This window comes from Salmo salar, chromosome 06 (assembly GCF_965601325.2).
Source record: "Salmo salar chromosome 06, fSalSal1, whole genome shotgun sequence".
In the NCBI taxonomy this organism is placed as follows: Eukaryota; Metazoa; Chordata; class Actinopteri; order Salmoniformes; family Salmonidae; genus Salmo; species Salmo salar.
Genome location: NC_138296.1, coordinates 65603408 through 65830283, shown reverse-complemented (window position 1 = coordinate 65830283; position 226876 = coordinate 65603408). Strand labels below are relative to the sequence as shown.

The 226876-nt window shown below is 43.6% G+C and overlaps 1 protein-coding gene across 1 annotated transcript; it reads right to left on the bottom strand.

Moving 5' to 3' along the window:
• Positions 1-24787: 24787 nt before the first annotated feature.
• man1a1 (mannosidase, alpha, class 1A, member 1) lies at positions 24788-193385 on the bottom strand. Its single transcript, XM_014205126.3, has 12 exons — positions 192627-193385; positions 153650-153746; positions 123676-123791; positions 111247-111327; positions 64634-64728; positions 43904-44027; positions 43493-43586; positions 37900-38015; positions 35811-36030; positions 35229-35401; positions 34087-34202; positions 24788-28052 (listed from the first exon to the last, which is right to left on the bottom strand). Exons 1-12 carry the CDS (start codon positions 193134-193136, stop codon positions 27920-27922), a joined length of 1875 nt encoding a protein of 624 aa, XP_014060601.1. The 5' UTR covers positions 193137-193385; the 3' UTR covers positions 24788-27919.
• Between the last annotated feature and the right edge of the window lie 33491 nt (positions 193386-226876).

Sequence of the window (226876 nt, the reverse complement as noted above, 5' to 3'; positions counted from 1 at the left end):
CCGTCATTCAGGGCAGGTGGTGCCTGTTTTGCATGTTATTTTGGTATTAATACATGTCACATTTCAGTTTGCAAACAATGTAAAAAAAAATATATATAAAGCTGCATACAAACTTGGTCTCTTTTTTGCTTTATTGAGTAAGGCAGCTCCAAAATGCAGGTGTTTCAGCCTGGCTCAGTGCTTTCTGTGGTGGTGGGGCAGCCAGTGGAAAATACGGAGTGCAGGGGTTGGTAATGTTCTCTAGTTGTGCCGTGATTGGCTCATCGTTCTGTCACTCATGGGGACACTACGTTACCGCCAAATCTAAGGGTAGAGCTCGAAAATTCAAGCCCCTTGGGTGCTGCCATTGAGTTACATTAGAAGTGCCCATCCAAGAAGGCTCAAGGTCATTGGCCACAGATAAAATGATGTAAAATCAAGTAATATCTACATTAGCTTTGATTGGACTGATCATGTCAACATCATACTTTCAAAATCTTAGCTAGAAAGTTAGACAAGTAGTCATTATCATGAATCAAGTCGACAATCTACTGGCAAATCCTTTTAAATTATTGTCATATGAAGAGAAATGATAGATAAAACGTATCAGTGCTCATTGGCCATTGGAGATAAATATTACACAACAAGTTGGAAGTTGTAAATTCAACAATGAGTGGTTTGGAAGGAATCAGTGGCTAACTGTAAGCATTGCAAAGCAATCACTAGCCTGCTATTCAGTGGAGTGGGTGTGTGGTCCAAGTCTGGGTTTAAGGGTCTCTTTTCCAAGCCTAGAAGGATAAACATTCAACATTGGCCATGCTGTCAATCCAGCATGACTTCTTCCGTGCTCAAAACAACTGGAAACTCGGAACTGGGAAATCTGACTTCAGTGAGTTCAAGACACCTGGGAGCTTGGGAAAAAACAAGCTCCGACTGGGAAAATAAGTTTTGAACGGTCATCCAACTCCGAATTGTAAGTCAGGAACTCTGGCCTCTTTCTAGAGCTCCGACCTGAAGATCACTGACGTCATCATGATGCAACCTTGTTTTTTTCTGAGTTCCCAGTTGTCTTGAAAGCACCATAAATCCAGAAAATGTCAGACTTTGGTGACAAAGTTTGTTGCCCGCAAAGGACCGCCGCCCCACCTTCCTGTTCAAGTGAGCACAGCACAACACTGTGAGTCCAAAAATGTATTGTATGCTGCTGCATAAATCATGTAACATGCCAGGGAGATATGTATACTGTAGCTAAGAAAGCAATACTAAGTGTATGTTGTGTAGTAAGCTGTTAGTAGCCCATGTGCCTCAGCATAATAATTTGGTCTCTTTTCCCCTCTTAATTTCACTTACTGTTCTGACTTGGTGGTGCACATGTAGCCTATAGCCTGTTTTATAGAAATGTAATCATCAAATATTGTAAGAGCTTTCATTGTCTGATTATATGCCCCTTTTATTTCTCCTACGGCCCCTTTATTTGTCCTACAGTTCTCACTTGGTGTACAGGGAGAATACTGTAAGAACAGCCCATGTTCTGAATTCTGTCGCTGTACATTTCAAAAGTGCTGAACAAATAGTTATATTGACTATGTCGTCCTAGCTCGCTCATTAATGTCTAAATCAAAATTACGCATTATGCTATAGTTTGTACATCTCAATTGTCAGTAGAAACCACATTTGTTTTTAAACAAGTCAGCCATATCAACTGTGTTTTTTTTAAAGGCAGTAAATGAGGCTGAATGAACTGTTTCACTGCAAGAGAAGGCTCCGCTGATAGCCAGGTGTAGTAGTGGTAAGGTGTTGGGACTGCTGTTGGGACTCTGCTGTTGGGACAGCTTCATGTAGGGCCTAACAGTTTGTGGGTACCGTTTGTCACCATTATAGTGCAATTCATGTGTTGTTAAGTGTTGTGTTGTGGCTTTTCTGCCATAAATCAAGTGTCCTTTAAAACTCTCACTTAGCTGCAACATCATGATCATTTATATTCCATGAAGGTTAATAACAACACAGACCTGGGACATTTGAGACACATGGGTAGGTTTCGTCAAATCAATACAGCCTAAACGCTCATACCGAATTCTCCATGGCTTTTTACCCACTGTCTCTGTGCCTCCTGTCTGTGAAGTGAAACAACTAAAAGTACTGGGAGAGACATAATGGCGGAATCGGGTAGATTGTCCATAAGAGGCATAGAGATATGGAAAAACATCAATACTCTAGTTGTAGAGCACGAAACGATCCTTAAGTGTACCGGGTGAAAGTGTTTGATCCAGGGTTTGGATGGCTTGCTACTTTGTGATCTCGGATTACGAATCAGACATACCGTACTGTAGGTCTTGTGGTTTGGAGCCACAGCCAGCCATTTGAAGCCGTGTTGATTGTGGTGATTTGTAAATAGGACACATCCTCATTTAACTTGCTGTTGATTAATAATGTAACCTCCTGCTCTGACTGAGGCATCTCTTGTGGATTTTGTTCCAGAGATGTGTTGTTTAGTTGTTTCATTAGGAGAGGCATGGGGACTGTTAAACTTTGGGCCAACCAAAATCACCGGCACTGTGAACTGCAATCCATTGTTATTCTCTTACAAGGAGGGGTTCCACCAAGGGAGAGGGTTTTCATTCTATGCCGCAAGTGTGCAAGTATGCAAGCCTACACACACACACAACACACCGACAGACACACAAACACAGTCTTGTACACACACAACACACAGACAGACACACAGACAGTCTTTTATAACTAACCTTGTGGCGACACACAATTCAGTCCCATTCAAAATCCTATTTTCCCTAACTCCTATTTTCCCTAACACTAAACCTAACTCGTACTCTTACCCTAACCTTAACCTGAAAACCTAAACAAATCAAATCAAATTTCATTGGTCACATGCACGTTTAAGCAGATGTTATTGCGGGTGTAGCGAAATGCTTGAGTTCCTAGCTCCAACAGTGCAGTAATATCTAACAAGTAATATCTAACAATTTCACAACAATACACACAAATGCAAAGTAAAGGAAGGGAATTTAGAATATATAAATATTCGGACGAGCAATGTCGGAGCGGCATAGACTAAGATACAGTAGAAAATAATAGAATATAGTATATACATATGAGACGAGTAATGCAAAACATGTAAATATTATTAAAGTGACCACTGTTCCATTATTAAAGTGGCCAGTGATTTCAAGTCTGTGTATACAGTCGTGGCCAAAAGTTTTGAGAATGACACAAATATTAATTTTCACAAAGTCTGCTGCCTCAGTTTGTATGATGGCAATTTGCATATACTCCAGAATGTTATGAAGATGAATTGCAATTAATTGCAAAGTACCTCTTTGCCATGCAAATGAACTGAATCCGAAAAAAACATTTCCACTGCAATTCAGCCCTGCCACAAAAGGACCAGCTGACATCATGTCAGTGATTCTCTCGTTAACACAGGTGTGAGTGTTGACGAGGACAATGATGGAGATCACTCTGTCATGCTGATTGAGTTCGAATAACAGACTGGAAGCTTCAAAAGGATGGTGGTGCTTGGAATCATTGTTCTTCCTCTATCAACCATGGTTACCTGCAAGGAAACACGTGCCATCATCATTGCTTTGCACAAAAAGGGCTTCACAGGTAAGGATATTGCTGCCAGTTAGATTGCACCTAAATCAACCATTTATCGGAACATCAAGAACTTCAAGGAGAGCGGTTCAAATGTTGTGAAGGAGGCTTCAGGGCACCCAAGAAAGTCCAGCAAGTGCCAGGACCGTCTCCTAAAGTTGATTCAGCTGCGGGATCGGGCACCACCAGTACAGAGCTTGCTCAGGAATGAGAGCAGGCAGGTGTGAGTGCATCTGCACGCACAGTGAGGCGAAGACTTTTGGAGATGGCCTGGTGTCAAGAAGGGCAGCAAAGAAGCCAATTCTCTCCACGAAAACATCAGGAACAGACTGATATTCTGCAAAAGGTACAGAGATTGGACTGCTGAGGACTGGGGTAAAGTAATTTTCTCTGATGAATCCCCTTTCCGATTGTTTGGGGCATCTGGAAAAAAGCTTGTCCGGAGAAGACAAGGTGAGCGCTACCATCAGTACTGTGTCATGACAAAACTAAAGCATCCTGAGACCTTCATGTGTGGGGTTACTTCTCAGCCAAGGGAGTGGGCTCACTCACAATTTTGCCTAAGAACACAGCCATGAATAAAGAATGGTACCAACACATCCTCCGAGAGCAACTTCTCCCAACCATCCAGGAACAGTTTGGTGACGAACAATGCCTTTGCCAGCATGATGAAGCACCTTGCCAGAAGGCAAAAGTGATAACTAAGTGGCTCGGGGATCAAAACATCGATATTTTGGGGCCATGGCCAGGAAATTCCCTAGACCTTAATCCCATTGAGAACTTGTGGTCAATCCTCAAAAGGCGGGTGGACAAACAAAAACCCACAAATTCTGACAAACTACAAGCATTGATTATGCAAGAATGGGCTGCCATCAGTCAGGGTATGGCCCAGAAGTTAATTGACAGCATGCCAGGGCGGATTGCAGAGGTCTTGAAAAAGAAGGGTCAACACTGCAAATATTGATTCTTTGCATCAACTTCATGTAATTGTCATTAAAAGCCTTTGACACATATGAAATGCTTGTAATTATACTTCAGTATTCCATAGTAACATCTGACAAAAATATCTGAAGACACTGAAGCAGCAAACTTTGTGGAAATTAATATTTGTGTCATTCTCAAAACATTTGGCCAAGACTGTAGGTCAGCAGTCTCTAAGGTGCTACTGATGGCTATTTAAGAGTCTGATGGCCTTGAGATAGAAGCTGTTTTTCAGTCTCTCGGTCCCAGCTTTGATGCACCTGTACTGCCTTCACCTTCTGGATGATAGTGGGTTGAACAGGCAGTGGCTCAGGTGGTTGTTGTCCTTGATGATCTTTTTGGCCTTCCTGTGACATCGGGTGCTGTAGGTGTCCTGGAGGACAGATCATTTGCCCCTGGTGATGCGTTGGGCAGACTGCACCACCCTCTGGAGAGCCCTGCGGTTGCGGGCGGGGGAGTTGCCGTACCAACGGTGATACAGTCCGACAGGATGCTCTCAATTGTGCATCTGTAAACATTTGTGAGGGTTTTAGGTGCCAAGACAAATTTCTTCAGCCTCCTGAGGTTGAAGAGGCACTGTTGCGCCTTCTTCACCACATTGTGTGGGTGGGACCATTTCAGTTTGTCAGTGATGTGTACGCCAAGGAACTTGAAGCTTTCAACATTCTCACTGTGGTCCTGTCGATGTGGATAGGGGGGTGGTCCCTCTGCTCTTTAATGAAGTCCACGATCAGCTCCTTTGTTTGGTTGACGTTGAGTGAGAGGTTATTTTCCTGGCACCACACTCCCAGGGCCCTCACCTCCTCCCTGTAGGCTGTCTCGTCATTGTTGGTAATCAGGCCTACTACTGTTGTGTCGTCTGCAAACTTGATGATTGAGTTGGAGGTGTGCGTGGCCACGCAGTCATGGGTGAACAGGGAGTACAGGAGGGGGCTGAGCACGCACCCTTGTGGGGCCCCTGTGTTGAGGATCAGCAAAGTGGAGTTGTTGTTTCCTACCTTTACCACCTGGGGGCGTCCCGTCAGAAAGTCCAGGACCCAGTTTTACAGGGCTGGGTTCAGACCCAGGGCCCTGAGCTTAATGATGAGTTTGGAGGGTACTATGGTGTTGAATGCTGAGCTATGGCTATTCCTCTTGTCCAGATGGGATAGTTCAGTGTGCAGTGCTACGGCGATTGTATCATCTGTGGATCTGTTAGCGCGGTAAGCAAATTGAAGTGGGTCTAGGGTGTCAGGTAAGTTAGAGGTGATATGATCCTTGACTAGTCTTTCAAAGCACTTCATGATGACAGAAGTGAGTGCTACAGGGCGATAGTCATTTAGTTCAGTTACCTTTGATTTCTTGGGTACAGGAACAATGGTGAACATCTTGAAGCATGTGGGGACGGCAGACTGGGATAGGGAGAGATTGAATATGTCCGTAAACACTCCAGCCAGCTGGTCTGGGCATGCTCTATCCCCAATTGGTCAATTTTGCTCGATTACTATTCTTGTGGGGACTAGTTAAACACGTCCATGCACGCACGCACACACACACACACAATCACTGCACTCCACTGGGCATACCGTGTAAACTACTTATGCAAAGCATGACGTTCCATTTGAATGGTCGGTTCAAGTAACCAACTCCTCTGTCAGCATGCATTCATCCATACAGTATTGGCTGAATATTCTGCATTATGGTCAACCACTTTAATTTACAGTATATCTAAAGGGATATACTTGTTGAGGCTTTTATCAAATAATGGAAATGTAGAGGTTTTTCTTAGAGAACTCTTTGCCACTGGGACATGTGTTCTGTGCATGACAGACATCTCTCAATGCACGTTCAGGAGTCGCAATGATTTATTCCTCTTCATCACATTAGAGCAGAAACGTCAGGGAGTCTTCACTAGCAATGTGATTAACCAGAAATAGAGAGTCATGTGACTATTCAGACATAATGTTTCATTGCCTCCTGTCACGTTAATGTGCCTATTTGAAGAAACAGCCATGCACCTTATAAATGTTGTTGTTACAATGAAACAACTGACTTGTACCCTTCATTTCAGACAATGCCATGCTCTGTTAGGCTCAGATGAAATGACTGCCTTCTGAAAAGGCATACTGGAGGGAACTGGCTCCGTCCTTGGATTTGTTTGACAGTCTGATTTGTTTTGCACTGATCTGTAGCTGGCCCTGAAAGTTTGCAGTGTTAAGATACAAAATAAGTGGGAGACAACAATTTCTCAAGCCTTTCCAGTCATGTACACAGTACATTTTCTCCAGGACCTCTAGCATGGAGTCCCAGCTTTGACCTTTTGGACTCATCTGTCAGTCTGTACTGTGTGCTGTGGTAGTTCCCTCCGGATATGTGGACTTGTGGTTTACACCAGACAGGTGTGAAATCTGTCATTGTTGTCCCTGTGCTGACATTCACAGCACCCGCAGACTAACCCCAGCGTACTCAAAGTGATCAACGTCTTTGGCGAGGCAGCACATGGAGCGTGTGTGACAGGATTGTGACAGGATTGTGACAGGATTGTCAAGGCGATTGCTGCTGCTGGTAGACTACTGCTGCTGCTGAGTCTTTAGAGAGTGGCATCAAGCTACTTAGCCACCTTTGTCATCTCCCTGCGTGAACCTGTGATACTGTCATTTCATCAAACTGAGCAATCATTTTATCTCACCTCGATCAGCAGCACAGCCACGTCAGTCATGGACAGAGCTCATTTCTCTCTGGCCAGGCAAGAACACGGAGGCAATCCGGATTCCACTTTCTCAACGACTCATTTTCTGCACATGGTTCTGTGACATCAATTTGTCAGGGAGGGGTTATGTGATAGCAGAAGAGCATGAAGTGAAGGGGTTTGCCTAATTTCACTTAGTTCATAAGTATCCTTTCACATCAGGATTGTGATCTGCAGTGAATTTATTTCATCTGGGGTTCAAAAATACAATGCAACAGCAAACTATCTTGGATTGATTATCCTACCCCAAGGGCAGCATTGTCCATGGCCAGTACCAGCGAGATTCAATCTCCTATACCGTTACTAATGGTGTCTGCCTGGAGAGTGCAGGGTACGGTCCGTTAGAGGATTGCTGAACTCTCAGAAATTAAAAAGGAACTTCTCCAAAATGTCACAGTGACTACACTTCAGGAAGAGCTAGTTGGGGCCGTCTGAAGAGAACAAGGATGTACTCAATATAATACACAACCTTCCTGATGACAACGCTCTTGGGAACTGTTAGGGATTTATGTAGCTGCAGTTTTCGTGCTTTTGTTTAGGGAACAATAGAGAAGGCATAAATTGCATTGGTAAAATAGTTTTTAAATATGCAGCATTTTTGCCCATAAATTGATTTAAACGTTTCTTCTGGCTTCACTTACAATATGTTAAATGTCTCCATAATAACGATAGATTGTCTAACCATGAAAATCATCTTGGGAGAAAAATCATTTGTACTTGCAGTGAGACAAACTACTGCTCTTATCAACATTTATGACACCATAACATTCCTACATTCCTACAGCTATGTTGCTGTGAGTGGAACATGGGGGATTTCCCCCGCCTAATTACAGATGAGATGCAGTGGTGGAAAAAGTACCAAATTGTCAGACTTGAGTAAAAGTAAAGATAACTTAATAGAAAACGACTCAAGTAAAAGTGAAAGTCAACCAGTAAAATATTACTTGAGTATTTGGTTTTAAATATACTTAAGTATGGAAAGTAAATGTAATTGCTCAAATACACTTAAGTATAAAAAGTAAAAGTATAAATCATTTCAAATTCCTTATATTAAGCAAATCAGATGGCCCAATTGTATTTTTAATTTTATTACCGGATAGCCAGGGGCACACTCCAACACTCAGACATAATTTACAAACCAAGCATTTGTGTTTAGTGAGTACGCCAGATCAGAGACAGTGTGACCAAGGATGTTCTCGTGATAAGTGTGTGAATTGGACCATTTTCCTGTCCTGCTAAGCATTCAAAATGTAACAAGTACTTTTGGGTGTCAGGGAAAATGTATGGAGTAAAAAGTACATTATTTTCATTAGGAATGTAGTGAAGTAAAAGTAAAATTTGTCAAAAATAAACAGTAAAGTACAGATACCCCAAAAAAATGACTTAAGTAGTACTTTGAAATATTTTTACTTAAATACTTTACACCACTGTGTCTGCAACATATCCTTACACAGCCCCAGCCAACTCAGAACCAGAGCTATTTTAAGACATTATTTATGGTCTGTTTGAGCAGAGGAGGCTCTCCTGTGACACACCAGGGGACGACGTCAAACATAAAAGCAGCCATTACAGGGACTGGCATCCCCCAGTATAGTCTCCTGACTGGGACAAGCAGAGCCGCTCAGAATGACTAACACTGCATTTTACATTTGAAATGCAAACTTAGACATGAAAGGAGCATCATATTAATAAAGTGCCCAAAAAATATATTTTCAGCATAATATTACAGTGCAACCCCTCGCTGAAGTAGTCGTATGTTATCTCACTACAAAGGACACTTACACAGTGATGCATAATGCATGTGTACAGATCTCTACACTTTGCAAAGCTGATGCCATGCTGTGGGCGCATGCTAAGATGGTGGAGCCATGTATAGTTATTCAGCCCTGTGTGACCCTGAAACAGATCAGGATTCTCTGTTTTAGTTCCAAGTCCCTGGTGTGAGCCATGGCCACTCTTGGCTTCCCACCAAATCTGATACATCATGAAGCAGATGGACACACATACGCTCACGCACACACTAACACACACGGTTAGGGTTAGGGTTATAGTTAGGGTGGGGGTTGTAAGGAAACAGATTCTGTCCATCTCTCAGTGCTCTGTTCTCTTTCGGAGTCAGAGGACTGATTGTGAGTTGTGACCTGAGCTTGTGACTCCACTCATCTTGAATGTAAATTGCGAGGCACCCTGTCTTTGGCCCCTTGTCACCGTGGACAAGGTCATTGCTGATTGATGCCCTTTGATAGAGCGGCAGACTGAGCCCCTCCAATTAAATCATCACTTCAATAATTGATTGGGCCCGAAACAGCCAACGGTCAAATGAAAGTTGTTCTCCAAACAGCACCAAGCAAAATGTGCTGCTTTGGTCCTTGATTAATAAAACATAAAGACGCCCAGCCTCTCATTTCTCAGCACATTGACAACTTATGCCAGAACAGTCATCAAATATTAAGACATAAATAGGCATTTACTTTATCTGGCACCAAGGTCTACTTCTCATCTGTCACTGTTCTCTGTTTATTCCTCATTTGGATCCCTTGGACAATCCCATTTAGTATTCTATCCTCTCTATAGCATGGGGGAAAAGTTCAAAAGAGTGCTGAAGCTAAAACAGCTAGAGAGAGCCCTGGAATGTTTTAGTACCCAGGATGCTGTGTAGGATAGATGGTGTGTCTGTGCAGGTGTGCATGTGTCTTGCTGGTTGAGGGTGTGTGTGTGACCACAGGGGGTTTGAAGAACGACAGTGATGATAATGGACAGGAAATTGTGAGGATGTTGTGTCACATATGTCACCACGGTGACCTGGGACTACAGGACACTATGGAGCCATTCATCTCCCTGGGAAGCTGTGACTATGGATGAGTGTGGGAGAATATATAAGGAGACAGAATACAGGAAGAAGATGACAACTATAATATTCATAGACATATACAGAGAGAGGCAGTAATGCACAGACCTCTAATAAGACACGAACCGTTACTTCACACTGTATCCCCTCCCTACATCAGAGCTGCCTGCCAGGCAGCAGGAGTCAGGAGCCACATCTGATCTCAATGTGCATCATCTCTTAATTTCCCCCACGTCGACACAATAATCGGTCAAACTCCATTAGCACTCTTTAGTGTGTCATGGTGTGAGCCGAGCCTCTCACAGCACCTCAGAGAGAGAGAGAGAGAGAGAGAGTGAGAGAGTGAGTGAGCTGAGCTTCTCACAGCACCCCAGAGAGAGAGAGAGAGAGAGAGAGAGAGAGAGAGAGAGAGAATTCACAAAATGGGACAAACACCAAATTGAGACTCTGCATGCAGAATTCTGCAAAAATATCCTCAGTGTACAACGTAAAACACCAAATAATGCATGCAGAGCAGAATTAGGCCGATACCCGCTAATTATCAGAATCCAGAAAAGAGCCATTCAATTCTACAACCACCTAAAAGGAAGCGATTGCCAAACCTTCCATAACAAAGCCATCACCTACAGAGAGATGAACCTGGAGAACAGCCCCCTAAGCAAGCTGGTCTTGGGGCTCCGTTCACAAACACAAACAGACCCCACAGAGCCCCAGGACAGCAACACAATTAGACCCAACCAAATCATGAGAAAACAAAAGATAATTACTTGACACATTGGAAAGAATTTACAAAAAAACTGAGCAAACTAGAATGCTATTTGGCCCTAAACAGAGAGTACATAGTGGCAGAATACCTGACCACTGTGACTGACCCAAAATTAAGGAAATCTTTGACTAGGTACAGACTCAGTGAGCATAGCCTTGCTATTGAGAAAGGCTGCGAAAGGCAGACCTGGCTCTCAAAAGAAGACAGGCTATGTGCACTCTTCCCACAAAATGAGGTGGAAACTGAGCTGCACTTCCTAACCTCCTGCCAAATGTATGACCATATTAGAGACACATATTTCCCTCAGACTACACAGACCCACAAAGAATTCGAGAACAAATCCAATTTTGATAAACTCCCATACATATTGGGTGAAATACCACAGAGTAATCACAGCAGCGAGATTCGTGACCTGTTGCCACAAGAAAAGGTCAACCAGTGAATAACCAACACCACTGTAAATACAACCTATTTTTATGTTCATTTATTTTCCCTTTTGTACTTTAACTATTTGCACATCATTACAACACTGTATATATACATATGACATTTGCAATGTCTTTATTATTTTGGAACTTTTGGAAGTATAATGTTTACTGTAAATTCTTTATTGTTTATTTCACTTTTGTTTATTATCTATTTCACTTGCTTTGGCAATGTAAACATATGTTCCCATGCCAATAAAGCCCTTTGAATTGAATTTGAATTGAGAGATTGTGAGTTGAGCCTCTCACAGCACCTCAGAGAGAGAGAGAGAGAGAGTATGTGACACTGCTCCAAACACAACCTCCATCCCTGGTCTCTCCCACTCCTTCCCAGTCTCTCCTCGATTGGGAAGGTCACATGGAGGTCTCCTCTGCTTCATCCCAGACTCAGCAGGACATGTCACGGGCTGTAACCTGACAGCACACCCAGAATAAGCTCCATGCTGATTTCCATAAAGGACAAACGCATTATGTAAACATCAAGTAATTCTAACCCCATGAAAATGACGTGACTCTTCAAAAAAGCGATTGGGAATTAATTTAGCAAATAAAATCCACATTCAGCAGTTGATATACTGCATGTCTCGCTGGGTAGCCATTTCATTACAAGCAGTTTATTGCATTTCTTATTTAACCAATATTCAGAATATGGAGCAAATAGGACAGTTGAAGGCTTCATTGGTGGTTTTGATCTGTAGAACAAAGACAGTTATAGACTGCCGAGGAGAGAAAGTGGATGGGTATCTGGAAAAGGAGAACTGGACACCATAAAAAGTTGTTTCACTTAACATCAATTAGTAAAAATAAACAATACAAATTAAACATCTAGTCAAGCACTGGCGTGAATTGAAACACCAGCCTGGCATCAAACGTCTGACGTGTCTCTTACTTAGGTTCTTTTCCTAATCATTGGATTGCCCATATCAGGCCTAAAATGCTGCATTTCCAATATATCAGCCGCAGTTTCGCTGGATGACGGTTAATCCTCTCTAATGCCTGCAATCCCTGTCGCTTCAACAGCTGTGGTTCTCAGATTAGAACATTACCCACGGAGCTGCATCACACTGATGCATAGCAGCCCCGTGTGCATGTGTACTGCTGGCTGAAAGTGTGTGTGGCCACGGGGGGGTTGAATAACGACAGTGATGGTAATGGGCTGGGAAAGGGTGAGGATACAGGGAAACGTGTCACCACAGTGACCTGGGACTATGGGACACTATGGAGCATGCCCAGCTGCCACTATGGACATACATGCAGGGCATAAGCGACATAAGCAGTCGCTTAGGGCTCTCAAACCGCCGTCATTTTTTTTAGGAACTCAGTCGGGATCTCAATTTACTGTTGAGCGTTCGAATGGTAGAATACATGAGGTGGAATTTCGACATTTGGTTGTGCATTGGCAGTTTTTCCTCTTGTTAGTTCAGCCACTACCTAGGTTTCCATCCAATTGGCGACAGATTTTCATGCGAATATTCAAACATTTGCATAAAAACAACATGTGCATTTTCCCACCAGAGATGTTTCCATCAAATTGACTTGTTGCAGATAAAAGAATGTGCCAGTAAATGACACAGTAAAAAATAAAACACCGTTAGCAGGTTAAAATCCCATAAATAAAATATACAAACTAAATGGGTTTCCATAGCATTTTCAACTCGGATGGTTTTCTCACAAAAAAATGTTGCGTTGTATAGGGAGTATAACCACTTTGGTTTTGGCAGGTGCGCTCTAGCCAACAGCATGCAGAGCGCAGATACAGTACTGTATCTGTGAGCTGCTGGCTAGAGCGCATGTATATCCTACATGATGAGATTATTATGGACTAAAGAGCAAGATTATTTTTATTTGTCAAACAGCAGCCAAGCATTGATGATGATGTCACCAGAATAAGATCCTCGATATGTATTGGAATGGAAGTCATTCAGAAGTATTATAAAACATGTCTGGATTTTATTAGAGCTTTGATCAGCATGAACATTCGAACCAGACGCTACCTGACCCTGATGAGCCATATATTAAATGCATTTTATGAGCCCTACATTGACACCATTTTATGAGCCCAAGCCCCCAAAAAAAGGCCAAATGATTGTGCCATTATCCAATACATACTGTAAATGATATAAGCTACTGCACATTACGCACGACAGAAAAACATAAAAGGCCATAGATGGGCCAAAGGAAACTAGCTCCAGCAGGCTAATCTTTTTGAGTGTGAACTGTATTACTGTACTGTATTGTATTATACTGTATTATATGGACTGGAATTACGCACATCGTTCAAACCATGAGAAAGCAGAAGAGAACATGTGATTCTGGTGCAGCACATGGGGCCTACAAAGTTACAAGTATAGGCTAGCAAATTTAATTTACATTTTTAAATATAATAGGGCCTATTTGTATAATTAGTAGGATGACCCACATATACATTTCATAATATTAGAATAGGACGCAGAAAGCTTTGACTTCTCTTCACGAAGATTGAATGGTTAGGGGTCTGAATAAATAACTACTATAACCTACCGCCATCGCACATTCACTCTTCTTTCAAACTACCCGTGAGTTCTATTGGCTACTGTGTTTAACATTCAGCTAAAAAGAACTTGCATCCCTCTTTGAATAGTCCATTGGTATCAGAAATGCAAATAAATGTCCAGCAAGCTACTCTAGCCTAGCTTTTCCTGAATGGGACTCCAAGAGCTAAGGAGCATTTTTTAAGGAGAGGCCGGCTGTAAGGGGTGCGTAACTGGTGGCAGGGAAGTCAGACGCAGGAGAGCAGAACTTGGTAATAGCCGGAGCAGTTTAATAGCAAAACCAACGGCATAAAAAAATAACAAGATGTGGGTACAAAAACCCGTCGCGCACCAATCAACACATGCACAAGCACTTACAATAAACAATCCCACACAAAGACATGGGTGGAACAGAGGGTTAAATACACAACAAGTGATTGAGGGAATTGAAACCAGGTGTGAGGAAAAACAAGACAAAACACATGGAAAATGAAAAGTGGATCGATGATGGCTAGAAGACCGGCGACGCCGACCGCCGAGTATCGCCCAAACAAGGAGAGGACCCGACTTCGGCGGAAGTCGTGACACCAGCGGAGGACAGGTGCTTGTGTATTGCGCAAGAGACAGAGGCTATAAGTTAGACGCTTATTATGCATAACCCATCATTAATTAGGTAAATATAAGGATAATACTGCATTTCATTTATTACCTGAAAGAGGTAGGCTAGGACATCTATATACAGTGCCTTCGGAAAGTATTCAGACCTCTTAACTTCTTCCACAGTTTGTTACTTTACAGCCTTATTCTAAAATGGATTTAAAAAAATTAAATCCTCAGAAGTCTACACACAATACCCCATAATGACAAAGTGAAAACAGGTTTTTAGAAATTTTAGCAAATGTATTAAAAAACAGAAATACCTGATTTACATAAGTATTCAGACCCTTTGCTATAAGACTCGAAATTGAGATCAGGTGAATCCTGTTTCCATTGATCATCCTTGAGATGTTTCTACAACTTGATTGGAATCCACCTGTGGTGAATTCAATTGATTGGACATGATTTGGAAAGGCTGTCACGACTTCTACTGAAGTTGATGCCCCTCCTTGTTTGGGTGGTGTTCGGCGGTCGACGTCACCGGCCTTTTAGCCACCATTGATCAGTTTTTCATTTTCCATTGGTTTTGTCTGGTCTCTTTACATACCTGTTTCATATCCCAGTAATTATATGTTGTGTATTTAACCCTCTGATTCCCCTCATTTCTCTGTCGGTGATTGTTTGTTTGTTATGTACGTGTTGTTGCTATATCGGTGTGCGACGGGTTATTGTTTTACCCGGATTCTTTTCTACGTTGGTTTTGGAAATAAATATTCCATTTTTAAACCACTCTGTTTTCTCCTGCGCCTGACTTCCCTGCCACCTACATACACGGACTATGACAGAATCACCAACCAATTTTTTGAAGTCAGCAGGAGAAGAGATCCCGGACAGGGAGGTGGAGGAGCGCATCCAGAAGAATGCAGAAAGACTATTACATCTATGCGCTGCTTTGGATCGCGCAGTTCAGCTGATGGACCGCTTAGAGAGACGGGAGATTCAGCCAGAGCCTCCACCAGCCCAACCAGGGTCGATCCAAAACACCCCTTGTCAACCTGAACCGGGTGGTATCCGTCTAGCCATGCCTCGGGGTTACGACGGAAGTACTGCCAACTGCCGGGGTTTCCTGCTCCAATTAGAACTTTCTCTGGCCACGGTCCACCCAGTCCCATCAGACCGAGAGAAGATTTTCGCCCTCGTCTCGTGCCTCACCGGGAGAGCCCTGGAATGGGCCAGCGCTATGGTTGAAGGAGGAGATACGGCGTTGGACCGATATGAGGAGTTCATCCGCCATTTCCGGGCAGTCTTCGACCATCCACCTGAGGGCAGAGCGGCGGGTGAGCGCCTCTACCATCTGAGGCAGGAGACGAGGAGCGCCCAGGATTTCGCATTGGAGTTCAGGACCCTGGCAGCCGGTGCAGGATGGAATCACGGGGCCCTGATAGATCATTATCGCTGCAGTCTGCGGGAGGACGTCCGTCGGGAGCTGGCCTGTAGAGACACCACCCTAACCTTCGACCAGCTGGTGGATCTGTCCATCCAGTTGGACAACGGGCTGGCTGCTCGTGGACGTCCAGATCAGGGTCTGGTGGTTTCATCCTCCTGCACCCCCTCTCCTATAACCATGGAGTCAGGAGAGAGGGTGCACAGGGAGACCGGAGGGAGTTCCCGCTCGCGTACCGTCAGTGACCGCAGAGGACACACTGCTGGTTGGTGCCGGGCAGGTTCTTCTGGGAATCGAGGTAACAGGCAGGGCGCTCTGGCACCACCCCAGGTGAGTAGGCACCATTCTCATCCAGAGCCCTCTGTTGCTCATATATTTGTGTCTGTCACTTTTCCAGATTTTTTCCCCTCATTCCCAGCATAAGGCACTAGTAGATTCAGGCGCGGCTGGGAACTTTATTGATCAAACGTTGGCTCATAGTTTAGGGATCCCTATTGTACCGGTGAAAGTACCTTTTCCCATTTACACCTTAGATAGTCGACCATTAGGGTCAGGGTTGATTAGGGAGGCCACGGCTCCATTGACTATGGTTACGCAGGGGGGTCACAAGGAGAAAATTAGTATTTTCCTAATCGACACTCCTGCGTATCCGGTGGTGCTGGGTCTTCCCTGGTTAACTAGTCATAACCCCACTTTTTCTTGGCCACAGAGGGCTCTTACGGGGTGGTCGCGAGAGTGCTCAGGTAGGTGTGTAGGGGTTTCCGTTGGTGCTACTACGGTGGAAAGTCCAGACCAGGTCTCCACCGTGCACATTCCCCCTGAATATGCCGATTTGGCTCTCGCCTTCTGTAAAAAGAAGGCGACTCAATTACCACCTCATCGACAGGGGGATTGTGCGATAAATCTCATGGCAGACGCTGCACTTCCCAAGAGTCACGTGTATCCCCTGTCGCAAGCGGAGACGGTTGCTATGGAGACATATGTTTCCGAATCCCTGCGTCAGGGATACATTAGGCCCTCCATCTCACCCGTCTCCTCGAGTTTCTTTTTTGTGAAGAAGAAGGATGGGGGTCTGCGACCGTGCATTGATTATCGAGGTCTTAATAAAATTACAGTGGGGTACAGTTACCCGCTACCTCTGATCGTCCCGGTGATTGAATTAATGCACGGTGCGCGCTTCTTCACAAAACTGGATCTCAGGAGTGCGTATAACCTGGTGCGTATCCGAGATGGAGACGAGTGGAAGACAGCATTTAGTACCACCTCAGGGCATTATGAGTACCTTGTCATGCCGTATGGGTTAAAAAAATGCTCCATCAGTCTTCCAATCTTTTGTCGATGAGATTTTCAGGGACCTGCACGGGCAGGGTGTAGTGGTGTATATCGATGACATTCTGATTTACTCCGCTACACGCGCCGAGCATGTGTCCCTGGTGTGCAAAGTGCTTGGTCGCCTGTTGGAGCATGACCTGTATGTCAAGGTTGAGAAATGCTTGTTCTTTAAACAGTCTGTCTCTTTCTTAGGATATCGCCTATCTATGTCAGGAGTGGAGATGGAGAGTGACCGTATTACAGCCGTGCGTAATTGGCCGACTCCCCCCACGGTAAAGGAGGTGCAGCGATTTTTAGGGTTTGCCAATTACTACCGGAGATTTATCCGGGGTTTTGGTCAGATAGCTGCTCCCATTACCTCACTGCTGAAGGGGGGTCCGGTGCGCTTGCAGTGGTCAGCTGGGGCGGATAGGGCGTTTAGGAAACTGAAGGCTCTGTTTACCTCGGTTCCTGTGTTGGCTCATCCGGATCCCTCTCTGCAATTCATAGTGGAGGTGGACGCATCTGAGGCTGGGATAGAAGCTGTGCTCTCTCAGCGTTCAGGTACGCCACCTAAGCTCCGCCCCTGTGCCTTCTTCTCGAAGAAGCTCAGCCCGGCGGAGCAAAACTATGATGTGGAGGACAGGGAGCTGTTGGCTGTCGTCAAGGCTCTGACGGTGTGGAGACACTGGCTTGAGGGGGCTAAACACCCTTTTCTCATCTGGACTGACCACCGCAATCTGGAGTACATCCGGGAGGCGAGGAGACTGAATCCTCGCCAGGCAAGGTGGGCCATGTCTTTCACCCGTTTTGTGTTTACCCTCTCTTATAGACCAGGTTCCCAGAATGTCAAGGCAGATGCACTGTCCCGGCTGTATGACACAGAGGAGCGGTCCATGGATCCCACTCCCATCATCCCAGCCTCTTGTTTGGTGGCACCAGTGGTCTAGGAGCTGGACGCGGACATTGAGCGGGCGTCACGTGCAGAGCCCGTTCCCCCTCAGTGTCCAGCTGGGCGTCTGTACGTTCCGTCCGCTGTCCGCGACCGATTGATCTACTGGGCTCACACGTCACCCTCCTCTGGTCATCCTGGGATTGGTCGGACAATGCGCTGTCTTAGTGGGAAATACTGGTGGCCCACCTTAGCTAAGGACGTGAGGGTTTATGTTTCCTCCTGCTCGGTGTGCGCCCAGTGCAAGGCTCCTAGACACCTACCCAGGGGTAAGTTACAACCCTTACCCGTTCCACAGCGGCCGTGGTCGCACTTGTCGGTGGATTTTATAACCGATCTTCCACCATCACAAGGTAACACCACGATCCTGGTCGTTGTGGATCGCTTTTCTAAGTCCTGTCGTCTCCTCCCTTTGCCCGGTCTCCCTACGGCCCTACAGACGGCGGAGGCTCTGTTTACACACGTCTTTCGGCACTACGGGGTGCCTGAGGATATAGTGTCTGATCGAGGGCCCCAGTTCACGTCAAGGGTTTGGAAGGCGTTCATGGAACGTCTGGGGGTCTCGGTTAGCCTTACCTCGGGTTTTCACCCCGAAAGTAACGGGCAGGTGGAGAGAGTTAATCAGGATGTGGGTAGGTTTCTGAGGTCTTATTGCCAGGATCGGCCGGGGGAGTGGGCGGAGTTTGTGCCCTGGGCAGAGATGGCTCAGAACTCACTCCGCCACTCCTCCACTAACCTCACTCCGTTTCAGTGTGTGTTAGGTTATCAGCCGGTTCTGGCCCCTTGGCATCAGAGCCAGACCGAGGCTCCTGCGGTGGACCACTGGTTCCGGCGAGCGGAGGAGACCTGGGACGCAGCTCACGTCCGCCTTCAGCGCGCCGTACGACGTCAAAAAGCTGGTGCAGACCGTCGCCGCAGTGAGGCCCCGGTGTTTGCACCGGGGGACAGGGTCTGGCTCTCGACCCGAAACCTGCCCCTCCGCCTGCCCTGCCGGAAGCTGAGTCCGCGGTTTGTGGGGCCGTTTAAAGTCCTGAGGAGATTGAACGAGGTATGTTATAGGTTAAAGCTTCCCCCCAATTACCGCATTAACCCCTCGTTCCATGTGTCTCTCCTCAGGCCGGTGGTGGCTGGCCCGCTCCAGGAGGCCGAGGTGCGGGAGGTTCCTCCGCCCCCTCTGGACATTGAGGGGGCCCCGGCGTACTCCGTTCGATCCATCCTGGATTCGAGACGTTGGGCGAGGGGTCTTCAGTACCTCGTGGACTGGGAGGGGTACGGCCCGGAGGAGAGATGCTGGGTTCCGGTGGAGGACGTGTTAGATCCTTCCATGCTGAGCGAGTTCCATCGTCTCCATCCGGATCGCCCGGCGCCTCGCCCTCCGGGTCGTCCCCGAGGCCGGTGTCGACGCACTGCTGGAGCCGCGCGTCGGGGGGGGGGGGGGGGGGGTACTGTCACGACTTCTACTGAAGTTGATGCCCCTCCTTGTTCGGGTGGTGTTCGGCGGTCGACGTCACCGGCCTTCTAGCCACCATTGATCAGTTTTTCATTTTCCATTGGTTTTGTCTGGTCTCTTTACACACCTGTTTCATATCCCAATAATTATATGTTGTGTATTTAACTCTCTGATTCCCCTCATTTCTCTGTCGGTGATTGTTTGTTTTTTATGTACGTGTTGTTGCTATATCGGTGTGCGACCGGTTATTGTTTTACCCGGATTCTTTTCTACGTTGGTTTTGGAAATAAATATTCCATTTTTAAAACACTCTGTTTTCTCCTGCGCCTGACTTCCCTGCCACCTACATACACGGACTATGACAAAGGCACACACGTCTATATAAAGTCCCACAGTTGACAGTGCATGTCAGAGCAAAAACCATGCCACGAGGTCGAAGGAATTGTCCGTAGAGCTCCGAGACAGGATTGTGTCAAGGCACAGATCTGGGTAAGGGTACCAAACCATTTCTGCAGCATTGAAGGCCCCCAAGAACACAGTGGCCTCCATCATTCTTAAATGGAAGAAATTTGGAACCACCAAGATCCTTCCTAGAGCTGGCCGACCGGCCAAACTGAGTAATCGGGGGGGAAGAGCCTTAGTCAGGGAGGTGACCAAGAACCCGATGGTCACTCTGACAGAGCTCTAGAGTTCCTCTGTGGAGATAGAAGAACCTTCCAGAAGGACAACCATCTCTGTAGCACTCCACCAATCAGGCCTTTATGGTAGAGTGGCCAAATGGAATCTACTCCTCAGTAAAAGGCACATGACAGCCCGCTTGGAGTTTGCCAAAAGGCACCTAAAGACTCTCAGACCATGAGAAACAAGATTCTCTGGACTGATGAAACCAAGATTAAACTCTTTGGCCTGAATTCCAAGCGTCACCTTTGGAGGAAACCTGGCACCATCCCTACGGTGAAGCATGGTGGTGAGGCAACATGCTGTGGGGGTGTTTTTCAGCGGCAGGGACTGGGAGACTAGTTAGGATCAAGGCAGATGAACGGAGCAATGTACAGAGAGATCGTTGATGAAAACCTGCTCCAGAGCGCTCAGGACCTCAGACTGGGGCGAAGGTTCAACTTCCAACAGGACAACGACCCTAAGCACGCAGCCAAGACAATGCAGGAGTGGCTTTGGGGACAAGTCTCTGAATGTCCTTGAGTGGCGCAGCCAGAGCTCGGACTTGAACCCGATCTAACATCTGAAAATAGCTGTGCAGCAATGCTCCCCATCCAACCTGACAGAGCTTGAGAGGATCTGCAGAGAAGAATGGGAGAAATTACGCAAATACAGGTGTACCAAGTTTGTAGCGTCATACCCAAGAAGACTCGAGGCTGTAATTATTGCCAAAGGTGCTTCAACAAAGTACTGAGTAAAGGGTCTGAATACTTATCTAAATGTGATATTTCCGTATTGGATATTTCCGGTGATATTCCAAAAATGTCTAAAAACCTATTTTTGCTTTGTCATTATGGGGTATTGTGTATAGATTGATGAGGGAAAAAAACAATTTAATACATTTTAGAATAAGGCTGTAACCTAACAAAATGTGACAGGTAGCCTAGTGGTTAGAGCTTTGGGCCAGTAACTGAAAGTTTGCTGGATCGAATCCCCGAGCTGACAAGGTAAAAATATGTCATTCTGCTCCTGAGCAGACGCCGAAGACGTGGATGTCAATTATGGCACCTCCCCACACCTCTCTGATTCAGAGGGGTTGGGTTAAATGCGGAAGACACATTTGAGTTGAACGCATTCAGTTGTACAACTGACTAGGTATCCCCCTTTCCCTAAAAGTCAAGGGGTCTGAATACTTTCCGAAGGCACTGTATAGGGCTATATATCAATCTAGAACAGGATGATCTATTTTAGATGCAATTTGAATGGAGTAGATGGAGAGAAAGACTGCGAGTGAGTGCTCACACGTGCGCTGATTTAAAGCAAAGATATGAGCAATAGACTGTTTTAAAACTCTACAGCTGCAATTAAAAATATATATATATAATCTATACATTAAAAAAAAATCTTTACAATTTACATTTTTTTTATAATAATCTTTACATTTAAAAAACATGGTGACCCCCAAAAGCCAGGTGGAGATGGGTGAATTAGACGTGCGCTCTGTCTTTATATTACTGTAGAATAGGCTATGCTGCAGCAAATGTAGGCCTACCTGTCACAAGAAAAAAAGTTACCATGTTGAGATGATACTGTAGGTCTACATTTTTAGACATCGCATATAATTGAACAGGTCCATTTCACGCCATGCTGTTCATATAAATAATGTATTATAATTTACCGGTAAAAGGGAAAAGAGAGTGGTTTTGGGCGGTAAATCCTGGTAAATCTCTGTAACTGGGTTCCTGCCATTCAACCCTAGTTAGTGACAGTCACTAATTGACTCTAGGTTGACGATGGGAAGGTTAAGACAATGGCATCATAATAATTCTGAGGTTCTACCGCTCTGAATCAACCATGGGACCAGCTCTAGCATTGTAGCTAAACTGCCTAGGTAGAAGGCTAGTAGCCTGAAGCAGATCATAAGGTTGGTGAAAAAAATAGCATTTTAAGCTAATGCCAGAAAAAAAGACAGCGACCATCTAGCCAGCTAGCTAACAACTAGGACTCTAGGTTGAAGATTAAAAGGTTAAAACAATGTGTTTCTAATATCCCCATAACTCTTTGCAATTTTTTTTATTACATTTACATTTTACATTTGAGTCATTTAGCAGACGCTCTTATCCAGAGCGACTTACAGTAGTGAATGCATACATTTCACTTTTTTTTTTTTTTTGTACTGGCCCCCCGTGGGAATCGAACCCACAACCCTGGCGTTGCACACACCATGCTGGCGTTGCAAACACCATGCTCTACCAACTGAGCCACAGGGAAGACGTTGTCTTAACCTTGTATTTTTTAACCTAGCATTTGCTCAAGTGTTTCCTTTATTTTAGCAGTTACCTGTAGAATGGACGGAGAGGTATTGCTCGACTCTTAACAAAATGAAATGTAACGCTACGAATAAAGGTTGGCAAAATAGGTGTCTGGACCCTTCTTTAACATTCCATTTACATCAAAAATAGAGATTTGGTTGTAAAAAATAAAACTTCTTTAACATGGCATAAGACTTGGCAAAATGTTTCGAATTGCAGGAATATTGTTTTGAAAGCTTGCTTTGAAACTTCAACTCTTTATATCATCCCCATGGCAAAATACGGCCGGCCCTGCATGCACACAGCGACAACCATCTCCCTGGGAAGCTTTGACTATGGATGAGTGAGGAAGATTATATAAGGAGACAGAATACAGGAAGAAGATAACTATTTTCAGGGATACCTGTGAAAAGTAACTGTCGGTGTCTTATTAGAGGCCTGTGCATTACTGCCTCTTTATCTATTAATATTATACAGTAGTTAACTGGCAACAGACAAAATCCTTCATCCTTATTAGTGTGTATTGCTGGGTTGTCCTGCCACCCTGTGTTCTTAGTTCACAACTATAGTTCACACTTACAGCTTCTGTATACAGTACAATACCTAGCTTTTGATTGACATCAATTCAATGTATCAAGTGGCTATAGGAGACATCTGTCAATAAAACCACAATCTATAATTCACCGAACAAGTTACATTTCCATTACATAATTGCACACCATAAGCATTAAGGGGTATATATACTGAACCAAAATATAAACGCAACATGCAACAATTTCAAAAATGTTACTGAGTTACAGGTCATATAAAGAAATCAGTACATTTAAATAGATTCTTTAGGCCCTAATCTATGGATTTCACATGACTGGGCAGGGGCCCACCCACTTGGGAGCCAGGCCTAGCTAATCAGAATGAGTTTTGCCCCACAAAAGGGCTTTATTACAGAGAGAAATAATCTTCAGTTTCATCAGCTGTCCGGGTGGCTGGTCTCAGACGATCCCACAGGTGAAGAAGCCGGTTGTGGAGAGCCTGGGATGGCACGGTTACACGTGGTCTGCGGTTGAGGCCGGTTGGACGTATTGCCAAATTCTCTAAAAGGCAGCTTATGGTAGAGAAATTAACATTAAATTCTCTGGCAACAGCTCTGTTGTACATTCCTGCTGTCATCATGCCAATTGCACACTCCCTCAAAACTTGAGACATCTGTGGCCTTGTGTTGTGTGATAGAATTGTGTGGTCTTTTATTGTCCCAAACACAAGGTGCACCTGTGTAATGATCATGCTGTTTAATCAGCTTCTTGATATGCCACACCTGTCAGGTGGATTGATTATCTTGGCAAAGGAGAAATGCTCACTAACAGGGATGTAAACAAATTTGTGCCCAAAATTTGAGAGAAATAAGCTTTTTCTGGGATCTTTCATTTCAGCTCATGAAATGCCTCAGAGACTGATTCCTCTTTAGGTTTTTCCTAGCCACTGTGCTTCTACAGCTGCATTGCTTGACCCTGCTGGTCATCTATGAACATTTGAACATCTTGGCCATGTACTGCTGTAATCTCCACTCAGCACAGCCAGAAGAGGACTGGCCAACCCCTCACAGCCTGGTTCCTCTCTAGGTTTCTTCCTATGTTTCTGCCTTTCTAGGGAGTTTTTCCTAGCTACCGTGCTTCTACATTTGCATTGCTTGCTGTTTGGGGTTTTAGGCTGTTTCTGTATAGCACTTTGTGACATCGGCTGACGTAAAAAGGGCTTCATGAATACATTTGATTGATTGATTTGGGGTTTTAGGCTGGGTTTCTGTATAAACAGTGACGACTGCTGATGTAAAAAGGGCATTATAAATACATTTGATTGATTAACGACGCATACAACTACCTGCAATAAGCATGTCTGAAGGTCAAGACAAAGCAAGCAGAGTTGAAAGAGAAGCAATACATCACAAAACAATGTTTTGATACCCTTCTGCCACCTAGTGGATAATAGCTATAAATACAGCTTCATTTGGAAGTGGTTTGATATCCTCTCTCACAGCGCTGATAAAACATAGTGGTGAGAGCCCTGTACAGCCTCTGATTATCTGACCCATTTGACCCATTGGAGGACTAATATCATTGATGTCAAGATTACATTTTAGAATGAAAACACCAAAACTATCTATTAAAAGATTGTTTTATTCACAATAGTGTAACAAATATAGTTTATGAAAATTTTTGCTGCTCATTAACATCATTTCATCCATACGTTCGTAAGATTTATATAAATGTAGAATGGAATATTTACATTTTAATAAGAAACAAACAAAAACGAACATAACAATTTCCCACAAAATTAAAATAACATATTAACCCAAATAAACGATGTGCAATGGAATGATTATCAGCAATATTGTACAGTTTACATTTCTGAGGTTGTTGCACGAAACCATTAAGAAGAGATTCACAAATAAAAGGCATTGTAATGCGAGAGATCGTCAACACAATATTCAACCACAAAGTCAATTGGAAATGAACAGCACGTCTTCTAGTCTGCATACTGAAAAGAGGAAAATAAATGTGTCATGTTTTCATTTTACAGCGACTTTTACGGTTTTCAGTATTCCTACGAGTCATCCCTTCTGCTCCCGAAAGCTGCAACAGTCAGGAGACACTTAGAGCCAATTTATGCTTGATCTGACAATGTGGTCTGAGGCGCCGTATGGATGGTGTGACGCAATCGCGGAGCCTCTGGAGGCACGCAGAGGCCAAATTGAGCTCCGTACCGCATCGCTGGGAGCCTCTCAAATTTTGTAACAATGCGGAACGCTCTGTATAGCTCCGCATTGACATGATTGGTTGACGGTAGGTCCTGTATAAACACAAACTCACTTCCTTGACAACAGCTCTGCACTGCAAAGCTCACAAAGTATGAATGCCATGACTTCTGCAGAGGCCGTATCACTGTAAATGATGCACGGGCCAATGCAGAGGTCGGATTGACCATGCAGCAGCGCCTGTTAGGCTCTCAGAGACGGTGAACGCAGCAATGTCATATCTACAGTGTATAGTGAGTGATGCTCTCTTCCCTGGAGCCTGAATGGCTGCCATAATTAACTAGGTGGAGGGGGATCTAAACGTATATGGACACCACAGTTTCCCTCATTAATATTGCTTCCTCCGGTAAGGTAAACAGGGATTACTTTGTCTTTATAAAGAACAGTAGGGAAAGCCGAGGTTGACCTGCTGGTGTTTTAATGGGAGCTCTGGAAGAGCGTAGCTCCAACAGGTGGCTGATATCTGTGAGGCTTCTTAAACCTCTGGTCTATTTTCTAGGGTCAGAATATTACTCCAACAACGATGAAGGCCTCTTGATCGTACCCCATCTATTTCCCAATAAGATGTATGGAGAGCCATTTTAGGAACATCAGCGCCCCCTGTCCGTGAAAGTACACTGCAGAAAAACAGACCCTTTTGACTGAGGTTTCATACAAACACACTCCTCTCTCTAACTCTCATTACGATGAGATAACGGAGGGAGGTCAGATTGATCCTGTGGTCAACTGAACGTCCATGTCCGAGTGTCCATAAACTTCCATGGTCATGAGTGTGTTTGAGAGTGTGCGTAGTGTGAATGTCTATGTATGATGTGTCCCGTATGTGACCATTTCAATCTATTTGTCCTCTTTTGTCTATACAGTATTCAGCATGTTTACATGTTCATATGTGAGTGGATTTCATCCAGTGTAGTGAACAGAGAATCATACTTGCATCTTCTCATTGCATGTCAACACAACTAAACAACTCTTGTGCTTCCTCTTATTCTCCTGAACTGACTAACAGCTTCTTCTGATGGGTACCACGACACATTCCTTCAGCATTTTGTGCTTTCCAGAAGAAAGGAATCAACAAACAAATCAACAAATTAAGAACAACAAAGGCAAAAATAATCTTAAGCATCACATTTGATGGTACATTCGTTCCATATGATTGACTACCAAGTTCTTGGTCTGACTCTGCCCTGGTCTCCCCCACACTGTCTCCCCCAACTCCCAAATAATCCACAACACAGTGCCCTCGCTCTCCACAGTGCCACCTAGGGGCCTGATCCCAAACCTTCCTTCCAATATACTACGGAATAAATTACCAGCATAGAAACTATTTTACATCACATGGGATTCATTGTCTTTACCACCTCTAATAAAGAAAAAACTAAAACGCACATCAACTTTGTCAATTTAAGAACAAAGGAACATGTTGGGGGTTGGGAAATAAAGTGAGCTCTGACAAACTGACTAGGCTGAATGAATATGACATGTTGATAGAAGGGATGAACTCTACTTTCCCCCACACGTTCCATATTTCAGGAAGAAGAGACCAAGCTAAAAGGTAAATGAGAGGTTGTCCTCGGTGCAGGTCTTTTCCCCGTGACTTCATCCCCTTTATAAACCTACTGCGACCTGCTACACTCAAATGACTGGAGGACTGGACTGTTGTAGTACTGGTTGTCCAAAACTAGATGGCAGTGTGGTAAAGGTGATAAAACCTTCAGCCAATGCCACCTGGACCGTCTGCTAACTACCAGACTACCTGTATAAATAAAAGCCTTGCAATTTGCCTGAACTGCTTATTCGATAGACTATTTCAGACTGAAAGGCACTATTTTGACTGGATTTCAGCTATAGAGCAGGTGAGAATCAAGCTCTGGGTCTTTAACAGAAATCCACCTAAATGGTCCATTGTGTAAATGCGACTAAAATCATATTTACGATAAGAACAACCCAAATCCGATAATATGTTGATTGACATAAAATCTGTTTTCAGTCACACCCACAATCACATACCCGAAATACATGGAAAGAAAGAAAATGATAAAGCTGTATTCAAATCAGTATGGCTTTTTTTGAGTGATGGTGAATCTTACGGCGTAGTAGTGTCCTGTTCTCCTCACAGAGGAGGGTAAATCCTACAGCCTCTACAGCACTGGGAGGGGAGGGCAGCATGCAGACTGATTGTTATCTCTACACGATGACAAGACAAGCACTCATGGACGAGGTGGTTCTGAGTGGTGGTTCCCAGTCCCCAGTAGAGGGCAGTCTGGGTCAGGAGAGGCAGGCAGCCCGGTCCGGTTCCATCGGGTCTGATCATGGACTCAAAAACAGGAGCGAGTCCAGTCTACCAGGGGAGTGGCCTGCCTGGGTGAGCTCCACCCACAGTGGGGGAGGAGTAAATTAGACAGCTCCGCCCACTGCTCAGAGAGGGAGGGGTTAGAGGAGTTCCGAGATGGGTGGGGTCAGGTCAGGGGGTGGTCCACTCTACTCCAGCTGGTTGGGCTTGTCTGTGTCTGTCATCTCCTTCTTGATGACAGGGAGGGGGTGGGCCTCTGTGTTGAACACCCAGTGCTCGAAGGGAAGATGGTCGTCATCAGAGAACAGCAGGAACAGATATCTGAGGGAAGGAGAGCGAGACTCAATTTAGTTCAAACACTAATTTCTGATCACACGAGGCCTTAAGAGAACCCAGATATTTACATCAACAACCTCCACTCCTAGTAGATGTCCATGAGTGCATCAGTCTGAGAGAACATCCACTAGATGTCTGAGAGTTTCAGAGAGGACAGTGGAACTGAAACAAATCCCAAAACCAACTCAGGGAACAAACAGTTCAGCAACGCTCCCATGCCAATATTTTCCCTGCCAAGCTTGGGGTGAGCCAAGCCAACAATGTAGAATGATAAATAAATTAAAACGACAAGACTCGAAACAATTTATGTTTCCTGCCGCCTGCCAAAAGCTATTGCGCTCGGCGTGAAGTCGCAAATCCAAAAAGTTGAGCCCAGCAGCAGCGGTTGGAGTGCAAGTGGGCCTATACCCTAAAAGTCCTTAATCAGGTGCTGATGTGAGACTCGTTAAAATGTACAGATTATAAAATGGACAGGGGTTGGATGACGCCACGCCCGCCCTGCATAGCCACGGTAACCTTGCGGGCGCCACTCCATTTCCAGAGTGAGAAGGAGAAGCAGAGTAGTCTGATTGATTAGTGCTTTTCTGAGATCTGTTCGGTTTCGGTTCCATTATTAAAAATTATGTGAGTTGAATGCTGTAACAACACAGAATAAAACAGCTAATAAAAATCCCATGATGGTGATGACAGCCCATTACTGCTTATCACATAATTTATTCACTTTAATAAAATATTTCAGATGTTGTGTATATTACATTTGATTTATTTGGTGACTATGTTTTCATTCCAAGTCATCATCTCATCTCTATAGAGCTGCTGCCTGTGCTGTCTGATAAAGTCACTATTTTAGTAGTTCTTCAAAGTAAATAAGGCCTACTTTTATGACTGCTGAATACCAACTATCAATCACTTAGATCATGTATGTTCAGGTAGAGATACCGCGACGCAACAGCTGCTCTCGATATCACCTCATGATTGTGCATTCTTGTGCCTCTTCCGTAGATGCGCAATGGATTATGGACTATTACCACGTTTTATGCGCTAAACTATGTAGAATACAGGCCAATATTCTAATTAGTTTAGCGCATAAACTATGTAGAAACTACAACTCCCTACTACATCGCACAGTTCAGGCTGGATCTGATTTATCTCTAGATAAACTGTGCGTATTGAGCTCACGGAAAAAACCGAACTAACTTGAATTCAAAAATAATTAACTGACATCAGTCAATTAGTTGTTTAAAAAAACAAAAATAATAAAAACAAAAATTGAGTGCTTCAGTCACTAATGACACACTGCTGGTCAACAGTCAAATTCCCCTCGCACCAGCCCCCAGTGTTCTCAAAACCCAAGTGATTCTCAGAACTCAAAGCCTCATTTCACTACACTAGGAATGTGGAGTAAGACACAAATAACTCATTAAGTCATAGCATCCTTTATTTTATTTTTGTTTTGTTGTTGTATTTTACCCCCTTTTTCTCCCCAATTTTGATCTTGTGTCATCGCTGCAACTCCCCAACGGGCTCGGGAGGTGAAGGTCGAGTCATGCGTCCTCTGAAACATGACCCGCAAAACCGCGCTTCTTAACACCCGCCCGCTTTACCCGGAAGCCAGCCGCACCAATGGGTCGGAGGAAACACCGTTCAACTGACTACCGGAGTCAGCCTGCAGGCGCCCGGCCCGCCACAAGGAATCGCTAGTGTGACGAGCCAAGTAAAGCAAACAGCCAGACATACAGCTTTACATTGAGTCATTACTGCTAATTTGACCTCACGCAAAGGCAGGAGAACCCTGACCAGTAGGCTGAGAGAGAGATGGAGAGAGGGAGAAGAGAGATGGAGAGAGGGAGGAGAGAAAGGGGATACAGGAAGAAAGAGGGCGAGACAGAAAGAGGTAAAGAGAGGGAGAAAGAAGGGAGAAAGGGAGAGCCAGAGCCTAAAAGATGGATTTTGCAAGCATTAGTAAACGAGTCATTTGGGGAGGCCTGGCATTTGGAGAGACCCTATTCGCAAAATTGCAGCACTTTCCAACACCATTAAATGAAATGCTAGAGAAGTTTACCAGCTCTATTAGGTGGCGTGACTCACACAGCATTTCATATAAGCATCAATCAGAGAGGCAGATTAGCCCAGGTGTTTGGGGGTTTGGGCAAAAAATAACACCAAAATCAAAGTGCCACAGAGTTATTTACTGCACAGGAGGGGGGAAACAGGCACGTATTTGTTACTGTTGCTGCTGTGGTTGTTAACTGTTACAGCAAGACGTCCTCACTTATTTCTCTTGGATCCTTTCTCTCCCAACCTTGAACCTGTATTTTTTTCCTGTCTCCCCCAGGTCTCTCTACCTCTTTCCAGCTCTCTCGCTCTCCATCTTCCTACCTCTCTTTCCATTTCCTTCTCTCCCTCTCTCCTGCGTGCAGCTTGGTGTTATCTGTCAGTCATGGTGACGTGGCTGTCCTTACAGCCCCTAGCCCCCAGAGCAGAGCAGTGTGGGGACACAGAGCAGGGACAAAGAGCCTGTGACCTCTTTATAAGGTCACACCAGAGTGCTTTGACAAGGCTCCCACAAGAGGGGAGCAAAACAACACCACTGATACGCCATAGAAACCATAGAGGGGGGGGTTAAATCTCTCTCAGACCAGGATTAGACTGGACAATAGATAGAGAGACCCATCTATACGCCGGTAAGAGATACGTTACAATGAGCCTATCTCACTGGACCCACATTATATGGTCCGTCTAACCCCCCAGGCATTGCGCTATTATCAATAGTGAACAAGGAGAGAGAGATTTTCAGTTCAGAGAGCGAGAGAGGGTATAAGGGCTCAGTAAAAGCAGTCTGCCTCCTCTTATCTGTCTCTGTGTGTGACTGCTGCTATCTCGGAGAAGACTGCTGAGGTCCCTGTAGTACACTGCACACTGTGCTAGCAGAAGCCTGCCTGTCTGAGCCGGCCGTGACAAGACAATTCACACAGGACGTCAGTTGTTTCTCCTCAGAGGCCAGCAGGCACAGCACAGACAGAGGTGAAGTGAGTGCTCATTGGGGGAAAGACATTCTACTTCTGATCCGTTTTGAAGTGTTCAAACAAACTGAATGTCAGGAAGCTGTCAGAGAACACAAAACACAGAGACGTTTAGGGTGTGATGAAATACTAGAGCAGGTTTTTGATGTCATGGTGTCGTGAAACAAAATGTAGGTGTGACTCTTTAGCAGGAAAACATTGCCTGAATATAGACAATGTTCTTCTATATGGCCTTATAATCTCAGTTAACCCAGAACTATAGTCTCACGTAAATAGTCAGCTGCTTGATCAAGTTTTGGATCCATACGTGTTAAAGGGCAACTCCACCACTTTTTCAACCAAATTTGAATTATCTCCAGCACAATACTAGTGTCAACATATGTGAAAACGGCGCACTTCTAAGTTTGTTGAAAAATATATCAAGTTAAAACATCAAAAGTTAGAAATGCCTTCTGGAACAAGTGAACTTTCAGGTGCCTTAATAACAAACGTGTATGTCATTTGTAAAGACGAATAAAATTGTTCAATTACGAGACTAGTTGGTTTAGCCACGGACAAAGACCGGGACCTTCCCGCTAGCCATGATTGGCTGAGATAATGGGTGGGCTGGACATGCCTAGAAATGAGTTTGGATTGGTCTGTCATGTAGCACACTTCTGTCTATAACATGAGCTACTCAATATGTGTAGGTAATCTTTTTTTTAACTAAGCTTTTTTTTAACAATATCACAAAGAACTGCAAAAGTGTTGCTAATGCTCTACACTTTCTGGAGGACTGAGTTTTGAAATCAGTGGAATGCCCGGTTGAAGCAGAGTATGATAGCTAAGGAGATGGAGAAAATTCTAGCGTTTGATTTCAAATATGCGGAGGGAGTCAAAAAGAGAACACACAGAAGGCTTTGTAAAAACACCTGTCTCCGGATTACATCTTCAAACTAAGAGCAACCACGGCATCCGTGACAGAGGGAGAAGCATCCATCCATGTGTACGGGTAAGATAGTCTAGCTAGCTACATTTCACATATTATACGTTTCAAATTTTGTCAGAAAGTTGTTTTCATTGCAAGTTAAAGCGTACTATTAGCTAGCTAGCTAACGTTAGCTGGCTGGCTCGCTAGCCAAAGTTGCGTGTTCGATCTGTGTAGTAATATTATTCGTATCCCAGAGCCATTAGCATTTCTAGTTATAGTCCAATATTATCTAACTAGCTAACATTGAACCTAGTTGGTTAGCTTTAGCTACAGATTCATGCAGGGTAGTAACGTTATGAGTTGGGATTATGGTTCATTGTTTAACTAACTACATGTCTAAACAAAATACTCCACTATGCAAGCAATCATTTCACTGTACCGTTTACACCTTCTATATCCTGTGCATGTGACAAATAAACGTTGATTGTATTTGATATAGTGTGTTTTTACCAGAGACGGTAATGTGAAGAACAACATGACCTGCACCAAAGTCACATTAGGATATGACGTTAGGCCAATGAGACAGTGCCCAAGTTGTAAAATTCTCCAGTAGAATGTCCTGCTTTTATTTTGTCACACTCACAACCGTAAGCTATATTCTGTAATTAGCTTGCCATTAACATGTAAATGTGGATCTTGTTGTACATTTATTTCCCTGTAATAATGAATACAAAGTAGCTCAAGTTAAGATGTCAGCTATATGATATGGTCATCATTTGCTAGCCAGCTAACTTAACATTAGCTAGATAGCTAACAAGCTAGAAACGAACCAAAACATTGTTTAGAAAGTTGCTTTTAGTTGCCTGTTTTTCTAGATAAACAGATACTAAATACATTTTTAAACGGACAGGTTTATTGGTGTTAAAATACACCAGTTATGCTATTTTGGACCACAAGGCTGCTGATGTCATGCAGCCTGTCGTTTTTGTGTTAATACTTTTTCATAACGACAAAGATAAGTTTGATGTCGGACGACAATAAAATGTTCATGATGTCACTGCGACAACTGTCTACAGACATGCAGATTGACATCGATAGACGTAAACCAGCCTTTAGTCTTGAAATCTTTGGTTGTTAAGTACACTATCGTATTCACTATTTAGCACATGGCCTCACATGTGAATCCTTAAAGAGATGGGTGGGGCTAAGACTTAAGAGGGTGTGAACAATGCTGAATGGTTGTAGACATGAGGTCTCCAGTAGGTGTACCAAAACATTCATTCAAGGGCCATTTTCTCAAAAGTGGGGTTACAAGTTTTATCAACTTTCAAAGCAGAATTACTTTCCCATTGTGTATGATATACAATTTTCTAGCTCTATCTTCTTTTTTTTAAGTATCTACTTTTATCCCATGTAAAAAACACAATTAAAAATGTTAATATAGAAGACGGAATCGAGCCGGTCAGTCACATATGTAGACACTGGTTTGGTGCTGGAGAAGATGAATATGAGGTTGAAAAATGGAAATATTGCCCATTAAGAGAAGAGATGAAGAGACGCTAAAACAAGGAGCGGAACTGGAACGAGGAGTTCTAACCTCTTAGCAAGTTACGGGCCGAATGTTTCCTCCCCATCCGAAATTCGAAAGATGCGAACACCTGCGAAATCATGATTTGTCCAAATACCCAGTGACGAAAAACCCAAACAACTGAACAACTGCTTCTCTTTATCCCACGCATCCCATTTTGTCCCAACAGATTCTACGGTACCAGTTATGTTTAGGTAGATCTGTCCAGGAGAGAATAACGGCCTTATAGGGAGGACAATTACTTCTAAACGTATGTGTCCATTATATTGCCAAACAAATCCAATACTATAGTTATTCAAGGAACGTTTCTGGGGGGGAGGACGTATGATGACAAGGATGCCAAAAAAAACGGATCGATTTTCTGACAAGATCGATTTTTATTCCTCTCTAATGACAAGGCCAAAATGTCAATGCTATGTCTCCAGACGGTTCTTAGCAGAGTAAGTTGACAGTGTGTGTGTGTGTGTGTGTGTGTGTGTGTGTGTGTGTGTGTGTTACTTGAGTGTCTCTGCCAGGTAGAAGCTCTGCTGGACGTCGTCATGGTTGGGGCTGGAGGCGTAGACGTCTCTCACTCCACTGTAGCCTCCCTCCACACGACAGTGCTTCTCCAGAGCCTGAGAGACAGAAGGAAAGAGAGAGAGAGAACAGAAAATAGAGAGGGAGAAGAGGGAGAGAACGGAGGGTGGAAAAAGTGTTGAGTTGACTCTGTTTCTTATGGCAGGGTGTTGTAGAGGTATGCACGGTGATGCTAGCTTGTTGTTGAACCAGCATATTTCCCTTCAGTGTGGCTGCTCTGCCTGCAGGTGGAGGGGGAAGAGGAGAGGAGAGGAGGCTGCAATAGGCAATATGACTCCGGGAGAAAATGGGTCTGAGAAGGATGGAGCTGGGGCTGCAGTGTTTACACATCCACTCTGGCTGAATGAGGGTTGAGGGCAGGAGGAGGAGTTATCTGCAGGCAGGCAGAGAGGCAGGAAGGCAGGCTCCAGATCATATTTATAGCTAACACAAGGCCCATCAGAGGTAATCTCATGTCATTAGTGGATACAACAGCATTGCTCTGGGATCTGAGCAATCAGCATTCAACATTACCACTGTTCTGATCTGTTGCAGCATAGCAATGAGAGAGAGAGAGGAGAGAGAGAGTGGGTGGGGAGGAAGGAAGAGTCTCAGAGGTTTTCAAGACTACTGTACTCAGAACTAGCAGTGCGTAGACCTGAATGAGTCTACACATCACAATGAACAGGGGTCTGTCGGCGTACAGAGCCCTTTTGACTTTTTGGGCTCCCGAGTGGCGCAGCGGTGTAAGGCACTGCACCTCAGTGCTAGAGGTGTTACTACAGACCCTGGTTTGATTCCAGGCTGTATCACAACCAGCCGTGATTGGGAGTCCCATAGGGTGGCGCACAATTGGCCCAGCGTCATCCGGGTTAGGGTAGGCCGTCATTGTAAATAAGAATTTGTTCTTAACTGACTTGCCTAGTTAAATAAAGGTCAAATGAAAAATGTTAAATTCACTGTCAAAGATCTAAGAGGAAGAGTCTCTTCTCAGTGGAGGCTAGGAGGGGACAGGATGACACAAACATGACAGAAAGGACTGTGGTGGGATAATTCTGAAGGATGATGGGTAGTATAGTTCTCACCTGCACAGCCTCCCAGCCCCACTCTCTGTACTTGGGGTCGTGGGTGAACCTCCACATGTACATGTATGTCTCAATGACCTCTGGCCTCAGGATGAAGTACTTCTCGTTCTGCCGTGTGGCGATGGCCTCCACGCCGCCGTCAAACCGGAACCCCTCTGGGCCCAGCTTCAGGGCTGGAAGAGGGAGAAGCAAGGAAGAAGACAACATCATGAAAAACCCCAACCAGGTCTAGAAGGTGATAAGCAAAACAAAAATATATCAAAAATAACTAAAGATTTTAACCTGGCTGGCACTACGCTCTACTTACCCAGCAGCCCCTCCTGGCCTCAGAGAGAAAACAGGCTCAATGCTCATTAATCTTTCATTTCACACTGGCTTGCTCTGAAGAGGAGTGTGTGGGGGGTGTGTGTGTGAGTGTGAGAGAAAGAGTGAGTGTGTGCTGTTGTTGAGTCCTACACCTCCTTTTGTCTGGGCTTCAGAACTAATACCACCTGACCTGGGAGGAGTTTCTTAGCCTACCCCTGCTGTAGAGGGAGACGGGGACACTGGTGTGCCCCAGATGAGGGGGTCAGTCAGACTCACTGGTGCGGGCGTAGGACTCGTGGCAGGTGCGGGCGATCTCTGCGGCCTGCTCCATCTGGTGACCCGTCTTGTCCTCGGGAGCTCCGTCGGCCCCCAGGGCAATCATGCCTCCGGCGAAGCACGTCAGGTGACCCATCTTGTGCTCCAGCAGGCCGCCCTTCCACTCGGCGATGTACGTCAGTCCACCGCTGGACTTCCTCATCAGACTGGTCTCAATGGCCTGGAGGACAATGACAAGAACGGCATACAGGTGAGCCATCTATCCAACCCCAGTCCCAGACCGGGGCCATTCCCCCTACAAATGGAGTGGAACATGAATAAATACCACCCAAACAGCATTGTTAACCTTGATAAAACGGATGTTGTTTGAAAACCAGGGGTCCCAGCTGGTGGCCAGTATTATGCATTTGCTTGGGCGGCGTGGCCAAAGAACGCTGCTCCTATTTGTCCCTGGCTTTTACTGTAGACAGGAGGGCCACTTTATCCCGAGACATTCTGGAATGGCGGGCTGCGTTTCATCCACGGCGAGACACGACACCAGGAGGATCACAAATGATTCAAAACGACCGGCCGGTGTCTCCCGCTAGCCACACAGCAGGTGTCCAATACAGTAAGATCACAACTGACAGACAACACACGGTTATTACACGGCCATTACCGATGAGAGAGTAAAGATCCTGCCTTCTAACATAGGGAATAAATATGTGCAGCGAGTCGAAGGCAGCTTCAAACGCTATACTATCTCAAGTGCATTCTCTGATGCGCCTCGTTGTTCATCGCTTCATTTGGCACATTTATTTTCATATTCATTGGGTTTGCTTTTCTCCTGCCGAGGGAAAACCCAAGAAAATGTAATATTGCAAATCTCCCGAAAGCAATTACGTTTTTAAAAGATAATTCAGATCTGTGCTTTTGTAGTGTGTGACCCATCACGTAAATGGGGCCGTCTATATGCGGGTGGGCATTGCCTGGCGTGTTCCGCCACAGAAAATCAGCCGATTAATATTCTCCTAAACTGGTTATTTCATTTCCTTTGGTCTCTTTAAAAGGCAGCCTATATCCTGTTTAGCAACAGCCCAGCTTGTTCCTGCTGAGAAGAAAGAAAAAAAAACTCAGGCCATTTCTTTCAATCTCTGCCTCTGACTACTAGTGCTTCGAGAACAAACAGACCTGGACAGAGGCAGGCAGCAGCACATCTTGTTCAGCACTGGCTGCTTTGTTTCTCATCGGGGGGATAGAGAGCATGTAGGCTGGGCCGGCACTGAGGCGAGGATGCCAAGGAGCCATTAATAAGTGAACAGAGTCTGTTTCTAACCAGCTGCCTCTCAGGCTGTCTGACCCAAATGGAGGATGGCTTGGCGTGGCAATAGGGACCCTCTCGCTGTGGGTGACCTGCTTGTGGTGTCTCGCCCAGGTGGATGGCAGACAAGCGGGTTGGTAGGTAGGCAGGTGTGGTGGGGAAACATGGCTGGCTGGGAGGGGAATGGAGGGTAATATCCTGGGTCCTTGTGGACCTCCGTACGGAGAACAACGTTATTATCTCCAACAGGACAGGAGGCTTGGCTCTAATGAAACAGAGAATTTGGCTAACAGCAGTCAGAGCACATCTCACCAGACAGAGCTCTGAGTCTGGCTGACCCCCATCCACTGAAAGCTTCCTCCAACCCCACTTACCTGCTCCTCCAGCTTCTGTGGAGTGCGGTTAGTACTTCACACTCAGAGATAACCCCTGCCTGGCGTAGCATGTCTTGCTTTCACATAGCAGCCCACACTACTGATACTGATTTCCGACTCGGACTGTTCAGTCATTTAAGAAATGTAACTGTTGTTATCACGCTGACAAAAGAAGCTTTCAATGGAGGTCAAAAGAGCCTCGTGAAAAGGTTTAGTCAGCGCTTCAGATTGTGCTGGTACTGTAGCCATTAAATCTCAGTAGGAGAGAAGAAAGGATGAGGAGAGGAGACGAGAGTAGAGAAGAGGAGCAGAGGGGAGTGGGGAGGACGGGATGGGAGTGGGGGAGAGGAGAGGAAAGGAGAGGACGGGAGAGAAGAGAGGTGTGTAGGCTAGGTAAGGTGTCTTGAGGGTTTACCTGCAGAGCGTCGTAGTAGAGCTTCTTGCCCTCCTCGTCCGTCTTGTCTGACATCAGCCAGGCCTTGAGCAGGTACTCATAGAAGCTGTCTCCCAGGCCGCCCACTGACACGTGATCTACAGGACAGAGACAACACGAAAGATTTGAGCATCATGCTGGAGCCAGGCTAATTTACCTATCTCATCTTGCCAGCAGCAGCCCTCCCTCCCCAGTGGCCTGCCTCACCTCAGGATGATGAATGGCCCAATGATGGCGGCCATCTCAGCACCCGAGGCTGTTTACACAGGAAGATGGCCCCTTAATACCTGCTCAGCCTCAGAACCTCAGTGACAAAGGGACGTGTCTGGCATAGGCCTGGCCAAGGGGACGGGGACACCTTTTCAAACAGAGCCCAACAAAGCTACAGGAGTAATGGGATTAGTCTCCTTTGATGGCTGATGTATGGAAGATGTCTGCAAGGGGGAGATTGGCATTCTGATGAGTTTATCAGGTCCCCCCGGCACATCCCCGGTCACCGTGTGCATACCGACTGAGCTATGCAGGGAGCAGCAGCGATACCACAGCCGGGTATAAAGAGAGACAGTCCCTGTGACAGTCAGTGAGGTGTGGGGCTGTGCTCCGTGCTGTGCCAGGTGATGTGCTCTCCTGTCCACTTCACTCTCTGTGAGGAATGAGTCTCCAGGGTCTGGGAGAGAGCCTCAGTCAAGCCAAGCCGCTGTTCATCATAGTGATCGTCATGCCCCCTCATACATATGTATATGTCATTAACAGCCAAAGCCTTGTGTGGGGGATATAGATTAGACGTCAGCAGTAATAAAAGGGACAGGACAGAGCTCCAGGAGGAGTTTGTAGTGGAGTGTGGCCTTGCCCTCATAAGGACTGTATTTCCTTGCCGACTGGGGTCAATGCCACAGGGGTTAACAGCAGGTCAGAGAGGGAACACAAGGTCAAGGATCTGATCATGGCTCTGATCTGATCGACAAGGGACAGGGACAAATTAAACTGCCTGCGAACTGAGGACTCAGACATCACACTGTCTTGCAGCCCTGCAGTCTGATTGGACTGGAGATCTGATAGGATCTCGTTAATCTATCGTAGCGTAAAATAAATGCCTGACCGCTCAGTTCCCACCCAGTTTTCGTCAGGAAAGGAAACTAGGTTGAAGGAGGGTCATGTAATTTGTAATCAATTAAAACGTCAGCATTTTGGAATTGACTTACTGAATTGGACGTTGGTCTCACACACACACACAAACTCCCGACTCATCCAACTCTGAATTCAAAGTCGGAAACTCTGGCATCTTTCTTAAGCTCCGACTTGAAGACCACTGAAGTCATGATTTGAGTTCCCAGTTCTCTTGAAAGCACCAAAAATCAACAAGCATGGCGTCGCACACATACTTAAGGACCACAGCTCGTGAAAAGTTATTTTCACAATAATGTAAGGGTTTCTTGTTTATCCTAGGCTGCCTGTCATTTCATATAAATCTGCTCCGGTCAACTGTAAATGCTGTTATTGTGACGTGGAAATGTCTAGGAGCAACAATGACTCAGCCGCGAAGTGGTAGGCACAGATGCTCATAGAACGGGACTGCCGAGTGCTGAAGCATGTAAAAATCGTCTGTCCTTGGTTGCAACACTCACTACCGAGTTCCAAACTGCCTCTGGAAGAAATGTCAGCACAAGAACTGTTTGTCGGGAGCTTCATGAAATGGGTTTCCATGGCCGAGCAGCTGCACACAAGCCTAAGATCACCATGCGCAATGCCAAGTGTTGGCTGGAGTGGTGTAAAGCTCGCTGCCATTGGACTCTGGAGCAGTGGAAATCACGCTTCACCATCTGGCAGTCCGACGGACGAATCCGGGTTTGGCGGATGCCAGGAGAATGCTACCTGCCCCAATGCATAGTGCCAACCTCAAAGTTTGGTGGAGGAGGAAAAATGGTCTGGGGCTGTTTTTCATGGTTCGGGCTAGGCCCCTTAGTTCCAGTGGACGGAAATCTTAACGCTACAGCATACTATGACATTGTAGACGATTCTGTGCTTCCAACTTTGTGGCAACAGTTTGGGAAAGGCCCTTTCCTGTTTCAGCATGACAATGCCCCTGTGCACAATGCAAAGTCCATTCAGAAATGGTTTGTCGAGATCTGTGTGGAATAACTTGATTGGCCTGCAGAGCCTTGACCTCAAGCCCATCGAACACCTTTGGGATGAATTGGAATGCCGACAGCGAGCCAGGCCTAATCGCCCAACATCCGTGGCTGAATGGAAGCAAGTCCCCGCAGCAATGTTCCAACATCTAGTGGAAAGCTTTCCCAGAAGAGTGGAGGGTGTTATAGCAGCAAAGGGGGGACCAACTCTATATTAATGCCTATGATTTTGGAATAATATGTTCGACGAGCAGGTGTCCACATACTTTTGGCGATGTCGTGTATCTAGCTAATATTTAGCGTCTTTGGCTACACAACTCTAGCGTCTCTCTTCCAGCTATTCCCGTGTGCAATAGGCTATAGGCTACGGATGCAAGACTCTCCGCTATTCATCTTCTCGGAAAATCCCAGGAAAACAATAGGCTACAAAATTCTATATTAGATTATTTTTATACTAGACCTAATAGGCTTTTCGCAGAGAGAAGCAGGTTTGGTCTTGCTAACTGCTGAATGCCTACAGCATAGAAAGTTGCAGATAGAGAGTGCATCACTGGCCAGTGATGATAACATTGTTGCACTGATGTATTAAATGGTTGCACAGGATAGACAGTGATGTGCACAGTGAAAAAAATCCAAACGAATTGACATCTATTAGAAAAATGGAAATCACTTACAAACCACTTGAGCAACAAGGCAAGCAATGACATGGCAAGGCAAGCAATGGCAGGCTAAACAGTGTTCATTGTTGAATATCTACATTTCATTCAAATGCAAGTTAATATATTCTACTTTTCATTAAGCTACATGTAGCCTACATTGAAGTGTTATTTGCAGTTGTCACTATGACAATGAACACACCCTGACGCACTGAATGGTCTGTGTTACCACTTTATGAATAGGCCTACAGCGTTGCAGTAGGATGCTTTGATCAGTTGATTGACAGGTGTAGGATACTGTGGAACGATACACTTTCTTCTAGTGTGGATGTTGGCCAACGCAGTTAGTTCTAGTCTTTGGTGTGGACGGCCCTTAACTCTTAAATTGGTAAAGGCCTCCCTTTTGCGGATAACATGACGATGGTATGAATACAGCAGGCGATTTCAACCACTGATTTGATAGAAATGTAGACTGAAACATTTATAGCCTACTAATAAGGGATTTAATATTCCCTGCTTTTGGTTTTAATGATCATTTTGTAGGGGAGGTTAACGTGGGGTTTTTTCAAACGCTCAGGGAAGTCCAGGTAAAATATTACCTCCGTGTACCCCTTAATATACCGTAAATAACGTTCACTCCCTAAGGGTGGGATGTCCTCATGACTGTAAGCCATGTTATTGGTGTGATAGGATGACAGTCATGTCTGCGGGCTATGCCATTGGTTTGATACGATGTTCCATCATGTCCGTGGGGCCATGTCATAGGCAGATCCACACATACAAGAAGATGCGACTGTTAGATACGTGGCTCTAAGGGACACTGTACCGATGGTTTATATTGAAACGTCAACTACAACAGCATCACCAGAGCTGTGATAGGCCGTCTATACCGTGACGGAGAAACACTGAGAATGGAAAGACCATTTCTATGACATCACCCTCAGGTCTACTCTACCAGTAAATACAGATCACAAGTGACCTTTATGTAAAATATCCTCAGGTGGCAAATGGTTCTGGTGCGAACCTGAAAAATCACTTTACATTTTTGTCACAGCCAACATTAGCATTCCTATACTTCAGGCTATTTGTCAATGGAGTTGTTTTTCTTCTACTTGGAAATTCGTCTTCCAGCTAACACTGACCATGTAGACCACAAACACTTTTAGAGGTGCCTTTTGGCAATGTTTGTCTTGGAACCTTCTCTGTGTTCTCTAAGGCTTGGTTTGGCAAACCTTCCCCTAGTCAGTCAGCAATTCACAGAATAGCTACGTGTAATGATAATAATTATAATACTACTACGACACGGGACTTAAGTAGTGCTTTTCAAAGACCCAACGATGTAGAGTCATCCAGAGAGACACAGGACTCTGACAGCACCCCCACCCCACTACACTCCACCCTGGCCTGGGTCACTACATCACTCTGCTGGGTGACCTGATGTCAACACCACCTATGCTCCACTAAATTATGGAGCTGTAAACTGTACAAAAAACAACAACAAAAAACCCCGTGGGATGGATCAAGTTGTCAGAGAGAATGAGAAACAAGCCGGACGGCTGCCCTCCTCTTCCTCCCCTTCCATTGATCCCCTCCACCCAGTTTGACCCAGGGTCTGGACGCACAGCGGTCAGTCATTAGCGTTGAACCCTCTCTGACCCCCCCCCCTGACCAGGACTACAGCAGAGACAAACACAAAGACAGTTAGTATGGGTATTCATCAGACGTGACATTTCAGCGAGGGCGTAGAGGGGCCATTCAATTACAGAGGGTCGCACACACACAGTGGGGAGGGGGGAGGTATCGCACAGAATAGCAAAACAAACAAAACAGCTAAGATATGCATTCAAATGAGTGTGTGTGTGTGTGTGTGTGTGTGTGTGATAGAGATTGCAGTGGGTCCATCAGGATGCTACAGCCAGCAGCATATGGCTGAGCTAGGGACTGGTCTGGTCTGATCTGGTCTGTGCATCTCATTAACCTTTGTGCGGCTCAGAGACAAACACAATAATTTGAGAATGGATCCACGCAAGCTGCTGTCTGCTGGGCACAGGGCTGTCTGAGCACGGAAAAACTGCAGGGTTACTGCATCCCACCACCGCCTCTCCCAACCACCTCACTGCGCCCTAGATTAACAACCAGGCAATTCTTGGGTCTGATGCTTGTTTTGTCAAGAGGTGGCCTGGCTAGAGCTGGGTAATGTCACAGTAGAAGTTGCTCCATACCAGAGATGGGGGTACTGAACTGTTGGGGTGCCTTGAGTCAAAGGAGCAGGAGAGTTTGAGTAGTATTGTGTGGAGGTATCACGACTGAACTGTAGCAAGAGAGGACTAATTAACTTTACTGGCAGTATTCACCATGTTTAAGTACTGTCATTAGGCACAGATACTTATTCCTCCCTGATGTCCCTCACCCCCTGGGCAGCGTTAAGTTACATCATCTCCTAATGCACAGCCCACTCAATCAGAAGTGCTCACATTGAACTGAAGTGGCTCTCCCAGCTGTAAATACCTTGATAATTACAGGCTGTGGAACATCGATTGACAGCCACTGGTGAACCACTAATGGAAAGGGGTGAGATGGAAGAGAGGGATGAGAGAGGTGAAAAGAGAGAAGGCTGGGCAAGATGGAAGATAGGAGAGATGGTTAAACAGTGATGCAGAGGGAGGTGGAAGGGATTAGATGGGAGAGAGGGATGAGATGGAAGAGGGAAAGAGGGGAGAAAATGGTGAGAGGGGAGATGGGAATGAGACAGGAGAGGGGTGAGATGAGAGAGGGATGAGGGGGACTTACGTTGTCCCCACTGTCCACTGTTAGGGTTCAAATAGTTGGGGTACAGTCCCTGGGGCTTATCCAGTCGATTCAGAACCTTCCGGATGTTCATGACCTAGGAGGAGGAGGAGGAAATGAGTTTCTACTTTCTCCCTGCAAATACCTCATTGCCGCCTAATCTTCCAGCAGCACGGCACAGTAATGCACTTTAAATGGCCTTACTGCAGGGACGGCAGTTAAGGGAGGCATAAGAGAGAGAGAGGCCGGTGGCTCAGAGCCGAAAGAAGGCATTTACCTGCAGAACAGGCGTTAACATGAATAGTAATCAAGGTCGCAGCTATGAATAACCCCATCATCAGGCTGGCTGAGTGCTCAGTTACACTTGGTGTTAATGCACTGGAATGGAATGTGCTGTGGCTCCCTAGCTCTCACCTTCTCTGCGAAGGCTGGGTTCCCTGACAGCTTGGAGAGGTGCATGAACTCCAGGTGCAGGGTGCCGTACTCCGCCAGGATGCTGCTGCCTCCAGACGCCCACGGCCAGTTCCTCCCGATGCCACTGCAGAGACAACAAGACAACACAGCTAATTAAGTCAGCTTCTCCAAACAACACTGTTACTGCATAGAACACCAAACACGGTTCTACGAAACCTCAGGTCCACCAAACATCACTGCAGAGGAAGAGAACATAAAACATTTACCTCAGTCAAAACATTTACCTCAGTCAAAACCCCACCACACAAACATCCCCTAGAGAGCTCACGCCTCCATAAACCTGTCAACTTACCCTACACACGTCAGTGGGGTCAAAACCTTCCTCCTGTCTTAGGAATGTGACTTTAGATATAATACTCATCTGTTTTAACATCATACCAAATTAAATTAACTTAAAAGACCACATATTACTCCTCTAATACTATCTGTCCACAGCGTGTGTGATATAAAAATGTCCAACACAACCGTGTATCTGGGCTGCCTGATTGTTTTTAAAACAGCACGCCCGGGTCCGAGCTGCCCTTCTAAATTCTCTCTATTACCCTGCTTCCTGTGTAATATCGCTTCCTGAGTCACCCTGATGGGCCAGTGCGTATATTAGGACTAACCATATTTCAGTCTGCTAATGGTGTGTAATCATTGACTCCCCAAATAATAACGTGTGTCACATTTGTTATTCTAGCTTTTGTGTGAGAGACAGAGCACTGGGAGATTTCTGTCATTAACACTGCATGAATCTGTTCTGGCTAGTACAGCTGGGCTGGAGGGACCAAAGGGTAAGAGCCAAAAACATATCCCTGTGTGGGCGAGTGAGTGCGTGCGTGCGTGCGTGCGTGCGAGTGAGTGCTATGTAAAACATATTCTACCCAGACTCCCAAATTGAACTGGCATCCCTTTGACTTCATTAGGAAAGCAAACTTGTTCATAAACATTAGTGTAACTAATTTGACCTTTCTCCGTACCAAGAATTGGGTTGAAGCGGTTTTCCAGGTCCGTATTTAAAAAAAGGGCTGACAAACACCAACAGCCTATAGCACGGGATTCATTAGAGAAACTGGCAGGCAATGCAGAGGCCTCCAGTCGATGACGTGTATTCATAAGGTCTTAGTGTTGCCACCAATGTCATCATTCCTATCGCTGAAATGATCTTCCACTATCACTAATGATCCAGGGCCTGCCCCAATGCTAGGCTCATGCATGTAGGCAACGCATGAACGTTGCCTGCATAGACCTTCCCTGTGGCTCAGTTGGTAGAGCATGGTGTTTGCAATGCCAGCATGGTGTGTGCAACGCCAGGGTTGTGGGTTCGATTCCCACGGGGGGCCAGTACAAAAATATATTAAAAAAAAAAAAAATGCATGAAATGAAAATGAAATGTATTAAATGTATGTATTCACTACTGTAAGTCGCTCTGGATAAGAGCGTCTGCTAAATGACTAAAATGTAAATGTAACGTGCACGCACAAACACACAGGACCGTGGCCTGGGCCATAGGGAAGGGAAGAGAGGGAGAAGCAGCCAGGAACACACTGCTCAACCTTTTCAAAGATGGGTGCGTATTGTAATAACCCCCCTCAACCACACACTGTGCCAAAACAATTTGTTTTTCATTACACAGCTGATTAAATCATGTTACACAAATTCTGGAAAAATCGCACAAAATGTCTGGGAGGAAAGAAAAGGCAGAGAAAGCGTCTGTTCCTGGGTCAGAAAATGTAATTGGTGTTTATGATTGTTAGTGCCCAGATCTATTACCAGAGACTTAATCAGATTGCCACAGCCTGGGATGGAGATGATATACGCACGTGTGTGACAGTGAGTTGTGTGACGGTGTGTGTGGGTTATTTGTCAAGTGTGTGAGAGCTGAGGAGAATCAGATGACATCAGTATCAGCAGTGTACCTGCTGCAGCCAGCCATGAGGTTAAGGTAGGTGGATGCAGACAGACCTGCCATCTCTCCTTCATCTCCATAATGGTCCATTACAACACAGTACAGTGAGCTCTTGGCTGCATTGCGGCCCAGCGCTGCCATGTCCTCTCTCTCCAGACTATAAAGGCGTCAGCATGTTTCAGTTCGGCTGGCGCCTAGCGAACTCGGCTAGCGAACCGAACGAGTGTTCTCGCATACTCCATTAAAAAAACGTTGCTTGAAAAAGTGTCAATAGTACTTTGTCCATTTCGAGACTCCGTAGCCAGTATAAACTTCCTCAAAATAGTCAGAATTAGAAATGTCATTCATTTTGATGTTTTTGTGGAGGAAATCTCAGTCGCGCAACTTCACATCTAACTAAGACGTTATGTGCAGTATTTCTCCATACAAATAATGTGCATGAAAACAAGTTCTCGTTGAATGACAACAAATACAGTGCATTCGCAAAGTATTCAGACCCCTTGACTTTTGCCACATTTTGTTAAGTTACAGCCTTATTCTAAAATTGATTAAATAGTTTGTTTTCCTTATCAGTCTACACACGATACCCCACAATGGCAAAGCAAAAACTGTTTTTATAAATGTTTACAAATAAATTAAAGATAAACGGAAATACCACATATACATAAGTATTCAGACCCATTCACTCCGTACTTTGTTGAAGCACCTTTGACGCTACCAGCTTCCTATTCTTCTCTGCAGATCCTCTCAAGCTCTGTCAGGTTTGATGGGGAGTGTCGCTGCACAGCTATTTTCAGGTCTCTCTAGAGATGTTTGATTGGGTTCCAAGTCCAGGCTCTGGCTGGGACATTCAGAGACTTGTCCGAAGTCACTCCTGCGTTGTCTTGGCTGTGTGCTTAGGGTCGTTGTCCTGTTGGAAGGTGAACCTTCGCCCGTGTCTGAGGCGCTCTGGAGCAGGTTTTCATCAAGGATCTCTCTCTACTTTGCTCCTTTCATTATTTCCCTCGATCCTGACTAGTCTCCCATGTGCCTTTTACTGAGGAGTGGCTTCAGTCTGGCCACTCTACCATAAAGACCTTATTGGTGGAGTACTGCAGAGATGGTTATCACATCTCCACAGAGGAACTCTGGAGCTCAGTCAGTGACCATGGGGTTCTTGGTCACCTCCCTGACCAAGGCCCTTCTACCCCGATTGCTCAGTTTGGCCGGGCGGCCAGCTCTAGGAAGTCTTGGTGGTTCCAAACTTTTTCCGTTTAAGAATGATGGAGGCCACTGTGTTCTTGGGGAGCTTCAATGCTGCGTCATTTTTTGGGTACCCTTCCCCAGATCTGTGCCTTGACACAATCCTGTCCCGGTGCTCTACGGACAATTCTTTCAACCTAATTGGCTTGGTCCACTGTGGGACTTTATATAGACAGGTGTGTGCCTTTCCAAATCATGCCCAATCAATTTAATTTACCACAGGTGGACTCCAAATCAAGTTGTAGAAACATCAAGGATGATCAATGGAAACAGGAAGTACCTGAACTGAATTTCGAGTCTCATAGTAAAGGGTCTGAATACTTATTTAAATAAGGTATCTGTTTTTCATTTTAAATACATTTGCAAAAATGTTTTAAAAAAATGGTTTCGCTTTGTCATGGGGTATTGTGTGTAGATTGCAGAGGAAAAACATTTATTTAATCAATTTTAGAATAAGGCTGTAACGTAACAAAATGTGGAAAAAGTGAAGGGGTGTGAATACTTTCCGAATGCACTGTACTTTATTGAAGAATCCCTACTGCTGACCAATCACCAATGATGGGGCATAAACTTTGGTTCTGAAATTCAGCTCCGAAAGTGCTCCTGAACTGCAGAAAAAACCCTTACGGATGTCCAAAACGAACAAAAACGTCAAAATGTCATAACATACGCACTAACTCTTCGGAACTGCGTTGGCTGGGAAGCATGTGGATGCCTTAAGAGCTGCATTTAACCTGACCACTCGTCTGGACTGCACTCTGAGCGCCTGAAATGGACCCCCCCCCCCAACTCCCTCCCTCAGTTGGTCTCTCTTTCTTCCTTCCTCCCTTAGTTGTTCCCTCCCTCTCTCTGTTGGCCTCTCTCTCTGTTGGCCTCCCTCTCTATCTGTTGGCCTCTCTATCTGTTGGCCTCCCTCCCTCCCGTGGTCTATGTGTCAAATCCCTTCCTAAGCCCTTGGATGAGATCTAAATCCCGAGGAAGAATAACAACAGGGAGTATAGGGGAGCCCAAAACAAGCACATAGCTAAGCCTAAAGGTACAGGGTCGAGGATGAGTGGGGTTCAAATGCTACATTTATATTACAGGGAGGGAACTCTACTACCTCGCTCTCTCTTTCTCTCTCTCCAACTAAACTATCAATATTCCTCTCCCTCCTTTCTCTCTGTTTAACTATTGCCTCAGGTCTGGAATCTGTGGGCACTAGGTCCAGTTCAGTGGTTTTTACCCATTCCTTTTACGGGAAAGAAAGAGAGACGCAGGCTGGCACTAACAAATGTGCAGCTCTGTGTACATAACGTAGTGGCTGACAGGACCTTGAGAGAACACAAACAGCCTTCTGGACAATGAACTAACAGCGGCTCTGTCATACACTCCACTTTACTCCAGTCAGGTGCCAATGCCTTTGTATGTGGGCAGCGTGCACACAAAGGATACTGAAGCTTTGGCTTACTGCTTCGTGCTGTTAGCTCTTAGTTCCAAACCTGATCTCTCCTCCCTATCTCTTACTCGCTCCGGGCGAAAGGGGAGCTATAGATCCGCAGTTAAGGCCTTAATTAAATTCCTTAAATCACGCCAGTCTTCTATATCCTGCGGGGCTGAGGAGGCTGAGTGGGGTATGTGGGGATCATTGTAGGAGTCTAGCTCCAGGAGCTTGTCTGGTATTGCCCTGGAGTAGTGCCTGGCTGCTGGAGAGCTACAGCACAGAGGGAGGAGGGTCTGTCAGGACTAGACAGCTACTCCAGTGGCTCTTTCACAGGGACTGCAGCAGCCCACACACACACACGTGGTTTTACCGTCCCAGTGGCTCGAGGCATTTTGTTTTGGGGATACTCAGATAAGGTTAAGATTAAGGTTAATGTTGCAGAAGTATGAACGTGATCCTTTAAATGGAGATGTTTTCCAAAACAACCTTGTCTGCCAATCCAATTACAGGTAACATATAATAGCTTACATACATCCGAGTCTGACGTAATGTCTGAACCTGTCCCTTCGGCCTAGTGGCACCAATCCTCTCACCATCAACTATCAACTTCAGGCTATCCTGGTTTCATCAGGCCAGAGCTATAAACGGCAGCTGTAATTCATATTTGAGGGACGGCACTCAATGGCTTCTCTAATTGGGCCACTCGGAATCTAGGCTTATTAATCAAACCACTTTCCCCAGACTCTCGGGATGGATTGCACAGCCTGAGCGTGAACTGCAACGAGTAAATCTGCTAAAGCTGCCATATTTCATACCAAGACGGCGGGGAAAAAGAGAGTTGGCTTTAACTTCGTGTGATGACATCCGCTTTAACTAAAAGTTCAATTTGATCGGAGAGTAATTTCCTGCTTTCCATTTTATAAGAGGGAAAGGGGAATTCTAAAAGATAGATACAAATTGAGCTATTATTCCCTGAGGAGGGAGACTAATTTATAATTATGAGAACTAATACACCAGGCCTGGAGTCCGGCCTTGCTGGACCTGCTCTCTGTCCCCAGAACAAAAACTCGATTGAAAAGCGGCGCAGTGCGGCTAACGACATGACGTCTACTCTAAGGTAACAAATATAGAACCTGTCTTACTGAATCACCACCAACTGAGGAAAGCAAATCTACACCAGGGCCCTATGATCAAACTGTTTACAGTGAATTACATAAACGGCAGGCAGACAATTCATTTTTTATATACACTGAACAAAAATATAAACACAACATGCAAACATTTCTAAGTTCAAATAAGGAAATCAGTCAATTGAAATAAATTCCTTAGGCCTTAATCTATGAATTTCACATGACTGGGAATACAGATATGCATCTGTTGGTCACAGATACCTTTTAAAAAAAAGATAGGGGTGTGGATCAGAAAACCAGTCAGTATCTGGAGTAACCACCATTTGCCTCATGCAGAATGACAAATCTCCTTCGCATAGAGTTGATCAGGCTGTTGATTGTGGCCTGTGGAATGTTGCCCCACCCTTCAATGGCTGTGCGAAGTTGCTGGATATTGGCGGAAAATGAAACATGTTGTCGTACACGTCGATTCGGAGTATTCCAAACATGCTCAATGGGTGACGTCTGGTGAGTATGCAGGCCATGGAAGAACTGGGACATTTTCAGCTTCCAGGAATTCTGTACAGATCCTTGCGACATGGGGCCGTGCAATATGAAATATGGATGAATGGCACAACAATGGGCCTCAGGATCTCGTCACGTACTCTGTGCATTCAAATTGCCATCGATAAAATGCAATTGTGTTTGTTGTCCTTAGCTTATGTTTGCCCGTACCATAACCCCACTGTCACCATGGGGCACTCTGTTTACAACGTTGACATCAGCAAACCACTCACCCACACAACGCCATAGACGCCATCTTCCAGGTACAGTTGAAACCGGGATTAATCCGCAAAGAGCCCACTTCTCCAGCGTGCCAGTAGCCATCAAAAGGTGAGCATTTGCCCACTGAAGTCAGTTATGACGCCAAACTACTGTCAGGTCAAGACCCTGGTGAGGACGATGAGCACGCAGATGAGCTTCCCTGAGACGGTTTCAGACAGTTTGTGCAGAAATTCTTCGGTTTTGCAAACCCACAGTTTCATCAGCTGTCTGGGTGGCTGGTCTCAAACCATCCCGCAGGTGAAAAAGCTGGATGTGGAGGTCCTGGGCTGCCGTGGCTACACGTGGTCTGTGGTACATTTTAGAGTTGCCTTTTGTCCCCAGCACAAGGTGCACCTCTGTAATGATCATGCTGTTTGATCACCTTCTTGATATGCCACACCTGTCAGGTGGATGGATTATCTTGGCAAAGGAGAAATGCTCACTAACAGGGATATAAACAAATTTGTGAACCAAATTTGACAGAAATAAGCTTTTTGTGCTTTTGGAAAATGTATGGAATCTTTTATTTCAGCTCATGAAACATGGGACCAACACTTTGTGTTGATATTTTTGTTCAGTATAGTTAAACAGAAATCAACATCTCACATTTTTTTGAATTCCAGAAGCATTCCATATGTTATAACTATTCATGGCTTAGTTTCGTTCCACTCACAACTACTGATCCTTGCTTTCAGACCATGACACAATACTACACTCTGATTGACAACTTCTCTGTACCTGTCCAACATGTCATTTGGTGAAATAAATAAGCCATCTGCCAGGTGTAAGCTGGGATGCTGCTGACAGCACTGTTGCTATGGGCTTGGTGGGGTAAATGGGAGTAGTGATGAGACAGTTTTCTGGGGGGGCTGTCTTTTGAAAAGGGATATGGTGCAAATGTTTACTTCTGTTAAAAAAAAAAGAAGGTTTTCTTGGACATGTTAAATCAGCCATATTAAACTAGTTGAATTTCAAATGACGTGAACAACACCAGACCACGTTGCTATACTCCTGCAGTATACTTTGAGTACACCAAACATTAGGAACACCTTCCTAATATTGAGTTGCACCCCGCTTTCACCTTCAGAACAGCCTCAATTCATCACGGTATGGACTTTACAAGGTGTCGAAAGCATTCCACTTTTTCCAAAGTTTGTTACAGCCTTATTCTAAAATGTATTGAATAAAAATGTTTCCTCAATCTACACACAACCTATAATGACAAAACGAACAGGTTTTTAGAATGTTTGCAAATGTAACAAAAAAATTAAAACAGAAATACCTTCTTTACGTAAGTATTCAGACCCTTTGCTATGAGACTTGAAATTGAACTCCGGTGTATCCTGTTTCCATTGATCATCCTTGAGATGTTTCTACAACTTGATTGGAGTATACCTGCGGTAAATTCAATTGATTGGACATGATTTGGAAAGGCACAAACCTGTCTACATAAGGTCCCACAGTTGACAGTGAATGTTAGAGCAAAAACCAAGCCATGAGGTCAAAGGAATTGTCCGTAGAGCACTAAGACAGGATTGTGTCGAGGCACAGATCTGAGGAAGGATACCAACACTTTTCTGCAGCATTGAAGGTCCCCAAGAACACAGTGGCCTCCATCATTCTTAAACGGAAGAAGTTTGGAACCACCAATACCCTTCCTAGAGCTGACCGCCCATCCAAACTGAGCAATCGGGGGAGAAGGGCCTTCCTTGGTCAGGGAGGTGACCAAGAACTTGATGGTCACTCTGACAGAGCTCCAGAGTTCCTCTGTGGAGATGGGAGAACCTTCCAGAAGGATAACCATCTCTGCAGCACTTCACCAATCAGGCCTTTATGGTAGTGGCCAGACGGAAGCCTCTCCTCAGTAAAAGGAACCTGACAGCCCGCTTGGAGTTTGCCAAAAGGCACCTATAGACTCTCAGACACTGAGAAACAAGATTCTCTGGTCTGAGGAAACCAAGATTGAACTCTTTGGCCTAAATGCCAAGTGTCACGTCTGGAGGAAACCTGGCACCGTCCCTACGGTGAAGCACGGTGGCGGCAGCTTCATGCTGTTGGGATGATTTTCAGCGGCAGCGACTAGGAGACTAGTCAGGATCAAGGAAAAGATGAGCAGAGCAAAGTACAAAGAGATCCTTGATGAAAACCTGCTCCAGAGCGCACAGGACCTCAGACTGGGGCGAACGTTCCCCTTTCAAAAGGACAACAGCCAAGACAACGCAGGAGTGGCTTCGGGACAAGTCTCAATGTCCTTGAGTGGCCCAGCTAGAGACAGACTTGAACCCGATCGAACATCTCTGGAGAGACCAGAAAATAGCTGTGCAGCGAAACTCACCATCCAACCTGATAGAGCTTGAGGAGATCTGCAGAGAAGAATGGGAGAAACTCCCCAAAAACAGGTGTGCCAAGCTTGTAGCGTCATACCCAAGAAGACTTGGGACTGTAATCGGTTCCAAAGGTGCTTCAACAAAGTACTGAGTAATGGGTCTGAAACTTATGTAAATGTGTTTTGTGCGTAGGGAAAAACAATTTAATCAATTGTAGAATAAGGCTGTAACATAACAAAATGTGGAAAAAGTCAAGGGGTCTGAATACTTTCCGAATGCACTGTAAATCTTTTGTCTTTCCCATTCACCCTCTGAATGGCACACAGACAATCCATGTGTCAAATGTCTCAAGGCTTAAAAATCCTTCTTTAACCTGTCTCCTCCCCTTCATCTACACTGATTAAAGTGTATTTTTCAAGTGATATCAATAAGGGATCATAGCTTTCACCTGGATTCACCTGGTCAGTCTATGTTATGGAAAGAGCAGGTGTTCCTAATGTATTGTATACTCAGTGTATTGGACACTTAAGTAGGCTCCAAAGACAGACATATTACCCATGAGGCTATTGTGACCACATGAAATTAGTCAACTGCAATATAAAGCCAGATATACAATTATGGTTAACCTTTGGAGAAAAACAAATCAACCCATTCTGTATGCTAGTGCTTGCTTACATTACACAAAAGGTACAGTCAATATACAAAAAGAGCAATGCAGCTATTTACTTCATACGGAGTGGGCCGAGGGGGATAGACTATTACCCCTGCTGTGCTGGTTTTCACCACCCCACTGGCTTGAACGGATAAAATAAGATTACTCACAGCAGCGACCTTCGATTATATTTGACTCTATATTCCTAACCTGGGGAAAGAAAATAAATATACTGAGAAAAGTTCATATAAGGAAATCAGTCAATTGAAATAAATTAAAATCAGGCCCTAATCTATTGATTTCACATAGGTCGGCCAAGGAGAGCATAGGCCCACCCACTGGGGAGCCAGGCCCACCCACTGGGGAGCCAGGCCCACCCACTGGGGAGCCAGGCCCAGTTTTTCCCCACAAAAGGGCTTTATTACAGACAGAAATACTCCTCAGTTCATCAGCTGTCCAGGTGGCTGATCTCTGACGATTCCGCAGGTGAAGAAACCAGATGTGGAGGTCCTGGGCTGGCGTGGTTACATGTGGTCTGAGAAATTAACATAAATTCTCTGGCAACAGCTCTGGTGGACATTCCTGCAGTCAGCATGCCAATTGCCAATCCCACAAAACTTGAGTCATCTGGCATTGTGTTGTGTGACAAAACTGTACAGTTTAGAGTGGCCTTTTATTGTTCCCAGCACAAGGTGCACCTGTGTAACGGTCATGCTGTTTAATCAGCTTCTTGATATGTCACACCTGTCAGGTGGATGGATTATCTTGGCAAAGGAGAAATGCTCACTAAAAGGGATGTAAACTAATTTGTGCCCAACATTGGAGAGAAATAAGCTTTTTGTGCCTATGACAAATGTCTGCAATCTTTTATTTCAGCTCATGAAACATGGGACCAACACTTTACATGCTGCATTCATATTTTTGTTCAGTACAATTCATTTTTATGGCACAGCAAGGACGCTAGTGAAGTTTCACACGACGCAATTTGGAGATTAGTCACTGGAGTCTTAGTGCTTGTCTTCATGTCACCAAACTATAACTGGAAAATCAAATAAATAATTACTACACTTTTGTATCATATTGCTATGATTTTATTGGTATTGTGCCCCAGGCTCTCAAAATATGCCATTATATATGATAAGGTAACGTCTTTCAAATTGTTCTTGTCTCCATCTCTGGAAGGGCACATTTACAACGATCATCCCTCCGAAGCATCCCTACCAGGGTAATGAAAACAAGTCATGTTGGACTAGGAACATGCTATCTTGAGAAAGCTTATCTTTAATAAAATATAGGCCTAGTTTGGCTCTGGCCAGATTAATGACACTGTGCCATGTGTGGGAATGATGGACACGCACACACACGCACGCACACACACACAGCTGTGTCCCTGACCAAACACCTCCCCTCTAACAATTTCCCATTTAATTGAATTTAGGCAGGTTAAGTCAAGTTAAACTGATGTCAGGCTTCGGCGGCAGGGAACATTTGATTTGGGAATCCTTTATCTTGCTTATGGTACTATTAAAAGGAGACGGGAGAGGGTGCGGAGAGGAGATAATCCCAAGGAAATGGATTCAGAGGAAATAGTTCATAGTGTTGGACTGAGAGGGGAGGCACTGCTTCAGTGGCAGGGTTCATCGGCCAGCACACTCTCTGGCGATCCGGGAGGAAGAGAAGAGTGGAGGGAAAGAGAACGAAGGGAAGAAAGCAGGAAGAGACTGACTGGAGTAAGTGTTATCTTAGTCCTCCTCCTTCAAAGGGTGCCTGTGTGGCGTGGCGTGCCAGGTGGTGTGTGACGCAATACAAATACGCTAAAGAAGAGCGCAAACGTCAGTCCCACCTGAGCGCTAGCATTAATAATGAAAAAATACGAAGTTAGATGTTTATTCATGAGAGACATCTTCCTCTGTAGAACTTTAGACTGGAGACTTTATCACCTGAAAGGAAGTCTGTATAACTTTTTTGAACTTGGGTCTCACTTCATGGACTGTTGATATTAGGGAAACTCTAAGTCACACTATGACACAATTTTATGTGAGGTTAGTAATCGACAGTCCAAAGGGGTTTGGAGTCAGGGACGAGTCTATTGGAGAGCTGCTGAGGCTGAGGGTCAGGGGGCTACTGTGAGTTGCTGATGTCTCCAGTGCATTGAAAGGCCTCCTCTGATCCTCTCCAGACAAACTGACAGGGTGTCTGTCTGTCTGTCTGTCTGGTACACCTGCAGACTGGGGTTGCAAAGCTACTGGTCATTTACCAAAGTTACCAGAACCTTCAGTAATTAGGGTTATTAACAGAAATCTATGGCAATCTATCGTAATGTTGGTCATTTATCTTTGAATACATTTTTAAAATATATATTTTTTTAAATATAGCAGGGTTCTCCAGCCTTTTCTAGCAAGCTCCACATTTTTTTAGAGCTTTCAAATAGGGACATTCTTCTCTTCTCCTTTCCCCTGCAACTCTTTCCTAGGTCCTTGGTGTACAAGAGAAGTGCACCGTTTTCTGTCAATATATCTGGTAAAATAATGGTTAATAAATAACTAAGGGGGGCCCTATAAAGCCGGTGATTTTCTCCCAAAATTATGTTTTATATTTTCCCAAATTATGTTTTCTCAGTTATATTTTTCCTGATTTTAGATTGTTTTGGTTTTTCACACTCAAAATTAAAACATTTAATAGAGAAACAATGAAATTTGATGTTCTGAGTCCATGTCAATGCTTAAATCGTGAGCGTGGCCCTCCTCTGGGCCGCAGAGACAACTTTTTGCTGTTTTAATGTAACTGCCCAGTGTTGCCAGATTTCTATTAAACATGACCTAAATTTCTTATAATATGAGTGAAATAATTACCCATTTTTGGAAGGAAAACTAAGTATGTTAACTATACTGGATCAGTGTCCCAAAATCGGGACAGATGCTGCTCATTATGCAATATTTGACTAGAATGGCGTAGTAAACAAAAGCCAACTTTCCGGGACATTGACATGTCAAATCAAAGTTTATTTGTCACGTGCACCGAATACAACAGGTGTAGACCTTACAGTGAAATGCTTACTTACAGGCTCTAACCAATAGTGCAAAAAAGGTATTAGGTGAACAATAAGTAGGTAAAGAAATAAAACAACAGTAAAATGCCTGTGTCTTATATGGTCAGAAAGCTTAAATGATTGTTAATCTAACGGCAGTGTCCAATTTTACAGTTGCAGAAATTGACCGGGAGAGTGACATGAGGATTCCTGCACACAAGAAAGATTGGAAGGAGAAGGTACTTTTAGATCAGTAAGTAAAATATGTTTTTGATTCTTGTGCTAATCCAGTTTTTTTTTAAATGGTTACATATTCATTTAAAGATATGTCTTTGATTTCTATATATAGCACCAGTCAAAAGTTGACACACCTACTCATTCCAGGGTTTTTCTTTACTTTTACTATTTTCTACATTGTAGAATAATAGTGAAGACATCAAAACTATGAAATAACACATATGGAATCATGTAGTAACCAAAAAAGTGTTAAACAAATCCCAAATATATTTATTGCACACTTTAGGCATTCTCTCAACTAGCTTCATGAGGAATGCTTTTCCTACAGTCCAAAAATTCTACCAGCCACTCATTTTTTATCAGGCAAAACAATACATTTTCACCAAAACTACACACACAAAATAACCTGACAAAAACGGACGAGGCTGCTTTGTAATGTTTCTAAAACAATACATGTAGTATATTGCTTCATTTCATTACATTTTTTGTGATCCGAGTTTTTCAACCACAATATCACAGACAAAAATATTCACCTGCCCCTTTAAGGGCGGGAGATTACCATAATAACGTGACTGAGTCATGCATGTGCCTGTGAGATTGTGAGAGAGTCTTTCCTAGCAATTGAAACTAAAACATTGAAAAACAACCTAGCTTGTGAACAAAACAAGGCAAACACAAAGAAACAAGGACAAAGTCTCACACTTCAGTAGACTTTCGTTTCAAGTAAATTAGACTAACTGTTATGCCGGTGCGCAGCACTCCTAAAAATGAATCTTCCACTCCGCACTTCATGTGCACACAGCCCCCAGCCAGGCACTGTTGCTTTGCAAGGTGGGATAGGTTATAAGATTCCTAGTTCTTTGACCTTGTGCAATTAATTGACCAGATATGAAACAAAAAACGGCAGAAATAGTTTGAAAACAGCTACTGCAGCATTTATTTGACATTATTTTTATTCACAAATGCGAGTGCAATGCTCGCACTGTGGAGCCCTGACCACCCGCCGGTGAAATAGACATCTTACCCGCCAATGCCAAAATCTACCCGTTTGTGGCGGGTGCTAATTTTAGGCCCTGGTCTGAGCATACCCCAACAGAATGGTGTGGGCGTATACCGGGCATTAAACATATTCATGCAAGTAGACCACCGATTGGCCAGCTCATCATCTTGAGGAGTATTACATCATACTCTATGAGGAAATAGCAAGCATTTTTTAAGTTTAAGGTGGCTTTTGTTTCTCCAATTTAAGTTTTCGACACAAATACAAGTATTGGACAAATCAACATCATTATTTGGGTAAGAGTTACCAGAATATTAACTTTTAAATGAGAATTTCACTGGGCACTTACTTTAAATCAAATGTTCTGCTATTCTAAACATTTTGCAATGGGACGGAGAGAACATTTTAGGTTTAAAGCTAGTTTCTTGTAATTATAGACATTTTGCCTTGGTTTACGTCATGTTACGCTATCTGAGTGACAAAAAACATTCTAACTAAATCCATATAGGCCCCATGCCATGGTATTTTTTTCAATTTTAGATTCTGGTGGTTGTTAGTTCTCAAAGAATATCTTATTAAAAAATATATAACTCTATTATATTTTCTACATATTTTATATCTGGTTTCAGTGGTTTGAAGTTTACAATGTTTTACCATCCCCAAAATAATTTGTAAAAAATTAAACAAACAAAACAAAAATAACACCATATTTTTGGGAGTGGCGGACACGATTTAGCAGTGGCGGCCGCTGGTGGAAACACTGAAAAAAAAAAATAAAGGATATTTAATGCTGAAATCCTCATATGGTATTCATGGTATTCACTAAGTTGATGATTTATATTTAGGATAATGTTTTACAGCTTTGTCATTTTATTTCTTATACGTCTTATTTAATTATTTCATATATTTTATATGTGATAAGGCCACACAGAGGCCCAGAGACAATTACAGACACCTGTGATAGTCTAAGGTACCCAAAAGGGCCACTAGATGTCTTGTGATAGAACAATTCTGGTTGTTTACTGGTAAACTTAGAACGTTTCCAGTAATATATCCTCCCTTTGCAACCCTACTGCAGACACCAGCTGTAATCGCATCACTGTCAACACCTCAATGAGAGTGGAAATGTCCTCCGCTCCACTAGTCTGCCTCATCTCCCCAAACATTAGCAGGCTCACAGAGTACAGTGTTTCAATTCCACAGCTTCAATGGTGATGGGAACTGTTTTACTATATGTGTATTTATGTTACATGGCTAAAACATGTTTCTCCCTCCAATATCTGTTCGGACACATCAAATAGTAGTATGTTCTTGATTGAGCTAGTTAACTGGTTCTTGGAAAGGTATGAGTCTCTTTGCACTGCTCATGGAAAATGAAGAAGATACGACGTCTCAATGCATACATGACCTTCATTATTATCTAGAAGTTATGTTGACCAAGTCACAAAGTGAATATGTAACTGACCTGATGTTTCTGTACTGACCAATAAGAATGTACATGTTGTGCAAGTTGACTGTATATGAGGTGATGTAAAACGTACGTTTGGCGAGGTGTTCGTCTGAGCGCGACCTCTTCCATGGCGATGTAAATAAAGAATTGATTAGGATTCAAACTCAGAACCCTACAACCCTTTTGAAACTGTATCATGTCACATGAAAGTAATGCATGTTCCATTTGACATTCAGGAGAAAATCGTTAAGGGGAGAATTAAGATAGTGTTTGATTTCACATAAAGGAATCTAGTCATGTAGCTTGCACAACTATTTTACCATTGCCTCTTTGATTAAAGGTTTTTGCAGTGTTTCACAGAAGTAAAAACACCTCTTATGTTTCAAACGGCGAATGAAATGTTAAATGATCTAATCATTCTGGTGTTCTTTTGTTTGATTATTCTAGCGGTGCGATTCTTTTCTTTTAATGTGAACCCCGAGATGAAAATACGTTTTTTTTCAAAAAACAAATACATTTCCTCCACTGCAGAAGGATGAAAAGAAAGGGATACAAACAGAGCAGAGAACAGAAGAGATTAAGCTAATCAGATTGTTGTTCCAGGGTCACATAATTAATTAGCAGCTAATGAGGTGGCAAGCCTGTGTGCCAGGGACTTTCTAACTCTGTGGTCATTGGAGGACCATCCTGATTCCTCCATCTGTGACCTTAAGAGGACTTCTCTCACCACGATAGCCATGCACACTAGGATGACTCGGTCATATACCAACAATAAATGGCCTCATTTAATGACCCATGAGAGCCAAGCTTCGACCCGGTCCATACTCACAGTGATATGCATAGCTATGTTCATCTGGACATCCACAGAAAGGAGGATGAGAAGAAGAGGGAAAAGAAGGATAGAGGTAAGGGTCTATGGACCTGAAGAGAGAGGGAAAGAAAGGGATGGGGCATGCTTTGACCATACTCCCATGGGATTCCCCCAGTGCCAAAGATCAGTTCTGGATCAATCTGGCTCAAGGTTGTAACACTGTGGTCCGAGTAAAATGTAACCAGATATCTCTATGGGGGCTTATGTAAAATGTAAGTGATTTGCTTTTCTGGGAAAGTTATGCTGCTGATAAACTTGATAAAACTGTTGTCCCACTTAGGAGACAAGTAGGAGAAAATGCCCTTGAACATTTTATGAGATTTCCACACTTTCTAGAGAGCGCTTCTTTGTTTACGCCCATTCAGCATCATTCACACCCTCTTAAGCCTCAGCCTCACCCATCTCTTTAAGAATTGACACGCAAACGCATGGCCAAACGTCAGCATTGTCGACCCCTCCATTAACTCAGCCAATCATGGATAGCCAGGAAGGACCCTGTCTTTCTCCCTACATAGCTCAGTGCTTTCTCCTTGGCTAAACTAGGCTTAAAATTGAAATGCTCTATTCATATTTACGCATACCATACAAGTTTGTAATTAAGGCACATTAAAGTTAATATGTTCAAGAAGGCATTTCTGAAAAAGATATATTTTTAAAACGACCCTACTGTGAAGTAGGAACTAGCGTCAATCTCCCCTGATCCCGTGTTGTATCACAAATCATTAGATTTCTTGCTCTCCAAATCAGCCCTGGTTCCTACCATCCTTCCGTCATTTGCTAGATGTGAATGGCTTGGAAGTAGTAGCCTTTAAAAGCCTCTGTATCCGACCCACCTCCTCATTAAACCACTAACAGACTGGCAGCGCTAAAGTGTCAGCTGCTCTGCGTGGCCAGGCCATGCCATCTACTCCAGCAGCCTCTATCAGTTAATGACTGTTATTGGAGGTGAAGTTCTCTCTCTTAAGTGAGGACTGATGATGTAGAGCGGGGTCTATATATAGACGTCATCCTCTTTAGAAAGGGCTGGAGGCCAGTAGGGTTGGTCTCAGGTCAATAGGCTTACAGGTGTAGGAACATCCCTCTACAGATACTCGGTTTTGCAACATATTTTCTACAAAATAGACTAAGGCCTACATAACTGCTGAGCACAAATGATCTGCTATGACTGCAACATTATGATTGCAAGTATGGTTCTTGATTTTCAAGTTACTCCCGCCTCCGCAAAGTACAAAAGGATGTAAACTCGGATGTAAAGTATGAAAACGTAGTGTTACAAATCTTGGGAATGGTCTTCTAAAACATTCAAAGTCACTTGTCTTACCTTTAACTGTTCTCTGAGGAGAGTACAGGAAAACTTCCTGTAGCTGTCTGAAATTGGGTTACTGGTTCTAACATATGATGTAAGTGGATGAGAGTGCGTCCCTCCATTTAAAGTAGGACAAAGTGCTGATGCCAAAATAGCCCAAACTTTCCTCCTTTCATTACAGGTAAAGTGGCTGTCATCTTTGAATTGGGTTACGCTGTTGCTGTCGACAATTCACGGGTCAAATACATGTATTTAACAGCTCATGGCAGTCGCCAAGTTACGAGTCCTTGTACTTTTGTAAGAGGGGAAGGTGAAGAACCATCTGGAGGGAAAAAAGCATCAGTCTTCATGCTATTTAGCAGACGCTTTATCCAAAGCAACTTAGTCATGAGTGCATAGATGGGTTAGCTGACAATGTCACGAAAACAATGCGCACGCTGAAATAGGGCAGAAGACTGAGTTGTTATGACTCTGGATGGCCAGATGGCTACCGACAATGACAAGAAGCTGCCATGTGGGGAATCGTAAGTGACTCATTTCAGCTAGTTTCATCTTGTTCTTGTTTTGAGGCGTTTTGACTGATTTCATGTCAATACTAACGTAGCTAAAATTTGCTAGCTAGCTAACCAACAACTGTAATGATGCACTGAATTTAAGAGACAACAAGTGCTCATTGTAACAACGTATTTATGTTTTCAATAAACATTGAAGACTAAATATATTTTACATGTTGTCAACAATCTAAGCCAACCCTGTTTGTTTTGCTCATAGTTGCACACACGTCAGCTCTGTTGCTAATCAACCAACCCCTCTATACCTGAATGGTTGGGGTGGTCTCGGGAATCGAACCCACTATCCTGGCGTTGCAAGCGCCATGCTCTACCAATTGAGCCACAGAGGACCACCGACTCATCCACATACACACAGCAACACACACACACAGATGAAACGAGAAGGAAAGTGGTTGATCAATATCAAATCATCTCTTTCTATATGCAGGTAGAGAACGGTGAGTTTAGATTCAGAATTCCCCAAAGGGGACCACTTCCCCCTCTTAAGAGCTTTCTTAGAAACAAGCACCAACAAAATGTTCAGATGAAAAACACAGGGAAGAGGGCTGGCCAGACATAACCTCCAACAAGAAAATGAGTCACAAACAAAACCTGCCAAGAGGCTTTTGACAGCACACAGCGTTCGTCTTGTTAGTCATCACGCTAATGAGAGAGAATGAGTGGGAGAGCTCTCTTAACACCGCTCACTATTAAGTGGATGGTGCTCGCAACTGATGCTAATCTGCTTCTTATAGTCTCTAGACAGAAATCATATACATATGCCAGGCTCTACATTAACTTACATACTAAGGGAAGCCTATTTATTTTTCCCAAAGAAATCTACCTTATTCACTCCTATGCCTTACCATCTCCATATCAGAAATGCCATCTGTGGTCAAGGTCTGGTGGGCTCTATAAAAGCTAGGCCAGCTACAGTATGGTTCAGTGGCGTGGTAAATTCATCATTGACACCAATCTGTTGAGGCCCCTGGGGGCCAGTGGTGGGGTGAGGGCCAGGCGGGGGCGGTCCTCTGGGGCCTCGGCTCTAACTCCAGGAGACTGGTAGCTCCAACCACCATGTGACGATGCGTGCAGAAAGCCCTTTCATTCGCCATAAGCGGGGAGAAATGAATTTGTTACACGGACCCAGTCATCTCCATGACAACCTGGGTTTTAATGAATATCTGACAAACTGGGCTGCGGTCTCACTGGGGAAAAATGTGAAAAGAATGCATTCACATGGCGCTTGACTTGAGCTTTTTACTGAAGTGAGACAGGTTTCTCCCTCCTGGCTATTAAAAAAACATTATACAGTGTGTAGGTATGTGAGAAGAGATAACATATTACATATCAAGCTAAAGACATTTCTTTCATTTGGTACAGTAATAGTGCTGCGAAGCCACCCACATGTTCAGGTTTGTGGTATTTCTTTAAAGCTAAGCTATGTGGATTTGACCCTGACAAAAATCTCTCTCTCTGTTCTTGGTTGTGGCAAGAGTTGTGCAGTGAGAGGGAAGAGTTGAGTGTGAGTGTGTAAATAAGGACTCTCTCAGGCCTTGGACTGAATGGGCAGAGCATGCTACACTGGCTGCAGGAGACTGAAGCAGACTGGACAGAGAGGTTGTTTATTCTCATGGCTGAGACAAGCCACTGGCGTTACACGCCCCCCCTCCTTCTTCTTCCTCCTCCTCCCTCATTTATTCCCCTCTTCCTTCACCCTTGAGGCCCCCTGCTGCTTTTACCTACCGGGCAGCAAATTGGTTAGCGTCGGAAGAAAAACAATTTCCAAACCCAATAATAATCATCCAACAGGTTTGCCCCTCGAGAGTACCCTCTGTCCTCCCTTTTGTCCTCTCACTCCCCTCTCCCTATTCTCAGCGATGTGGGCGGCTAGACTCACCCCTCAGTTCAGGGGGGCTACCATAAGGGCAAGGAGAGGGATGGAGGGTAGGAAGGGAACAAGACTTCCATGGAGAGCTGCTCAAGAAAAAACGGTCACTTTGGATTGGTTAGCCCGAGCCAACCCTTGACATGTCAGACTCAGGGCTGTATTATTCTGAAGCTGTTTCTTTCTGGAGCAGGGAGGGAGTCATGGCAGCTATAGACTCTGTAGCCTAGACGCTGGGCAGAGGCCATTCAGAGTAAGGTGCAGACAGAATAACAATCTAGAGGCAGGCTCGGTGTGCAAGAGCATCATAAAATCGGCTGAAGTATGTCAAGGTCCAGACAGTGTGTTGTCAAAACACTGGCTTACCAAAACAGAGCCGTGAGCATCGATACTGACACCATTCCTCACTTCTGTGGTTTGGGGGACAGTATAAAGCAAGCAGAGACCCCACTTCCCAAAACAACTGCTTTTATGTGCCAACCACGATGCTATCAACCCACAGCAGAGAATACTTCAAAGCTGTGGAGAGAGAGAGAAGTATTTGCAATAGTCTGTGTAGTTAACGTAACTGAGGGAATCAGAGGGAGAGAGAGTGAAATCATTGAAGGCTTTTGGTCTTTACTCCTGTGAATAGAGTACAAGGACGAGTGATGCAAGGAAAGAGTGAGTGAGCTATTTCAAGCTGCCTAGTGGGTGTACAGTGTATGTCTATACAGGTCCAGGTTCAAGGTATTGACCTCTTCTGATTTGAGTGACGCTCCAGTATTGGGAATAGTGAGTGATATATTTGAAGCCGTGGGCTGACTGTACATTTTGTATATAAAACAGACAGAGACCGACAGAACGGTGGTGTTTGAGTGCAGGACTCACCTCTTCAGGTTTAGGAGGGCCCAGGGGATGCCTGTGGGTGTTTTGAATGCAGGCAACAGCTTCTCTCCCAGTTGTATGGCCTTCTTCCTGAATACCTACCAAACAAACAGAGAGATGTATCAGCCAAACAATCTACCCCCGTCTTTCTGTCAATCCTGTCTGATGTCTGAGAGGTGGTGACAAGGCACTGATCCATGGACAATGGGTTAGGGTTAGCTCTTCCTGTCACATGGGCATTTTATCTCATGCAGCGTTGCCCTTCTTCCTGTTAGATAGGAGGGAAGGAGAGGCTGTTTCCTGATTTGTGAGAGAGCGGGAGCGAGGGAGAGAGCGAGAGAGAGATAGAACGACAGGAAGAGGGAGACAGAGCAAGAGTGTTTAGGACTACATCCTGCAGCAGGCTGATAAAAGCCAATCAGATAAGAGCGGAGCGTGGCGGGTCTGAGGCCTTCCTTCCCATCCTGCACTGCACTTAGCTCCACAACGCTGTGCTGCCTCACACCGCCTCCCTCCCACCCACCCACCATCTCTCCCTTTTCCACATCTTGTTTTGTTACAGCCTTTTTCTAAAATTGATTAAATAATTTCCCCCCTCATCAATCTACACAAAATACCCCATAATGACAAAAACATAAATACCTTATTCACATAAGTATTCAGACCCTTTGCTATGAGACTCAAAATTGAGCTCAGGTGCATCCTGTTTCCTGATCATCTGTGATGTTTCGACAACTTGGAGTCAACCTGTGTTAAATTCAATTGATTGGACATGATTTGAAAAGGCACACGCGTGTCTATAGAAGGTCCCACAGTTGACAGTGCGTGTCAGAACAAAACCTAAGCCACGAGGTCGAAGGAAATGTCCGTAGAGGTCCGAGACAGGATTGTGTCGAGGAACAGATCTGGGGAAGGCTACCAAAAAAATTCTGCGGCATTGAAGGTCCCCAAGAACACAGTGGCGTCCATCATTCTTAAATGGAAGAAGTTTAGAACCACCAAGACCCTTCCTAGAGCTGGCCACCCAGCCAAACTCTGCAATCGGAGAAGGGCCTTGGTCAGGAAGGTGACCAAGAACCCGATGGTCACTCTGACAGAGCTCCAGAGCTCCTCTGTGGAGATGGGAGAACCTTCCAGAAGGACAACCATCTCTGCAGCACTCCACCAAATCAGGCCTTTATGGTAGAGTGGCCAGACGGAAGCCACTCCTCAGTAAAAGGCACATGACAGCCCACTTGGATTTGCCAAAAGGCACCTAAAGGCCTCTTAGACCATGAGAAAAAAGATTCTCTGATCTGATTAAACCAAGATTGAACTCTTTGGCCTGAATGCCAAGGGTCACGTTTGGAGGGTACCTTGCACCATCCCTACGGTGAAGCATGGTGGTGGCAGCATCATGCTGTGGGGATGTTTTTCAGCGGCAAGGACTGGGAGACGAGTCAGGATCGAGGGAAAGTTAAACGGCGCAAAGTAGAGAGATCCTTGATGAAACCTGCTCCAGAGCACTCAGGACCACAGACTAGGGCAAAGGTCCACCTTCCAACAAGACAACAACCACAAGCACACAGCCAAGAGACCGCAGGAGTGGCTTCGGACAAGTCTCTGAATGTCCTTGAGTGGGCCAGTCAGAGCAAGGACTTGAACCCGATCGAACATCTCTGGAGAGACTTGAATATAGCGGTGCAGCGACGCTCCCCATCCAACATGACAGAGCTTAAGCGGATTTGCAGAGAAGAATGGGAGAAACTCCCCAAATACAGGTGTGACAAGCTTGTAGCGTCATACCCAAGAAGACTCGAGGCTGTAATCGCAGCCAAAGGTGCTTCAACAAAGTACTGAGTAAAGGGTCTGAATACTTATGTAATAGTTATTTTTAACAAATGTGCAAAAATGTCAAAGAATCTATTTTGGATTTGTCATTATAGGGTATTGTGTGTAGACTGATGAGGGGAAAAAAACTATTTAATACATTTTTGAATAAGGCTGTAACGTAAACAAAATGTGGAAAAAGTCAAGGGGTCTGAATACTTTCCGAATGCACTGTACATCTATCAACCCATTCAGATCACATCAGGGGCAGGGAAATGTCACCAGCACTTTACATGAAATTATATACAATGACACCAATACACAATGACAGGTAGGATATGAAAGGCACATACACATCTTAACGTCCAAGTCCTGAGAGGATTCTGTACAGTAGGAAATAGGAATATTAATGTAGAATAAATACGTTCCCTATGAAGTCCCCAGAGTTTCTGAGAATGCACTCACTGTGTGGAGTGAAGATGCCCCAGTCAATAATTAGAATTTCATGCAGACACTTCGGCTCTGAGATAAAGTGCTCTGGGTGCAGCTAAATCCAGCATATAAGAACGCTAAATTTAGTCGCAAGAGCTACTGTAACAAACAGAGATAACAAAGCTGTAGACATGATCATATCTGTGTATTCTATCAATGCTCCACCAGCACATGTTCATATACCACACTGAACAAAAATATAAAAGTAACATGAAACAATTTCAAAGATTTTACTGAGTTACAGTTCATAGAAGGAAATCAGTCAATTAAAATACATAAATTAGGCCCTAATCTATAGATTTCACATGACTGGACAGGGGCGCAGCCATGGGTGAACCTGGGATGGCATAGGCCCACCCACTTGGGAGCCAGGTCCACCCACTGGGGAGCCTGGCCCAGCCAATCATTATTAAGGACAGAAATACTCTTCGGCACCCCTCCCCCCCTCAGACGATCTCACAGGTGAAGAAGCTGGATGTGGAGGTCCTGGGCTGGCATAGTTACACGTGGTCTGCGGTTGTGAGGCCGGTTGGACGCACTGTCAAATTCTCTAAAATGACTTTGGAGGTGGCTTATGGTAGAGAAATTAACATTCAATTCGCTGGCAACAGCTCTGGTGGACATTCCTGCAGCCAGCATGCCAATTGCACGCTCCCTCAAAACTTGACATTGTGCCATTTTGTTATGTGACAAAACTCCACATTTTAGAGTGGCCTTTCATTGTCCCCGGCACAAGGTGCACCTGTATAATGATAATGCCGTTTAATCAGCTTCTTGATATGTCACACCTGTCAGGTGGATGGATTATCTTGGCAAAGGAGAAATGCTCACGAACAGGTACGTAAACAAATTTGTGCACAACATTTGAGATAACTTTTTTGGGGGATGCGTTTAAAACATTTCTGTGATCTTTTATTTTAGCTTGTGAAAAATGGGACAAACACTTTACATGTTGCGTTTAAATTTCTGTTCAGTATAGTTCTAATGTGATATAGAGCCGTCAGAGCAGGTTGTGTGCGGCTGTGAAGAAGAGAAGGCGCGGAGACGTCTGCAAGCAGCATCAATAAAGAAATAACCAAGACTATGTTTTCTTGGTATATGGATGGAGTGCTCACTCTCATTCCATACCCACATCACCCACCTTCAGTATCGCAACAAAACATCCTTCACCCACTCTGCCAAGTACACCCTTGTAAAAATGACCATTCGGAACTATGGTGATGTAATTTACAGTCTTGCCCCGAAAAAAAACTAGATTATTTACCACACTGCCATCCACTTTGTTACCACTTCAACACTCATCACTGTGACCTTTACACCCTGGTCAACTGGCCCTTGTTACATACACGACTCCAGACCCACTGGCAAAAATTTATTTAGTCGCTCACTCCTCAACATCTCCACTACCAATAGCAACCTGCGCTCTGTGGTAGATGTATCACACTGGTCATTCCCAAAGTTCGCACTTCCTTTGGCCGTCATTCATTCCAATTTTCCGCCGACTGGAACAGGCTGCAAAAAGACCCTCAAACTTGACATATTCATCCCACCACACTCCTTCAGAAACATTAACTGAGCTGCTATCTGATCAATGTACCTGCTGATTATTAAGTCTTCTGTGTTGCCTTGACCTTTTCTGCTCTAACACACTGAATATTTCTTAGTGTTGTATATTTGGTGAATTTGTACCTTCCCTCTGTATAGTGTTTGTTTTATATATTTGTTTTGTGGTATTTTTTATTTTATTTTGTATTTTTTTATTTCACCGTTATTTAACCAGCTAGTTGAGAACAAGTTCTCATTTACAACTGCGACCTGGCCAAGATAAAGCAAAGCAGTGCGACAGAAACAACAACAGAGTTACACATGGAATAAACAAGCGTACAGTCAACACAATAGAAAAAAAAATCTATATACAGTGTGTGCAAATGGCATGAGGTGGTATGGCAATAAATAGGCCATAGTAGCAAAGTAATTAGAATTTAGCAGATTAACACTGGAGTGATAGATTAGCAGATGATGATGAGCAGATGATGGCGATTTTTGTCATTCGTTCCAGTCACTTGCAGCAGAGAACAGGAAGGAAAGGCGGCCAAAGCAGGTGTTGGCTTTGGGGATGACCAGTGGGAAATACCTGCTGGAGCGCGTGCTACGGGTGGGTGTTGTTATCGTGACCAGTGAGCTGAGATAAGGCGGAGCTTTACCTAGCATAGACTTGTAGATGACCTGGAGCCAGTGGGTCTGGCGACGAATATGTAGCGAGGGCCAGCCGACGAGAGCATACAGGTCGCAGTGGTGGGTGGTACAAGGCACTTTGGTAACAAAACAGATGGCACTGTGATAGACTGCATCCAATTTGCTGAGTAGAGTATTGGAAGCTATTTTGTAGATGACATCGCCGAAGTCGAGGATCGGTAGGATAATCAGTTTTACTAGGGTAAGTTTGGCGGCGTGAGTGAAGGAGGCTTTGCTGATAAATAGAAAGCCGATTCTAGATTTGATTTTGGATTGGAGATGTTTGATATGAGTCTGGAAGGAGAGTTTACAGTCTAGCCAGACACCTAGGTTTTTGTAGTTGTCCACGTATTCTAGGTCAGAACCGTCCAGAGTAGTGATGCTAGTCGGGCGGGCGGGTGCGGGCAGCGAACAGTTGAAAAGCATGCATTTGGTTTTGCTAGCGTTTAAGAGCAGTTGGAGGCCACGGAAGGAGTTTTGTATGGCATTGAAGCTTGTTTGGAGGTTAGTTAACACAGTGTCCAAAGAAGGGTCAGATGTATACAGAATGGTGTCGTCTGCGTAGAGGTGGATCAGGGAATCACATCGTTGATATATATACAGAGAAGAGAGTCGGCCCGATAGTTAAACCCTGTGGTACCCCCATAGAGACTGCCAGAGGTCCGGACAACAGGCCCTCCGATTTGACACACTGAACTCTATCTGCGAAGTAGTTGGTGAACCAGGCGAGGCAGTCATTTGAGAAACCAAGGCTATTGAATTGAGTCTGCCGATAAGAATACAGTGATTGACAGAGTCGAAAGCCTTGGCCAGGTCGATGAAGACGGCTGCACAGTACTGTCTTTTATCGATGGTGGTTATGATATCGTTTATTACCTTGAGCGTGGCTGAGGTGCACCCGTGACCAGCTCGGAAACTGGATTGCACAGCGGAGAAGGTACAGTGGGATTCGAAATGGTCAGTGATCCGTTTATTAACTTTGCTTTCAAAGATTTTAGAAAGGCAGGGCAGGATGGATATAGGTCTGTAACAGTTTGGGTCTAGAGTGTCACCCCCTTTGAAGAGGGGGATGACCGCGGCAGCTTTCCAATCTTTAGGGATCTCGGACGAAATGAAAGAGGTTGAACAGACTGGTAATAGGGGTTGCAAAAATGGCGGCGGATCATTTTAGAACGAGAGGGTCCAGATTGTCTAGCCCAGCTGATTTGTACTGGTCCAGGTTTTGCAGCTCTTTCAGAACATCTGCAATCTGGATTTGTGTGAAGGAGAAGCTGGGGAGGCTCAGGCAAGTAGCTGCGAGGGGTGCGGAGCTGGTGGCCGGGGTTGGGGTAGCCAGGAGGAAAGCATGGCCAGCCATAGAGAAATGCTTATTGAAATGTTCGATTATCATGGATTTATCGGTGGTGACCGTGTCGCCTAGCCTCGTGGGTAGGAGTGGGCAGCTGGGAGGAGGTGCTCTTGTTCTTCATGGACTTTACAATGTCCCAAAACTTTTTGGAGTTAGACCTTTGTGTGTTGTCCTGTCACTGTTGCAATGTTATGCCTCTAGGACAGGTGATTATTGTAAATGACAATTGGTTCTCGATTGACTTCTGGTTAAATAAATGACAAAAAAATAAATAATAATAATTGTCACATGCAAAGGATAGGTGCGGTGAAATGTGTTGTTTGTGGAAGCACTGCCAATCCAGGGACCTGTGCCACACGGCTTCCTGCTAATCCAATTGATGTGAAAAGATACTCTCCTCTATGAAGTAGTAAAATGTCTTATTTCAGATAATGAAGGAGAAAGGGTAGCAGCTTTAGAGAATGCCCCACTGGGTACCAGCCACTCCATAGTGGAGAATGTCTCACCATGAGCTGCCTGCTCTGAGGGGACACGAATGAAAAGGGTAAAAACGCAACTTGTCAAATATTGGTGTCGTAGAGCAATAGAGCCGGTGTCTTGAAAGTAATTGAATCGGGTATTTTCAAAAAGCGGAGGTTGATGGATGTATATAGAGAAAGGGCTTAAAGACAGGTGCTGGCGAACTTTCAAAACAGGCATTTGGTAGCCGTGTCAATATGCTACATGACATCACGTGGCGAGGTTGCTTTCAGCTCATTGTGTTACTGATGCCTTTCACCCATCGGCGTCATTCACCGGATGCCCGCTGAGACTTGTGCCGTACTCAAAAAACACGGCTAGGTCTGTGTGCGTCAGCCACCAAATAATTACTATGTCTCCCGCCGTGTCCTTGGAGTCTCTGGACAAGGTCACCTGTTAACCTATTCGACTAAATCCACAGCGCTGTTCCTTCTGCCCACTGCTGCCCCCTCTGCGATGAGACGTGGGCCGTCTACCTCGCTCATTCACCACTGAGTTAGTCTGTCGCCTCCAGGATCCGTGTTATTACATTGGACATTTATAGCTCGTTTCTGAGCAGATTCTGAAAGTAATCTGGAGCCCCCGCAATGTATGTAGGGGACACCCACAAATCATTCCATTCCACCAGGTTTGGCATATATACTGTACACAGGTCAGAAATGAAGATATCCTGCGTAGCTACGTCTCATCCAATTGGTGTGATTAATGCCTTTAATAATGCCAGGTCGCTGGAGAATAGATTAACTACAGCACCACCTAGAGTCATCAAGCAAACTGTCAACAAGGTTTACAAAGCAATCAAATGATCTGCACCACCAAACAACCTGGCCAGGCGAGATGGACGGCAGATAACATTAGCAAATATTGATGATGATAATCATATTCCAAACACACTCCAGTGAGTTTGGATAATGATTTATCACTGATGTGAAAGGCTCTGCTATGAAGTAGAACTGAGACATGTGTTATACAGATTATAAACAGCAACGGCGGTTTTTGCGGGTTTCCTGACACTGAACGTGGATAACGCAAGACTCATTTGAACGATTCAGGTCAGAGGAGACAAAGAAGGAAGAAGTGGTTGTAGTTCTGAAAACAGGGAGATGTCTGGTTTCACTACTTTCAACTTGCACACAACCTCTTTCTGCAATAGGAGCCATTATATTTGTCCTCTACCAAGACATTTAGAGCTAGGGAATAAGGACATAGCCACCGAGCACACAGAGAGAGGGAGATAATGGGCGAGTGTAAGAGTGTGTGTGTGTGTGTGTGTGTGTGTACATCGGGGCTATGTGCCTGTCACTGGGAGCCAGGCTAACGGGTCCTGTGCTTTGGGGCTGTGGGGAGGAAGGCTGGACATGCCACTAAATAAGATGAATTACCGTGCCTGACCAGGGGTGACTGGGCCGCCTCGCGGGACACAGCCCAAATTACTCCACGTGTCTGTGACAGGGATCTGGTGACTCCGATAGATCGGCCCAGAGCCCCCCCATACCTGGATAAAGTGCCAGGGATGGACTGGGGGGCTCTGGGATGGGCCAAGTAGTTGGATCTCCAATCCCTTGCCATGACTCTCCAGGGAGCACACATCACAGGTCAACAACAGGACTGAACACGGCACCATGGCAATTCACTTCACCGTGGCTACTGAACCATGGGTTAGATCTGACTATACCTGCTTCTACTGTAGCCGTTGTGGATTAATATCACATAATACAATATCAAATACAGATAGATACTCGGGGGGGCTGGGGTGATATGACAGATTTTTAAAACCCCATGAGATCTCCAATCTCCATTGGCATGAGCACAGTCCTGCAGATGTCTGCACAGGCTTCTGCTGAGGGTGACAATGACTAGACAAGAGCATTGTATCCAGACTGGATCTCTCATCAGCTCATCAAACAGAGTGGTCTGACCCTCTTAAGATGCCATCCTGCACTCAGCAGGCTAAAGCCTGAAAGGGGCCTGAGATATTAATTGCTGGGAAAGAGCAGCTTTGGTCCGATCTAGTTGTGGTGAGCTGCACAAAACACCAGGCAGGACAGGGGAGGTCAAATTGCATTAGGGAATGAAACCCAGCACACCGTTTACCAGAGTGCACTCTCCCAGTTTACTTCCACCTGAGCGAGGGACTCATAGCAGCGCTGTCCTCCCTAAAGACCGAGGAGAACAAAACCATTCAAACAGGCCTCTGGACGGAACTGGGACTTTCCGACTAATTGAGAAATCATTGCTTGCTGAAAGTTCAAAGCTAAACTGTGACTTCAGAAAGGAGTCCTCTGGTGCTTTTTGCTGTGCCTAAGCCCTTAAAAGATTGATTAGGCCATCGATTGGGCAGTGCCAGTGAGAGAACTCACCTGGCGTCCCTGGCATGACTGATTCACCTGATGATTGAAAAGTAACAACACTGAAGTCTTTGAGATCAGGGGTTGTGCCCCTTCCTTTAATGTGCTGCTGAGGCGCAGGTTTTTATATTAGCAAAGAGAGCCTGAAGATCTCTCACCTCACATCTAAAATGACGACTCAGACCTTTCTCCATTCCTTAATGAACTATTAAGCAGTGAGCGAGAGAACCCCATTCCCCCATTACGTCCCAATACGTTTTTTTTTAGAGGAATGGCATACCTGTGCTTTACAATTACTAGGTGTCGTTTGTAGTTTGTGCCTCTCTGCTATGCTGACATTAACGGAGCAAGCCACAATAGATCACGTCCTGGGTGCAGGGGGAGACATTGTGAAAGGGCACTTCAAGGCAATTACCACAGTCATTTGTAGGGATTTATCTTAAGTCAGCACTGTGGGCCCCAGCACTTATTACAGCTAACAATCCACAGCAGTGAGGGAGAGAGGGAAAGAGGGAGAGGGCTAGTGAGATAAGTGGATTTTGTGGGAGGTAAAGAGGGATAAAATGCCATAGGGAAAGAGAGAGAGAAAGTATGTGAGAAAAGTAGAGAGAGATTCTGAGGGGCAGCAGTAAACCCAAATGAAGAGACCTAGATCTTGTGTCCGTCTGTCTGTCTACTCAAACACCAGGAGTCTTAAAGGTCAGACCAGGTGCAGGAAAACTGGCTTCTTTGCCACAAGTGGGTTCCATTGACAGTTCATTACACTGCCTATATGTCAGAGCTATCTGAGACTAGAGCTGATAGCCTTGGCCTCCATAGCTGAGAAGCAACCAATTTCCCCATCTACCGTAAAGACCATCTACCGCAAAGACCATCTACCGCAAAGACCATCTACCGCAAAGACCATCTACCGCAAAGACCATCTACCGCAAAGACCATCTACTGTAAAGACCAAAAGGGCACTTCAACCTCTGACTCAGCCTATTAACTGACCAGGGACCAGATGTGTGGCTTAAGATCATTGCAATCCAACAAGATTTTCAGATTATGGTCTATAAGCACTCATAAGGCAGTATGAGAGTCAGAGTGAGAGAGTGAGAGAGACCTAAATGCCAGAACTAGACAAGAGAGAGACAGACAAGAGAGAGACAGATGAGAGAGAGAGTGACAGAGTGAGAGTGACAGAGAGAGACAGAGCCCCATCCTGCGACCTAAGCGGTATGTATCAGATGCTCAACATGCTCTGCTCACACCTATTGTAATGGTCCGAGCCTAAACCACACGAAAACAACACTAGACACCATGGAACACAAAGCTTTTACTATCTCATCCTAGAATATACAAGGTCTGAGGTTATCTGCCTTTGGCCTAAAGAGCAGGAACCCAGACTTCATTTGCATTTGTTTAAGCTGTTTTGTAGTGACATTTATTTGAATACATCCATAACAGTTAGCTAATGATGTTCGATTTCACCTGGCATAGAAAATGTGCTCTCTACTCAGGACACTGTTGTTCAGAGTAGCTAGCCAACAACACATCAAAAAAATAACTTCAAGCTGAAGCTGGAAAGACTAGCTGCATTTGTTTTACCTGCTTTCCATTGACATCTCTGTGTACACATCCATAAAAATGATGCTGATTCATGATTTCGACTGGCTGAGAAAAGCTGCCTGTCTGTCTCATCCCGACCCCTACATGTTCATTACTATGGGACAGCTGGAGATCGCATGTCAATATTGAAACAATGTTGCAAATGTCAGAGAGACAGACAGCACGGTTTATACAAATCTCTGCTATTGAAAACCAATTGCTAGTCTAAAAGAAATGTGAGATAATGTCTAGATGCTTTTTACATTGGAGATCAAGTTTATAAATTGTCTGGCTGGGCTGATGGGTCTGTGAATTGTGCAGTCAGATGGAACAGAGTAAATAGGCATTTCAACATCATAGCTTTAGCTGGTGGTAACTTGTGAAATAGACACAGGCTGGAACGTGGTTTTAACCAAATCAGCATCTAGGATTAGACCCACAAATTGTATAAAGACTATTTAATTCCCTTCATCTGAACATTGGAGTGTCATCAACAAATCATTCATGTCAGGTCAGTGCACACCCCCAGATATTCTTACTACGGCGCTACACTGATCTCAAAAACGACCTCTCCAGAACCCACATGACAGAAATCCGTCGCATTAACGGAGAGCTTTAATCCCAGTGAATTGATTGATATATTTCTAAAACTGGCTAGAAAATCGAATCTAAAAAAGGTGAAAAAAGGGAACATCAAAAAAGATAACTTCCAAAGGAAAATGGTTTGACAATTAATGTTCCACTGCAAGACAACTAAGAGTTTTGTCAAACCAAAAACACGTCTCATATACCAACAGGCCCTAAGCTAATATAAGAAGTTATTAATTACAAAGAAATAAATCCTTCTATATGAGTAATGAGCTTGGCAAAATATTGTATTTCACCTTTATTTAATCAGGTAGGCCAGTTGAGAACAGGTTCCCATTTACAACTGCAACCTGGCCAAGATAAAGCAAAGCAGTGCGACACAAACAACAGAGTTACACATGGAATAAACAAACGTAGAGTCAATAACACAATAGGAAAAAACTCTATATACAGTGTGTGCAAATGGCGTGAGGTGGTAAGGCAATAAATAGGCCATAGTAGCGAAGTAATTACAATTTAGCAAATTAACACTGGAGTGATAGATGTGCAGATGATGATGTGCAAGTAGAAATACTGGTGTGCAAAAGAGCCAAAAAGTTAATAAAAAACAATATGGTGATGAGGTAGGTATATTGGATGGGCTATTTACAGATGGGCTGTGTACAGCTGCAGCGATCAGCAAGCTGCTCAGATAGCTGATGCTTAAAGTTAGTGAGGGAGATATGTCTCCAACTTCAGCAATTATTGCAATTTGTTCCAGTCATTGGCAGCAGAGAACTGGAAGGAAAGGCAGCCAAAGGAGGTGTTGGCTTTGGGGATGACCAGTGAGATATACCTGCTGGAGCGTGTGCTACAGATGCTTGTTGTTATGGTGACCAGTGAGCTGAGATAAGGCGGAGCTTTACCTAGCAAAGACTTGGAGCCAGTGGGTCTGGCGACGAATATGTAGCGAGGGCCAGCCGACGAGAGCATACAGGTTGCAGTGGTGGGTGGTATAAGGTGATTTGGTAACAAAACGGATGGCACTGTGATAGACTGCATCCAATTTGCTGAGTAGAGTATTGGAGGCTATTTTGTAAATGACATCGCCGAAGTCGAGGATCGGTAGGATAATCAGTTTTACGAGGGTATGTTTGGCAGCGTGAGTGAAATAGGAAGCCGACTCTAGATTTTATTTTGGATTGGAGATGTTTGATATGAGTCTGGAAGGAGAGTTTACAGTCTAGCCAGACACCTAGGTATTTGTAGTTGTCCACATATTCTAAGTCAGAACCGTTCAGAGTAGTGATGCTAGTCGGGCGGGAGAGTGCGGGCAGCGATCGGTTGTAAAGCATGCATTTAGTTTTACTAGCATTTATGAGCAGTTGGAGGCCACGGAAGGAGTGTTGTATGGCATTGAAGCTCATTTGGAGGTTTGTTAACACAGTGTCCATAGAAGGGCCAGATGTACACAGAATGGTGTCGTCTGCGTAGAGGTGGATCAGGGAATCACTCGCAGCAAGAGCGACAACGTTGATATATATACAGAGAAAAGATTTGGCCCGAGAATTAAACCCTGTGGTACCCCCAGAGACTGCCAGAGGTCCGGACAACAGGCCCTCCGATTTGACACACTGAACTCTATCTGAGAAGTAGTTGGTGAACCAGGCGAGGCAGTCATTTGAGAAACCAAGGCTGTTGAGTCTGCCGATAAGAATACGGTGATTGACAGAGTCGAAAGCCTTGGCCAGGTCGATGAAGACGGCTGCACAGTACTGTCTTTTATCAATGGCGGTTATATCGTTTAGTACCTTGAGCGTGCCTGAGGTGCACCCGTGACCAGCTCGGAAACCGGATTGCACAGCGGAGAAGGTACGGTGGGATTCGAAATGGTCAGTGATCCGTTTATTAACCTGTTAGGGCTAGGGGGCAGTATTTACACCGCCGGATAAAAAACGTACCCGATTTAATCTGGTTACCACTCCTACCCAGTAACTAGAATATGCATATACTTATTACATATGGATAGAAAACACCCTAAAGTTTCTAAAACTGTTTGAATGGTGTCTGTGAGTATAACAGAACTCATTTGGCAGGCAAAAACCTGAGAAGGTTTCATGCAGGAAGTGGCCTGTCTGACAAGGTGTTGTTGTTCTTGCTTCTGTTTATTGAAGAGTCAGGATCTTAGCTGTAACATGACATTTCCTAGGGCTCCAATAGGCTCTCAGAGCCCGGAAAAAACCTGAACGATGACGAGGCAGCCTCAGGCTGAAACACATAATCGCCTTTGCCAAGTGGCCCATCAGAGGACAATGGAATTAGGTGCGTGCCCGATTCGACCCAGTGATATATTTTCCTTCGGCTGTTTATCTAATTGCAGATTCCCGGGCGGAATATTATCGCTTTTTTACGAGAAAAATGGCATAAAAATTGATTTTAAACAGCGGTTGACATGCTTCGAAGTACGGTAATGAAATATTTAGAAATCTTTTGTCACGAAATGCGCCGTGCGCACGACCGTTATTTACCATTGGGATAGTGTCTGGGACGCACGAACAAAACGTCGCTGTTGGAACATAACTATGGATTATTTTGGACCAAACCTACATTTGTTATTGAAGTAGAAGTCCTGGGAGTGCATTCTGACGAAGAACAGGAAAGGTAAGACCATTTTTCTTATAGTAAATCTGATATTGGTGAGTGCTAAACCTGCTGGGTGTCTAAATAGCTAGCCCTGTGATGCCGGGCTATGTACTTAGAATATTGCAAAATGTGCTTTCACCGAAAAGCTATTTTAAAATCAGACATATCGAGTGAATAGAGGAGTAATGCATCTATAATTCTTAGAATAATTGTTATGCTTTTTGTGAACGTTTATCGTGAGTAATTTAGTAAATTGTTAGTAAATTCGCCGGAAGTTTGCAGGGGGTATGCTAGTTCTGAACGTCACATGCTAATGTAAAAAGCTGTTTTTTGATATAAATATGAACTTGATTGAACAAAACATGCATGTATTGTATAACAATGTCCTAGGTGTGTCATCTGATGAAGATCATCAAAGGTTAGTGCTGCATTTAGCTGTCTTCTGGGTTTTTGTGACATTATATGCTAGCTTGAAAAATGGGTGTCTGATTATTTCTGGCTTGGTACTCTGCTGACATAATCTAATGTTTTGCTTTCGTTGTAAAGCCTTTTTGAAATCGGACAGTGTGGTTAGATTAACGAGAGTCTTGTCTTTAAATAGCTGTAAAATAGTCATATGTTTGAGAAATTGAAGTAATAGGATTTTTAAGGTATTTGAAAATCGCGCCACAGGATTCAACTGGCTGTTACGTAGGTGGGACGAATTCGTCCCGCCTAGCCCATAGAGGTTAACTTTGCTTTCAAAGACTTTAGAAAGGCAGGGCAGGATGGATATAGGTCTATAACAGTTTGGGTCTAGAGCGTCACCCCCTTTGAAGAGGGGGACGACCGCGGTAGCTTTCCAATCTTTAGGGATCTCGAACGATACAGAAAGAGAGGTTGAACAGACTGGTAATAAGAGTTGCAAGAATGGCGGTGGATCATTTTAGAAAGAGAAGGTCCAGATTGTCTAGCTCTGCTGATTTGTACTGGTCTAGGTTTTGCAGCTCTTTCAGAACATCTGCTATTTGGATTTGGGTGAAGGAGAAGCTAGGGAGGCTTGGGCAAGTAGCAGCGGGGGGTGCGGGGTTGGGGTATTCAGGAGGAAAGCATGGCCAGCCGGAGAGAAATGCTTATTTAAATTCTCGATTATCATGGATTTATCGGTGGTGACAGTGTTTTCTAGCGTCAGTGCAGTGGGCAGCTGGGAGGAGGTGCTCTTATTCTCCATGGACTTTACAGTGCCCCAAAACGTTTTGGAGTTAGAGCTACAGGATGCACATTTCTGTTTGAAAAAGCTAGCCTTTGCTTTCCTAACTGACTGCGTGTATTGGTTCCTGACTTCCCTGAAAAGTTGCATATCGCGGGGACTATTCGATGCTAGTGCAGTCCGCCACAGGATGTTATTGTGCTGGTCGAGGGCAGTCAGGTCTGGAGTGAACCAAGGGCTCTTTCTGTTATTAGTTCTACATTTTTTGAAAGGGGCATGTTTATTTAAGATGGTGAGGAAATTACTTTTAAAGAACAACCCATCCTCGACTGACGGGATGAGGTCAATATCCTTCCAGGATACCCGGACCAGGTCAATTAGAAAGGCCTGCACGCAGAAGTGTTTTAGGGAGCGTTTGACAGTGATGAGGGGTGGTCGTTTGACCGCGGACCCATAGCGGATGCAGGCAATGAGGCAGTGATCGCTGAGACAGCAGAGGTGTATTGGAGGGCAAGTTGGTCAGGATGATATCTATGAGGGTGCCCGTGTTTACGGATTTAGGGTTGTACCTGGTGGGTTCCTTGATAATTTGTGTGAGATTGAGGGCATCTAGCTTAGATTGTAGGACTGCCGGGGTGTTAAGCATATCCCAGTTTAGGTCACCTAACAGAACAAACTCTGAAGATAGATGGGGGGCAATCAATTCACATATGGTGTCCAGGGCACAGCTGGGAGCTGAGGGGGGTCTATAACAGGTGGCAACAGTGAGAGACATATCTGGAGAGATTCATTTTTAAAATTAGAAGCTCGAACTGTTTGGGCATAGACCTGGAAAGTATGACAGAACTTTGCAGGCTCTCTCTGCAGTAGATTGCAACTCCACCCCCTTTGGCACTTCAATCTTGAAGGAAAATGTTGTAGTTGAGGATGGAAATCTCAGAATTTTTGGTGGCCTTCCTAAGCCAGGATTCAGACACGGCAAGGACATCAGGCTTGGCGGAGTGTGCTAAAGCAGTGAGTAAAACAAACTTAGGGAGGAGGCTTCTGATGTTAACATGCATGAAACCAAGGTTTTTACTGTTACAGAAGTCAGCAAATGAGAGCGCCTGGGGACACGCAGGGCCTGGGTTAACCTCCACATCACCCGAGGAACAAAGGAGGAGTAGGATGAGGGTACGGCTAAAGCTATCAAAACTGGTCATCTAGTGTGTTGGGGACAGAGAATAAAAGGAGCCGATTTCTGGGCGTGGTAGGATAGATTCAGGCCATAATGTACAGACAAGGGTATGGTAGGGTGTGGGTACAGTGGAGGTAAACCTAGGCATTGAGTGACGATAAGAGGTTGCATCTCTGGATGCACTAGTTATGCTGGGTGAGGTCACCGCATGTGTGGGAGGAGGGACAAAAGAGGTATCTGAGGCATGTTGAGTTGGGCTAGGGGCTCCGCAGTGAACTAAAACAACAATAAATATCCTAAACAACAGTATACAAGGCATATTGACATTAGAGAGAGACATCAAGCAAGGCATAAATCAATCACAGGTATTGATTGGGAGAGCTAGCGAAGGCAACAACGGGTAAGACAACAACAGCCAATCAGCTAAGACAGCAACAACAGGTAAAATGGTGATGAATGGGCAGAGAGGGTCGGTTAACTACACACAGGGCCTGAGTTCGAGGCTGGGGCCGACAGATAAACAAAATGGAGTACCGTGATTAATGAACATTCCAACAGGCATCATCTATGTAGCCAAGTGATCATAGGGAAGCCGCTAGGCAGTCGTTACTATGCTAGCAAGCGGGAGACACGCCGTAAAAAAAAAAAGAAAAGTAGCAGGCCGGGGCTAGTAGAAGCGTCTGCTCCGACGTCTGGCAAAGGCTGAGGGCACAGAGGATGGAATTACGTCGGCAGACCAGTCGTGATGGAACGGCGGGGCTCCGTGTTGACAAAGGGTCCAGGCCAGTTGGCAAAAGAGGTATTGTAGCTGGACTTCGTTTGCTAGCTGGGAGATCTGCCTGGCTTGCAGCTAACTGGTGCTAGCTTCGGTACAAGGGTGTTAGCCACAATAGCCACTCGGTAGCAGCGATGATCCGATGCAAAAGTCCTGAGCTTACGGCAAGAATCCGGTGGTGTAGCGGATTCTAGTCGTGTTAGTGAAGAGTCCGGGAGGCATCAGCTGTGTAGCCAAGTGATCATAGGGTCCACTGAGCAGGCCGGGAGATGGGCCTGGCTCAAGGCTAGCTTCGGGGCTGGGCCACTCGGTGGCAGCTGCGATGATCTGGAGTAATGGTCCAGGGCTTACGGCAGAAATCCGGTGTTGTCGTGGAGAAAAACAGTCCGATATGCTCAGGGTTGATAACGCGCTGAGCAGACTGGCAAGTATTATCCAGGCTAAAAGCGGCTGGTGTCTGTGCTAAAGGTAAAGGCCGCTAGCAGTGGCTAACAATGACTAAATAGCTAGTAGCTAATTAGCTGGTTAGCTTCTGATGGCTAGCTACTGATGGAGGTTCTGGCTATAAGGTCTAAAAATAGCAGATCCGTATCACATTGGGTGAGGTTGCTGGAAGGTATATTTAATAAAAAATATGGAAAAAGAGATTGAAAATATATTGAAATATATACAAAAAAATATATACGAAAAATACCAAATTTACACGGAACTCAAGATAGAGGAGGCAATCAATACAAATTAATTTAGGGAATTATGGAAACTAGATACCACTTAAAAATAAAAACCTCCCAACCAAAGTTGGTATAACCTGTAAAGAACACTTTGAAAACAATATAATATATATATATATATATATATATATATAATATATATATATATATATATATATATATATATATATATATATATATTGTTCAGTGAACTAAACCCAAACATCAATAATAGAACAATTAAAATAATTACAATGAACAGAAAAATACAAACAAAACCAACTGGACAATCCTATTGCAGTGTCTGAATTAAATGATACAAAAAAGTCCCTCAAGAGCGGTAAAGCCTGTGGGCCAGACAGCATACGAACAGAGCAGGCCTACGCTGAGAGTCTTTTCTCAAGCTGTGTTAACCTAGTGTTGGGGAACAAAAAAAGAAGACAATTCCTTAGAACAGACGAGTGAGACAAGGTTGTAATAGGAGCCAGACCTTATTCAATACAAATAAATAAAGTTGATTTTATATGCCGATGACTTAGTAATCTCGCCACCAACAGAACAGAGGCTACAACAAAGTCTGTCCTTGATAGAACAGTATTGTAAGGACTGGGCACCATCCATTAATATGGATAAAAACAAAGTCATGATCTTCAGAAAAAGCCCAGATCTTAGGAAAGAAGATATCATTTCACCCTAGGAGAAACAACCCTGAAACACAGAGTGCGCCCCTTTAGAGCAACTGGCCCAAAAGCACCTGCTAAATTCAACAATTGGACCATCAATATCTACATTCAAACAAATATAAATAGCTATACCTAATTCATGCACTAATTACTGGCAAAGTTGTATTTAATTTAAAAGCACACGCTTCAATGTAACCAAGCTCTAAAACAGAAATTAACACAACACCTTGTCAAAATCTAATATTTCAAACAAAGTAAGAAATGAACAAATGTACAGACTGAGTGACCATAGCCTGGCCATATCTAATATCAAGGAAGTGTCAACGTTCTGCTCACCGGCGTTAGAATACTTTGACCATATTATTTACCAAGAGAGTTTTCATCTATATTTTTCGTAGCTTTATAGGGCCATAAGTAAACAAGAAAAAAATACAAAAACTCACTCAGGAAGTGCCTCGTGGCCAGTGATTTTAATGCAGGAAAATCCGTCTTACCTCATTTCTACCAGCATGTCACCTGTGCAACTAGAGTAAAAAAAAAAAAAAAACCTCTAGATCACCTTTATTCCACACACAGAGACGTAGTGTTTTCCACTAGCACATGGAGTAGACATCCAAATAGAAAAAGTAGCCAGCCAGGGAACTCCGAAAAATCTATGTTTTGTTGGCCTCTGGTATATTCTAAAGCTAGATTGTATTTTCAACCAGCAACTATCAGGAAAAAAAACACAGATCACCTTTTTACAGTGTTAGTTTCATCAGCTGTTGTACAATAAGATATGAAAAACAACTTCATTTGGACTGCACTGGACCTTTAAAGAATCCTGTACGAGTCTGCTGACTTCCACAGGCTTCAAGCTTCCGTTTAAGAGGCATCTTCTCAGCTATCTGCAAGCCAGGTATGATTGAAGAATGTAGCAGGTGTTAATCATGGGCTTTGCTACACAGAGAGCAGCGGTCGACTACTCCATTGTCAACACTTTGATCAAATCACTAGACCTAGATCAATATATTTGAAAATAACAGATGTATCGTTAGCTTTATTGGACCAGAGTGAGGCTCTCTCTACTAGCCTGTCTGTTGTTCATGCAGTGAGGAGGATTCACCATCTTCATCGAATGTTTTCATCATTTATCTGCAGATAATCGCCAACAAGCCTACCAGTATGCAAATTAGGGAGCCAAATGAACAGCTCTCTTACCGATGCAATTCAGTAAGCTACTGACGAGTCACTCACTTTAACACCACTGTCTGACAAGTCCTAACGGACTTCATATTAAAAATACAAACGAGAACTTTAGTTTACTTGTCCGGATGCGATACCATTCATGTATAATTTATGAATGGCAAGGATATATGAGATAGACTTTATTCAGTCAGTTTGTCAACAGTCAGTTTGACACCTTTTATAAAACTAGTCCATCTTGCTATTCATCAATCAAAGCACAGTAAAAAGCCTATGTGGCGCGACTCCGTGGCTGCATATGAAACACGCCAGGGTCCAACGTTAACTTTCTTTCCTCACTGGCCCGGTCGGACCAGTAGGCCAAGAATCTACTGTCCCAAACAGAATTTTTCCTGGTCCGGACATGGTGTAGTTCTTAAATGCATTGTGGTCATGCAGGGCCTATACTGCCCTACCAAGAAAAAGGCAGTAACTGCTCATTTGGTTGAAAGTAAATACATGCTTATTAATCATGTGGACAAGTATCCTGCCTCTATTGTATTGTGTTTTGGAGAAAATGGGGGTCATGTTAACAGTAACTGCATCAAGTTACTGTGAAACCAAGGTAAATAAAAGCCACTTTTCTCAGTTCCACACTATGAGCAGTTACTGCCTTTTTGCTTGGTAGGGCAGTATAGGTTGGCATACTTTCTTTCTATATTCAACTATTAATAGGCTATATTTGGTTATTATGATACACAAAGTATGAGGACACCCCTTCAAATGAGTGGACTCGGCTATTTCAGCCACACCTGTTGCTGACAGGTATATTAAAACGAGCACAAAGCCATGCAATCTCCATAGACAAGCATTGGTAGTAGAATGGCCCATACTGAGGAGCTCAGTGACATTCAACATGGCACTGTCATAGGATGCCACTTTTCCAACACGTCAGTTCAGCAAATTTCTGCCCTGCTAGAGCTGCCCCGGTCAACTCTAAGTGCTGTTGTTGTGAAGTGGAAACGTCTAAGAGCAACAACGGCTCAGCCGCGAAGTGGTAGGCCACACAAGCTCACAGAACGGGGCTGCCGAGTACTGAAGCATGTAAAAATTGTCTGTCCTCAGTTGCAACACTCACTACCGAGTTCCAAACTACCTCTGGAAGCAACGTCAGCACACTAACTGTTCGTTGGGAGCTTCATGAAATGGGTTTCCATGGCCGAGCAGCCGCACACATGCCTAAGATCACCATGCACACTACCAAGTGTCGGCCAGAGTGGTATAAAGCTCGCCGCCATTGGACTCTGGAGGACTGGAAACACGTTCTCTAGAGTGATGAATCACGCTTCACCATCTGGCAGTCCGACGGACGAATCCGGGTTTGGCGGATGCCAGGAGAATGCTACCTGCCCCAATGCATAGTGCCAACTGTAAAGTTTGGTGGAGGAGGAATAATGGTCTGGGGCCATTTTTCATGGTTTGGGCTAGGCCCCTTTCTTCCAGTGAAGGGACATCTTAACGCTACAGCATACAAATTACATTTTCGACGATTCTGTGCTTCCAACTTTGTGGCAACAGTTTGGGGAAGGCCCTTTCCTGTTTCAGCATGACAATGCCTCTGTGCACAAAGCGAGGTCCATAGAGAAATGGTTTGTCGAGACCCTGAACTCAACCCCATCGAACACCTTTGGGATGAATTGGAACGCCGACTGCGAGCCAGGCCTAATTGCCCAACATCAGTGCCCGACCTCACTAATGCTCTTGTGGCTGAATGGAAGGAAGTCCCCACAGCAATGTTCCAACATCCAGTGGAGTGGGGGCTGTTATAGCAGCAAAAGGGGGGGGGGGGGGGACCTACTCCATATTAATGCCTATAATTTTGGGATGAGATGTTGAACGAGCAGGCATCCACATACTTTTGGCAATGTAGTGCATGTATTAAAAAGCTGCGTAATATAATTTAGCAATGCAAGTCATTACTCTATTCTTTAGAATAAAGAAGAAATAAATGAGCTCCGTGAGAAGGGCACATCTTTTTGTTCCAGACAGCTCACACGTGCTGTGTGATGGCGTCAACTCATGTACTGCTTGAGAAGTCGTGACTCGCGGGAGCGCGGTGGTGCTTGAATGAACGGCCAATCATATTGCTCAAATACAAATAGCAGGACATATACGCGTGTAGTATTCAATGGTAGGTTACGACAGAGCTGATTATCAAAAAAAGTTACTGGCCACTGACGAAATTCCACTGGACCGACTCGTTTTTAACTGTTGGACACGGCACGCAAAAGAAAAAAAATGAATGTGCCAGAAAACAATAGGCTAAGTGAATTTCGGCACCACATTATATGGGACGTAAAAATGTATGGTGGAAATTAATGCTCTGTCCCTCTGTGTAGAAATTCTACTGCAACCACAGCGCACACAACACACACCCAGGTACTGAGAGTCCCCCCACCTGGGCACCGAGAGTCCCCCCACCTGGGCACCGAGAGCCCCCACCCAGGCACCGAGAGCCCCCACCCAGGCACCGAGAGCCCCCACCCAGGCACTGAGAGCCCCCACCCAGGCACCGAGAGCCCCCTCCTGTACTCCCTTGTTCACCCACGACTCCAGCCCCATCATGAACTTTGCCAACAACACAGTGGTGGTAGGCCTGATCACAGATGAAGATGAGCCTATAGGGAGGTCAGAGACCTGGCAGTGTGGTGCCAGGACAACAAACTCTCCCTCAACGTCAGCAAGGCGAAGCTGATCGTGGACTACAGGAAACGGAGGGCTGAGCACAACCCCATTCACATTGACGGGGCTGTAGTGGAGCTGGTCAAGTGCTTCAAGTTCTGTTCTCTCTGCTACCGCACGGCAAGCTGTACCGGAACACTAAGTCTGAGACCAAGAGGCTCCTGAACAGCTTCTACCACCAAGCCATAAGACTGCTGAACAGTTCATCAAATGGATTGCGGGCTATCTGCATTGACCCACTTTTTATGACTTTTTTTTGGCACTGGCTCTCTGCACTCTCACTGGACACTACCCATACACATCCTCCACTGACACTCCAACACTGACACTCCAAGACCGACCGAGAGAGATGTGGTGTTGAAAGAGATGCCGAAGATGAAGATGGGCCTCCACTGCGGCTGGACCAAAGACAAATAGAGGCAGACAAGGACATCCATTCACACAGGAGCAGGAGGGCTTAATATTGAGCGCAATCTGGACCAGACAGACAGAAGGGGAGTGCTGAGCTGCTGATGACTGCCAGGCTCCCTCTATCCTCACTGTTGCCTCTTTCAGCATAATGAGGACTACAGATCCTCAGCAGCTTCCTCTAATATGTCTGCCTTATTGTGCCTAAGAGCTGAGCCCACTGAGCTGGGAGGAGGTGGAAGAGGAGGGGAGGGCTGTGGCAGACCAGAGAGTGATAAACTGCTCCCAGCATCCCAGTGTTTCCATCACAAGGTCATTTACATAAGGTGGGGATGAGCTGGGATCTACCCCATGTCTGAGAGGGAAGAAAGGAGAGGAACAGTTTTGTCGGAGACTGAGAACACGCCTGAACAAATAAACTAGCCACAATACCATCCTATCCTCTCCCTTTAAAAAACAAAGCAGAAGATGTGTGGATTCCCACTGCGTTCTCCCTGAGGGGGTGGATGATAATGTACAACCAAACATTAGAGAAGTGAGGAGAAAAAGGCCCTGGTGTTTTCTGTAGTCTAATCCTTCAGGGCTGGAACAGGCTCACATCTGCGGAATGCGCTAGCACACAAGAACATTGTCCGTAAATTGAAGACAGCAGTGAGGAGAAATCCTCTAAAAGCCTGGATTGAAGCAGATCCATGGAAGAGAGGAGAAGAGACGGATATTCCCTGGGCCCTGGCTCTCCAGCAAATAAAAGGCATGTGCTAGGAAGGGGAATGGGAGATCTCCCCTATACCAGACTCTAACACAGGGTCCGTTACAAGACACGGATTACTTTCCCTGTGTTCGTCAACAATTACACACCAGTCACAAAATAGGCAACAGGACGGGAGAAAAAACAAAAACGCCAAGCTCATTACTGTCCCCGACTTGTTAGCTTCTATTGATTTGAATTTGTGCCTGGCAAAGTGCAGCCGTGACTCCCCGGGATAATTGTGTTTCAGTCGCCAGTGCGTTTTCTTTAATTCATTAATTCTCTCTGTTAACAGTGGGGTGAGTCTGAGAGGCACGCAATGTAGCATGGAAGGTAGACTGGGAATAATTGATATATTTAGGAGCCTAGCTAGCGGACGTCTTTATTATGTCCCAGATACATCGTAACACGGCTGGCTGGGGGGGGGGGGGGGGGGGGGGGGGATGAATGAGCAGACACTAGGTAATAGAGTGAGAGGGGTTTTATCACTGTGCGTGATCCCGGTGAACAGCTCTTGCTAGGGCACAAGAGACCAAAGACACACACACAGACCAAAGACACACACACACACACACACACACACCAAAAGACACACACACACACACCAAAAGATACACACACACACACACCAAAAGATACACACACACACACAGACCAAAGACACACACACACACACACACAGACACACAGACCAAAGACACACACACACACAGACCAAAGACACACACACACACGACCAAAGACACACAGACCAAAGACACACAGACCAAAGACACACACACACACACACACACACACACACAGACCAAAGACACACACACACACACACACAGACCAAAGACACACACACACACACACACACACAGACCAAACACACACACACACACACACACACACCAAAGACACACACACACACAGACCAAAGACACACAGACCAAAGACACACACACACACAGACCAAAGACACACAGACCAAAGACACACACACACACACACACACACAGACCAAAGACACACACACACACAGACCAAACACACACACACACACACAGACCAAAGACACACACACACACACACACACACACACACCAAAGACACACACACACACAGACCAAAGACACACAGACCAAAGACACACACACACACAGACCAAAGACACACAGACCAAAGACACACACACACACACACACACAGACCAAAGACACACACACACACAGACCAAAGACACACACACACACAGACCAAAGACACACACACACACACACACACAGACCAAAGACACACACACACACACAGACCAAAGACACACACACACACACAGACCAAAGACACACACACACACACACACAGACCAAAGACACACACACACACACACACACACAGACCAAAGACACACACACACACACACACACACACAGACCAAAGACACACACACACACACAGACCAAAGACACACACACACACACAGACCAAAGACACACACACACACAGACCAAAGACACACACACACACACACACACACACACACACACACACACACACACACACACACACACACACACACACAACACACACACACACACACACACACACACACAATAAACCAGGAGGAAAATGAGAAAGGGAGAGATAGGGTAGGCTGCATCTACCAACCTTATCGTCCATCACAGCTTTCACTGCGCCATTGACCATACTAAAGGTTATTGAAAATGGCTTGTATTTCAGTGAGTGTTTTGTGCTTGTCTGTATGTAGGGAGTAACTGGTGTCTGTGATGCTATTCAGATGGAAACGAGTGGCTGAGAGAGAGAGAGAGAGGGAGGGAGGGAGAGGGAGTGAGTGAGTGGGAGAGGGAGTGAGTGAGTGAGAGGGGGAGGGAGGGAATGAGCGTGAGAGGGAGGGAGGGAAAGAGCGTGAGAGGGAGAGTGAGTGAGAGGGACAGAGAGAAAGAAATAGAGAAACAGAGAGAGAGAGAGACATATAGAGAGCAAGAGATAGTGAAAGAGCTCTTAGCTCTTGCGGAGTGAATGCTCTGTGTCCCGCCAGGGACCACCTGTCAGGAGCGATAAAGCAGGTTGGATTAGTAGAACTGGGAAGACAGACAGACACACAGAGCAGAGCCTGCCTGGCCTGCACAATCCTCAGCCTCACTCAGGGCCTTTTGTTCCTGCAGATGGGAGGAGAGAGGAGAGGTTGAGGGAGGGAGCGAGAGAGAGAGGACACACAGAGAGAGAACACATGAGAAAGAGATAGAGTGGACAGGGAAAGGAAAGCAAGAGGGGAGGATACCTGACATAATAGAGAAAAGGAGAGTGAGAGATGGATAAGAGAGAAAGAAGGAAATGTTGGTGGAGGAAAGGAGCGGCGGGGGCAGCATCTAGGTTGGCTGGCTGTTTGGTTGTCCTGGCTGGGCTCCACCATACCAGCATGTGGGAGTCAGGCAGGCATAGGAGCCAGGGGAGCAGCTCCTGTCTGCCAGGCCCTGTTGGCCCCTCTAACTCCCAGCCCAGGAACCATTATTATGGCATTGTGTTGGGGGAACAGACACACGTGTGCTGCTGAAAGCCCTCTCCACCACATGGACACGAGAGCTCTGGCCCTGGTCCTCTTCCGCGCTGACTACTACACTCCCAGAGGATGTCAGCCAGCCTCTCCCTCAGCCAGATCGGCTCTAGGAGGGAAAACAGAAAAAAATAGCATACAATCCTTTCCTCCTGTATCTTTTCCACCTGGATGCTAGCTTGCACTATCCTCAAAGCATAAAAGACCTCATACAAAGGGACCTACGCCACGACGACACAACAGGGGCGGGATAAGATCTTCCTCCAATAGCCTTAGCGAGATGAGGAGATAGGTGTCAATGCAGCAGCTTACAGAGCGAGCACAAAGGGCAAGCGTGCCCGGTTTCAGACAAGACGCTAGTCTGAGAGGTTACCACACCGCCGCTCACCAGCGCTCAGACACTCAGTGAGAGACACGGCAGCGGGTGGGTGGACGACTCCAACGCTCCAGTTATGGCAGTAAAGCATGTTGGGTAAGGACGGACTGTCAGCTCTCACATTTAATTTACAGGGCACTCACTTCCTCCTCCACCCCACGCGCCCTCAATCAGAGGGAAGAAAGGAAAAAAAACTAGAATAATAATCGAACGAACACAGGCAGCCCAGTTCCCTGCTCTGAGAGCTGCACACATTCATTATCCGCTGTCAGTGGGGAGGGGAGAAAGTGCACGCGCGCCGCTCACAACACTTTCCAGAATCGGTAGAGCACAGCGAAGCGTAACACCATCATTCACGTCAACACCAGGTTCATACTGTACAGCACACGCCCTTGAAATAGTTGTATAGTCCATGTACCTCTAATAAAACAGCCTAAACACCTGCCTGTTCTCACTTTGTAATGCGACTCAATTGAGGGAAATGGATGTGGGGATTGATGACCATGTTCATAAACTAAAACGCATTAGAGGGGACGACCACAATAAAAACCCTGATGTAATATGTTGTTCCTGGACTCAATAATACTTGACAGGCCTCCTCTCGTGTGTGAAATGCTACCCTTTAATCCACATTTGCAGCGCATCACTGGGCTCACCCCCATTATGTCATGAGGAGAAAACTCTTCCTCGTGCATCATCACGACTTGGAATGCAGCCTAGGTTAGGTGGTTTGTAGGGAGATTATAGTCGGAATGAATACTCGCCAGGAAATGGTCTTTTTAAGAGACAAACACCACCTCGTCAGACTGAACATGATATTTCCCTTCTTGTGGCTCTGTTACTTACAGTCAGCTCTTTTGACTGTGAAAAAAATGTAAGGAAAATACTGTTGCATAGACAATAATGGTATAGATCATTTGTAAAGTAGAAACACAAGCCAATTTCAAAACGTCATAGCGAGGTACTTCACTCATATTCTCGAGTAACACAAGTATGACTGTTCACATACCTAGTTAGTGGCAGGGCTCCAGTCGAAACACAATGTAGAAACTAGTGATGGGTGGGGGGGATGTTTGATACAGTTACATATTGGGATATTCTTTTTGTGTTTGACACCTGCACCAAAACTCCAGTATTTTTCATTCTTTTTAAATTAGGGAGCCAGCTTGTTTTCAGCACTTTTACTTCCATGACTGATCAAAACGTGTTCCGTCTCTCGTCTCTCTGCAGCAGACATATGGTGAGCAATATGTTTGGAACATCAAATGACAATAAAAAAAAAAAATCACGGTATCGAATGGCAATACATATAGGATTGTGAGAATCACCATACATAATCGTACCGTGAGATCCCTGGTAATTCCCAGCCCTAGTAGAAACACCGGAACTATCCAGAAGAGACGCCACTAGATTACTTTGCATTCCACAGAACACCACAACTCATGCTCCCAAAGCAGTGCATTCAATGCATGCAACAAATAACCTAAGGATATTCATTCATAAAGTCCCTCTGGGCATAGTCAGAGGTATCCATAACTGTAGGGTGGGTTCATTATAGAAAAATGCAAAGTGTTCATAATTTTTTTTTTAAATAACAAAGGTCAGTCACCACACCAGCTTAAGAGTGACTGCATCCGCTTGCGGCATGCTGGAAAAACAAGGCTGGTGACCTGGTTTTGTTGTGTGCTTGCCCCTCACATCAGCACGTAATGCTGGGCCAGAAACAATGGAGGGGCGAGGGATGTTTTTAGCTTTGATGATCATCCAGCGTTGACCTTTGAAACAGGCTGACACAGAACAAAGGCTGATGGGAGTTATTTTGCAGGCAGGGGCCTAAATGAGCACAGAGCAAAACAACGCCGCCAGCCCGTCAGCCCGCCGGTCTTCAGAGCTCCACGGCCCAAACGTTTCTCTCACAGATCCTCACAGAGATGGTATAACCTTTGAAAACATCCCTCACATCAAAAGGACAACTAGAGATCTGTGCTGATGTTTTGATATACTGACACCCAACCAGGCACAGGGAATACATATAGAAGAACAAGAAGCTGATGTAATTGGAACGTAAGTCCTGTCTTTTGAATAGTGTTGGTAAAAAGACATAAATTGAGCAGTCTATCCCCTGAAGGGAATATGCTCGCATGCACACGCGCACACACACGCACGGTCTGCCTGCTGAGCTCCAGCTCTGCAGCCCTACAGACCTGTCCATGTGCACAGTAAGCACACAGGAAGTAGTGAAACAGTGAGAGGAACTGCTCTAGGGATTCAGTCTCTCTCTGTAAACTCCCCCTGTGCTTACTTGCCTGCTGTCATTAGTTGATACAGTTTAATACATGGTAACACAGGGCAACAACTTCAATGGAGCGGTTGAATTGGATCCCTTTCAGCCCAGATAAGATACAGTAGCATCTCTCCCGATATGGTGACGACGTCGAGGGAAATACTTCATTGTTCAATTCCTTCCTGCCGTAGCTTCCTGCGCTGAGCGATGCACATTAACATTGCAGATGGCTTATTAGGCTTATCAGCCTCCCCCGAACGGGGAGATAAGAGACAATGACAACACGCTTAACCTCCCGAACGGAACAGTAGCGTCTGAGTGTCAGAGACCCCGCCGAAACTGTCTGGCTGTGCTGTTTAACTTCCACTTAACTGTTACAGAGCAGCTAACTACTGTACTGACTGGAGGAGCGCTGCAGGGGGTCCCTGAAACTAGCAGGCCCTTTGACTGTCTGCCAGATATATCCATATAGAGACGGCTGAGAGGGAGGAGAGTTCCAAAAAAAAAAAGGCTGCTCAAACTGAGAAAACCGTCAGGAGAGACAGCGGGTTAGACATGATAGGCAGGGTAGTCTTAGCAAGTCTTGAAAATAAATGCTGTGTACAGTTTTGTACGAGACATGATTGATTTTGGAGGCAAAATGTTGAGCTGTAGCGGCATATAGTGGAGCACAGAGGACATGGTGTGGAGAAAACTACATCCGCAGAGAGTTGTTGTAGCAATTGAGGAGCACTATGGGCAGGAAGTCAGCTAATACTCGTTTCCCCATTCACACTGGGTAGAGAGGTGGTAAACCAAACTAGTGTAGCCGAGGGCTTGTCAACACACTAAGAACTTATAGCATCTCGGTTTCTTAGCTGATAAAGCCGTGGTAATCCGCTGAAGGCCTCCCCCCAATGTGTGACCTCGTCGCCCAAACCAATTTTCTCCTTGTCAAACCACGGCGTGTGTGTTCAGCAGAATATGCTATGGAACGAAGGCGGGCGGTTGGTTCATCCTCTTGTTATGGTAGAGGGAGAAATAGGGTCATTATATCAGACTTGGGAGAAGATGAACGATGAAAACCGAGCAGCTAGTAGATAAGAGGTGCTTTCTCTCTGTCACTGGCGCCCTGGGACTTGGAACAAACAGATTGCTAATTGTGCTCAACCTAAATACTGTGTAGGGAGGGACGAAGCCACTGCTGCTGAGGACTAGAGAGAGCGCCTGATAACCCTGGGTGTTATGGGGGTGGCTTGTCACCGCTCTTCCATAGTAATCCAATAAGAACAGTTTGTTCAGAGCCAGTGGACAGGGATGGCCCAGAGGAGGCTGAACAGTTCACACTTCATATACTGTCGTGGGCCTTGCAGACTGTGTCAAAGGATGCTGTTGTGGGGGAACAGTGAGTGTAGTTTCTCATAGACAGAGTGTGGACGAGTCACTCACAGAGATTCTCTTTCCTGCATGGCTGTGTCGTTTAAAAATGGAAGGATCCTTCGCTAGACTGAACTCGGCTCTAAATCCCTGAGCTGGATGCGATAGAATCAAGGTTGCTGTATCTGGGGACTACATTTAGAGAGAGAGCTCTGTGAGGGTGGAAACGACTGAGTCAGTCTGAGTCAATACAAATCTCCCACCAGCCAGCGCCACATTAGAAAGGCTAGACATTCCCTCTAATACAAAAAGGTCCCTCTGAAGAGGATGGTTGATTTCTGGACGCAACATCAATAACATTGTTCTAATAGTGAGAAATCCCTTTGATATGCTCAGGAATTGCACAAGACACATTAACATACCTAATATATTTTCACAAGGTCTGCACTTACCCTCCCACACCGCGTTTAGAACGGGTGGTCTAGTGTGTACTTACCTCTAAAGCTGAACAAGTTGCTATGGAAATGAGCCCTAGCCAATCACTTCACTTAAAGAGAAAACAAACACTTCAATTCCATTCGTAAAACCGTGGCGTGAAGTGTGGGCAGACAATCTTCAAAAAGCCAAATGCCGACGAATGCTCGAGGGGGGAAACGCATAGCGACCCGGGATCTCCTGTGTGAATTTCAAACGGCTGCCCTGCTGTCCAGATAAAACAACGCCAGCTGAGAGCGATGTGAATCTGTGGCTGGCCACGTTTGACAACACAGATATCCAATCACACACCCCGCTCAGCACGTCAGGCCACACACTTATCATCACACCCCTATGCTCCTTTAACTCCACTTCATAGTCATACAGTGGCGAGGAGAAATGATGTCACCGGTTAACATGTTATAGCTAGGCCATAACCCTTTGGAGAGGCTTCTTCCACCATGGGAAGTAAATACCATTTTGTTAAGGGAGAAAATTGGGTTTGCAGGGGGAAGCAAGAAAACTAAAGTTGTATCCCTCTCTTTTTTTCTCTACCAATAAAGCACATTACTAAACATACAGCTAAACTTCTAAACTTGAATATATCTGTCTTAATCCACTTTCCCAAACGAATAGTCTCAGTGGAAAGTGATGCTGGTGCCTGTGATATGTGAAGTGGAGCCAGGGTGTCCTGAACCCCATCGAGGCGCGAGGCGACAGCCTGAAATGAGTTTCTGTCTTCAATCATCTCCTCCCTGGCTCCAGGACCTGACCCTGTTGCCTAGCATTACCGTTAGCACTGCTGGAGCACCATAACAATACAGTGTGTCACAGCACAATGAAGCGAGCCAGGCAAAACCAATTCTCTCCCGACAGAATACAGCACCGGTGGTGGCAGACTTGTAGAAAAACATATTACTCTCTAGAATACAAGGGGTCCAGGGCAGCAGACACACATACGGTAACTGGGTCATTTGTATGGCTTGTAGTGGTTGGGCCATGTCCCAAAATGTCTCATTAGTCAAATATAGTGTGATTATGTACATTTTGCCATCAGGATGGGGACGCATTACTTTTCTACAGAGGTCAATGGGCTTGATGGATGATCGCCCAGGTAGAGACCTCTTAGAGGTATTTAATAATACCACTTGGAATGAGAACCATCGGCTATGCTTTATTTTTACCAACCACCTGAACATAATGCATTATTAATGTATGCACGTATGTATGTACAGTTGAAGTCGGACGTTTACATACACTTAGGTTGGAGTCATTAAAACTAATTTTTCAACCACTCCACAAATTTCTTGTTAACAAACTATAGTTTTGGTAAGTCGGTTAGGACACCTACTTTGTGCATGACACAAGTCATTTTTCCAACAATTGTTTACAGACAGATTATTTCACTGTATCACAATTCCAGTGGGTCAGAAGTTTACATACACTAAGTTGACAGTGCCTTTAAGCAGCTTGGAAGCTTCTGATAGGCTAATTGACATAATTTGAGTCAATTGGAGGTGTACCTGTGGATGTACTTCAAGGCCTACCTTCAAACTCAGTGCCTCTTTGCTTGACATCTTCAATATAAATTCAACTGAATGATAAAGAGGTTGATTTAATTCAGAAAGACAATAGTGTAATGATGAATTTGTGTTGCGCCTATTTATCAGCAGCAAATCAGCCTTGTAGGTTAATACCATTCTCTTTTACGTTTTACTTTGTAAAAAGAAGCTGTTATGGGACTGTTTCATTTACTTTAAATATTACTAATCACATTTAATCTAAGGGAAATGAAAACATAATCCATGTTACAGTAGGCCTTCAGAATAATAAAAAACATATCCTTGACTCTAATGGATGGAATGGGCGATAATTGTGCAAGTTACTTTACAATCTAATTTAAACTAGGCCTAACAGAATGATGAGGGTGAAGAGGTTGATTTAATTCAGAACAACAATAGTCTAATGATGAGTTTGTGTTATGCATATTCATCAGCGTTGGCACTCATTTTAATAATTCCAATGATCTCACCTCAATTTGCTTTATATATAGCTATTACAAATATATACACTACCGGTCAAAAGTTCAGACACACCAACTCATTCCAGGGTTTTAATTTATTTTTTACATTGTAGAATAATAGTGAAGACATCAAAACTATGAAATAACACATATGGAATCATGTAGTAAACAACAAAGTGTTAAACAAATCTAACAGATGCCTCACAAGTCAACAACTGGCAGCTTCATTAAATAGTACCCGCAAAACACCAGTCTCAACGTCAACAGTGAAGAGGCGACTCCGAGATGCTGGCTTTCTAGGCAGAGTTGCAAAGAAAAAGCAATATCTCAAACTGGCCAATAAAAATAAAAGATTAAGATGGGCAAAAGAACACAGACACTGGACAGAGGAACTCTGCCTAGAAGGCCAGCATCCCGGAGTCGCCTCTTCACTGTTGACGTTGAGACTGGTGTTTTGCGGGTACTATTTAATGAAGCTGCCAGTTGAGGACTTGTGAGGCATCTGTTTCTCAAACTAGACACTCTAATGTACTTGTCCTCTTGCTCAGTTGTGCACAGAGGCCTCCCACTCCTCTTTCTATTCTGGTTAGAGCTAGTTTGCGTGAAGAGAGTAGTACACAGCGTTGTACGAGATCTTCAGTTTCTTGGCAATTTCTCGCATGGAATAGCCTTCATTTCTCAGAACAAGAATAGACTGACGAGTTTCAGAAGAAAGATCTTTGTTTCTGGCCATTTTGAGCCTGTAATCGAACCCACAAATGCTGATGCTCCAGATACTCAACTAGTCTAAAGAAGGCCAGTTTTATTGCTTCTTTAATCAGTACAACAGTTTTCAGATGTGCTAACACAATTACAAAAGGGTTTTCTAATGATCAATTAGCCTTTAAAAATGATAAACTTGGATTAGCTAACAATGTGCCATTGAAACACAGGAGTGATGGTTGCTGATAATGGGCCTCTGTACGCCTATGTAGATATTCCATTAAAAAAATTTTTTTTGCCGTTTCCAGCCACAATAGTCATTTACAACATTAACAATGTCTACACTGTATTTCTGATCAGTTTGATGATCTCAGAAAATACACGTTTATTTAAAAAACAAGGACATTTCTAAGTGACCCTAACCGTTTGATCTGTAGTGTAGTGTAGTGTAGTGTAGTGTAGTGTATGTATGTATGTATGTACAGTACCAGTCAAAAGTTTGGACACAGCTGTGTGCTGACTGTGGAACCGAAGCATAAAGAAATTACCAGATTGATTCATGTGTAAAAGCACGCGTATCAGGTCACAATACAGTGTTCTATACAATCAACAAATGACTGCTTTATATACCTGTCATGAATATATTTCCACTAATATTTCTTTATGCAATTCATCAATTATAATTGTTCATGCAGCGGTGCTTTTGTTTAGGAATACGGAAAACAATTTTACCTGTGCACCTGGCTGGTTATATTATCATTATATTTTTTGTTTCTACTTTATCAAAATAAGCTGGACTTTATTCAATTGTACAACTCTATTACTAATCAAATCTACAAATAAAGTTGATCAAATGGATTACATACTTTTTTTTTATACTAAGGGAAACAAAAATAGGATATAGGCCTATGCTTTTTCTAAGACTTTGTGTTTATCAAGCATTGGTGCTTATGTTTGTGGGTTGATATTCATCTGGTGATATGATAATGGGGACGCCTGGCAACATTCTCTAGTGGGTACTGATGGTCTGAAAGGCCAGGTGGTTCTAGTGTTAATACAGTACTAAAGGCTGTTAAAGGAGCCATGAGCTGTTATGAATACTTATCATATCTTCCCATGCGTCAGACGGTGACAAGAGGGAGCTCTAAATGAATTCATAATGCGTTAAATCACAAGAAAGTGTTACCCCACAATAATGATTACAGCCATTATAAGTTCTCCTCGGTGAACGTTGGCATATCATTGGTTTTAATAACAGATGACGTCTCCTGACTAACAGCTCATTTAATAATCCGATACCCAGTAAAGCGGAGCCATCTCTCTCCGCTGCAAATAGATTCTTAGTCTAATTACTTGGTAGTATGGAGTAATGAACACTTCATAAGCACCTGTTCCATCCCCACAGAAGGAGGTTTCAGTTGGCACCACTCAGGCACACAGGCAGAGAGCCTAATCAGCCCAGAAGAGGCGACGGCGGTTGTGGTGGTGGGATCCATATTCGAGGTGGGAGTCAAGCTGCCTTCCCCTAGTCACAACCATGTTTATCATTACCTGCTCGACTTCACTGGAAAGCCATTATCACGTGCTAAGGTCCGTCCTGACAGGTTTTTTTTTAATCCCCTCACTGACTTGTAACAAGAGGCTGTGATGTACTGGAGTAATATCTCCCAGGCGGTAGCTAGCAAGCTAGTCTCATCGAACATTATCCACGATCTGCCCATCTGCCCCATGTGCTCAACGTCGAACCTCTTCGTTGTCACTTAACCTTCAACGACGGCTCCGAGGAGGCCATTTTTAACATGGGCTATCCTATTCATTCGTCCGATCATTTGATGGCCTGAACATGTGGAATAGGGTCTTCAATTATAGAGATATCTTCCTGTAACTAAGCTATTATCGAGGAACTCTCAGTATGACAATTGCCTTCACAAGGTCAAGCGCTTGATAAGCAAATAGATCTGCTTACGATCTGAGCAGAGAACTTATACTGTCTGCAGTTATCTGGGATTAAATGCACACTAAGGCGACTTAGCGCCGTGTGTTTGAACCAGGGGTTGAAACCGGTTCAGGGAACAGAACGGAACCGGGAACGAAAGTGATCCATACTGGTCCGGAACAGAACCTTAATTTTAAAAGCATAGTTAATAATATTATTTTCTTCTAGTTCCACAAAAAAATGCAACAAAGCGCTTATACAAAGCCCTCACTTTGTGTCTGCCTGCAAGCTGAAAATCTTTGCCAAAATATGTGTGTGTTTAAGCTCAATGCCCCTCCCCCTTGCGAACTATAGGCTGCTGTACTGACGTTACCATAGGCTGCTGTACTGACGCTACCATAGGCTGCTGTACTGACGCTACCATAGGCTGCTGTACTGACGCTACCATAGGCTGCTGTACTGACGCTACCATAGGCTGCTGTATTGACGCTACCATAGGCTGCTGTACTGACGCTACCATAGGCTGCTGTACTGACGTTACCATAGGCTGCTGTACTGACGTTACAAGCGTGATTCAGAAGATATATTTTTAATTAGCTAGAGAAGAATGGATTAACTTTTTGAATGTGGGTTGAGGATACTATAGGCTTAGTTATCACATTTCGCGTTGTATTTATTAACTAGACAACGCTATGACGCGTTTTTAATTCTGGTGCCGCTCTTCACACACACAAGCTTGTTAAGGTTAACTAGATAGCTCAAAGGACATTTAAACTTTTACTGCAGTGGGATAAATCAGGACCACACAGACTGATTCTTGGTAGTCTTAAACAAATCTACTTTGAAACAAAAGTATACACATCACACACATGGTTATGGGCTTAACAAAAAGAAGACACCTGTACCATGTCAAATACAGCGTTAGCAGTTTTTTTGTAAATAACATTTATTAATTACGTTAAAAACATTAAATAACATTCCACCCACGAGGCCACTAGTCATTTGACCGAAGGAAAGGACCACAGTTCCTCCACAGAAGCCACTCCTCCTAGTTATAATTATGTGGACCTAATTCAGAAAATGCATGTCATCACAAGATGTCCAGTGCTTCAAGTCAAGCCTCCTCCTCCTCTTCAACCCTCTCTCGCCCTCTCCCCACCCACAAAATGTCAGTCGTATCTTTCGCCATAGGCTACACTTGTCTGTCCGTCACGCATGTAAACAACTAGCTTGCCTGGCCTAAGTCTTAATGAGCTGAAGCAAGAAAAGAAAACTTGAGGATTTCACAGGTTAAAAAAGGAACAATATAAACCAGTACTTTTTGGGGGTTTGGAACAGGTTAAGAACTATATTTTGCTGGTCAGGAAACGGTGGTATGAAATTGTCATTCTGTTTAAACAAAATTATTGGAAAATAAATGTTGGTTCCAAGCCCTGGTTTGAACACAGCACATCGGATTTGGAGTGTTTATGGGATTTGCGGTGAATTGGGCTTGCGAAACGGCCGGGTCTATAAAGGCAGATGGCTTCATTAGCATTGCAGTCATGTCGAGAGGATGAAACAAACTCAACTCCATTGGGTTCCCTCTCACTTCTAACACAGAGAATACATTTGACTAGTCTATGGATTCGATTAAAGGCTCTGACACTTTCTGAGCCTCCCTGTTGCGACTTTCTCCAGGAGGAAGCCACGATGCTCTAAATCACCTCATTAGAGACTGCCACAGCTGACTGGCAGAGTTAACATATGGACCTGCAATCAAGTTTCTGGTTGAAACTCAGAGCTCCTACATCCCCTGTCCCGGACAAGGTTACTGGTTAAGTCCATCACTTCTCAGTTCAGACACAGCCTCACTGCTCTGCTGTTCTCCTGGGCTCTGCGCCCTGTCTAGACAAGACAGAACTGACAGTACTTAAAGGGAGGGGGGGGGGGGGGGGGGGTTCAAGGTACGTGCCAGGATAGAAGGGTGTCTGTAGAGAACATGAGAGAGAGAGAGAGAGAGAGAGAGAGAGAGAGAGAGAGAGAGAGTGATTGGCTTCCAGCAAGACCCTTTCTCCTCTGTCTTAGAATCTCATCGGTTCTCGTGATGGCATATTTCATAACACACAGCCAGACACAGGAAAGTCTCAGGGGTCTGGGACCGTTTACGGCTCTGAAGGATGTCACAACAGAATACGTAACAAAATGTGTAAAACACAAGGGATGTCATTGTACCATTTGCGACACCTGAGGACGCGTAGGCAGGGATGGAATGTTTGGGTGCTAACTGCACACTGAGGCCGACATTGAGATTGCTCACCTCCTGAATGTCAGAAGGAAAACAGTCATGCACTCCCTGTGTGTGTGTGTGTGTTTGTGGAGAGACATTTGTTTGAGAGGACACGTAGGTGTAGGGAGTGGGCGCTGAACCGCAGGACCCAGAGAGAGACAGAGCAGCCGTCTAACAGAGGTACACAAAAGCAGTAGGCAACACAAGATGCCAAACCATACAGCATTCCTTCTCCACATTCTACAGGCATTATACCCCACACATTTCCAGTCAAACTAGAGACTGCTGAATTCATCTCATCATCCACACATTCCTCCCATACAGGAGATGGCAGGTACAGCATTGCAGCCTACTGCAGGTCTTTTTGTGAGTGAGGAAACTATGAAAACCAAGCAATTTGTGGAGTTCACACAATGCCAGCCTCTCATTTGACTGGTTGACCTCTACTGTAAACTCTGAGGATCTTGTCTAATGAGGCTTGTATAGAAGACTTTCTAGTGGAAAGATGAATTCTGCGATCCCCGAGTGTGTGGTTCTAGGCTTCGCTGCTCCAATCTCCCTGACAGGCAACGCAGGCAGGCACCAGGCAGGCACCAGACAGGCAGCACATCTTCTAGGGAGAGAAGAGGGAGCCAGGGCAGGGTAGGAGGCAGAGAGTAGAGGAGAGAAAAGGCCAGACCTCAGGGCCAGGAAATGCCAGTCCAGCAGGCAGCAAGGCCAAATTACTTAACACACCAAGAGCAAAACTGTCCTATTCACACGATAATGATGCAGCCATTTCTTGCTGGGTCATCAAAGCCCATAGGATGTTACGCCGTATTAAGCATAGAGTAAAAATGTGAGCAGGAGTCATGAATTCATTTAACCCCCAGGCGTGCTCACACTCCAACGGACAGGAACATATGGCACAATGGTTATGACTTTCAATGGTACACAAGTGTGACCATAGAGATCCTATTCAATTACAATTCCTAATTCTAAGAGTGTGACATGGTAACCGTTTAATTGCTTTGATTTAGTGCTTTGCATTTCTGCACTCTCAACTCCCACTCCAATGCAGCATCCTATGATCCCTGAGAGTCTGTTGAGATCTACCAGGTGTGAGACTACCACACAAACGGGACGCAGCACTACAGAAGTTGTCAGGCAAGCACAGAACAATTAGCTTGCCTACAAAACATAAAAACACACTTTTTGTAGTGTGGTGGGTTCTAAATGATGCCATATGGCAGTTGTTCTGTTGTGTGATGCTTCACAGTGAAAACCTTCCCAGTGGAAACACAGAGTAACTTCATGTGGTTCCAATGAAGATATTAATTGGTGCCACCTTGAGCGCCGTTCTCACAGATTGCAAGGAACCTCCAGGCACCCCAGCTGGGGATGTACGTTCATTGAGATGCATAGTAACATATGGCAAATATAAGTTTGACTTATGTTCATAGGGGTAGATACAGTACGTATCAAACAAGCAATTTCCATTACTGCAAAGAACATAACTGTATGCTGCTGTTCATATCACCTTCATTTGCTTATTTAAAGGATATTAAGCTTCACACAACATGTTTCCTATATAGGCTATCAGAAGTTTGCCTATCTTTGGATTAAAGAGCGAAAATTCAATTTCTCATTCCATTTTATCGCCGAAGAATATTCTTCAGTGTGTTTTACACTGAAAAAAGCCATATAGATCAGAGAGAAAATCTAGACCACTAGAAGATAAGCACCGGGTAAGAAAACAACCAAGAGGAAATCACAGGAAAACAAAAAGGGTCCAGTCTCACTTCTCTGAGTCAAGTGACCAAAGCCAGAGGGAAGACTAACAGGCTGAGTGACAGCACTTACCCTTCCAGGCTACAACTTTATTTCCATCTCGAGACTTAGTCACCAACTGTAAAAGGTGAAACATATCCCATCCAAGATGGCACTCTAAAACACTGGCCCAGCCATCATTAACAAGGTAGACGACGCCCTCTCTCTCCTACATGTTGTGGCTTAATGAGAGCAAACAGAGTGGTTTCTGTAAGAGCCGATGTCTTGTGACAGAAACAAATGGCTGTGGACCCTTGGCTATGATTAATATCCCCCCTGTCGCGCCCCATCCGCCAGCCATAAACAAGTCAGATGTACTTTTTAATCATACCAGCCAAAACAGCAATAAACAGTGGTAACGAGCCTTCAGCCCACCGCTTGCTAATGAGTTGTGATTTACATGCAAATAGAGGAATGTCGTCTGAGAAAACAACGGGAGCGAATGGGGCTGGGGTCTGGTGATAGTGAGTCACTGGAGAATCGCAGTTTGAAATGATTCATTGACCTGTTCGCTTGTCATGGGGGGGGGGGGACTTCGTATCTCGACAGATGTAGAAAAAAAATGAAGGTGCACAAAATGTCTGTCTCTGAGAGACGGAGATTGCATGAAGACTGCATTAGCATTTCACTGGGGAAAGAAACAACATACAGATGAAAATATTGCCTGAACTGAAATTCTTGATTCAACAACAGTCCCTCATGACTTTGTCCTTCCTTGCCGGAGATGACCTTTGCCTACTAATCTACTTTCCCTGACTGTGCTCAAAAAGTTGGCAACACTGTGTTTTGATCCCATCACGGTTGTATAACAAAATTGGAATGGATGACAGTGTTTTCGGCTTGACTGACAAGAGAGGATACAGGACGTGGCAGGTGCAGGGAAAATGTATGTTTCCTTGTCTGAGACTCTGCTTTAATAGATGGCCAGCAGTAAACCATGTTTCCCAAACAACCCTCACAACCATAAACAGGGTTTGCTGCTTGATGACAGAGCAAACAGGCTGAGAGCGGCTGCGGGGCTGGTGTGGTTCCATGCCAGCTCTATATGGTAGCTAGCGCTTCCTGCTTGGTGGCCACACTGGCGTTTTGCCTACAGCCCGTTGGAGAAGGAGAAAAATAGGAGTGGGCTTCATCACCCGTGGCACACCTAAAACCTTGTGTTCAGACAGAGGGAGAAGGTCCACTCCAATGCTGACCTTGGGTCTCAGCTGCTGGGAAGCTTTGTTCCACTGGACTAATTCTCCCTCACACAAAACCAGGAGACAAACAGACAACCAATGGATTTTATTTTCCTTCTCATTTAAAAGTAAAATCCACGCGGTGGGAAAACTATTCTGGGCAGATGCTAAAACTCAAAGCTCAGTGGATGAGTGAGTGACTTACAGATGCAGTGTCTGTGTGCTCATCCCTTTGACAATGGAACACACTCTTTGAAGTATCTTGTCCACCCATTTTGTTGATCATCTCCATAGCAACATGTAGAAACCAAAACCTGAGGCTGATATCTTCAGTTGGACTGTAGCCTAAGCTCTGTCAAGCTATATAACAAAACATAAGAAAAGGACGAGACACCTACGGTGACATTGTTCAAACCTTGTTTGATGTGAAAGCGCACACACTTTTCCCTACACCATCAGCCAGCGCCTGCAGAGCTTATGGCCTTGGGTTCCTCTCTGGCAGTGGTTGGGCTCTGGGTACACCACTTGCAGAGTACTGTCGGAAATGACTCATTACAGAGAGTTACAAAAGGACCACTGCTAGTCACACAATGTGACTGAACAGAGAACAGATAAAAAGACTGCAGTGGCCAGGCTTAGTAGCTAAATCGTTGGCTAAGGAGAGTAGCTAGCTCCTGTACACAAACAGGCAGGTTGGTTCCCTGTTTCTTAATCTTAGGCAGCATATGAGATCCAGGCTAAATTGCATCTAGAACGGAGAGGGAGATATCCAACAGGCAGCTTCCATGTATCTGGGAGAGGCTCCACAGCCAGGGCTGTCTGTGCTCCAGCAAAGCCCTGCCAGACTCCCTACAGACCCAGCCCTGATCATCTGTGACCGGCAGACAGACAGACACTGGGCCTATTTCAACAGCAGCACACTGAGAATCACACTGTTTAAATAGCACTGCTAGCTCTACAATACATCTGCATACAATATTTGTCTAATGCCTCAGACATAGCACAGCCTAATGCACCCCCTGCCATGAAATGACTGGCAAAATGTTTTAGGCGGGTTTCACAAAGAGGTATTTAACTTAGTTCCCCGGATCTCTGAATGATTTAGTTGTACGCGATATTCCTTCCACTGACATTGTAAAACATTCACATTGTGGGGTACTCAGTGCTCACTTTAACCCTTACAGTCTGAATACCCATGGAGCATGGGAGGTACATGTAAGGTACACTGGTCCACTAGTGAGGGAGCAATTTTACCCCAAGAACCTTCTCCTTGAAAAAAAAAAAATCTGATTTACATATGATCCAAGATAACCAAAAGCTCCCCAGTGTAAGATTGTCACAGTAATCAGGTAAGAGTGTGGATGAGTGTTTGTGCTGTCCTTAATCTCTGAGTGGATATTAAAACCTCTGGGGTCCATCCAGCCCATTCATTCCTGATTCCCGTCGGTCGGTTATGTAAAATTACTTATGGCTCCCGCTCAATATCTGATCCATTGAGACGTTAAGTGCTTTGCTCTGACAGGTCGGCATGTCCCGCTCAGCAACACGTCAGAGATGGAAAACTGGCCAGCCATAAATAACACTGTGCCTAAATCAGCCCTGTATTAATCCCATCCATTACTCATAGTAGGAAAAACAACCAAGGTCTAAATCAGAGGTGACCTGGGGCTAGGTGGCCTTCACTTCAGCACAACTTATGAATGGTTAACAATTCCACTGCATCAATAGCTCATTTCAGAAGGACCTGGTATAATTGATATGGCAGTACATTAAGCTGTCTGCGATGCAGACGAAGGCCACTCCCACTCAGAAGAACAATGAGCGAATCAGGAGGAGAGGCTCTTTATGGCTCCTTCACCATGATGATGATCAAGTGTCTGTTCGGCTCCTCCTATCGGGCGTCTCAGGGCTGGCTAACAAACAAGGACAGGCCTGATCAGTATGCAGGGCTGGGGCTGTCCTGCCGTGCATCTGTGTAGTTTTACACATACAAAATGTCAAAGGGTCCAGCCTGCTTTGAGATCCAGCCAAGCGAAAGGCACAGGGGCCGGGGAGAGATCTTATAGCCTGGCACAGGGGCCAGGGAGAGATCTCAGAGCCTGCCTCCCAGGCCCCATCTCCCCTCCCACCCACTACCGGGCCTCATGCATGTGCCTCAGCCTCCATTGTCTTGCTCCAGGCAGCTTAAATTGGGTCGGGTATACATAACAGACTCCCTTTACCTTCTCCTGCAGGACTTGGGAGGAGCTCCCTGGACTCAGGTTCTGAAGGCTCACATCAAATGGGTCCGCCTCTCTTAGAGGATGAAAGAGTGAACAGAGCAAAGTGCGCTCAGTTTTAGAGAGGAGAAAACAGATCCAATCTGCTGGGAGTGACACCGCCTCACTGTACAGATTAGAGGTCGACCGATTAATCGGAATGGCCGATTAACTAGGGCCGATTTCAAGTTTTCATAACAATCGGAAATCGGTATTTTTGGACACCGATTTGGCACCGTTTTTTCTTTTACACCTTTATTTAACTAGGCAAGTCAGTTAAGAACACATTCTTATTTTCAATGACGGCCTAGGAACGGTGGGTTAACTGCCTTGTTCAGGAGCAGAACGACAGATTTTTACCTTGTCAGCTCGGGGATTCAATCTTGCAACCTTACGGTTAACTAGTCCCACGCTCTAACCACCTGCTTTACATTGCACTCCACGAGGAGCCTGCCTGTTACGCGAATGCACTAAGAAGCCAAGGTAAGTTGCTAGCTAGCATTAAACTTATCTTATAAAAAAACAATCAATCATAATCACTAGTTAACTACACATGGTTGATGATATTACTAGTTTATCTAGCCTGTCCTGCGTTGCATATAATCGCTTAGGTACACGTTGCTCCAACGTGTACCTAACCATAAACATCAATGCCTTTCTTAAAATCAATACACAAGTATATATTTTTAAACCTGCATATTTAGTTAATATTGCCTGCGAAACATGAATTTCTTTTAACTAGGGAAAATGTGTCACTTCTCTTGCAACTCTGGCTATATGCAGCAGTTTGGGCCGCCTGGCTCGGTGCGAACTGTGAAGACTATTTCTTCCTAACAAAGACAGCCGACTTCGCCAAACGGGGGATGATTAAACAAAAGCGCATTTGCGAGAAAAAAAAAAAATTGTTGCACAAATGTACCTAACCATAAACATCAATGCCTTTCTTAAAATTAATACACAGAAGTATATATTTTTAAACCTGCATATTTAGCTAAAAGAAATCCAGGTTAGCAGGCAATATTAACCAGGTGAAATTGTGTCACTTCTTTTGCGTTCATTGCACGCAGAGTCAGGGTATATGCAACAGTTTGGGCCGCCTGGCTCGTTGCACTAATTTGCCAGAATGCTACGTAATTATGACATAACATTGAAGGTTGTGCAATGTAACAGGAATATTTAGACTTATGGATGCCACCCGGCTCGTAAGCATTCATTCAAACAGCACTGTCGTGCGTTTTGCCAGCAGCTCTTCGCAATGCTTCAAGCATTGCGCTGTTTATGACTTCAAGCTTATCAACTCCTGAGATTAGGCTGGTGTAACCCATGTGAAATGGCTAGCTAGTTAGTGGGTGCGCGCTAATAGCATTTCAAACGTCACTGAGGGTGGCTGTTGTCGATGTGTTCCTGGTTCGAGCCCAGGTAGGAGCGAGAAGAGGGACGGAAGCTATACTGTTACACTGGCAATACTAAAGTGCCTATAAGAACATCCAATAGTCAAAGATATATGAAATACAAATTCTATAGAGAGAAATAGTCCTATAATAACTACAACCTAAAACTTCTTATCTGGGAATATTGAAGACTCACGTTAAAAGGAACCACCAGCTTTCATATGTTCTCATGTTCTGAGCAAGGAACTTAAACGTTAGCTTTCTTACATGGCACATATTGCACTTTTTCTTTCTTCTCCAACACTTTGTTTTTGCATTATTTAAACCAAATTGAACATGTTTCATTATTTATTTGAGGCTAAATTGATTTTATTGATGTATTATATTAAGTTAAAATTTGTTAATTCAGTATTGTTGTAATTGTCATTATTACAAATAAATAAATGTAAAAAATAAAATCGGCGTTGAAAAATCCTAAATCGGTCCTCCTCTAGTACAGATATTGAAATACAACAAGGGAGAATGAAGGGGAGTTCACTACAACACACATGGTACACTTGTTATGTTTGTCAATGACAACATTTCCCAGTGCTGCACTCAAGGATATTATTTTCTACAGTGTTTTGGAGATAATGGGAATTGATTTATACAGTGAGGTAATTCAAACACCCTATTCCCTGTGTAAATCCCTGTAGACTAAGCAATGTCCAGGCTAAGCTGCGGAGCACTACAAAACAGCATTATGCCACACTTATCACGTGTGGTTATGATGAAAAACGGCATGGGTCAAGCTTCCCAATACAAGAACCACAAAAAAGGTGTTGCTTTCAACCACAAACCTGTACAACCTGTAGCCTTACCGCATGATGCGTCACTAGAGTACTGGCAATTTCCCTGGCGTTCATTCATCTGCAAATAAAATACCATGAACTGCCTGGTACATCTACCTACTGTTAGCCCTTTTAGTCCTGTGGATATCTGCCTCGGGATATAGTGCCTCTTACAGAGAGGATTTTAACATAATAAATACACTGGGAACAAAATAAAAGGATTACATAGTCACTCTCCAAACCATAAAATAATAAACCTGCAAATCCGGCGGATACCATTGTAGTTGCTTCTGTGAACCCCTCTCCCCTGTCCCTGTCACTGCTGCTTAACGGTGTGACTTGCCTCTCCTCAACCTCATCTCATCTACATTTTACAGTCCAGAAATACCATTAATATGAATGGGAGCAAAAATTACAATGAGATTTTCACACACAGCATGCAATGCAATGCAATGCCTTTCCAGCTTTTGTGTGCAAGTCTTTCCATGTTGTTTTGTATTCATTAATACAGGGAATTTCCATAGCAATCCAATATGCCAGCTTATTTTATTTTTTACAGTGCATGCTATACGGTGATGAAAAATTCCCCCAGTGTCTCTCCCCGCGTGTCAGAACAAAATGATGGTAAGCACGACAAAGGCATGCACAACTTCTGACACTTCCTGTAGGAAAATAACACTCAAAACCCTGGCTGCTTCTGGGGTGTGTCAGCAGAAAGAACTTCGAGAAGCCTCGTGTTAAAAGGTAAAGCATTACTGTCAACCTCACTCTCCAATAATTCAAATTGCATAAACACTCAAGAGGACCTCTTTCCTACCGTTTTACCTTAATTGGAGGAAAATTATATTAAATGAGATAATTGCTCTGAAATAATTGGCAATGTTTGATAAATAGAATCCTTCAGAATGATGCATGGCTTCATAATCTAAACGTAGTCCTGCGACATGTGCGGGGAAGTACGCTCTCCATTTCATTAAAAACCTCTTGCATGTGAAAATGTGTAAGAGGCCAAAATAATTTCCGTTCAGAACGCCAACTGAGTTTCCAGCCTCTGTAATCCTCGACTTACTTGATAATAAGGCTGAGCGTTCACAGTAATTGGTGTGACGCTGAGAGGAAACAAAGATCAACTTCTCCTTTTGCTTCCGTTTCTTTCAGATTCCCTTTAGAAATTTTAAGAAGCTCATCGAACTTCTAAATGGATTCCTCCCACTCTGGTATTGCTACTGTCCTTCTGTTTATGAGAGCCACTTAGCTTGGAACCAAGGTTCAGTAGTTCCCTGAAACCCTACTGAAATGGGGAGATAAAAAGCATAGATCTTCTGGTCGGAAAAGTCCTCCTGCCTGCTAAAATTCAACTGGAGGAGTCATTACACGCACTTTGCGAAAAACAGGTTGGCTTTTAAAACAGGTTTTATTGGGCCCATTTGGTGTTATCTATGACTATCTTATCTTCAAGTCAGTCAGAGCAGGTAATTATTTCTCTTCATGCAGGCAGAGGTTTTTAGAGGGCTGATAGTACTCAACAGTTGAATGGGAAAACGGGTTTGGTCCCAAAGAGATAGTTTCCTGACAATGTGAGAGAACTGCAGTCCCACACAAATCCCAGAGTTGGCAGGCAGAAGGAGCCTTCCTCTCAGAAGAGATTAGCTAAACCCCTGATATATTTTCATAGCTCTACATCTCCCTGAAGGACTGCCCTGCACTCAAGAGATTGGCGGGCAGTAAAGCGCTCACCTCTTTCACAGTTCAACGTTCAGCAACTTTGGAACAACGCTGTTCCAACATGGCTGCAATAAGATTTTTTAACGCCTCGCATCACTCTAAACTGAGGGGAAATGGTTGTTCAACTATTGGCGGCTACCTCCATGTAATTACCTCAGCTAACATGGTCTCTATCAAACTGGGGTCAAATGGAATGAACTAGGTCCTCTTCTCCTCATCACATGCATCAGACCTTGTCCAGTTGTAGCGTTCAGAGTTCTGGGCAGCAGCATCAGCATTTTCACAGTTAGGTACATACCTCTTTGCCGGAGAGGTAATAGGCGGAGAGCAGTCCTCCGACAAACCGGATGTTCACTTCAAAGACTGAGACCTCAGCATTCTGCAGAGAGAACAAACAAATACAGTGAGAGAGAGATAAGAGAGGGAGAGCGAGAGACGGATGGGAGCAGAGAGAGAGAGAGAGAGAGAGAGAAAAGGATTCATGATTAGGAGTATTCAACCTGCTGAGTCACCATGCAGCAGCTGGCAGGAATATCCTCACATCACACACCGAACGTAAAGACCGACAGGCAGACAACGCTGTGGGCAACACCTGAAGACACACCGAGGTATCAAAACCCTTAGGCCACGCCTCCATACCTCAGAGAAGACATCTGAGTAGACCACTTAATACCACAAAACATTTGACCATTTCTATTGAGATGTGTGATCCACTAATGTGTGATCCACTAATGTATTCCCATGGTAAAGACAGAAAACAGAGAGAGGGGCTGTCAGAGAACGGACTTCCACGGAGCTCGCACAGCACCGAGGCTAACCAACTCTGGAAGAAGGTATCTATAATTGAGAAAATAGCCACCCTGCAATTTAAGTGTCATTTCGTCGTAAGGTCAAGCTGGGAAGCATGAGTCGCAACCGACAAACATGAACCAATAAGAAGTGATGAGATGCCTTCCTGACAATCCCATCAGGCCAAAACACAGATCTGCACTCAGCCCATTTCCCTCCGAAGGGCCCCAGGCTTTGTTTTCTCCATTATTATAGCCAGACTTATTACCCATATCCATTCCTCATGTAGATTTTCATTACTCTGAAAAGAAGCATGTGGAGCCCATTCATCCAGAATAAAGTCCTAGAGGCCTACAGTACTTTTAGTACTGATAAATGGTTTTGATAACCTCATCCTAACCTCGAGCCCTTTGCTTTATATGATAGATCAAAATGGTAGATCATGTAGAGTGGTCTTAAAATATTTATGTTAATCTAATATTACTATGTGCATATTCCTTGAGGTTTTAGTGAGAGGAAAAGTTTGTTATTGCCTGTACTTTGAGTGGACCACATTTTAAAAACTGTGCATGGGGGAGGGGGGCATTGTCCATTGTTACATGGGATTTAACTGAATGAGAAACACTTGTTCCTGGTAATGGTGGTGGTGGGCTATAAATAACCTCATTATGGTTTCAGTAATTATACCAAATAACAAGTAAATATCAGTAGCTAAAACTTTTTGTTGTTGTCCTCATTTCCAGATATAAGCAATTATTTTATATTTGAGAGGGAAATGTTAAACTTTGGCTTTTGTTTCTTGTAGACTATTTGTTTGGGACAAAACGGCAGATGAGGGAATAAACATTTGTTTATGTCTTTTTTCATAGATGTTCTCAATACGAAGGCTTCTCTGTACTATGACACTTTGTATTTGACTAACAATTTCTACATGAGTAAACTAATCTGGTGCGGAGAGATACAGTTCTATTATTTAATAGTAGAGAATGCGCGGCAGGCAGGCAAACAAGATCGTTTAACGCCGGCCGTCTGACTAACTTCTAATTAAAATAAATGTATTTAGTCCTGCAAACCTGCAGACTGTGAAATCCAAATTTGTAATATTTCTGCTAGCATTATCAATGGTGTGTTAATGACTTCAAATTATGACAGATGGCAGTTGTTCAAATGGGGAAGGCATTTTGTATTCATGGAAATGTACTGTTTTTTGCCTGACTGTGGACAGAAGGATTTGGCACACCTTATTAACTGTTGAGGAGGGGTTGAACTCTTCTGAGGTATCCTGAGGACACTGCTGTAGCTACTAGGTAGGTACTGTAGCGTAGGTGCTTTCCTCTCAGAGAGGATTACTTCTGTTATGAGGACAGCCATTATCATGAGGCCCTGTCTCTCACCCACATCAAGACATCAGAGGGCTGTTCTGTCCTTCAGTCAAGAACTTCATTGAGGCCAAAGCGTCAAGAGGATTTCATTGAGCGTCTTCTGCACTGCACTCAGTGTTCAATTGCACTTACTGCCAGGGTTAGAAAATAAAGTGGCATTAGAGCAAATACGTTTTGTGGATACTAATGAGGTACAAAAAAATGTGATTACGTATTGCAGACATTAAATGGTGCAAATTCTGTAAAAGGGGTCAAATCTAGAGCGCCGAAATAACTTAAACTGACGACAGCCTCAATGTATTCAGGCCAGATGTTACAGGTTGCACAATTTGAATTTACATTAATATTTACATGAAACACAGTCTCTCACACGGTATCGTGGGGTGAGTCATTGCTGAATTCCCTAATGTATGAAGTCCTCCTGCTGCTGTTTTAGTAAAAATGCAAAGTCTTTCAAGTTGTATTAGTTGTAAGTACGGGATACACATTGTATACATCGTCCAACGAATTACTCACTTGCAGGTTCCTTCTCGACAAAGACATTTTAAAAATGCTAAATACGGCCGCTAGAATCTTGACTAAAAACAAACCCAATTGTATTATATTTCTCCAGTGCTAGCCTCTCTGCTGATTTCAAGGTTTTATTGCTAATCTGCAAAGCATTACATGGACTTTCTCCTACCCATCTCTCCGATTTGGTCCTGCCGTACATACAGTGCATTCGGAAAGTATTCAGAGCCCTTGACTTTTTCCACATGTTGTTACGTTACAGCCTTATTCTAAAATTGATAAAATTGTTTATTTTCCTCATCAATCTACACACAATACCCCATAATGGCAAAGCAAAAACATTTACATTACATTTTACATTTTAGTCATTTAGCAGACGCTCTTATCCAGAGCGACTTACAGTAGTGAATGCATACATTTCATTTCATGCATTTTTTCTTTTTTGTACTGGCCCCCCGTGGGAATTGAACCCACAACCCTGGCGTTCCACACACCATGCTGGCGTTGTAAACACCATGCTCTACCAACTGAGCCACAGGGAAGACTACAGGTGTAGAATTTTTGCAAATTTATAAACAAATAAAAAAACTGAAATATCACATTTACATAAGTATTCAGACCCTTTACTCAGTACTTTGTTGAAGCACCTTTGGCAGCGATTACAGTCTCAAGTCTTCTTGGTGTGACTCTACAAGCTTGGCACAACTGTATTTGGATAGCTCTTCTCTGCAGATCCCCTCAAGCTCTGTCAGGTTGGATGGGGAGCATCGCTGCACAGCTAATTCCAGGTCTCTCCAGAGATGTTCGATCGGGTTCAAGTCCGGGCTCTGTTTGGGCCACTCAAGGACATTCAGAGACTTGTCCCCGAAGCCACTCCTGCGTTGTCTTGGCTATGTGCTGAGAGTCGTTGTTCTGTTGAAAGGTGAACCTTGCTCTGGAGCAGGTTTTCATCAAGGTTCTTTCTGTACTTTGTTCCATTCATCTTTCCCTTGATCCTGACTAGTCTCCCTCAACCACTCCCTAGTCATTCAAAGGTTGTCAGAAATGAGTCTTGACCAGGCATCTTGCAACTGGTTTAGGAGCCATCTGTCAGACAGGAAACAATGTGTGCTTTCTGATGGTGTCAAGTCACCTCGATATTACTAAAGGTCTTCCACATTGGGCTGACTTTGGGCCCTTTCCTCTTTATATAAAGAATATTGGTCTATCTGCATAAACCTGTAACATTCAGCTGTATGCTTACATTTTACATTTTAGTCATTTAGCAGACGCTCTTATCCAGAGCGACTTACAGTAGTGAATGCATACATTTCATTTTCATTTCATAATTTTATTTTTTTTTTTTGTACTGGCCCCCCGTATGCTGATGACACCCATGTACGCCATTGCCCATACGACTGACCAGGCTATATTGGAGCTGCAATCTGATTTTGTTGCCTTGCAGAAAGTCCATGATTATTAAAAAAATTGGTACTTAAATGGGGGAAAAACTAAATGATGCCGTTTTATAATTCTTGTAGAAGTATTTCAGATGGTTATACACATTTTTGCATTGGATAGTTCTTTCATCGAGCAGGTTTCCGCCTATAAATATCTTGGCTTTTGGATTGACAAAAATGTGAAAGCTGAGATTTAAAGGAGGCTTATTTTATAGAACTAGATCATGTCTTTCCCTAAACAGCAGGAGGCAGATTGTATAGTCAACTTTCCTGCCAGTTCGTGACTTTGGTGACACCATTTATGGGAATTCAGCAGTCACCACTCCTAAACCTTTTGATGCAGTCTACCATAGTGCCCTTTGCTTTATCACATGTGAGAGTTTTAATATGTGTCACTGCATCCTGTACCAAAATGTTGGCTGATCCTGATTAAAGTCGCGTAGACTTCATTACTCCCTTTTTGTTTACAAAGCTTTACTACACAAGCTTCCGAACTACCTCACTTCACTGTTAAAATAAAAAAAATATGACACCAAACCCGTTCACAGAAATGGTTAACTTTCGAAGTTCCACTAGTATGTACCGATCTAGGTAAATCTGCCTTCAATTTTAGTGCCCCCCATTTTTGGAATAGTCTACAAAACTCTCTACATCTTGACTAACTGGTGCCTCTATGGCAGTTTAGGACTTTAATGTTGAATGACTTTAATGAGATCAATTTGTTGTATTGTTGTCCTCAGGGCACCATTGTAAATGAGACCCATGTCTCGATGGGTTCCCCTGATTAAATAACAGCAAGACAATGTATTCCATTGAGACCATTTCAGCCATTACCGGGGTGTTTGACAGGTCATTACAAACATTTCCGCGGTCGTAACGTTAGCAGGGGAAATAAAAGACAGGCAAAAAGCAAGAGTCGTAGGAGTAAAATGAAAGCAATCAATCCAGCGAGATTTAAGTGGCTTTTGCGCCCCTCAATGGCCGAAAAGGACAGATCCTCAGGTGGGCAGGGCATGTGCGTTGCTATTAATAGGACGCTAAAATAAAAGGCAAGGCCCATCTGAGGGCTCATGGTGTCAGACCGAACCACAGCCCTCAGCCTCCTGACCTACTGAAACCTCTAGTCAGGTCAAATCAAGGGACATCTTCAACCTGAATCGCATGATTTCATAGACCAACTCATCTTAAATTATACTCCCTGTACATGTTGAATGAATGCGCTCCAATTCAACAGAATAATCAGACTACAGGGGAAATGACTGAGATGGGATTGAGAAGTCAGATGGAAAAATGGAATTGCAGAATGTTGTGTAGAGGTTCTAGAGCGGAGGCTACAGTTAGCTGAGCTCCATCACATCACAACGTTGAGAGCAATGTTAGTGAATGACAACAACAATAATACTCCCTGACAGTAAAATCATCAAGGAAGCCCTTGTGTAGACACAAAGAGCAGCAGTGACAACTGACTCCTGGAGATGATGCACGAATGCTCTTTCTAAGCCTGGCCTACACTGCTACACAATAACATGCTGCCACGTCTGTGGATCAGCTGTCAGAGGACCCTTAGAAATTCATCCTCTGATGATGTGCTTTAGTGTGTGTAGGTGTGTGTGTTTGTACAAAAAGGCGGGGGGGGGGGGGGCTCCCTCAAACCTCTGGCTAGAAAATGTCTCTTTATTCCAGCCTCTGAAAGGTTATCTTGCAGGCTGATGTCCAGCAAGGCTGTGCAGTCCATTACACAGCTCCTGCCTGAGGGCTGACAGTGGAGCCGGGGCCCTTCCATAATACATACAGCCATTGCCTTTGTTCATGTACTGGCCTTGCCTTTCACAGCAGCCCGCAACACACAGCTCACCAGATGAAAGATTGCAGCCGGGACAAGGCAGAGGCAAATAAAGATGGGCGCTTGCTCGCTTTCTCTCGCTCTACACCTCTTCCTAGCAGAACTGAGGGGAAAACAAAAGAGTAATCGTCCCTGGCCATTACAGTCCACGCTGGTTGGTATGCTTGCTTTGACCAGACCTGTTTTTGTTCTGACCCTGTCTGTCTACCTGTCATGCTCAGGTAGACACAGGCAGGCAGGAGATGGGGGGACAATGCAAATAGTCTGGGTTAATCAATTGGCTAGATATTTAAGACAAGCGTAATTCCGGTATCCCCACTGCCTTGCCTTGAAAGCTAAACATTAAAACAGACTTTGAGACGTCTCCCCTGTTCCAGTGGATTTGTATTGAACAGAGGCATCAGGAAATGCAGTGGTATGCTCCTGTCTCTCAGTATTCCAGTCGTGGCCCCTCACTATTATGACAGTGAGGTGGAATGGAGGAACATGACAGAGGTTGGGGCCAAATGGAAAACCACAGACCGCTCCATCCATGTTAAGACAATGTTGGAAGAGAAGGAGATGGAAGAGGGGGTTGTATTTATCTTTGAAATAGATATTCTGTATTCAGGAGACAAAGTGAATATTAATGCCCAATCCACCAGGGCTTTTGTGAGCTCCTTTATTGTTGGAATTGCTCGAGGGCAGCGAAGTCAATGCCTTTCAATTAAAAGTTTGTTAATACTCTTCATGAATGCTTCTGATCACTAATGGTTTTTTTTCGCTCTCTCCCGCATTTGGAAAAAAAAATGAGGGTGGACAAGAATTTAGTGCTTCTTAACGAGTTGGTTCTCCCAGGGGAATAAATAATGAATCTGGTTCCATAACATGGGCAGGGTCTAAGAAGGCAGAGGAAACATCAAAGTAAAAAGACTGAAGGTGTTTTTTTTCACCGTTTCCACTCCAACTACCTCAGCTAAATTCTTCAGCTCCATCACCACCCCTTCCTTAATCCATGGTAGTTCATTTCACACAGCAACTAGGGTTAACAACGGTGAAACGAGGAAAGGTTAGACAACTTCATTTTCACTTGATGAGCCATCACATTTCTTTTAGCTATAACCTTCCTCACCTCTGGCATTCAATTGATCATAGAAACTGCATTACAGGGCTAAGTAATGGTTCAGTAGTTCACATACAAAAATTGCACAAACTGCAGTTTGACATTCTCTCAAGTGGGACATTCCTTTTAAAGCTGTAAAAGGAACCGGGACTTGAAAACAACATTTAAGAAAGAAAAGAAAAACTTGCAGAGAAATCACAAATTATTGAGGCATGACCAATGGGGAGAAAACATGCTGAGCTAAGAATAGATGCAAAAAAACAGAGTGGTTCAAAGCATTTGAGAGTGGTGCAGGTGTGGACCACAATGCAAATACTAATTATTGCAGTCCAATAGACTGGGGGGATTGGTTTGTAGGGTTATTCCACTGTGTATTTGGGCATTATAGAGCACCATTGCCAATATCACAATTTCCTGAGATATACACATCACGTTAGATTGCAAAGGTTTTGTATATCGTGTGGCAATGTCTGAGACAAAACCTTTTCAAACTGTTTTATACATCTCTTCCGTCTCAGTGTTTGGGAGTAATTTGTTTCCTATGCATAGTCTGAAGGGAAAAACAGTCTTAATGAATATCCTTTTATCAGTGAGAGTGAAAGGCTTGAGGAAGGCAATGTGTTCTATCTGACAGACACACAAAGTCCTCACTCCTAAAGCACATTACCTTCAAACTGATGAGTCAGGTCCATATTGACTGATTAGAAAAAAATACAAGAGTTAAGTGCTCCTTTCCCTACCCCGAACAGTGGAATTAAGATGACTTCATTCAGTCCACTTCCACAGACAGACGCGGTGGTTCCTTCCAGGTGAGAAGTGTAACTGTTCTGTCTAACACTAGAAAGGCCTTGAGGGACCAAATCCAACATTCTAATGAATACATTTCATATGCTATCAGAAAAATAATATTTTGGTTGTGTTAATGAAGGTATTGGTAACAGAATAGGTCTCTCTCTCTCTCTCTCTCTCTCTCTCTCTCTCTCTCTCTCTCTCTCTCTCTCTCTCTCTCTCTCTCTCAGGAGGATTTGAAAATCGAACATACGTGTGTTAAATAGACATATTTAAGAAAAGTCAAGGACAGGGGGGGACATGACTTTAAACATGGAACAGATATTTCAATGTTTTATTCATATTTAGTCAAAATGCTCTCACTTGGCTCTTCTAGTGTTAACTTCTCTAGGGTAGGGGGCAGTATTTTCACGGGCCGGATGAAAAACGTACCCAAATTAAACGGCCTACTACTCGGGCCCAGGAACTAGAATATGCATATTATTAGTAGATTTGGTAGGAAAACACTCTGAAGTTTCTAAAACTGTTTGAATGGTGTCTGAGTATAACAGAACTCATATGGCAGGCAAAAACCTGAGAAAAATCTAACCAGCAAGTGAGAAGTCTGGTGCTTGTAGTCCTTTCAAGTCATTGCCTATCAAACACACAGTGACTTAGGGTTCATTTTGCACTTCCTAAGGCTTCCACTAGATGTCAACAGTCTTTAGAACGTTGTTTGAGGGGTCTTCCAAAACGTTTTTCAAGACACTGGAATCGTCCGGTTGGAATATTATTGAAGTTCTAAGTTAAAAAGGCCCTAAAGATTGATGCTATACAGCGTTTGACATGTTTGAACGAACGTAAATATAACTTTTTTTGACTTTTTGTCGTGTCATTTTGGCCGGGCTTCCTACACTTGGAGTAGCTTACTGAACGCGGAAACAACAAGGGGTTATTTGGACATAAATTATGGACTTTATCTAACAAAACAACATTTATTGTGGACCTGGGATTCCTGGAAGTGCCTTCTGATGAAGATCATCAAAGGTAAGTGAATATTTCTAATGCTATTTATGATTTTAGATGACTCCAAAATGGCGGGTATCTGTATTGCCTAGTGTATTTTTCTGAGCGCAGTACTCAGATTATTGCAAAGTGTGCTTTCCCCGTGAAGCTTTTTTGAAATCTGTCACAGCAGTTGCATAAAGGAGATGTTCATCTATAATTCTTTGAATAACAGTTTAATATTTTATCAACATTTATGATGAGTATTTTTGTAAATTGTTGTGCTGATTCACCGACCGTATTGGAGGCAAAATATTTTCTGAACATCACGCGCCAATGTAAAAGGCTGTTTTTGGATATAAATATCAACTTGATCGAACAAAAAAATGCATGTATTGTGTAACATGATGTCCTAGGAGTGTCATCTGATGAAGATCGTCGAAGGTTAGTGTATAATTTTAGCTGAATTTCTGGTATTTGTGACGCCTGTCCTTGCTAGGAAAATGGCTGTGTGTTTTTTCTTGTGTTGGAACTGTCCTAACATAATCTAACTTTATGCTTTCGCCGTAAAGCCTTTTTGAAATCGGACAACGTGGTTACATTAAGGAGACGTGCATCTTTAAAATGGTGTAAAATAGTCGTATTTTTGAGAACTTAGAACTATGACATTTTGTGGTTTTGAATTTGGCGCTCTGATTTTTCACTGGCTGTTGAATAGTGTGAACCGTGGGTGGAACGGTAGCGTCCCACCTGCCCAAGAGAGGTTAAACAGAGCACTTCATCAAGGCCCAATTACCTGGAGTCAAATCAAACCAAATGTTATGTGTCACATCCTTCGCAACAGGTGTAGACTAACAATGAAATGCTTACTTATGGGTCCTTTCCAACAATGCAGAGTTAAAGATGAGAAAAATGTTAAATAAAAAAATAGAAAGAGACAAGGCATAACTACACAGTGATTAACGAATAAAAATGAACATGGCTACATACAGGGAATACCAGTACTGAGTCGATGTGCATGGGTACGAGGTAATTGAGGTAGCTATGTACTGCACAGTGAGGGAAAAAAGTATTTGATCCCCTGCTGATTTTGTACGTTTGCCCACTGACAAAGAAATGATCAGTCTATAATTTTAATGGTAGAGATCACAACCTATATTCACCCACTGAAAAAGACAGACAAAAGTTATCACTATGCTTTAAACCATCTAAAAGCACAACCAAATTCCAATGGAAAAACAAATGTCGGATTTTTGTTGAGTTTAGTTTAATGTCCATCACTGTGCTTTCAACCATTTAAAAGCACACTAAAGTTCAAATGGGAATAAAATGTCAGATATTTTGTTTATTTATACAACAGATGAATGTGTTATTGCTGTGCTTCATCTAATAGCAGAACCAAATGGCCTAGATTGCAGTTAAGATTACATTAAAAGAACACAGTGATCAATGCCGTTTCGAGATTCTGCGCAGTTTATTACAGCAATTGTGAAGATCTCCACAGATCTGCGATGACCTATGCATGCTATCTTGAACGTGCATGCTTTACAGTGAGGGATAAAAGTATTTGATCCCCTGCTGATTTTGTACCTTTGCCCACTGACAAAGAAATTATCAGTCTATAATTTTAATGGTAGGTTTATTTGAACAGTGAGAGACAGAATAACAACAAAAAAATCCAGAAAAACGCATGTCAAAAATGTTATAAATTGATTTGCATTTTAATGAGGGAAATAAGTATTTGACCCCTCTGCAAAACATGACTTAGTACTTGGTGGCAAAACCGTTGTTGGCAGTCAGAGAGGTCAGACGTTTCTTGTAGTTGGCCACCAGGTTTGCACACATCTCAGGAGGGATTTTGTCCAACTCCTCTTTGCAGATCTTCTCCAAGTCATTAAGGTTTCGAGGCTGATGTCTGGCAACTCGAACCTTCAGCTCCCTCCACATATTTTCTATGGGATTAAGGTCTCCATGTTTGACGGTGGGGATGGTGTCATAGGCAGAATTCCTCCTCCTCCAAACACGGCGAGTTGAGGCTAAAGAGCTCCATTTTGGTATCATCTGACCACAACACTTTCACCCAGTTGTCCTCTGAATCATTCAGATGTTCATTGGCAAACTTCAGACGGGCATGTATATGTGCCTTCTTGAGCAGGGGGGCTTTGCGGGCGCTGCAGGATTTCAGTCCTTCACGGCGTAGTGTGTTACCAATTGTTTGCGAATAATCGCACCAACTGTTGTCACCTTCTCACCAAGCTGCTTGGCGATGGTCTTGTAGCCCATTCCAGCCTTGTGTAGGTCTACAATCTTGTCCCTGACATCCTTGGAGAGCTCTTTGGTCTTGGCCATGGTGGAGAGTTTGGAATCTGATTGATTGATTGCTTCTATGGACAGGTGTCTTTTATACCGGTAACAAACTGAGATTAGGAGCACTCCCTTTAAGAGTGTGCTCCTAATCTCAGCTCGTTACCTGTATAAAAGACACCTGGGAGCCAGAAATCTTTCTGATTGAGAGGGGGTCAAATACTTATTTCCCTCATTAAAATGCAAATCAATTTATAACATTTTTGACATGCGTTTTTTCTGGATTTTTTTGTTGTTATTCTGTCTCTTACTGTTCAAATAAACCTACCATTAAAATTATAGACTGATCATTTCTTTGTCAGTGGGCAAATGTACAAAATCAGCAGGGGATCAAATACTTCTTTCCCTCACTGTATATATAGGCAGGGGTAAAGGTATTAGGCAACAGGATAGATAATAGATAGTAGCAGCAGCATATGTGGTGAGTGTGAAAGTGTGTGTGTGTGATTGTGTGTGGTGTCAGTATACATGTGTGTGCGTGCGATTGTGTGTGGGCGTATGTAGTGTTGGTATGTGTGTGTGAGAGAGAGAGTGTCTATATGTGTATGTTGGGTCGTAAGTATGTGCGAGTGTGTGGGTAGGTAGGGCTGTGGCGGTCATTACATTTTGTCAGCCGGTTATTGTCATGCAAATGACTGCCAGTCTCACAGTAATTGACCGTTAATTAACATAAATATGTTTAGCATCTCTAGGCCTCCACGCATACAAGCCGCTGATGCACGCCTTTGGAACATCTACATTAAAACAAGTCGAACAAATCCATTTAATATACATCACAATAAATTCATTATTTTGGTCAGGTCTAAAGAAACATTATGATGTGAAGAAAATGTATGTCAGAAGAATAGAATAGGAGTCTAGTTCATTTAGCAGACAAGATATTTTTATAAGTCCCGTGCAATTATTTTATGTTTTTATTGTAAGAATAATATAATTGAACATAGCTGAATAAAATAAAGGATATTTTTCCCATTCCGGAGCGAGTGCGCATTTCAAGTGGCTATGTTGAGCGTAAAAGTTACCATTTGAAACAGGTCCTATACGCTAGATTTAAGAATTATTTGACACATTTAGTTGTGAATGATACAAACCTTAGAATGTCTTATAAATCAAAACATACACCGAGTGTACAAAACATTTAGAACACCTTCCTAATATTGACTTGTCGGGGCATGCACTCAAGGTGTTGAAAGCGTTCCACAGGGATGCTGGCCCATGTTGACTCCAATGCTTCCCACAATTTCGTCAAGTTGGCTGGATGTACTTTGATACACACAAGCATAAAAAAAACGGCAGCGTTGCTGGTAGAAATGATGTAAGACGGAGTTCAGCTTTCCTGCATTAAAATGCCTTGGGTGGCTCTGTATTCTTTCCCTACTGATTACAGTCGGGCTTGCCTAACCAATCAGATTCTAGATCTCCTGTCCTTGAGCTTGTCAGTGGCTGACTAGCTAGCAGCCAAAGGTGTTCTATAGTTCTACTGGCTAGCAGACAAGGGGGTTCTATGTTATTTGGTTCTACTCACCACGTTGAAGTCCAGGTTCTTCTCCACCCACTCTGTGGCCATCTCAAAGTCCTCATACATCTCCATGACGTATAGGGTGTCCAGGGCATCCACGATGGTGGCTCCCTTTATGCTCCCTGGGAAGGCAAACAAAACAAAGCCTTGAGGACTCGTATCCTATTTTCCACTCATAGCAACATATTGTATTGGTAGAAAAACAGCACAGACAGAGTCAGGTTTCTACCATTAAGACCAGAGGAGGTTCAAATCTCCAGGGCAGCTGGGAGTTCTAACCGTAAGTGTGCTGTTTTATTCAAAGAGCGGGGCATATCTCCTGCTGCGGTGGAATATTGCTTCAGGCAACCTCCATTTATCTCAGTGCGAGATGTCATGCATATGAACAAATACAAATATGGCAGAGCACCTTTGGCTATACTGTCAGGTTTTTACCTGGTTGAGGAGGATGTGGCAGAGAAAGTTGGAACAGAGGAGTGAGCATATTAGCGTGAGTCTTTTCACGGTGGGCTGATGCTTTCGGAAGGCTCTTGGCCAACAGACCTTACCTATCAGATGACATTATACCGAGCCTCCTGAGTGGTGCAGCGGTCTAAGGCACTGCATTGCAGTGCTAGAGGCATCACTACAGACCCGGGTTTGATCCCAGGCTATGTCGCAGCCACCTGCGACCGGGAGACCCATGGGGAGACCAATGAGGCGGCGCATAATTGACCCAGCGTCGTCCGGGTTAGGAGAGGGTTTGGCCGGCAGGGATATCCTTGTCCCATCGCGCTCTAGTGACTCCTTGTGGCGGGCTGGACGCATGCACGCTGACTTGTGTCACCAGTTGTATGGGGTTTCCTCCGACACATTGGTGCAGCTGGCTTCTGGGTTAAGCGGGCGGGTGTTAAGAAGCTCGGTTTGGCGGGTCATGTTTCGGAGGACTCTCCCGTTGGGGAGTTGAGACAAGATCGTAATGAGATCGCAATTGGATATCACGAAATTTGGGAGGAAAAGGGGGTAAAATACCAAAAAATTAAATGACATTATACCCCCATGACAGAGTACCGTGTCCATATGCCCTGTGCAGCTAAAAACACCCTCTTCTGCTTCATTAAGATAAGAGCAACAAGATTAATGAAATTACTGAGCTATAAAGAAATGTAGCCTAGACGCAATTTATTCTCCAGAGAAGCTTCGACTTGCTCGGTTTACCAAGCGCTTAGGAGAACCCAGCCCCTGCCAACTCTCCACACTCGCTTGGAGGGCCGACATTTCTCGTCCTTTACGTCACACATTCAAAAGGAGGAGATGATAAAATGAAAGGCGCCAGGCAGGCAGTCAAAGAGGAAAGGCACCAGCCAGGCAGGCAGTCAAAGAGATGAACACTCAGCAAAGCTTTTAGTCCACAGCATTATCGAAAATAAACTCAATAACACGACTAAAGCGCTTTCCCATTCACTTACACCTATACAGCTTTCTTCAAATGAAAAAAAAGGTAATGCTGTGGTAACTGAAGGTGTTTTTATTTCCTTAAAAGGGTAGGATTACAGCTAAAAGCTTTAATGTAGATTGAACGCCCCCGAAATTTAACAATGGGTGCTGTAGGCCTGCCTGCGTCTGTCTGTCAACGAATGTTAATGTGGGCCACAAAAAGGAAGAGTAGCAAGGGTCATTGCAGGCTTGACTAAACACGTTTCCACTGGCCATCCTTTTGTCACCTGGCCTCCTTTTCCCTTTCCTGTTTTTCATTAATCCCTCACTCCATTTGGACTCTGTGAGAGAGACGAGGGAATGACATTTCGTGCCTGCCACCCATTGTCTGCCAGCCCGGCAGGCTTCCTTCCTGCTCCGTGGCTAGAATGCGTGCCTGCTTCCTCCATTATAAAATACAGTGGCAAGGAGGAGTGGAGAGGGGGGCATCCTCATCCCATTACTGGGACAAGCCAGAGCATGATGTGTGAAAAGGTGTTGTGTTTTTGCGAATGTTTTCACGTGCGTGTGCGTTTGTGTGTGCATGTACCTCAAAATGTACAGCAAGCCATGGAGTGACTTGAATTCTAAGAAGCAGAACACAGAATATCAAAGCCAGATTTCTCTGATCTATCAAACAGTCTTCTCACTCTAAGCTTCCAATTAAAATGTATTTCTATGACATGTCATGAAGCAGCCTTTATTCTTATAATAAAGGGCTCTTGAGATCTTAGTAAATTTTGAATGTAAGATGATAGATTTGAGTAAATGAAAAACATGTGAAGGCTTTTGAAAAAATAAGGATGACCTGGATATCAGTTCTTATAGAGAATCCCAGTTGGTAATTTTAAAACGTTTGATGGAAGAACACTTTCCCAAATTTCCATTTAGAAATCCTGAATTGACTTAAGGAGGACATCACTTAACATTTTTCTGAGGAAATCAATTAAAGGGATACTTTGGGATTTTGGCAATGTTGCCCTTTATCTACATCCTCAGAGTCAGATGAACTCATGGACACCATTTTTATGTCAGCGTAATGACTGGAAGTAACTACTAGCATGCTAGCAGTACCCATAGACTTCCACTCATTGTGCTAACGCTAGTATATTGTTAGCATTGGCTCAAAAAACTATCTATAACTTCCTTCATACTGGACACAGAGACAAATGGTATCCACGAGTTCATCTGACTCTGGGGAAGTAGATAAAGGGCACCATTGCCAAAATCCCGAAGTATCCCTTTAAGTCCAACGGCTGGCCCATGAACAGGCTAAATACATTTCCCCAGTACATAAGAGCTTGGTGATGGATGTGTGAGCAACATTCATGGGACGGCAGCTCTCGTGTCTAAGAGCTTTCATTTATCACCTGCTCTCTCTCTCTCTCTCTCTCCATATCTCATACTTTAGAAAGGAGCTCATCTCTGCAGCAGAGACTCTTGAGCATTTAATTGACTGATGACACTTGCTAATAGAGTTCTCACATCATTAGCAGGGAATGGCACAAATGGTGGAAAATTGAATCTCATGGGGCTGAGAGCCTTTGAGGCGTTGTCAGACGATGCATTGTTTGGACAAAAACAACCTTCACGTAAAAGTGGGCTCAGAATATCAAACCCATACACACAGTGACATCGTTCATTGTTCTGAGGGAGGACGTCGTCACCACTTCATTGAGGCCTATTTTAGAAAACATCAGAACCTGGGGCAACTTAGTTTATTATGTAAATATGCCTGTGGCAACTAGCCCAAATGTCTAGTCAAACCTGCTCTGCAGCTATGTGACACATTTGGTTATTCATCTTGGGGAGGACATGGTGGTTTCTTTAATACAGAAACAGGAAGTTGGAGAGTAAACCATTGGAAGTTTGTGTTGACAGCTAAGGTAGGCCTACATATGTTAGAGTTGTTAGATTAGATAATCATGTAGTGAGCTTTAGAGCAGTTATATAGTCTAACTTTACATTTGGTTATCACCTTTGTCTTTCAGCTACCCACAATGCAAACATAAACCATTCAAAGGAAGTTATAGAGAAATCTAGATCAAAAGGTGGAATTATACCATTTGGGTGAAAGTGACCCATCCCAACCAAAGGCAACGTTGTTCAATATCAAAATAGTACTACAGTGCAATTGGAAAATATCCGGACCCCTTAACTTTTAACATTACAGCCTTATTTTAAAATGGAATAAATAGTATTTTTCCTCTCATCAATCTTAAAACACAATACCCTATAATGACAAAAGAAACAGGTTTTTAGAATGTTTTGCTAATTTATTACAAATTTACAGAAACATTACATTTACATAAGTAATCAGATCCTTTACTCAGTACTTCGTTGAAGCTCATTTGGCTGTGATTACAGCCTCAAGTCTTTTTGGGTATGACGTTATAAGCTTATAAGATCCTCTCAAGCTCTGGGGAGTGTCGCTAAACAGCTATTCGCAGGTCTCTCCAGAGATGTTCAATCGGGTTCAAGTCCGGGCTCTGGCTGGGCCACTCAAGGACATTCGGAGACTTGTCCCGAAGCAACTCCTGCATTGTCTTGGCTGTGTGTTTAGGGTCGATGTCCTGTTGGAAGGTGAACCGTCGCCCCAGTCTGAGGTCCTGAGCGCTCTGGAGCAGGTTTTCATCAAGGATCTGTCTGTACTTTGCTCTGTTCATCTTTCCCTTGATCCTGACTAGTCTCCCAGTCCCTGCCGGTGAAAATCATCCCCACAGCATAATGCTGCCACCACCATGCTTCACCGTCGGGATGGTGCCAAGTTTCATCAAACCAGATAATCTTGTTTCTCATTGTCAGAGTCCTTTAGGTGCCTTTTGGCAAACTCCAAGCGGGCTGTCATGTGCCTTTTACTGCGGAGTGGCTTCCGTCTGGCCACTCTAGCATAAAGGCCTGATTGGTGGAGTGTTGTAGAGATGGTTGTCCTTCTGGAAGGTTCTCCCATCTCCACAGAGGAACTCTGGAGCTCTGTCAGAGTGACCATCGGGTTCTTGGTCACCTCCCTGACCAAGGCCTTTCTCCCCCGATTGCTCATGTTGGCCAGATCTAGGAGTCTTGGTGGTTCCAAACTTCTTCCATTTGAGAATGATGGAGGCCACTGTGTTCTTGGGGACCTTCAATGCTGCTGAAATGTTTTGGTATCCTTCCCCAGATCTGTGCCGCGACACAATCCTGTCTCGGTGCTCTACGGACAATTCCTTCGACCTCATGAGTTGGTTTTTGATCTGATATGCACGGTCAACCGTAGGACCTTATATAGACGGGTGTGTGCCTTTCCAAATCATGTCCAATCAATTGAATTTACCACAGGTGGACTCCAATCAAGTTGTTGAACCATCTCAAGGATGATCAATGAAAACAGGATGCACCTGAGCTGAATTTCGAGTCTCAAGGCAAAGGGACTGAATACTTATGTAAAAGTCAGTTTCTTATTTTTTTATAAATTTGCTAACATTTCTAAAAACCTGTTTTCTCTTTGTCATTATGGGGTATTGTGTGTAGATTGATGAGATTGTTTTTTATATTTCATCAATTTTAGAATAAGGCTGTAACGTTACAAAACTTGGAAAAGGGAAGGGGTCAATGCACTGTGTCCAAAATCCAATCAGAAAAATAAATAAATAAATAGTAAGACATAGCAGATTTGCATCTCAAAAATATTAGCTGATTTCGTTTCTTCAGGCATGGGAGCCGGGAAGATGGAATAGTACGAAATCAGAGGGAGGGTGTGTGTGGGTAAACTGAGACTGGGTATCAGGGGCCGGAATCCCAGGGGAGGACAGAGCAGGTTATAAATCAGTGTGTAAGGAGACGTACTGCTCCAGTGGTCTAACGAAGGCCTGGTTGTGACAAGGGGGTCTGATGCAGGGCCATGTAGATCCGCAGATCCCACCTCAGTGGGTGATGGATTCCCTCTCTGCTGCAACCCCTGTATACCCCTCCCAGTTCCAGCATCATCTAGCTACATCAGCCCAGTGACTGAGGGGACCACACACACACACACACACCACAGGGTTAGCCCAGGGGAGGCCCAGGCTAAATTACACCATCCATTCCAAGTATGGAGATGGAACACCTGATGCGCACACCATACAATGAAACATCCATGACTTCATCACTGGAAAAGATAAACAGTTGAGTTTGATATTATTTAAAAGCTTACAAATAGTGTTGTCAAACTATGATTATTTATTTTTTACGTATTTTTTTTTTTAACCTTTAACGTAAATTATTTAAAACCGTTTAAACTCCACATTTTTTCATATTCGCATATGTTGCAACATAGACCGTATTTCACATCCACTGAGGTTTTTGTACTGTGCCCGACCTCGGTTGAGACACAACATGCTCTTGAATAGCGGGTGGGTCATTTCAATCATGGAAACAGAATTCATAGAATGGACCTATCCATTCAGACCACTGCAATTTAGCTGGTACATCATTGGAATTGGACATTTTTTACTTCTAATGGCTATCACAATGACGACCAATGTCAACTTAAATGGTCATGTTTATTCTATTATCTATATTTCTATGAGTTGATCGTTTTTCTATGGAGGATTGACAGTAATTTAAAATAGATATTCCCATTCAAGTCAATAGTCTCTGAAGTGTGGATCTACAACCATTTTTGTGGTACTATTTGAACGTTTCAATTATTATTATAATATTTTATTTACATTTATCAGCCAAAATATGACACCCATCCTGTATTCAACAGCATGTTGTGTTTCAACCGATGGAGGGAACAACACAAAAACCTTAGATGATGTAAAATAGGGTTTAAGCTACATTTGACATATTAGTAGTATCTTTTTTAATTCCACAAAAATTACCGAAATTACAGGCTAAGAATGGACAGACGTAGGCCTATTTGTTCATCTTATATCTCCAAAGCCCAATCAGTGTGTCTTGTTTGCAACAAAACTTCCTGTTTGCAAATTAGGGCTGTCCAGACAACAACAAAAATCTTGGTAGACCAAAAGTTGTCTGTTCTTTCGACCCATCGATTGGTCGTGTATTTTTTCATATATAGACTAGGGTTGAATATTTTCCCGTTATTTTACAAATGCTCCATCCTGAGAATAAATCACTTTTCTCCTGGGTAACCCGGTATTTCCCACCAAAACCAGAAGTGTCATTTAAAAGCATTATAAAGTACATAAATAGACAGGTCTAGATTTGATTAGATCTTTGATGGAAAACTCAAGCCTGATGCTACTTGAGCCTGGTGAGCCATACATTAAATACAGTTTATAAACCATACATTAAAAGACATTTAATGAGCCCAATCCCAAAAAAGCCAAAATGATTGCGCCCTTATCCAATACATATTTGATATTGGCTACTGCATATTACGCACGACAGAAAAACATAAAAGCCCATAGATGTAGCTAGCTTGGGTAAATAAATTAAACTAGCTCCAGTAGGCTAATCTTTTAGAGTGTGAACTGTATTACTGTACTGTATATACTTTATGGACTAGAATTATGCACATCGTTCAAACCATGATCAAGCAGAAGAGAACATGCGATTCTGGTGAAGCACATGCAGCCTACAACGTCACAAGTATAGGCTAGCGAATTTGATTTTAATTTTTAAATATACTGCTCAAAAAAATAAAGGGAACACTTAAACAACACAATGTAACTCCAAGTCAATCACACTTCTGTGAAATCAAACTGTCCACTTAGGAAGCAACACTGATTGACAATACATTTCACATGCTGTTGTGCAAATGGAATAGACAACAGGTGGAAATTATAGGCAATAAGCAAGACACCCCCAATAAAGGAGTGGTTCTGCCTGTGGAGACCACAGACCACTTCTCAGTTCCTATGCTTCCTGGCTGACGTTTTGGTCACTTTTGAATGCTGGCGGTGCTTTCACTCTAGTGGTAGCATGAGACGGAGTCTACAACCCACACAAGTGGCTCAGGTAGTGCAGCTCATCCAGGATGGCACATCAATGCGAGCTGTGGCAAGAAGGTTTGCTGTGTCTGTCAGCGTAGTGTCCAGAGCATGGAGGCGCTACCAGGAGACAGGCCAGTACATCAGGAGACGTGGAGGAGGCCGTAGGAGGGCAACAACCCAGCAGCAGGACCGCTACCTCCGCCTTTGTGCAAGGAGGAGCAGGAGGAGCACTGTCAGAGCCATGCAAAATGACCTCCAGCAGGCCACAAATGTGCATGTGTCTGCTCAAACGGTCAGAAATAGACTCCATGAGGGTGGTATGAGGGCCCGACGTCCACAGGTGGGGGTTGTGCTTACAGCCCAACACCGTGCAGGACGTTTGGCATTTGCCAGAGAACACCAAGATTGGCAAATTCTCCACTGGCGCCCTGTGCTCTTCACAGATGAAAGCAGGTTCACACTGAGCACGTGACAGACGTGAGAGTCTGGAGACGCCGTGGAAAACGTTCTTCTGCCTGCAACATCCTCCAGCATGACCGGTTTGGCGGTGGGTCAGTCATGGTGTGGGGTGGCATTTCTTTGGGGGGCCGCACAGCCCTCCATGTGCTCGCCAGAGGTAGCCTGACTGCCATTTGGTACCGAGATGAGATCCTCAGACCCCTTGTGAGACCATATGCTGGTGCGGTTGGCCCTGGGTTCCACCTAATGCAAGACAATACTAGACCTCATGTGTCTGGAGTGTGTCAGCAGTTCCTGCAAGAGGAAGGCATTGATGCTATGGACTGGCCTGCCCGTTCCCCAGACCTGAATCCAATTGAGCACATCTGGGACATCATGTCTCGCTCCATCCACCAACGCCACGTTGCACCACAGACTGTCCAGGAGTTGGCGGATGCTTTAGTCCAGGTCTGGGAGGAGATCCCTCAGGAGACCATCCGCCACCTCATCAGGAGCATGCCCAGGCATTGTAGGGAGGTCATACAGGCACGTATAGGCCACACACACTACGAGCCTCATTTTGACTCGTTAAAGGACATTACATCAAAGTTGGATCAGCCTGTAGTGTGGTTTTCCACTTTAATTTTGAGTGTGACTCCAAATCCAGACCTCCATGGGTTGACAAATTGGATTTCCATTGATTATTTTTGTGTGGTTTTGTTGTCAGCACATTCATCTATGTAAAGAAAAAAGTATTTAATAAGATTATTTCTTTCATTCAGATCTAGGATGTGTTGTTTAAGTGTTCCCTTTATTTTTTTGAGCAGTGTATATTTGTATAATTAGAAGGCTGACATATATACACACACACACCTTTCATAATATTTCCCCTAATGTTATTAGCCTACCTCCTCTTTCTCTTTCTCTCTCTCTCTCTATTGTTGCTTTATTCCTTCGTCGCTTTCAGCAGTTAAATGAAATGCGTGTCGTTGTCCTTATCTTCATCATTCTAATGACATCCTTGAATAATATAGGACTAGAATTAAATGCACAAGGCTTTGACTTCTCTTCACGAAGATTGAATGGTTAGGGGTCTGAATAAATAACTACTATAACCTACCGCCATCGCACATTCACTCTTCTTTCAAACTACCCGTGAGTTCTATTGGCTACTGTGTTTAACATTCAGCTAAAAAGAGCGTGCGTCCCATTTTGAATAGTCTATTGGTATCAGAAATGCAAATAAATGTCCAGCAAGCTATTCTAGAATAGCTTTTCCTGCATGGGACTCCAAGAGCTAAGGAGCGTTTTTTTAAGGAGCGGCCAGCAGAGCACAGGTGTGTGCGTATTGCGGAAGAGACAGAGGGTATACGTTAGAAGCTTATTATTCATAACCCATAAATAAAGGCTAATACTGCATTTAATGTATTACCTGAAAGAGGTAGGCTAGGACATCTACATTGATATATAGCCCTATATATAGAACAGGATTATCTATTTTGGATGCTACTTTAACGGAGTTGATGGAGAGAGAGAGCACTGATTTAAAGCAACGATATTCTAGTGATACCTGTCACAACAAAACAAGTTACTATGAGATAATAGGTCTACATGCATTGTGAACTGCGCGCCATCCTGAGATGTCTGTCCCCACCCTGAGCGTTGATGATTCATCATGCAGAGGCCATATAGAAGGTAGATTTAGACTTTGCATATAATTTAACAGTTCAATTTCACGCCATGCTGTTCATATAAATAATGTATTATAATTGACTGGTTTCTCGCATTTATTTATCTGTGGAAAAGGGGAGTGGTTTTGGGCGGTAAATCACAGTAAATCTCGTTAACCGGGTTCCCGCCATTCAACCCTAATATAAACAAACCCTATATGTGTTTTAATACAATGAACTATATATGCATTGAGCTTGTTAGATGCTTTGTATCTCAAAATCATTGTCATGTGGTTAATCAAAATTCTATACAAATCTAAATGAAAATGATACAAACCTAAAAAGTAACTTCTATTGCCATCTATGTAAACATAGCCTATAATCCCAACAAATAAAAACATTGCAGGTAGAAAATATCCTGATAAAAACAAATATCCTATAAATCACATTGTCAACGCATGGCCTGTCTGCAACGATCTTGAAGAATTGTATAAACTATAAACTTGGGTCCTGCCTCCTTGCAACATTGTATAAAATATTCTGGGCCCTCAGAGTTTCCTGTACCAGTGAGCTCCGGACAGTCCCTTGGGCAAGGGATACGAAGTAATCAGGTATGCCTATTTTATTATGTTTCCACTGGATCGGAGCATGACATTTTTCCCTTTGAAACTGAGTGGTTATCGAAAGGGAGAGATTTTTAAAATACACTGAGGAAATATTGTAAAAACAGACTTGCTATTTGAGGTGAAGAAAACATTACTTCAAGAAGCTCCACGGGTCATTAGTGGTGGTGCATTAAGCCAATCATAAATACTATCAGCTCCCCAAATTGGTAAATGTAGCCATTTATATGGATACATTTTCACGCTGGCTAGGTAGCCTATAGGCCTACCTCTATGCATAATCAGGTGCGTGTCCTTACTCGTGTTCCAAACAAAAGACAATTACTAAATTGACAAAAATTGTAAATGGAATGAAATAAATAAAACTCCGACAATGAGAACGGTAAAAGGCGGGAATAATAATATATTGAACGCATTAATACACATTACCGTAATCAAACAAACATTGTAGATTAGACATTTTTGGAATTAACGGTAAATGTACTACTGCTGATATGCAATGGGGAATTGATTGACACTAACAATCAAATGCAAACAATTCACACAATGAAGTTATGAAACAATGAATGTGCACAAATTGGAGGGAGAAAGCGCATTCTGGAGGGAGACGTGCATGGTGCAGCCACACTCCCCTCCTTCTCGAACTGTGCCATTCCGTGGCCTCCGCAATGGATTAGTCTCGGCCTCCGCAATGGATGTGAATAAGACAGGTGTCTCCTGCGCCATCAAAATACATATATTTGTTACTGAAAAAAAAAAAAAAAAACAACAGCCTATCGACCAGTGTAATAATTGGGGTTAGCCCTAATGCAAATATTGTTTTATCTGAGACGTCATTAGGAATCTGAGCATTGTACTTTCGAAAGTTAGGCCTACGTTACCACCCCAGACAGAATAGGCCTACCAACGCAGAAAAATGGAAGCTGGCTACTATTCTTCTGTGGCATAACCCAACGAGAGAAGGTCACAAGTGTTTCCCTAAAAGCTGTCTTGGGTTTAAATATCTTCTATTGTACAGAAAGTGAATAGCTTAATCAATTGATAGTGACAGAATTAGATTACTTCCCAAGCAAGATTACTTCTCAGCCTCTGAATATAGTAGAAACTAGACAATAACATCCCGTACGCGTCGACGTCACGTCTTTCCCAGCTGGTTTCTAGCATAAAACATGGCAGAACCAATGCGCTGTTATAGATCACCTTATATAATCGGATCGGTTTTATTTTCTTCAAAGTCTTAAGCTAACAATGGCTATGCCTGTGTTTATTTTTTATAAAAAAGGTAGGCCTATAGCATACCCCCTCAATTTGAGTCTTGGTTTTAACTCAACAGCCCTTCACTGACACGGAGGTAGGATATTTAAAGAGTGCATGGTGGAGGAATTGGCAGACAAATCTATGGATATAGCAGCCTATAGCCTAATAGGAAGAAATAGGCTACAACACAAAGCCCTCTTGTTGTTAGTAAAGTCTAATTAAAATGAAGATGGTTGAAATGAATTATGCCTACTCAAATCTGTCTACTTTCAGCCCCATGAGCTGTCGTTTTCCAATTGATTCTGCTGTGGCTGCTGCTTAAAGTTTCAGCAATGTAAGTCACTCGAAACAAATCAAATCTAATTTTATTGCTCACACACACGTGTTTAGCAGATGTTATTGCGGGTGTAGCAAAATGCTTGTGCTTCTAGTTCCAACAGCGCAGCAATATCTAACAAGTAATATCTAACAATTTCACAACATATACCCAATACACACAAATCTAAGTAAAGGAATGGAGTTCAGAATATATAAATATGTGGACGAGCGATCTCACAGCGGCATAGACTAAGATACAGTAGAATAGTATAGAACGCAGTACATACGTACTATGAGGTCAATAACTCTGATAAATACATTTACATTTAAGTCATTTAGCAGACGCTCTTATCCAGAGCGACTTACAAAATGGTGCATTCACCTTATGATATCCAGTGGAACAACCACTTTACAATAGTGCATCTAAATCTTTTAAGGGGGGGGGGGGGGGGGGTTAGAAGGATTACTTTATCCTATCCTAGGTATTCCTTAAAGAGGTGGGGTTTCAGGTGTCTCCGGAAGGTGGTGTACATAAATACATCATGGGTAAGAAACATTGCTATTACTATAATTGATTTGAATGAAAACAAACTCTCCTTCTCAAACTGAACATGGGCTATTCTGCGCGCAAGATATAGAATTTGGGGGAATAGGCCTTATCAAAACAATTTGGGGGAAGAATTCATTGACTCTCCTCCTGAACTGCCTTTGTAAGCCTACACAGCATTGGTCAGGTGGCACAACAACAACACGTTTTGATCAGCAAGAGCAGAGTAGGCCAGGACTCAGGGTTGAAATATCCATTGCGGTTTGTAATGCAGCTTAGTTTTATTTACAACATGCCAGCAGCGCAAGACTCAGAAAGGAAGTACATTTTCTTGGAAAAATGACTTTGCTCTGTGCTTCTCCCGAGCATGCGCTTCTGTAGCCTATAGCCTATGAATCATTTGTTTGAGACCACACTAAATAGCCTATACTTGACATTGTGCGTCCAGCAGTGAATCAGTGATGAGGGGTGGCATCGGGCACACATCGAGATATAGCCTAATAAGCAACTAATTCTAAAACACAGAGAAATATTTAACGTTCATCAGTTAGAAATTGCATGACCCACCCCTGGACTAGATTTAACAAATACTAAACCCTCCCTTTAACTGAAATGTAAAAAGCACAACCCTCCCCCATTTTCCTCTAGATACCCATTCTATAAATTTACACCCCCCCCCCCCCCCCAAAAAAAAAATACTGCACCCCCTGTCAAAAAAAATCCCTCTGTCATCTCTGACTGTAGCCTACAGCCCATGTTCTACATTAGCGGGTTAGGGTCAGGAGAGGGCCTCATTTTCACTTATAGTCGGCCGGTTGCGGATGGGTTATTAGCAATTGCGGGTGGGTGAACAAACAGCTGACCCGCGCACCACTAGTGGACACCGAGGAACTTGAAGCTCTCGACCCACTCCACTAGAGCCCTGTCGATGTGGCGTGCTTGGCCCTTTGTTTCCTGTAGTCCACGACCAGATCCATTGTCTTGCTGACGTTGAGGGAGAGGTTGGCGACCTGGCACCACGCTGCCAGGTCACTGACCTCCTCCCTTATAGGCTGTCTCATTGGTATCATTCTGTTAATCCCGAGTAAAGATGTCACAACAAAAGGAATACATTAGTGCAGGGGTCTCCAACAGGTCAATAGCGAGCTACCAGTAGCCCGCAGCCCACCTTTGAGTAGCTCGCCAAACAATTCTGAAAGTACATGCAATTTTCAAGTACTGTACTCCACTGTAAATTGTCATAAACAAATCTCACAAGTATCAAGAAAGACATTGCACTGCTGGTTAGTCACTATTAGCTTGAAGAGCCATAATCGAACACAATATGTGGCAATTCATTTCCAGCAATATTGCCCCCGTCTGTCTGTGTGGTGCACGCGTTTGTCTATCACTTTGTATGTAGCCAGTTGATGTGATAACCGTCTTGTGGGTTGACAAATACATTCCCCAAAACCTTCTCAATTAAATGTTACCTGCAAAGCAGGCTTACCTGAGAGAAGTATATCATGAGAAAGTACATCGTTTAAATCTATTATTTGCACTCTATGTCATGAAATGACCAGCACCAGTACAGAACCATCGCTAGACCGACACATTAGACGGAATATTCCTTACTCGCTAGATGCACAATTAAAGAGGATTTACACTCAAACCTAAATGTATTAGTTTTCTTCCAGACCTACATAACAAGGACTCAGAACATCACATTTCGTTGTTTCTCTATGAACATTTGTAATTTTGAGAGTGAAAAACAAAGAAATTCTAGAGCCAGGAAAAATAACATTTAGAAAATATAATTTGGGAAAATATAAACCAGAATTTTTGAAAAAGATCACCGATTTTATATGGACCCCCTAGTTGTTTATTAACCCTTATTTTACCAGGAATACTGACAGAAAACAGTGCACTTCTCTTGTACACCAAGGACCCGGGGAAGAGTTGCAAGGGAGAGGAGAAGAATATGCCTATTTGAACGCTAGAAAAAAAGGACGGATACCCCTGCATTAGAGCAACCTCTTTCTATGAGGTGACAAACCTGGCAATACTGAAGCAAATTGACTGAAAGGACTGGGAGAGGATGTTCAATATTTGATTGATTAACAGAAAGAAAAGGGGTCAACCTTAAAGTTTGAAAAGTTGATACAAGAAAAGACAGATGAAAAAGGTGGTAGTCTTGGAGCCAGGTCTTTGCCTGCCTGATAGCCGCTGGTCAGCTTCAGCTTGGATGAAACTTCACTGCTTAACACCGGGTTGGACTGATGAATGTTATCTTTCAAAAGACTTTGGTTAAAAAAGTAGCCTGAAGTGATACGATTGTGTTTAAAGATGACCTGTGTGTAATATGGAGCCCCTCTCCATGGGAAGAGCTAGGCCAATGTGACAAATGGTAGCCCATTTCAGCTTGGAGGGCTAGCTGCCATGAGCAGAGAACAACATTCAATAAGCAAGTCAACCTTCAAACCCATTTGGCATGAAAATGTAATTGGCAATGTCACTGTAGTGGCCCAGTCAAGTGTGTTTATTTTAGTCAGATGCAAGCTGGCTTACGCCTGCAAAACATTTCCAGGTCAATGTGCATACAAGGCCTCACATTGCCCCCAGTGAAAGCAACGCCTTGTGGTGTCAATCTCGTGTCATTTTCCATTTTACACCATGTCACATTCTGCGATTGTGTTGAAGTGGGCATTCAGAGAGAAGTGTGAGAAACTATAGATACACACAAGGTTACGGTGGGCAATACAAGAGTGGCCTTATCCATAATTCACACAGCAATGTGCTGCAGTAAGAGGCTTCTCTTTACACCCACTGACTCAGAGTGCCTTTTCACTAGGGCTGGGAATTGCCAGTGACCTCACGATACGATATTATCACGATACTTTGGTGCCGACGATACTTTGGTGCCGACTATATGTATTGCGATTCTATATATACTGCTCAAAAAAATAAAGGGAACACTTAAACAACACATCCTAGATCTGAATGAAATAAATAATCTTATTAAATACTTTTTTCTTTACATAGTTGAATGTGCTGACAACAAAATCACACAAAAATAATCAATGGAAATCCAATTTATCAAACCATGGAGGTCTGGATTTGGAGTCACACTCAAAATTAAAGTGGAAAACCACACTACAGGCTGATCCAACTTTGATGTAATGTCCTTAAAACAAGTCAAAATGAGGCTCAGTAGTGTGTGTGGCCTCCACGTGCCTGTATGACCTCCATACAACGCCTGGGCATGCTCCTGATGAGGTGGCGGATGGTCTCCTGAGGGATCTCCTCCCAGACCTGGACTAAAGCATCCGCCAACTCCTCGACAGTCTGTGGTGTAACGTGGCGTTGGTGGATGGAGTGAGACATGATGTCCCAGATGTGCTCAATTGGATTCAGGTCTGGGGAACGGGTGGGCCAGTCCATAGCATCAATGCCTTCCTCTTGCAGGAACTGCTGACACACCAGCCACATGAGTGTCTAGCATTGTCTTGCATTAGGAGGAACCCAGGGCCAACCGCACTAGCAAATTGTCTCACAAGGGGTCTGAGGATCTCATCTCGGTACCTAATGGCAGTCAGGCTACCTCTGGCGAGCACATGGAGGGCTGTGCGGCCCCCCAAAGATATGCCACCCCACACCATGACTGACCCACCGCCAAACCGGTCATGCTGGAGGATGTTGCAGGCAGCAGAATGTTCTCCACGGCGTCTCCAGACTCTCACGTCTGTCACGTGCTCAGTGTGAACCTGCTTTCATCTGTGAAGAGCACAGGGCGCCAGTGGCGAATTTGCAAATCTTGGTGTTCTCTGGCAAATGCCAAACGTCCTGCACGGTGTTGGGCTGTAAGCACAACCCCCACCTGTGGACGTCGGGCCCTCATACCACCCTCATGGAGTCTGTTTCTGACAGTTTGAGCAGACACATGCACATTTGTGGCCTGCTGGAGGTCATTTGCAGGGCTCTGGCAGTGCTTCTCCTGCTCCTCCTTGCACAAAGGCGGAGGTAGCGGTCCTGCTGCTGGGTTGTTGCCCTCCTACAGCCTCCTCCACGTCTCCTGATGTACTGGCCTGTCTCCTGGTAGCGCCTCCATGCTCTGGACACTACGCTGACAGACACAGCAAACCTTCTTGCCACAGCTCGCATTGATGTGCCATCCTGGATGAGCTGCACTACCTGAGCCACTTGTGTGGGTTGTAGACTCCGTCTCATGCTACCACTAGAGTGAAAGCACCGCCAGCATTCAAAAGTGACCAAAACATCAGCCAGGAAGCATAGGAACTGAGAAGTGGTCTGTGGTCACCACCTGCTGAACCACTCCTTTATTGGGGGTGTCTTGCTAATTGCCTATAATTTCCACCTGTTGTCTATTCCATTTGCACAACAGCATGTGAAATTTATTGTCAATCAGTGTTGCTTCCTAAGTGGACAGTTTGATTTCACAGAAGTGTGATTGACTTGGAGTTACATTGTGTTGTTTAAGTGTTCCCTTTATTTTTTTGAGCAGTGTACATATATTCCGATTCGATACTGTGATTTTATTGCGAATCGATGTTCCACACATATTACTCACTATATATGTCTGCTGCAGAGGGACAAGACAGAGCCATGAGAAAACACGTTTTGATCAGTCATGGAAATAAAAGTCATGACAACAAGTTGGCTCACTATTTAGAAAGATGGAGAATAAGGAAAAATAGTGGCATTTTGGTGCAGGTACAGCAAAATAGCACAAAAATAATATTGCTGATGACGTATAGTCAAAACGATACCTCATCAAAAATAATATTCCGATATGTAACTGTATCGATGTTTTCCCCCATCACTACTTCTCACTTCCTTTGTGATGGCAGCAATGTGTGAATCAGAGAGAAGCCAAGTCTTCTGAGAGATTATTCTCCGTCGCTGGGACAGTGGGTACGGGGCCGCTCAGGCTCGCACACACACACCGCGGAGGTACGGGGCCACTCCGGCTCACACCGCGGAGGTACGGGGCCACTCCGGCTCACACCGCGGAGGTACGGGGCCACTCCGGCTCACACCGCGGAGGTACGGGGCCACTCCGGCTCACACCGCGGAGGTACGGGGCCACTCCGGCTCACACCGCGGAGGTACGGGGCCACTCCGGCTCACACCGCGGAGGTACGGGGCCACTCCGGCTCACACCGCGGAGGTACGGGGCCACTCCGGCTCACACCGCGGAGGTACGGGGCCACTCCGGCTCACACCGCGGAGGTACGGGGCCACTCCGGCTCACACCGCGGAGGTACGGGGCCACTCCGGCTCACACCGCGGAGGTACGAGGGTACTCCGGCTCACACCACAGGGCCCGGAGTCTGTTGGTCTGCTTCCAACAAAGACCAGACATCTGAAAGAAAAACACTGACACTGAGGAGTGTTCATCTCTAGCGATGCAAAGCAATGTGATGTGCATTGAGCATTTGGAGAAAAGCTTTATCTTGTGAATCCAACTCATCATCGTCCTCATCATTAACTCTACATCTACATATGACAGTATATGGGAAAGGATCAAATATGGCAGTACAATCGGGCTTAATCCAGAGGAATTGGAAAGGATCTGTCATCCTCTTAGTGTAGCTCCACATCATAATCACACTGGAGCTCTTATCATCCAGATTAATGCAGAGACTTGTTCCTGCTATGTCGCAATATATCTTTTCCTCCCCTTGTTCTCCCTCCTTCCTGCTAGCGGCTTCCTCTCACTGCAGCCTTTTTCTTCAGGACACGGGCACAGCTTCCATCGGAGGAGATTACGCTGGTGATTACAGCTGAAGCAGAAAGCCTTGTTCCGCTCAGCGAGAAGCTGCTGGTAAGCACATCTCAGAGCAGCCAGGCAGAGGGCAGACGAGGGTCCTCAGCTGGGAGACAAGGGGGACAATAGGGCCCTCCAGTCTCATCAGAAAGCCCCTGCAGAAAGCCCATAGGTGTCATCATGCAACCTGGCAAATGCTCCAGGGACTGTGAGTATATGTGACTGTCTTCATGACATCCCTAAGAGCAGAACACAAAGCTAATGAATAGTCATGACAAAACAAGCTTGCTGAGCAATGCTGGCTGAGAAGCAATGCCTTTTCTGCTCAGTGCCTAATGGATCTGTTTGTAAGCCGTAGCATCTCATTCGTCAGCTCAGAGAAAATGAGCAGATCAGAGAAAACAATCAGACTGACAAACATTGAGATGGTGTTAGCTCTAATTCATGAACAATCCTTTCACACAGTTATGCTCACTTCATCAAACACGCCTCTGGCTCAAAAAGAAAGAAAGAAAACACTCTCGCATCTAGATGCAATCACTGCCTCTTGTTCCATCATTTGCAAAGACTTAGGCCTAGTTCTTGAATTTCTAGAGCTCTGTTGGGAGCAGACACTTAATCACCACCAAGCCACACACGGGAGTCCCTGCCGAAATGATAACGCTCACACACTCACGGCACGGCGCTCCACTTGATTCTGTTGGGTAATTAATGCGAGCACAGCCTCAGATCTGGACGGTGTGTCACGGTTCGGTAGCCGTAGTGGTAAATTAGCTCACAGGGGTACAGAGCTGAAGTGCACTCTCCTAAGGCTCGCCTGGCTCCACTATTCTTCTCTTTTCAGAGGCCTGATGAATGTTTTACTTTCAGCAACTCAGAACCTGGACGACAGCGTAACATCATAATCCGCTAGGGGGGTTGACTTCTTTGAACTCCCCCATCAAACCCGGCAGAATAAAAATAGACAAGAGAATATTTTTCTTCTCCCCAATGGTATTTCTATTGCAATTGATGTTAATTGATGGAGGATTGTCCATACATACTGTATCTCTGTGGGTTAATTAGCCATGGCACTGCTGTGGCAGAGGCGTCACTGCTCACACCAGGGATTGCTACTACTGTGCTTTAAAACAAGACTCAGACATAGAAAATAATGAGTATGTCAGGAGTCTTATAGTGTTGATCAAACCACTGAGGTATCGATGCTTTTGGCCCCATGACTGCTAGTGTATTGCGTCTGGTCTCTGGTTCAGGGGAATGAGACCTCTTAATCCTAAAAACAGTGTCGGTCACTGCTGAACCCCTGGACGTATCTGCATGACTGGGATTTTATTTGCATTGTGACATGACAGCTTTGATACACACTATGAGAGCCAGCAGCACACTGACTTGCCTACTGACTAGTGATATGCATGTCGCGACCGATTCGTTCTTTTTGAACCACTTTTTTTACTGTCTCGTGAGTAATGATTTGTTTTCCCAAGTGAATAGTTCCTTATAGTCATTTGACCGGCTGGCCACAATTAATTCTACAGCAGGATTAATACGCTCTCCTCCGGCTCGCTCCGACCACCAACTGTCCGTCTTCTGCGCGCAGACAAATAGATCAGGCTGCAGGCAGCATATAAAGAAGAAAAAGACGTGTTTAGAACTGATAATTGATCATGGTGCAAGAATGAATGCAATTCATTGATTATTGAATGTAATCGATTGACACAGCTATGTAGAATCAAAACATACACAGCCTGCCTCTGCTCAACACTCAAACTCGACAATGAATCGTTTGGGGGGGGGGATTGCTGGAGTTTGAAGGATATTGTGCTAATCTCCCACGAGGCATTCAAGCAATTGCATTCCGCCAAGAACCGTTCACAATCTAGTCCATCTGTGGCTGCAACTAGACCTCATTCAGAGCCATCAATAAATATTCGTATTTGTACACTTAGTAGGGATGCAACGATTCACTGATACGCTTCAGTCCCGATTCAAATGTTTACGATACAAGTGCATCGGTCCACAGACCTGAAACCGATCCAAATGTAGCATGCATCTGGCAGAAAATCGATTCAGATGTTACGACCCACCAGTTGACAAAAATGTTGTTCATATTACATTCTGTTCCGAAGATGCTTCCTCTCTTTCAGTGTTGAACTGCATGTAACTGTGATGACATTCATTGATCTACAAGTCATTTTGCATGCCAAACAACTCGTCAATATTAGTAGCCTAGTCAAACTACGCACTGTGCGCTGACCAATGCGAGGTGGGCGGCCTGTTCCTGATCTTGCACATTTGTGCAGCACCTTCTAAAATGGTTTGTGTGACATTAGGCTTTATTAGTAGAGTGACAACCTAAGTCATTTGTTAGTTTGTTATCTATGCGCCATTGAAAATGGTGTTTTACCAGAAGAAAAGTAAGCTAGCGGAGATAACTCATCTGGCTATACCTGCTGAACAGGGCTTACAATAGATGTTATTTGGATTGTTCAGGTTCACCATCAGCAATACTTTTGGTAGTTTTGCTTTAAACAAAAATCTGTGAATATGGTCATTTTTAGATATGATTAAATTATCAACTTTACCCTGTATAACGAGGAGACCAATCACTTTTTGCGAGGCGCACAAGAGTAGATCACTCTGTAAAAACAGGGGCCTCCCGAGTGGTGCAGTGGTCTAAGTCACTGCATCACTGTGCCACTAGAGATTCCGGGTTCGAACCCAGGCTCTGTCGCAGCCGGCCGCGACCGGGAGACCCATGGGGCGGCGCACAATTGGCCCAGCGTCGTCCGTGTTAGGGGAGGGTTTGGCTGGCATCGCGCACTAGCGACTCCTATGGTGGGCCAGGCGCAATGCACGCTGACACAGTGTGTCAAGAAGGGCTGGGCTGTGTTTTGGAGGACGCCCGGCTATCGACCTTTGCCTCTCCCGAGTCAGTACGAGACTAACTACCAATTGGGGAGAAAAAGAGGTACAACATTTTTTACTAAAATTAAAATAAAGACTTCCAAAATGATCAAAACCGTTCGGTTTTGAGATGGGGATGAAATTCAATGTTATATATCTATATATATCACAATGTTTGAGAAACAGACGCCTCACAAGTCCTCAACTGGCTGCTTCATTAAATAGTCCGCAAAACACCAGTCTCAACGTCAAGAGTAGAGAGATGACTCCAGGATGCTGGCCTTCTAGGCAGAGTTCCTCTGTCCAGTGCCTGTGTTCTTTTGCCCATCTTAATCTTTTCTTTTTATTGGCCAGTCTGAGATATGGCTTTTTCTTTGCAACTCTGCCTAGAAGGCCAGCATCCCGAAGTCGCCTCTTCACTGTTGACGTTGAGACTGGTGTTTTGCGGATACTATTTAATAAAGCTGCCAGTTGAGGACTTGTGAGGTGTCTGTTTCTCAAACTAGACACTCTAATGCACTTGTCCTCTTGCTCAGTTGTGCACCGGGGCCTCCCACTCCTCTTTCTATTCTGGTTAGAGCCAGTTTGCACTGTTCTGTGAAGAGAGTAGTACACAGCGTTGTACGAGATCTTCAGTTTCTTGGCAATTTCTCGCATGGAATAGCCTTAATTTCTCAGAACAAGAATAGACTAACGAGTTTCAGAAGAAAGGTCTTTGTTTCTGGCCATTTTGAGCCTGTAATCGAAACCACAAATGCTGATGCTCCAGATAATCAACTAGTCTAAAGAAGGCCAGTATGATTGCTTCTTTAATCAGGAAACATTTTTCAGCTGTGCTAACATAATTGCAAAAGGGTTTTCTAATGATCAATTAGCCTTTTAAAATTATAAACTTGGATTAGCTAACACAACGTTGGAACACAGGAGTGATGGTTGCTGATAATGGGCCTCTGTAGATATTCCATTAAAAATCAGCCATTTCCAGCTACAGTAGTCATTTACAACATTAACAATGTCTACACTGTATTTCTGATGAATTTTATGTTATTTTAATGGACAACATTTTTTGCTTTCATATATATATATATATATATATATATATATATATATATATATATATATATATATATATATATATATATATATATACACACACACACACACTTGAACGGTAGCGTATGTATGTATGTATACACACACACACAACCGTTCAAAAGTCCTTGTTTTTGAAAGAAAAGCAAAAAATGTTGTCCATTAAAATAACATAAAATTGATCAGAAATACAGTGTAGACATTGTTAATGTTGTAAATGACTACTGCAGCTGGAAATGGCTGATTTTTTATGGAATATCTACAGAGGCCCATTATCAGCAACCATCACTCCTGTGTTCCAATGGCACGTTGTGTTAGCTAATCCAAGTTTATAATTTTAAAAGGCTAATTGATCATTAGAAAACCCTTTTGCAATTATGTTAGCACAGCTGAAAACTGTTTCCTGATTAAAGTAGCAATCATACTGGCCTTCTTTAGACTAGTATATATATTCATTGGCTAATGTTATAGCTAATTTGTAAAGGATAAATAACTAGCTCAAACACTTAATCTGCAAAAATTACAAGTTAATTAGTGGGTGATGGTGAGACAGACAGACAACCCCAGCTCAAACAAATTCAGTTCAGAGGCCCGGCTCAAAACAGACTCAGTTCACAGAGGCCCGGCTCAAAACAGACTCAGTTCACAGAGGCCCGGCTCAAAACAGACTCAGTTCACAGAGGCTCGGCTCAAAACAGACTCAGTTCACAGAGGCTCCATCAGCAGCAGCAGATTTTAATTTAGAACGGAAAATGAATGTATTTATGCAACAAATTTGAGTACATCAAACAGTATCGTATCGAACCAAATCACATCGATTCGTTCTCTAAAGAAACCGAATCGCACCAAATCATTTAAAACTAAAACCTATCATTCCTGTATCGTATCGTAGCCTGTATATATCGAACCCTCTTGAAAGGGAAAGATGCACATACTTGATGCCGAGCAATCACAAATATAAAAAATTAAAAAAGTGCTTCAAACAACGTACAAGTCTCAGTCACAAATGACAGCTCCAATAAGCCCCCTATGATGAACGAGAAGCTTTGTATTTCATCGTTTGGGTCCTGCATGCTCTGGGCATTACTGGATCAAATGAGCAAAATAAGTCAAAAGATTCATTCTTTTTACTGAACCAGTTGAAAAGATCAGAGACAGTAAAAAGAGCCGAACTTCCCATCACTCCTACCGACTGGCCTACCTACCCCTGTAGGGGGAGTGGTGTGATGACAACAACAACAAAAAAACACAGGAAAATGCCTCGATACATCTAGCAATTCAGATAGAAGGGGTAGTAGAAGAGGGACTTCAGAAAATAGCGACATCTCCTCTAGCTAGTCATAAACAATCTTTGATTTCCAGCCCAACTACACGGGTACTGGAACAACCCCCAGACAACTCAAATTACTCAATATTATGGATCACAATTTAGCTAACAACTAATAAAAAAAACACTCTGACATGTATAACTGAACTACTTTATAGACGTGCATAAAAAAAAACAAAGTGTACTCAGACACTTTGTATGCCAAAATTCTTCATTTCATATTCTGGAGAGCACAGTCCTCAGGTTTTGCCTAAAATGGCTACAATGGAAGTAGAACAGTTACAGGAGACTTATTTCCAAACAACACTTTGGCACAAAACCATTCTCTTATCTCTGTCAATTCTAGGTTTAATTAGATGCAACTTGATAGAGGCTTGATGCTCATGTCGCGAGTGAGAAATCACTTACGAAATCAATTAGAAAAAAAAAGCTGCATGCATTCCCTTTATTCTCTCCACAATATAAATAACCCATTTGATTTACTTTCCTCATTAACAAAAGAGACATGCGAAGGGTAGGTATTAATTAGTCAAGCCATGAGGGAACGGAGACATCAGCAGGACTTGACTGACTTCATTGATCAGACCGAATAACAACAATTATATTAGGACAACATTCCCAGGCTCTGGTATTCATTTCCCAACCCTGGAGACAGGAGACCTAGTCTAAACAAAAGAAACGTGTCATAACACATCAACTCAGGTAGCAAGTACGATTACAATCCCGGATGCACCATGAGGTTGGACTGAAAAGGACAATACTGAAGAAATAATAAGGTACAATACGGCAGGCAAGTGTGTCAAATCTCTGGGACATTCTAAATCTAATTGCAAGGAAGGGTCTCTAAAAAGTGTTGCTTTCCCAGCAGTGTCTCATATGAAAAGATTCTTCAATAGACGTTTGAACAAGTGGCATCCCACAGCCCAGAGTCTAGGCCTACTTTCTGAACTAGAGCGTTGTTGGCTTCCAGGCCGACTTCCTGCAAGGCAGAGCAGGGCGTATGCGTCTGGCCCATCTGGCTCCTGCATGCATCTGCAGCTGGAGGAGCAGCCGTAACCCAATAGAGAGTAAAAACAGCGCACTGTCATCAATGCCTCGGCCTCGTCTTCCCAGGTAAACAGCGCGTCGCAGAGCAGATGTCAGGCCATGTATTATGTATACCTCAGGTGCCATTAACCAAGCACTAACATAGATTAATAATGCAAAGCTCCGCCATTTCTTAATTAATAGGAGACCGACTGAGTTTATCCTTGGCTTGGGAGTGGCGTAGGTAGCATCTGTGTGTGTGTGTGTTCAACCAGTACCCCCCCCCCCTCAAGGCACCCCCGGCTCCACATTCCTGTTTTAGTAAATGGCTCTCTCTCTCACCGCGGCCCCTGGATATAAGAGTCTTGGCGTGGGGTGGTTGTCAGGGCCCTCGGGTGATGATTGACGTGTGTGTGTGTGTGTGTGTGTGTGTGTGTGTGTGTGTGTGTGTGTGTGAGACACCTCTCAGACAGCAGACAGTGGAGAGAAGGAGCACCGGCTGGGCTGTGTGGAGCTGAAAACTAGTGGACGCCCCTTCGCTCGTCACTGTGTGCCGTTATGAGAGTGGGTGACAGGAATGGGTGACAGGAATAAATGCCAGTGACAGTATATATTGTTTCCAGCTTACCTGGCTAAATTAAGGGCGTTCATCAAATTTTGGCAGATAAATCCCATGCCTGTCCTGAAGCCTTGTAGTGACGGCAGGCAGGAGAGAAGCGGGAAAGCTGTAACTTGTATTAAAAGAGGCTGCCGCAAAGCCATGAATGTTTCATAAGAAACTTGTTCTCCGGCCACCTTTGACCATGGTTGACAGCCTTTTTTCTTCCTTGTGATGAAAACAGGTTGAAGAAAAGTACTTTTGTCAAGCTTTGGGGCTCTTGTGCTGCAATCAATGACACATAAAAGGAGTTATAACCTTGTCCTTTACAGCATATCCAAGAAAAATAAAAATAGGCTTGGCAAGCGCCGTTGAAGACAACATAATTGCCTTTGTCTGTTCCAGTGTTATGGAAGCAAGTTCATGAGGCTTCCTTCTAAACAAAGTAGAATCTCAGCTGAAATCTTGCAAATAAATGTATTTCTCAGAAAATGGAATACGGAAAGGGCAAGGACTGATAAATGCGCCAAAACCGAGACAAAGTAATCTGCCATTACAGATTCAGAAGACTTTCTCTCAGACAGGCATTTGCATATCTTAAATCCCTGATAATGAAATAGAATTTACACAAGGGTGATTGAAATTCTCAGTTAAATATGAAAGTCTAATCACCAAAATTGTTAGAAACTATTTCAAGAGAGTAAAGGATTAAGTAGGAAGAATCTGTATAAGGCCTTTAAATGAGGTGCCATACTTCACGAGGTGAGCGCTGGCAAAAAGTTAAATGCAACTCGTGTCCCTAATGGAAAGTTATGAGTGAGGCTGGAGAACATTCATGGGATATTAGAGAGATGTTTTAATTAGAATGGGAGCTCCGTGTGGGAATATTGCCTATGTCTGAAGGAGAGCTGTTCATCACAGAGAGAGAGAGGGGAGGGGATAGAACGAGAGAGAGAGAGAGAGAGAGAGAGAGAGAGAGAGAGAGAGAGAGAGAGAGAGAGAGGGGAGAGGAGAGGATAGAAAGAGACAGACCGAGAGGGGGGGGGGGGGAGAGAGCGCTCTCCTCCACACCTCATTTAGCACCTCTGTAAGACAGCCCCAGACAGCCTGGGTATCAGGCCCATCTGCAAGCCTGTCAACACACCACTCCCAACTGTCACAGGCCATCCAGCACAGCACACCCACATACAGCCAATCACACACCAGAGCTCACTTCCAGCTGAGCAGACATCTTATTAGAGCCAAACAAATATCCTCATTGTTTAAATTTAATTAGGCCACATAAAGAGAGGGAGGGGAGAGGAAGTGTTAAGATAGAGGAAGTCTTAACGCTAGAACCGCCATAGGCCAACAGTCACTGCTGCTGAAAAAAATCCTAGGGGAAACACTGAATTATCTGAATGATGAGGGTGAAAAGACTGAATTTAAAACAATTATTTTATTACGAAAGGCTGGAAATGGCATGTAATCAGACACTGAGGACAACATACAACTTGTGTAGTTAATGGCAAGCCAAACCAAATGAATATTTTTATATCTTGTCATGGATTTTGTTTTATTAATATTTTTTTATGCAATTGACCCTTTACAATTGTTCATGTACTGGTGCTTTTGTTTAGATATACGGCAAATCATTTCACCTGTGCACCCGTCTGATTGGTTATATTATTGTTATTATTTTATTTACTTGCTACTTTGTCAAGAGAAGCTGTAACTGGACTGTATTACTAGAACTCTATTACTAATGAAATCTACAAATAAAGTTTATCAAATGGATTACATTGTAATGCAGGGATCATCAATTAGATTCAGCCGCGGGCCGAATTTTGGATGGTCTGGAGGCCGGAAAAAAATTACAAATCATTTGTAGACTGCAATTTGACCACAATAATCCCAAACAGATATAAGATTTGACTAAAATATAACCATTTCAAACCCTGCTTACATTTGTATACAATCACGTGTCTCTCTATTATGGGAATACTTGGGAACAGCTTTCCAAAATTAAAGTCACTTGGACCTGATTTCCTGGTGTTTTTACAGTGTTTTATGTCCAACAGAAAACGTCTGTCACGCCCTGACCTGAGAGAGACGGTTTATTTCTCTATTTTGTTAGGTCAGGGTGTGGGGTGGGCATTCTATGGTTTATGTTTCTATGTTTTGGCCAGGTATGGTTTCCAATCAGAGGCAGCTGCCTATCGTTGTCTCTGATTGGGAACCATACTTATGCAGCCCTTTTTTCCCCCTCCTTGAGTTGTGGGATCTTATTTTTGTACTGCTTTGTAAAGCCTGCAAGATGTGACGGTCGTTTTCCATTGTTTATTATTTTGTGTAAGTGTTCAGAGTTAAAATAAATATCAAGATGAACACATACCACGCTGCACCTTGGTCTACTCCTTTGGACAACCGTTACAACGTCTTAATGTACACACTAGTTATGGATCGGAAGACAAATATTAAAGCCAATGTTCAATTATTTTCCCAAATAATTGAACAATGTTCAAGCTTTGTGAATTAAACAGGAGTTTAGTTAAATAGCACCCAGAATAAGCCACCTCAACCCACTGCGTACAGACCAGGGAGGGTGAACCAAAGCATTACTCGTCTTTCATCTGCAAATGGAAGTGAGGTCCTTCGAACATGGGAGTATTAATTTAACTCCACAAAAGGAAACTGAATGATAGTAATGGCTATAACAAATGGCGTGTAATACTTTGTAAGAGGAACTAGCTGTGCTGAGTGGTTTGCTGGAGGAGGAGGAGAGAGGTGGGAAAAAAATACATGTCATTGTTCACTTCCATTTGGCAAGTACTGCATCTTAATAAAACAAATATTGGGGCATTCTGTGGTACAAGACATGCAGTGTAATACCAACCACACAGGAGGGGATTGTTTAGTGTGTGTGTGTGTGTGTGTGTGTGTGTAAACAAGAGAACTGCAATCGTTCCGTCCTCCCAGGAGTCATGCAGCAGCATAAAGTATTCTCTAGTATGTCTCACATGGGAAAGAGAGAAAGGAAGCAGCAACACTTTGAGAAACACACTACCTCACTGCCTTTAACTCAATTACCTCCCTTTAACACACACACACACACACACACCTTAATGAACCGCTCTCAATGTCCAGCGAATACCCAGCAGCCATAGAATTCACAGACATAGGGGGCCCAAACATCTATAGCTTATTGCAGTCTTCTGTGCACTAAATCTCAGAGACGACAGAACAATGTGCGTCTATCTGGATCTATCAGTCAAGAGATGCTTCCATCAAAGCGTATCAAAGCCTACACCAACTATTAAAGAGCTTCCTCCAGTTACTACAGAGGGGAGAGTTTACTAAAAGAGTTTCTTAAAAAGCTGCGTGTGTAAACAAAGGGTTTATTACTCAAATATATTTTATGAAATCCTCTGTGCCAGACAGAAAAAGTTCCATCAACGATACATCTTCAATAGACGTCTACAGCAGCAGCGATACCGTCCACTCGCAAAACAAGATTACAATTTGAGTAGACGATACAATGCACCTTTTGTCTGAGCCTCCCAGCCCGACTGTGGTGGAACAGACTCCAAACAGACTCGGTGGAGCTCCAGGTACCCTCTCCTCTCCCCGGCCTGGCCCGGCACCACAGGATTATTGACTAATACACTGAACAAAAATATAAACGCAAAGTGTTGGTCCCAACAAAAAGCTTATTTATTTCCAAATTTTGTACACAAATTAGTTAGTTAGCATTTCTCCTTTGCCAAGATAATCCATCCACCTGACAGGTGTGGCATATCCAGAAGCAGATTGAACAGCATGATTGTTACACAGGTGCACCTTGTGCTGGGAACAATAAAAAGGCCACTCTAAAATGTGAAATTTTGTCACACACACACAATGTCACAGATGTCAAGTTTGAGGGAGCACGCAACTGGCATGATGACTGCAGGAATGTCCACCAGAGCTGTTGCCAGATAATTTAATGTTAATTTGTTATTATACCCGGATAAAGACAGCTTGTCTGTCGAAACGTTGGTTATTAAATTATTGCATCTGAGCTCCTAGAGTGTGCAGCTCTCCTTTAATTTTTCAAGTGTTCTACTCCGCTAGCCAGCGCCTCACCGAAACAGGTGTGCGTTTCTTTCGCCTCCACGTTAACTTCTCTACCATAAATCACCTCCAATGTCGTTTTAGAGAATTTGGCAGTACGTCCAACTGGCCTAACAACCACAGACCACATGTATGGCGTCGTGTGGGCAAGCAGTTTGCTGATATCAACGTTGTGAACAGAGTGCCCCATGGTGGTGGTGGGATTACGCTATGGCCTAGCATAAGATAAAGACAACAAACACAATTGCATTTTATTGATGGCAATTTGAATGCACAGAGAAACCATGACGGGATCCAGAAGCCCATTGTCGTGCCATTCATCTGCTGCATCACCTAATGTTTCAGCATGATAATACACGGCCCCATGTTGCAGGGATCTGTACACAATTATTGGAAACTGAAAATGTCCCAGTTCATCCATGGCCTGTATACTCACCAGACATGTCACCCATTGAGCATGTTTGGGATGCTCTGGATCGACATGTGTGTTCCAGTTCCTGCCAATATCCAGCAACATCACACAGCCATTGAAGAGGAGTGGGACAATATTCCACAGGCCACAATCAACAGCCTGATCAACTCTATGTGTCACGCAACGTGAGGCAAATGGTGGTCAAACCAGATACTGACTGGTTTTCTGATTTTCGCCCTTACTTTATTTTTATTACACTTTTTTGGTGACCAACATATGCATATCTTTACTCCCAGTCATGTGAAATCCATAGATTAGGGCCTAATTGATTTATTTCAATTGACTGATTTCCTTATATGAACTGTAATTCAGTAAAATCTTTGAAATTGTTGCATGTTGCGTTTATATTTTTGGTCAATATAGCTTTGACTGATTGCCAATTTGGTCCTAATCTGTGGGGCAAGACTGATGGCAGCGGGGGGCGGGCATGAATCAGCTGTCTGCGGGACTGAACGAGAATGGGGACCGATACTCACCAAACAGATTGCTGGAGTGGCCTTGCATGGAGACAGGCCTCAGCTCATTGGATCCCCAGGCGTATCGCTTGTAACTGTCCCAGGCAAACTTCATCATCTGTGGGCAAAGGGAGAGGAAGGGGAGGGGGGACAAGGGGGGAAAATAGGTTTAGTCTTAGCAGATCTATGAAGGGTGATTCACTTCCTTTGAGTGTTTTGGTCATTATGGGCAGGTTTCCAGTAAAGTATTTGTTTTGTTAAATAAGGGTGTATTTGTGACATGGAGCAGACTTCAGGCTATTTTATGTTGGACAACATGTTGTTGTCACCTCAGATATTAACTGTGCAGGGAAGTCTGTCAATCATTTAATAGACCTTGACATTACACAAGAAAAAGTCTCAGTTTGACGTATTCAGTGACCCTGGTTTGTGATACTTAACCACAGAGACATCCATACTCTACATTACATGCTGAATTTCTAAGATACATGCGTCACAAGGTTGTTCTTCAATCAGTGTCTTCTAACAGTATCTATTTTTGGTCCCAAAGACTATTATTTACACCTAATCCTCCTTAAAAATCTATGGAATCGTAGCTAAAAGAAAACAGCCGACATGGCGATTACAGGATAAAGCCGTTTGTTCCCTCTCCCTGGTGAAGCGATCCAGATGGTGGCAGATAAAAACTGTTTAAAACGAGGACAGCTTTTCAAAGTTTACACATTTTAATGAAAAGGTATATTACTCACTTAAAACTGCAATCTATAAAGTTTACTTTGTTGAGTGCCAGTGAGATTATATTACCCATTTAATATTGCAACACCACTGCTTTCGGCTATAATACAGTCCAACTAAGTTTACATATGGGAAAATAACGGGCCATAAATGATAAATTGGAAGGTAATGGGTTGTCTGGCTGCACTAACAATGCAGCCCAACACAGTGCTAGTGTCGAATTCTCTCTCTGCACCATCACATCTCAGTTCTCTTCTACAGGGTAGCGATTACCAGTGTGTCCTCCAGTGTCTGTGTGTTTGTTGTTGGGAGGATTAGGCTGTAAAGGAGAAAAGAGGGAAATATGCTGCCATTCTCTAAAGTTGATACAGAGGCAGATTGAAGCTGAAATCCCCATCGAGCAAAAGATGAGAAGACCAGACAGAGATTAAAATAATGTTTTCCCCAAGACTCTCAGCTTGTCAGATCCACATAGGGAAATGGGGTCCACAATTCAATGCTGGCTATTGAAAATCACTAGCAAAACAATCTAAGTGGATGAGGGTAGTCAATGGACAGAAACAATACTGGTCCCTCTTAAGCAGAGAGATTAGGCCTACTCATTTGTTTGCAGATCAGTATTTTCTGGAGCGTTTTCTGAGATCGACACGTCTTTCTCTGATACTTAATCAAGCGGAGAAAAACACAACGGCAAGGTGTTTATTAATGATGTGTGCCCTTCCTGCAATGTGAAAACCAGAGCAACCGCTGTGTTCTCTTGGTTACCTCCACCATTTCAAATGATGAGATTATGTTGCTAATGCACAAATGATTGGAGCACAAATGTGGAAAGATTGGAATTAAATTGAGTGTTAAAAAGTCTGCTGCCTGTGACAGAGAGCAGAGATGGATTAGAAGGATTAGGCGGTCCGCCTACAGCGACAGAATGGGGGGGGTGGCATTTTCCGAGGTAAACTGACCTAGACGCACCTCCAACATATAAAACTTCACAACATTCTGCCCAAAAAGAATGACAATGTCTCTCACCCAGTGGAGTGCTGATGCCGCACCTTGATAAGCAGTGCCCAGTTTTTCAAAAGCAGGGGTGCAAAATATTTTGCTTGTGCATGCCGAGTGCCCCTCACCAAGGTGCTGTTGGAGAGATGCACCGCTCCACCAACATTATATATATATATATATATATATATATATGGTAGAAAGAGTATATGGCCATTTCTGTAGCCTACAGGCTGGAGTAGAGATCACATTTATGACAAAGTCATGAAAATACACTTTTTAAATCATGCACGTTTCTCAGATCAAATAGCCTGACCTCAGTAGCTTCAAGTTTGAATGTGTACGTTTTTGAAAAGATGATCATAGTGAAAAATTCTATAAATTCTATACTTCTGCATTTCCCGCTGTGTAAACACATCGATTCTCATTGCAAATACGCTCAGGATAACTCCTGGTAAAGTTAGGTAGCTGATATTCAGAGCTTAAATAGCCAAAGTGATTAGTCACAGGAATGGGGCCTAATAAAGCCAATGCAAATGCCTGTTTTACAAACGGTAGACTTACCACATGGATGGGCATTCAGAAAATCCATTTAGTCTACCCCTTTCTCTTTTAGTAAAACTCAGGTTATCTGGAGTCATTCCAGTGTCCTGCTGAAAAATACCCCAAAGCAGGGGCATCTTGGATACACAGGCATGAGGGAGCGGGCACACCTTGCGGTTATGGAGAACAACAAGGGACACTGAAAGGTATAAAAGCAAGACTAAAACAATAATGACACAAGCACCTCATTATTCTCTCTGCAGATTCTCAAAACACAATACAAAATTCCCCTGCAAAAGGCTACTATTGACAAGAATAAATCTGTCCAAGTCAATGAGCTGGGGGAGGTTTACAGACAGTACTTTGAGATGAGGAAGGGGTTTTTGTTGTGCAGGGTTGTGCTTAGATGGTAAATGTATTGTATGAGAGCGATTGATGTGCCAATTCCCCTCAATCTCCCATACACAACAATTCAAACTGTGTAAGAACTGCCTTCCTAAGACTTTTCACACCTTCTTTAGCCACCTAATTGGTCTTTCGACAAATCAGATCAGTTCTGAACAAGATCTGATGAAGACTAATTAGTGGAGAAAAAAAACTGAATTGGCCTGCCTGTGTAAACACAGTTAATAATTTGAAATCTGGTGTGCTAGATTAGGGTCGGAATGAAAACCTACAGGATGGTAGCTCTCCAGGAACATGGTTGGAAATCCCTGATCTAGAACCACCATAAAATAAATATGGATCTTTTCTATCAATCTTCTAAATTTGTCTGCCCTTACGGATTCACAGAATATATTTATATAAGCTGTACAGGGCTCTTTATCATCAAACAGATGCTAGACATTCAGATATACGAAGAATGTTCGTTTTATCAAAATGTTTTCGAATCTAAAATACAGGCGAGTGTACACTATTTAATGCTAACTCAAGAGAACTGTGTATTCAAAACAATGTTATATGGTAAAAGTAACATGTCATTTTTTGGTATGAACTGTGTATTACAGTTGAGCGTGTCCAAGTGTTTCTCAGGTGTAGACACACACAAGCGCAGAGAATTGTAGTTACAGATTCTTACACCAGATAATGTTAATTTCTGCCGACACCGTGTCTACTTCAAGTCTTATCTCATTCATGTAGACAGGTGGGTGTCCACCCCAAAGTGCCCCATGTCATGATGACAGAGACCCGTCTCAATCAATGAGTGAGAAGACTTGAAATGAACACGATTGGTTGTGCACATATTGTTGGATTACTTTATGAAGCAAAAAAGTACTTATTTTCTAAATAGAAACCCCCTACAACTGGACATGGACATGTTATGAGACTCCTGTTTATCCCAAATCGAGGACGAAGACGGCATCGTTAAAGTGGGTCGAAAATTCTCTGTGCTACACCAAACAGTACAGGTCTATCCTGTAACTCCTAGCAAACGATACCAAAAACGTTTGGTTAAATCACATTATCTGGTGTAACAATCCGTAGTTTAAAGAACTGGTGATCAGCAGATGATGGGAGAGGTGGTCAAGATGAAATTGCCATTACAAAGAAACATAGCGTAGAGGTTCAGTAAATAATTGTAAAGCTGTGGGAGGAGTGTTGTCATGATCAAACTGCCATTCAGCTCCTCATAAGTCATCTGCTTGAAATCCAGCATAATATCTAATCCCTCGAGAGGGATACAGTTCATAGGATACAGTTCTGCTACGACGACACGCACAGGCAAAGGAATTATTTTTCTGCATCTAGAATCCAGTCCAGGAAGAAGCCCAGGCACTACACCGTATTCTCTGTAAGACAAAAAATGATAATCTATTGTACAGTTTGAACAAAAGCTGACCCGTGCCAGCATAACATCAACATTAGGGTAGACTAGTTAAACATGCATACAGTTGAAGTCAGAAGTTTACATACACTTAGGTTGGAGTCATTAAAACTCGTATTTGACCCACTCCGCAAATTTCTTGTTAACAAACCTCTTCAGCGTCTGATCAACGGGATCAAAATCCAGCGAAAAATCATATCGCCAATTAGCATTAAAAAAATATCATAATTTAAAAAAAAGAAAAACATTTTTTTTTTTTTTTTTTTTATAGATACACCTCTCCTGAATCGACCCACGTCGTCCGATTTCAAAAAGGTTTTACAGGAAAAGCAAATCATTAGATTATATTAGATGAGTCCATCGTAAAAAGCAGCTTCATAGCCATTTTCCGACCAACCACTTGCATCACATATAATCAAAAAACAGCTAAATGCAGCACTAACCTTTTACAAACTTCATCAGATGGCACCCCTAGGACATCATGTTATACAATGCATGCATTCTTTTGTTCAATAAAGGTCATATTTATATATAAAAACAGCATTTTACATCTCTGTCTGACGTTGACTACATAATTTCCCCTCAAAAGCGTCCCGGTAAACAATGCTACATTTCCCTAAATTACTATACTATAACGATTTTTTAAATGTATATTGTCAATCTAACATTTATAGATGAATATCTCTTGAGAACACCCGTCATACCAGATTTTAAATTAACTTTACTGGGTAATCACACTTTGCGATAAAAGGAGATGCGATACTCAGAAAATTAGCTAATATACAGAGCTCGGCGCCATCTTGGAAAGAATCTCATGTCACGTCTTATCTTCTATAATATTGTCAATAATCGCCTACCTTTAGTTGTCTTCATCAGAAAGCATCCCAGGTCCACAACAGATGTATTTTCGGTCAAAAAGTCCATACTTCACGTTCCATTAGCCTGATGTTGGTAGCGCGTCCTATGGCTCTCTCCAAGCGCAGCTCTGAAGTTCATAATAAATGCAATGCTCGCGCATGTAGGTTCGTTCAAACATGTCAAACGTTGTATAAAATAAATCTTCAGGGCCTCTAACACCAAGAGAGCCAATAAGATTCGAGGGGGATGATGTCATGGCCTTTAAAACCGTATCCAAAGGTGGGGGCAGACATGGCCGCCGGCGTCATAATGGTGATGGCCCATCCCCTGTGACCAATTTCAAACTCGTGTCATTCACTGAGTTTTGACTCTATAAGGCTCAAACCACTGTGAAAGGACTGGCGACATCTAGTGGAAGCAATAGGAAGTGCTCACTGAACCATGGTTAACGGTGTGATTAATAAGGAAAGATGAGAAGTCAAGTCCACAATTCAGAATTCCACTTCCTGTTTCAATCGGTCTCGGGGTTTTGACTGCCATTTGAGTTCTGTTATACTCACAGACACCATTCAAACAGTTTTAGAAACTTTAGAGTGTTTTCTATCCATATATAATAAGTATATGCATGCCCTATCTTCTGAGTTTGATTAGTAGGCCGTTGAAAATGGGAACGATTTTTTTTCAAAATGCGCTGTGGCGCCCCCTATCCTACGGTATCCTCAAGAGGTTAACAAACTACAGTTTTGGCAAGTCGGTTAGGACATCTACTTTGTGCATGACACAAGTAATTTTTCCAACAATTCTTTACAGACAGATTATTTCACTTATAATTCACTGTATCACAATTCCAGTGGGTCACAGGTTTACATACACTGTGCCTTTAAGCAGCTTGGAAAATTCCAGAAAATTATGTCATGGCTTTAGAAGCTTCTGATAGGCTAATTGACATCATTTGAGTCAATTGGAGGTGTACCTGTGGATGCATTTCAAGGCCTACCTTCAAACTCAGTGCCTCTTTGCTTGACATCATAGGAAAATCAAAAGAAATCAGCCAAGGCCTCAGAAATTTTTTTTGTAGACCTCCACAAGTCTGGTTCATCCTTGGGAGCAATTTCCAAATGTCTGAAGGTACCACGTTCATCTGTACAAACAATAGTACACAAGTGTAAACACCATGGGACCACGCAGATGTCATACCTCTCAGGAAGGAGACGCATTCTATCTCCTAGAGATGAACGTACTTTGGTACGAAAAGTGCAAATCAGTCCCAGAACAACAGCAAAGGACCTTGTGAAGATGCTGGAGGAAACAGGTACAAAAGTATCCATATCCACACTAAAACGAGTCCTATATCGACATAACCTGAAAGGCAGCTCAGCAAGGAAGAAGCCACTGCTCCAAAACCACCATAAAAATGCCAGACTACGGTTTGCAACTGCACATGGGGACGAAGATTGTACTTTTTGGAGAAATGTCCTCTGGGCTGATGAAACAAAAATAGAACTGTTTGGCAATAATGACCATCGTTATGTTTGGAGGAAAAAGGGGGACGCTTGCAAGCCGAAGAACACCATCCCAACCGTGAAGCACGGGGGTGGCAGCATCATGTTGTGGGGGTGCTTTGCTGCAGGAGGGACTGGTGCACTTCACAAAATAGATGGCATCATGAGGTAGGAAAATTATGTGGATATATTGAAGCAACATCTCAAAACATCAGTCAGGAAGTTAAAGCTTGGTCGCAAATGTAATTCCAAATGGACAATGACCGCAAGCATTCTTCCAAAATTGTGGCAAAATGGCTTAAGGACAAGAAAGTCAAGGTATTGGAGTGGCCATCACAAAGTCCTGACCTCAATCCTATAGAACATTTGTGGGCAGAACTGAAAAAGCGTGTGCGAGCAAGGAGGCCTACAAACCTGACTCAGTTACACCAGCTCTGTCAGGAGGAATGGGCCAAAATTCACCAAACTTATTGTGGGAAGCTTGTGGAAGGCTACCCAAAATGTTTGACCCAAGTTAAAAGGCAATGCCTTTTAATAAAAGCTGAAATAAATCATTCTGTCAACTATTATTCTGACATTTCGTTCTTAAAATAAAGTGGTGATCCTAACTGACCTAAGACAGGGAATTTCTACAAGGATTAAATGTCAGGAATTGTGAAAAACTGATTTTAAAATGTATATGGCTAAGGTGTATGTAAACTTCTGACTTCAACTGTACATGTGCACAGGCACAGAGATTACATTTACAACAATATCTAGCCTAATAGAAATAAATATGGCATAACCCTCAACCTTTGCACAGTGACCAGACAGTACAAATTAGCCTAGGCAGGTAAGCAGACAGTATCTACCTAGAGCCATGCATATCAGGCATGCTTAGGCAAATATTTTTTATAGTAAAACCAGCTTCAATTTTTTTGATTTATAACAGTAAATTATTGTATTATTGTTTTGTGAGATTTAAATGCATCCAAGGTCATAATCATAACCAATGTCAACCCTCATCAATTATGTTACCTAGATAGCTAGTAAAATTATTTACAGTTGCTGATGTTACACGTTAGCAGGCACATAACAAGTTATCAGGAGCCAGGCTAACTAGCTAGCCAACTCCAGCCATGTGCTAACGTTTGCTTGTAAACCTAGCTTTGGGTGGTTGGTTATAATGTTGCAGCTTGCTGTTTAGTAGCTAGCCATATCTATGACTAAAAAGAGAAGAGGTTTTACAACCAAGAAAAAAAAAGATCTCCGATTGTAAACCCTCTTCTGTTTTTAGTCATAGATATGGCTACTGATAGATGTTTAGCTAGCTAAGTTAGCAAACAGAAGAATAATTTGATTTCCCCCCACTGTAACACAGTAGTATGTTAGCCAGCAAATACACAATGAGTTTTTGTAGATAAACTAAAGTTAGCTAGCTAAGTGGTTTGCAGGACAAATAACTTACTTAGCTAGGCACCGTATTTGTCATCTGCCCTCTTGGTGCTGGCATCGGCTGTAGCGGAGCTTCTAACCTTAGCTAAATCCAACTCTGTTTCAAATCCTTTTCGCTATATGCCGGTTGAAATATGTATGGTTGAATCTCACCATGTAGCTAATAGATGCTCCATCGTCGAATTCATGTTGATGAGAGGAATCACTTGAAGCCATTGCATCTGGTCAGTTCTTTCAGTTTTAACCAAATGATTGTTCTAAGTGTCCGCCTCCTTTCAAATTAAAAGCCAGCCTTAGGGGAGGGAGCGGGGCCAGAGCACAAAGCACTGCCCCAACACAAGTTGTAGTATTTCAGAGACTGGAAAAAATGTGTCTGCTTGTATATTTACTTATGAATCTGCCGGCTCTATCGTACAAGGACAACCATATCTACACCCACAAAAAAACATATCGTGCGATCACTATAACAGAGCCTTTGTGAAATGTCACAAAGCAGTCCTTACATGCATTTTTAGATCTGGCCCCCCCAATCGATACACCAGAAGCCGTCATAGGGTGTATCATTCAGCGCGCGAAGCCCTGACCTGCCTTCCTCCTGGGCAATTATGTGCGAAACATATCTCACTGTCCTAGCAATGACATGATGAAAACAAGCCCAGATTCCCCCAGGGTGAAATTCCCCCTTTAACATTGTGGGAGAAACTTCCAGAGGGGCTCATAATGGTGTTAATGAAAGGCACCTCTCACTCTGATTTCTCTGATAATGAAATGAAATGAATACAGCTCCACTCAGTCCCAGGCCTAAACAAACAGTCCCTCCTCGTCTCTCTGTCTGAGGGCCCCCCTGTAGAGAATGCTGGTGAGAAGTCATTTGCAGCACAGCGTGGACTCCCCATACCAGCCAGCATTCTCCTCCAGAAATTAGATGAGTTTATCAACTCCCACACAGTGAGCGGGAGAGAGACAGATCTCGGGTTAATGAGTCTATGGTGTTATTTACCCCAAAACCCTGGGCCCCACCCCCTCGCAGCCTCCCAGCGCTCACAGCTCACAGCTCACACCTTACCCTGATCCTGCTGAGAGGGTGCCAAATACAAGCCAGTGGTTCTGTTGGTTGGTTTAGCTAGTAACTAGGAGACTTGGAACCAGAACCATTTGCCAGAACTGAATTAGAAGTTGTGGGGAGATGGGAGGCATTGAACACGGGCCATATTGATTCTCATTCAGTAGTGCTAGGTTTTGTTTGCAATAAAAAAAAACAGCAGGCTGTTCTGGCAGACTATTCCCAGATGGGAAACGCTTTTGTTCACTGTAGGTTACCAGTCTCCATCCAGACGGCTCAATATTCAGTCCTCTGCACCTCGGTACAAAGCCTGGTCTTCCCACAGTGTGGTCCTAATGGAGGCACAAGGACCGGCACAGCCAAGAGCGAGTCCTGCTCCTGCTTAGATGGAGCGCCAGCCTCCCTGATTTACAAGGCAGTAATTGCTTTTCCAGTCAGGGTTTAATGTGAGCGTTTGAGTCAAAAATGTAATCTCGTCATTCGTGGCTCTCTCACTCTCTGCATGCGGTCTGTCGGCGGGAGGATCAGCAGCAGGAGCTCTCCCATTGTTTAATCGACAGCATTGTGTAGTCCAAAGACGTCACAGCAACACTGGAATGAGTTGACAGCGGGTGCTCGGGGGGGGAGAACATGTTACTTTCTGCCGTGAGAAACAAACAAGACTGAGTTCTTAGTGCAGCAGAGCAGAGAGCATGCTGGGATCTCACTAAGGCTCTCCTATGTGGCATTTATGTGGTGCCCTGGGATACAGAGCGGTGTACCATTGTTGTCAGGTAACACACACCTATGCTCAAAAGATAGGGCTCTTGGACGGCTGTGTTTGGTCTGACAGAGCAGAGACCCTCTTCGACCTGCTGAGCCAGGCTAGGCCTCGGCAGGAGAGTCCGTCAGAGAGGACCTAAAGGTGGATCATGCCATAGTGGGCTCTGCAGTCTGTTAAGAGGATTAACCTCCCTCAGTGTGTTGTTCTTCTAAGGGCTCAGACGGCCGACAGTCGGCCGACAGTACAGCTGAACGTAAATTTGTGAACCGAGTGCGCACTGATTTAACATGTAGAATCTGGTGAAAAAAAGAATCAGACGTCTACAGCGGGGCGGTCCCTAAAACACAGGGCACTGAACGATCGACAGACAAACGCTAGATTGCCATTCGGTGCGACGTGTGCACGCCTTTAAAAAGGTTAGGGCGGGGGCAGAGCAGATCAGATCAGGAACAGATGTCTATTAATTCATAAACCAGCCCCAAGGGAGTGATTTATTTTCTATAGGCCTACAGCATGTGGGTTGGTTGGAGTCATGTGAGGACAAAACAGGGTTTGGGGGAAAGAGAAAAACCAAAGTCAGTGAATCACATGAGTCATAAGTGGCTATTCAAAAGGCAAAGGAATAAAAAGGCCTAATCATTAAAAACTATTCCCTCCCCTCCCCATGTCAGTTTCCATCCCCGGATAGCCTGCTAGCCTGTCCTCCATGTTGCGCTCATCTTTCCCTCTTTTCTCTTTGCTGACCAGCCCAGGAAATTCAGCTAGTTTGGGGACCTGGGAACGAATCATCTGTTTGCCAAATTTCCATTTCCCTTATCCCCTGCTGTCAGTCCATCCTCCTCCTCCCCCCTCCCTCATCCCACATTGATGACTCTGAGCTGTGTGTGAAGGAGGGCAGAACTAGGATCTGGAGGAGCTCTGTGCCATGGAGGTTTCTGAAGGAGAGGAGAGCCAGACTGGGAGACAGAGACAGACAGTGCCGGCAGCAGGCACAGAACCCAGGGCAAGCAGCTGTCCAGGACAGAGAGCCCAACTACAGGCAATGTCAACAGACACAATGTCCATGCCAACTCCCGTTTACTGTCATCCAAACTGCCTCCGCTTTTTACACTCACTTTCTCATAGTGTCTTTCCTCTCATCTGCTCTCCCCCTCTGTCCTTCATCACTCTACTATTGCTGTTGTTCTCTCCTCTCTTTCTCGCCCTCTCAGCGTCCTCCATCTCTTTCTTGCAACAGACCTAAACATACCCATCCTTAACCCTGGAGGAGAGGAGTTGGAGAAGATCCTCTTAGCTGGCTGAGGCTTATCTGAACGCCCGGCTATTGAAGGTGACAGTGTCGGGACACATTTACGCTCTGGCAAAGTATTAGGCCTAAGCAATCACTTGCACTGTCTTTTTGATTGAGCTAACTCTCTCATATAAAGTCAGCTGTTGTACAGAACGTCTTGGTGTGTATGTGTGGGCCCATCCAGTCAAATCAAATAGGGAGTTTAGGGCCTTGTTAACATTCATGAAAATCAGGTGAGCTGAAGACGCTCATATCCCCAAATCTGCCAGCAAATTATTCTTCCAGACTTCTGTCTCCTTGGACGGGAAGAAATTGCCAGAGAAAACTAACACCAAGAGCAATACTTTTTTCTGAACGTCAAAATACAGATGTTTGATTCTTTGACTACTTGAATACAATATTCCAGAGAGTGCTGGTGACAGCCGATATAGTTACTGGGAGCACGGCACAATGAACCGCACACTTGCTTTAGAGCACTGGACATGTATCCTTTCATCATAAGTGCATTTGATGAAATCACCGCCATTCATTATGCAAATGCAGCCGAGCATAGAAATCTAATCAAATCAATCATTGGCACTCTGTGAATGTGCCTGGCTATTTTCTCTGGACGATCAGGCTAGTGACACTTTAAAGCGAGGAAAGTCTCGCCCTGGTTTCATGATGGATCTGCACATCTGGAGCATACCCTACAATCTCTTCTCTAGCGTCGCATGCACATTCAGTGCCTCTGCCCGACACGGTTTGCCCGTTCCCACAAGGAGCCTCATAGGAGGTAGTACACCCAGCATCACTAATTCATAATATTCCCACCATCTCCTGACAACTTCAAAAGGAGTCATGCTGTATCTGGCCCACAACTGCAGAGTTTATTGTGTTAAGAGCTACTGGGCATTGTGTCGTCATAGAGAACATCATAACCTACTCCTGATTAAATCCATTAGTCTGTACACCTTGCACAGGTAGATAAAACACCTTTAAAATGAAAATGACACATTTCCAACAATGCCCTTATCATCCGTAATAGTACTAAGTGAAGGAATAGCAGTCACAAAGACAGATATCTTGGCCGCAACATTGTGCTGCTGAGTGAGCACAAGAAGCAACATGGTCTCATCGTCAGCTATGCTCTTCACTGCAGTTAAAGCCAGTCCGAAGGAGCGCAAGTCTTCAGCAACAAACAACATCTGTGTCATTGTTTCACTCTGGGGTCTAGTAAACAGGGCTGCAGCCTCTTGTCAGGATTATCATGTATACAGCCTTCTAGAGAGTCTTCACCAGACTGGAAGGCAGTAAGCTCTTCATGGCATTCTTCAACATGCCCAAGCTGTTCCCAGCACGGCACTACTTCTGCTGCTTCCCTCCTGGCTCCACACACACAGAGACCAGCCACTTGATCTGTTTACCTTAGAGTAGGGACTTTCACTAGTTTCTTTGTGCGTGGACTGTGCTACATTTATCCCCTGCACGAACATGTTTATCCCTATTCTTTCACCAAGACGCACATTCAAGCACACACTGATTCAAGGCTGTTTAGAAACAACAGATGCGAGATAATTGAAGGGGACAATGTAATTGTGGAAGAATGAATGAAACACAGAACAGAATAGAAAGCGCGTGTCCGTGTGCAATGTCTGAGACTCCCAGGAGAGACCAGTAGGCACTGCAGGAGAGTCTCAGAGAGCCCCTTAAATGAAGCACGGTGTCTCAATGGAGATGGATTCACACCAAAGCGGAGGGCCAGAACGGTCCAGGTATCCTTATGATGTAATTATACCTGCCATTCCCCTTTATTGCATTCCTGTTTCAGGCTGTGTCTGTTCTCTAATTGTTCTACATCCATTATCTCTCTGCCATCTCTTTAAAGCCCCACCAACACTACTGACCCACAGCAAGACAGCAGCCCGCTCTGAAGAAATAAACAGGTCAAATAACAACAAAGTCCATTGTAGAACACCAGAAACAAGAAATACACATCACATAAATATGCCCCACACCCGCTTATTGCCCTGCAGAGTAGCATAAACTCTCCCCACTGGCCACTGGAGACGAACGAACGAGAGAGAGAGAGAGGCTGAGGGAGTGTACACAACATATTACAGTGATCCTTCATGCAGCGCCTGTCACACTGGTTTGGGCAGCGACTCCCTTATGCACCTGCATCTACATGCAAATAAGACAGAGGCCTAGTGTTGGTGGGAAAGCAAAGCACAGCTCGGAAAATATACTGTACCATCCATACCATCCATCATGCTCTACAGACGACTCAGCCCTGCAGTGATGAAGTTATGCTATAGGGATGTGCTGACAACAAAGCACTCCTAAAAGGTACCCAAACTCGTTCAAGTTTTAGCCCAACAGAAAATTGTGGGACGATTGCCTGCCAATTGTGTGCCAGACTGTTGACTTGCATGTAAACTAGATTTGACTAGATAATCGTCATCTGTGACTCGTTTCAGGAAACTAGGCGTATGTCGCAAGTCACAACTTCACAGAAGAGGCATTTGAACATTTATTATTTATTTTTTCATCAACATGCGTTTTTTGGTAGAAATGCATTCTGTAACATTTGAACATTCATATGCCTTAATAACAAACTTGTATGCCAAATGTAAATACAAATAAAGTTGTTAAAATTACAAGCCTAGTTGGTTTAGCCACAGAAGAAGACAGGAACCTTCCCGCTAGCCATGATTGGCTGATATAATGAACGGCTTGGACATGCCAAGAGATGAGTTTCGGATTGGTCTGCCGTGTAGCATCTTCTGTTTATAAATTGAGCTGCTCATTATGTGTAGATAATCCTTTCTACTGGAGTTTTTTCAAAATATAGAACGTTAGCCATGGAGAACTGCAAATGTGTTGCTACTGCTCTCAACCAGAGAGACTTGACAACGGTCCAAGCAAGCTGTACAAGCAAAAGTTTTCCCCCCCGACTGGTGCTTCGGCCTCATCAAGCAGCGCTTCAGAAAGACCAGAGTGAACACTTTGTCTGAGATTGCTGGTGTTGTGAAGGACAGCACTTTGACAGGAGTCAACATCCCACAGCTGGTTGGACTGGAGGATGGTACGGTGCTGGTGAAAAGCTATGGCTGGCAACAACACCTGACTCCGTACTTCAGTCTGCTGCCACAGATCAAGCAGTACCAGCACTTAAGGGGAATATCATTTTCATTGCATGAGGTTATTTTTCTTATCTAAACTTGGGAGGTGAATTGATGTTGTAATGTCTTCTATATTTTTTTGTTATTTCCTGTTTTACAGCTTCAATGCTCTGGAGCCTGGTGTTGTTGTCGCCAAGGAGCGTTCAGACTCCGTCGGGACCAGGTTTCAGCTGCTGCGCAACGCTGACATCCTTCCTCCCATAGATGGTCTGCCTGTACAAGCACCACCTGGACTGAACACAGCCAGACAAACGTATATTTTTGAGAAGATCAGGGAGTTTTGTGACGAAGAGGCTATGGACATCACATGCCCTGCACCAAAGTCAAGGACAGAAAAGAAACAGGCTCTCCGAATATAGATTCCCTTGTTCATGCGTGGTTCGAACGGACCAGTTTATCACTGGGGGCGAGTTCCCAGTCATCAGCACTATCTGCAGTGCCTCTAGTCACATGACTCTCTCCTAACACACACCCTACATTGCTGCCACTATTTATTTTTTGTATCCTGCTGCTCAGCTACTTTACCCCTGAATGTATGCATATAACTACCTCCTCTATCCCGGATATTGTTATTGATATTGTTCTTGTACATATTGTGTATTATTTTGTTCTTTCTCTACTGGCATTGACACTTTTTGATATTGCTACTATGCAAGTAACCATTTGGCTGTACCGTTTACACCTTCTGCAGAGACCCATCCACTTAGCAAGACCCATCCACACAGCATTTCTTTCACATGACCCATCAATTTAGACAAGTGTCTGGTAAGCGTCATCTAATATTTATTTTTAAAATTATCTGGACGCTTCCTGTTTACCTGGAATTTTTCCTTATTGTAGGCTACTACTTTTACAATTTTTAGTCTTCATCTTTACTACACTACTCTCTGTTCAGCACATGACCTCACATGTGAATCCTGAAAGAGATGGGTGAGGCTAAGGCTTAAGAGGAAGTGAACAATGCTGAATGGGTGTAGACAAAATAAGAGTTCTCCAGTAGCTGTACCAAAATATTCAAGGGCCATTTCCTCAAAAGTGGGGTTACAAGTTTATCAACTTTTATCAACCAGTTTGTAGCTCTGTGTCTCTGCTTTTATCCAATGTAAAAACATATTTTTTTTTTAAATCTAATTTTGCTACATAAGACCGAATCAAGGTGGTCCGTCACATTTGACTGCATCGTAAGCAAATCATTATTAGAATTAGGCAATGTAGCCCGATGGGAATATTTAAGATGAATAAAGTTCATATACAGTTTAGAGTGATTAACACAATGTTTAGCATATATATATTTTCTGTAATACACATGATTTCCAGTGTTCTTTTTGTGGTACTAGAGTTGATGATCACTAGACTTGATGTATGTTATGGATTAAACTAGAGCTGGGCCAATAAACCAAGTCATTAAATCGACACGGACCTACATATCACAAGCATTTTGCTGATATCGTTCATTACGATAAGTAGCCTATGGAGAAATTTGAAATAATAGGTTTGTTAGTATGGGTGATTGTATCCATCAATTGTCCCATTAACAATCATGAAAAACAAGTAGCAGTAGTAGTAAGGATTTATTTATTTTTTAAAACAGTGGTGCACGCGGCCTCCCGAGTGGCGCAGTGGTCTAAGACACTGCATCGCAGTGCTAACTGTGCCACTAGAGATTCTGGGTTCGAGTCCAGGCTCTGTCGCAGCCGGCCGCGACCGGGAGGTCCATGGGGTGGCGCACAATTGGCCCAGCGTCGTCCGGGTTAGGGGAGGGTTTGGCTGGCAGGGATGTCCTTGTCCCATCGAACACTAGCGACTCCTGTGGCGGGCCGGGCGCAAAGCACGCTGACACGGTCACCGGGTGAAACGGTGTTTCCTCCGACACATTGGTGCGGCTGGCTTCCGGGTTGGATGTGCATTGTGTCAAGAAGCAGTGCGGCTTGGTTGGGTTGTGTTTCGGAGGACGCATGGCTCTCGACCTTCGCCTCTCCTGAGTCCGTACGGGAGTTGCAGCGACGAGACAAGACTGTAACTACCAATTGAATACCACGAAATTGGAGAGAAAAATAAAAGTTATTTTTATTTATTTTTTAAAGCTAATCGCATCAATTCAGGCAATTTATCACGATATGGATTTTTGTTCAAATCGCCCAGCTCTACATTGAACTCATATCTGTTGATAGTGATTGGTGCACGGACAGAGGACACACTATTATTGTATTCTGTGAAACACTGCAATTCTATAGAAGCTGACAGTCACTGCCTTGTGTTTTGACTTCCTATAAGCCTATTGGGCTGGTGTTCAGAGTTCAGTTGTCTGCTGATTAAGATATCAGGGCCTTCTCAGAAAAAGCCAGTTAGACATTTTCTCTTCTTCTGTGCTGGAGGTGTCTCCCTATTGCAACTTGTAATAAAACCTGTTCGATATTTTATTGACCATCTGCGACTGCACTTCTCTTTTGTTCTCCTATTACAGGCAACATCTGTTAATTTGCATGCAAGTTGTAGCCTACCTAGCTAGATTAACAGTGCACTGCAAAATGAGTCCAAAATAGCAGGCAAACAAAATGCTGATAATAAACCCCTCTAACAACAGAACGGTATCAGCTATCACTTCCCTTTTAGCGTGTGTGAATGAGCAAACTGAAAGGAGTGGTCTCACAGGAATACAAAAAGGGACTTAAAAAACACGACAGTTCAAGAAAGGAGCACCACTTCAATGACAAAGGTCAGCTTCTTTGAATTCTAATAACGCACAAGAACCCGGAGCATTAACATGAAGAATACAGATTTGGAATCTAATTTGTGTTCATACAGAATCGTGTACTACAAGTCTCTCATTTGTAGTGTTGTACATAGGGTGCTCCTTGATCAGAATGCATCATTATTTGTGATGTGAGGTGGTGAGGAGGAGGGAGGGAACCTCTTTGGACTACATGATAACAGGGATGGTAATTAGGGTGTTTTATGAAACAGATTGAGCCTTGCTGCTTTTGATGTGAGCTAGAACTAGAGGAAGATCCATCGTGCTGAAAGAGGAGTCGCTGTGTTTACAGTACATTTAAGCATTTGTTCAGAGGAGAGCGAAACAATGGAAGACGGGAAAACAGGGGCAAGCTCTTTATACACCCGCCCACTACAACTAACAGTAGCGCCCACTCTAATGCAAGGATGTACTAGTAAACAATGCCAGACAGGAGTAGGACAACACACCCACTCTAATGTAAGGACTAACCAAAGCCAGGCAGAGCTAGGACAACAATACACCTGACCTGCAGAAAAACAAACGCACCTCGCCCACCTGTCCATCAGCTCAACGTTGAGTATTCGTGTCTGTGTCGTGCACACTATAATAAAATGATTTACTAACGTCATTCCTCTTAGGGGTATTTTCACTGCTATTTCAAGCATCAGCAATACTGAAGAGCCCACTCAGCTAATATGGAAGAGGCTTCTCCCTTGGCAGGTCAGTGGACCCTGACCATCACACTCTCCCCAGAGAGAACACTATCCTAAACACGGGAGAGGAGCAGGAACAGGTAAACATACAGGACCAATACAAAGGCCTCCCTCGTCATTTGGGTGGGTCTAATCTAAATCTGTAGACAGGCATCAGATTCAGTGCTGACCTGTTGAGAGGTTAAACCTACCCTGCATAATGTCCTACTCGTCTATTTATGATGGATGAATGACTGCGTGATGCTCTTTTTTATCAAGCTAGCAGCGAAGCATCTAAAATGAGTGCACATTAGACGAATTCAACAGACTCCAAATCTACGGTCAGTGTGCCCTGTAGTCGCTGAGTGGCACAGCAAAACCAAGCGTTTTGCATTGACATGGCAGACAAGCTACAGTAGGCTAGACAGACTGACTAAAACAGGTGAGGATAAGTGCTGCCTAGGGTCAACTGATATGGACTAGCTGCATAGCCACAGCATAAGACTGCAGACTGGAGGCATATCCATCAAGCAAATCAATTAGAAGAGGTTATGCGAGGGTAACAGAAGTCACTGGAATTACCTTTCTTTGATCTATTCTCTACCGTCAACCAGATTACCATTTGTCTAGCAGATTAGCATTTTTGTTTTTATATAAACCCCAACCAATAACTCAGTCTGGCATCGGCCCATCAGGACAATTCAGCATCCAACGCAAAGAGACGAAAACGCTCCATATTGTTTCATCCCACATTCATCTTTTATTTTTGATGTGGGATGAAATTAGAAGTTTGTACAGTGATCGAGATGTAATTTAAAATCAGCTCCTCTTTCTGTGCAAATGAAAATTGGAGGGATTTCCAAAGGGACTGGCAGGCAGGAGGCTATGTAATTACCGCAGATCTCTCTCTCAGCCTTCCTCTGTGTCTGTGCTGTTCTGCTCTGTTCTTGTACACACACACACACACACACACACACACACACACACACACACACACCCACCCACCCACACAGGGTTGGGAAATATATGGGGAAACTTCTTCAAAAGACATGTTACTCCAAATATCGCGATATCCGATATAATAATTTTTGAAATAAAAAAAGTTTCAAACATGCTTTATGAGTAATTCATGAACCTACGGTGGCAATACATATGGTAAGTGATTTCAATGGGGCTTTTGACATTGACTGTTTTATACCGTTCAATCCAACTTTTAAAATGTTTTTTAAAAAACATAGCATTTTCATCAATATCTGCATTTCCTGTGCTTTTGTTATCATTTCAGTATTTTATTAGGATCCCCATTAGCTGTTGCTAAAGCAGCAGCTACTCTTCCTGGGATCCACACAAAACATGACAAAATACAGAACATTAATAAACAAGAACAGCTCAAGGACAGAACTACAATGTAGAAAATAGTAAAAATAAAGAAAAACCCTGGAATGAGTAGGTGTGTTCAAACTTTTGACTGGTACTGTATATTGACAATGTCATCACATATCGGCCTCAGCCTAAACCTAACACACGCACGCACGCGCTTCACTAGTCTCCAACTATACAGAGGAACGCAGCTCTGTTCAAAGGAAGAAATCAGAGGCTATTCATAGACATATTTACAATGTAGGCTAGTTCACCAATTATACACACTACACTAAGCAACGCACCATTCTTTGTCTACGCAGGTGTTTGTCTGCGTCTCATACATAATACTGAGAATAGTCCGAAAACCACCACAATATGTGCAGTAAGGGCCTATTGGATTTCCTCCTCATTCACAATGGGTGTGACATCACAGCGAGCAAAGTCTTGTCATTGCGATAGCTCTCCAACTAACCCACTTTCAGAAATCAATTGCCAAGGACAGGGGGAGAATGATCTCCCTGGCTACGATGATTATCACCTTTTTAAAAAGCCCTTAAAATGTTCCATCACAACGATGTGGCTCTAATGAGAACAAAAAGGGGGCAGTAACCGACATTATCTCCCAGCACTGATCAAATACCTGTCCTTTATTATCCCCAGCACTGGCTACCTCTCCCTTTGACTGACAAGAAGATGGGGAAACTAAACTCCGGTACTCCGATATATCTGTGGAACTTTAGTTAGAGGTCGGGATGAATAGGACACATTTCTATTTTGCCATAATCGAAGGTAGACATGTACACAAAGCTGAAAACAAGTTGGCAAGGGTTTCCCTTCAGGTTCAGGGCAATTCCACGGAAACGGAATTACACTTTGACACAGATTTTTCTCTTTAAAACGAATGCCAAACAAAAACAATTGATTTCAAAAGTTTAACAAACGATACAACTATATGCACAACAACAACTTTGAACAATTTACACAGACAATAAAAAATAAAAAAACATTTACTAGAAAACTGTGCAAATGTAAAGTTTGAAAGCTTTGATCCCTTATTGTGTAGATGAAGGGGAGGAGACCGGTTAAAGCAGGATTTTTAATCCTCGAGACAACATGGATTGTGTGCGTGCCATTCAGAGGGTGAATGGGCATGACAAAACATTGAAATGCCTTTGAATGGGTATGGTAGTAGGCACACTGGTTTGTGTCAAGAACAGCAACGCTGCTGGGTTTTTCCATGCTCAACGGTTTCCCTTGTGTATCAAGAATGGGAAGCATCGGAGTCAGCATGGGCCAGCATTCCTGTGGAACGCATTCGACACCTGTAGATCCCATGCCCCCAACAAACTGAGGCTGTTCTGAGGGCAAAATGGGAGGGGGGTGCAACAGCTCTGACACACACACACACACTTATCCCACCAGGGGTCTTTTCACAGTCCCCAAATCCAGAACAAATTCAAGAAAGCGTACAGTATTATATAGAGCCATTATTGCATGGAACTTCCTTCCATCTCATATTGCTCAAATAAACAGCAAACCTGGTTTCAAAAAACAGATAAAGCAACACCTCACGGCACAACGCCTCTCCCCTATTTGACCTAGATAGTTTGTGTGTATGCATCGATATGTAGGCTACGTGTGTCTTTAAAACAAAATGGATGTAGTTCTGTCCTTGAGCGGTTCTTGTCTATTGATGTTCTGTATTATGTCATTCTGTATCATGTTTAATGTTTTGTGTGGAACCTAGGAAGAGTAGCTGCTGCTTTTGCAACAGCTAATGGGGATCCTAATAAAATACCATTACCAAAACTCAATATTAGGAAGGTGTTCTTAATGTTTTGTACTCTGTCTGTTTTCAGTAACCCAAAATAATTTTTTTTTCCAACTGTTTGAAGCTGGTGTCTAAAACGAAAGAAAAAGACTCAAAAACGAAACATTAGAACGGGAGGCATAGAAATAGTGCACATACAACAGCTCTACCTCTTCTTAGACTTCCTTTCAATGAGAATCTATAATTCACAGTTCTATGTGAATTTGGTCAGGTCGCCCAAAAATATATATTGAAGCTTTAACTGGAGAGAGAGAGAGAGAGCGAGAGAGAGAGAGGAGCGAGAGCGAGAGCGAGAGAGCGAGAGAGAGAGAGAGCGAGAGAGAGAGAGAGAGGGTTGTCTAGATTGGTGGTCAAAGCAAGACTTTGAAAACAAACGACAGAAAGAGAAGAAAAATAACAGTTATAAGCTGAACATGACAGTATGCCAGTGGAAGGGAGGACAGTAGCAGGTAACCCTATGAGCTGAACATGACAGTATGCCAGTGGAAGGGAGGACAGTAGCAGGTAACCCTATGAGCTGAACATGACAGTATGCCAGTGGAAGGGAGGACAGTAGCAGGTAACCCTATGAGCTGAACATAACAGTATGCCAGTGGAAGGGAGGACAGTAGCAGGTAACCCTATGAGCTGAACATGACAGTATGCCAGTGGAAGGGAGGACAGTAGCAGGTAACCCTATGAGCTGAACATAACAGTATGCCAGTGGAAGGGAGGACAGTAGCAGGTGACCCTATGAGCTGAACATGACAGTATGCCAGTGGAAGGGAGGACAGTAGCAGGTAACCCTATGAGCTGAACATGACAGTATGCCAGTGGAAGGGAGGACAGTAGCAGGTAACCCTATGAGCTGAACATGACAGTATGCCAGTGGAAGGGAGGACAGTAGCAGGTAACCCTATGAGCTGAACATAACAGTATGCCAGTGGAAGGGAGGACAGTAGCAGGTAACCCTATGAGCTGAACATAACAGTATGCCAGTGGAAGGGAGGACAGTAGCAGGTAACCCTATGAGCTGAACATAACAGTATGCCAGTGGAAGGGAGGACAGTAGCAGGTGACCCTATGAGCTGAACATAACAGTATGCCAGTGGAAGGGAGGACAGTAGCAGGTAACCCTATGAGCTGAACATGACAGTATGCCAGTGGAAGGGAGGACAGTAGCAGGTAACCCTATGAGCTGAACATGACAGTATGCCAGTGGAAGGGAGGACAGTAGCAGGTAACCCTATGAGCTGAACATAACAGTATGCCAGTGGAAGGGAGGACAGTAGCAGGTAACCCTATGAGCTGAACATAACAGTATGCCAGTGGAAGGGAGGACAGTAGCAGGTAACCCTATGAGCTGAACATGACAGTATGCCAGTGGAAGGGAGGACAGTAGCAGGTAACCTTATGAGCTGAACATAACAGTATGCCAGTGGAAGGGAGGACAGTAGCAGGTAACTCTATGAGCTGAACATAACAGTATGCCAGTGGAAGGGAGGACAGTAGCAGGTAACCCTATGAGCTGAACATAACAGTATGCCAGTGGAAGGGAGGACAGTAGCAGGTAACCCTATGAGCTGAACATGACAGTATGCCAGTGGAAGGGAGGACAGTAGCAGGTAACCCTATGAGCTGAACATAACAGTATGCCAGTGGAAGGGAGGACAGTAGCAGGTAACCCTATGAGCTGAACATAACAGTATGCCAGTGGAAGGGAGGACAGTAGCAGGTGACCCAACTGTGGTGTGTGACTATCATTTCCCATTGTAGCCAATTCAATTGCAGTAATTCCGTTACCGATTTAGTAGCAGAATTGCACGTTTTAATCCCTTCATAATTCCTATCAGTTAAAACAAATTGGTAGGTTTACTTCTACTTGTTACATGAGGGAGAGAAAGTAGAAAAATATCTTAAAGATGTGGGTTTTTGGTAACAGAACTACAAGGCAATGTTTCTTAACCTTACAGAAGGCAAATAATGTATCCAAAACTAAATATATGTGTTGATATTAGTTGGTAGGGTCTTTACGTCAACATTATTGTATTCTAATGTATTTATAATACCTTTTAGGACTTTTTCTGGTAGTATGTTATCTAAGACCCCCTTTCTATCTGTTTGACCAGAAATCAAAGCCTTTGCTTATTCCACATTTTTAGGATGGAAAATGTTTGAAATAAAATAAATAAATAAATAAATATATATATATATATATAAAAAACACACACACATCTTTCATATATATACATTTGTCTTAATTTATCAAAAATAGTCTTTCATTTCACACCAAATTTAATATGCTCCTATGAACTTCATATGTTGGCGCTCATGGTCCTCTTACATGGAAATGCCCTTCAACTGATTCAAGTGGCATAGAATCTGCTCAATGGCTGACCTCAATGGCAGTGGAGTTGACCGCCGCTCGGTGCTCAGACAACACAGCACAATCAGCCACTGTATCCATTTCAGCATTCCCCATGGAGGTCACCACTGTTACGGCAGCTTGTCATTAACCCCACGTGGAGACTGGAGAGGCAAGCAATGAGTCCCCCCTCCCTCCTGCATATAGATGATGGCAAATCATTGACTGCTGTGCAAAGATCTGGGAGTTAACGACCCTGTTTGCTGGAAGCGTCCTATTGAGTAATCTGCAACTGGAGGCATGTGTGTAGTGCTGAAGTCCCCAGGGAGGACTGGCAAATTACAGCACAACAAATCCAATAGTGAAACAAAAGCTTTAATGAAATCCTCCTTGGTGGGTCTCCAGGGAAACACCTACAGGATGACGTCCAGCTAACAGGTGCAGCTTGGGGGGGGGGGGGGGGGGGGTTGTAGTGATGGGGGAGGTGGCGGTGTGGGTAGAACACTGGGCACTGGCAACGAAGTGGGTCTTTGGCGCAAGGGTGACAGATGGCCAAACAGCACACACATACACAGAGCCAATGTGGCCTCCCCTGGGTCAGCATGGGCACACAGCTGAAAAGTGTGAGGCAGAGTTGGGTTACAGATGTTTGCCCTGCGCCCTAAAAGAATGCAAAAGAGGTGGCGGCTGGCCAGCGGGCTGATTTGGCTGTGGTCAACGATGGCATCTTTTACACATGGCAAAGTGCTGGACGGGCGGGATTGAGTTACGCAGGATAACGCCTACTCAGAGGCCATCTGCACACTGACACTACTACACTCCGTTCTCTCACCATCATCAATAGACTTGTATTACCATTTGGATAATGCACTTAACAGTGGTAATAAAGCTTCTGTCTAAACCCAAATTGTAACACTCAAAACATATTGGGTCTTTTTACTCCACCAAAACAATTGTCTCCCGTGTTGTGGTATCGAGCCATCACCCACTGAGATAGAAAACTGGATCCATGTAAAAGGACCAACAAATGTCGTGGATTTTCTTACTCCAAATTACAGCAGCTCTTGCATTTCAGAAATATCACAGAAAAAAATAATACATTAAACATTTACGATGATCAACCCTGCAAAACGAGATTCTTCAAAAACACTGCTTTGAGGAAATACTATAAGTGTTTCATCCAAAGTCAAAGAAGAAATGCAAAGCCAATTCCGGAGTCAAGCAGCACAAACATCATGAAAAATGAATGGCATTTTAAACCTGACATGCATTCAGGCTACTAGGATATCATAATAACTTATTTTTAAGGCAGCGATGTGTGTGAAATGTTGCTTCTGTTAACGGGCCATTACGGCACTTCCATGAAGCGACATACATGCCTTGCCGCTGTGGCCATGCGTGGTGTAAATCTGTGAGCTTCTCCTCCATGGCGTCTCATTGGCTTTCTAATAAATCTCAGGCTGCCACCCATATGCGTTACATGAGATGAATTGGTCAGGAAATCAATAAGCCATTGGTCCTTTAAGTGTGTTCTGTCACTGCCACGTGTGGCCAGAGAGATGCTTGATACCAGGTAGGCGAAGAAGAACCATTGTGATTGGCTGATGGATCCAAGACTCACCTTCTCAGACCATTATTTCCCAACAGGTGAACCACATTGAAGATTGTCAGCAGCTATTAAAAGACAGTGCGGACACAGCTTTCAGAAGGTCACGGAGATTCTTCCATTGAACGTTGCTTTGGGACAAGAGTCATCCAGCTCTCATCTGCAGAGCATAGTAGAGACTGCATTGTTGTAAAGAACAAGTTCTTTCTCCGGTTGTTTGACTAGTGTGGAGCGCACGGAAATATGTTGTCTTATTGTTGCTACTCTGCTTCAGGGCAACAACAATATGGCGTGTAGGGTTAAATCATTTGCTCTGACGATGGAAGTCTATCTTGCTTATATCACACATCCTGTGGTCACTCGAAATTGTGGCAAATGGCTGATTTCGAGCATTAGGCCTCCAATAACGTGATAGGTAGCCTAGTTAACGGTGTTAAACAATACCAGATTATCCTACCGAGGAACACCATATTAAACACAAATCAATACAAACTGATTGCGGACAGGGAAAGGGATGAAAGTGAACAGGAAAATCAATAAACTCACAGTTCTGAAAGCTCCTGTTATTAATTGGGTAAAACAGCCGCTGGATTATAGGCATTGACATCATAAACATGCTATCAAAAAAAAAAAAAAGGATTTAGCCATTTATGATGCAATCACTTTCATTATGTGAGGAGAGGTGTCCTGGCAAAAACTACAGCCGGAACAATACCAATATCACGATACTCGTTAGTATCTAGGAAAGAAAACACGAAGCGGAGTTAAATTCTTTAGGAAAACAGCCCTAATGTTGGAAACAAACATCATTATGTGGTCATCCAGTGTCACATTTTTGTTTTCCAAGCTATAGCACACTACAATGTACATAGAGCAGGTTTTTAAAGAGTTTGGTCTGGTTTGTGTTTTCATATTTGCCATGACATTTATTTGGTGATACTGGTATCGTCACAGCAAAAAAAAAAAAAACATTTGAAAGGTGTCTTCAAAACAAGGTCCGGTAAGGACTATTTAATTGAAGAGGGGAGCGTTCTGTTCACTTCAAACTGGTTTATTGATTTGTATTCATTGTTGGGAACAGTGGAATCTGGTTTGACCTAGCCTCTTGACACAAGGCAAACTAATGAAGACCTTGTGAAAAGCCAATTGATTTTCTTCCCTCCCCCCCTCGATACGGAAGCAGTTAGGCAAAGCCATCCATAATTTGCTTAACAGGCTGTAGATCATGATTAAAGAGCAGAGGCCCAACATTATTCAAATCTGTTGGCCTGTAAGAGCGGTTTGTTGAATGAATAGTCACAGCACTGTCTGTGAAGGTGATCAATCTGCACTGTTGGCATACAGATCTGATGGCTCCATACAAAGTCTATACAGACTTGGTCACATGGGCAACACCTTTCACCACGCGATATCACATGTCAACTTTCTCAGCCACTGTGACTGGCCACCATGTCAACCTTTAGACCTGTGTAAGGTCGAGGTCAACCTGGAACAGCTCTTAGGGACAATTAACTGGTTCTAGGGCTTGTTTATTGACCAATCAGTGCCTCAGTCAGGGGAGGGGCAAGTAATCAATACGGTCCACAACACATCAGTGTCAGTATTCATTTGTCTGCTTGATGACCTCACTAGTCATTATGACACCCAAACAGAGGGGTAAATGTGTGGATGTCTAGGGTCTAGGATTGTACCTTAGCACTGTCAGTATCAATGGAGACTGGAGAGTGAGCCAACATCCTCATCTAACAGAAGAGCCACAGTACCATGGATCTTCCTTAACCACATAAACAGTAAAGAGTTTCAAGTTGTATCCATTAGTGTGCAGTAGAGCAGTATTTTTCCTACACTGCAGAACAGAGTGCTCACCTTTCCTCTTGGCTGCTTGTTTACTAAGCCAGTCTTTGAGATTCTATCCACAAGGTATTTGGTTCTCCTCTGTCAATGGGAGAGTGCAGCCAGTCCCCTGCAGTATACCTTTCTCCAATCTTTTATAGCAGGAATAAAAATGAAATGTGCACTCTGAGCAGAAAAAGTGAGCAGGGCGGTGATGAAAAAGAAGAAAAAAAAGACAGGCACATGCAGATGCTTGAGAGCTTCAATTACTGCCTCTATGGTGCCACAGGTCAACAGGGGGCCTTTGGCTCAGGCCTGGACCGGATCAGTCATGCCCAGCTCAGTCTGAATGCCGGGGCTTGACTCTGGGCAGGGTTGTGGCCCGACATGAGAAGGTGAGATTGTATGGGGGCCGGGGGCAGGAATGAAGAGCTTTTACAAATAAAGCAGGCACCCAGAGGGTTACGGCCTGGGTGAGAGAAAAACTCACTGCTGCCTTGCGCTTCCTCTCCTTTACCTCTTCTCTCCCCTACCTCCCATGTCTTATTTACGAGTGGAAAAATACGAAGATGCTGGCTGAATTATTTAGCGTGTGTACTCGGCTTTCCTTTCCCAGGAAATGAATGTGGTGCACCGCGTACACTGCCAAAACTAACCTGGACAGGGTCCATGAAAACACAAAACACCACAATGCAATACACACAACTCAATCTCAGAAACAAAATAGTGGATACTGCTGCTGCATTTGGACAAAATGGGCACATCTGTCAATATATATTTTTTAAATTGTCCACTTGACTTTACAAAGAGCATCAATCCAAACCCCTGAAAACATTCTCAGCTGTACGTTGTCGTCTGCATCAGGCTAAATGGCAAATATTAAATGTCCCAGAACTGCACGTTACGTTACGTTACATAATTGCACTTAAGACATAATATTTTTTTTAAATGGGACCTCACAAAATGAGACAGCCATTATTAAAATATGCCTGGTTACTTAAATCCCCAAAGATAAACATTTTGTCGGAAGAGGCAAAACAATACCATGTAGAGCTGTGAAGATGTCATTCACCATGCTGGTGTTAAAACAAGGTCAGGTACGTGACAAGCCTAACAATAAACAGGGTTTAATATTAGTGATGACCTGGTGGCAGATAGAGGGTTAGAGTTGCCAGGGTAAACTGCTCCAAGCACTTGTAGTCTGTCTCTGCTGTAGAGTGGACAGCTGACAGAGGGGAAAAACCCAGCCTATGGCCAAAAGCAGAGGATTGACGGCTCCTGCTCCACCACATTGGGCATTGTCCGTCATCATAATAGTATTCAGGGCAGTGGTGGACGCGGTGGAGGACAGTCTGCTGCACTGTTGGGCCGTTAGACTGGGGATGGAGGTACTAATTCGTTAACTACAGGTCGTTATTGAAATGCATTTCCTCATTAAAAAGGGCAATTCTGCCACTTTTCAACCTAAAATGAATTATCACCAGCACCATACCAGCGTGTACATGAAGTGGAGCGGGTCGAGAGTTAAGTTCCTTGGTGTCCACATCACCAACGAACTATCATAGTCCAAACACACCAAGACCGTCGTGAAGAGGGCACGACAACACCTTTTCCCCCTCAGGAGACTGAAAAGATTTGTCATGGGTCCCCAGATCCTCAAAAAGTTATACAGCTGCACCATCGAGAGCACCCTGACCGGTTGCATCACCATCTGGTATGGTAACTGCTCGACATCTGACCGTAAGGCGCTACAGAGGGTATTGCGTATGGCCAAGCTTCCTGACATCCAGGACCTATATACTAGGGGCTGTCAGAGGAAGGTCCAAAAAAATTGTCAGACTCCAGTCACCCAAGTCATAGACTGTTTGCTCTGCTACCTCACGGCAAGTGGTACCGGAGCGCCAAGTCTAGAACAAAAAGGCTCCTTAACAGCTTCTAAGACTGCTGAACAATCAATCAAATGGCCACCCGGACTATTTACATGAACCCCCCTTTGTTTTCACACTGCTGTTACTCTCTGTTTATTATCTATGCATAGTCACTTTACAAATTACCTGGACTAACCTGTACACCCGCACATTGACTCGGTACCGGTACCCCCTGTATATAGGCTTGTTACTGGTACGTCATTTTATTGTGTTACTTTTTAATTTAGATAATATTTTTGTTTCACTTTAGTTTATTTAGTTCATATTTTCTTAACACTATTTCTTGAACTGCATTGTTGGTTACGGGCTTGTAAGTAAGCATTCCACGATAAGGTCTACACCGGTTGTATTCGGTGCATGTGACAAATAAAATTTGATTCAATTTGATTTGATTACATATGTGAAAACAGCAAGTTCTTATGATCTGTGGTTACAAAGACAGAAAAATTGTATTATAAAAAAAAAGCTTCTCTGTGATGTCACAGGGTAGGATTAAAAGTAAGAAAAACCTGCAATGACTTTCTAGCCAGAGGGAAGGTCTTTTTTCCATTGCTCCCCACGTCACCTCTAATCTCAGTCTTTCAAAATCATAATTCTTAAAATAATTTTAACTTATGATCGGGTAGAACTTTTTTTACTTAATTTTTTCTACGAAACGTGCCGATTTGTCATATGTAGACACTGGTATTGTGCTGGAGATAATGAAAATGAGGTTGAAAAGTGGTGGAATTGACACCAAGGTGGCGACACGCATCTCTGCGTGCCTGGCAGACATTTCAGCTTAGATGTCGGCCCACCACCTCAAGCTCAACCTCAACAAAACCAAGCTGCTCCTCCTCCCGGGAAAGGCCTGCCCGCTCCAAGACCTCTCCATCACGGTTGACAATCCACAGTGCCCCCTACCTAAGTGCAAAGTACCTTGGCGTGACCCTGGACAACAGCCTGTTGTTCTCTGCAAACATCAAATCAGTGACTTGATCCTGCAGGTTCATACTCTACAACACCCATCTGTATCCATTGTGCGTCTATTACCAGAATGCCAGCAAAATTAGCACAAGTAATAGCTAAATATGCTAACGAGCACAAATACAACTAAATGAATTGCAAAGACAGGCAATCCAGCTCAAAGTTATCAGGGCCTAAAATGAACACCTGCCACCCGCCAAATGCGGGTACATTTCAGCATTGGTGTGTAAGAATGTCTAATTCACCAGCCACTTTGGAGGGTGGTCACAATCAGGGCTCTACAGTGCGAGCATTTCATAAATAGTCAACTCAAGTAAGGGAACAAGTGCAAGTTGAGATTTACAGCAAAATAAATGCTGCAGTAGATGTTTTCAAAGTATTTCTGCGGCTTTGTTTCATATCTGATAATACACAAAGAAATCTGAATCCTGATGTTATAGCTATCCCACAGAGCGAAGTGCTGAAAGACTCTTTTTTAGAAGCAATGCGCACAGGCATAATTTTACTCGAAACTCTACTAAAGTGAGACTTTGTTTCTTGGCTATTTGGATAGTTTTTTTCACAAGCTAGATTTCTTTTCAATGTTTGAGTTTGCTTCCACTGCTAGCAAAAAGAGACATCGTCAGCCTTTACTAGTGAGATTATAAAAAGGCACACGCGATGACTGGCCCTGTTACCAAGATTTTAAATGAGATATATATATATATATATATATATATATATATATTTTAACTAGGCAAGTCAGTTAAGAATAAATTCATATTACAATGACACCCTACCCCGGACGACGCTGGGCCAATTGTGAGCCGCCTTATGGGACTCCCAATCACGGCCGGATAAGATACAGCCTGGATTCGAACCAGGGACTATAGTGACGCCTCTTGCACTGAGATGTAGTGCCTTAGACCACAGCGCCACTCTGGAGCAAATTTTTGACATGCGCTCTTTCTGGATTTTTTTCTTGTTATTCTGTCTCTCACTGTTCAAATACACCTACCATTCAAATTATAGACTGATCATTTCTTTGTAAGTGGGCAAACGTACAAAATCAGCAGGGGATCAAATACTTTTTCCCCCCCACTGTACATATATAGAGAAGTCATTTTTGGTGAGTTCGGAAATTTACAAGCGGATATGAACGAGAGACATTGTGCAAATTAACAAAGCTGTCAAAGCAAAGGGTGGCTACTTTGAAGAATCTCAAATATATTTTGAGTTGTTTAACACTTTTTGGGTTACTACATGATTCCATGTGTTATTTCATAGTTTTGATGTCTTCACCATTATTCTACAATGTAGAAAATAGTAAAAATAAAGAAAAACCCTGCAATGAGTAGGTGTGTCCAAACTTTTGACTGGTACTGCACCGCAGTCAGTCAGACTGGCCTGACCTCATGCATGCATTCTCGAGTGAGATACAGGTAACTGCCAAAATAAATGAAACACTTGCGTAAATGAGGAATGAAGTATATTGAAAGCAGGTGCTTCCGCAAAGGTGTGGTTCCAGAGTTAATGAAGCAATTAACATCCCATCATGTATAAAAATGTCCAGTTGCCCATTATTTTAGCTACCATGACTGGAAGAAGAGATCTCAGTGACTTTGAAAGACGGGTCTCAAAGTAGCATAGGGGTTTTAAAGGACGTGTGTGTATGTGTCTCAGTCACCAGATCAACCCAATTGAACACTTATGGGAGATTCTGGAGCAGAGTCTGAAACAGCATTTTCCACCACGATTAACAAAACACCAAATGATGGAATTTCTCGTGGAAGAATGGTGTCGTATCCCTCCGATAGAGTTCCAGACACTTGTAGAATCTATACCAAGACGCAGTTCGGAAGCTGTTCTGGCGGTCCATGGTGGCCCACTTTATCTTGGTGTTTCCTTTATTTTGCCAGTTATCTGTATGCAAAGGCTGCTGGAGAGATCTATTTAAATAAGGGGACATTTGTACCGTGAAAGTGACTCCCTCTTCCATCTTACCCTCTCAGCCCTGGCTTGACAGTATTGTCCGTCCCGATTACCAGCATACCTCCGCCTCAAAAATGATTCCCATTTTAATCCTACTGACAGACAGTGCATGAGATGATATGGTGGCCCTGGAATAACCTGTGGGTCTTGTACTCCATCTATCTTTTCAGTAATGCAATAACTTTGTAAAACATAAAACACAGATTGAAAACCAATGATCTGTGTGATTGGGAATCTGAGTACCAGTCTGCCAACTACAATACTGAACACTAGAGGGGTTGAATTAAGAGGATTGTTGTCCTATACAACGTATAATATCTTACCTTAATAATGAAATAGAAAGCAATGTCTTATAGTCTAGAGAGTCGTCTTAAGCAGACATTAAACAGCTATGATTCTGTTGATGAATTGCAGCGAAGCAAAGACAAATCGCACGGCATCCTAACCACACAGGTAGGCAGGAAGGCAGCAGTACGTGGAAGGAAGGAGGCAGAACAGGACGGAACACTAGAAGATGAATTGGAGCTGAATCACGTCATTGATCCTTAGCCCCGCCTCTCTCGGTGTGAAGGAAACAGAGTGGAACCCCGCCTCAGAGGGGGAAATTAGAAAAGTCATTAATACTAACTGGTCATTGGGCCCATAAATTATGGTTTACTTGAAGCAATATGAGGAAATCTATCTCCCGGCCACGGTATACATTACAGGGTATACAAAGGGAATGGCAATAAAGCAAGTGTTATGCTCCTCGGACTACCAATAACCTAGGCTCTAACAGCAACTAAACATCACAGCACTCAAGTGGGGCCAACAGTATCACTCAAGGTCTATAGCAGGGAAGAAGTTAAACCGTCCCTGATATCCCTCCTGCATAAACTTCTGCCCTGACTGCATTGTTAATTTACAGATGACGTACAAGATACCAGACCAGGTCTCAGGGATGGTTAACTGGTGATCCCTTTGATCTCTCCTGAGTTAAGTAATGTGCAAAAAAAACTACAAGCAGATTTACCTGTGGAATAATCACCACGGCTCTCTTAAAATAGGATGAATTTGTTCCTCTAGGGCAATTCAAAAGGCTGACTGAGGGCCTTTTTCCTGAAAAATGTGTTTGTTTTCTATGGTTGTGTTTTGCTTTCCGTATATTGAAGTGCATAGTGTAGGCCTATATTGACGTGTATATACAGGGCTCATCTGTAAAATAGCCATTGGTCTCAGCATGACTCCCTGTCAAAAAGGTTCAATAAAATATGAAGATTGCATCTGTATAAATCAAGATTCTTTTCAAAAGGGCACGAGTCAATGTCGCAGAAGGTCTTTATTGGCATTCAGTAAATAAAAGCTACTGTACAAAGAACCTTTTAACTCAAGAAATGTGCCAGCTCGGAGACATCAATTTCCCTTTCCCAAAGCAATTAAGACTGAAGGTCAGGATGTCTCACTGTGGTCGCCAACACCTCCCCACTGGGACTGTTTGTCCCTCCCTTGGTGCTGATCAATTGGATTAGGTCTCTGTTCTGCTTTACAGGCGAGAGTCATCATTAGTGTCAGTCAGGTGGTGGGGGCTGGTGGCTTGGGAGCTTCCCCTTGGCAGCGCAGAGATTGTAAAACGCAGAGGCGCATCATCGCCAGACTTCCGGGAACGCTTGCGAAACAGACCAAGCAGACCAGGCCGAGGTTTGGGGTTTGAGAAGTCATTGAGAGAATTCTTCCTTAGTTGTTAATTTTCTTGAAATCTAAAAGGCATAACCTAGATTCGAGCCAATGTCTGAAGTAGTTGTGATCTGGGATTTCTTTTGGAGAAGCAGTTTCTGCCTATCTTCATAGTGTACTGTCTCTGGTAGTAGTGTGTTAGAGCTCTGGGCCTCAATGGCGTAGTAGTGTGTAGTGGAGCTGCAGTGGCCCACCAGTCCTGGCCTCCTAATCAATCAGTCCTCCAATCACTCAGTTCTCAGAGGCATGGGATCACTGGGTTATTGGACTGGTGGTCAGCTTGAGGAAAGAGCAACAGGGTCTCTTAAGGCCTGTGTTCACTGATATGCGGACACACGCACACAGATACACAGAGGGATATGTGCGCTCACAGTATATGATTACCCAGAGTGACGTAGTCTTCTGCTCATAAGCCCCATAAAACCAAAAAAGCATCATAGCTGCCAATAGTGGCTTTGAACTCTATCCTAGCTACATCCTAGCGCTAGGAAGGCTTGTTCCTGGGCCTAAGATATAAGACGACAAGAAGATGATCAGGTAGCCTAACTTTCACATATTATGAAACAATATAACTACAACCTTATAGCCTAGCATTCGTATATTGACTAGCCAGAGGACCTAGCCTACATTCTTCAATAGCCTACATTTATCTGAGCATACCTCTGCGATACTCAAAGGTAATGGCCACCTACATAGTAACCTCCTGTGAAGAGGTTTCAGGCTCCATCAGTGTATAGACTATCTACAGGCATAAACAACACTGTGGCCCCCTGTGAGATGCAGCGGGATTGGCTGGCTGAAAGGGACTGCTATTAAAAGCCATTACACAATTAGACTGAGCACCTGGAGGGCCTCCACGTCGGTAATTCTATAGCCGTCTACAGATAATGGAGGGCAATACAGATCCGTTTCAAACGCATCTTCCTGGCATCCTTTGTAAGAGGTAAATGAACAAAAGAACGGCTAGGAGTACAGAATCGAACAATACCTTACAATTATATACAGGTAGTTTTGGATTAAAAAGCTGTTGACAGACAACCTAGTGGGGAAGTTATTAAAGTAAAAGTGAGGAGAGGCTACTGGGCTTTTCAGAATGTTCCAAGGGTAGGTCAGGAAGGGAAGGCGATTTCGCTAACTTTCATGTCGTCCATGGTGTGCAAAAATAATTCAACTGGATCTTGGGGGGGGGGGGAATAGAGACAGAGAGAGACAAAGAGCGACAAAGAGAGAGAGAGAGAGAGGAGGGGGGGTGAAAGAGAGAGAGAGAGAGAGGGAGGGTGAAAGAGAGAGAGAGAGAGAGAGAGGAGGGTGAGAGAGAGAGAGAGAGAGAGAGGAGGGTGAAAGAGAGAGAGAGAGAGAGAGAGAGGAGGGTGAAGAGAGAGAGAGAGAGAGAGAGGAGGGTGAAAGAGAGAGAGAGAGAGAGAGAGGAGGGTGAAGAGAGAGAGAGAGAGAGGAGGGGGTGAAAGAGAGAGAGAGAGAGGAGGGGGGTGAAAGAGAGAGAGAGAGAGGAGAGGAGGGTGAAAGAGAGAGAGAGAGAGAGAGAGAGGAGGGTGAAAGAGAGAGAGAGAGAGAGGGAGGGTGAAAGAGAGAGAGAGAGAGGAGGGTGAAAGAGAGAGAGAGAGAGGAGGGTGAAAGAGAGAGAGAGAGAGGAGGGTGAAAGAGAGAGAGAGAGAGGAGGGTGAAAGAGAGAGAGAGAGGAGGGTGAAAGAGAGAGGACTGCCTCATCCTTCCTTCCTAGACAGCCAAGGTGACTCGAGACCTTTAACAAACCCACAGTTTCTAATCCCTGGCTGCTGAGCCAGCTGGCCCTCTCCTCTCCGCATGCAGGGGGGACGGGACGAAAGCCTGACAGGGTTATTAACCGATTGCCCTTCAAGATACCAAGTGAATACTGATAAGCGGGTCAGCCCTACAGAGCTGCAGCCCAGGCACTAATTTGCATCTAATTTCCAAATGCTTACTAGCCCCACCCAATGTTGACCTGCCTGGTAGACTGAGGAAATCTCAGGCAGCACACACACCACACCACACACAGGAAGAGAGTAACATGCGAATCAGCAATAAGAGGATGCTGTGTGTGGTGCTGTGAACTGTGCTGTAATTAGCCCACAGTTGCAATGGTAAAGATTACCATAGACCTTTACTGGGTGAATAGTTTTTGTCAGTCAGGCTTTTGTTCCTATGGCAATGTTTTGTTTCTATCCTGTACCTGTAGAGGTTTGTTGGATGGGATGTGTGTAGGCTACTACTAACTACAGTAATGACTGGGATAAATAAAGAGATTGCTCATCTGTATCCTGTCTCTGACACACACACACCACACACACACAGAGAGAAAGACAGCCGAGGCTGTTGTTTTTTTTTCTCTAATCTGTACGATGATTCACAGTGGAACCTCGGTACCAGGATGAAAGGGGGACAGGCAGGTGATTGTGTAAGAAGGGAACTCGAGCACAAAACTAGTTCTAAAGAATGTACAGAAAATTTTCCCATTAAAAATAAAAATGACTAACCTTGCTCAAAACAAACTACACAAAGCATCACTGCTGGATATTTGGTTGTGCAATGTTTTCATAGTAGGCCTAAACCAGCACATCCCTCCCCCTAACACACACAGGCTATGGCTCTCCTTAGGAGAAACATTATGCGTTTCTAAGCCCAAGGCTGGGACCTGAGCCGAGGACTCTCAAAGGCAGCTTTGCACCCATAAACATGGCAAATTTTGATTGACTGCTAAAGTATCTGCCACCACTGCAATTTCCTCTAAATCACCTTATGCCTTCTGAATAATTTGATCCCATCAAGTTGCGTACTTTGTCAGCAGAGAAGCTGTATCACAGGAAGCTGATAGTCGACATGAGGAGAAGCAAAACCAAATGCCGCCAGACTAGGTAAATAACATGCTGAAGTGACAAACCAGCCAAGCAAGTGGTGAGTTGTATGTCTTTTGGATTCATAACTAAACACCATTAACACTTGAGGCGTTGCTGCTATTCTTAGTGGTTTCCGAGTATGGTGCAAGTACAAAAACAGACATTGGCCCTCTGAATGGGAATAATTCTTACCCATTTACTAGTCTTCATTTGCACACTATCATTCATAGTATGGAAGTGTCTATAAATGGTTGGTTAATTCATTGTTCAAAGGCTTAGACCCACGTAATTAGGCTACACAGTATACGAACACTAACAAAGTGCCACCCAAAATTATCATTCAATCAATTGGACTATTGTGGTTTGTCTACAGCAGGGATGGGCAACTGGCGGACCATGGTGCCCCTTTGTAGGCCCGCGGATCAATTCCACCACCCAAAAAGTTTTATATGTAATTCTTTAGGAAATCAGTCAGCGTCTCAACTTACTGTTGAGAGTTAGAATAGTAGAATCCACAATGTGCAATATTCTACATTTGGTTGTGCATGAGCAGTTGTCAGCTAACATTTTTTAGATTGTTAAATTATTCTAGCGGCCAGCTATCTAAACATGTAATCAAGCCATGATTGGCTGAGATAATGGGATGGGCTGAACATGCCGAGAGATAAGTTCGGATTGGTCTGCCACGTTGCATGCTTCTGTCTATAACGTGAGCTGCTCAGTATGTGCAGATAATCCTTGCTATCGCAGCTTTTTTTTTTGAAGATATAATGTTAGCCATGGAGAACTGCAAAACTGTTACTACTGCTCTCAACAACATTGCTGCCCTGAATTTAGCAGGTGCTATCGACAAAGATCAGTGGGAAAATGTTGTGATGGACTACTTTCTGCACAGTCAGTGACTTGACACAATGCGGGCCAAACATGCTGTACATACAAAATTGCGTTAAAGGGGTTCAGTCTGCTGTGAAGCGTTCATCCATGTATACGGGTAAGAGTCTAGCTACATTTTCAGATATTATACGTTTCAAAATTTGCCAGAAAGTTGTTTTCATTGCAAGTTCAAGTGTGCTGTTAGCTAGCTAGAAAGCGTTAGCTAACGTTGCATGTATGATCTGTGTAGTAGCTAATATTATGTATACCTGAGAAAGTAATTTGCATTGCTAGTTATAGCCTAACTCTAGCTAATATTAAACCGAGCTGGTTAGCTTTACCTACCTGCAGATTCACACTACAGCATTTAATGCACGGTGGCTAGCTATGACAATCAGTTTGTATTGCTAATAGTATGGTTTGGGATTAGGAGTCATTGTTTAGCTAGCTAGCTAGCTACATGTCTAAACAAAAGACTAGTTTGCTGTCACTCAGTCAGAATGTGGACTAGCGTTTCCATACCCTTTTCCCACTTGTTAGATATTATGCACATTGATAGCTTGCCATGTGATTTATCATAGTAGCAGGCAGTAGCAATCTAAATTATCAGACAGAAAACATGCGAGGAAAAGTGATCAGGTGAAATTTTGAAGTGAGTGGACGGAGAAATAGGGCTTCACTCTATCCAATCAGAGCAGCAGGATCAACGTACAGCCCACCCTTCTCTTTACAGACAGGGAAACTAGCCCGTTGAGGTATTTAGACCATGCAAATGACCGACGCAAAGACAGTATGGTTTAGGAACTCTCTGACTGACATGAGAAACATGCTTCCTGGCACCCGAAAACTTTTTTTTCCCCAATCACAGATAATTACAAAAAAATACTCGGATCATAATCGTATCCAGAAAATGGCCCATATCGTTACGCTAATAATTTTGTTTGACTACTCAGCACACCCCTAGTGTCTGGGTAAGCATCATCTAATAATTATGAAATATTTGTATCTGTACACTTTCTATTTTTGATATTGCTACTATGCAAATATGCATGTAACCATTTCACTGTACTGTTTACACCTTCCGCATTCTGTGAATGTGACAACTACACTTTGATTTTATATAGTGTGTGTTTACCAGAGACGGTAATGTGAAGAACAACATGACCTGCACCAAAGTCACATTAGGATATAGGCCAAGGACTAGATAGTGTTATTTTACCTGGAGTTTTCCCTTATTGTAGGCTACTACTTTCACCACTTTTAGTCTTAATCTTTGGTTGTTTACTACACTACCGCACTCACTCTGTTTAGCACATGGCCTCACTTGTGAATCCTTAAAGAGATGGGTGGGGCTAAGGCTTAAGAGGGTGTGAACCATGCTTAATGGTTGTAGACATGAGATCTCCAGTAGCTGTACCAAAACATTCATGGGCCATTTTCTCAAAAGTGGGATAACAAGTTTATCAACTTTCAAAGCAGAATTACTTTCCCATTGTTCCTCAACTGCAGGGTATGATACACCATTTTGTAGCTCTGAGTCTCTACTTTTAGCCAATGTAAAAAGCACAATTTTAAAGTTTGCTACATAAGACCGAATCGAGGTCAGGCACATTAAAAACTGCAAACATTTCTCTCCACCCTATGGAAAAATGTGTAGAATTGCAGGAAATTAACTAAAGGGGTCCCCAAAACGCTAGGTGTGTATGGATGTAGGTATGCAGACCCATGAGCCACTGCGGCCCCTCAATGAGTTCCGATATTTTATACAGGATGCACTCTCAATCTGGTAATAATGAAGAGTATGGGATTGCGTGTATATAAATACAGGACAGATATCTGGATACAAAGTTAATTAGTTCAAAGTTCAATAGACACAAACCACTAGCTGAAAATATTATGCCTGTGCTGTACAGTGTCGTATAGTCCTAACTATAGTACACAGCGTGTCGTGTACGAGGAACTTGCCGATTAGGCATAACACTACAGCAAACACCGTATGGGAAGTGAAACTAATTACACAAACCCAAAGCAGCCATACTCATTCTAGTAGATAATAAAATACATACATACATACATACATACATACATACATCTCCACCTCTTTAATTTTTTCTCGTCTCTCTTTGGTTTCCGGATCGGAGGGCTCATGCCCTGTTGCTCCGGGTGGCTGGACATATTCAATGACTGGTAGGTTATCGTCATCTTTCCCACCTTTACTGAGATCTTCCTTAAAAACTTTGTCCTTCTCGTTCTGTATATCTTGCTTGATCTCGTCTGGTCGTTTCTGAAGAGTGTCTTTGGCTTCAACCAAAGCCTTTTCGTGGTCCTTTCTAATCTTGGCTAATATCTTTTCGTCGGTCCCAACTGCGATATTTGAGTCACTATCCGTACCTTTTCGAGTGTTGGTTTCTACCGCGGACGAGTGGAAGAAAACTCCGCTGAGCAGCTTCGACGAATCCGGTAGGAAAAAAATAGCACCGAAACAAAGCGTAATAAAAGCGCTAAAAACTAATAGCAAAATGAATTTCTCTGTCAGCCTGAAAGAGGTCGGGCTGGAAGACTTCCTACTCGGGGTAGCTGTAAAAGGCAATAGAGTTGCTACTGGCATTTTCCTTGTCGTTCAAGAAACTAAAACAAATGAATTCAATTCTAAAATCGGCTTACGTCGCGCACAGTCTTAGCTTCCGTACAACAATATTAGCTATCCATTTCCCATGTGTATATTAGATAAATTAATAATTTAGTATTTCGTAAAAGTTACTATTGAGCAGCGCGCTGCTGTTTCAACTGCCCATACTGGGAAAACATCTGCAAAAACTCTTCGCTCAGAGCTGAACGGAAGGAATGGCAGCTATGCGCAATTGACAGCTCGTCTTGTCCAATCGCTTCGGTCTGCGCGTACAGTTAGCCAAATACAACGGAGGGCGTGTTTTTCAGACCGGAATGTGACAGTGACACTCTTGTTTTGATGTCTTGTTCAAACTTAATGGTCACTCATAAATAAAGACACATACAATGGTCTAAACGATACAATATAATACAAAGTGGTCATATAAAACGGTTCTAGAGTAGAAGGTAGTCAGTCAGTCACATCTCGGATGGATCTCGTAGTCGCACGGATTGTCTACTCAGTCAGGGTGTGTAGCTCGTGGACATTCCACATCGGCTCATGCGTTTGTCATGTGGGCTTTGCGCGTGGCTGAATCGGACTTGTTGTATAATGAAATAAAAATAAATACAATCACGTACAAATAGTTTTTGGAATATTAGGCTACATAATATAGAACAAAATGCATGAGAAGCAGGATCCGTGTATGTCAAATAGATGTATTTGTTCGGTCATTGTAATAACTTTGTGCTTGCTGATATTGCCGTGTATTATGTCAACAGAGAGAGCGAGAGAGAGAGAGAGACTGAATATAAACTAAACAAATAACAGCCTGCCATGACTAGTAATGAAAAAATAAACCACCTATAGATTTTTTGAATGGCTAGAATATCAGACTGCATTTATGCATTTATATTGCACACTTCAGTACATGAATCCAGCTCTTGACTATCAGTATGTGTGGCATTATTGGTTTTTGAATTGTGGTGGAATAGGTGTCCCTCTCCTTTGCAACCATGAGAACTCTGTTTTTGTTTATATTGAACTGTTTATCAATGACAAAACATAATACAAGTTATGTATACTGCAAAATTTGTTTATGCATTGCTTGAAGTAGGTTACTTAAGGCAAGCAAATTGGCTTGTCCCAGGAATGGCCCAGCAGAGTTGTTGTGACATGTTTAGGGGATTGAGAGATATCCATCCATTATTTTGAATGTTAAAAAGAAAGAAAAAAATGCAGTGGTGTAGTAGAAGGTATAGTCAAGTCTACGCCATATACCCACGTATTTTTCAGTGGGCATTGCATTTACTCCTTAATTCCCACTGATACCAATCAAAATAGTGTAGTGGAGGTATAGGCTGTATCAATTAATGTTGATAAACTATTATTTCTTCACATTTTTGGCACACTAATGCTAGGTGCACACTTGAATTAATGGGTAACTACTCTCAAAAATCAACATTTCAACATGCTCAGATTTTTCCCAGACCTCAAAAGTAGTCTCCTGATGTGGTTTAAGTATTGTTATGGACTTAGAACATACAAATGTGTTACTTTGAAAGTTAAAACCTGAAATAAATGGGGGAAATCTGTACATTTCTGACTCAGTTTATCTGTTTCAATAGTAGGCCTGACTGTGAAAGACCAATATGGGATTTATTGTTTAGGTCATTCAAAGTGGATGTCACTGTTTCTCATAGAATTTGATGCACAGGGCGCCTTTGCTTCGCCGAGCGGGCTGTTTGGAAAACAATGGACACAATTAGAGTATACCCACTTCTCCAGGCACCACTACACCACTGAACAAAAATAATTAATATATTCTATTGATAAAAAATAAATAAAAATGATATTAAAATATTTTGTATTTTTTTTACAAATATAATGTGTCTCTAAGTTTGTCATTGGTGTTACTGCCTTGAATTAGAAACACAGACAAGGACCTTGAGCATTCGCTCCAGTGGCAAGCTGTTATCCGGGGAGAGGGCTATATTAAAGAAAATTATTGTCATAAATTTGAGGAATTTGGTGTGTCTAAATCCAAAGTGTCATTGATGCTACTCAATTTAAATGAAGGTAAATTACATTGGGAGATGATTAATCATATCACTTCAGTAGTCTGAGACCTTAATTTACCAATGTGTCATTGGTGTTCTACTCCTTCTGGTGGCACAATGTTATCATATTAGTAACCATTATTTAAATTCATTAAGCTGCCATATTAGCTGATTTAGAATGGGATGATGTACCCTGATAAATAAATGCCATGCCCAAATGCCATCGCAATTCACGAACGACCCTTACTGTATGTGTGCATTCAGAAAGTATTCATACTACTTGACTTATTCAAAATGTTGTTGTGTTACAGCCTAAATTCAAAATGTATATAAAATAATAATAATCTCATTCATCTACAGACATAATGACAAAGTGAAAACATGTTTTTAGAGTTTATACATGTATAGAGTATATATGTGTACTATCATATATACTTGTTAGAATCATATTTGGCAGTGATTACAGCTGTGAGTCTTTCTGGGTAAGTCTCTAAGAGCTTTGCACACCTGGATTATACAATATTTGCCCATTATTCATTTCAAAATTCTTCAAGCTCTGTCAAATTGGTTGTTGATCATTGCTAGACAACCATTTTCAAGTTTTGCCATAGATTTTCAAGCTGATTTAAGTCAAAACTGTAACTCAGCCACTCAGTAATATTCACTGTCTTCTTGGTAAGCAACTCTGGTTAGATTTGACCTTGTGTTTTAGGTTATTGTCCTGCTGAAAGGTAAGTTCATCTCCCTGTGTCTGGTGGAAAACGGACTGAACCAGGTTTTCCTCTAGGATTCTGCCTGTCCTTAGCTCCATTCCGCTTCTTTTTTATCTTGAAAAACTCCCCAGTCCTTAACGATAACAAGCGTACCCATAATAACATGATGCAGCTGCCACTATGCTTGAAAATATGGAGAGTTGTACTCAGTAATGCATTGTATTGGATTTGCCCCATACATAACATTTTGTATTCAGGACAAAAACTGAATTGCTTTGCCACATTTTTTTGTAGTGTTACTTTAGTGCCTTGTTGCAAACAGGATGCATGATTTGGAATATTTTTATTCTGTACAGCCTTCCTTCTTTTTACTCTGTCAATTAGGTTAGTATTGTGGAGTAACTACAATGTTGTTGATCCATCCCGTTTTCTCCTATCACAGCCATTAAACTGTTTTAAAGTCGCCATTGGCCTCATGGTGAAATCTCTGAGCGATTTCCTTCCTCTCCGGCAACTGAGTTAAGAAGAACGCATGTTTCTTTGTGTAATGTGGGTCGTGCAAAGGGGACCAAGGCGCGGCGTGTAAAGTGCTCATAATTTTCTTTCATGAAAACACTAAATCAAAACAACAAAAACGACCATCCACAGTTCCATCAGGTTACAAGGAACAAAACAGAAAACAAAACATAGAAATAGAAATCTAGAAAAACCCCACATATAAACAGAAAACCCAAAACCACCCAAAACAACCCACCTGTCACGCCCTGACCACTCTACTATGGCAAAAAGACCTCTTACAAGGGTCAGGACGTGACAGTACCCCCCCCAAAGCTGCAGACCCCGACTGCACCTAAACAAAAACGAACAAAAACAACCCCAAACACAAAGCAAGGGAAGGGAGGGTGACAAACGTCTATGGCGGCATGTGCTACACCCAGACCCTTCCTCTCCCTCCGATCCTCCAGCAATGGAGGTGGCCTGTGGATCATTATCGGAGGAATTGGACTAGATCCTTACCGGAAGCTCTGTGCTATAGACCACCGCTGGAGGATCTGGGCTGCAGGCCGCCACTGAAGGCTCCGGGCTGCGGGCCACCGCTGAAGGCTCCGGGCTGCGGACCTTCGCTGGAGGCTCCGGGCTGAGGAGCGTCGCTGGAGGCTCCGGGCTGAGGAGCGTCGCTGGAGGCTCCGGGCTGAGGAGCGTCTCTGGAGGCTCCGGGCTGGGGACCTTTGCTGTAGGCTCCGTGCCATGGATAATCACTACTGGATCCGCGCCATGGATCATCACTGGAGGCTTTGTGCCATGAAGCATCACTGGAGGCTCCGCGCCATGGATTATCACTGGAGGCTCCGCGCCATGGATCATCCCTGGAGGCTTCGTGCCATGGATCATCCCTGGAGGCTTCGTGCCATGGATCATCCCTACAGGCTCCGGGCCATGGATCATCACTGGAGGCTTCGTGCCATGGATTATCACTGGAGGCTTTGGACCATTGATCATCACTGGAGGCTTCTTACGGGGAGCTGGAACCGGTCTCACTGGACTGGGGAGACGCACTGAGGACCGAGTGCTCAAAGCAGGCACCGGCCTTACTGAGCTATTGAGGCGAACTGGAGGGAGAGTGTGGGAAGCAGGCACAGGACTTCCTGGATTCTGGAGGCGCACTGGAGGAAGAGCGCGAGGAGCAGGCACTGGACGTACTGGATTATGGAGGCGTACCGGAGAGAGAGTGTGAGATGCAGGCACATGCTCACCACAATAAGCACGGGGAGTTGGCTCAGGGCTCACCCCTGGCCCAGCCAAACTACCCGTGTGCCCCCCAAAAAATATTTTGGGGGGGCTGCCTCTCGTTCCTCCCTGGTAGGCTCCGATATCTGTCAATGACTTGCCCCCAAGTCCAGTTTCTCCTCTCCATCCATTCCATGTGTGACCAGGTGTCCATCTCTGCCTGGGCACGCCACTTGATCCAGTCATGGTGGGTAGTTCTGTAACGTGGGTCGTGCAAAGGGGACCAAGGCGCGGCTTGTAAAGTGCTCATAATTTTCTTTAATGAAAACACTAAATCAAAACAACAAAAACAACCGTCCACAGTTCCGTCAGGTTACAATGAACAAAACATAGAAATAGAAATCTAGAAAACCCCCACATTTAAACAGAAAACCCAAAACCACCCAAAACAACCCACCTGTCACGCCCTGACCACTCTACTTTTGCAAATGACCTCTTACAAGTGTCAGGACGTGACACTTTGTAGTGACAGGTTGTATTGATACACCGTCCAAAGTGTAATTAATAACTTTACCATGCTCAAAGGGATATTCAATGGCTGCTTTTTTAAATGTTTACACATCTACCTTCCTTGCGAGGCATTGGAAACCCTACCTAGTTTTTATGGTTGAATCTGTGTTCGAAATTCACTGCTCGACTGGGCGAACTTACAGATAATTGTATATACAGTGGGGAAAAATGTATTTGATCCCCTGCTGATTTTGTATGTTTGCCCACTGATAAAGAAAGGATCAGTCTATAATTTTAATGGTAGGTTTATTTGAACAGTGAGAGACAGAATAACAACAAAAATATCCAGAAAAACACGTCAAAAATGTTATAAATTGGTTTGCATTTTAATGAGGGAAATAAGTATTTGACCCCCTCTCAATCAGAAAGATTTCTGTCTCCCAGGTGTCTTTTATACAGGTAACGAGCTGAGATTAGGAGCACACTCTTAAAGGGAGTGCTCCTAATCGCAGCTTGTTACCTGTAAAAAAGACACATGTCCACAGAAGCAATCAATCAATGAGATTCCAAACTCTCCACCATGGCCAAGACCAAAGAGCTCTCCAAGGATGTCAGGGACAAGATTGTAGACCTACACAAGGCTGGAATGGGCTACAAGACCATTGCCAAGCAGCTTGGTGAGAAGGTGACAACATTTGGTGCGATTATTCACAAATGGAAGAAACACAAAAGAACTGTCAATATCCCTCGGCCTGGGGCTCCATGGAAGATCTCACCTCGTGGGGTTGCAATGATCATGAGAACGGTGAGGAATCAGCCCAGAACTACACGGGAGGATCTTGTCAATGATCTCAAGGCAGCTGGGACCATTGTCACCAAGAAAACAATTGGTAACACACTACGCCGTGAAGGACTGAAATCTTGCAACGCCCGCAAGGTCCCCCTGCTCAAGAGTACATATACATGCCCGTCTGAAGTTTGCCAATGAACATCTGAATGATTCAGAGGACAACTGGTGAAAGTGTTTTGGTTAGATGAGACCAAAATGGAGCTCTTTGGCATCAACTCAACTCACCGTGTTTGGAGGAGGAGGAATGCTGCCTATGACCCCAAGAACACCATCTCCACCGTCAAACATGGAGGTGGAAACATTATGCTTTGGGGGTGTTTTTCTGCTAAGGGGACAGGACAACTTCACCGCATCATTTGACGGGGCCATGTACTGTCAAATCTCCAAATCTCCTCCTTCCCTCAGCCAGGGCATTGAAAATGGGTCGTGGATGGGTACTCCAGCATGACAATGACCCAAAACACACGGCCAAGGCAACAAAGGAGTAGCTCAAGTTTTTAAGAAGCACATTAAGGTCCTGGAGTGGCCTAGCCAGTCTCCAGACCTTAATCCCATAGAAAATCTGTGGCGGGAGCTGAAGGTTCGAGTTGCCAACCGTCAGCCTCGAAACCTTAATGACTTGGAGAAGATCTGCAAAGAGGAGTGGGACAAAATCCCTCCTGAGATGTGTGCAAACCTGGTGGCCAACTACAAGAAACGTCTGACCTCTGTGATTGCCAACAAGGGGTTTGCCACGAAGTACTTAGTCATGTTTTGCAGAGGGGTCAAATACTTATTTCCCTCATTAAAATGGAAATCATTTTATAACATTTTTGACATGCGTTTTTCAGGATTTTTTTGTTGTTCTGTCTCTCACTGTTCATATAAACCTACCATTAAAATTATAGACTGATCATTTCTTTGTAAGTGGGCAAACGTACAAAATCAGCAGGGGATCAAATACTTTTCCCCCCCACTGTATAGGGTAAAGAGATGGGGTAGTCATTCAAAAATCATGTTAAACTCTGTTATTGCTACTTATTATGTGACGTGTTAAGCATATTTTTACTCCTGAACTTATTTAGGCTTGGCATAACAAAGGGGTTGAATACTTATCAACTGAAGACATTTCAGTTTTTAATTTTAAATGAATTTGTAAACATTTCAAAAAACATAATTCCACTTTGACATTATGGGACATTGTGTTTAGGCCAGTGACAAATCAAAAAATTCAGGTGGTAACAGAACAAAATGTGGAAAAAGTCAAGGGGTGTGAATAATTCCTGCAGACACTGTACAATGATGCTAGTAATCCGTCACCTAATTGATTCGTTTTGGAACCAACAACAGTCCCTAGAAAAAAGTTTAGCCTTGCTTTGACATGTCTTTCACTCGCAATCAGGAGATTCCCTAACCCCTACTTTTGTCCCGATTGGTTGATTGTCAGTAAAGCTATACAGTACTGCTGCTATATGATGACATATTGACACATTCACAAGACTATTTGTCTTTGCTGCAATTCAAAAGAAAATTGAAAGGAAAATACATGTTTGCTTTGATGTTAAAAGCTTGTTGCAGTAATCTGCTGACAACCAATCATCCTTGGTATTATTTTCTGTTTCATTTCAATGCAATCTAACATCCATATTTGAATATTTTGTGGAAAGGTACTGTGTTTGATTGACACATTCAGAGAGTTTTGAGATGCAGAGTGGCTACTAGTGTTGGTCGTGTACCCATGTAAGCTTTGCACCCAATCAAATGTTAAGTAGGCCATGTCACCCAGCTGTGTTATTCCTCCTTGCTCCCTCTTTAGCCATAGTCCAAATATAACCACTATTGAATCTGATTCAAACACAATCGCCGCCTTAGAGAGAGAGAGAGAGAGAGAGAGAGAGAGAGATCACTAATTGGACTTGGAGTTTAAACTGCCTCACAATCCATTTTGTTGCTCCCTGACGGAAATCAAACTTACTTTGAAATGTTTTAATAAGACTAAGAAAATATGCTAATCCGTAGGCCTACTGGACTGTTTGCATTGCATGCAGTGAGGCCCAGACAAAGAATGTGCCAGTGGAGATTTTATTTTTATTTATTTAAACTAGGCAAGTCAGTTAAGAACAAATTCTTATTTACAATGATGCCCTACCAAAAGGCCTTCTGTGGGGACAGGGGCTGGGATTAAATATATATATTTTTAAATAGAAATGTAGGACAAAACACACATCATGACAAGAGAGACAACACTACATAAAGAGAGACCTAAGACAACAACATAGCAAGGCAGCAATACATGACAACACAGCATGGTAGCAACACAACATGGTACAAACATTATTGGGCAGAGACAACAGCACAAAGGGCAAGAAGGTAGAGACAACAATACATCACACAAAGCAGCCACAACTGTCAGTAAGAGTGTCCATGACTGAGTCTTTGAATGAAGAGTTTGAGATAAAACTGTCCAGTTTGAGTGTTTGTTGCAGCTCGTTCCAGTCGTTAGCTGCAGCGAACTGAAAAGACGAGCGACCCAGGGTTGTGTGTGCTTTGAGGACCTTTAACAGAATGTGACTGGCAGAATGGGTGTTGTATGTGAAGGATGAGGGCTGCAGTAGATATATCAGATAGGGGGGAGTGAGGCCTAAGAGGGTTTTATAAATAAGCATCAACCAGTGGGTCTTGCGACGGGTATACAGAGATGACCAGTTTACAGAGGAGTATAGAGTGCAGTGATGTGTCCTATAAGGAGCATTGGTGGCAAATCTGATGGCTGAATGGTAAAGAACATCTAGCCGCTGTAGAGCACCCTTACCTGCCGATCTATAAATTATGTCTCCGTAATCTAGCATGGGTAGGATGGTCATCTGAATCAGGGTTAGTTTGGCAGCTGCGGTGAAAGAGGAGCGATTACGATAGAGGAAACCAAGTCTAGATTTAACTTTAGCCTGCAGCTTTGATATGTGCTGAGAGAAGGACAGTGTACCGTCTAGCCATACTCCCAAGTACTTGTATGAGGTGACTACCTCAAGCTCTGAACCCTCAGAGGTAGTATTCACACCTGTGGGGAAAGGGGCATTCTTCTTATGAAACCACATGACCTTTATTTTGGAGGTGTTCAGAACAAGATTAAGGGTAGGGAAAGCTTGTTGGACAATAAGAAAGCTTTGTTGTAGAGCATTCGGGAGGAAGGGAGCATTCATTTTAACATAACAAGCAGAGCAGAAATGATCATATCAAAGTACATAAAGGACTGTGAGGTCCGTAATCTAATTCTACATCAGAGGCTTCCAGGCATCTTTTTCTCTGTTTCGGCAAGCACTAACTGTTATCATTGTAATTTCCCGCCAATGGACTTAACAGGGTTTCTTGTTGAGGAGAAATGGAGACTGGAAAGTATTTTCCTGAAAGGAAGTGCAGCATATAAAGACTGATAACTGGAGTAGTTACATTTCAGAGTTGTTGTTTACATCAACTCTGTTTTCTAAAGGGGTTTATTTTCCCCATTTATACTATCGTGTTGCATGGGATATATTGTACAGATTGTGCTGTATGAGGTATGTCATAGGATTATGTTCATAAAGTATGACTAGGTCTACACATTCATAAAGGAGTGTATCAGTATGACGGTATATTTCATACAGCATACCCTTTATTGCATAGTGTGACACACTGACTCATTATTCCCTGGATATGGATGATTCTATAGAAGTGGTGCAATTTGCAGTCCCACCCCCCAAAAAAACGGTTTAAAGAAAACAGTTAAGTCTCCTCCAAACGTAGGACATTTATTTAAATCATGATATGTTCTCATTCAAGCCAAGGCAATAACAAACACTCCTACACTTCATGTTTGAAAAGAAAGCAATTCATGATTAAAACCTTTTTTTAACACTATTATTTCAATAGAAGTTGTTCTAAAGATACTGATCTAAAATGCTGTCCCACTTTTTGAAACACACATTAAAAGACTGTAGAATGAATGTGCCTTAAGCCACACCCCTACAAATATCACCAGGTGATGGGATTGCACCCATCTCCAGCAAGGCCATAAGGTGAGTGGTCTGTCGGCAAATATTTTGGAGAAAATGTGTGAGCAAGTTGGTAAATCTTCATGTATGTGTCACTACTGAACACCTAATATATCCAGAAATATGTAAAGTACGCCATTGAGGCTATCTCCATGTGGGTAGTGGACAAGTGCACGCATCAGCAAAAAGTGTAGAGATGCATAGCCAGCAGGAGAGGTCCAATAATTTCGGTCGTAATCTTCCTCACACACATTCCCCCCCCCCCCCCCCCCCCCCAAATGTAAAAAACTATCGAAAACAGTATCTGATTAGGCTACGTGTTTAAAATGACATAGCAAAAGACTTTCCGCAACTTGACTGAACTTGCTGACCCAGTCGCTAATTTCTTCTTTGTTTACTATCCTGTTGGGACGGTACCAGTCCCAGTAGAATCAGTGTGTCTTTACAGACACTATCAGACTAGCTTCCCCATGGCTCAAATCCCTCTCATTCCCCACTCCTGCTGGAATATCAGCGGCAGGCTTTCAGTCGGGAGCTTCATGAAGGGAAGCATGCACCACATGCCACCCGCTCAACACCTGCAGCAACAACCCACCTGCCGAGCTCAGAGCTTTGCTACAGGTAATTCATCATGGTTTATACACTGTGATCATATTACATTTTCACTTCACACATCATTATGAGGGCTTGTAATGAGTGTCGCCTAGAGAAACGTGGTTGAGGCAGAACTTGTTCCCATGTTAATAGGAAATTGCATACGAAGGTTTTACGTGGAACAGGAGGCACAGCAGGTAAATTGAACGTGCTTGGCTTGCCTTTCGATGGGTTTGAGGAAGCTGTTCTGAGGTCAAAGATGATTGTTTACTAATTGTATAGAAATTGGAAGAGTAATGCAGTAGTAATTTCAGAAGGCTAGCAGGCTCAGGCCCTCATCAAAAGTAAAGAGCTCTGATCACTAAAATCAATTTACTCAATCTTTACGGTAATCTAGACTTCCTATAACTGGACAGGAAGTTCCAAGAAAGACAGAAATCACCTGCCTGAATTAGAATGCAAAAGTACATTGTTATTTTGTCTTGATTATATGAACACAGGACTATTTTGTGTGAGCTAAAACAAATAAAAATGATGAACTAAAATGGTAACTCTACCTTTATAAATAAGACTACCATAGCTACCAGCCTCAAGCAACTGGCCATGTTTACTCAAGTGGACTTTTGCTCCGTCACATTGCTTTTAGCTCCATGAATTACGCATCCAAGCTTCTCTAGCTGCAGGCTTGACCATTCATGTGGCAGAATCAAGGGTTCTGTGATAAGACCACTGTGTAATTCCTGACTGATGTACATGAAATAGTAATTACCCATCGCAATACCCCATTGCTTTTATACTGCGGTGTTTCAGTGGGAACTTCAGTTTCTTCAAAGCAAGTGTTTCTCTATAGCAACCAGTCGCACAAAGGCAGTATTTCTTCACTGCGATGTTGCTCAATAAGGTAGAATCAGCAGGGGTTTACTCAATACACATCCAGTAAAAAATATTCAGAGGCATCTTAATCAGCACCTTTACCATAAATGTCTGTGTGTTTCTACCTATTTACTTACATTGACGTATGTATGTTGTGTAAGTTCATTTAATTAATACTTTATTCAAACTGAACTGATCTGGAAAATCCTGTAGTGGAACTAATGTTGGCATGACGTTAGCCAGAGAGAACCGGATGTTTCCGCTGTAACATATTCTGGTATTACGGAGAAGATCATCGGAAATCCTATCAGTGCATTTTCCCCTCTTCAGAGGACAGTTATTGATTAGCATAATGCATTCTGTTTCCCATGTAGAGCAGCATGTTGGAACCCTCTGGAACAGCCTTTGTAACCTAAAGGCCACGAAGCCCAAGACAAGTGTTTTTGAGTTCTAATTCGGCTGGTCTGAAGTGTTTGTTATTGTAACCTTCAAGAAACCTCAGGGAGCAGAGTGAAATCATTCTATGATCGATCGCAAAATGTTGCCACTCAAAGAGCTTTTGCTTGTTTGTTTTGCCTGATGATTGAATATAGCCATAGGTACCACAACAATGGTTGCAAAGCTACCTGTAATTTAACAAAGTTATTGGAATTTACAGTAATTAACAGAATCTATGGTAACTTTGGTAATTTATACTTGAATAACTTTTTAAAAATGTATTCGTATACAGTATTAATTGTTTATATATATGTCCATATTGTCCACAGGTTTCTAGTGGATATACATATGATTCAAGAGAAAATAGTCTAACTCTACAACTCTTCCAACTATTGACTTTTTTCACAGTTTGATGCCAAAACATTAACAATAAATACATATTGAAATAGTAAAATAATACATGTGTGAACAATATAAGAAGTCTATTTCATGCAGAAACAATCATATTAAACAAAGATATTATTCACTAAGTTGGTTTATATTTAAGATAATGTTTTACAGCTTTGTCATTCAATTTGTTATTTTAAAATAAACATATTTGATTAGATTTATATACAGTGGGGGGGAAAAGTATTTGATCCCCTGCTGATTTTGTATGTTTGCCCACTGATAAAGAAAGGATCAGTCTATCATTTTAATGGGTAGGTTTATTTGAACAGTGAGAGACAGAATAACAACAAAAATATCCAGAAAAACGCATGTCAAAAATGTTATACATTTATTAGCATTTTATTGAGGGAAATAAGTATTTGACCCCCTCTCAATCAGAAAGATTTCTGGCTCCCAGGTGTCTTTTATACAGGTAACGAGCTGAGATTAGGAGCACACTCTTAAAGGGAGTGCTCCTAATCTCAGCTTGTTACCTGTAAAAAAGACACATGTCCACAGAAGCAATCAATCAGATTCCAAACTCTCCACCATGGCCAAGACCAAAGAGCTCTCCAAGGATGTCAGGGACAAGATTGTAGACCTACACAAGGCTGGAATGGGCTACAAGACTATCGCCAAGCAGCTTGGTGAGAAGGTGACAACATTTGGTGCAATTATTCGCAAATGGAAAAAACACAAAAGAACTGTCAATATCCCTCGGCCTGGGGCTCCATGCAAGATCTCACCTCGTGGGATTGCAATGATCATGAGAACAGTGAGGAATCAGCCCAGAACTACATGGGAGGATCTTGTCAATGATCTCAAGGCAGCTGGGACCATACTCACCAAGAAAACAATTGGTAACACACTACGCCGTGAAGGACTGAAATCCTGCAGCGCCCGCAAGGTCCCCCTGCTCAAGAATACATATACATGCCCGTCTGAAGTTTGCCAATGAACATCTGAATGATTCAGAGGACAACTGGTGAAAGTGTTGTGGTCAGATGAGACCAAAATGGAGCTCTTTGGCATCAACTCAACTCGCCGTGTTTGGAGGAGGAGGAATGCTGCCTATGACCCCAAGAACACCATCTCCACCGTCAAACATGGAGGTGGAAACATTATGCTTTGGGGGTGTTTTTCTGCTAAGGGGACAGGACAACTTCACCGCATCATTTGACGGGGCCATGTAGTGTCAAATTTTGGGTGAGAACCTCCTTCCCTCAGCCAGGGCATTGAAAATGGGTCGTGGATGGGTACTCCAGCATGACAATGACCCAAAACACATGGCCAAGGCAACAAAGGAGTAGCTCAAGAAGAAGCACATTAAGGTCCTGGAGTGGCCTAGCCAGTCTCCAGACCTTAATCCCATAGAAAATCTGTGGAGGGAGCTGAAGGTTCGAGTTGCCAAACGTCAGCCTCAACCTTAATGACTTGGAGAAGATCTGCAAAGAGGAGTGGGACAAAATCCCTCCTGAGATGTGTGCAAACCTGGTGGCCAACTACAAGAAACGTCTGACCTCTGTGATTGCCAACAAGGGTTTTGCCACCAAGTACTAAGTCATGTTATGCAGAGGGGTCAAATACTTATTTCCCTCATTAAAATGGAAATCATTTTATAACATTTTTGACATGCGTTTTTCTGGATTTTTTTGTTGTTATTCTGTCTCTCACTGTTCATATAAACCTACCATAAAAATTATAGACTGATAATTTCTTTGTAAGTGGGCAAACGTACAAAATCAGCAGGGGATCAAATACTTTTTTTCCCCCACTGTATTTTACATGTCATAAGGCCACACAGAGGGTTAGCGATAACTAGACACCTGTGATAATCTGAAGTACCCAAAAGATATTCATTGTATAAAATGCCCCAAAAACATTTTAAAGTTTCCCTATAATTCTGGTAGTTTACTGGTAAACTTTGAAAGTTTCTAGTAACATACCCCCCAATTGCAACCCTAACCACCTAAGTCACTGCCTTCTAAAACCCCAATCCACCCAAACCTGATCCAAACCTCCTCTTCAAACCCTGAAACGAAGCCTAATCCTAGCCCTAGCCCCGTAGTCGGTCATTCTTTGCCAACCTATACAAACAAGTCCTCTCCTGCACCATTTTTTACTTTGAGGACTGCATTATTGGCTCATTGGACCGGGGACAACATAGTGGCATGCTGCTACCCTCCTGAGCGAGTGTTTATTGTCGACGACTCACCCTTCTGTGGAGATGTCACTTTGTTTTATCCAGGAGACGCAGCCCCCTTTGTGTCTGTGTGGCTCCTGAGACTGGGTGATTTTTCATCATGATGCCACAAAATGAACTTCAGTGTGATGAGTAGAGCAGTGTAACGTTACTAAACGCACTGCCATTTCATTTGGATAGACAGGGGAACCAGAATGAATAACAATCAGGATGGGTGTAAACGGGAGGGTTTATGCATACAGTGAGGCAGCCAGAGCCAGCGTGAATCATACAGTGAGGCAGCCAGAGCCAGCGTGAATCATACAGTGAGGCAGCCAGAGCCAGCGTGAATCATACAGTGAGGCAGCCAGAGCCAGCGTGAATCATACAGTGAGGCAGCCAGAGCCAGCGTGAATCATACTTAAGCTGCTGAGGATGTATTCGCAAAGGAAAGGTATTTCCATGTGCACAATATTGATCAGGGAGAATGATTTTGTTGCATTTGTATAATCAGTAGGAGAGTTTGCCACAATTGAAGTGTTGACTACCTATAAAAGTAAATATCCTGCTTATTCAGGAGTAAAAACACAATGATAAATCTTAGCGCTGGCGGTAGCGCTATAGGTTCTGCGATGTGTCATATACATTTGCTATTTTCACAATGGGCACAGTAACTGGCGGTGGCGCAAAAGCGCTGGGTTTTGATGATAAACAAGGTGTGGGTGTGTCGAGGCTTGACACCGCACTGACCAATCAGAATGTGCTCCATGGCTAAATATGTGGTTACTTCAAGTTGTGTATTTATGGTCTTTTATTTATTCTGATATCCAGTGGAACAACCACTTTACAATAGTACATCTATATCTTTTTTTTTGGGGGGGGGGGGGGGGTTAGAAGGATTACTATATCCTATCCCAGGTATTCCTTAAAGAGGTGGGCTTTCAGGTGTCTACGGAAGGTGGTGATTGACTCCACTGTCCTGGCGTCGTGAGGGAGCTTGTTCCACCATTGGGGTGCCAGAGCAGCGAACAGTTTTGACTGGGCTGAGCGGGAACTGTGCTTCCGCAGCGGTAGGGGGGCCAGCAGGCCAGAGGTGGATGAACGCAGTGCCCTTGTTTGGGTGTAGGGCCTGATCAGAGCCTGAAGGTACGGAGGTGCCGTTCCCCTCACAGCTCCGTAGGCAAGCACCATGGTCTTGTAGCAGATGCGAGCTTCAACTGGAAGCCAGTGGAGTGTGCGGAGGAGCGGGGTGACGTGAGAGAACTTGGGAAGGTTGAACACCAGACGGGCTGCGGCGTTCTGGATGATATGTAGGGGTTTAATGGCACAGGCAGGGAGCCCCGCCAACAGGGAGTTGCAGTAATCCAGACGGGAGATGACAAGTGCCTGGATTAGGACCTGCGCCTCTTCCTGTGTAAGGCAGGGTCGTACTCCGCGAATGTTGTATAGCATGAACCTACAGGATCGGGTCACCGCCTTGATGTTAGCGGAGAACAACAGGGTGTTGTCCAGGGTCACGCCGAGGCTCTTAGCACTCTGGGAGGAGGACACAATGGAGTTGTCCACCGTGATGGCGAGATCATGGAAAGGGCAGTCCTTCCCCGGGAGGAAGAGCAGCTCCGTCTTGCCGAGGTTCAGCTTGAGGTGGTGATCCGTCATCCACACTGATATGTCTGCCAGACATGCAGAGATGCGATTCACCACCTGGTTATCAGAAGGGGGAAAGGAGAAGATTAATTGTGTGTCGTCTGCGTAGCAATGTTAGGAGAGACCATGTGAGGATATGACAGAGCCGAGGGACTTGGTGTATAGCGAGAATAGGAGAGGGCCTAGAACTGAGCCCTGGGGGACACCAGTGGTGAGAGCACGTGGTGCGGAGACGGATTCTCGCCACGCGACCTGGTAGGAGCGACCTGTCAGGTAGGACGCAATACAAGAGTGAGCCGCGCCGGAGATACCCAACTCGGAGAGGGTGGAGAGGTATCAAATGGTGGTTCACAGTATCAAAGGCAGCAGATAGGTCTAGAAGGATGAGAGCAGAGGAGAGAGTTAGCTTTAGCAGTGCGGAGAGCCTCCGTGACACAGAGAAGAGCAGTCTCAGTTGAATGACCAGCCTTGAAACCTGACTGATTTGGATCGAGAAGGTCATTCTGAGAGAGATAGCAGGAGACCTGGCCAAGGACGGCACGTTCAAGAGTTTTGGAGAGAAAAGAAAGAAGGGATACTGGTCTGCAGTTGTTGACATCAGGGATCGAGTGTAGGTTTTTCAGAAGGGGTGCAACTCTCGCTCTCTTGAAGACGGAGGGGACGTAGCCAGCGGTCAAGGATGAGTTGATGAGCGAGGTGAGGTAAGGGAGAAGGTCTCCAGAAATGGTCTGGAGAAGAGAGGAGGGGATCGGGTCAAGTGGGCAGGTTGTTGGGCGGCCGGCCGTCACAAGACGCAAGATTTCATCTGGAGAGAGAGGGGAGAAAGAGGTCAAAGCATAGGGTAGGGCAATGTGAGCAGATCAACTTAAATTTCAATGTTAGTCCACATTGTGCTAATTGCATTGCCTCAATATGGAAATAGATAGGTTATAGCATTCACACTGTAATAGGGTCTAGGACTACTGTAAAGTGCAGTCTGGACATGGGCTTGCCAAACGTAGTCAATAAGCAAGACTAAATTCACTAGTCTATTGATAAGGCTTAAAAAGACGGTGTATAATTTGAATAAAAACCAAACAACACAGTTGTTTTAAATAGGTTATGTCTAAATACAGTAACAGGCACCATAATCGCTCCCCATGGGCAGTTTAATACAGACATGGCAACTTAGACTATGGAGGGTTTTACGCACATTCAACATTTTCACAGGAGCTGGACAAAGATGCAATATAAAGAGAATGGCAGAATGTCCACTCACCATTATACTGCTCCCAAATATAATGTTTTGTAAACATCATGGAACCTCTTACAGATGATATTCGCACTTCTCCGAAATAGCAGACGAAATTGAATTGCATTCTAGGCATGTTCTCAACCTAAACCCATTGACGGGGAATCTTTCTAATAAGTTTGGTTTTTAATCAAATTAAAAGAAAAACAATGAATCTGTTGTTTAAAACAACAGCCGTATTTCTAAATTTCAGGTTAGAAGCATGAAATCATCGTAAACCGCATCCCTCGTTCCATGAGCATAAGGCAATGTGTGCACACATAGGCCTAAGGGCTCTTTGACAGGAGGCATGGATGCTTGTTCTATTCATTGAAGATAGTTTATTAAATAGTACAGTAACACTACAATAGGCCTAGTTATAACAAACATGTAGCCAATAAAAAATTGTATTGGCTTCAACATTAAAATATTAGTCTACACACATTGCATTCGCATTTCGAAAAATGCACTGCGTGTTCGAACCATGGACAATTGGACATTTGCCCAAATGTTATAGTAAGATTAGCCTACCATCGCTGTTGATATGTCCAGTTAGTGACTGCCACGTGAAAGGTAAAGAAACGAACAGGCAAATAGCCTTCAAACCAGCACCAAGGGCAGCGATCGAAATTCCCGCCATTTGACTGTCCAAAAGTAAAAGGTGCCATTTTTTACAAAATGATTAAGAAAAAACTGTAAACAGTCTATTGTAATAACCTGATGTTCCTACACAGACTTTCTACAGTCACTGACAACTTTTATTCAATGGGCATTGCACATAGGTCTAATGAGTCCAAACGTTTCACAGAAGCTGCATGGACAAAATGTATGTTCAATATAAAGAAACAACTGGAATGTCTAACTGTTTTGCTTCTCATGACATTTTAATAAAACATTGGTTATAGGCTACTGATTAGGCCAGTAGCTCCGAACCAGGGGTACTAGGACCCTGGGGGGTACTTGGCTTATCCACAGGGTGTACTCGAAGACTCATAAGACCATAGGCCTACTGGTAAAATGCAGATAAGGGGGTACTTTAGGGGTACTCGGGCCAGAGTAAAATTCAGTTGGTGGTACAGTAACCGAAAAGGGTTGGGAACCACTTGATTAGGCTACAGTGTGCCGCTGCTGGCAAAATCGATGTCACAACCAATTGCGTTACCGCTAAGACCAGTTTTTGGTGAGTCATAAATATCACCAGTAAGCGCTGCTTGAAATTGGGACATTGGCACACGTTTTAAGGACACACCTCAAATATTTCCATCCCTTCCACCTCAGCGCAAGTGAGCTGATATAAGACAAGTACATTACCAGCCCTGGTGCCAGAGTTGGAAAATAACAGAGCGCTGGCTTTTTACAAGTTGAAATTGCCTACGATCGTGCATTTGAAACTAGTGCCGCCTTAATGCCAGCCGACAATAGAGCCCAATGTTTCATTCAAGGATGTAGCGGTGAAAAGCAATTTGGCCAACCAAGATGACTATATCCGTATACACATACACCACCCTAAAAAGTGTAAGCGTAGTCCATAACGAGTTTGGAAACCATAACAATGTATTATTTACAGTTTGAATGACCTTAGGAATTACATAACCTTGCTGTCCACACAGTGCAACAGTGAGTCAGAGATTATGCTCCTTGTCGTTGGGAGGCCATGGTCCTCTGATCACTGTGAGGGATGCTACTATGTAACCACCACAGAACTATAAGCATATGCTTAAAGGCTGGCAAACATATTCAGGCTGCTTCAGAAAATAAGCCAATGTATTATGAAGTCATGTATTATATTTATTTCGTTATTGATCTACTGCTTTGCTGGAAGTACCGTTCCACCTTTTTGCCAGCATGTTGCTCATCAGTCATCGCCCTCGAAAATTCATTCATCGAACACTTTCGCCCCCTTTACTCTCCCTGTTGCAGACAAAACCAAACAAACTGAACTAAAGGTTTGGCTTCAATAGATCTCTGGCCTCTCAATTGAGAAGAGGCAAATATCAATACCACCATTTGGCGCAGTTTGGAGATGAAAACATAACCCTTCCTTCTTTCTCTATTGGCCTTCTCATTGATTTCTGTGGGGAGAGGAAAGACTCAACAAAAAGTAACTGTCTGTCTGTATTATTACGTCTGAATTCCTGTTTAGTACCACTATAACAGTCTCACTGACTGCAAGTAAACAACCATATTTATTTTTAAAGACTTTTCATTAGGCATAACGAAACACCAAGGTTTTCAGGCAAGCTGCTTCTCTTGGAGATACTGCGTTGTCAAGGGGATGTGAGAAACATCTCTCCTTGAACAGCGGGGTCAGTAATCTCTAATCTGTGTGTCACATGTAATAATAACAGATGCAGTCACCCTGGGGCTCCCTCATGACTTTGAGATGACATTTTCTTCCCCCCCACCCGTGACCGGGACGCCCCTCCACCAAACCAGGCAGCATTGCGAATCCCATGTCCAGCTCAGCTACTCCGTGGTGGAGGAACAATCACTGACCCCTCCCTTCCACTGGAACCCCGGGCCTCTTTCTTAGGAGGGTTTAGACAGAGGGGTGACGGAGTCGGGCCACCTGAGGGTCTTGAAGCGTTAATTAATGATAATTAGCATCGCCACGAGCAGCACTTAGCTGGGGCCCGTGTTCAGAGGTTGAGAGAGGAAAGTGTAATTATGCTCGCACAAGACTGCCATTAGCATGTGCTCTCCCGCTTCACATACCGTTTGATTCTCTCACTCGTGTGACATGTCAAATGTTCTCAGCAGCACTGTGATGATGAATACGCGGTGCTGCCGGCTGTACATATACGTGGGCTGATACCTGTGACCTCTCAATATGCAAAGGATTTAGCTGGAGTTTTTAGTCCCTGTCACGTCTGAAATGTATTTTTAGCACAAGTTGGTTTCGAGAACTTATTAGTAATTCACCAGTTTGGTTCTTTGACCCCAGATTGAATGAAAACGTATTAAATGCAATGTTAAATATGCTCTTCAATAAAAGCCAGAGATTCCACTCCATCTGAGGTCATAAGCACTTCATTATACTGACGGCTCTCTAGTTTCTGGGAAAATAAACAGGAGGGAATGAATAGAAAGCCAGGAGGTTGAATTGTCAGGCTGATGTGGTGCGTCAGTTTTATATGACTCGTCTGAAGGACCAATGAAGATTAAATGGTTATTGTGACAGTTCACAACCCCAAAGCTTCAAGTGAAATCAAAAATGCTTCCATCACATGTTCATCAAATCAAATTATATTGGTTACATACACATATTTAGCAGATGCTATTGCGGGTGTAGCAAAATGCTTGTGTGCCTAGCTCCAAAAGTGCAATAGTATCTAACAATTCACAACGATACACACATCTAAAAGTAAAAGAATGGAATTAAGAAATCTATAAATATTAGGATGAGCAATGTCAGAATAGCATTGACTAAAATACAGTAGAATACAACTGCACCACCCTCTGGAGAGCCCTGTGGTTGCGGGCGATGCAGTTGCTGAACCAGGCGGTGATACAGTCCAACAGGATCCTCTCAATTGTGCATCTGTAAAAGTTTGTGAGGGTCTTAGGGGCGAATCCGAATTTCTTCAGCCTCCTGTGGTTGAAGACGTGCTGTTGACTATTTCAGCATATCCGGAGAGAGCCATGTTACAATCCCTGATGTCTCTCTGGAAAGCAACTCTTGCCCAAATGTTGTCTACCTTGTTTTCTAGAGACTGGACATTAGCGAGTAATTTACTCGGAAGCAGTGGGTGGTGTGCGCGCCTCCGAAGTCTGACCAGAAGACCGCTCCATCTACCTCTACTCCGGCGCTGTTGTTTTGGGTCAGCCTCTGGAATCAGTTAAAATGCCCTGAGTGGTTCGAACAAAGGATCCGTTTCGGGAAAGTCGTATTCTTGGTCGTAGTGCTGGTAAGTTGAAGTCGCTCTGATATCCAGTAGTTCTTCCCTGCTGTATGTAATAACAATTAAGATTTTCTGGGCTAACAATGTAAAAAATAATACATAAAAACACAAAATGCTGCAAAGTTTCCTAAGGACTAGAAGCGAGGCAGCCCTCTCTGTCGGCGCCATTTTACATATATGAGTTGTTCTGGCCATAATATGGACTTTCTATATTTCTTAATTCCATTATTTAACTTTTTTGATTTGTGTGTATTGTTGGATATTACTGCACTGTTGGAGCTACGAACACAAACATTCTGCTAGAGCCGCAATAACATCTGCTAAATATGTGTATCCGACCAATAAAATTTGATTTGATACTCCCCCACTAGGAAAATTTTAACCAAACCTGACATCCAGTGTTACATTATTCTAATGAGATTGTTAGATGACTACATTCATCCAAAGCAAATCACTTTACAGTATATTGGCCTGTCATATTGTTCTCTAAAGCCAGATAGTATAGTCAGGTATAGATCTCCTCTGACATTTTAAGTCATATTAGCCAGCGTAATAGAATCAGCTCATCTCATCAACATTTGTTGGGTTTAGCAGAGAGTACATTGGCATTTCTCACCATGATCCAAGATAAGGATAAGACAACAGGACTGTTTGAAATTTCAGACTGTGGACGAGATGCTTACAAATGAAACAGCCAATACAGACCAGCAGTGTACTTTATGGTTTTCAATCCACTTTTTCAAGGTCAAAATGAGGCCCTCTGCATCATGCTGTGATCTAGCTATGGAATGACCCTTTTATAGGCTCCCAGTTGTACTCTGAAAAGCAAATCTCGTTGATGAATTTGGAGGATTAACATATTGTCTGTGTTGGGATACTTGGTGAATAAAACTGCAGTGCTCATTACATTAGGCCTACAGTACCTTCCCAGGACTGGATTAGTAACTGTGACTGAAAAGAAGCCGGTGTGGGAGTGTCTCTTAAGAGTTAATTAGCAGGTCAGTGTGTTGGTGCAGTATTAATCAATGATTATTCACTTATCTTTCCTACATTTGTTTCATACACACGCTCTGCACTGCTCTCTCAACTGTACCGCTCTCCCTGTACCAGCACTGTTTAACAGTTTTTCCTATGTCGCTATATGAGTATGCTATTTACAGTAGCTTTTTGATAGACGTCATGTCAACCCATTCTTTGTTGTCCAATAAACTGTAACAGTAGAAACTCTACATATCTCAGCTATCATATCAAACCATCATATCTTGATGCCTGCATGAACATATGTGATGAATGGGGGTTCCTGCAATGCAGGAAATGTTTAACTTAGTTTGATCACTCTTTTGTTGCTGGGAATCTTCCTGCGCAGCCAGTTTGTTACAGCAAGAAATGTGAATTATTATGTGCATTATAATTAATGGACATTTCTCTAGGGGTTGACACATTTTTCATAAATGAAAATCTTACATTTCAATGTGGAAATTACAAACTTCAGAAGCCTTTTTAAACCTGAAATACACTACAAGTTTTAAATGTCCTGCATTGCAGGGAAGTTTTCCTGTTTCTGCAGGATTATCTTCCTGCTGTAGCAAACTGGCTCAAATTAAGATCCTACATCTATAATGTCAAGTTTCATAATGCCCCATAAAAAAAAAACTCACAACATTTGAGACTTGTAGAAATCTCTGGAAGATGCTAACATTTCTGTTGACGAGTATACAATACGTAAAACACTAAACAAGAATGGTGTTCATGGGAGGACACCATGGAAGAAGCCACTGCTGTCCAAAAAAACATTGCTGCATGTCTGAAGTGCACCTAGATGTTCCAGGCAAAATATTCTGTGGACAGATTAAACTAAAGTTGCGTTTGTTTAGAAGGAACACACAACACTATGTGTGGAGAGAAAAAAAGGCACAGCACACCAACATCAAAACCTCATCCCAACTGTAAACTATGATTGAGGGAGTGTCATGGTTTAGGGCTGCCTCAGGGCTTGGACAGCTTGCTATCATCGATGGAAAAATGTATTCCCAAGTTTATCAAGACATTTTTCAGGAGAATGAAAGGCTATCTGTCCGCCAATTGAAGCTCAACAGAAGTTAGGTGATGCAACAGGACAATGACCCAAAACACAGAAGTAAATCAACAACATTTGTCTTCAACAGAAGAAAATACGCCTTCTGGAGTGGCCCAGTCAGAGTCCTGACATCAACCCAATTGAGATGCTGTGGTGTGACCTCAAGAGCGGTTCACACCAGACATCCCAAGAATATTGTGGAACTGAAACAGTTTTGTAAAGAGGAATGGTCCAAAATTGCTCCTGACCGTTGTGCAGGTCTGATCCGTAACTACAGAAAACGTTTGGTTGAGGTTATTGCTGCCAAAGGAGGGTCAACCTGTTATTCAATCAAAGGGTTCACATAAACACATGTTTACACGGCGTGTTCAATATAGACATGAACAATTATAATTGTTTGTGTGTTTGTCTACTGTGTTGTGACTTAGATGAAGATCAGATCAAATTGTATGACCAATTTATCCAGAAATCCAGGCAATTCTAAAGGGTTCACATACTTTTTCTTCCCACTGTATGTATGTGTTTGTGTTGACTATGGAACTTTACTAAACCAGTTATGGAATGAAAAATATGACAACAAATGTTACATTTCTCTCATGTGCATAATGATAGAATACCACCCACACATCAATTTAAACATAGCAACCTTGAAATCAGGTTAGTTTTATTTAGCACAACTTGCTGGTCCTTGCTGTTCTGCCGCCCTAGGCGAGACCAAAAAATGCTGCCCCCGCAAAGAATACTCCCAGTAAGATAAATTATGTTTAAAGACTCCAGACGTTGAAGTTAGGTTCAATTTAGGTTCTGAATGAAAGGTAAAAATACATATTTTCCGTACGTTTTACGGATGTTGAAAACTATGTATTTTCCAGACGTTAAAATCAGGTTCATTTTAGATTCTGAAGGAAAGTTGAAAACACGTTATTTATAGACGTCGATGTTTGGGCCAAATCAAGGCTGGTTCAGACCGGACAAAATCTGAACCAAACATAGACGTCATAGACTGGACCAAAAACCAATGTCCGTGAATGTGGAAATCAAGGTCAGTCCGGACTGCACCAAAACAAGATGTCCATAAGGCATCAGAGTCAGACCGTGCTTACTGAGGTGTAACCTACAGTGTTGGTGAAATATCATTTTATGAATGCCCATCTGTGGTAAGCCTACTGTTTGTAAAACACCAAAAAAAGGCATCCGGTCTGGAAAGGAACAAAAAAAAGGACATGTCTCATGCTAACTGGGGTGTAGCCTACCATGGCGGCCCACAATGGAATTTTCTGAATTTCCATCCATGTGGTAGGCTCACCATTTGTAAAACAGGCCGTTGCATTGGCTTTATTAGTCCTGATTCCTGTAACTAATCAATTTGGCTATTTAAGCTCTGAATATCAGCTATCGAAGTTATCATGAGCCTATTTGCAATGTGATTACACAGCGGGAAATGCAGAAGTATTAAATTTTTCGCTACGATAGCTTGTCAAAAATGGACAGATACAAACTTGAAACCACTGATCATGACAATGGGGTGAAGCTCCTGGACAACAGTTGTGATTGTCCATTCCATATTGTCCATTTTACTTTGGCCTGTCCTGTTTTTAGGATATGTTGTTTGATAATAACATGACAGTGCATTTTTTATTTGACTGGGCGCAATGTGCTTAGGCTATTTGATCGGAGAAACCTGCATGATGTAAAAAGTGTTCGTCTCATTACATTGTCATACATTTTTATCTCCAGCCTGTAGGCTACAGTAAAGGCCAAATATTCTTTCTACCGTATCCTATATCTGCTGCATGATTTATGTTAGATACTTTTTTTGACAGAAGGTTGGTGGAGCACCGCAGCAATGCATCTCTCCAACAGCACCCTGGGGAGGCACGCTGGGAATGGAAAAGCAAAATATTTTGTGCCCCTGCCTTTGACAAAGTGGGCACTGCTTATCACAGGGTGGCACCAACGCTCACCTAAAAAGCCCTTATGCCACTGGTTGAGCGAAATTGTTTTGGGGCAGAATTCTGTAAGGTTTTATGTGTTGTTGTTGGTGCGTCTTGGTCAGTTTAGCTCAGAAAATGTCGCCATAGGCGGTCGCCTAATCCTGCCTAATGAGTTGGCCGGCCATGGCTGACATACAGTACCTTACTATAACTGATGTATGAGTCAATGATGGTGAAAAGTTATGTCTAAGCATTCTTTGGGTTGAAAGGACTGCCCAGAACACTAAAAATATTAAATTATACGCAAAGTGATATGCAATGGCTTGGGACCAAGATATTTCTGTTGTGTAGGGCCTAAGTGTACCCTTGAGATCCCTCTCTAGGGCTTTTATGGTACTCTCCCTTCCTCTGGCTGAGGGGACTTGGCATGTGACCAAGCCTCTGACCTGTGAGCTTGAGCTTGATAGATAGCAGTGGCAGGCTTTTACATGTGCCACTCACATCCACGGCTTGGCAGAGGAAATCTCGCCTCGAGACCAATCTGGATTTATTGCCCCCGATCCTATTCACGGACATCAGTTTCAAGCCCTCACCGACCATTTCAACAGAATTAATCAGTTATAGGACCATATGTTGTACAGCTTTAGAGGAATTGTGACTGCCACATTTTGAAGTAGTTTTTGTTATATGATTAAGAAACATTTATATTTTTGTTTTCACTCTCCAGGAATAACATGCAGCAAGACCTCCCAGCAATCCCATTTGAAGTTTTGCCAAGATTTGATGGAATATAATATGAAGTGTTTTTAAGAGATTAGGTGTGAGACGTTATTATAGGCCACTTCAATTCATATACTATTTTGCCAACCCTATAGTAGGATTGGTTCTGTAGGCCATTCTTAGTATGACAGATTCCATGATGCAGGCCTGAGCTGCATATGGTATTTTTCAAAACTGTGTTTACTTTAGAAAGCTAGAGAGCTCCCCTGATGGGAATGTTGTGAGTGTGATATCAAACATTCATTGTAAGAGGAGTGGGAGGCCCCGGTGCATAACTGAGCAAGAGGACAAGTACATTAGAGTGTTTCTCAAACTAGACAGATGCCTAACAAGTCCTCAACTGGCAGCTTCATTAAATAGTACCCGCAAAACACCAGTCTCACTGTCAACAGTGAAGAGGCAACTGGCCTTCTAGGCCAGCAATTTTTTATGTTTTCTTTCAAAAACAAGGACATTTCTAAGTGACCTCAAACTTTTGAATGGTAGTGTATATTGCATTCTCAGCTTGATGTCCTGCATCCACTTGCTTTCAGGATCTCTGTGAATCATTCATCAAATTTGACACTTAGATTAATAAATGTTTGAAATGCCTGAAGTGATAAGCCAACAAACATTCAGTTAGGACGCTGCTTTCAGGTTTAATTCAGAGAGAAACATGCAGATGAGGCTTTGGATTCAGCTCATCTGAGATAGTTTAAGCTTTAGTTTTAGGGCCTCAATTACAACTATATTATGTGGTTTTAAATGGTAATGTATTCAAGACTTTTATGGCCTGGGGATTATGAGTTAGGATTCCTGGGTTTCCCTATTAAATCACTAATGCTATGTTCAGCCAACTTGACACTTCCATAGAGAGAGAAGTCCCTGTTCATCTTTGTATAATCCACTCATCTCTCCTGTAACCTGTCTCTCAGTGGGTTACAGCTCATTTCCAGTCTGGCTGTAGAAATCATGACTTACATTACCATCACAAACCATTTTTGAACAAGGTGTACAGCTCATAACTCAATGTATCACTACACCTTTACAAGGGATGTACAATGAATGGATGGATAGATCTTTCCAATGAATGGCTTTTAGGTTTGTGCTTTTAGTGATGCTGTGTGAATGTGTAATTGGGTCCCAGCGACACTATATAGGAAGGCAATAAGTGCAGGTGATATACTACACTTGTCTCACTGTGTGATATACACATTCACAGCCATACAACCCTCAGCAGTATGGCAGATCCAGCTGTCTACTGTACTGTATGTATGTGAGCAGACATGTCCATAAACCCTTCGTCTTGTAACCTGCCAAGGGTTGTCATCCCAGAGGAAATAGGGCTCTGCATAGGTCTACACATATTCAGCTGAGTCTATACATAGCCTCTCTTGTACAGATGGATTTAACAGCCCATCTAAGAGACCCCCCTCTCTTAGATGGGCTGGGGTTGAGAATAATAGAATGTCCATTAGAGAGTTTGCTGTCTGTTTGTATCTGGGTTAACAGCGGTGCCTCTCTGTCCCTTCTGGCCCCATCTACAGTGCATTTGGAAAGTATTCAGACCCCTTCCTTTTTCTACATTTTGCTATGCTACAGCCTTATTCTAAAATGGATGAAATAGATTGGACATGATTTGGAAAGGCACACACCTGTCTATATAAGGTTCTACAGTTGACATTGCATGTCAGAGCAAAAACCAAGCTATGAGGTCAAAGCAATTGTCTGTAGAGTGTGTTGAGGCACAGATCTGGGGAAGGGTACCAAAACATTTCTGCAGCATTGAAGGTCCCCAAGACCACAGTAGCATCCATCATTCTTAAACGGAAGTTTGGAACCACATACTATTCCTAGAGCTGGCGCCCGGCCAAACTGAGCAATCAGGGATAAGGGCCTTGGTCAGGGAGGTGATCAAGAACCCAATGGTCACTCTGAGAGCTCCAGAATTCCTCTGTGGAGATGGGAGGACCTTCCAGAAGGACAACCATCTCTGCAGCACTCCACCTATCATACCTTTATGATATAGTGGCCAGACAGAAGCAACTCCTCAGTAAAAGGCACATGACAGCTTGGAGTTTGCCAAAAGGCACCTAAAGTATTCTCAGACCATGAGAAACATGATTCTCTGGTCTGATGAAACCAAGATTGAACTCTTTGGCCTGAATGCCAAGTGTCACGTCTGGAGGAAACCTAGCACCATCCCTATGGTGAAGCATGGTGGTGTCAGCATCATGCTGTGTGGATGTTTTTCAGCGGCAGGAACTCTTTGCCTCGATCCTGACTAAACGGAGCAGCGTACAGCGAGATCCGTGATGAAAACCTGCTCCAGACCGCTCAAGACCTCAGACTGGGGTGAAGGTTCCGCTTCCAACAGGGCAATGACCCTATGCACAAAGACATTGCAGGAGTGGCTTCGGGACAAGTCTCTGAATGTCCTTGAATGGCCCAGCCAGAGCCCAGACTTGAACCCGATCGAACATCTCTGGAGAGACCTGAAAATAGCTGTGCAGCGACCACTCCTCATCCAACCTGACAGAGCTTGAGGGGATCTGCAGAGAAGAATGGGAGAAACTCCCCAAATACAGGCTTGCCAAGCTTGTAGCGTCATCCCCAAGAAGACTTGAAGCACCTTTGGCAGCTATTACAGCTTCAACAAAGTACTGAGGAAAGGGTCTGAATACTTATGTAAATGTGATATTAGATTTTTATTTATAAAAAACCTTTATGGGCTATTGTGTGTAGATTGAGGCAGGAAAAACTATTTAATCCATTTTAGAATAAGGCTTTAAGTCAACAAAATGTGGATAAAGTGAAGGGGTCTGAATACTTTCCGAATGCATTGTGTATATATCAGTGGAGGGTCCTCAGAGGAGGGGGAGGACCATCCTCAGTGAATTTCATAAAAATAGTGTAACATTAAAAAAAGTTACCTTTTTTAAAACTATATTAAATATATTCACATCACCAAATTATTGTTTAAAACACACTGTTTTGCAATGAAGGTCTACAGTAGCCTCAGCAACACTCTGTAGAGTAGCACCATGGTGTAGCCAGAGGATAGCTAGTTTCCGTCCTCCTCCTCTGGGTACATTCAATACAAAACCTAGGAGGCTCATGGTTCTCATCCCCTTCCATAGACTTACACAGTAATGTTGACAACTTCCGGAGGTGGTCCTCCAACCCATCAGAGCTCTTGCAGCATGAACTGAAATGTCCACCCAATCAAATGATCAGATATAATTAATATTGGACTGAAAGCATAAGCTACAGCTAGCTAGCACTGCAGTGCATAACGTAGTGAGTAGTTGACTCAAAGAAAGACAATAGTTTAACAGTTTTAAACAAATTAATATACAAAAAATGGAGAAGCAGGAGTGAGAGCTAGCCATATTTCACTTTCACTTATTTAGCTAGCAAAGCCAGCTAGCTAGTTTAGCTTACTCAAACAGAGAGGGATGCTATGTTAGATATTTGGCTATGGCTTGCCAACATTGGAACTCTTCCAAGTCAAGGTAAGCTTTTTGTTTAATAAATGTTTACCATCATTGTAACTGCTAAACTGCTTGCTGACTGTACTGCATGATTGTAGCATGTTTGCTAACACGTTACTTCTATTACCTATGTTGACTATGATGTTAGCAAATATGGTGACAACAATGTAGGATGTTTGTAGCGGTTAGTGGTTGTGATATGAGGTTTGGCTTGGAAAGTTTTTATCTGGTCACCGTTACTTTCCCCACCAAGAAAACCAAATAATGTTGCTCAAACAGAAGAGGGAACTAACAAAGATTCACTGACAATAACCAAAAGAAACAGGTGGGGTTTTAGGAAGGGTTCTGAAAGACACTCATGGGGCTGTCCACTGAAAGTTCATTAGCAACAACAACTGGAACCATAAAGAGACACCCACCATGAGCTCCCACTAAATTTGCCCAAGAGGAGGCAAAGAAAAGAAAAACCCATATCAAACTTAGACTGGAATCAAGCCAAAATAAAAACGATGAAGATCAGATAAAGGATTGTTTGTCTAGAAATCAAAATTGGGAGCGCTAACTAAAGGTGGTAACCGTCTGCATCTATCAAGACAACTGGAGCACTGGACCAGCCACTCTTAAATAGCCCCTGGGCCAGCACAGGTGAAACACCTTCCCACAAACGAAACGGCAACCAGCACAGGTGTAACACATACTGACTAATGAGGTTTCACCAATCGGTGCGCCCTAGGCGCTAACGAGCTATACGTGCTAAAGTCCAACCTCAAAAGATAAATGGAAAAACCAAAGCCTGTAACAGTCAGACAGCTGATGTGTTGTGCATTGAAGTCTGCAAGCGAAGGGTTGAGGTGAGAGCAGGAGAGTGTGTAGATGTGAGAAGGAATTATACAACGAGAAATTGACGTTTTTGTTTTTTGCCCTAGCACTACACAACTGATTCAAATAACCAATTCATCATCAAGCTTTGATTATTTGAATCAGCTGTGTAGTGCTAGGGCAAAAAAACAAAACAAAACCCAGGGGGGGCCCCAGGACTCAGTTTGGGAAATCCTGCCCTAGATCAGCTAGATGAAGGCAAGAGTTTGCAAGGCGGTATTGTGTCACTGTCTGTCACTTTGATTACTCACACAATGCCACGGATGTCTCAAGTTTTGAGGGAGCGTGCATTTGGCATGCTGACTACAGTAATGTCCATCAGAGCTGTTGCCAGAAAATTGATTGTTCATTTCTCTACCATAAGTCTCCCCCAATGTGGTTTTAGAGAATTTGGCAGTATGTCCAACCGGCTTCACAACCGCAAACCACGTGTATGGCGTCATGTGGGTGAGCAGTTTGCTGACGTCAACGTTGTGAACAGAGTGCCAAATGGCGGCGGTGGGGTTATGATATGGGCAGGCATAAGTTACGGACAACAAACACAATTGCATTTTATCGATGGCAATATGAATGCACAGAGATACCGTGATGAGATCCTGAGGCCCATTGTCGTGCCATTCATCCACCACCTCACGTTTCAGCATGATTATCCACAGCTCCATGTCGCAAGGATCTGTCCACAATTCCTGCAAGCTGAACATGTCCCAGTTCTTCCATGGCCTGCATACTCACCAGACATGTCACCTGTTGAGCATGTTTACGATGCTCTGGATCAACGTGTAGGACAGCGTGTTAAAGTTTCTGACAATATCCAGCAACTTCACACAGCCAATGAAGAGGAGTGAGACAACATTTCACAGGCCCCAATCAACAGCCTGATCAACTCTATGCGAAGGAGATGGTTTTGGTTTTCTGATCTACACTGTAGAATGATAGTGAAGACTTAAACTATGAGTAAAACCAAAAAAATTGTTCAACAAATCAAGGATATATTTTTGATTCTTCAAAGTAGCCACCCTTTCCCTTGATGACAGCTTTGCACACTCTTACTAAAAATAAAGAAATACCCTGGAATGAGTAGGTGTGTCCAAACTTTTGACTGGTACTGTGTGTGTGTGCGTATGTGTGTACAGTTGAAGTCGGAAGTTTACATACACCTTAGCCAAATACATTTAAACTCAGTTTTTCACAATTCCTGACATTTAATCCTAGTAAAAATTCCCTGTCTTAAATCAGTTAGGATCACCACTTTATTTTAAGAATGTGAAAAGTCAGAATAATAGTAGAGAGAATGATTTATTTCAGCTTTTATTTCTTTCATCACATTCCCAGTGGGTCAGAAGTTTACATACACTCAATTAGTATTTGGTAGCATTGCCTTTAAATTGTTTAACTTGGGTCAAACATTTCGGGTAGCCTTCCACAAGCTTCCCACAATAAGTTGGGTGAATTTTGGCCCATTGCTCCAGACAGAGCTGGTGTAACTGAGTCAGGTTTATAGGCCTCCTTGCTCGCACATGCTTTTTCAGTTCTCCCCACAAATTTTCTATAGGATTTAGGTCAGGGCTTTGTGATGGCCACTCCAATACCTTGACTTTGTTGTCCTTAAGCCATTTTGCCACAACTTTGGAAGTATACTTGGGGTCATTGTCCATTTGGAATACACATTTGTGACCAAGCTTTAACTTCCTGACTGATGTCTTGAGATGTTGCTTCAATATATCCACATCATTATCCTCCCTCATGATGCCATCTATTTTGTGAAGTGCACCAGTACTTCCTGCAGCAATGCACCCCCACAACATGATGCTGCCACCCCTGTGCTTCATGGTTGGGATGGTGTTCTTTGGCTTGCAAGCCTCCCCTTTTTCCTCCAAACATAACAATGGTCATTATGGCCAAACTGTTCTATTTTTGTTTCATCAGATCAGAGGACATTTCTCCATGTGCAGTTGCAAACCGTAGTCTGGCTTTTTTTATGGCAGTTTTGGAGCAGTGGATTCTTCCTTGCTGAGTGGCCTTTCAGGTTATGTCGATATAGGACTCGTTTTACTGTGGATATAGATACTTTTGTACCTGTTTCCTCCAGCATCTTCACAAGGTCCTTTGCTGTTGTTCTGGGATTGATTTGCACTTTTCGCACCAAAGCACGTTCATCTCTAGGAGATAGAACGCATCTCCTTCCTGAGCGGTATGACGGCTGCGTGGTCCCATGGTATTTATACTTGCGTACTATTGTTTGGACAGATGAACGTGGTACCTTCAAGCATTTGGAAATTGCTCCCAAGGATGAACCAGACTTGTGGAGGGCTACAATTTTTTTTCTGAGGTCTTGGCTGATTTCTTTTGATTTTCCCATGATGTCAAGCTAAGAGGCACTGAGTTTGAAGGTTGGCCTTGAAATACATCCACAGGTACACCTCCAATAGGCTAATTGACATCATTTGAGTCAATCAGAAGCTTCTAAAGCCATGACATAATTTTCTGTAATTTTCCAAGCTGTTTAAAGGCACAGTCAACTTAGTGTATGTAAACTTCTGACCCACTGGAATTGTGGGTCAGAATTGGCCCCGTGTTGCTCAGTTGGTAGAGCATGGTGTTTGCAACGCCAGGGTTGTGGGTTCGATTCCCACGGGGGACCAGTACAGAAGAAAAACATTTATGAAATGTATTCACTACTGTAAGTCGCTCTGGATAAGAACGTCTGCTAAATGACTAAAATGTAAATTGTGATACAGTGAATTAGAAGTGAAATAATCTGTCTGTAAACAATTGTTTGAAAAATGACTTGTGTCATGCACAAAGTAGATGTCCTAACCGACTTGCAAAAACAATAGTTTGTTAACAAGAAATATGTGGAGTGGTTGAAAAACAAGTTTTAATGACTCCAACTCCAACCTAAGTGCATGTAAACTTCCGACTTCAGCTGTATATATATATATATATATATTTTCAAAATGATTAAACACCCATTCAAATTCGTAGATTCATCTATTTCAGCCACACCCGTTGCTGACAGGTGTTTAAAGTCAAGCGCACAGCCATGCAATCTCCATAGACAAATGTTAGCAGTAGAATAGCCTTACTGAAGAGCTCAGTAAGCCTTTCCAACAGGTCAGTTTGTCAAATTTCTGCCCTGCTAGAGCTTCCCCAGTCAACTGTAAGTGCTGTTATTGTGAAGTGGAAACGTCTAGGACCAACAATGGCTCAGCCGCGAAGTGGTAGGCCACACAAGTTCACAGAATGGGACCGCCGAGTGCTGAAGCGGTTGCAACACTCACTACCGATTTTCTAAACTGCCAATGGAAGCAACGTCATCACAAGAACTGCTCGTCCGGAGATTCATGAAATGGGTTTCCATGGTCGAGCAGCCGCACACAAGCCTAAGATCACC

What these genes read in the sequence shown, in the direction of transcription:
- man1a1 (XM_014205126.3), bottom strand. Translation starts at nt 193,136, where the DNA reads ATGCCAGTAGCAACTCTATTGCCTTTTACAGCTACCCCGAGTAGGAAG. An exon ending in CCACTCCAGCAATCTGTTTG is followed by an intron (nt 123,792 to 153,649) that starts GTGAGTATCGGT and finishes TTGCCTTCCCAG; the next exon opens with GGAGCATAAAGGGAGCCACC. An exon ending in GGGGCTGGGAGGCTGTGCAG is followed by an intron (nt 34,203 to 35,228) that starts GTGAGAACTATA and finishes TCTGTCTCTCAG; the next exon opens with GCTCTGGAGAAGCACTGTCG.